The sequence below is a fragment of the Podarcis bocagei genome (genome assembly GCF_964188305.1).
Source record: "Podarcis bocagei genome assembly, chromosome: 11".
Classification (NCBI taxonomy): Eukaryota; Metazoa; Chordata; class Lepidosauria; order Squamata; family Lacertidae; genus Podarcis; species Podarcis bocagei.
The window spans coordinates 45,903,924-46,147,613 of NC_138136.1; the positions used below are offsets into that span (position 1 = coordinate 45,903,924).

Here is a 243,690-nt window from a genome sequence, read left to right on the forward strand (position 1 = left end):
CTTCCACTGCCTCCCGCAGTTTGGTCAGACTCATGCTGGTAGCTTCGAGAACACCATCCAACCATCTCGTCCTCTGTCGTCCCCTTCTCCTTGTGCCCTCCATCTTTCCCAACATCAGGGTCTTTTCCAGCGAGTCTTTGTTGGCAAGGTGATGTCTCTGCTTTTTAAGATGCTATCTAGGTTTGTCATTGCTTTTCTCCCAAGAAGCAGGCGTCTTTTAATTTCGTGACTGCGGTCACCATCTGCAGTGATCATGGAGCCCAAGAAAGTAAAATCTCTCACTGCCTCCATTTCTTCCCCTTCTATTTGCCAGGAGGTGATAGGACTAGTGGCCATGATCTTTGTTTTTTTGATGTTGAGCTTCAGAACATATTTTGCACTCTCCTCTTTCACCCTCATTAAAAGGTTCTTTAATTCCTCTTCACTTTCTGCCATCAAGGTTGAGTTATTAGGTACAGATATACAATTCTAAGGGAAATGTGCTCTGTATGTACTCAGAGACTCTGGTATTATTTCATGCATAGAAACATAGGAAACTAGCTTATACCAAGCGAAATCATTGCTGCCTCTAGCCTAGCGTTGTCTACACTGACTGGCAGCAGATCTCCAGAGTCTCTCCCAGTCCTAGCTGGAGATGCCAGGGACGTCCTGAATGAAAGCAGATGTTGTACTAGTGAGCTATGATGCTTCCTGTTCTGCAAAACCCTTGCAATATTCTCTCTTCCACACAAACAGAGAATGAGAGGGGCAGGCTGAAAGCGGGGTGTTAAACCCAGGTTTCCCAAATCCACAAATGTGGCACTTTATTTCTAGGTATACTTTAGGCAGAGATGTCACTGCCTAAAAATATACAGACCCTGGGTAGGTTCAAAGCCATGGTGGATGCAGAAGTGTCAACTCTGCTCACTGTTCAAGGAATCACTGTTCCTAGAAACCATGGACAGCTCCATATTCTTTCCTAAGAAAGAATTGCTATATAGATGCAACACTAAGCTATCAGGTAGTACAAAGTTCCTTGCACAAATTAGATGGTGACAAAGTTTTAAAAACTGAGGGTGGCTTGAAAGAGGGACCACCATTCATGTTACGTGTGGTCATTCCCACTTCTGCCGCTGCTAAGCACTAATTGTTTCTAAACATATTTGAATGCAGGAAACAGCAGGGGGCAAAAGAATGCAACTCACATCATAGCAAGTAAACCCAGTCACTAAAAGAAAAACGTCAACATTTTGTACATCGTTTCCTTGTGCTTATAGCTTGTACTCTTCTTCCCAATGAGAGCACTGAGCAGTGGCTGCCAGTACATTAGCGCACACAATGGCATATCATTTCTTCCCAGGTGTGGAAAAAACTGTTGTCCATGAACGAAGATGTGTAAACAGGAAGGAATCAGCAGCCAAGATGTACTGCAAAGCATCCCCCCCCACACACACATACAAAAAAGCTAGCCAAAATGGTAGTATGTTGGATTTGTACCACAGGCAGATACCGGTACTTCTTGCTTACATGTTGCTCCTGATCCTCCTTGAAAACACGCAGTGCTGCCCTCTAGCCTACTTAAGCGTAAACACCACCTTTCCTTATGCTGTAGATCCAGCGCTTGATAAGAGCCTGTCATTAATTTTGTACACTTAGTTATACAGTTTGCAATGCCGCCAAGTCATTGGAACTCCCCCAAGTTAACATACTTTAAAAATAGAGAATTCAGATATCATTGCCTCCCTGCTCCATTCCGGTGTCTTCTGCGTTATCCTCCCATCTTTTTCCAGAGCAGATTTCTGGTTACCTACCTCCAGCTTTGAGTATTTGGTTCTAGACATCCATCCATCACTGCAGTGATGACATCAGTGGAAAAAATGCATTGGGAAGACCATTACGGGGACAAGGTCCCCCCCACCCCATTTTTTTTTAAAGACTTGTTAAAATGTATTTCGCAGTAACAGCCCCATCCTTAACTTACCTTCTCTGAAGTCAGTCCTATGGAGTGTGAGAAGAGTTAAGTTCCAACCAGGAATACTTAGGACAGAAGCCTTACATGGTGGAATGCTCTGTCACAAGAGACTAGGATCCTGCGGGTCTTGACATCTTTCCGCAGGGCCTGCAAGACAGAGCTGTTCTGCCTGGCCTTTGGTTTGGACTCAGTCTGACCCTTATGTTTCCCTCCCTTTAGGGTTTTGATCTATGGGCTACTTTTAAAATGAGGCTGCATTTTAAATTGGTCCCCCCCATTATGTTTTTACCATAATTTTACTGGTGTTAGCTGCCCTGAGCCTGGCTCTGGCTGGGGAGGGCAGGGTATAAATAAAATTTATTACTATTATTACTACATTGAAACTCCCAGCAGCATATACTTCAATTTACAATTTGTATGTGAAAAGTGTCTTCCTTATAAGCACCCTCACCAATGAGCGGCGGGTGGGGTGCACTTTTACATCACCCGTGGCTCAGTGTAGGAGATAAAAGGTTTAGAAGATGGTGCGAGAAGTTTGTGGAGAAAGCACAAGCACATCTCCAATCACTCTGAACTCCAGCATGGGAGTGTCTTGACACTGGCCACAGAAGAAAGTCAAGAACTGGAGTCTTTTCCACTTTCCATTTGAATGCAGCCACTCTAACCCGAAATCTTTATGATGCCCTTAATTTATTTGACTTGCTTCTCCTGAGCGTGCTGCTTGCTAAGCAATGGCTCACATTTTCAACACAATCCCTGTTTGAGCCTCTCCTGGTAAAGGTGATCCACAGGCCTAGGCTTCCCAAGAGACATGGGTGTAGTGTAGTGGTTAGTGTGTCATGACTAGGAATTAGGAGACCCGGGTTTAATTCCCCACTCGGGTCAGGAGATCCATTGTGTAACCTCATACCAATTAACATCTGTTACCTTAACTTGCCTGCGAGGGCAAAAACATGGATGCTTGCTTGAGCTGTTTAGAGGAAAAACAGGATAAAAGTGCAGTAAAACACCTCCAAGGAGGTCAAAACCTTCACTTAAAGAAGCCTAATTCAACCCAACTGCAAGGCTTTCCCACGTGCTAAATACTTCAGGTAAGATCTAATGTGAAAAAACAACAAACAGGGCCAGCCCTGCCATGCAAACAGGTGCTTCAGGTGATATGGGGATGGGGCACTTAGATCAGGGATGGGCCATCTGTGGTCTTCTAGATACTGTTGGACAACAGAATCCCATCACACCCAACTACTGCTTATGCTGGCTGGGACTGATGGGAGCTGGAGTTCAACAGCATCAGGAGGGACCCATCTGATGAAGGCAGGCATTGGTGTCTCAATGATGCAGCAAGACTTTTTAAAGTGTTGGCCCAATGAGGGAGGGGAGGGTGGCATTTCAGGCAGCCAAGTGTCTAGTGTTGGCACTGGCAACAAGCTGAATGCACATATTGTAAGGACAGGATTGGCCACAGCTCCCTGGAAAGCTTACACTCCTGGACCAGCCCAACTTTTTTGTATAACATCCAAAACGGCCCTAAGAAGGAACAAATACTACATTAACTGAGAATTTTGTGGTTGGTACTGTTTTATTGTCCAATAATACTGATTAAATATTTACACTCCTACTCTTATAAATCCACAGTTAAAACACTCATACCTATGGCTTTTGATTCCCCCCCCCAATCTTTTAAGCACAAGATCTTTCTGTAAAGGTTCAAAAAAGTTTAAATAATAAAACAGTAGCCTGATGCATTGAGCAGACACATTTACTTTGTATTTTTTTAACGCATTTTCTTTAAATATAAAATGTACCTTTTTTTTCTAAAAATAAAAATCTGGTGATAAGATGCCAGTGCAACCTTTCAGCCAACTCATTCCTTGCTACAGATGCAGCCAAAATTTTCCTATTGTAATTGGCCCTTTAAATCAAAACAAAACTGCCCGTGTTGAACTAATCCCCCCAATCTTAAGTTTATTGTAATGCAAAAAACCCTGGTAGCTGACAATTGTAAACAAAATTACAAAGCACTGTACAGCAATATCTACACTGTCTCTTCTGCATTAGCTTTGTAAATGTCCTAAAAGCTTTGTGGAAGTTTAATTCCTTAGTTGTGAGAAGGCACAAGGGTTCTTTCTTTTTTTTAACAAAAAGAAAACCTGTAACACACTCTACTTCCATAGCAATCCACTTTCAGGCTTAAAGACAAGGAGTGTGTTCACATGTCACAGTAAACCATAGTTAACCAGTTCAGACATAGCACTTAACCAGGGATTGTGGTTTTTTTGCTCCCGCTGGAAGCGTGAAGCAGGAGAGACTCTCGCATTTGCTGTGATGCGTGAATTGGATCTGTGGCTAACCTGAAGAAAATAAATAAAGCAAAGACTGCAGCTACTGCAAAAATTAATATTAGAGGGGGGAAATAGGATAAATTGTCTGCAGTCCTTATATAGTCCATGTGAATGTTGGAACCTTGCTGTTTTAACACTAAACTCATACTCGGAAAAGAAAACAGAACTTGCTCCAGAAGTCTCTCCCAATGACAACAGTATGACCTAAATGGTACAATCTAGCAAAACTCTACTATTAAACTTCACACAAAGCTTGTTCATCTCTAGAATAGGCTTTGTTCCGTGGTTTTTTTGTTTGTTTTTGTTAGGAAAGGGGGATTATCCCCCACCCCCCCAAAAAAAAACCCTCAAGAAGGGCAGTTTAATCAAATATCCTAACTTTGGTCCACCTGTCCACTTCCTCAACAGCATCGAAACAAGAGAGCCATCCATTGGTGGTGCAAAAGTCATACAAGTAAATTAACAAAAATAGTTTGGTATTACATTTCCCACCCCCCCACCCCAATCACAGGTACTGCAGTCAACATTTCCTAGGTCTCCACCTTTTCCTCTTGCATATCCACTATTGGCTGAGTTTTTAAATCATCAGATTCTTCATGATCTGCTGTGTGTGCTTCCACCTCCTCGGCCTGAACAGGCGGGTTTGCTTCCAGCTCTTCTTGATCCACATGTCCCGATTCTACTTGCTCTATATCAGTTTCCTCTATAAGCTGCGCCTGAACCTCCTCCATTTGTAACTGGTTCACATGCTCCACGTCTAGCTCCTCCATGTGCACTTCAGCACTTTGCTCAGTCTGAATGTGCTCCACTTCCAAGTAGCTTATCTCCACCTGCTCTTGTAGCTCCGCTATTTGTTCACCTTTCACTTGATTATTCTGTATCAAATCCGGATGCACCTGCTCTACAGTCACTTGTGCTGGATCCACCTGGACCTGGATTACGGGAAGGACATGGACTTGTTCCACTTGCTCTATGATAGTCATAGAAGCCACTGGGTCGCTGTCCACTGGAAGAATGTCCTCAGTCACAAGCCGTTCTGTGATGTTATGCATTTCTTGCAGGTGCCTCCGCAGTTCACTGCCTTGCATAAACCACACGTCACATAAGGTACAGTGGTTGGGCTTGTCACCTGTGTGTATTACCAAGTGATCCTTGAATTGATCCCAGCTGTTAAATATACTGTTGCAGACCTGAAAGAACAAAACACAACAGCTGTAGGAATGCTAACCAAACTTCATTGTATGTCTTCGGACCATTCTATTCAATTCAGTTTATTTCTTTAAAACCCCGGGTGGCAACAAAACAATTCCACTGCTTAGGACCTAACTTTTCTCTGCGTCAGCCATTTGGGCTAACTATAAATCAGTTCACAGTTACAAGCAACCCACTAACTAACTAAATAATAGTTAAGGGAACCTATAAAGGCATTATGCAGAACTGCACAGCAGATCCTTACACAGGATTACCTCCATAGAATGACACAACCAATGACTGCATGCATGTGCATATAGTCTTTTGGAAAGCTATTGCAATAAGACTTATTTAGCACCTTAAACATTTTTATCTTTAGTAAAATCATTATACTTCTCTCTTCTAAAAAATGTTATAGTGATGCACCTTGCAGTGAAGCACTCGCCTGGCAGCTATAGGTAACAAGGAATTGGAAGCGGGCGACTGGATGGACAAGCAGAGGAGAGAAAAACTGAATCCCTCCTTTATGGCCAGCACAGAATCCAAGTGGGCTGTCCTAGAAGGGAAGCCACCTTCTTCACGCCCATCACAGAAATGCAGCAAGTTACTGCAGGAGGGATGGGACTCTCATCCCTTCTGGGATAGCTCCCAGCAGGCTAGCAAAAATATTGCATGCTTGTAACTTTTGTGGGCTTTTTGCAAGGCTGTTTAATAGGTTCTTCTGCCCATCTTCAAATGCGCTATCACTAAGCAACTCAGCTTATTTTAGTCTGACAGCCATTCACTCAAAGTTTTGTTTTTTTGGCCTTCCTCCGTGGCATTCCCTCCCCAAGAAGGTTTTGCCTGGTTCCAACTGTTTCTTTCCGGTGCTGTACCAGACAAAGCCCTTTCTCCCAGTATTCAAGGCATTTAATACATTGCCAGCTCCCTGTGCTTGTATCTTTAATATTTGGTTTTATTGCTTTTTAAAGTTGCAAATCACTCTGAAACAAAACCTAGTATATAAATATTTTAAGGAAAATAAATATAAACTTAACTTGGAAAATTGTTTATATAGAGTTTACTATAGAGATCAATGCTTAAAAACATTGCATCTCTGTGGTGCAATCTGCCTGTGGTCTGAGCCCACCCAGGGAGGACGGTGGGTGCTCCCCATGATCAGTGAGTAGTAAAGTGGTGAACTGCAGAGTAACAACATATTTTTAATCATGACCAGACAAGCTTTATGCAAGAATCTTGCAGGTGTGCTACACAAAAGGCAGGACATCCTAACCTAACAGCCATCCCCTAAGGGTGCTGTCACTGGAGCACATGCCAGAAAGAGAAGGAGGAGGATCTCTTGCAAAGCAAGTGAGGGAAAGCCAGAAGAATAACGTTGATTAGTCTTCTGCAATAGCAATAAAATAAAGGGAGGGGGGCTGCTTCTGTGCCCATCTTTAACAACAACAACAACAAAAATGAACATAGTGCTAAAGACAAAGTATCAGTGGGGAAAATTAAACTTAGTCTTTTCTGGAACAATCTCCACTTTGAAAATGGCAGTGTTACCAAAAATCAATTTCGCATTTCAAATTCACCCAGCTAAACTGGCAAAATTGCAAGATATTCTACTGAAATTTATTTGTTGTAAAAAAAAAAAAACACTCCAAGAATTAAAGCAAATATACAATTCTACAATGAGAAAACAAGAGGGTAAAGATTCCCTGGTGGACTGTATATTAGAATCCAACTTTAATCTCACAATTTGAAGAGACGTTACTAACATCATCACTCCATAAATCATCATTGCATAAAATACTGTGGGGAGATAGAACTTAATAAAGCTACAGCAGCTAAGAATAATTTCTTACTATCTACCAAATTCTAGATATGGTATAAAAACAAGCAGATACTAGGTCCAAAAACATCCCCATTGCAATTAGTCCAAGTGGATCTTCACTCACACCCCAGCATTAAATTTTGGAGAAACAACAAACTATCATATTAAAGCACTGAGAAGAAACAATACTATTTCAGTTAAAACCAATTCAGCTATCAGTATGGACTTTACACAAACAACTTTAAGATAAACTCTGAAAACAGGGAGAATGGCTTTGACACATCTCTCTTCTCTTCTGACACTTTAAGGGCTCCAGGCTTCTAACTATTACTACAGGGTCCTGTGTAGCTTAGCACCACATGTTGCTGCAACAACCCAGTCCTAAGTGTTCTGCAGCAAAGCCAAACTAGAGATCAGCTCCCACAACCCCGCCCTGGCCACCTTGTCGACAACACAGGCTGTCTACGTGGTCAAATTCGCTAGACCAGAATCACGATGGGCAAAATTACATACCTGACATTCATAAAGTTTCTTCCGTCCCTTTTTAGCACCAGCGCTGGACTGGCACGCTGTCAGGTGGCATTTGAGTGTGCTGTTTCGAGCAAAACGTTCGCGGCAGTTTGGACACTCAAATGGTTTTTCACCTATCAAGGCAAATATCAAGGCATGACCAAAAAATGAAAATTAGGTTGCCTCAGGTTCAGCTTTTTCACTGTTACAAACTCACCTCCCCAACTCTGTAATTAGGTGGGATTTTGCCAGTTTCCCATTCCCGAACATCAGCTATCCAAGAGGTGTAGAAGTACAAGAATAAAGAGTTTAGGGACTACTAAGTAGGGTTAGATCAGTGATATTAGACTACTAAGCAGGGTCATCTTTTTGTCTTGTGATATTAGCCATCTAGGTTGCTGTGTTTGTAAATGGAGCAACATCCCCGATTATCCGTCCATGTCTGAAAACGGATGATCTGCTATGGCTATTAGCCAAGAACATACCTATCCCCTCATAGATTCATCTATTCCCTTTAAAGAGCACAGGAAACAAGCACCGCCGTGCCAAATGTGGCTCATTCACAGGTGAAAGCAGGTAAGGTTATAACCTGAGGGTGGAACTACATGCTACCTTGACAAGCGGTTTCCCCCAAATACAGTGGTGCCTCGCAAGACGAAATTAATTCGTTCCGCAAATCTCTTCGTCTTGCGGTTTTTTTCGTCTTGCGATGCACGGTTTCCCATAGGAATGCATTGAAAATCAATTAATGCGTTCCTAGGGAAACCGCCTTCAGACCAGGTCCAGGGACAGTCTGTCCCCGGACCTCTTCTGAAGGCTGGGGGGGGGGGGGGACAAGGGCTTTTCTTCCCACCCCCAGCATTTTAAAAAACCCCGGGAGAGAGGAGGACTTCTCCGCTGTCCGGGCGATCTTAAAATGCTGGCGGGCGGCATTTTAAAATCGCCCCGGACAGCGGAGGACTTCTCCGCTGTCCGGGGCGATTTAAAAGCCCCTGGGAAGGCAGGCAGGGGGGACAAAGACTTTTGCCCCCGCCAGCCTTCAGAAGAGGTCCTGGACCTCTTCTGAAGGCGGGCGGGGGGGCGAAAGTCTTTGCTCCCCCCCCCCCGCCTGCCTTCAAAAGGTGTCCCCGCGGCGGCGGGAGGTGTCCCCTGCCCCCCGCCCGGCTTCGGAGCACCGGGAGAAGCGATCTCCCCGCAGCCCCTTGCTGCAAAAGACGTCCGGGGGAAGCGGGGAAGAAGCGCTTCGCTTCCCACTTCCCCCGGACGTCTTTTGCAGCAAGGGGCTGCAGGGAGATCGCTATCTCCCCCCAGCCCCTTGCTTCAGAAGAGGTCCGGGGGCAGCGGGAAGCGAAGCACTTCGCTTCCCCGCTTCCCCCGGACGTCTTTTGCAGCAAGGGGCTGCAGGGAGATCGCTATCTCCCCCCAGCCCCTTGCTTCAGAAGAGGTCCGGGGGCAGCGGGAAGCGAAGCACTTCGCTTCCCCGCTTCCCCCGGACGTCTTTTGCAGCAAGGGGCTGCAGGGAGATCGCTATCTCCCCCCAGCCCCTTGCTTCAGAAGAGGTTCGGGGGCAGCGGGAAGCGAAGCGCTTCGCTTCCCACTTCCCCCGGACGTCTTTTGCAGCAAGGGGCTGCAGGGAGATCGCTATCTCCCCCCAGCCCCTTGCTTCAGAAGAGGTCCGGGGGCAGCGGGAAGCGAAGCGCTTCGCTTCCCCGCTTCCCCCGGACGTCTTTTGCAGCAAGGGGCTGCAGGGAGATCGCTATCTCCCCCCAGCCCCTTGCTTCAGAAGAGGTTCGGGGGCAGCGGGAAGCGAAGCGCTTCGCTTCCCCGCTTCCCCCGGACGTCTTTTGCAGCAAGGGGCTGCAGGGAGATCGCTATCTCCCCCCAGCCCCTTGCTTCAGAAGAGGTCCGGGGGCAGCGGGAAGCGAAGCGCTTCGCTTCCCGCTTCCCCCGGACGTCTTTTGCAGCAAGGGGCTGCAGGGAGATCGCTATCTCCCCCCAGCCCCTTGCTTCAGAAGAGGTTGGGGGCAACGGGAAGCGAAGCGCTTCGCTTCCCCGCTTCCCCCGGACGTCTTTTGCAGCAAGGGGCTGCAGGGAGATCGCTATCTCCCCCCAGCCCCTTGCTTCAGAAGAGGTCCGGGGGCAGTGGGAAGCGAAGCACTTCGCTTCCCCGCTTCCCCCGGACGTCTTTTGCAGCAAGGGGCTGCAGGGAGATCGCTATCTCCCCCCACCCCCTTGCTTCAAAAGAGAAGACCCGCTGTCCCCGGGGCAAGCTTCGTTTTGCGAAGCAAGCCCATAGGGAAATTCGTCTTGCGAGGCAACTCGAAAACGAAAAAACCTTTCGTTTTGCGAGTTTTTCGTCTCGCGAGGCGTTCGTCTTGCGGGGTACCACTGTACTGTTTGTGAAAATAATACAAGTGTGGCGTTTGGGAGAGGGGTGTTGAATGTCTCCAATCCTCCCTTGCAAATGCTGACACAGACACACACCCCAGGCCATTCCCCACACAGTCAGGTTTATGTCAAGCTTCAGAGCCCACCAGAGAGGCATTTGCAGCAGAGAACTGGTGCAAGTGAGGAATAGACGCATTCAGTGCACATCTGCATTTGGCAATTCTCTCCTGCATAATTTTCCCATTCACACTATTCACCTTATAAGGAAATCACTATTTGGTAACTGTGTGCTGCTTCATGACATGCAATTCCACCCTGATAGTCATGGATTAGTTATGCATCATTTAAATTTTTTATTGTGTGCTCAGCATGCTTGTCTCCCATTGGAGGGTTCAACATTCCTGGATATAGAAGCTTTCCCTTTCTAAGTGACACTGAGCAGGATTTATAACTTACATCTTACTGAAGTGTTTAATAATAATACAGTGGTACCTCGCAAGACGAATGCCTCGCAAGACAAAAAACCCTCTAGACGAAAGGGTTTTTGTTTTTTTGAGCTGCTTCGCAAGACGATTTTCCCTAAGGGCTTGCTTCGCAAGACAGAAACGTCTTGCAAGTTTGTTTCCTTTTTCTTAACACCGTTAATACAGTTGCAACTTGACTTTGAGGAGCAACTCATAGAACGCGGTGTGGTAGCCTTTTTGAGGTTTTTAAAGACGTTGGTGATTTTTGAAGCTTTTCCAAAACTTTCCCGACACCGTGCTTCGCAAGACGAAAAAAATCGCAAGACGACAAAACTCGCGGAACGAATTAATTTCGTCTTGCGAGGCACCACTGTAATAATAATAATAATAATAATAATAATAATAATAATGCCCCTTGCAAATTGTGAAGAGTTTCCCCTTCATCTATTGCATTATCTCCTAAACCATTCAGCAGTGCTGTGGAGAAACAACTCACACTAGTACCTAGTCTAAGGTTAGACACCAAAGGAAATATAATGCACAGTACAGTCAATGCACATTGTAGATCTTGATACAGAAAAAGAACAGATTGGTTAAAGCTATTTATGTAACTTTCTTAGGGGCAAAGCATACTTTCCTTAACGCAGTAAGCAGAGCATTGCACAACGTCTGACTGCTGGTAAAGAAGATTGTTAACTTCAGATTGATTTCAGCTATCATTTTTATGGAGAAAGCAATGTTCATGTTTTCGTGGTATAGAGAGAAACCTATGCAGGCACTGAAGATCTGCAAATCAAAAGGTCTCTTGAATACATAATCCAGCCAATCCCAGCAATAAGGGCACTGTGAATTGAATTACAGGCAACCCCCCCCCCCCATTTACACGCATTCAATATGTTTGTGACCACGCGCCTGCATATCACACCGAACCCGGAAGTGACCCAAAAGTGTCACAAAAAGGGGTGGAACAGGACGGAATGTTTGCAGGCTTTTCCAGTGGTGTTTCAAATGCACACAATTTCACTGATGCGCACAGTGCCTTGGAATGTAACTCTCACGTAAATGGGGGCTGCCTGTACTGTTTTGAACAGTCTACCACCGAAGCTTCCGTATTTTTCCCAATTGTGGCTCTGTGCACTGGGATGCAAGAGCAACACGCAACATGGATGGAGCTGTTTTACAAACACAGGTGGTGTTTCGCATGCCAGTGAAAGCCTTGCTGTGCAGAGCATTGCTGTCAAAAGTGGGGGGTTGAGTTCTGCAGGCACAACCTCATTCATTTATGTCAGCAAGCTCTGCTCACATTATAAAGCATAACGGGGTGGCGATACATCTAGGGCTAGTAGCATTGACAAGGCCTGGGCAATTGGTTTTATTGCACTCCTGTTTCTCTCTGATCGGTTGCTCATGCAACTTTAACATTATATAGGTAATCTTTTCAAGTGCAGCCTGAGATTCTCCATCTGTAAAATGCATTTAAGAAGTACTTCATAAATAATTCCCAATATATTCTTTGCTCATTCTAATTCACTAACTAGCATTAAAACCAAAGGAAAACCTATATTATCCTCCTAACTCTTCTTCGCAATTCAGTACACTCAAAATATCCACTAGTTCATCCTTCTCCATCTCTTCTGTCACAACAAATTCTCCCTTCTCAGCACAACCCAAGGCTATCCAACTAGTTTCCCCTTCTTTAACAAATGCTATGCTTGTGTGACTCCTGCCCACCTAGCAGTTCGAAAGCACGTCAAAGTGCAAGTAGATAAATAGGTACCGTTCCGGCGGGAAGGGAAACGGCGCTTCCGTGTGCTGCTCTGGTTCGCCAGAAGTGGCTTAGTCATGCTGGCCACATGACCCGGAAGCTGTACGCTGGCTCCCTCGGCCAATAAAGCGAGATGAGCGCCGCAACCCCAGAGTCGGCCACGACTAGACCTAATGGTCAGGGGTCCCTTTACCTTTACTTTACTATGCTTGTGTGATGAATTTGTGGATACACACAGTCCTATAAAGGGGGCATTTCAATGAAAAATTAGAACTGAGTTTGCCTTCTCCAACCTAGTGCCCTCCAGAGGCTTTGGATGACAAACTCCCATCAGCCTCAACCAACATGTCTATTAGTCAAGGAAAATGGAAGCTGTGGTCCAAATCTCTCTGGAGGGCACCAAGCTGAGGATGGCTAAATACAAACTAGTAACTAAGCCAGATATAGGCCTGGGGGAGGCGGCTCAAACTTGACAGGGCCAGAGTTTTTCCAGATCAATGTCCATTATGTGTTCCCAAATCCATAGAGACCAAGTCTGATGGATTTGCTATCAAAGTAGAACATTATTCTGCAAAACTGTACGCCTGATCAATAAACAAATAAATTTGACAATGGGTTGAAAAAGCCACATTCCCAGTACTTCTGATCCAACATTGAAGGCACAAAAAGGCACATTTCCCTTCCACCATTTTCACTTTGCATTTGCAAATGTGTACTGTACTTGATCTCCAAAAACCTATTGAAATTGGTTGCGGGACAGGGAGGACCTTCCAAGAGACAGTGTCAGTTTGATGAAGGAGCAATATGCAAGAGATGACTGATTCCCATCCTCTAACAATCACAGGCACACAACAAAACTTAGGATGCTATCTTGCTGCTTTCTGATTGGGAGAAACATTCTAAAATCCCAGGATCAAAAAGCACAGCTAGGCAACTAATAGCGTCCTCAGTCTAAGGCATCGGAGCAGTCCCTGATACATGCAGCAGTTTGAGTAAAAAAAAGAAGCTAGGCTATTTTTATCCTGATCCAGATCTCTGTGCAAGCAAGGCAAGCCTCAGTCTATCTTGAAAAGTTCTCTGTGCTTGCCAGGGGCCTTGGAACAGAGGCGGGGTTTCCTCTACAAAGAGCTTTAAATAATAATAATAATAGAATCAACTGGCATCATTTGGGTGGGTGGCAAGTTATGCAGGCCAGCCTTAAATGATTCCTAGATTACCGTATTTTTCGCCCCATAGGACGCTCCGTCCCATAGGACGCACCTAGTTTTTTTTTGGGGGGGGGAAATAAAGGGGGAAAAATTCCCTTTATTTCCCCCCCAAAAGCAGGTCGGGGAAACAGAACCAGGTCGAGGAACAGCGGGATGGCGGCGCTGCGCCTCCTTGCTGTCCCCCGAGCTTGTGGGGCTGGCCGATGTCTGCCCCGCGCGAGGGGCGCTCTGCATCTGGGCGCCCCCCCTGCGGGGCCGGCAGGCTGCTATCCGCAGCGTGGGGAGCCTTGCCGGGAAGTCCGGCAAGGCTCCCCACGCTGCGGATGTCTGCCTGGCGAGGGGGGCGCTCTGCTTCAGGGCGCCCCGCCCACCGGGCGGCAGGCTGCTATCCGCAGCGTGGGGAGCCTTGCCGGGAAGTCCGGCAAGGCTCCCCACGCTGCGGATGTCTGCCTGGTGAGGGGGGCGCTCTGCTTCAGGGCGCCCCGCCCGCCGGGCGGCAGGCTGCTATCCGCAGCCTAGACATCCCTGCCGGACCTCCCGTAGGGCTGCCTAGGCTGCGGATGTGTTCCTGAAGCCTGGAGAGCGAGAGGGGTCGGTGCGCACCGACCCCTCTCGCTCTCCAAGCTTCAGCAAAAGCCTGCATTCGCCCCATAGGACGCACCCAGATTTCCCCTTCATTTTTGGAGGGGAAAAAGTGTGTCCTATAGGGCGAAAAATACGGTACCTTCCATTTATAAAGGCTTTAATCAACATTTACACCATTCTTATTCCACTACCAATGAAGGCTGTACAAAATGTTACGGTGAGAATCATTGTGGGGAGGCGAGAACCACAGGAAGTGGTGTGAATTGTCTGCAACTGGAAGGGGAAGGGAACTGCAGTTACCTGTGTGCTTCCGAAGGTGCTCTTTGAAATGTCCAAAGTGGTCAAATTGCTTATCGCAGTACTGACAGACGTGTATTTTTTTGCCAGGTCTCTGCTTCTTGTTAGCACCACCTTCATCAAGGTGGTAACAGGTAAGGTGCTGCTTCAATGCACTCTCACGCAGGTACCTTTTGTTGCATAGGTCACACTTGTAAGTTTCTGTGGAGTGCGTTTTCATGTGCTCCTTAAAGTGGTAAAACAACTTAAATGTACGGTTGCACTTTTCACAGTGGAAAAGATTGTTGACGTGCGACAACTGAAGTTCCATTATCTCAATGCCTTCCACCTGCTTGCCCGTTGGATCAGATCCGTCGTCACACTCTTCCTGAATTTCACTTTTCCTCTCCCCATGGCGGAACTTGCTGGTAATATCTGCCAGGAGAGCCAAAGCAGACTCATCTGATGTACCCGTGGTTTGTATGTACTTTATCGACTGTTCAGCAGAAGCGACCTCCTCAAGTGCTTCAACGTTATTTTCTTCCACGTCGATAGCCCCTTCTGTAATCTCCACCTCAATTTCAACAGGCTCAGACTCCGCACAGGGCAGTGTTTCAGTAATAACATTGGACGTCTCTGCTATCTTCCTCTTTTTGGCTATACTCTTATCTTCTGCCTGATCCGATTCGGGCGGCAATGAATTTTCTTTGTTCCTAGAAAAATTATACACAACACAGTGCATAACATCAAAAGGGCAGTTCTGTTGCACTTAAGGCTAGCCAGGCTTCTCATTTTAACTCAGAATTCGTAGCCAGCTTTAAATGAGCAAACTGGCTATTCCAAATACACTGTTGCTGAAGATGTAACAGTTAGACCTAGTGGCAGGAATTTATGTTCCTAAAGGGCAGGAGAGCATGAACCTGTGCCCTGGGACATAGGGGGTAAGGCAGTACTTAAAGCATCCTGGGCCTAAGTTGTTCAGCACTTTGTACACTAGTAAAAGAACCTTGAACCAGGTCTTTTAACAGCAGCATCATTTGTTTGCAGCAGTTTCTATCATGAGTCTGGCTGTAGCATTCTGCAGTGGCTGAAGCTTCCAGAACAGACCCAAGAGCGGCCCCTCTTATTTATCATGAAGACCACAGGATGATGCAGTAGTCATCATCATGGAAAGCCAACAAGAAGAGAAGCTGGCCAGAGCATCGAAGATGGGTAAAGATAGTTCTAACATGCCTTCCCAAGGCACAGTCCTCCGAGAAACCACACTCACCTGATTTCGAGTGCTTTAATGGCTTCCAGCATCTGAAGATACTCCGCTGCTTTCCAGACATCACTTGCTTCCTCTTCCCCTTGGACCATCAGCTTGGCGGTGTACGTGAACTCAATTAAGTGACGAAATGCCATGTTACTTACACCTAATGATAGCAAAGAATAAAATGAAACCTAGGCTTTGCACAGAGGCTTTGCTAGTAAATACCTAAACAACTGCCTTATTATTATTATTATTATTATTATTATTATTAATTAAATTTGTATACTGCCCTTCATCCAAAGAACTCAGGGCAGTTCACAGCATTAAAAGCATTGAAGGATCATTTTCAACTCCGTTCAGTTCATACTGCCTACATCAATAACTAGCCGGGTTATGTTTTATGGCCACTTCCTGCTGTCTGCTCTCAGCATTTAATAATTGGACGTAATATGTACATGTATTAACCCCATTCCACTTTGTTATATGTTCAAGACCTAAGAACTGGTGGGATATGACTAGAATGAAACACTTCCCAGGAAAATATCTCTTAATCCTAAGATGAAAGTATCCCTATGAGAATGGGAAGACAAGTGAAAGGGACATAGCAGGGTTTTTGTTTTCCTAGTTCTTTTCACGCAAGAGTTCTGGATCTAACAGAATTAGCAAGTTACCTTCTATCTCTACTAGAGGTTCCTGAGTGAAGTCTTGGAAGAATTTGTAGAAAAACTGGCTACAGGCAGCAAGAACAGCTTTATGGGCTTTAAAATGGTGACCTAGAAGGAGAGAAAGAACTGGATATAAATATATGTTAGATGGTCATAGTGGAAAGACATTTAAATATACAGCCTTCTATATTAACAAGATCAAGAACACTGCAGTGTCAAGTCTTCCCACAGAGTATGTGTCTCCAAATTTCACGTCAAACAGTAGATCTAAACACACTACGTATTTAGACCTCTTTAGTGGAGGTCTCATTTGGACATGGTGATTTAACAATACAGGCAACAACTGTCTTATGCACGTCTGACTGACGTGCGATCATGCAGGCGTGCACAGTGCTGAACCTAGAAGTGACCCAAAAAGGTTGGAATGGGGGCAGGGTGCAACACTTTACGTGGGTCCACTGGAATGCGTGGGGCCCCAGAACGTAACTCCCGTGCAAAATGAGGATTGCACATACAGTAGTACCTCTGGATGCGAACGGGATCCGTTCCGGAGCCCTGTTCGCATCCTGAAGCGAATGCAACCCGTGTCTGTGCATCGCGATTCGCCGCTTCCACACATGTGCATGATGTCATTTTGAGCGTCTGCACATGCGCGAGCGGCGCAACCCGAAAATGCTCAACCCGGAGCTACTTCAACCCAAGGTATGACTGTACTGAATGTTACGAAAAAGCACATCAGGATGGAATGTGGACGGTGGCTTAGGAAGGGGGGTGCACTGGGTGTGGGCTGCTCCGGGTGTCATCACTGAGCGGGGTGACTGCGGAGCCTGGCCTGAGGTGAGCCCGAGCCACATGTCTCTCTTGGGGAGTGACGTGGAGGCTCAGGCAGCTGCAGGCTCTGCGCTGCCCGAAACAGCAATGTGGGGCTTACGGACTCCATGGAGGTTCTGTGCAGCATGCTCTGCCCCACCCCCGGGTGCAGGGCATTTGTGCCGCCCTGGGCGCCCGAGCAGCTAGCTACGCCACTGGATATGGACTTTGGATGGGTGAGAGGGAAGAGAATGCAGCATCCAGTTTCTTCACAAACTAATACAGTGCACAAATCTATTTTATCAAATGATTTAGGGAAGAATTCAGCATTTCAGTTTGCTGCATACTCTTGCAAAATAGATTCAATTATCAGAAAAATCATTTTAAATTGTGAAAGGTGGTGGTAATACATATAATAAAACAAGCATAAAAAATGTTTTGCCTTCTACAATATTTGTGCAGCCTGATCTTATGCCAGTCAATTGGGAATTTTAAGTCCTGAGTTGAATGGGACTGCAACCTAGGCAGGTGTATATGTAAGTGGCCTAAAGCTGTAAACTAAACAAGCCATGGTATTCAAATTTCAATTGACCGTCACTCAGCTTCAATGTCCTTAAGTCCAGATGCCTTGCCTTAATTCAAATTATGGACGATATGTTTGTGAGAGACCCACTTTGAATCACGACATACCATCCACAATCAAAGTGATGTCTGTGAATTGATCCTGCTCCCGCTGTTCATTCAGTCTGTCCAACATTACTTTGTAATGTTCTGGAAATTCCTGAATGCATTCCATCGTCTCTTCAGCTTCCATGGCTAATAGATTTGTCTAGGAAAGATCATCAGTCGTAATGAGAACTCCACAGTCCATAGCCATAAATGGTTACAGTAAGCAAGGATATTCATCAGCAATAGGTATCCAGACTCAGAAGTGGGTCCTATAAAATGATGAGTAAAGTTAGAAGCACACAGTATTACACCTGCCACATCTGGAGAAGCTATAGCAAATACAAGACTCATGATATAAAAACACAGTGCATAGATAGCTGAATGACAATATGAAGCCCAGGGTACAAGGGGAGATGAAGAACCCGGTCACAATAGAACCAAGGAAGCCAACAGCAGCATGGCCAGGAAAGCCAAGGGCAGCAATCTGGCTAGGGAATACTCAAGAGAAACACTGGCAGTTGAGGGGAAAGGAAGTGATGGCAGTAAGAAAAGCTGTGGATTATTGGAGAGAAAAACACTGTTGTATGGAGGGAGATTTTGGTTTCCAGCCATAGGAACCTGAAGCACTTGCATTTCTTAACTCTTAAGGTTTTCTTTTAAAAAACTGAACAGGCTAGGTTTTCATTACCTCCTTTAACTAAGTGTTTCATTCATCAGAATCATGGGCAACATGAATTTATATTGCCAATGCTACAGACAAGAGAGCAGAGGCATAGAAAGAAAAGAAATTATGCATTTGGAGCTTGTGTGACCACAGGAGCCCAGAGAGTAGTGCAACAGGTTTTGGGATTGCAAGCAAGTACCATATTTTTCGCTCTATAGGGCGCACTGGCCCATAGGACGCACCTCGTTTTTTGGGGGGAGGGAAAGGAATAAAAAAAAATGTATTCCCCCCCCCAGCACAGGCTGCTATCCGCAAGGCTTGCGACCCCGGTGGCAACTACCACCAGGCTCGCAAGGCTTGCGGACACCTGCGCGAAGCAAGGGGCGCCCACCGGAGGGCGCCCCGTGCTTCGGGCTGCTGCCCGCAAGCCTGCGGGAACTCCCGCCAGGCTCGCGGATAGCTTCCTGAAGCCTGGAGAGCGAGAGGGGTTGGTGCGCACTGACCCCTCTCACTCTCCAGGCTTCAGCGAAAGCCTGCATTCGCCCCATAGGACGCACACACATTTCCCCTTCATTTTTGGAGGGGGGAAAATGCGTCCTATAGGGCGCATAATATGGTAATCCACTAAGTCGATGGATTGCTGGAAGTTAAAACTAAAATGGGATTAGATTCTCTGCAAGCACACAGTACGTACACAGTATGTACATACATAGATAAAATATACACCCACATACAGGGTCGTACAACTGCTACTTTTCTATAGCTCAATTCCATACAGCTAGGAAGTATTTAGGACTGTTCATTATGTTTATATCTCCCTGTTCCTCCATCATGGAATTCAAGGTGCCGTATGTATACTAGGTTCTCAGTACCATCCAGGCACGGACTCAACCCAGGTCTCTTGCTTCAGCAAGGTTGCTGTATTACATTCCTTCAGACTAGGGCCTGGGATCATCCAAATGAGAGAATAATTATTTCAAATTTGTAATAGCCAGGATAACAAACATCAATTTGCAGTGCAGATCCTGAGGTAAAAATAGTATTCCAGTGCTGTTGGTGCTCAAGAGATGTTGAGCTCAAAGGAGGTATGGGGCATATAAGGGCATGTTGGGGGAATTTGATGCAGTTTCTTTCATTGGACCACCCCCTGCCAGCAAACGAGGGAAACAGAAGTACACCAACTCCAGGAACCAATGGAACAGAAAATGAAAAATAAGAGTGGGGAGAGGGGGCCACAGTACAGGGCAGGGCTTTGGATGTGTCAGGCTTCTGTCCCATTAGGATTGCTGTGTTTAAAAAAATCAGAATACAGGTTTCCTGTATTTCATCACCCAGGGCAGCCAACTGTCTCATGCATCATTGTGCACATTGGATTTTGCATCGAAATGTCACTGCTGTGCTGCACTTCACAGCTGTTTACCATGGATTCTCTCTGTAGTCATGTGTGTGCTGAGGTTTGCAACCACGCACCACAGGCTTATTTCTCTCTCTCTCTGTCAAATAAGTATCACATGCTACATCCATTCGACTCTAATGCAAAGTTTCTCAAACTGTACTCTGCAAGCTCCATTCAGGGGGTCGATGGGAAGGCTTTGGAAGAGCTGCAATTCTCTGCTCTCAGTCCTGTCTTGAAGACAAAACTGCTTTTTGACAAGGGTCAGGTTCCTTTTTTTTTTTTTAAAAAAGGGTTCTTTTGAATCTTAAGCACTACTAAATTATGGTTTGATGCTGCTGTCAGCTACCTTGAGTTTCTTAAATGAAAAGGTAGCCCTTATTTCCGGCAAGAAATCATAACATCTCTTAAGCTGCAATAAAAGCCCTCCTGCTTTCCTAGCTCAGAAGCCAGGAGACCCCAGGAGCAGAACGTGCCCCTCAAAAAGGCTCAGAAGCATCTCTCCTTAGGAGAGCCACACGGTACTTGAGTCCACTGGGGGCACGCACGTCAATCATCGGCTGGCCAGCCAATCGCAGCACTGGAAGGTAGAGAAGCGGGCCAATGAGCTGCTAAAGCGGGCTAAGCGGAAGGCCTAACCGTCAAGGGGCGACGAGAAGCGAAAGGGCCTCCCTGAAGGGAAAAAAAGAGAACGGAGCGGGAGGTCCCCGCACTGGCCGGCGCGGGCGGAAAGACGCCATAAGGCAGCCGGCGCACAGACCGGCGCAACCCCGGCGGCGGCCCTGTCTCCAGAGCCGTTATTACGTCATCAAATCGCGCATTAAATCGATCCCTTCTCGACGCCAGCCTCGGCCAGAGGCGAGCGCCGACCTCGAGAAAATCGGAAGTATCCGAGAAACACTCACCCGAAGGAGCCTCCCGCCCCGCCGAGCCTCCTCAGCCGCCGCTATCGCTTCCTGCTTGCCGAAAAGCGGGGCAAGCGCCGGCCAATAGCGCTACTCGCATTCCCGTCCTGCACCGCGCGCCGGAAATGGCGCGCTCGTTGACCTCATTTACCTGCCGGGGCGCTCTAGGGAAATTGGCGGGCCCAAGTGCATGATGGGAGTTTTGAGGTGCCCGCTTTGAGCTGCTGCCCGAGTCCCATTCGCTGTGCCGCGAGATGCATGCCGGTAGTCGTAGTAGGCGCCGCGCTGCTGTTTCTGCTGCTGCCTCTGTTGCAGGTGGCAACTTGCTTGCTTGCTTTCTGTTAGTAAAAGCACTCTGCTTAATATTTGGCATCATTTTGCTATTTATGAATACGCATTATCTAATTCTAATGGATGCAAAGCAACACCTGGACATACTGGGAGAGTTATTGGAAGAAGAAATTACATTTATTATATTCTCTCTTCAACAGAAAATTGGACAAAGAGACGTGTCCTGTTTGCCAAACATGTCTTTACCACAATTTTATTTGGTGTGCCGCCTTTCCTAGTTAAAACCATGCTCAAGGTGGCTTACAGTATGAAAAGATTTACATAATTACAAACAACAAAAGCCATAAAACAATAAAACAAAACACTTCAAAAAGTACACAACCAAGCATGTGCTCAAGATCTCCTTTTAATCAAGCTCCAATGTTTTTGTGGTGAATATTGCTAGTTCCTAATCTCAAAAGGTTTTCTTTCCAATAATAATAATAATAATAATAATAATAATAATAATAATAATAATAATAATAATAATTTATTTATACCCTAACCCAACCACTCTGGGCAGCTCCCAATAGAATACTAAACAAAATAAAACACCAAACATTGAAAACTCCCCTAAACAGGCTGCTTTCAGATGTCTTCTAAAAGCCAGATACAGTGGTACCCCGCAAGACGAATGCCTTGCAAGACGGAAAACCCGCAAGACGAAAGGGTTTTCTGTTTTGGAGGCGCTTCGCAAGACGAATTTCCCTACGGGCTTGCATCACAAGACGAAAGCCCATAGGGAAATGCTGGCGGTCGGGAGCAAAGACTTTCGCCCACAGCCGGCCTTCAGAAGAGGACCTCTTCTGAAGGCCGGCGGGGGGCAAAAGTCTTTGCTCCCCCCCGCCTGCCTTCCCCCCGCCTGCCCCGGGCGATCTTAAAATGCTGGCGGGCGGGAGCGAAGCGTTCGCTGCCGACCCCCACCATTTTAAAATCTCCAAGGGACAGCAGAGAAGTCTCTGTCCCGGGGAGATTTTAAAATGCTGGGGGTCGGGAGCGAAGCGTTCGCTGCCGACCCCCAGCATTTTAAAATCTCCCCCTGTCCCGGGGAGATTTTAAAAAGCTGGGGGTCGGGAGCGAAGCGCTGCCGACCCCCAGCGTTTTAAAATCTCCCCGTGTCCCGGGGAGGTTTTAAAATGCTGGGGGTCGGGAGCGAAGCGCTGCTGACCCCCAGCATTTTAAAATCTCCCCGCGTCCTGGGAAGGTTTTAAAATGCTGGGGGTCGGCAGCGCTTCGCTCCCGACCCCCAGCATTTTAAAACGCTGTTCCGAAGGGGGGGGGCGGGGACACCTGCCCCAGCCGCCCCACTTCGGAACGCTGTTCCGAAGCGGGGAGGGGGGGCGGGGACACCTGCCCCAGCCGCCCCACTTCGGAACGCTGTTCCGAAGCGGGGAGGGGGGGCGGGGACACCTGCCCCAGCCGCCACACTTCGGAACGCTGTTCCGAAGCGGGGAGGAGGGGCGGGGACACCTGCCCCAGCCGCCCCACTTCGGAACGCTGTTCCGAAGCGGGGAGGGGGGGCGGGGACACCTGCCCCAGCCGCCCCACTTCGGAACGCTGCTCCGAAGCGGAGAGGGGGGGCGGGGACACCTGCCCCAGCCGCCCCACTTCGGAACGCTGTTCCGAAGCGGGGCGGGGGGGCGGGGACACCTTCTGAAGGCGGGCAGGGGGCGAAAGTCTTTGTCCCCCCTGCCTGCCTTCCCAGGGGCTTTTAAATCGCCCCGGACAGCGGAGAAGTCCTCTGCTGTCCGGGGCGATTTTAAAATGCCGCCCGCCAGCATTTTAAGATCGCCCTGGACAGCGGAGAAGTCCTCCGCTGTCCCAGGGTTTTTTAAAATGCTGGGGGTGGGAAGAAAAGCCCTTGTTCCCCCCCCCAGCCTGGTCTGAAGGCGGTTTCCCTAGGAACGCATTAATTGATTTTCAATGCATTCCTATGGGAAACCGTGCATCGCAAGACGAAAAAACCGCAAGACGAAGAGACTTGCGGAACGAATTAATTTCGTCTTGCGAGGCACCACTGTAGTTGCTTATTTCCTTGACATCTGATGGGAGGGTGTTCCACAGGGCGGGGGCCACCACCGAGAAGGCCCTCTGCCTAGTTCCCTGTAACCTCACTTCTCGCAGTGAGGGAACCGCAAGAAGGCGCTCGGTGCTGGACCTCAGTGTCCAGGTTGAACGATGGGGGTGGAGAAGTTCCTTCAGCTATACTGGGCTGAGGCTGTTTAGGACTATTTTATGCAAGCTTTACATAATAAAGTCACAGAACGTATTTATAAGCATGTTCAATGTCTTTGTAACTTTCCACTTTAAAAAAAATCATTTCTTAAAATGTCAAGAACCTTTCAACATGTCTGAAGATTACTTCTTCATGTTTTACTTTTGCCCTGGTAGTGCAATCCTCAGAAAGTATTGGATAACCTGTTCCAAGCATAGTTTTTTGAGGGGGGTGGATTACACTGTATGATGTGTGAGTCCCTTCTAATTCCTGGGTATATAAGGCAGCTTCCTATGTTCCTGTGCCTTATGAAGGAAGCACAGAGTTAGATGTTTCTGTATTACTGGTGTATATTCTGGACAGTTGATGACCCAACCTTGATGGCAGAAAGTGAGGAGGAATTAAATAACCTTTTAATGAGGGTGAAAGAGGAGAGTGCAAAATATGGTCTGAAGCTCAACATCAAAAAAACAAAGATCATGGCCACTAGTCCCATCACCTCCTGGCAAATAGAAAGGGAAGAAATGGAGGCAGTGAGAGATTTTACTTTCTTGGGCTCCATGATCACTGCAGATGGTGACCGCAGTCACGAAATTAAAAGACGCCTGCTTCTAGGGAGAAAAGCAAGGACAAACCTAGACAGCATCTTAAAAAGCAGAAACATCACCTTGCCAACAAAGGTCCGTATAGTTAAAGCCATGGTTTTCCCAGTAGTGATGTATGGAAGTGAGAGCTGGACCATAAAGAAGGCTGATCGCCGAAGAATTGATGCTTTTGAATTATGGTGCTGGAGGAGACTCTTGAGAGTCCCATGGACTGCAAGAAGATAAAACCTATCCATTCTGAAGGAAATCAGCCCTGAGTGCTCACTGGAAGGACAGATCGTGAAGTTGAGGCTCCAAGACTTTGGCCACCTCATGAGAAGAGAAGACTCCCTGGAAAAGACCCTGATGTTGAGAAAGATTGAGGGCACAAGGAGAAGGGGACGACAGAGGACGAGATGGTTGGACAGTGTTCTCAAAGCTACCAGCATGAGTTTGACCAAACTGCGGGAGGCAGTGGAAGACAGGAGTGCCTGGCGTGCTCTGGTCCATGGGGTCATGAAGAGTCGGACACGACTAAACAACAACAACAAATTGTGGACAGTTAAACTATGGAACTCCCTGCCTCAAGAATTGATGGTTACCAAGTTAGAAAGCTTTGAAAGGGGACTGTTAGATAAATTCATAGGGGATAAGAGTAAACAATGGGTATTAAAAAAGGTAAAGGACCCCTGACAGTTAAGTCCAGTCTCAGACGACTCTGGAGTTGCAGCGCCCATCTCGCTTTACAGGCCGAAGGAGCTGGCGTTTGTCTGCAGACAGTTTTTCCGGGTCATGTGACCAGCATGACTAAGCCACTTCTGGTACAACGGAACACCGAAACCAGAGCAGCGCACGGAAATGCCGTTTACCTTCCCGCCAGAGCGGTACCTATTTATCTACTTGCACTGGCGTGCTTTCAAACCAATTTCTGGGGAACAATAACCATAGAGGACTGTTGTACTCATGTCTTGTTCATAGGGTTCCCAAAGGCATTTTGTGTTTGGCTCCTTTGGGAAACAGAATGCTGAGCTAGACAGGCCTTTGATCTGATCCAGCAGATCTACTCTTACATTTCTCCCATACTATGAAAAGGATCCCTAAGATGTAGGTCTTTCAGTTACCAAACTGCGGGATGGGAAATCTCCTTCATTACTATTTATTAACATATATCCCCCACACCCACCAAATATTCATTATGTAGCAGATAGTCTGGAAAATAGGGTTCCTCTGAATATATTCAATCTGAGTATATTCAAAAGTTGTTTTTTTTCTATCAGCTTTTCAACCTAGGAAGGATGCCAAATGATTGCAAAACTGTTTACAGGAGCAAACATATCTCCGGGCTAGGAAATAATTTGTATCTCCTTGGCTAAAACAGTTTGTCTTTTCAGTGTGCTTGGATTCATGTACTCACTTACATCTTCTTTTTCAACCACTGGATGAGTCTCCCTGTTCTAGGTCAAGGTCCTTTGGCACTGAACAACTTATGCGAAACAGGAACACTCTTTAACTTGGTTTTGTAGTTTTGATGAAATGTGTACTTCAGCAAAATGAGTGCCTGGAATATTTTTCTGTGGCTCAAGCTCTGCTCTTGCAAAGTGCTTTGGTATGCATTTCTTTTTTAAATACCTCTCAAGAGCATACAACTTGATTTCATTCATCCCAATATATTTTGATAGCCCCTTTTTGGCATTTTAAACGTAAAACAGGTAAATGGGGTTGCCAGGAATGTTGGCTGTGGGTGATGGGAGTTTTAATACAGCAGCATTTGGAAAGGTTCCTCACTCCTGATTAACTCTGTATACAGTACTTAAGAAAGAAGAGTACATTTCTTCGGATTTTCTCCATTTAGAACAGGTTTTTCCATAGTGATTGATATTTACCCCTTCGGGTCAATAAGACTGCAAGGGATGAATAAAGACCTATGGGTTGAAATGAGGTTTAAATGAGCCTAGGGGCAGAAAAGAAGTTTGTATATAGAGGATATAGTGCAAAACATTTAATTAGGAACTATAAGTCTCATAAATAAATGGCATGGGCATATACAGAGTGCACCTCCCTTGTCAGTGGGGAACCTCTGTAATTAATAAGAAGATTCCACAATACAATAATAGTATTCCTTATTTTTTACATTTTATGATTCCTAGGATGCCTTTATCTGCTCCGCTGCAACAAAACATGTCTCTCTCGTATTCAGCCACAGCAGGCGCTGTGAGCTTCCAGTGGTTTGACTTCACTCCCGTAAGTGTACTCTTCCATTGTCTCCCGAGACAGACAGATGCCAACCAAGTAATGGTGATGGATGATTAATAAATGTTGATTATGTATTGATATCGCTTGACTTTATTTCATTTGCATTTCTAAGAACTGGGGTTGGACTCCATGACAATTTTAAAAGCTCATCAAGGGGCCAATGAACTCAGAAGTCTGGAAAAACCTGGTTTACAAGGTTCAATGGTTAGCAAGAACTGATTCCAGCCTTGTTTATGAAGCCCCGATCCAGAAATAGCCTAACTGCCCACAGTGATCTGAAAGTCCTTGTTTACTCTTTTACCACAGTGGATTTCCTAGCACAGCAAAAAAGTGTTTTTTACTTCTTCTAATTTACTCAACTTCCTTTTATCCTAGGAAGCATGTGACGGATTAATTCCACTACTGAAGAGTCTAATTATTTTAATGAGAGTGGAGGCATTCCACTCTCTGTCCAGGCAAAGAACTGTCCAGAAGCATACAGATCTTCTTCTTAATACATTCTGATGGTTGTATCATTATGTTGATCTCCCAGGGGCAGCCAAGGTTGTTTTCAGACCATCCTGACCCCCACTGACCTGAAACCAAAGCCTTTTGGAAAACACAGGCAAACTGGGCTCAATAGCCACTACTGGTTTGAAACACTCATTGTACTCTAAATATAGGTGCTTCATCAGCATGCCACAGCCTGCTTGAAGAAACATGCCAATCTCCGCTCTGGTCTTCGAACCCACAAATTGTTGGTAGACTAGTTTCTCACAGTACTAAGGTTTATTTTAATGATTTTACGAAATTTCTATACTTGCACAAATTTACGATTGCCTGTATGTGATTGAATCCATCCCACAAAACAGTGACAGTCTGGAGGTGATCTTGCACCACATGATTCTGCACAAAGCAGAGAAGAGCAAGGCTGGATCTACATTGATCTTATAGAACGTTGTATTTAATAGCGTTTGGAACACTTAATGGCAGTTTTTCCATTGCCAGTGGCTCGCCGCTCTGCAGCACCCTCTGGAGTCACACTTTAATAATGCATTTTTAACGTTATAAATTTTTAGTGTAGATATGCTCTGATAATGCACTGCAATTGAAAGGGGTGTATGTAGCTCAGTGATGGAGCGTGTGCTTTCCTTGCAGAAAGTCTCATGCTCTATCTCCACCTAGGGCTAGGAATGGTTTGTCAGGAGCTGGTGTCAGGCGCAGGTCAGCAATAAAATAATAAAGCACCCGATGTCAGTGAACTCTTTATCAAAGAAACAAAACAGCTCAGTCCTAGCTGGTTGCAGCAACCCTTCCCAGTAGGTCTTGCCCCAATGAGGCAGATGCAAGGACTGAAGGTCCCTGCCTTCCTACCACTCTCTAAGGCGCTTTCCCCGGTTTCTTCCCCAGCAGCCTAAGGCTCTATTGTCTTGCCTCTCTTTGCTCCTCCTTCATTTCTCTGCATGTTCTGGGAGACCAGGGGGAGGTGAGCAGGTCGCAGCAGGAGGGGGAGACTCCCTGGATTCTTCAGCGACCTCCCTCATCTCTGTCTCCTGGCCCCCCTCCTCTCCTGCCTCCAAGTCTGCACTGTGCTCTGCCCCAGCCTCTTCCTGCTCCCTAAACCTTGTTGCCTCTTCAGCTTCCAAAACCTCCTCTTCCCACCCTGCTCCCTCTTTTCCTTCTGACCACTCATCTTCAACCCACCACCAATCCCCTGGCTCAGAGTCTTCTTCCCTTGGGGGTTCCCCAGCTGGTGCCTCCCACCACTCCCGTCACGATTCGAGTCTGAAATCCAGGAGAGCTGCTGCCAGCCAGTGCCAACAACACTGAGCTAGCTAACTAATAGTCTGGCTTGATAGGACAGCGACTCATCTACGGAGCTATCAAAAGAACAGAGTGTCTTTTTATGTCAGATTTATTAAAGGAAAGGACAGAGTGCCTTGCAGCGCTTCTAAGACTAACAGCACAACCCCATGCATGCCTGCTCAGGGGGGAAATCCCACAATAAATGTGTAGAGGTTGCAGTCTAATACACGGAGAGTAAGATTTCCTGAATGTTTGTGCCAGAATATACTTGTTCACTAATATTATTATTTAAAGCAGAGGAGTATTGTTCTCCGTTGTGACCCTGGTTCAAGTCAATATGTGCTCTCCTATCCTCCACATAATGGCTGCACCACAAGGGCTCTTTGAACTGAAAAGGAACTCACTGTGATGGAGGACTTGATCTCTGGACTTGCTCCACAAACACAGCTTTATTTCCCTCCCCTACCTACCAAGTTCCAGAAACCTAAAGCAAATTTTTGGACACCCGTAGAGGAGTCCACTTAATAGAAGTAAAAATAGACCAAGCAAATAGGAGCTGTTTTTCACCTATGGAGTTTCCTTTCCCCCACCCAATCAACTCAGTATCCTTACAATCATATTGTGATCATATTATAAAGCTGGCTTGTTGCTCTGTGAAAGTTTGCTCCCAATAGTTGTAGTGTGTGACTGGGGATTTCTGAACTTTTCTTACCAAACAAGAGAGCTTCATTTCCTTTTGGTGTCAGCTTTAAATGTTATCTGCCTTGGATACACAGCCGATGACCCTTCTGCCCCCGACCATCCTTGCTTCTCAAGAAAACAAAGTGAAGAAATGAAGTAAAATCTCAGATACATTTTGCTTCATTCTTCTGTGTGCTCAGAGGAAGTTTGGCAGTGGTTCTGGGCTGCAGTGTCAGCAGAAACCTTATCCTGTTTTTCTGCTTCCAACTGGCAAAAGTTCAGAGAAGTGCAACTCTAAACTAGCTCAAAAAGCACACAGTTATCTTCTTCGGGCATTTCTTGTCAAAACCTTTAGCAACCATGCAATTAGCATTAATTAAAGACAGCTGTTTTGCTTTGTGACATGCTGGGGGGTTGCATTGTTTTGATCACATAGGGTGAGGAACACTGGATGGGATTAAAAAAATGGGCCTGATCCAAAGGGTTGCCTTCTGCACATGCATTCCCATCACTAGAACTCATACCTCCCAAGTTCCCTGATTTAACCAGGACAGCCGCACTTTCCTTGAAGGCACCCTGGGCTCTGCCTTTGTTCCAAGGTGCCCCAATTTCACACCAGGTGCGGACGAGGCTCACAGAAGCAGCTCTTGTAGCAGTGGCAGCATTGTGAAGGAGCAGTTGCCGGCCTTTATGAAGGAGGCACAAGACTGTGATGGGCTCCTGGAGCCCTCCTGCCTCCCTTCCCAAAGCCAGCAAGCACTTACAGGGCTTGGGGAAGGAGTTGGGGGTCTCTTGCGCCCTATCAGAGCACCTGCCTCTTTTCCTATGTTGGACAGAAGCTTCCTAGACTTTGGGAAGGAGGCATCAAGACCTCTGGTAGGATCCTGGAGCTCTCCTGCCTTCTTCCCAACATCAGGCAGAAGTTTACAGGGCTTTGGGAAAGAGGCATGAGGTCCCTGTCCTGATTTTTATCGGCAGAATGTTTGGAGTGTATGAGAACTTGGTTGGGACCATCCAACCCATGGTGGCTGGGGACCATTGAGACTGGCAGGGCAGAAGGTAGGGAGACCAACAAGAGCCAGAGCCAATCACAGGCACAGGCACAGCTAACCAATTCTAGCTTTCACTTCCTCTTCCTCTTCCTTTCCCTTGTTGAGTTCAGTAAGGGCAACCTTATGGAGGAGGAAGCTGACCCCTCCACAATTGCTTGTAATTAAGAAGACAGGCAGGTGAGCAGACTGAAGTTGGTGGGGCACTGTCCCATTTGCCCAGGCAGAACAGCCTCCACTGCTTCCAATGAAAGGGCAGGTTAGAAGATTCAGGACAGGCAAAAGCACTCCAAGTACATAGCACGTGGAATTCCCTCCCACAAGTTGCAGCGATGGCCATCAGGTTGGATGGCTTTAGAAGATGATTAGACACATTTATGGGGGATGTCCATTTATTGTATCTAGCCATGATGGGGATGTTCTCCTTACAATGTTGGAGGCCATATGCTCCTTAAGGAATGCCATTTTCTGGGAGTTGCAAGTAGTCAGGTCCTGTTTGTGGACTTCCCATAGGCATCTGGTCAACGCAGTGCTTGACTAGATGGGCCTTTGACTTGATCCAGCAGGGTCTTTCTCACGTTTGTCTGTTCTTGCCCAGCCCACCACCAGGTTTGGTGTGCTGGGCTAGGTGCTTGGTCTCCTCCCGGCGTTGTGTGTTTGTGTGACATCACAGATGCTGAGATCCCCCCAATGTTGGGTCCAAGCTGCACCTCTGTCTCAAAGTATTTCTTTTCTTTTTAAAATCAGGACTGCCCAATTTTTATTTTTTTAAAATTATTATTATTATTATTATTTGGTAATTTTCTCTAACACATCAGGAATGTAGAAGCAGTGAAGGCACGTGAAGGAATGTTAATTGTGTGCTTCATAACTAAAGTACATAGCTATCTAAAGCTCTCCACCCTTCTGCCCTGCCCCCGCCCCAAGATCCACCAACTAAAATTACCTGGCTGTTTGATTTTATTATGTACCTCAAAAAAAAAGGACAATGATGGAGTGCCACCTGATCTGGTACTTTTTACTGCTTGTTTGTGTTGAAACAGGACCAATATATTTGGTCAATCTAGAAAAGCCTGAAAAGGATTAAAAAGATAAACATGTGAATTTGCAATGGACAGAACTTTTAACTAATGATGTATTAGATTTGTAACATTTATTGCATTTCATAGTTATGAAAACCAATAAAAAATAATTCAGAAATAACATAAAATCACCTGGTTGCAATACTGGAAATACAAGGCCCTTAATCATGCTTTTGTTGTGGTTGTGGGAAGTGCAGTGTGTGGGGTGTGTGTGTGTGCTTTTTACAGCCAATTCTCCTCTGCAAATGCCTTTGGAGGCAAAGAAATCAGCTTCATCACTCACCATCTTTAATATATATTTTGTCCTTTCTGTCCTTGTGGCTGATCTGAAAATATAATATCTAAATTGTAATGTTTTAAAAGTCTCAATGAAATGCAATTGTATACTCCTGAGGGATGGTGTGTGGGTGTCCAATCAGTTAAGCAGTTATCCTTCCTAACATTTAACATACACCTGCCTCCTTTCGTTGGGTATTAGTAGGCAATTGCTCATACTATGAATATTAATTGTGCAAACATGTTGTAATGTGTCTCACAGGTAAGATACTTCATGTCCATCAAATTAACAAATATTGAGGGATGCAATAAAATGTACTCAGTACTGTCTTTATCATGGTGCCCAACCTGATACCTGTGGGAAGCCTGAAAGCAGACTTACACTGCATCCAACAGTGATGATGGAAAATAGCCATTGTGGTTAATAACCACTGACAGCCTTATCCTCCATGAATTTGTGGACCTCCAGATAATACTGGACTTCATTATCCATCAGCCCCAGCTAGTGGTGAGGGATGATGGAAGCTGTAGCCCAACATATCTGGAGGGCCACAGGTTGTTGACATGCAGAGGGCCGGGAGGCCAGCTGGCTAGCCCCAGCCGGGCCGTCCCCTTCCAGCAGTCCCGCTGCGTAGACTATCGGCCTCTGCCCTGACGTAAATCAGCGACCCAGGCTTCAAAGCCAGGGCACACTATCAGCAGATCGAACTGTGCACACAGAATAGGCGTGAGGCTTGTGGAAGCATACTACAACTACAGATTTATTAATCATAAATCAGGGCAAAGAAACATGTCGTCTCTCTCTCTCGTCTTCTCAGAGAGAATAGGAAAAGCAAAAGCTATACACAACGGAAGTACCCAGCAAGATGTGCTGGAATGTAAACAGACATGTGACACGCAACAGTTCCACACATCTGCTCCTTAAGGTGGAATGGAAATCTCAACACAGAGATTTCCCATCACTGGCCTACACTTACGAGCTGTAGCTCTCCGGTTTTTCCAAGCCTTATCTGCAGATGCCAGGGACTGAACCTCAGACCTTCCACATGCAAAACTTGTGCTCTGTGACTTATAAATGTGAGCGTCCACCTGCACTTTGCTCAGGTATTTTGCTAGCTTATCTGTAATGGTGAGGATGGGGAAAGAGGGAGAATGCATACCTGCACCATTTCTCTCTGTGCTTCTTTTTCACATTCTTTGGTTGTGGATCCAGGCACGCTATCCCTTGGAAATAAATTATTAACAAGGTCTTGGTCTGGCAAATGCCATTTTAGGTCACCTGCTCCTTTACCTCTCAGAGGAAGAAATGACCTGTTATATTTTTCCCATGCTCAGTGATCTGTAAAGGAATCAGTCTTCTACTAGATCAGACTCGCTCTGGCAGGTGATATTGGGGGCTACGTATTTTCCTTTATTACCTTTCCTGTTGTATGTTGCTTTCTTCAGTAGGACTTGTTTCCAAATGTGTGCAAAGGATTGCAGCCTTTACTGCCCGATTCATTTGTTTATTTGAAGCATTTTTACATACACACACTTGAGTTGGCTTAGAACCATCAAGAAGACTGACCCTGCCCTCAGGCTTACCATCTAGAAGACAATGATGCTGGTCAGTATTTTCAGGTGACTATTTTCAGTCACATCCTGGCAAATTCAGGTTGTGTAATTCAACTCAATTTGGAGCTGTTGTGTGTCAAACCTATTCCTATCCATCCCCTACGCCAAAACAGGTTTTTTTGTGTTAAGGGAAGTGGAAGGCCCTCCCATCAGCTGTTAAGGAAATAAGTAACTATACAACCTTTGGAAGACATCTGAAGGCAGCCCTCTATAGGGAAGGTTTTTTTATGTTTCATGCTTTTGTATATGCTGGAAGCTACCCAGAGTAGCTAGGGCAACCCTGTCAGATGGGTGGGGTACCAACAACAACAATAACAACAACAAGTAAACCTCTGTTGCCACATTCCAAATTAAGGCCTTGTTTGGAAGTACCCACAAAAGGAGAAGAGAGTGGGTAAGATAGTTTCAGACACTGAAAGCATAAGGCAGAACTTTGCTTAGGGCAAAGTCTGTGAGATCCAGAATATCATGTGATATTCCTCAGAGCCAGATTTCTCAGAATCTCAAGTCAGCAAAGGAAGCTAGTACATTCAGATATGGACTTGGAACTGTTCCTGCAAACAACTTGTGGCCCACCAAACCAACCATAACCCTTCAACCATTCTAGGAGGTGCTTGAAAATCAGTGTTTTCCCCCCTCTAGAGGTAGGGGGGGGGGAAACAGGTTTATTGGGCTGCTGTACATGATTGATAGGCCAAACTCATCTTGGTGAGTCAGCTGTTATCTAGCCAGTTTTAACCTCTGTATTTCATGAAGAGTTACTCATTGCACGTCCTTCAGAATGATAAGAAATTAAGATTAATACTTGCCCTGATGAATTGTCTGAACATTGTCCTATTTTATGTCTAGCGAATGCAGCTATCAAAGAGGACGATCGGGCATTATCCATCTTATCTATATCACACTGGCATAAATCTTCATTGGCTCAAGGGCTTATCTGGGGAAACCTTTGCAACGTTAAGAAATTCTATCTTTCTTCCAATCTTCTATTTTGAGACTCTATTTTAAAAAGCACCTTTGTGCTTTTTGTTGGGACAGAATGTGGAAGTGGTTGTACCATACTCTGAATTCTGCTGGGTTTGAAAATAAGGCACATTTGAAAATTATTCCAAAATTCCACACTCACAGGCCACTTTAAACCACTTAAACTAAACTATGGTTGAGAAATGAAGGCACATGCACTTTGCTCCCCCACAACTCTGGGTGCTGCAGTGCTGCCAGGATCTAGGTCATGGTCTCGTTATGTCTGATCCTGGGTTCGTGGTTTGTCTTCCCCAAAGAAATCTCAAGCAGTAAGCCAAGAACAAACCATGGACACAGCTCATAGTTCATTTGGAAGGAAACAAACCACAAGGCTACATTCAGAAACAACACTATTCCAAACCATGGCGTAGCAGGGAGGAGGGAAGCACTTGCGATTTCAGCAGCATGTCGTACAGTCGCCTATAAAACATAATTTAAGAAGGATATTGACAAGTTGGAATGTGTGCAGAGGAGGGAAACCAAGATGAACAAGGGTCCATACCTGGAGTACTATGTTCTCTTCTGGATGCCACAGTTTAAGAAGGATATTAACAATCTGGAAGATGTGCAGAGGAGGGAAACCAAGCCTTAGGAGGGACAGTTGAGGGAATTGGGTATGTTTAGCCTGGGTAAAAGAAGACTGAGAGGAGATATGATAGCCATCTTCAAATATCTTAAGGGCTGTCACATGGAGCAAGCTCGTTTTCTCTTGCTCCAGAGTGTAGGACCCAAATCAAGTTACAAGAAAGGAGATTTTGACTAAACATCATGAATAATTTTCTGACAGTAAGAGCTATTTGACAGTGGAACAGTCTCCTTCGGAAGGTGGTGGACTCTCTTTCATTGGAGGTTTTTAGGCAGAGGTTGAATGGCCAGCTGTCATGGATGCGCTGGTTGAGATTCCTGCATTGCAGGGGGTTGAACTAGAAGACAATCAGGGTCCCTTCCAACTCTACAATTCTATGATTCTATGGTTTCGCCCCCAATGAAAGATGGTTCTTTCTGCCTCAATGGTGGGCCTGCCCTGCCTTTTACCCACACCCCGGCTACATGGCAAACTGTTGGGATACCCTGGGAATCTGCTCTGTAAGTGCCACAGCTTCCTAACTGCCCCATTGCAACACAAGGACTTGCAGCATACTTGAACTTGCTCTTTGGGTCCCAGCCATACTCTCAAGGCAGCGTAGGGATCACAGGCAGAGAAGCACAAAACAGCTGGAACAGGTTCCTGCAATTTAACAGTCTACTGATTCAGTTAAGCTTTTGTCCCCTAAACAGAGAGATGTAAAGGAGCAATTGTTGCCAATTTAATCTGAGTTCCAGCTTTTAATTTTCTCAAGGCTGTCAAGCCATTATGCTAAGCACAGCTAAGCTGAGCAGCCCTGAGCCAAATCACAGCCTACATTGTTAACATTCAGGGAGGAAAAGAGAAATAAGCAATACAGGTTGGAGGCTGTTTGCTCACTTTTTGTTCATTTACCAGGGATGCAAGCAGTGCCTGATTCTACAATGTGACCTTTGGGTTTTATTCCTCCCAGCAAATCACCTGTGCAAGAGAGAGAGGGGAGGATGGGAAATATTGAGCTCACCCTTGACCTTCTAGGATGAGCTGGTGGTCATAGGCTGTGTACACACTGCTGTTTACTCAGGCTCCATTGCGCTCCCACTGCTGGTGTTTGAAGCTGTGTACATGTGGTGTTTGCCACAAGCCATATATGTGCTGTAGTTTCCTGAGAAATACTGTTGTTGGGTGTGTTCCCCCTCAAATCAGCTTCCATCTGATTCGCAAACATAAGCCACATTCATTTCGCAGTTAAGCTAAGGTGTGTGTACTTGAGATCACCTTTGTGAATGCAGTTTCATGAATAGGAGTTGCTGGAGTGTAGGCATGGGGAAACCAAACAGGCAATGTGCATTGGGTGAAGACATCCCCACCTCTCCTCTGGTGTGCACAGCAATGTAAGAATGTGACTTGAAACACAGCCTTGCTGCATTTTAAGCTGCTAGTGTGTACATTGCCTTAGAACAGAAAAAAAGGAGTTAGGGTTTAAGATAGGAGGCATTTCCAGCCTATTTTGTGTAGTATTCAATCACTTACTGGCAAATCCAGGCTGTGCAATTGGGAGGTCTTGTGCAACAAACCTGCTTTGCCCCCAAATATCAGACTTTGTGGTAAGAAAAGTGATGGGGAAATGCAGTGGGAAGTGTGGGATAACATTCACTTTGACTGACCTGCAATGCTCATTAAATAGCCAGCATCTAATATGCCTGCAGACAAAATCAGGATGAGTGCACAATAAACAGGATGTCTGGACATGCCCTTGGAGAAAAGCAATGGCTTATAGACTTTGAAACAAAAATACACATTTTTGTCCAGGCAAATTCACCATGAGTTTACTTTCCTCTTAATTTTGGCACAAGGATGTGCCATTCCTAGAATCCCTTTAAAGGGTCAAGTTGCAACAGGACATGGTGCTCCCAACTGTGTGACTCACAGTGTGTTGGAGCTCTCAGAGGGTCACTTCCAGATGATAGACAACCAATGGAAAACTTACATAATGAGAAATGACAGTGAATATTGAACATCAGTGGCATTAGTTGTCTGAAGTGCACTCTCTCTCGCACTCTCTCTTTCTGAGATTTCATTTGCTTTCATTTGATGATTGTCTCTGAAAGCAAATCATGGAAGGAAGAGGATGCTTTCAGTTCACACCTGACACACAAACGAGGATAAAAATATTTTTTTAAAAAAGCATGTTTAAACCAGCCACTTCAGTGCTCCCAGTACAGATCAGAGGCACATTTCAGATCAGGGACCTGTGGGCGCTTTGCCTTCAGACTAAAAATTGCTCATTTAAGAATCATTTCTCTCTCTCTCTCCCCTAATTATAGCAATAGTTTGGCATTAATTTTTTTCCTGTCTGTCTATTTTATCTATAGTGGCTAAAATGTGCATTTGCTTTTAAGCTACTTTCTGCCCCGTAAAAAAAGGTAAAGTGACCCCTGACCATTAGGTCCAGTCATGGCCAACTCTGGGGTTGCAGCGCTCATCTCGTTTTATTGACCGAGGGAGCCGGTGTACAGCTTCCGGGTCATGTGGCCGCGCCATTTACCTTCCTGCCGGAGTGGTACCTATTTATCGACTTTCACTTTGTGCTTTCGAACTGCTAGGTGGGTAGGAGCTGGGACCGAGCAACGGGAGCTCACCCCATTGTGGGGATTCAAACCGTCAACCTTCTAGTCCTAAGCTCTGTGGTTTAACCCACAGCGCCCCCCACGCCCCCCACATTCTGCCCCACATGCACACAAATAGCACAAGAGAGGCCCAGAGAGCCTGATTGCCATGTATGAAAAACAGTGGTGTAGTGGTACATTCCGAAGAGTAGGCACTCATCACGGCAATCGCCAGAACTATGCCCCTTCCAATACAAAAATGCACTTCTGATCAATGCAGACATTATGTCATCAGTATCAAGATGGCCTTTTTTCCTCGCCATCCCTCCTATTTCATTTAACATCCAGCCTGAAGCAGTGTTCTGGTGGACTCAAAAGCTTGCTTGCTATTTTGGGACATTTTCTTTTTGGTCATGAAAAAAGAGGCTTCAAAATTTTTCAGAATAAAAATTAGCCATGTGGACTGTTAGCCAGGTGTGCTAATGTACCTACCTCTTCCTCAACTTACCTTATTTGGTGGGTTTATCTGAGAAAAATGTTAGCTACCTGGAACGCAGGGAATGGCAAATTGTGTCCGGGAGACGACATCATCACTTTCGGTGAAATAAGTTGTGGTGCTTTGTCATTGCCCGCCCTTGTTCCTGATGAAAAAATAAATAAATCCCAATGATATTATTATGAGTATTAGGGCCGGCTCAATACATTTTGGCACCTGAAGTAAACCTTGTTTTAATGGATATGCTTGCTATGCATTTTTCTTTCTTTTTTGCATTTCAATTTCTTTGTAGTGAGTTTCCTTGGTTGTGAAAAGCAACATAAAAATCAGTAATAAAAACCTAGCTAACCCATTCTTTGAGTGCCTATGCCAGGGGTCTGCAACCTGCGGCTCCGGAGCCGCATGTGGCTCTTTTACACCTTTGCCGTGGCTCCGGGGTGGATACTAGCGAGGGGAGGAGGCGCATTGTGCGCCCCGACACTCCCCACTGTGGCGGGCGCTGTACTGGCTGTGACGTCGCATGGGGGCCCATGCAAGGGGCATGTACGCTGGTCACTGCATTGAAAGGGGGCATGTACGCTGGTCACTGTTTTGAAGGGGAGTGAACACACACACACAAAAAGGGAACTTGTTAATTTAACGTTTATTTCTATGAGGAGGAGTAATTCTGAGGGGTCAAACAAAGAAATAATAAAAAAGTGACAAAAAAGTTATTTTTATAATGACGAGTTTTGCGGCTCCCAGTTTTTGTTTTGTTTTTTCGGAAACGGGTCCAAGTGGCTCTTTTTGTCTTAAAGGTTGCAGACGCCTGGCCTGTGCTTAGGACTGAAGATGGTCAGTGCACATGAAATGGTCTCTGGGCTAGGAGAACAGAAAGGTGTATTCTGGAGAAGGGATGGCAATTTCATACTGCAATATTTTGTTGCAGATCACACTTTAACAACAGCAATGCAGCCAGTGGAGACCTCCCTAGGGAGTGTTTGGGTCTCCCTCGCCTGCACCCAAGGCTTTGTGAACCTTTGGATCAGTATTGCCAATCGGTTTCAAAGTAGGCTGATACAAACAAAAGCCAGCTGTTGGGCAGGGAAATTTGCTCAGGCTCCCATGTCAGGAAAGGGTGTGCATCGGGCCAAGGCAAGGACACAACGAAAATTGCGGGCTCAGCAGATACTCCTTTCCTTAAAAACAAGTACAGTAATAAGTTTTTTGGAATTAATGTCCTTCCCACACACGTTTTGACTCTACCACCAGCTCGGAGTTACTGGGGGGAGATTGGACACTGCAGCACCCAAAAAAGCCACTTTTCCTGCACATTTCTTTTTCCCAGGACGGCAGGAAAAGCTCTTGTTACTTCCAGTTAGTTAACGAAAACAAACGTTTGGCTAGGTTTCGCTCCAGGGAGCTTGCAAGGACATTGCAAAAGAGTCCCCTGAACTTTGAACCACGCCTGCAAGTGATAAACAGGCGGAGTATAAATATCAGAGAACTGCAGCTGCTAACTAGATAGCTAGATTTGTTTTCTTTGCATGGTGTAGCTGGAGAGAACACAAGCGAAGTCGAGGAGCAGCCAAGCGAAGGGTGGGGCCCGGGTAAGTCTGTTGTTTCCTTGTCAAATTCGCTTTTCCGATTTCTGCAAAAGTCATTTTTTGTCTTTTTGTGTGTTGAATCGGGAATCGGTTTTATATATATTGTGCGCGCGCAAAGGGATACTTTAGTTTACAAAGTGTGATTCCCCAAGTTTGCCTCCTCGGAGGGGGAGTTGTCGGGCTTTGGTTATTTGTTTCCATAAAGGGGTTTTCGGAAAAGAATACAGTATATATATATATTCTTCCAGAATGTATCGGGTTCAGAGCTGCCGGAACAGAGGGGGAAAGGGGGGAAACCAGTTAAAGCTTGACATTAACAGTGCAATCCTATTAATGGTTACTCAGAAGTAAGCACAGTCGAGTCCACTTTGCTCCCATGAAAGTGTTTACATAGGATTGCAGTTTAAGAAGTCTATGCAATGGGCATCCCCTCTCGTGCAGCCTTACTCACAAGTAAATATGCATAGGATCAGGCTGTTGTGCGAGTCCCGTGGTTTCCAAACACACTGTAGTTTTAGTGGAGGTTGACATCAACTGGCTTTTACTCAGAGTAGACCCATTAAAACTAATGGTGACAGCTAACTTAGACCAGACCCACTGGAATAGACCAGAGTAAAAGTTAGTTGAACACAACCTTGTATCTTTTAAATAAATACAAACGGGGAATGATTGCACACTTTGAATTTTGACATTTGTCTCAATTAAACTGAATATAGCAAACTTAAACAGCTGTTTGCTATAACTGCAGTGGTTCCCAAAGAAAGGGAAAGGCGAGGGGTGGGTCTTTGAAAACAAGAAGTGGGACAGATTTATTGGGAGTCTGTTTATTCTGCTGCTCTGGAGGGGCCAGGGGCAGGAGGCATGTTCTGTGATCGGTGGGGTTGTGGGTGAAGCATTCAACTTGTTTTCTTTTCTTTTCTGCCAAAGCTCTGCCATGTGGGTTGGCCTGGGACTTGCCCTGGCTCTCTGTCTCCTCCCAGGAGGAGGGACGGAGAGCCAGGGTGCCAGCAGCCGTTGCAGAGAGGCTCCAGAATGGCGAATCGGGGAAGAAGATCCAATGCTGGATTCCAGGGGTACCGTCACGGTGGTAGCCCTTCTTCAAGCCAGCTGATTCATGTGCCTGTTGCAGGCTTCTAGGTAAGGACACCCCATGTTTGCACCTGCATTTTGGTGGGGGAGATCGGATCTTGTTGTCAAAAATAAGAGGCACGTTTATACAGGACAGAGGTGGGATTTTCTCCTTATTTTCTTTCAGATTTATGGTGTATCTACTTTTCCATGACTCCCCGAAGTGCTTCTGTTATAAAAGTTATTTTTGGCTCGCAAACTGAAATTTCTGGCTTCACTGCTTGGATTCTGTACTGCTGTTTGTAATAACAAAACTCCTCCTATAAGCTTCATTTTTTCGTTTTTGGATTTCATCCAGAGCTTGGATGAAACAAAAGCAAACCAGAAAGTGCCCAAGCAACAGAGCACCACATGTTTCACAGGGATTATATAGCAGAGGTCATTAGTGCTTTGACGACTTCATAGTTCTCTTGCACACTGTCCCATTATAAACTTCCTTGGCTAGCTTCAGGGGGACATCGAATCATTCCACTTCTTATACGTATTGTTTCTTTAGTAAATAAAATACAGCTGTTCAGATATTAGGAGTGTGAAAGTCCACAGTGCCCTGCATTCTTCAGATTGGGGTGAATGACCTCCAAAGCCTTATACTGTATGAGGGGGCGGTGGGAGACAGAACTGCTGGTGCCTTGCAAAAGAGACCCAGATTGTTCAGGCTGCAGTGAGCAAGGAAAACCTGAGTTGCCAAATTAACTTCTGCTTTTCCAGTTTATTGTCCTCCAAGGGCATGCAGTTTGCAGCTTCTGTGACAGTTACAGAAAGGAGGAGGAAAATGACTGATCCATTTCCACATTATCTCCACTTTTAAAAAAGCAGCATATTGCTACTAATTTTCAAGCATTAGTACAGTGCTTTTTGAGTAGGGGATGGATCAAAGGCTTTTTTGGCAGACATATGAAAAAGCCTTTAGAATGGCAATTGCTTTTTTTTTTTTTACTTTTAATACAACCAATTAAACAGTAAAGCGATTTGCCAAGGACATATTTTAAAATCTTAAATTCTTTGAGTAGACAAGAACCACATTTGTCCCACATGTCTTTAAAATCTTCACATGCAATAATATTAATACCACTTAGCCAAATGTTCTGTTTTCCAATCACAACAAGCAAACAAACTCCATTGCAAATACCTCCAGAGCCACATATGTGGTAATCTGAACTATCCATAAAAGGTCAGTGCCACTCATTTCTGACAACACCCCTAGAAGATAGCATACACAACTAATATTTTACAGTTATGTTGTTGTATGCTGATCGCTTGTTTTAAATTCTAAGTTGTCCAGAGACAAATAAATCCAGTAATAACAGTGGGAGTTTATAGATTCTGAGAAGCCACCATTTCATCTTAACAAACAATATAAACTGTCCTGAAGGAGGATAGTGCACTTAAAATATTCATTTTTCTCTCTGTGTGTCTATTAGATTGGAAGATCTGCAACTGAAGCTTGAAAGTGATGGCTTGGTAAATGTTTCATTTATTGTGATCAATCACCAAGGACACCATTCCCAACTGAAGTATAACCATCTAAGAGAGAAGGTTTCGGAGCACATTCCTGTATACCAGCAGGATGCAAAACAACCTGATGTCTGGACTACACTAAATGGAAAGAAGGATGACTTCCTCATCTATGACAGGTCTGTATATAAAGGAAAAGCTAGGAGATCTAAATGAACCTCATGGGGCAAGGTTTTTCATAGCACTGAGAATAGGGCTGAGAAGGCCCTGCTTCCCATCCATATCAACCTTATTTCCACCATAAATGGGATACTAGGTTGTAGCCAACAGGCACATAGATAGCAGTATGTTAGGGAGAAGAGTTCTGGTAGCTTAGCTGTCCCTTGCACATGCTACTTTTTAATATATAGGTATGTGTATTGATTTTGAAAATAAGGAAGCACATTCATTTATGTGAGTCCCCATTGCAACCCAGACATGGGTTTATTGCCTCAGGACAAACTTTGCTGCTCTTGAAGGTTTTTATTGGCAGAGAGCTCCCTGTACTCTTAAAAGAGGCTTGAGAAGTAAGAGGGTGCCTGGAGAGAGCAGAAACATGCTCACAGGGAGAAAAATTGTCATGATTTGCTGTTGTAAGAGCCCGTGCAAATGGCATTTCCACCCCTGCAACCTAGCTATATAGGATTGAGGCAGCTGTGAAATGCTTGCAATAGATTTTTTTATGGATTATAACAGAACACTGGACATCTAGCACAACAGAAATTCATTTCTCATTTCTAAAAAGCTCCACGTTATGGGTGGTAATAAACTTAAGTTTTATTCCAAGTAGATGCATTGAAATTAATGAATATGACTAATAGTTGAATACAGTACCACCCTATGAATTTATTTCACATTGATATTAAAACCCAGGTAACTTTCTTTCTAGGTGTGGCCGTCTAGTGTATCATCTTGGTTTGCCTTACTCTTTTCTGAGTTTTCCATATGTGGAAGAAGCCATTCAGATCACATACTGTGAATCCAAGTGTGGAAACTGCTCTTATCTGGTACTTTTTTCTTTTTTTTTACAATATTCTTTTCCCATTGTGTGTGTGTGTGTGTGTGTGCATTTAATTGAATAAACAGAAACCTGATCAAGCATGTTTTAGCTTATATTCTGAATGCGATTTTTGAAAATTTTGAAAGGTCCTTGGCTGCTATGGGCTTAATTTGTGGTGGAAACCTGCTATAATGCATGCAGCCGAAGTACTCCCACACCATTGGATTCTAACTTACATATTCCCTACTGCTGAACCATTGTGCAGGCACGTCTTGACAAACTTTGTACCGGAAAGCACTTTGTGGCTCCATCTCTGGAGCTAAGTATGGGAGCCCTCCTGAAACCCATTTGGAAGCTCATTGGAAAGCCAGGATAACTGAATAAATAAATAAATAAAATGAGTGAGTTGAAGCCAATGAAATCCTACTCACAGTAGACTCACTTCAATTAATGAACCAAAGTTAGTCCTGTCCATTGACTTCAGTTTGTCTACTGATACTAGGGCTAGCATGGGATACAACCCTTTGGCTCTACAGCCATCATGCAAATAGAAAGTCTCATCTTCTTAATGCCTCCCGCATGATACCAAAGAGCTGAAACCTGCATTTTCTTAACGGGTTTTGTGTTGATCGTAGTATCGTGAAATTTTACAAGTTACTATGGAGAGAGAAAATTGTTAAATGCTTTACCGCCATTCAATATAAGGGCATTAATTTGAAGGTTGAAATTTTACACAGCAGGTATATAAGAATCGGCTAATATTTTGCATATGTATTTAAGGAGCCACATACCTGTCTACCGAAACAGGGTGCATTTATGTTGTCTGCACTTTTTCCTTCCAGACACCAGAGATTGAAGAAATATGCAGGAACATTTCAAAAAAGCCAGATGAGAAGCCAGAAGAGGCAGAACCTCCTTCCTCTCAGCACGACCAGTCACCTCCCCTTGGCCATCAAGGGCAGAAACCCCATCACCGTAGACATGGGCATCGGCATAACAACCGGCGCCATCAAAATAGAGGTGGTCAGGCAGGCAGTGAGGATGTCGTAGAAGCTGCCTCACAGCAACCAGCTGTGGAGGATCCCCCCCAGAGAAAGAGGCTTTGACGAAAGGGGAATGCTATTTGCCAGAGGCAGTTGAGCTGAAACTGGCAGGAGCTGACAAAGCCCACTACAGGTAACTGATGTTGACATTGTCGGCACTTGCTGTTTGAAGATCTGAATAGCATAGCCTCCTGACACTGTCGTGGTGAGCTGCCATCTTCCTGCAGGTGACGTGGGCAGCTGTTGGCAGAGAATGTCATTGAGTCTTGCCAGTGACGACTGCCAACGGCTGCTTGACAGCCAGCAGCAGCAGGTGAGCTTGCAACTTCAGATGCCTGACAGTGAGTAGAAAGGGCAGAAAACTGAGCCTGAAAAACAAACTAAGCATCTTAAGACACTAGGGAAGAGTCCTCAATGTGGAATGCATTCATTGATGCAGGCATTGGTATCATCAGATTTTTCCAAGTTGATTGGAAGCACTTATTGGCAAGAGCCAAAGAGAGTTAAAATACATTGAGTGACTATTACATCAGTGAGCTTCCCATCTGGTACCGTTACGTGAATGTCTGAAAGAAAGCAACTTACGCAGCTCAGTCCACGAACCAATTAAGCCGGAGTACTTGAGTTTCATGTTTTGCAACTGTAGTTGAGTGCTATTGCTTAATTGGCTTTGTACTGAGTTGTTTGGGTAAGCTGATTTGCCTTTAAAAAAACAACAAGGAAATTCTCGTAATGGTACGGATTTTTGTTTTTCAGTGCCCATTTAAAGCGTTTGCTACATTTAGTTACCTCATCTTTCTGGTTTCCTCTTCTACCATTCTGCTTGCATTTGTGAAGACAGAAGCATAAACTATAACCTAGGGGCTTCTGTTTGATGTATAGCAACCAAGAACAGGAGAGGAGAGTAAAGATGTGTTAACTACTTAAAAACAACTCTTGGTGTGTGTTTTTGAAAACCAAGTAAATATATAAAAATGTGAATTTCCCCCCACTAAAACTTTAGAGCCACTTAATGATCAAACTGTATTGTAGAAGTTGATGTACTTTTAAAGTTTGTGTGTGATGGCTGATATTCCAAACAAAGGGATTTGCCAGAATTTCTAACAGCCAAGTAATAGATTTTGGATGAGCACATTTAAGATCCTGTGGCAAAATAGACTATGAATCTTTTTGTGTTTTTGTGAAGGTCCCACCAAAGCTAAGTATCAGAGCTATTATGCATTTGGGGTGCAAGGTGAAGCTGTGATAGAAACAGGAACAGGGTCAAAAACATCTGTTGATCAGATTTAAGTCTTGATCTATCTATCTCACAGTTCCTGTTGGTTTGTCATTCTTGGACTGGTTTTGGTAACTTTTATAACAGATTAATGAAGCTTGTATGTTTCTCTTTAGCTAAATAGTATGTCTCATTGTTAACACCTTGTCTTTCTGAAATGAATTTTTGAGTGTTTGTGTGTGGAGGATTTAGGCATGAAAGAAAATGTTCAACACAGGAATTGCTTAGATGGTGCTTGCTATAGTTCATGATGGTTTCATAGGGAAAGTCACTGCCCTACAAACTTGATTTTTTTTTTATGGTGAACACTTGTTAAGCATGAAAGTAGTTAAGAATATAACTGGAAAGCATGTTTTGTTGATGATGGATAAGAGAACTTTTAATAAACCAAAACAAGCAATTAACCTCTTGTGATACTTGTCAGTTACACTTCCTAAACAGACAACTTGTGTTTTCATGTAATTCTCAAAACTGTCAACATTTGAAATGGACACCTTCACCTTTGCCAAGCCTCTGTTCCAAGTTTCTGATGGTATTACGGAGAACTTCAATTTCCTTATTCTTCTCTTCTTGAAGATGCTGAAGCTTCTGCAAAGATTAAAGCAAATGCTTTATTTCCCATTAGAACTTGGTTCCCAGAAAGTGTATATAAACAAAGGTGTCATTGCTTTTGGGGAAAAAATCTTCAAATACTTTTCAAAAGTTTGTGTGTATTATATGACATCCAGGCACTGAGTCAGCTTGGTGGTCCCACTGGAAGTTAGAGCACTTAATTAATTAACTCCATATTTTTTGCCTAAAACATAGCACAAACAATGAGGACGAGACCTATGATAAGCACCTCCTGATGCTCAAAAGTTGCTACATTTCTTTCTGTACCCATCTTGCCACTTCTATTCTACAGCCAAAGGGATTTTAAAAGCTTCATTTAATAATTCTGCAAAGCCTGAAATTTAAAATACCACAACCAGGGTACATTAATTATTGCATATTTTTCAGTGTTACAGAAATGGATGGGAATTGCAGACAATGTCACCCTGATGCATGTGTACACAGTGCTTACATGTCATTAAAAATGGGGGAGTGCATATAGATTAGGTCAGTCTTAAAAATGAACAGAGAAGCCCTTTTAGATAGGGGATTTTCGCAATGGTTGGCACTCATCAGAGGAATAGGAGAACTGGGCCAATGAGTTACACTTTCAGAGATATTAATATATAGTGATGAGGGCAAGACAAAACATTTAAAGTCAAATCTCATTGTCAGAAATACTGTGCGCCATCCAAGTATTTAATGAAACACAGACATTTTAGATATTAGAAAGTGCTGGAAAACATACCCTTCTGTAAATGTTTTGAGGCAGTGAAGTGGGATTTGGATAGGACTTGGGCATTTTGGTCTGAAGCTTTACCAATTCAGCATTGAACTGAAACAAAAACACATGTTAGTATGTTGATAATGAGGGATGAGGAAAAACCTATACAAATAATTCTACTTTAACCACTCTTGATCCAGTGTGGTATACTGGACTAGGATGGATGAACTCCAGGTTTAATCCCCACTTAGCCATGAAGCTCAGTGGGTTACCTTGGGCCAAGCACCCCCTTGGGCCTAATCTACCTAAGAGGGTTGTTTGGAAAACTGTGTACAGTTTTGTTCACCATAATGCAAGGAGGATACTGTAGAGCTAGAAATGGGTGACGAAAACGACCACAGGGCTGGAGAAACTTGCAGGAGAAAAGGCTACCTGGAGCTATTGAACTTTGGGGGGGGGGTGTAGCTTCCAAAGGGATAAGAGAGAGGTGCATAAATTATGCATGGTGTTGAGAAGATTGAGTATTACACAGTGCATAGTTAAATTCTGGACGTTGTTACCATGAGAGATAGTAAAGGCTACCAACTTGGATGGCTTTAAAGGGAATTAAACTCATGGAGGATAAAGCCAGTAATGGATACTAACCATGATGGCTGTACTACCTACGTATCAGAGATGGTGCATCTCAGCACCCCAGTTGCTAGGGGACAGGAGTGCGAGAGCATTGCTATACTCCAATCCCGCTTGTGGACATCCCATAGGCATGTGGTTGGCCCCTGTAGGATCAGAATGCTGGACTAGATAGACTTTTGGTCTAATCCAGCCGGGTACTTCTTATGTTGTTAAATGTAATATAAATTTATTGCCTGGGTCATGCCTGTTTTGAAATTTATAATTAAAATCATAGGAGACAGTGGGGAAATTTGCAACCATGTGACAAAAGAGGGTAAGGTAGATATTAAAACATTCAAAGTATGAATACATTTTCAGTGCTGCTAGGAGCAAAAAAAACCCAACACTTCAAAATATTTTTCTTGCTCCCACTGCTTTTTCATAAATATAACAAGGAAACAAAAATTATAAGCAACATAATTCTAATAGCTCAATCTGAAACTCATTTATTTAGATTACATCTAATTAATTTCAGTGGAAATTATTCTCAATTATGGCAAAATAACAGCCTGCTATAAGGCTCTTATCATTTATCCAGTAAAACAACAAGCTAGGCTCTTCCTTAAAAGTTATACTTCCTATTCACAAGTTACGACTTGTATTTGCATATACTTCTTTATAAAACAGACCCAATCTTTTATCTTCTGGCTTCTATCTTGAGTTTCTAGTGCATACTGTACCTCTATTTGCAATTTGATTATCTCATCCTGTTTTTCTTTTTCTTGTGCTCTGAGTTGTTTAGTTAATTCTAAAATCTCCATATCTTTTTTCTCTATTAGTAGCTTGTGCTCTTTCTCCATGGCTTCAACTTGAACAAAATTAAAATAATGTAAAAAATCATTACATTTAATCAAATGGCTTTAAGGTGATGAGAAGCTGTACGTTTGAAAATGTTACTCAAAACATTTGCAAGAAAAGCTGGGATAATAAATAAGAAACTTTTTAATTTTAGACACACAAAAAATCAATATGTAAACATTATTTAAAAAAAACATTGGAGGAGCAGATTAATCAAAGGTGATGCTGGTTAATACACAACAATTTTAGGGGATCCAGATAAGCTGGAATTTATCCACCATAGTTAATTCCAAGACTACTGTTCATTAGTGAAAAAGAACTACCATAGGTAGTACCAAATATTTTGCTTTAAAGCATGAGAAATCTCAGCATCACTCACATATAGTGTACACAATTTATGCTTACATTTTTTATTCACATCATAGTGCAGCTTCCATTGTTCAAGCTTGTGTTCCTCCTCCTTCTTTTCAATTTCTCTCATGAGTCTATCAACCATATTTTTATGTTCCTATAAATTGAGTTAAGCAATCTTTTAAAACAAAACACCCAATAGCCAAATTTTCTAGGTGGTTTAAAATAACAATGCAATTAAAATCTCGAGACTATATAATGTAGCATAAAGCTTTCCAGCAGCAGAGATTATAAAACAATAAGCAACTGATCTGTCTAAACAAATTTCCGTTGCCACAAAATTCCCTGAATCTTCTTTTTGACATGTCTTTGAACTGCCAACACTCCTTTCAAAATTAACTTTGGAAGTAATGAATTCATTCAGAGGCCAGAGAATCCAAGGTCTGATTTCCATTTATAGAACAAGAATAATGCAGCCTCTCCCATCACCTAGTTTACAGTGACAATCTTTTTTAAAAAATCAGTCCTTTTTAGCTCAATAAGTCTTACTTTAAGAGCACAACTTTAGCTGCAACAACTGGATTTAAGTTAATTTAACCCCCAGATTATGGGGCCAATTCACACACCACAAAGCTTGTTTGCTTTCCCACTCCTTCCGGAAAAATAACTATACTTGCCCAACTACCAGTGCCTGTGAGATTGCAGAACAGGAGGAAGGCACACTATGGTCTCATTCACTATGGTTAATCCATCCATTGGCTAGAGGGCTGCTGGGAGATTGTTGGTTGGACTTGTACCTCCCAGGAACATCATGCCAAGGTGAAGACCAGCCTGGACCTATCCACTGGCCAGAGAGGAGTAGCCAAAGAGGAGTTTACTCTGGGCTCTCAGCTGAAAAAAACACTTGATTCCAACTACCAGTTGCCTTCAGATTGCAGAAGTGAAGGAATCATAGCAGCCTGAGGAAATGAGGCTGCTGGATCGGTTGCAGCACCTCTATCCAAGCAAGATCACCAGCAAGGGAAGATCTGTGGGATAACGAGCCTCATATAACCAGCATTCTTAAGTAGAATTAATGCACGAAGGTGTTAATACCATAGAGTAAGTTGTCCCACCAGGCTTAGCTATGTCACTTCCCCTTACCTTGGGAGAATATAGGTAACCAAGCCTTTGTTACCACCCAGTCTACCTGTGAACTTGATGCGTGAGGAAGTCTGAGGCGGTTGCTCCAATTCAGCTGCATGGCTTTACCAACCGTTGGGGAACTTCTACCATTTTGTAACTAAGCCATGTTTTACTGCCTGTGCAACTTTTCTGACTGATTGCAGCCTTACTCCAGTTGTCAGTGGAACAAAATTACTTTGGCTGAACTTGTTTGCAGCTTACAACTTTAAATGAAACTTGAAAAAAGACTTAGAAAATGTAAAAATGCTATATGCCCCATCAGACTACTAGACAAACTCCTTGGTCAGGTGTCTTTCCAAGCCCTTTTAATAGGGGATGAACCTGGGTTTGCATTCAAAAGCATACCATGTGACTGTGGTCCTTCCTTTCCAAAACGAAGGAGATTACACACTTGCAATTTATTGTTGCTATGCAGGATTATACGTATTGAAATGGTTGTGACTTCCACCATGATTGTATAATGCCGCACGGAATGAAGCAGTTAATATATTACCCTGCTCTTTTGGATAGATACATGGGAACAAGTGTTTGTGATGTCAGAAGATGAGCCAAAAACAAATTAAGACCAAGTATTTGAAACCAACACTCTAATCTGATTATTGTCAAGTAGCTCATAACAATGAAGATGACAATGCCGATATAAGGGGAAAAAATCAAAATGAGAAATTGTCAAAAGACAACTCCTCTCTCTAGAAAGTAGGTTGATTCTCCATACAGCCTTCCATAGAAAGAAACCTAAGGTTTTGAAGATAGATGCTCTCACCTGTTCCCGGGATTTTAGTTTCTCTTCTAAATTATGAGCTGTGTTCTTCAGTCTCTCACTTTCATCTGTGTAAGGGAATTGTTGACAGTCAGACTGGAAGAATAATTTTGTACATGTTCTGTACGAAGAAAGAAAGAAAGAAAGAAAGAAAGAAAGAAAGAAAGAAAGAAAGAGGGAGGGAGGTGTATATGGACTGAATAACAGCCCTTGACATCTTGAATGCTCGCTAGAGCGTATATGCATGGGGCCTTAAAAAAGTTAAGATAACTTCCCCTTCTTATTCTATTGTTGGATGATCATTTTAGGAATTTTGTATGGTATATATTTTTCTTTGGCTTTTTATTGATTTTACCAGTTTGCATTTTATCTTGTTAAGTTGCTTTGAAACTTTCTCTGATATAAAGCAACTAACAGACTGAATAACTAAATAAATGTCTATGCAAGTAAGCAAAAGAGGTAAGAAGTGGGAGAGTCAGGAACTTTATAAACTCCTTGTCATTTTCCAAACCTATGTACTCACCAGCATTGTGCTGGATTATGTCCGCAACCACCCAGGTGACTATGACAGCAAAAAAATGGATAATGACATGAAAATAACCTTGTGCAACATCTGCCAATGACACACAAGCAGAGGTTTTCAACCAAAGCAGCACCCTATGCCAGACACACAAGACTGAGCTGTATGCAACTTGTATTGAAGAAGTTTAATAGAGATGCCTAAATACAACTACTTTTGCTTATGCATATCTATATGCATACTGTAGTCAACCCTTGTTGGAAGCTCTATTCCAAATACTGTGTTCTAGTCCACACAAGAGCAGTCTCTAAACACATTAAGAACAACATCAACACTGCAGCTTGCTTTTTTTTACCTCTCAAATTATACTGGTTTTCTATAGTTTGTTGGAGACCTTTAATCACATTTTGGAGTGTAGCACATTCTTTTAAAAAGAAAAAAGAGAAATTGGTACACTTGAATTACTGCAATAATTTAATAATTATTAAACTGCATCATAACATTCAAAGCTATCTTAAGGTAAAGGTACCCCTGACCATTAGGTCCAGTCGTGGACGACTCTGGGGTTGCGGCGCTCATCTCGGTACCTATTTATCTACTTGTACTGGTATGCTTTCGAACTGCTAGGTGGGCAGGGGCTGGGACCAAACAACAGGAGCTCACCCTGATTCAAACCACTAACTTTCCGTTCGACAAGCCCTAGGCTCAGTGGTTTAGACCACAGCGCCACCCACAAAGTTATCTTAGTCATCAGCAATACATATTTCCTTGTTCTGGTGTAATGAAGAAAAAATTATACAGGATGCTGTCTTTCTAAATCATGCATCTTCTTTGTAGACATCATTGAAATTTTACAAGTTTGCCCGCTATTTAAGAATCAGCAAAATAATTGCATTTAAAGAGGTGTTCTCAAGTTTCATAGGGCTTCTTGCAGTTTCAAGAAGTGAACACAAGATGGACCTCTGGCATCCACATATCGTTCATGGCTTCTATACTTATAAAAATACAAAGCACTGCTTTATATTGAAATGCATGTACAGAGGAACATCTCCAAGTAGCATTATAGACTCATTCTCTTTCCTTTTCCCTTACTTACCACATAACAATGTATGCGACAACTCATATTAAACTGATATCTTTTCTGTACCTCATAGGAAAAGCTCCAGTGGCCCTGCTCTTCCTAATCCCACCCCCTGCAAAATTGTCTAGATGAGAATAGCCAATGCCTTTGCACCAGTTCTAGTTTCCAAACCATTTCCCAGATGGAACATATTGGAAAAACACACCTTGGAGATTATTAACCTATTTTGATTCCTTGTTTTGACTTTTTTATTTTAAAATAGAGCACCCCATTGCCAACTTGCCCTCAGGATTGTGGGTGCCTGCCTCCGCAATGCAGAAGTGTGACGTCCCATGCACACGCCTGAGCATAGTGCATGTGATGTCACACGCACTATGTACAGACATGTGCGTGTGACATTACATGTCCGCATTGCAGTGGCTGGTGGCAGCGGCTCCTCTTCCTCCTTCTCTCCGCATCCAGCGAGGCACCCTTTTCCAGGAGGAGGGACTCAGACACCAAGACAGACAGAGAGACCCTGCCTCAGCATCCCAGAACCCCTCCACCTGCCAGCTTTTCTCATTGGCTTTGTGGGTGCCCGGCCCCCACAATTATGGCTGATGTAGTGCACACATGCATTACATTAAAAACATTCTGCCTTCATTGCTATTGTTTTATTAACACAGAGACTTAATGGATAAGAAATTTTAGTTGATTTTTAAAAAGATCAATTAATCATGTGATAGCATTACTTTAGGAAGACTATCCAGCACTTTTCACCATCAAAATTATTTTGCTAATGTCTGCTCGGTCCCAGCTCCTGCCAACCTAGCAGTTCAAAAGCATATCAAAGTGCAGGTACATAAATAGATACCACTCCAGGGGGAAGGTAAACAGCGTTTCCGTGCGCTGCTCTGATTTTGCCAAAGGCAGCTTAGTCATGCTGGCCACATGACCCGGAAAAACGTTGGCTCCCTCGGCCAGTAAAGTGAGATGAGAGCTGCAACCCCAGAGTTGTTCGCGACTGGATTTAACTGTCAGGGGTCCTTTACCTTTATTGATTTTTTATTTTTTCCATAACAATACAATTAACAAAAACAATAAAGTCAAAGGAAAACATGTCAGGATAGAATGCCAATTCACAATACCATTTTGCAAAATAAGGCACATATTTTGGTCTTAAATCTGGAATGCATCAAATGTAGTGCAACCAAGACAGGAAGCACTGTTCCATAATCAGATACTTATCTTATGTTAATATCCTATTTCAAACTTTTAATATTTTTTTAAATGCTAACTAGCCCTGGAACAGGGCAGGCAAAGCCACGGTAGAATTTGGAGGCTGATGGGCAAAGCTGGAGGATCAAGTGTATAATGGGCAGAACTTTTTGAAATATGGAGCTTATTACCTAGGGACGCCTCAGACCTACAGCAGCCCTAATTTATGGAGAAGATTGCATTAATATCTGCATTGCTTGCTTCCATCACATTATTTAATGGAGGACTCCAGTGACTTGCTAGTCCCTGTCTAAATCAGGAATGTAAAAAACCAGGCCAATGCTTAATAAGTCAAAAGCTGTCATTGTGTTTTTATATCATTCCCTTTCTTCACAAGAAAAGCCATTGTATTAGCAGAAGTTGGAATGGTTGGTCAAATATATCATTTGCCATGTCAAAATATCTATGATTAAAGGCAGTTTCCCCCCAGTCTGCTCTAGCATTTGAAGCATGCTTCATAGGCTGTAAATTGTTCCATGCCCACCCCACATTACAGTCCTCTGCTCATCTGCAGATTTGCAGATCACTAAGATCAGACACACCGAAATAACATTTATTTTACAAAAGATATAATCCAGACATAGCCCTTCACAGAAAAATATAATTGATTTTAAGCATTCATCCTAAAATGCTTCACACTTTTAGTACTTTTTACATTGTGAAATGAATTCTTGCAGTAAAGACAGGCGACCCATTATTCTTGTGATATATTACACAAGACCTGCTATTCTATGCACACTTACCTAGGAGGTATAAGTCCCATTTAACTCACTGGGCTTACTTACAAGAAAACCTGCAAAAGATTGGACTGAAGAAAAAAAAGCTCCTCACAGGTTATCGACTTATCTACACCATCATGAATGCATATGTTTGAGGTCATAAACTGCTTTTCAATAGAAAAGAGGCTTTATTCTTAGAAGAAACATCTCCACAACTGCTAAGTTACAGTTTTACTTCTATAGACTTTTTTTTTTACCTACCATAGTATATAAATTAATTTTCACCTTTGTTAATATTAAAACTTCCTAGTGTTTCACCTAAGGATGCTAATAGACTTGGACAGCACTCAGTTTTCATATATCCAGATACGTAGAATCTATTTTTCTTCCTAGCAGACATGTTGTAGGTACCAACATGATACCTGCACAGCACTTTAAAGAGTCTCATTTGAGTGTCAGCTGCCTCAGACCCTCCAGGTGTCTGCATTTTCCAGGGACCTCCCTGATTTAGATAAGCCATCCCAGTTTCTGATTTGATCCCGGAATGTCCCATTTTTCCTTAGGATACCCGTATTTTCATTGGAGAAATATTGGAGGGTATAGAGTTATCCAGCCCCTGAGCCATCTGAAGGTAATCTTGTATAGGGAAGGGTTTTTTTTTAAATGTTTAATGTTTTATTATGTTTTTATATATGTTGGAAGCTGCCCAGAGTGTCTGGGGCAATCAAGTAAGATGTGTGGGGTAGAAATGGTAAAATTATCATTATGGAATGGGACGGCCCTATTTTCATTGGAGAAATGTTGGAGGGTATGCTGCCTTCTCCCACATTCTATTTTAAGACTTTGACCAGATGCAGACTCACGGCATTATCATCAGCCACATCTTTTGCCTATCCCCTTTTTTTTACTGTCTAACCTGATGAAGTGTTCTGGAGAGCTTGGTTATCTTAATATACCTAATAAACTTTGAGAGATAACCAGGTTAGTCTGCTGCAGCAGAATCAACATAAAGCCATGTAGCACTGTGGAGGCTAACAAATTTATTATGGAATAAACTTTAATGGGCACAAGTCCACCTCATCAAATCTGTGGTTATAAAAACAATGCCAAGGAATGCTTACCTTCTTTAGCTGACTCTTCCTTCATTTGGCTTGCTGTCAGTAACTTGTTTGTTTCATCTAACTGAAGACTAAGAATATTATTTTTTCCATGAAGCCCTGATATTTTCTGTAAGAAAAGTTGAGAATTCAAAATTTAACAAATTGTTTAACATTACCCTCCCATCTTCACAGTCGCTCTAGGGCCTGGGCAATAAAGTCTAGCCATATGCTGTTTAGGCAACAATTAATTAGAGACCTGAGAGCATTAACCACAAAAAGTTACCTCAGAGCAATTATGGAAAGGTTTCATAGAGAACCTACAGCTGTGTTTTGGGTGATGTCTGAATTCATCTGCTGACTTTTGTACTTTACTCTTTTTTTAAAGCTGTCTTTCATTTTGCAATTATTTCTTGTATTATTTATTTATTTCATTTATAAATCACTTCCCATGAGGCATCATAAAGCGATTCACAATACATATACATAGATGTATATGTATATGTGTGGTGTGGTATGTGTGTGTATAACAACTGCATACATAAAACAATTAAACACACATACAGTGCTTTTTTCTAAAAAAATGTTTAGGGGTCCTCTCATTTTGACTTAAGAAAATCACCAATTTATAGTTCAAATCAGGAAAAATAAATACAGTAAATGGAGAAAAGTACAAAGATTCACAAAATGTTTAGGGGTATGCGTACCCCTGCGTTCCCCCAGAAAAAAAGCACTAGGTGTGTGTGTGTGTGTGTGTGTGTGTGTACACATTGGCATAACAATTAAAGGATCTATACTCTTCTTACCTTTTCTATATTTAAAAAGCCCTCTAAAAGTGCATCAAGATTCACCACACTGATTTTCTTCATGACTGCTTAGCTGCACAATTGCCCGGCTGTCTCCTGTGTAATATACAGTGTATTTAAAGAGAAGAAAACAACAACAGATAGCAAAAACTTCTGAGCAAACATTTACAGGATTGCATTTGCTGCATTGTAAGCCCTTCCCAGCTATGAACTCATTGGATGGCACAGGAACATAGGAAGCTATCTTAGATCAAGTCAGACCATTGGTCCACCTATCTCAGTAATGTTTACTGACTTGTTTACTGACTAGGGAGCGACATTGACAGCTCTGCCTGAGGAGGAGGCCTGGGAAACTGAACCCGGGGCTTTCTGCATGCAAAGCAGATGTACTACTGAGCTATGTTCCCTCCCTTGTCAAATCACACTATTTTATATCAACCGTTTCATACAACAGAGATGGGGAATCTCAGGTTTGGGGGCCAATTGGGGCTATTCAGGCCTCTCTGTTTGGCCCTTGGAACTCTCCCTAGCCCAGCTCTTCACGGGCCCTTCTTTACAAGCTCCTTAAGTGCTTTTGCCTGAGTGTCCTTGAATTCTGATAATGCTTCTTGCTTGCCTGGCTAGAGGCTAGAGAGGGGTGTTTGAGTGCACGGAAACTAGCCTGTACAAAGGGAAAATTTATATTAAATGTTCTGCCCTCTTAACCAGCTCATGACTGACATGTGGCCCTCTGAAGGTTGTCCAGATGTGAGTTCAGCCTCCACACTGAAGAAGATTCTCTACTCCATTCATACAATAATAATGATGTGCCCTAGCTAAAAAATAGGTGATTGCTTCATGATGATTTGAGAGAAGATATGATAGCCCTCTTCCAATATCTCAAGAGCTGTCACATGGAAGAGGGAACAAGCTTGTTTTCTCCTGCTCTGGAGGGTAGGACTCAAACCAGTGGCTTCAGGTTACAAGAAAGGAGATTCCAACCAAACATCAGGAATAACTATCTGATGATAAGAAACGGAGGGAAGGGAACAAACAGCTCCTCAAGTTTGCTTTCTGCGAGGTCCGTTTCTGAGTGAGGTTGTTAGGATGCCGCAGAAGTTGATTCCCCAAATCTGGGAAATACGTTTGCTTATTAATATTTTCCTGCACTTTATAAATTATGCTCAGAGAGGCCAGAAGTACTTAACAGCCCCTTTATAACATGGTGACCCTGTAAAATGGTGGGGGCTGCTTTCTGGGGTCCCTAAACTCTGCTAAGCCCAGTGTGATTCAGAGCGCCCCCCCCCCAAAATGACCATTGATTCCCAGTTCAACCATAGGGTAAGGTTGATTTGATTCCCTGTCCCTTTTCTGGATGCAGATCTGCAGTCCCTGCTTCTTGCCTAGCAGGGTGTGTGTGTGCCATTTTGTAGTTCACCTCAGGTGCCAAAATGTCTTGGGCCAGCCCTGACAGCAGGGTTTTCTGGAGTATGAAAAGTATAAAGTGCTATACAGTGGTACCTCGGGTTAAGTACTTAATTCGTTCTGGAGGTCTGTTCTTAACCTGAAACTGTTCTTAACCTGAAGCACCACTTTAGCTAATGGGGCCTCCTGCTGCCGCCACGCCGCCGGAGCCCGATTTCTGTTCTTATCCTGAAGCAAAGTTCTTAACCCGAGGTACTATTTCTGGGTTAGAGGAGTCTGTAACCTGAAGCGTATGTAACCTGAAGCATATGTAACCCGAGGTACCACTGTAATCTATAGCAGCAAAACAAGCCAGAGCCCTGTGATTTGTTATTTATTGTGGCATCCAGCTTTCATGGCCAAAAATAATCTTGATACACCGCAACAAGTGTATTAGTCTTTACGGGAACCAGAGAACTGTGATTCTTTTGCAGAATCTTGTTATTTACTATTATATTTTTCTGTATGGCATTGCAATTTACAAAACACCCTGTAATTCTCATCTCACTTAAATGCCTTGTTATCTTCATGGCGGCAGCAAACACTTCAACACCAGCCAAAGCTGCCCCAAGGGAAGGCAAAGATATTCCCTGCCAGGCTGATCGCTAGCATTTGTAGATTTTCTTCTTGAAATTTTTGTCCAAATGCATAAGGCACTTCTTTCTGGAATGAACTATCCCTCCAGAGCAACAGCAAGATTACTGGACCAGTTTTATATACTCAAAATCCTAAATAGGAACAAAACAAATAAGCAAAACCTTCATCACTGGTCAATCACTAGGAATGCCTGTTTATCCTCCCATTAAAAGCATGGCTCAGTTTAACCAAGGAACAATAAGATGGATGCATTATTTTTATGAGAAAGGACTATCATGCATTGTGAGTGAGGCTGACGAATTTTGAACTGGTTCTTTTAGAAGCAGGTTGTTTGGCCTTGCTTGTGTCAATGAGCTGGTGATCATGTTTAGCCATAGTCAGCCAGAAAGTTCAGTGGGTGACCTTAGCCTAATCCCTATTTTCTTAACCTGCCTCAAAAATTTGTGAGGTAAGAACCATGTAAGAACTTAGGTTGTTGGTTTTTTTGAGGAAAGGTGGTAGCTACATAAAAAAGAAAGGAAGAAATGGATGCTTTACCACCACCTTATTTCTATATATCGAAAGTACGGTATCTTAAAAGGCAGAAGAGCATGCTGGCCTGGTGTTTTCCTCCTCTGCTGGCAGTATTCAAAAGGATATACTTGTTCAGAATATATTTCAGAGTCAGTGAATGTGTTAGTATGGAGTGACAAATTTTATAGGGAAGAGGGAGGGTACGCATTGACTGAAGACTCAGAGACACAAGTTTGAGGGGAGGTTGGTGTTTGGGCCATGAGGAACTTTGGCATCCTGAAGTGACTTGTCGGAAATAGGAAGCAGAGTTGGCTTGAAAACCAGGGCAAAACTAAGCCGCTACCTATATTTTTTATTATTACTTTTTCTGAGACAGGTTCCCCTTTACAAAGAGAATTCCCACAAAACTGCTTCTGAGAACGTTTCCCTCAGAGTGACAGTTGCTTCCCTCTCAACAGAAAACCCACATAGCTTGCTCCCCAGAAAAGGCGGGAAAAATCTCTGCCTCAGGAACCAAAGGATGGAGCATACCACTCATGGCTTAAATGGAACGAGAGGGGTGTTTCCCCTGTGCTAGCCTGATAATAGGTTCATCCACACATTCCAAGTGGTTGGGAAAGGAATATGGACACCCCCCGCCTGGGTTTTGAGCTGCGCCCGAAAGAAACTTACCTGCACTTTTCTAGAAGAGAGCTGCCTGCACACCATACATTTAAAGCACATGCTGTTCCTAAGAATTCTGGGGACTGTAGTTTGTCCCTCATAGAGCTATGGTTCCGAGCACCCAATTCCCATGATAGATTTTTGTTGTTGTTGTTCAGAACCCATTTCTTTGCATAGATTTTGTTTTTAAGACAGTACTGGTTCGCATAAAATTCATAACGTTGTTAATTTTCACACATATTTTTAGAACGGAACGCAGTACCTTGCGCACGTGTTTGGAAACTAGCACTTCTCCTTGGAGAAAGCAATTTATCAAAGCTGCATTTGAAAGGAAACCCTTAAAGTAAGGTTTTGAAAAGGTCGAGGGGTGCACTGGCACTGCAAAAGATTGGATCCTCCCTCTGAGCAGCTGTTAAGCAAGAGAATCTAATCTTGTGTGGCTTCCTTACTGGCAACGGAAGCCTTGTTTTCTAAAACGGCCAATAATGTCATTTTATAATTGAGTCTGTATATGCATGTTCACAAGCGGCAAACTCCACAACCCCAACAGTTTGTTTTCTAAGCTCAGGGAACACTAATTATGCTCATTAGAACACCTGCTTGCAAGCTTAAGCAAGTGACTGCATATTTTAATGTTTGCAAATGCTAAATGACACCTTTCAAGGTTGCTTAATTGAACAAATTGCAGGGAACCAGCTTAATTGTTGCTAGCCAGAGATTCTAGGGACAAAAAAAAAGCAAACACATTTGTTATTCTGCTTGTGTTGTGGACATAACTTTATTTTGGCCTTTGTTGTCAGAAACTGTCAGCCAATGACCCTGTAAAATGGCAGGCCAAGTAATTGGGAGTTAAGTCCAGCAGTGGGAAGGCTTCCAGGATGCTGTTTAGAGCACACCATCAAACTAGTATATCACATATAAAATTAAAGGAACGTTTAACCACCCTCTTCTCGTACAAAAGATCACTGACCATAGGGAGGCTCAGATGACCCTCATAGATGGGGAAGCCTGTGTGATAAGTCTTCTAGATTTAATGTAGCCTGATTGTCCCGCCCCCGTACAGTCCATACACAGTCTAATTCTATTGCATATTTTTCGCTCCTTCTGGAGAAACTGGTTTCATTCCAAAAAACAACAGTTTGTTGCAGATTGATTCTGCATTACTTGCAATGTGTCCATCTGAAGACAGATGCAGACCTGCCCAATGATGTTGTGAGTGGGCATATACTTCCTTCTTCACTCAGCTGGGGCATGCGCAGGAAAAGACGTGGTTGATAAGCTAATCAAGGTGGAAAGTTTCAAATGGTATCAAGTAACCACATCCACTCTTGTGGATGGCAGGATCTAGAACAAATGTAGATCCAAAGCAGCATGTTGAGGACGAATTATCATGGATTGAGAAAAACTACAGTTGTGGACTACATTAGTCTGTACACAGTCTGAGACCCATGACCACCCTATTCAGATGGCAGAAAGCACCCATATGCTTCGGGCAGGCTTCCCTGTTTGCAAACATTGCTCCAGCAATGGGGCAGAGACACTGCAGATGTGACATGACCCTGCTCTATGTCCCTGTCCCCCCTCAATGTGATTGTTTATCTCCATATGATCATTTATCGGCGATACTTGAAGGAGGGTTCTCTTGAACAGTAAGGGTCAATGAATACCGTGTACTGCAGAAAGGATAGAGCCTACAGCAATGTGTTACCCAGGGGTACCTGAGATGGGTGGGTTTCAGGCAATCCCTCCCCATGGGTTCAAATAATACACCAGGAGGGTTGTTAGCCCTGCACACTGCAGTGGCCAGTATATGAAGGTTTAAATATATGCTGGTGCATGCATGTTGATCTGTTCCATGCAAGAGGGGGAACTAATTGTGGCAGGATTCCCCACCACCACCTCCTTGCATGTAGTAGCTCTATACCCTTACATCAACACCTCCGTCTTCACACACACTGGCCAAATGTATGGATTATGATGGTGGTTGTGCATGGCTGTTGTCCATGTTGGCAAAAGAGGCAGGAAGAGTCTGCAGAGTCCCGTGAACCCCTCACGTGTTTGCTCATTGTGCGCGCTAGCATGTGTGCTTCACCACTGTGACTCACACATGGACACAAGGGAGATGATATACTCCTCAGAGGGTGGCCAGTAAGTACACTGTTGCAGTAAAAATGAAGCTTTGAGAAATGCAAGAACAAAGTGTGCTTTCAGTGTCAAGTCAGGAGGGGGAAGAAACACTCGTCCTTCTGTGCAACATTAGGAAATGTTGGCATTGCGTAGGCTGTGTCCTCCTGAACTCTACTTTGTTTTTTAAGCAAAATCCTTAAGTTACTTGTAGACGTGTAGGCAAAGGAGCACCCAACACAGTAAGAGTGTATTGAAAGCTTCAGCTGCCTTGGGATCGCAGTGGTAAAAGGAAGCTTAACTCTTTCTCTCCCTGCCAGAGTCCCAACAACAAAAAAATCCTCTCCAAAGCTGCTATTTGCATATCAAGGGCAGCTCTCATAGGTACCAATGGAGACGTCCCATTAAATACAAGTAGCAGTTTAGGAGGGGCAATTTTTCTTGAGACTGTGGCAGAGAGTGACAAAGTAAAATCCTTGCATAGGTTTTCCCAAGACTATTTAAATTGTTTTAAAAGTGCATACTCATTGTATCAACACAATTGGCTAGCAACTAGTTTGGCCCTTAAATGTCTCCAATGATAATTCACTGGCTGAGGCTGCAGTTTCCCCGGGGATGAGAGTGGAGGGCTGGAGTGGGACAGGGGGCATCTCTTCTCCACAACTTTTCAAAGTAGGCGGAAGAGCTTGTGCCGCTTGAATTTTCTCAGATAGTGGCTGTCAGTCGTGCCCTCTCTAAGCCCCACTTACATACTTGAGGATTACAGGACAGAAATGACACCTGTGGCCATTGTGATGGTTAAAGAATAAAATATTAAATGTGTTTTCCACCTCTGTAAAGTTTGTGCAATAAAATATGCAATGATGTCATAATGGATTGAAGAAAATAAATTTATTGAAATAAGGAACACTGACAGAAGGCAAGTTAAATATAAACAGAAGGACACAAATCTTTATACTGGGGTATAATGGCTTGTGTAACCAGCAGAGTACCAAAATGACATTCTGAGATTGATTGAGGTATTTAACTAGTTTTTGGTGATAGAAACACTCTTGTCAATAAGACTTGCTTGCCCCCGAGACTCACATAGCTTCAATGGCATTAGGGCCTAGAACTAAAGAAGGCAGCTGTTAGAAAAATTTAACAGCAAATTAGCAGAGTATCTAATAAGCTTCAGCTTAAAAGTATGAGCCAAATGCAGAATTTCCCAGTTTCAAACATTTGGAAGGCAACGCACTCTTGCTCTTATTTGTGGCTTAAAATATTTATATTTGTTAAAATAGCAAGTACATAAAAAACAACGTTGACTTCTGAAGCAAATCATGATTTGTTTCTGAGCTACATTTTTTTTGTTTAAAAATGCTTATGGCAGAGTCTTCCCCTCTAATTTGCTTTGCTTCTCAAAGCTTGCTTACATGATCCAAGATACATGGATTTTAAAATTCACAACTGTGGTCTATAATAAAACTCAGTATTTTGTTTTCATTTACATGTGGTTTCAGGCCACGTACTGCAGCTTGCTGTGATCTGCTTTCACAGAGCTCTACTCACCTGAGACAAAGGCTGTTACTGTTGACACGGTCCTTTGGATAATATAATGTATAATCACAGCCTGGAAGGCAACCAGATGATATGAGAAAGGGATATTTCTGGTTTACCCCTTCTGCTATCTCCAGCTAATCTCCCCTCCTCTTCCCCATCTCAACTGCTAAAGGAGACTAGTAAGAAAGCTACCAGGGATGTGGGTGGCACTGTGGGTTAAACCACAGAGTCTAGGGCTTGCCGATCAGAAGGTCGGTGGTTCGAATCCCCATGACGGGGTGAGCTCCCGTTGCTCGGTCCCTGCTCCTGCCAACCTAGCAGTTTGAAAGCACGTCAAAGTGCAAGTAGATAAATGGCTACCACTCCGGCGGGAAGGTAAATGGTGTTTCCGTGCGCTGCTCTGGATCGCCAGAAGCGGCTTAGTCATGCTGGCCACATGATCCAGAAGCTGTCTGTGGACAAACGCCGGCTCCCTCGACCAATAAAGCGAGATGAGCGCCGCAACCCCAGAGTCATCCGCGGACTGGACCTAATGGTCAGGGGTCCCTTTACCTTTAAGAAAGCTACCAATAACATAAGGTCCAGCAGCATCTCTTCTTTCCTGCTCAGGATGACTTCATGGCTTTCCTTGACAACTTGGGACAGAGCTTTTGAAACCCTAAATCATCAAGGAGCCACACGTAACCACGCTGCTACTGCTTCAGTGTGATCCTAAGCAAGTTTATTCAGAAGCAAGTCCCACGGAGTTCTGTGGGGCCAGTGCTGCAATCATGAAATACATTTTAACACATCAAACACAGTGGGGCATGATTCACCAATGAGAGTCCTGCTTATTTCCTCCATTCGGCTGCACATTAGTGTGGAGATGGCAATGCAACAGCCAGCAACCGTTTTATTGGTTGAATGTACAACCTGTGATCAAGGAACAGCAGTAGCAGGCTCTTGAGTTCTGCCTAGTTCACAGCAATGTTTCAGTATGGTACGGATTTGTACCCACAGCTCAGTGGCAGAAGGCTCCAGGTTTGATCTCTCTCATCTCCACTTTTTAAAAGAAACAATTAGGTAGTAGGTTATACTAAAGTTCTTTGCCTAAACTCCCGGAGAGCTTCTGCTACTCAAGAGTGGGCAATACTGAACTAGATGCATCCAGGATGTGGGCTCAGTTAAGGCATATTTGTATGATTCCCCCGGCTTGAAGTGGGCCCTGCGTCCTGCGCCCCACAGCTCAGAACACTGGACTCCAGAAATTCTGAGTTGGAGACGCTTTGGGTCTAAAAACAGCTGCATATAAGGGCAGCATGGAGAAAGTAAGCGGGGATGGGGGTGGGGGGCGTGTTTGCAGGGTCTTTGAATTTAGCCCCTGATTATGTAAACAAAATTTGAGATTGAAGTATGTTAAGGCGTACCTTGAGAGAGAAAAACACAGGTAAATTGTAAATGAGGCGTAAGCAACACGACTTCTTTAAAGCCTCTGAACAACTGACGTGCAGAATATGCCAAACACAAACACACAAACAAACTACACTGTTAACAATACTGTACTAAGTTCTGTAGCTTCATTTGATTTGGAGTCTGAGCTTTACAAACAGCCTGGAGCCTCCTGCTCAGCTTCCACTGAGAATATTAGCGCTGAGAGGTCCTCAACAGTTTTTTGAGGAAAGGACTTCAGGATATATTGTGAAGCATAGTGTTGTCAAGTCACTGGCGCTTATTCGCCAGTGTGTATTTCTAAACGTCCCATAAAAGTGGATAGTGTTCTTGAAAGGCCCTGAAAAATCCAAACCCATTGTAGTTTTTACTGCTATACAAACTGTGTTATGTCTTGTTACAACAACAGACTCTTGTGACAGATCTTGTATGGTTTGTACATGTTCTGATTTGCTACATGTAAAATACAGAAGCATGAATAGCACTTTTAAGAAATGAATAGGCCTCAACAAACTAGTGTAGCAACTAGTTTTCTATAGCTTTTGTGGAGGTATAAAAACTTTCTGTAAAAAATAATATTCTCCTTATATTCTTTTCTTCTTTTAAAGTTGCTACAATGATTGCAGCAGATACATTCCATAGACAGATCGTTATAATTAACCTACAGTGTGCAGTGTAAATATAAAATATCCATGCCTGCTTGTCTAAAGTATTAAAATATGTATATTTATATAAATCAAAATAAATGTATTATTTAGCCCAACAATTTCCCCCCTGTCCTTCCCAGTATTTCATTCTTCAATTCCCAGTATCAACATCTCTGCATATGGTAGAATTTTAACATGAACTTGTTCAAACTGCAGAAAACACCTGACATTAGCTTTTCGAATAAAGATGATTTACGTAACGTTACAATGCCATCCAATGCATTAAGAATGACCCCAAATCAACACCTACAAATAACAAAAGACACTCACTGCTACTGAACCAACCCCACCGACGTTTCATAAGACAATATTTACAAGACACGACAGCAATACTGTGATTGATTCAACATCTCAGGTAAACGGAGAAGGGACTGCATTAGCCGACACCCCTCTGAAAATACTGAACGCGTTTGTTTTGGTTGAAGCATACACACTCCCCAAGCCAACTCCATGCCACTGAAATATATACACTCCCCAATTCAAAGGCTCTAGGCCTCCAATGTGAACACGTAGCTCCACACCAAAGTGAGCATTGAAACCCCTGCTCACAGGGAGCTCTGCATGTGTTTCAGAGCCTCACAGAGGCATGGACTGAGGAGTGGGGAAGGGGGGGGGATGGCGCCACTTCCTACTCAGTCCAAGGAAAACTAGGGCAGCATTTTGTTTAGCTGGTCTGTGCTCACGTAACCACAGGACGCGATGAATTCCTTGTCTGGCACTGGGAGAGCGGTGGCGTTGAGGACAAGGCCTTGCGGAGATTGCACTACATGGATGGAGGTATAGTCTGCCACAAGCACCTCGGCACTTCCTGGCTCTTCCTGAACTGCTGCCCTCACAGGATTCACAGCTGTAGGGGTAAGGCTCTCGGCGGTGAAGTAAGCGTTTTCAAGAAAGCTCTGGTCTTGAACTTCTGGCTCAGCCTCTTTGTGAAGTGTGGTGGGGATGCATTTTTTCACATCCAGCTCACAGAAATAAGCACTGTCCATGTCGAAGCTGGGTTGGCACTGGGCAACTGGTTCTTTCGGCGTCTCGCTCGGATCTCTCCCCATCTTAACCTTTTGCCCTGGGGAAAGCACAACCCTCCCTCCTGGAGTAATGTCGCTGACCAGCGTGTAAAAGTCAACGTTGGCCATTGAATTCTGGTTGCTCAGCTGGGTCTTGACAGGCGGGCTGGTCGTCTCGATAGTGTCAGCGACAGAAACATGGGCTTTGGGCTGCTCGTCTTCGCCTGGGCAAGCAAGAACCCCCTCAAGACCTGACGCTGGCTTCTCATTGTCTTTCTGGTCAAGGCCCAAGAGATCCTCCTCTTTGTGGTTTGCCTTCTTGGACTGGTCAATGTCTGAGGTTCCGTCGCAGGTGTCACTGGCGCTGAAGTCGGTCTCTGGGATATCCGGCTCACAGCAGCTGGCTCTCCCAGAATCGTCATCCCTTACGCCAAGGCAGCCTTGAGACTTCAAGTGGTCGTCGCTGAGGAGCCTGTCAGTATCCAATCCTTCGTTCCTCTCTTCTGCCTCGTCTATATCCAGCTCAATGAATTCCACCCAAGAGTCGTCTCCGTACAGTGGTGGCATGCAGCCACCATGACTGGCTAAGATGGAGTTGACTTCATCAAGTTTTCCTTTCTATAGAGCCAATTAAAAATAAAATAAAATGACAAATTGCAAGAGAGGAGCAACAGTTATCTGAATGATTAAATATGCCAGTATTATATGTGTTCAATAGAAAGGCCAGCTGAAGTCCCGAACTCATAGCTGTCAACTTTTCCCTTTTCGGAATAAGGGAATTTCCCTTAAAAAAAGGGAAACGTTGACAGCTATGTCCGAACTGTGTGTTAGAGAACACTAGATGGCTGGGAGAGAACTGCTAGTATGCTGTGAAAAAGAGATCAGGTTCCTACTTGAAGGCTCCTGTGTGTCATTGCCCTAGACCAGGGATGGACAAACTTGACCCTTCAACTGCTTTGGGACTACAACTCCCATCATCCCTAGCTAACAGGACCAGTGGTCAGGGACAATGGGAATTGTAGTCCCAAAACAGCTAGAGGGCCAAGTTTGGCCATCACTGGTCTAGACAACTCATTCCCAAACTTTTCCTCACAACAAATTGCTTAGGGTCTTGATGGACCATTGTTTTGCCTGTTGTAGCAACTGTAATGTGCCGTGCCATATGCTGTATGATTTGTAATTGTGACTTCATTGCTTCTTTTATTTCTTATATGCTAAATTTTATTGTATTGATATTTGATTTCCATAGTATTTATAGGATTCACCCCACAGCACTGGTGCTTGTGCCAAGAGTGGAAGACATGATCTCACAATCCTCAAGAAAGCCCCCACACAACCAAATTTCTTAGGTAGCACACCATTTTAGACTGTTTAGTGTTGCTACAATCAGTTACTCTGATCATTCTGAACACTCTTCCATAGCTTCCCCACAACAAATTACCTTAAAGAGGTCTGGATCGATTCCTTTAATTTTGGGAACTGGAACAGGAGGAAGAATCAGTATCTTTAACCTTGAAAAGAAATAGCAACTTTTAACACAAAGAAAACTTTTGTGGCTACAGAAGAAACACAAAAAAGTATATCATGAATAATAAAAACAAAAATGTGTGTTTTGGTAACATGCTGTTGAATACTTGGGTAGCATTTGCACAAACCTGACAATATTCCAAACTGGGGTTTGAAGGACATTTTTACTGTACTTCTTCTGTAGGAGCTTTTCTGCAGGTTATATAGAATTCTGAAGTTGCAGAATTCTGGACTGTGCCACTTCGGTCTGTCGATAGGGGTCTATATTTTTGGCCTTCCCTTGAGCAAAAAGATCCCTGCATTTGGTGGGAGTGTCTAATAGGGAAGGATTTTGGAATATGGTTGCTGATTACTGCCAGGAATTTTTCCACATTAGACCAGAATTAAGTCCCCAGAGCCATACGTCTTTATTTTATTTCTTACATTTATATTCCACCTTTCCTCTGCCTTGAAATGTGTTTTTTTAAACACCACCACCACCACCAACAACAACCAAGCAGTGTATACATTTTACTAAATAAGCAAGCAAACAAAATGGTACTATGGTTTCCTGTGTGGAAGCCCCTCAAATTTCTGATCAAATTCCAATCAAGTACAGATGTGTGTGCACATCTGTCACACAGACTAGTAAGCAAGTCGTCCCATAAGCATGGTATGCTAAGAATTCATTTATTTATTCCTTTAGAGATCTTGTTGCATTTTTTATGTGCGTGCATGCACATGTTTTGTTGTCTGCATTCTAAACTGTATTTCAAAATAAAGCACCCTTCATGTGTAAAACTAAAATAGCAAGGAGAAAGGCTCAGTGTAGTCCTCTCAGTGATATACTGTTTACTAAAGGCAAGAAGCCTTAAGTGGGAAAGCATTCAAAATTATTATGGAACCCCCCACTCCCAGTTTGAAATGATACAGCCCTTTCATTTTGCATAACTTGAGAATGAATGGCTGCAAGATTCTTATCTTGAAACTGGGAGACTGAAATAATAAATGTCATAACTAGCAACGTTTTAGAAGCGCATTTGGGTATGTGGCCAGGATGGGATTACTCAATATTGTGCAGAGTGCCTTTCTTACGAAAGTCAAAAGACATGTTGGAGAGAAATGGTAGGGAGGTCATCCAGTTCTATAAATAAAGGGTTGGTTGCTGTTGAGGATATAATTCTTCTCACTAGTGACATTGGCCTTCAGTGAAAGCCAGCAAAAAAAGGGGAATGCACAAATCATTGGGAATTAAGTCAGCGTGAATTCTGGTCTTTAGCAAAGGGTGATTTGCAGCATATGAGAATTTCAAAAGCCACCTTTAGTACTTTCTGAATCAAGTAACTGATGTCAAATACAAGGATGGGTAAATTTCCTTCTCTTGTTTTTGTTCTGTTTTGAACATCTGTTTACTATATAATAATAGTAATAATAATAATAATAATAATAATAATAATAATAATAAATTTTATTTATATCCCGCCCTCCCCAGCCGAAGCCGGGCTCAGGGCGGCTAACAACAATAAAACAGTACAAAAGTACAACATAAACAACATTCTAAAATCATTCATTATAAAATTAATTAATTTATAACCAATGGGGAGAAAATCCTCACTGGGAGGTTAAATATGGAGGCCCTTGGAAGTTCCTGTTATTTCTATGATTCATCCACTCAGTCACCTGGCAACATGTATGGGTAACACAGCTATCACAGATGTAACACCTCAGACAGATTTATTGCCTGGTAACCCTCAGATATAAATACTCTGTCATCAAGTAACAGTTCCTTTGTACAGATGAGAAACTGAGGATGAGTTGCCAGGATGACACACTAAGTTCATGGCTAAGCAGGGATTTAAAGTCTGGCCAATGTAGTCTCTTCCAAATGTTGTTGGAACCCAATTCCCATAGATCCTAGCTGGCATGGCCAATGGTCAGGGATTATGGGAGTTGTAGTCCAGCAAGATCTGGAGGGCGCCATCTTGGTTGCCTCTGCTCTAGGGCAAGAACCATGCCAATAGCTGGGCTCCCAACCCTGCAATAAACTTGACTAAAGACCAATTCACACTATCAACTAGGCACAGTAAGTAGGCAGGTTGGGTGGAGATTGTGGGTTGCATTAATATTAGGCAGAAGCTACAAGGCAATTGCCTCTACACACTACTAGCCCTGAGTGCAATCCACCTTACAAATACTTCTGGTCCTTCTGCTTTTGGCAGCTTTCCAGTAGCATGGGAAATGTGTGTTGAGTTACAAACTGTAGGGTGAAGTAATTGCACATCATCTTTGCCACTCAACCCATGAGCTGTTCAATTTCCTCCCCTAGAATTAGCTCTACGTGCTAGCAGATCTTGCAAACAGCCTCGTATTCTGCTGTTTAGGAAGCTTGTATTAACAGTGCAGACAGAACACTGCAAGCATTGATCAATTAGATGAGTGGATCAAAGCTTTAATTGATAATTCTTTCCCAACTCTTTTAAGTGATGGGATCACATCTAAATTTGGACAGCTCATGGGCTGAGTGGTGAAGGTGATCAGTGAGGTGGTAGGATTGAGGTGGTAGGTGGCAGGATTGTCAAAGGCTCACATTTATAATTTAAGGCTGTTTTGGAACTGGTGTGTTATTGTAATAAGGAATAAGAAAGAAAGAAAACATCAAAGAGATGGCCTTCTTTCTGACACCTCAGTGGTATCTTTTGATCATGGACAAGTGTGAAAGAGGTTATCTTCCTTCAGTATTTCACAGATATTTAGATATGGATTCATGCAAATGGATATGAATGCAAATCAATAAAATAATCGGAGGAAAGATATTTAATTATTAAATTACAATTCCAAAATCAGTTGACTAGCCTTGTAAAAAAAGGAAACCTGTGCAACGGGCACATTCACTTCTTCATATAATGCCTGCGCAGTGAAAGCCCAAAGCACATATCAATGTTAAATGCATTTAGCATGCAGTTTTTAGAAATTGCAAATACCATCTAGTGTTTGTTTGTGTGTGTGTCTGTGTCTGTCTGTCTTATGTCTGTCTGTATGTTAATCATGTAGATCAGAGCTTAATGTACCATACCGTGTCTTATGATTTTGGTTTTCCCCACTCCATCTCAACTGGTTATTAACTGAAATAAATAAATGGGGGAGGAGGAAGGAAGAAGGAGGAATTTAACTCTTTCTCCCCTGCAGTGATCCTCAGGGAAATCCCTCCATGGAAGTTAATATCTGCATTGGAAAGGTATCCCCTCATAGTGCCATATCACGCTTCCATGCCTGCTGCAATCCGAATAACTATCAGCCTCCCAGCTGATGATATATGCAGTTTAAAAGCCCCACCCCCTACATATGAAATTCAAAGATGCCTTTAACATCATGTGTAGTTTGGGCTATGCTTTGTACTGGGACTGCTGCATCCAGAGAATTAGGCTGCAAGCCTTTTTATCCCCACTAATGCTGATTTCATTGCTGAGGTCACTTTGGAGTAAAGCCAAATCTGGAAGTAACTGCTCCCCTTTTTTTAAAAAAAAATACTAACATGAAAAGGTTCTCTCCTTCAGAATGGCTTGAGCCATGCTTCTTCTTGCTTCTCCTGGAACCACTGCTTTTTAAACTGTTGCCTTGAGGAGTTTTGTGTACCCGTGTCACGGAACGTTATAGAAACTGGGAATGGATTTTCTCACTGGTCTGTCTGTATTAACAGTTTGATACAACAGTGAGCCATTGGCCAAAGCTGATGTGAGCAGGCTGTTTGCGTGATGCCAGTCATGAATTCACATGAAATGCACAAGCTATGAACTGACTTGAGGTTGTGGCTCCAACATTATAGGATGCAACATGAACAGAATGTTCACATGAGCTTTCTGTTAGTGCAAAACAGACAACTAGCAGTCGAATCCAGTGGCAGGGATCCTTAGGCCTGAGGGGCTGAACGTGGTCCAGAGTAGGTTCACTGGAATGAATGGACCTATGTTACTCATGTCTGTTCATTTTAATGGGCCTACTACGTTGAAGAGGACCAACATTGGATCCATTTTTACTGAAGCATGGGAGAAGGTTTAGGACAACTGGTTGTTCAAAGCGTGACACATTGTCACGTGCAATCTAGCAAATAACTTACTTCTGTTTAGAAAAGAGCAGCACAGTTAACATCACCATTACGCCAAGCGTACCAAAGGCAAACACCATAGGCCAAGGAAATGAGAATTCTGAAACAAGAAAGAAGCAAGAACTGTGAGTTGTTTCAGTTATTTGGGTACTCTTTAGTATTTTTTGATGATCTCATGCTGACACACACACACACACACACACACACACACACACACACACAGAGAGAGAGAGAGAGAGAGAGAGAGAGAGAGAGAGAGAGAGAAACCCACATATACTGTATTTTCCATGTATAAGACACCCCCTATTTTTGGGGACTCAAATTTAAGAAAATGGGGGGGGGGGTGGCACAGAGTTGTTGAGCTTTTTTTAAAGAGGGATTGCCAAAAATCAGTCACCCGCATGCGTCACTAAATGTGCCTCTGTTCTGTCTCCGGCAGAAACTGCCAATCGCCCACCCAATTGCCACAGCGTCAGCCAATCAACACCAGCCATTGACGCAGCAACCAATAACACGCCCAATAGCTGCTGACAGCAGTGGCACCAACCAATCAAACGTCCACCCTATGCACTATCCATGTATAACACGACCCCCACTTTTTAGCGTATTTTTTAAAGAAAAAACCCCAGTCTTATACACAGAAAAGTACGGTATTTGTTTTGGGGTGTGTGGCAGACTTTGGAGCCTGAGGAGTGCTGCAGAAGCCCACCCTGGCGCGCATATCATGTCTGCAGTGAGGCCAGGGCATAGAAGTCGGGCATGAAGTGGAGATATTTCAAACAAGATCTCTTTTCCACCCCACTTACCTTCGTCATCGCATGGCACCTGGCCTGTGGAGTCAAAAGATACGTAGAGGGTGTCACTGAAGTCCCCATACATTTCAGAAACCCCTTGCGCCCGGACTCGTATCTCGTAATCGCGGCACGTCTTCAAAGAATATACAGGAAACATCGTGGCGGCCTTCGGCTCCAGCTGGAAAAATAAACGGAGCGGTTTTCTGAGCAGTCTTACGAGAAAGGCTGCTCTTTGCTCATCAGCAAAACACTTATGGGGGGAGGGGGTCTTAGAATTACAGATTCACAGAACTGTAGAGTTGGAAGGGACCCCGTGGGTCATCTAGTCCAACCCCCTGCAATGCAGGAATCTCAGCTAAAGCATCCATGACAGATGGCTATGCAATCTCTGCTTGAAGCAGAGTCCACAACCTCCTGAGGGAGTTCGGCAGTCAGGTGTAAGCAGCCCTGAATTCAGGGGAGCTCATTCCAGTAATGGCTATTATTATTATTATTATTATTATTATTATTATTATTATTATTATTATTATTATTATGGACTGGGTTTGAAAAGGCATTGAATGGTATACAACTTGAATCCAATTTAAATAATTAATAAGGGCCATAATCTTCAGTTAATATGCTGCAATTAAAAAAGGAGACAATGGACTGAAATAAATTTACATCTCAAAACAAATCGTTAATAATTTTAAAGTCAAATGTTTTCTTGAATAATGCATTAGAAACACATTAAAGCCCAACTGAGATTGAAGCGGCTGCAATTAAAACCACCCACGACGGTTTAAAATAAGGGGCAACGCAGGGAGTAGATGAGCAATTATTGCAGCACAAAGGAGAAAATATTAACAACAACACGGAGAATCAATAATATAGGAAAGCTGTTGGGACAAAACAATTAAGGGAAACTTACCTATTTCACTGAAAGTTCAATGTAGATAAGACGTGCCAACATTTGCAGCGCAAGCTTAATCACATCTCCTCAGAAGTAAGCCCTACTGAACTCAGCGAGGCTTATTCCAAGATGTGCTAGGCCTGGATTGCAGCCTTAGGGTTTAAATAAGCTTTCCTTAACAAGTGTTGGTTTTATTTATTCTTTATGTGTGTGTTAGGCAGCACCATTGTCTGCATCCTTTCCCATAACCCAGTAAATGAACGACGTCAAAACCGCAGAAACTAGAAGCTGCCGAAAACTCCAGTTAGTGCTGTGCTGTCCTTGGATCAAGGGGTGACACTGTTCCACAGCTGGCTGCAGTGGTTAACCTTTTTCGGTCCAGGGGCCACACTGCACTCTAAGGGCCACATGCTGGTGGCCAAAGAAGTGTGTGTGTGACTAAAAAAATAGCCAGACCATGCTTTTGCACATATGTGCAAAACCCACCCAGCCCAGGGCACACATGTGGAATTCTGGGTAGCATATGAACTTGCGGCTCCAGAGCCAATCTCAGGACAGCAGAAGCATACATCATCTACTCCACTGTGCAGAGCCCCAATTTAGTCGGAGGGTTTCCGTTCCTTTTTTTTGCACCCCTGCTGCCACCCAATTCTCAAGCGGTCTTCAGGGGCCATAGGAAACAACTTCAGGGGCTGGATCAGGGGTTAGGTAAAGGTAAAGGGACCCCTGACCATTAGGTCCAGTCGTGGCCGACTCTGGGATTGCGGCACTCATCTCGCTTTATTGGCCGAGGGAGCTGGCATACAGCTTCCGGGTCATGTGGCCAGCATGACTAAGCCGCTTCTGGCAAACCAGAGCAGCACACGGAAACGCCGTTTACCTTCCCGCCCGAGCAGTACCTATTTATCTACTTGCACTTTGACGTGCTTTCAAACTGCTAGGTGGGCAGGAGCAGGGACTGAGCAACGGGAGCTCACCCCGTCGCGGGGATTCAAACCGCCGACCTTCTTATCGGCAAGTCCTAGGCTCTGTGGTTTAACCCACAGCTCCACCCGTGTCCCTTGGACCAGGGGTTAGCCACCCCCAAAACTTGACATTCTCTGGGGCTTGCTCCTAGTACACATACCTTCTTCCACTCTGTCTCATTGACTTCTTTGTACTGCAGCTGGTAGTGGAGGGTGATCCATCCATTCTGAACGTCTGCGGAAGGTGGAGGCTTCCAGGTGACCTGGATATCGGTATAGATGCCTATTGGGCTGGTGTTCAGAACAGTCCAGTTGAGTTCGATGGGAGGGTCTGGTATGACTGTGAATTAATATGCATTTTTACCCCAACGAGTAAAGATCATTTTTTGAAATTTCCCAATATCCAATGACAGAAAGGAGTTCCTTTTTTATTTATTTTTTTAACAAAGCATTCCCAGTAGGTCCACAGAATGCATGTATTAGTGAGTAGGACCATTCCTGTGACTGCTAGCCCAATGCTGAGGTGGCTGCTGGCCCTTTCCCACCAATGGACACTTGTTCAGTGTTAGAAACTTAAGAGATTTAAACTAGGCACCAAATGGCTCCTTAAACCAAGGTTGCAGTTGCCAATACAGAATGCCTAGTTGCCATTTGGGGGAAAGATGGTGCTAAAGTTTTATTTTTCAAATGATGGACTGACATTGATTGATTCCCATGTTAAAAATCTGGCTAGTTCAGATGACAACCTAAGTTAAGAAATTTGAAAACCTAAAGAAGAAAAGCCACTTTATTCAGGGACAGACCACATATATATTGGCCTATTCCTACCTCTTTTTCTTAATGGTGACACGGACCATTCAATAACATAGGAATAGTCTTCACAACTGTGAGCGGGGCAGTGGGGTGGGGCAAGCAAAGACAAGCTACAACAATTAACTATAACGTCGTTCACTGCTTCTGCACAAAAGAAGCATTTTGTTTCCAGTTGTGCAGATAACTGATAGAATTCTACAGGATGTGGTACCAGGGTGTGAAAACAGTCAAGATCCAATGATCCCTAGGCATGCACATCCTGGCACCCAGGCATCTTCACTTGATCACAAGTGGTCGATAGCCAGGTGTGTAATGCACCTGGGATCTGGCTAATTCCAAACACTGGCCCCTATGTAATACAGATGCCTGTACACAGGATCTTCTTCATGCAAGTGGGATCTTCAAAAGAGACTGCCTGCACAGGTACATATTTATGGTTGTGGCCAATGGACTAAACCATGGGTAGGCAAACTAAGGCCCGGGGGCCGGATCCGGCCCAATCACCTTCTAAATCTGGCCCACGGACGGTCCAGGAATCAGCATGTTTTTACATGAGTAGAATGTGCCCTTTTATTTAAAATGCATCTCTGGGTTATTTGTGGGGCCTGCCTGGTGTTTTTACATGAGTAGAATGTGTGCTTTTATTTAAAATGCATCTCTGGGTTATTTGTGGGGCATAGGCATTCGTTCATCCCCCCCCAAATATAATCCACCCGCCACAAGGTCTGAGGGACAGTGGACCGGTGCCTTGCTGAAAAAGTTTGCTGACCCCTGGACTAAACCCTAACCCCTGTTTCCAGGTGTTCAGTGAATGTGCGAAGGGATCATCTGAACACCCCGGACAAGCCAGAGGAGCTCCTGGTCAGTAGAAAGACGTGTCAGTGAATAAGAGTTCAACTAGTCTTGAACCGGACTGTACACCCCTGAAAGACTCAGGTTTAGGATTTGAGAAAATGCCTAGATCTGGATTCCCAGGTGTACTTTTGCTTAACTAAGGCCACTGTGGCAAACCATGCTGGATCTGGCCATGGTGTTGTATGCTGCAGTTGTATCTCATCTGGAGTACTGTGACAAGCTGGTGCCTTCTAGATGTTTTGGAGTATGACTCCCATCCCCAGATCCCAAAGTTCCAATAACTAAAATAACAAGAAATTCAATAAAACAGCTGCCCTTAGGCGATGCTCAAAATCAGCTTCCTGAGGCAATGGGAACTGTTGCCTAATGGTAGGGCCAGGAGCTGCTTCAAACTAATATGCAAATTAACCTTTGGTTACATGGCTGCAATGGAAGCACGTAGCAGAAACATACCTAGGTCCTCCACACGGAAACATAATTCGTCATACATCTTGCTTCCATTAACCAGCCTGACACAATAAGGAACCCAAATGGAGGTGTAGGTTTTGTTGAAATAACAGCTGTTTTCACCGGCGGTTACATAATCAGGACATTCTTTCCATTTGCCCAGCCTAGAAGGATAGGAAGAAAGAAGTGTGAAAAAATAAGGATATTAAGAGCATCCTCTTCTCCCCACCCCTTTTAGGGAAAAGAGTGGCTACGTAGGGTTTGGAGAAGACTGGTTGATTGATAAAAGGTTATAAAGCAGAAGGCCACCTGTATGTGACTTTGCAAAAATAACAACCACAAAAAACCCAGCAACAACCCCAAACCCTTGAAACCTTATTAACACATGTAGTGGATGTATTGATAATTCAGTGTTTTCACATTACAGCTATGTGTATTAATTTGCTTACTGATGACAGGGTCCCTGTTATCAATGTGCCTGTTTTTTGTGAATGGTCACTGTTAATACTGTAATTATTGTCGTCTGTACTTTTCCATACTGACCTCATGAGATTCAGGGTCTTGGAGATCCATGAATGGCATAGGCTATGGTGTGAGGAACTGCCCCCCCCCCCCCAGTTTCATAACCTTCATCCAGATACTCATTTCTGGTGCTATAACATGGAACACACATTTTAGACAGCAATTCCTCCGTACTTTTCTAGGTTCCTTTTTGCATACACCAATTTCACGGCTCCGGCAGCTGTTAAATGGGAAAAGTTGCCATTCTTCCAGTAACATGAAAAGGTTTCCAGTTCAGGTGACCGGCACTTAATGAACTGTGGTTTTCCTGACAAATCTGTATGTAAAAAGTGGAGAGGGAGAAAGAAAAGGAAAGAGTGAGTATGTTTTCAAAGAGATCAAATACAGCAATTGAGGGATTAAAATAGCAACGCAGACTGCAAACTAGAATTTATATCCCCGTGCCTTGTCATTCCCCTCACATATTGGCACCACAAACAGGCATAGCCACGAATATACCTGCTTTGTAGCATATTGACTGTGACATTTGCAGATGCTCAAAACCAGAGTTCAGCAACCTAAGGCCCATGAGCTGGTTCCGGCCCATGAGCTTCCTGGAACCAGCCCATGGCCTTTCCGTGGATCGGTGTGGGGATTCTGTGCTTTTTTTCCACGGCGTCATTTTTATTCTTGCTGCGAGGACCGACTTCTGGGCCAGAAGAGCGCTGGAAATAGCGTGTGTGCATGCACATGGGCACTCCTCACCCTATTTCCGGCGCACTTCCGGGATGGAGGAGCGCCCGTGCGCATACGCTATTTCCGGTGCTCTTCCGATGCGGAAGTGTGCCAGAAATAGCTTGAGCGCACACACGGGTGCGCATGCTCCGGCCCACCGAGAGGTCTGCCGGGGAGTGGACTGGCTGGGCCTCAAAAAACGTTGCCCACCCTTGCTCAAAACATTCCACCTCTCATACCAGCTGCCCCCACAAGGTTTCCTCCATATGCTATGACTGTCGTTCTCATCATGCCTGACCATTGGCCGTATTGGTTGAGGCTGTCGGGAGATGCAGTCCAACAATATCTGGAGGCAACCTGCTGTCAACTTCTGTACTGTAGAGTTGCGTTTGGCTTCCCAAGTTTCATGCTGTGCTGGCCTGGTTTCACAGAGCTGCAGTGTCACGGATTTATAGTGTTATGTTAGGGTTGGCTATGCCATAATTGCCAAGGAGTGGAAAAGAACACAGCGATGATCCCAAGATAACCTTCAGAGAGAAGGTGACACACTTGCTTTCTGAATTATGTTGGCTAAATGCACAATTATTCGGTGCTACTGAACTGGCACCAGCTGCTTTGCAGCTTGTCCAGAGTGCAGGCCGCAGCTAAAACCCATGGCCATAATAAAACAAGAACAACAACAAAGAAGCAGGCTCTGGTGGTTTTTGCCGGGATTCTGTCCTTGGGATCACAATGGCTACATAAGCCGCTAATCCCCCGGGGACATTCTGAGCAGCCTTAATTTGTAAGTGGCAGCACACCAGAGAGGTCCTGGAAAAAAATGTCCTTTTGCTTTGCTTTTCCCAGACTATTTTTATTTATTCATTTACATCTTTTTAACCCTTCCCAACTGGAGTGCTGTTGCACTCTGTATGTCCTATGATATGGTGCCAGACGTGGTGCCACTAGATGGCACTTTGCAAATACAGTGGTACCCCTGGTTACGAACACTTCTGGTTACGCACGCTTCGGGTTACGAGCTCCACTAACCCGGAAGTAGCTGCTTCTGGTTGTGAACTTTGCCCCGGGATGTAAGCAGAAATTGCAGGCTGGAGGCGCACGCACAGCGGGAGGCCCCATTAGCAAAAGCGTGCCTCAGGATAAGAACGGTTTCAGCTTAAGTACGGACCTCCAGAACGAATTAAGTTCGTAACCAGAGGTACCACTGTAAAGCCTTATTTCACTTTTGATTCCCACACGCCAATGCAGGTTGCCTCTTAAGTCTTTACATAGTGCAGTCGACCAATTAACCCTCCCGTTACCTCTAGAGCAGGTATCGTCAAACTTCTCAGACCCAAACATGCATTTGGTGATGTATTTCTTAACTCTTTACTGTACATTTGCCTCATGGAAGTACTCCTGTTGCAACCTTCCTTGGTTCAAGGGGATCCACGAGTTGAAGACCAGTAGTCTAGGCCATTGGCAGTTAATCTGCGGACGGCCAGAATATTTGCTGGAACACAACTTCTGCCATCCCTGACCATTGCTCTTGTTGGTTGCAGGGAGCTGCAAACCAATTACATCTGGAGGGAAAATAGTCCTCCGCCATTTTGTGATACACAGAAGAGAAATGGCAGGAAAATGGTAAAAAGAAAAGAATATGGATAGAAAAACACAGCCGTTTCCTGTAGCTCTGTTTTCCATAGCCTTTCTTTCTGCATCAGTTTATGCAACTGTGAATCATGGACCTCAGTTAAAAAACCCCAGATGTAGTTGCTAATTGTGTATTAATAGTATTGTGAATAGTATTAATGGTGTAATTTGACCCAAAGAGGGGTAGAGAATTGGTCTGCATACTACCATGGTCAACTCTTAATACGAGCGTTCAGCCTCCTGCTCATGAGGAGACTCTCTGGAGCCGAAAGAGGATGTCTTCTTTGGGCTCTGGGGAAGGCCCCACAAGCTGGAGGTGCAGAGGGACCCTCCTCATTTAAGCACATTTCACTTCTGTACGCAGGGCTCCACACAACCCTGCATAAATGGGGAGTCTCCTGTACTTTTGATATTCGATTGTTATTCTACTTGAGTTTAGCATGCACTAAGATGTGTGTGTGTGAATTTATCAAGGAAATTTTAATTCACTGAGGGTAGTAAAAATACCAACCAAATAACTAACCTTGGAGCGGTAGCAGGCAGGTTTGAAACTGAGGGGCCACTGCTCAGTGGTAGAGTATTTGCAATGCATGCCAAAGGTCCCCAGGTTTAGTCCATATAGTTAAAGCTATGGTTTTCCCAGTAGTGATGTATGGAAGTGAGAGCTGGACCATAAAGAAGGCTGATCGCCGAAGAATTGATGCTTTTGAATTATGGTCCTGGAGGAGACGCTTGAGAGTCCCATGGACTGCAAGAAGATCAAACCTATCCATTCTGAAGGAAATCAGCCCTGAGTGCTCACTGGAAGGACAGATCGTGAAGCTGAGGCTCCAATACTTTGGCCACCTCATGAGAAGAGAAGACTCCCTGGGAAAGACTCTAATGTTGGGAAAGATGGAGGGCACAAGGAGAAGGGGACAACAGAGGACGAGATGGTTGGACAGTGTTCTCGAAGCTACCAGCATGAGTTTGACCAAACTGCAGGAAGCAGTGGAAGACAGGAGTGCCTGGCGTGCTCTGGTCCATGGGGTCACAAAGAGTCGGACACGACTAAACGACTAAACAACAACCTGCAGGTAAGGCTGGGAGAGAATTCTGCCTGAAGGAGAGCCACTGCTCTCACAGAGCCACTGTGAACTAGATGGAGAAATGCCCTGGTTTTTTGGTATCAGGCAGCTTCTTATGTCCCTATGCATGTTAATCGATGCTACGGTATTATACCCAGCTACACTAGGTGGCAGCAAATATTTGCAACAGTTGCGATAACATGGGGCAGGGGACACAAATATACCTTGTGGAGAGGGAGATGATAAGCAGAAGCAGAGGCATGCATCAGGGGATTAATAATGGTTTAGCACAGGTATGGCATGTTCACCAAACCAAGTGGCTCTTTCGTGATGTAACTGGTTTTCATCACAGTCTTTCATAACTTCAAACCAGGCAACTGAACATTCTAGGCCAGCCAGCCAATCGGTGTCTGTGGCCTTCCTGCCACAAGGGCAGCCTTGTGTAGATTAAATCACTTGCTGTGGTCTGTTAGCTGGGCCATTCGCCCAAGGGCGGCTAATATATTTTGTCCTCATTTTGTCAAGGCGGATCAGGAAGTCACGGGCCAAACCCCACGGTTTTGAGCTTTGGCAGACACCTGGAATTTTTAACACAAACTCTCTCTCTCTCTCTCTCTCTCTCTCTCTCTCTCTCTCTCTCACACACACACACACACACACACACACACACACACACACATTTAGAGACTTGGAAAATGCTTCAATGGTAATATGATGATACCAAATCTGCTTAGAGTTCCTCTCCAGATCTTGGATTGATGGCACAACTTTTCCCAACAAAGCAGTTCCGAATTTATTCTGTTTTCTCCAGAGCTCATGAAGCTAAATATTTAGGCTCACTAATTTCCAAGGTCATCACCAAAGCAGTTTCTGTGCCAAAACTGGGCCTCAACCCCAACTGAAATGGATCTAGAAAATAAGTTTCCTCCAAGAGTGACTAGATCTGGCGCGTGACTGCCCATTCAAGAACCTTGCCCAAGGAGGATAGATTGGCAACTGGCCGGTAGTTACTTACAGTGGTACCTCGGGCTACATACACTTCAGGTTACAGACTCCGCTAACGCAGAAATAGTACCTCGGGTTAAGAACTTTGCTTCAGGATGAGAACAGAAATCGTGCTCCGGCGGCGCGGCAGCAGCAGGAGGCCCCATTAGCTAAAGTGGTGCTTCAGGTTAAGAACAGTTTCAGGTTAAGAACAGACCTCCGGAACGAATTAAGTACGTAACCAGAGGTACCACTGTAGTTCCAATTTGTTCTATTTTGCCTTGGAAGATTTCAGCGTATCAACAAAACTAGTGCAGCAACTACCAACAAAACTCCTGCCTCATGTTTTGGGGACCCAGATGACAACAGATCTCACAAGTGCACACATGAAAGAGAAACTTTAAGTCTCCCTCCCAGCCCCAAAAAGATTTAATCTAAGGTAAATATTTGTTAATGCAACTGGCTTTCTTACTGTGATTATATAGACATATCAAATGAAAGCCAAGCAAACAGTCCAAAGTAACATTGTGAATTGGTTTATTTGGTTGTAATAAAATCACAAAGTGATTTGCAAAAAAGATAAAACTTTAAAAGCGCTTTACAAAGAGAAGGGAACTCTGAACTGCAAGCTATCCGAAACAGTGAGCAAAATGAACATTTGAGCTGGTGGGAAAAAGGCACAAGAAACCTGGCCGTTAAAAATACAAGCAGCTCTGGAGGCTACAGAAAACCCTCTGCCTTATTCCCAATGATGGGTGTGGTTACAGTAAACCAGATCTGATGTAAGTTCAAGAATTCTCGAGCCAGAACCTAGGCAGGATTGAGCTGATAAGCCAGATAAGCAGGTACCACATGATACCAGAGTTGCTGCTATTAGGATTTCTTATAAGATATTGACCCTAGACAAAGAGACTGAGGCTGTGGTTCATTTGTTCATTTGTCTAAATAGCACAAGGCTCGAAGGGTTTGGAAACCCCAACTTTTACATCATGGGGAAATGAAAACTCGGTGCAGAAGACATCTTGAATCTCCAGTTTAAAAAATAAATGGAGGTAGCTGGATTGGGAAGGACCTTCAAAAGTTGTCAGCAGTATGAGAAGCTGGTATAGGGATGGATAAATCGATGACCTGACTTCGAATAAGGCAGCTTCCTCTGTTCCATGCTGTGTATGGTGTAACCAGGGTAAGGGGGAAACTCTGGACACAAACCACTTAACTTCAAGATTTCTCTGAACCAAGCCTTTTCATGATATTTCCAGTTATTATGAGCACATAGATATATTATTTCTTTGGCATGGATCCCCTTGTTTCTTTGTCCCTGGCACGAACTAGTTATGTGAAAGGGAAGACTGAAAACCAAAGATAAGTTTTATACACAGGAAAAGGCTGGGATTGGAATCTGTTATCACAGTCATTTAAGGGGGGGGGGGAATCCATATATGTAATTAACTGGGTCATGCTGACCTCTCCTAGCATGATTTTGTTTAGAACAATTAGAAGGATGATCAACGTTCTCAGATAATGGGACCTTTGGACAACAATGTCAGAGGCAAGAGTGGAAGCCAACAGCCAAAGAACAGGCTGCCTAATTCAAACGAGTATGCAAAATTCAGGCCAGCCTCACTTCCAGCTGTTTTTCTTGAGCTTTGTTGCTCCCCTTGAGGGTCACAGTATTACAGTGACTGCTGAAGCCACACAGCTGGCAGAATTTCCTTGTTTGGTTTCAGACTCAGGGGTGATCACCAATAGTCAGCATGGATTTCTGAAAAATAAGTCATGTTAGACTAACCTGATCTCGTTTTTTGACAGAATTACAAGCTTGGTAGATGAAGGGAACGCAGTGGATGTAGCCTACCTTGATTTCAGCAAGGCATTCGACAAGGTGCTCCATGATATCCTTGTAAAGAAGCTGGTAAAATGCGGTCTTGACTATGCTACCACTCAGTGGATTTGTAACTGGCTGACTGACCGAACCCAAAGGGTGCTCATCAATGGTTCCTCTTCATCCTGGAGAAGAGTGACTAGTGGGGTGCCACAGGGTTCTGTCTTGGGCCCGGTCTTATTCAACATCTTTATCAACGACTTGGATGATGGACTCAAGGGCATCCTGATCAAATTTGCAGATGACACCAAACTGGGAGGGGTGGCTAACACCCCAGAGGACAGGATCACACTTCAAAACGACCTTGACAGATTAGAGAACTGGGCCAAAACAAACAAGATGAACTTTAACAGGGAGAAATGTAAAGTATTGCACCTGGGCAAAAAAAATGAGAGGCACAAATACAAGATGGGTGACACCTGGCTTGAGAGCAGTACATGTGAAAAGGATCTAGGAGTCTTGGTTGACCACAAACTTGACATGAGCCAACAGTGGGACGCGGCAGCTAAAAAAGCCAATGCAATTCTGGGCTGCATCAAGAGGAGTATAGCATCTAGATCAAGGGAAGTAATAGTGCCACTGTATTCTGCTCTGGTCAGACCTCACCTGGAGTACTGTGTCCAGTTCTGGGCACCACAATTCAAGAAGGACACTGACAAACTGGAACGTGTCCAGAGGAGGGCAACCAAAATGGTCAAAGGTCTGGAAATGATGCCTTATGAGGAACGGCTAAGGGAGCTGGGCATGTTTAGCCTGGAGAAGAGGAGGTTAAGGGGTGATATGATAGCCATGTTCAAATATATAAAAGGATGTCATATAGAGGAGGGAGAAAGGTTGTTTTCTGCTGCTCCAGAGAAGCGGACACGGAGCAATGGATCCAAACTACAAGAAAGAAGATTCCACCTAAACATTAGGAAGAACTTCCTGACAGTAAGAGCTGTTCGACAGTGGAATTTGCTGCCAAGGAGTGTGGTGGAGTCTCCTTCTTTGGAGGTCTTTAAGCAAAGGCTTGACAACCATATGTCAGGAGTGCTCTGATGGTGTTTCCTGCTTGGCGGTGGTTGGACTCGATGGCCCTTGTGGTCTATTCCAACTCTATGATTCTATGGTTAGCAACCTTTTTGGAGCAGCAAGCACATTTCGAATGGTAAGGAAGTGCTGCAGGCACCAGTCACAAAATGGCTGCTATGGCGGTGTGGCATCACATGACATAACTGCTGGGGGGTGGGCATGCCATAACCCAGAATTAGAGAGAAAGAGAGAGAGTCATTGCTGCCTCTCCCCACCTCTCAACAGACAACCTGATGCTTACAGTGATTATTCAGGACTATGCTGGTCCTGATTATGAAGCTCACCCAATATTGATTCCTCTCTGTCTCTGTTTCTCTCTCACACACACAACAATGCAGTTACTGTCTAGTAGTGACACTGGAAAAAAAGGCACAAGGTGGCCACACCATACTTATTGTCCCTTGCACACACAGCATGCTCATGTATGCCCTGCGCATATACGAGACATGCATCTCTCTCTCATACATGCTCATACACTGCACTTACACCCAGCCACACATCTATCCCCTCTCTCTCTGAACATGTGCATTGCGCCCTCTTTCTCGCAGTCCACTCGCAGAGACCACCCACCCACAAATATACTTCCTTCTCCTTTATCTTTCTCACATGTATCACTGTCCTTTGCCCAAATGAATCTCCTCCTCTCTCACACAGACCACACATACATCTCTCCCCTTCTTTCTGTCCAAGTGCATCTCTCTCCATCACACACACACAGCGTACTTGAGCACCCCTCACAACCCCACACCAGGAGCATATTGACCAGACCAGGAGCTGCTTATGATCCTCTCTTGTCAGTATTAACGCTCCGTTAACTGTTGTACGGTGAAGGCAGATTTGCAAGATTTGTGACTCCCCAAGCTGAATGCCATCTACCAGCCATGCATTGTGGCGCACCAAATGATTGCCTCATATAGGGAATAAAATTAGGAGGCTTATTTGTGGCTCAAAATGTCACCTTGCATGGCTGATGGGCTTTGTTTGTCTCGATGTCTCACAGAACCTGTGCAGGCCTAGGGCTGCAATTTGAAAAGGTTTGATCTCATTCAACAAATCTCTCCCTGCAGCCACCTCCGATTATTTGCACAGCTATCAATCTACCATTGCTAGATGAGATTTTAGTGGCATGGATGGAGCTTCAAAGGGGGAAATTGCTTCCAATTCAATCAGCTTCAATCAATTAATCTCCTTTATTGGCAAAGAAAAAGTGCATCGTATACATGGATCAGAACACGACACGGTTAACGAAACATAGTAGGAGATACTTTAGGATAAAACTGTCCAGAAATCGTGAGGTACGAAAATGGCTCTTAGGACCTATGGGGATGTAATTTCATAGCATCACTCAAAAATCTTGCCACATTTTCCACAACGTCATTACTACAATTGTTCAGCAGGTAAGACACCCTGGAATATTCAGTGCAATAAATCCTCTCCTTCAAAAAGGGGGCCAAATACTTATCATCTATTTTTGCATAATATGGGCAATAAATTAAAATGTGTGTGATGGATTCGACCTGTTTTGTGCCACAAGGGCAGTATCTTTCAGAGTATGGGATTTCCAAGAATCAAAAACTCTTGCAAAACTGCAGACGGTATGACGTTAAAGCTTGCGAGGGAAAGAGCTCTGCGTAGGTGGCGATCATAAAGCTGGTGTAAATATGGAGTGTCCTGGCCAAACAAGGGTGGAATTCCCAATCCCAATGGGGAATAAGTTTTATTGGCTGCCCTGCAAAGGGTTTGGAATTCAATCTCAAGGATTCTGCACTTGATTGTCCGGAATGCTTCCAACTGTGGGAACATAAGCAGCGACTCGAGTGATAGGCCACAGGTTCTGATTTTGCTCTCAATGCAAGCTAGCCATTTGGAGTGGTGGGGTTCTGCCAGCATGTGGAAAGTTAAAGAAGACTGATAGGGCATTAAGTGTAGGCGGAGCCAGAATTTTACAGTGGTGAGCCATGCTTTGGTTTCCAGCGGCCCTTGATCAGTTTCCAGACACATGGTTGCATATGGCACACAATTTGGCAGCCTCAGGATTTTGTGCAGAAATTTGGATTGGATGCGTTCTGACGATTGGTTAACTGCACCAATCCATAATGGGATGTGACATAGGAGTTTGGGGGCTACTTTGGCGTTAAAGACCTTTAGCGCAGCTGGGATGAACGGATTCCCTCTGTTAAAGAAGAAATGGGTGATAGCCAGAGTAAGAGGATCCTCTCCGTTAAGTGCGAGCTTACAATGATATTTTCAAGAAGTGTTATATTGGAAGTGGATGCCTAGGTATTTGAAGTTTTTAACCTGTTTCAACGGGTTTCCACTGATCTCCCACCTATGAGGATTCCAAGATCTTGAGAAAACAAGCAGTTTAGAGTTTGCGAAGTTCAGTTCCAGTCTGTTGGCTTCCAATTCTTTATGAATGGCTGTCTGTACCGGGTCTTTGTCGGGATGTGTGTGTGTGTTCTTAACACATACTGCCAAAAGGGCAACTTCATGCCCAACAATTCCCAGGAACAAAAAATGTCCATGGCATAATGAGCTACATTCACTTTGTTAACCTTCCTTTGGTAAGCACCTTCAAGAGGGTATTTTGTGTTAAGGTTTGGACTTTGTCAAACAAGGTGACAGATGCAATCCACTTTGCACCGTTTTGCAGCCAGAAACAATTTGTGGGAGCAGAAATGAGTTGCAATTGTAGCCTATCCTATATTGATCTTTCTAACTATGTTGTTCTCTCCCCTGACACACACTTCCTTGCTTTCTCTTTGCGTTTTAGTTTTAAGGACCTTTTCTTGCTGCCTCTCTTTTTGGCTTGGATTCATTCTATCGCTTTTTGGCCTTGAAAGACAGCCTTGAGAAGAAAACATATGATAGAGCGGCAAACCTGTTGCTTTGGAGCACAACTCCCTTCAGCCCCAGATGTGGTCCAAAACACCCAGAGAATGCAAGGCTGGTCAAGGCTGCCCTCATGTATGGCATCCGCCCGATGTTGCAGGTGGCATCAACAGAGAAGCGATGGTCTTATTAGCACAAAAGACTATGAAGTTTTCAGATTAAACAGAGCATCACATTAGCCAGTGATTTAATTAACCGGAAGGAACAGCACGTACAATGTGGGATAATGAATGCTGTGAGCTTAAGCCTTCATCCTGATTTGTAAACCAAGGAGTAAACAAGTGATTTATTGGTGGGAAAGGTCCATATGCAGTTTAGCAGTAGAGATATGGCTTTGCATGTCCCAGGTTAAACCCATGGCACCTCCAGCTAGAGTTGGGAGAGTCCCCTTTTCTGAAACCCTGGAGAACCTCTGCCAGTCAGTGTAGACCATACTGAGCTACATACTGTAGGCCAATGGTCTGAGTCAGGATAAGGCAGCTTCCTATGATCTTACTGCTGCTTTCACCTGTTTCCTATGATCTATTCCCAAACTTGAGTCTCCAGTTTTTTTGGGACTACAGTTCCCATCATCCCCGACCACTGGTCCTGCTACCTAGGGGTGATGGGAATTGTAGTCCAACAATAGCTGGAGACCCTAGTTTGGGAAACCCTGATCTATACAATGCTAGGGAAACCCTGGTTTAAGACATACCAGCCCATCAGTAATACGGGATAGTCTTTGCATATACGACCACCACCCATACTCATTTGCACTTCCACTTACTGCTCTTCTACAATTAAGAAAGGAAAAGGCACTTGTGGAGGTGAGATGTACACATTTCTTCAACATCTGAAGCTCTCACAGGCTTTTTATGTTGCAGTGCAGAGTTTACATGTGCAACCTCTGCCCTGCTTTGTCACAAAGTGCGTGAGGGGGTTGGACATATTCAGTTTCTCAAAAATGCATTTTATGATGCTACTGATCAATTGCATGAATGGTTGGAGGATTGATGAATGGCTATACAGTGCTACTTCAGGTTAAGTACTTAATTCGTTCTGGAGGTCTGTTCTTAACCTGAAACTGTTCTTAACCTGAAGCACCACTTTAGCTAATAGGGCCTCCTGCTGTTGCTGCGCCGCTGCTGCACAATTTCTGTTCTCATCCTGAAGCAAAGTTCTTAACCCGAGGTACTATTTCTGGGTTAGCGGAGTCTGTAACCTGAAGCGTCTGTAACCTGAAGCGTATGTAACCCGAGGTACCACTGTAATACCATTCAAATGGGGACAGTTCAAAACTGTTTACTGCCAAACATATGATGCTCACCTCAAATACAAGGAGGCACATGTATTCTTCCGCGGCTTGGATTTTAGGAACCTGGGAAGCTGCCGTACTGATTCAGACTATTGGGTCCATCTGTCTCAGTATTGTCTACTCTGACAGGCAGCCGCTCTCCAAGATTCCAGACTGAGGACTCCCAAGTTTTACCTAGAGATGCTGAGGATTGAACCTAGGACCTTCAGCATTCAAAGCAGATGTTCTACCACTGAGCTATGGGCCTTCTAATCTCAGCTGGCACACAATTCCGCACTAAACCCCTTCCCTCCTACCCATGAGCCTTCAATCTCCTCCCCTGTCACTGACAGCGGAAGCCAATTACTTCTCTTTCACTTTCCTCAGGGCCTGGCACTTGGCACTTGCCACTTCTATGGCAGTAAGCCAGATGCCAGCATGAGGCAGTATCTAAACCCAACCTGAAATTACCACATCTTGCATAGCTCTGAATCAGCTCAGGAACATTAGGCCACAATTCTAAGCAATCTGTCAAAGGAGTGAACATTATCAGTGCTTAACAGGGAACAATGGCACTACAAAAATGGCTGAAAATGGTTTAGAAATCATCTAAACAATTTTCCAGCACTTACTGCAATTGTGTTTTTCTGTGAAACTTCGCTTCCAGATATTACAAATTGCTTTTGAGTTGTTTTAGATTGCAAAGATGTTCAGCATTAATTTTGCTCTGGCATTTATTTCCACATGTTCTGGGATCAAGAAGCCTTTTCCAACTCTACGATTCTATGAATTCTATGAATGTGTGAAGGCTGGCAGGCATGAGTGAAACACACAGGGACAAAGACATGGTGGGCAGAGAGATATGAATAACATAGTATTTTGCAGAAACCGAATTGCAGCGGAAGAGAAACGGCGCTGATTGCGTCAAACACAGGTTGGAATCAAAATTGCTGCTTTCTTACATTCCCTATGTATGGTTCAACATCTTTCCACCTTTATGGTATAATTGTCACATGTGCTGCAGTCTGCATCTTTCTTTCTCGGAGTTTGAACTATTAAGGCTGGAAAGAGATTTTCCCCAGATGCAAAAAATAAATAAATCACTTCCAAAAATTTTGTCACCATACAGTTTTTATTCCTAGTGTTTACACAGAGGGGCCGGGGTGTGGAATCACCCTTGTGACATTATTTCTATTATTACAACAGCTTATATAATGATGCTCTAGGTTACTGTAGGTCCTAGGATATTGGCAAGGCCCACACTTTGTTATATGAGCTAGGAAACCGAACCGGGGAGTAAACCTGGATGGAGTCCCAGCAGTACAGGCCGAAGGGCACACGATGTAACATTCTTAGAACAGCAGGGAAATGCTGACAGATTGATCTTCACCTGGCTGCAGAAAGCAGCCACAAGGTGTGCGCCCACTCCCATTGCCCCGTCTTCTTTTAGATATTGCTGAGCAAGCAATTTCCGAGCACTGTCCATATGCAAAGCATCTCCCTCCCTCCCTGACAAAGCTCAGCAAAACTCTCTAGCACTACGACCGGAATAGAAGAGATGGCAGATGTATCTTCCACGCTGAGGCTGCAGCAAGAGGCAAATGGTGCCAGTTCCACCACGTTTAAACACGGAGCTGCCCAAATCATGGACACCGGGAGAGGGGAATGTCTGTCAACCTAAGAGCAGCATTTCTTTGTGGGGCATTTTCTGGGGGCCACATGCCAGTGACTGGTGTGGCAAGAGGTGAAAAGCAGGTGGAGCAACAGATTTGATCTCCCCAACTTAAATCAGCGATTGGCTTGGGACATATGTCATGGTTTCCCTCAAATAATTTATGGAATTGTGGTTTGGTGATGGTGTTGGGAATTCTCTGCCAGAGACACACACACACACACACACACACAGAGAGAGAGAGAGAGAGAGAGAGAGAGAGAGAGAGAGATCAGTGAACTATAGTTCCCAGGGGTTCCTGGTGAAAGCAAATAAAATCTGGAGAGTAAATACGCTCTTAGTCACCATCTGGATACCTATACTTCTAGTCCAGGTATGGCAAACAACTCCCATCAGTCCCAGACACTGAGCTCAATAGTCGGGGGTGATGGGAGCCATGGCTCAACAACATCTGGAGGGTCACAGGTTGTCCAACCGTGGTCTAGTCACTCGTCCTGTAAACTACCTCCAAAGCACTTGACACTCTCCTTACAATGTGCAAAGGGAACTAGTACAAAAACAAAACAGGGATGATCTTAATGTCAGGAATCTCAGTTATACCAATTTAATTTTTTTTTACAACCACCTCCTTTTGGCCTGTGGCTTGTGGGGATTTTATTATACATACAATGAATATATAATGGTTATTTAAAAAACAAAATAGAATCACAGAATTGTAGAGTTGGAAGGGACCCTGATGATAAGTTAGTTCAACCCCCTGCAATGCAGGAATCTCAAGTAGAATATCCATGGCAGGTGGCTATCCAACTTCTACTTAAAAACCATCAAGGAAGGAGAGTCCACAACCTCTCGTGGGAGTTTGTCCACTGTCAAACAGCTCCTACTGTCAGTAAGTTCTTCCTGATGTTTAGTCAGAATTTCTTTCTTCTGTTGCTTCAGGTCCTACCCTCCAGAGCAGGGGAGGAAAAAAAAGCTTGCTTCATCTTCCATGTGACAGCTCTATAGATATTTGAAGATGGATATGCTGAACTGGACTTTCTATTTTTATTTCTAATTCTAATTCTTTCTTTTTTTAAAAAAATGAGTTTATAGAAAACACCAGTTACCACGCAAAGGATTTTAAGCCGATTCCCAGGCTGTTTTCACAAGGCTGCCTCCAAACAGTACTGCTTAGTCACACAACGTAAAGGCACCAGAATCCTGTGTTATGCTTATACTTCATAAACAACGAGATATGCATGTTGGAAGCGAAACTGTGAGGATTTATGAAAGAAATTTTCTCCAGCTGGCCTGTTTCCTCTTCCTTTCCCTTGCCAGTTTCCAAGCATGTAGCTTTCAGCTCATAAAACCGTAATTGGCAAAACCCCACTTGAGGGAAGGAAGGGAACAAACAGCGCCTCACATTTGCTTTCCGCGAGGTCCGTCTCCGAGTGAGGTTGTTAGGATGCCGCAGAAGTTGATTCCCCAAACCCGGGAAATGCGTTTACTTATTAACATTTCACTGCACCTTATAAATTAAGCTCAGAGAGGCCAGAAGTAGTTAACAGCCCCTTTATAACACGGCGCCCCTGTAAAATGGAAACACGGCCAAAGTATTACCAGTCTGTTTCCTCAGTCATAGGAACACAGGAAGTTGCCGTCTACCAAGTCAGCTCAGTGCTGTCTACACGGACTGGCAGCAGCTCTCCAGGGTTTCAGACTATGCATATGCCTAGCCCTTAGGATGGAGATGACAAGGCTTGAACCCGGAACCTTCTGCATACAAAGCAGATGCTCTGTTGCTCAGCTTTTCTCACTGAAAGCTCGCTTAAAAGGAAAAGAAGTCTTACGTGACTTCTGGAAAAAGCCATCCTAAACATGAGGAAGGCTTTCTGCCAAGTCTACGTGAAGGCAGTCCAGGGGAATACAGCCAGAAAGTATTTTGAACAGCCTTCACAACACACTGAAGCTTATACTTTTGCCTCCTTGAAAAAGAAGTCAGAAAAAGAAGTGAAGTCGTCAAGTCAGGGTTATTTGTCTACCCCCCCCTTTTTTTTGCTCAAAGTGATTTGCAGCCGGTGGCAAATATGGTAGTGACGACATCACTACTATCAACATTCAACAGCAATCAAGTCAATTGCAACATACTAATAATTCAGGCTGGGTGATATTGTTAAGTTGTGGGTGAACATATCAGACGACACAGCAATTCTTCAAACAGCTCTTGTTTACTCACAGGCCAGAACAGAACAGAACTGAAGGGTTCAGCCAGCCTGCTTATATAGAGCTCCACTAGAATGCAACAGTAATCATTTTCTGTAACTATCCAATCACTGAACGTCACTTTCGATCCATTATTTGCATATGTGGACCTGAACTATCTACAGTATCCCCCTGCTGGCCCAGGGTGAGAACTTCAGTACATAACAGATACATCAATATGTTGTCCAAAACTGGGTTGAAGTCCATCTCGTGATATTGGTTTCATAATTTTTGACCTGGAAATATATTGCAAATCATGATGTGTGTGTGTATGTGTGTGCGCACGTGTGCTAAGCAAGAATAACCATGTGGGGAAAACCATGAAACCAGCCAATGCTTCTATCGATTCCTGTAGCCCCTGTTAATTCTGCCTACACAGTTTTCTCCGCTGCCTCTCGCAGGGGGGAAGTGAATCACAAAAGCAGACGCCGGCAGAAATCACCATGTGGGGAAAACCATGAAGCCAGTATGTCAACATAGCTCCATTCTTATTTCAAATACTGTGATATATCAATTTATTGTGATATTTAGCTGGTGATATATTGTGATGTTGAAAACCAGACATCGGCCAGCCCTACTAATAACTAATCAAAGCCAGCAAAAAACCACCAACTGGCCAATTTCAGTAATAAAAATAAATAAAGGTAATAGCCAGTTTCTACCTATTCATTTTACTGGAACAGGCAACAATATTGATAACAATATCATTAAATGACAAATCAACAGTCATTTATCCAAGCTATCAAAAAGATGATGCAGTGAAAGAAAACATCCCTAGAGAACCATTTTAAGAATTATATTTTGCAAGCTGTTCATAATCACAGCGGCTAAATGCATTCTCTGTTTTTTTAAGGTACAGTGGTACCTCTGGTTACGTACTTAATTTGTTCTGGAGGTCCGTTCTTAACGTAAAACTGTTCTTAACTTGAAGCACCACTTTAGCTAATGGGGCCTCCCGCTGCTGCCGCACAATTTCTGTACTCATCCTGAAGCAAAGTTCTTAACCTGAGGTACTATTTCTGGGTTAGCGGATTCTGTAACCTGAAGAGTATGTAACCTGAAGCGTATGTAACCCAAGGTACCACTGTATTACTGATGCTTCAGTGGCCAACTTTCAGGTACATTCCTCAGAGTTACCCATGGCATGTTGACTGTTGCAAAAGGGTTCATTAAATTGTATTTTAGTCTGGAAAACAGCCAGCAAAGTCCCTGGACCCATACTTGGAAGAATAGAATCAACTTTTTGTAGTTTAAACAGCTGGGTGGTCTCAAAACCTTGCAATATAACCTGTGTAAAAAAAACATCAGAACAGAAGATGGTTTGGACTGTGAAATGCTATTCTTGAACAGTATGCATTTAAAAAAAATAAAAATATTTAACCCTGCCCTTCCACCAAATATTATTCAGGGTGGATTGCAAGACTCATAAAAACAGAGTAATAAAACCAACAGCAGAAACTCTGCCAGTAACTTAATCAGGAGATAAAAGCCATTAGAACCATCAATTTTAATTATACAGAGCAGTCAGATAAGAAAAATTATGGCCCAGGTGTACAATAGTCAGCCAACAAAACACAACAAGAAGTGATCATCACTGCTGCTAACCCTTCAAAGCCTGTGAGAAAAATGCAAAAAGAGATGGTGCCTGATGAGCAGACATTCTTAGGGGGAGAGATCCATAATCAGGCCACAACCGCAGGAAATTCATAAAGCCCTAAACAACCTGAGGCCTTAAGGATTGCCTGGTTTCTTACGCTCCACCTCAGTCACTGGGATCTTCTGATGGGGCATTTCTGGTGGTTTCTCCTCACACTCCTGAGGTTCAATCGGCCTTTGCTTGGCTCATACGCTAAGTGTGTTTGGGGTGATGGAGAAGTGGGCAACACCAAATACAAAAGAGCAAAAGACGTGGCAAACGGTGCTGAAAAATATTAAAGAGCTTTAATGAACTAGTAAATTGCTCAGTGTGTTTTAGTAAAGACCTTTCCTGGGGCACACAGAAACCAAATCACTGTGCCCCTAAACGAGGTTCCCAACAAAATGGGTTGGGTAATTTACTATTTCATGAATCATTGCTATTTTCCCCACCAAGTTGTCTCTTTTGCTCCAGTGTAGAAGTGAAATAGTGGCTGCAGCCAGTTTTGCTGGACTTTTTGTTCTTGCTCAATGCAATATATGGTCCCAGTTCAAAACTCTTTGGAAAGCCAGGCAAGTCTTACATTATAGTTATTGTTAAGTTGTGGGTGAACATATCACAGCGATTCTTCAAACAGCTCTTGTTTATTCACAGGCCAGAACAGAACTGAACTGAAGGGTTCAGCCAGCCTGCTTATATAGAGCTCCACTAGAATACAACAGTAACCATTTTCTGTAACTATCCAATAACTGAATGTCACTTTCGATCCCTTATTTGCATATGTGGACCTGAACTATCTACAGTATGCCCCTGCTGGCCCAGGGTGAGAACTTCAGTACATAACACCTATTTGAAGTATGAGCCCAACAGCACCTTTTCAGACCAGCTCTTTCCTGTTCCCAATACAGTGGTACCTTGTTCTCAGTGGTACCTTGCACTCAATCGGAAGCCGTGGAAGCCCCGTTGGATGTTTGGCTTCCAAAAAACGTTCGCAAACCGGAACACTTACTTCTGGGTTTGCGGCATTCGGGAGCTGATTTGTTCGGGAGCCAAGCCGTTCGAAAACCAAGGTATCACTGTACTGTATAAGCTTTCATAGATCACAACAGAACCTGTTTCTTCAGCAGAAGAACAGCCAGGCAGCTTAATGGATTAAAACGAGCCTGAAAAGGTGTTACTTGAGGCACACTTTAAGAAAGTGTTCAAAATTAGAGCCTGATTGCTTCACAGCTAGCTTTAAGTTGTCCCGGGGAAGCAAAGCCTTTTAAAGAAATGTGGCTGCTTTTGAACATTTCCTACTTCCTCCAGGGAGCTCAGGATAGATAACAAGGTTCATCCTTCCTCTTATTCTCACAACAACCCTGTGAGGTGAGCTAGGCTGAGTGGTGGTGACTGTTCCAAAGTGACAAGTGTGAGTAGGGAGTTGGGTCCAGGTCTCCCCAGTCCTGCTCCAACACCCTAATCAATATAGAGTCCTGCAGAAACTACTGGACTATAACTCCCATCAGCTATAGCTCTGCACAGCAAATGGTCAGAGCTGTTGGGAGTTTGATGGAACAGAATTTTTCAAACAATCTTCAAAGGAAGCCCCATGTAGAATATGCTGCAGTAGTCCAGACTGGAGGTTGCTAAGATATGTATAATGATAGTTGTGATACATATCTCACTAAGTGATAGCTAGGTTGGGCCCAAAATAAAGTCATCATACATGGGTGCATTAGCACAGGGCTTTTTGGGGGGGTTGAACAGCAGTTTCTAGAGGGCACAACATTGGCTACTCCAGTCCTAACATAACATGGCATTGTGTTTGTATAAAATTACGCTGAATGAGAAAATGTGAATAGCCCAGATGCACAGGAGTGATGAGGAACAAAGTTGCATCTCCCTGGAAAACAGCCCTCTTGCAAAAGCCCTAAATGACATCTTAAGGACCACTGATATGTATGTGTTAGTATCCAACTAACACACAGGGAAGCGTGCTAGTTTTTAATGCTGCAACAACAATATTGCTTATATACTGCTGCTTAAATATCACCAAAGAAATGTACCACACTGCTCCAAGGCTACAAAATCCTCAGAAGTAAGGATTTCATCTTTGCTTTAAACAACTTGTAGAATGCAAAGCAAAAAAGTTCTTTAAAGCCATTTGTTATGTAGATCACACACATATTCAGTACTACTAGAAGACTTCTCCTTTGATGAGGCAGCTGGCAAAACATACTGCACAGTCCAATTCAGTTGCTCAACACAAAGCCTCTCATACAACACTGGAGAATATAGTCAGAATCTGATTTCCCTTCCATCCTCTAGAGACAATTTAAATGGTTAATTTAAGTTCCCAAGCGATTTTATGCCTAGCAAAATGCAAGATTTTCCTCAGGCAGAAAAGAAGAATGGATCCGTGCTTAAACCAGTATTCACTAAAGTTGATCGCAAAAGGAAGTGGATAACTTTAGTGGTAACTTCAGATGTGCATGTGAGGGTTCAAGATGGAAAATTATGCCGTACAAAAACCAAGCACACAGAAAAAAACCGTCACGTCAAGGAGAAGCCGAGTTCTGACATCTAGTTTCCTATAAACAGGCTATTTTTTTTCATGGAGGAACTTTCAGTTGTGCAAGTTCCTACCTGCAATCTAATGTAGTACAGCCAAGAAAGAGGCTTAACACCTCCTCTAATTAGAGTGGTACCTTGGATCCCAAACGCCTTGCGAGTTGAACGTTTTGGCTTCTGAATGCCACAAACCCGAAAGTGAGTGTTCCGGTTTGTGAGCGTTCTTTGGGACCCGAACATCTGATGTGGCTTCCAATTGGCTGCAGGAGCTTCCTGCAACCAATCGGAAGCTGCGCCTTGGTTTCCGAACATTTTGGAAGTCAAATGGACTTCCAGAACGGATTCCGTTCAACTTCCGAGGTACGACTGTGCTGTGTGTCTTGTTGTGATTATTCTAACAGCCAATCAAGATGGGATTTAAAACAAGGACTCTTCAGATGACCTGACAATACAGGAGGACGGGAACTCATGATAAAATGGGCTGCTTCAAAGTTTAAAGGTTGAACCCAAAAAAGAATTTTAATAGTGTCTTAAGTAACTGGGATAACAAGAGCAGTTCTGCTGAATCAGACCAAAACATATCGCCCAACTACCCCATTTTGACCGGGACATCCCGGAATTATAAGAGCTATCCTGGCTTCTGATTGTATTCTGGAATGTCCCATTTTTTTGGTCCTGTGCTCTTGCGAGAGTCAGCCGACTCCCACAAGAGGGTGGGACCAAAAGACACGCCTCCGTATTTTCAAATTGGAGAGGTGGCATAGCTGTCAACTTACAGATTTGAAAATAAGGAACCAGCAGCCTCAAAAATAAGGGATCAGCAGCCAAAATAAGGGATTTTCCGAACACAGGTATGTCCAACTTCTGAGCCCCTCCGAGCCAAAGGCAGAAAACTCAGCCAGGAGCCAAACGAAGCCTCAAGCGGTGGTTCCCACAGTGCAGCAACCCGGCAAAGGGGATGCAGCAAGGAAAACCACTGTCACCTCTCCGCTGGGAAGCGCTGAGCAAAGGCGAGTCCCCAGGCAACGCGGCCGATTTGATCGACACAAGGCAAGCAAGCTCCACCCCCCAGTCGTTCTTAGACTCCTTATTGGGTGAGCAATGCAGCCAAGCAACCCAGTTGGAGCCTCCCTCCTCCCTGGCCAGCAGGGAGGGAGGGAGAGGAGCTGCTTCCTTTGAAACCCGGGAAATTTAAGGGACATCATCAATAAGGGACAGCAGCGGGACACAGTGCTGGGATAAGGGACTTTCCCACCAAATAAGGGACAGTTGACAGCTATGAGAGGTGGATGCAGAGCAAAGCGGTGGGAAAATGCCTCCTTCGCTCTTGCCGGCAGCACCACCATGCTTCTTCCTGTTTGCAGGAAGGGCCGCATCAGGTCTGATGCAAGGAATGTTTTTTGTTTCAGTTCAACCATTTGCTTACACTGGTCAGCACATGGTTATGTAGTTTAATATGCTATTGATATCCAGCAACTGAAATCGGTTCAGATAAGAGTTACATGCCCCCTGGAGCCATTTTGCAAAGAAGCAATTTGTCATCAGGAGAGAAATTCCTCAACGCTAGCATTATTTCGTTTAACTTTTTAAATGAACATCTTCCTTAGGACTGGGGCAGGGGGAACACTCTATCAATATACAAAATTGATTATTTTTCAGGCTCGGAAAATCTTGGTCATTTATCCCCTTTATAAACATCTCTGTAACAGCACCTGAATAACTGACCACATGTTCCACTCTTCAGGATCTATACAAAACAGGCAACTGAACAGCTTGTAATTAAACTAAACATAAATGAAGCAGGTGGGCAAGGTCCATGAAAAACCATGGATTATTATGCGGTTTCCAGAGCAACGAGTTTCTTTCCCGCTCAAGAGTACGCTATTTATGAATGAACTTGAAATCCTGGCTGTGAAGACACTATGAAGACGCTACCTGAATATAACTATGAAGCGCTGAAGAATAGAATTTTGAAGGAGAGATCATTGGATATTGTGACAGGGGCTGATGGGAGTTGTAGTCCAAAACATCTGGAGAGCACCAGGTTGGAGAAGGTTGCTTTAGGGCATTGCTCTTCAGCTGGTGGCTTGACATTTGATTAGAGAAGGGCTGTAGCTCAGAGGTGGAGCACATGCTTTGGATGCAAAAGGTAACATGTCTGCCTCAGGTTTGGGCAGTTTAGGCAGTTTCCTATGCACACCTCAGTTAAAGGACTGTGGTATCACCACTTCTTCCTTTTGTTATTTAGGTCTTTTTCTAATGAAGGAAAAAGAATAAGAGGGAGAAAGATACACGCGATCACACAGGGTCCCCGGACGTTTGACGGTCTATTGATCCCTGCACCACCACTGTGTTCGCTTCCCCGCTGCCACCAACCCGTTACTCTCGGGTACACACTGAGTCCAGACAGTTGTTAAAATTAAATCAAATAAACAAGTTTATTTTATAAGCATTAACAAGTTGATGGTTTCAGATAATTTTTCTTGTCAGTTTCTTATCCTTAGTTTCTTTACCGGCCTATACCTTCCTAATACCTTCTAACTGATTATCCCAACTGTTTAACTGACTCCTCTTAACAGATTCTCTCACTCCCTCACATCAAATTAGCCCAACCCACAGACTTATCCTCCCTCTCCCTTCTCTAACTCCAGACTGACTTCTTAACCACTCTAACTCTAACTCTAGCTCCTCCCCTTGGGTTCCTATTGGTTAATCATTTTACACTTAGTTAACCCTTTCCTTATGACCCAGTATGATGTCACACACCTAGGAGGGCAAACGCCACATCCCCGTTTTAGGGGCGACCAATATGTGCGCAATTGCGCACCTGCGCATAACGCTGGACCCAGAAGTAATCTGGAAGCATCATAAAAAGCGTCACTAAAATGGTGGAACAGGGTGGGCAGGGCAGGGATGTTTCGATTCCATGCAATTTTGCACAAGCGCTCAACCCACGTGCAAATAAGGGGTTGCCTGTATGCAGAGATGGAAAAGAAAAAAAGAGAAGTTGTTTAAAAACAAACAAACATAAATAAAATAAAACTGCAGAGAGGTATGGTGGGTGTATAGCTCAAGCCGAGATGGAGGGAAGTCAATTAGCGTTTTAGAGTTGATCTGTTTGTTTGTTTGTTTGCTATATGTGTTGTCTTCGGTTCTTTTTCTTTCTTTTTTTGTTTGTATTTTTCTTTGTTTTTTTTAATGCTTTTATGTTTTTTGCTGTAAAGAATTCAATAAAAAGAAATTTAAAAAATATATAAAAAAATTAAAACAAACAAACAAACAAAAAAATTGCAGGTTGTGCCCCGATTCTGAATTCTGGGTCTAAAAAAAAAAGGCATTGAAGATCACTCTAGTACAGTTGATACTAATTTCCCACTTGCAAATAACGTATGCTGAATTTTCAGACATTTTGGACTACAATTCCCATCAGCCCCAGCTTGGAACAGCTGTGCTGGCTGAGGCTGCTGGGAACTGCAGTCCAAAAAATATAGAGAGGCTCATATTGGGGAATGTTGAATGGTCCCTCGCCTCTGTGGAGGCGGTGGAGAAGAAATAAAAACCAGTTTGGAGAGCCCCATGGTTTAAAAAGAAACACCGTGAAGCGAAAATCATCAGAGTCACTCCCTCACATGGAAAAGTCTGGTCTGCAGGGCTACTTAACCACTCCTCTTTAAAATGTCTCCTCTTCGCTCTCTCCCCTCTGCTGCCTGACATCATGTGCTCCCCCTCCAGGCTGGCACGGATCTTTCTGGTATGTTCTCTTAAATGCTTTGACACATCCTGCGGCATGTAGAGGGCATCGTGTTACCAATTAATGGCAGCTACTGTCTCTTGCTTTTTCCAAATTCTGGGCTTCAGCTAATAAAACTGAAGGGGCATTTGAAGTCCTTCCTTCCTTTCTTTTATGTGTTCATGAACAAGAGGCAAGCAGATGGGAAGCATGTAATTTCTGGCCAGGAAACCAGCACACATCTGTGCAACTCGTCCATTTCTCTTGCCAGAAGAAGAAAAGCACATTCAGTCGGTGTTCTTGGAGCTGAGGCTTAGCCAAGAAAAGGCCCCTTTGTTTATTTTGGTTTGATTTGTGCACCTGTCCAGCTTTATTATTATTATTATTATTATTATTATTATTATTATTATTATTATTATTAATACCCCACCCATCTGGCTGGGTTTCCCCAGCCACTCTGGGCAGCTTCCAACAAAGTATTAAAATACAGTGGTCTGTTAAACATTAAAAGCTTCCCTAAACAGGGTTGCCTTCAGATGTCTTCTAAAAGTCTGGTAGTTGTCCTTCTCTTTGACATCTGTTGGGAGGGTGTTCCACAAAGGGGTGCCACTACCGAGAAGGCCCTCTGCCTGGTTCCCTGTAACTAGGCTTCTCGCAGTGAGGGAACCGCCAGAAGGCCCTCAGCGGTGGACCTCAGTGTCTGGGCAGAATGATGGGGGTGAAGATGCTCCTTCAGGTATACTGGACCGAGGCAGGTCTTTTTTTCTATCTGCAGCATTTATTGATCTGTCAAATCTTTTTTATCTGCTGCTGCACCACCAAAAGATGAAGCATAGGAGTGTGCATGAGGACTTGGCACACCACTTAGTTTATGATGCTACGATTTATGCTCAAGGTCTCTTGGTGAAACTGACCTATGTGCTTAGACAAATAAATTGAACTAAATTAAAATGCATAAATAAAAAAGGTCAAGTAAAGAGTAGGTGCTATCCTGAAAAGAAACACCAGCAAAAGAAAACAGAGAAGCAAACGAAAGACCACATGCCATCGAGCTTAGAAGAAAAGAGTAGCTGCACATTTAAAAATATTTGTTCAGCCACCAGAAATATTTATGGAGGGGGGGGAGGGAGGGAAATGAATGTTCATAAGGAGTAGAGCTTGGTTAAGCACCAGAAAATAAACACCCTTCATTTAGGATAGTGCTCAGTTGAATTCCCCACCCCCAAACCCACCTCCAATTTTGTCACCATGTTTGCAAGTGGTAAAGTTGGTAGGCTTTTTGAGAATGGAGAATGAACAGGGCTGAAGTGTGATGTACACTTCCTGGCAATGGGCACCCACACTCCTAGGGACCCTTGCTTCTTCATGATGGCAGCATGCGATGATATGGTGTCATTGTAAAGCCAAGCAAGACTGAATGCTGGCTTCTAGTCCGATGACTGATCCAATCAAGAAAGCGCCAAGGCCAATGGACCACAGCCAATTCTGAATGAGCACCTTGCTCCAACAAAGGCTGGGGGCAGACTGAAGCCTCCATCTTAAGAACTACCTCCTCCAGACTCCACTGCTCTGTAGAGAACTGCAGAGAACTTCAATGACCAACCCTCTGAGCCAAAGGCATCCTCCTGCATCTCATAGCTTCCATTCTGGTGTGCTCCCTGTGCCACCAGACTGGTGCTGTGTGGTGGGAGACATCTGATTCTTCAGAGCCTGGGGAAATGGAGGGTGGTCTGGGAGTTTCCTTTGGGAGCTCCTGTCCGACAGCCTCAGGCACAATGGTCTCCCTATGTCCAGCAGTCAGCTCTGACCACTGAATCGGACTTGGCTCCCCACTGGGTGCCTCTGCAGCCTCCAGCTCCATGTCTAGATTGATGCAAGAGATGGGAGTCATGACATGGAGGACAAAATGGTACTCATAGCGGTCCCAGAAGTGCAATTATTTCTACTGCTGCCACAATAATAAAAGAGGTAGTATTGGTGGCAAGCAAAAATAAAACGCCAAAAGCCTTTGTGAAATCTCCCAAGTCCCCTTCTATCCTGATAAAGTTGTGTGGCATCTGAATATAGACTGCATTTTTAATCAAGGCATATATTGGCTTATATCTTGATCAGGTTCCTAAATTAAATGGGCTTAGATTTTCAAAAGTTTCATGCCAGGCAGGCCAGCTGTTTTTAGAGAACCTTGAGAGTGTTTTCCTCCTAGACAAGGAGACGCCATCCGAGCTATCCTGATATATGGCTGTCAGACATTTGTTTAGAAACCTTCAAATGAAGGAGATCTTTCAATGTTTATGTGAACCCAAGGTCTCTGACATCTGTTCAAGATAAAATTTTAAAATTATTAACCATCTGTTTTGGAGGGCAAGGAAGGCAAGAGGTGAGCTGGTAATTAAGATTCCTTGTTGAGACACATGTAAGATATATTACTACTTATTTGTCATTTATAGATGTAACAATATATAGCTCTTTGTGTTCCATATAAGGACAGAAGGATATGGGTGTATCTTAAAAATTGGTTATAGCAATCAGCCAATAGGAAATTCAAGCAGGCTGATTGAACAGGAGGAGCAAAGGGGGGTGGATTAAGGAAATATAAGGGCTGGCCATAATGGCAGGAGGCAGGCCAGAGCTTGGTAACCATATACCACTGTGCCTCTCATTTATTTGTCTGACAAATAAATTATTATTTTAATTTCTCTGTTGCTGCGTTGAATATTTCATTCCAGCTAAGCGTTAACCACAAGCAGGGTGCTACATTTTATGGTGCCTGCGACTCGGATCAGTGGTCTGCTGGAACGCAGCTCCTTCGCCTCACTGGACGGGGTACAAGAGAGAGGACAACTGATTGCCTACCCAAGCGCGCACTGGAAAAATTTTTTCCAGGGGAACGCAGCAGTCTCGTCTGTCTGATACCCTGCCCACCGACGGCGACGGACCGGGGGGGACCAGAGAAATAAACAGGGAACCAGCTAAGGGTAAGTGCACTAAGGGGTTTTGGCCCTCCAATTAATTGGGAGGAAGAGAAGTCCTGATCAAACTTCTGCGTCTCAGTAAAGGGGAACTGAGTACGCTAGGTGGCTGGGTATATCAGATGGTGATCTGGTGGGGGGAAAGGGAAGAATGGGAGGTAGTGTGTGGTGAAGTATCTGGCGCATTGCATGTGTGAGAAAGTACAATGTGTAGCTGACCTAAGTGTGGAGTGAGTACTACTTCGTTTCCCAGTAAGGTGTGTGTGTGAGTGACTGAGTGGATACTTCACAGGGCCATACAATGGGAGTTGGGGGTTCAAAGGGGGGAAATACACCTTTTGAATGTATGTTAAATAATTTTAAGAAAGCCTTCTCAGGGGCGTATGGAGTCAAAATGACGCCAGAGCGCCTGAGAACGTTATGTGAATTAGAGTGGCCGAAGCAAAATACTGAATGGCCATCTCGAGGAACCTTTGATATAAATTTAGTAAGCAAACTTTGGTCTATGGAGGGTGCCCAGAACAATTTTCACATATAGATTCCTGGCTGAGCACATTAAATAAAAATCCTCCATGGATAAGGGAATGCAAAGTCCAACGATGCAAATTATTGGCTGTAAAAGCCAAAGCTAGGAAAGGAATCTTGCCAAATAAATCCAAACACTCCACCAGTTGTAACCCCAAGGCAAGAAAGTGGAATGAATAATGGGGGTGGAGTCACAGAACTTGATTCCTTGATAGATTATGATAAATATCTTCAGGAGGCATTGGAGTCCTATAATGAAGCCCAAGCAGAAGTGGTTATTCCACCTGTGAGTCCCAGTAGAACTCCATCTACAGTCTCCTTTAGTGGAACAACTAATTGCCCACCCCAAACCCCTGTACATCCAAGTCCTAGAGAATTATTACAGAAGTTACAGGGAGACCTTGATCGGTCAGCAAGCAATACAGCCACCTCAGGCTATGATGGACTTGGTGACTTCAATAATAAATACTCATAGTCCTACTTGGACAGATTGCCGCCAGCTCCTGAATACTCTCTTCACCACTGAGGAAAGGAGAGACATAATTGAAAAGGCACAGATATATTTGCGTGAGCAGGCCAGAGTGGGAAATATTTTTAATATTGACCGTCATCTCCAGGACAACTTTCCCTTGGAAGATCCTAATTGGGATCCAAACAATGCAATTCACCTGGCCAGGCTTACTACCTACCGCCAGACGCTTGTGCAAGGTATCTGCAGGGCATGCCAGAAGCCCACTAATATGTCTAAAGTCTCAGGAGGGTAGACGTGTTACCCATAACACTGTTTCGTGTTCGGTGCACACCCACAAAAAGACTTAAGTTGTCACCTTTTGAGCTCCTGTATGGGAGGCCGCCCTCCTTTGTTCAGGATAGTCCAACTGACCTCAAACAAATAAGAGACCATGTGACACAGGGACAAGTGCAGTCTCTCTCCCGTGTTTTTGTCTCTCTCCCGTGTTTGTTTGTTTGTTTTTTTATCTTAACAGGTGGGCCCTCGAGCGCACGCCGTGCAGCATTGCCGTGCCGATTCATCAGCTTCAGGCTGGCATAGCATATGGGTGAAAGAGTGGAAACGTGATCCACTTGCACCTAAGTGGCGTGGACCTTACACCGTCTTGCTCTCTACTCCAACAGCGGTGAAGGTAGCTGAGGTGACCCCCCTGGATTCATCACTCCCGTTTGAAGAAGTCCGAAGGCAGTTGGACGTGCAAAGGTGACCCCTCTAATCCTCTTAAACTGACTCTCTCCAAAAACCCCTGTATCTAGCCCTACGGGGAACGGGCTAGGTCACGGGCAACATTAGACGACCGGCCTGCTGCAGCCACACCCTGGAAGCTGGCTGACCTGCGCACGCCTGAAGCTTGAGGAGCGTCTGAACCAGAGACTGTGAGCGGGAAGATTCTCTTATACAATTGATTGACTGCCCCCTTGTGGAACAATTATCAGGGATATTACACATTGGGGATCTTTGGGATATATGTTTTGGTCTTGGTGGTTCCCCATTTCTGTCACTGGGGGAATTATATAGGGACTAATATTTATATGCTATCACAATACGGTAATCTTTTGTGGAAGGAATGCATATGCTAGACATCAACATGATTTTATTATTAATCCTGATCCCTTGGGAAGAGGAAGGGTCCTTGAATCTGACCAAATTTGCTAAATATGGATTCCGCTATGATCACAATATGTGGGTAGGTTTAGCTGAAATGGTAAGCCAATGTTGCAAATAGGACTAATTGCCTTGTTTGCTCTCTTGGGCCAGATGATTCAGAGGGAGGTATGCCCTTATTACCGATACCATTAGATGCCATTGGTATGGTAAGCGAAATGCCACACCAAGCAGAAGTACAGAATTTCCTCGGATGGAACTCAACTAAACATTACGAGTTATACCTGTACAAGGGGAATTCTGTGTACATAAATCATCAGATGCAGCTGATTCTACCATGATAGGCTCTTCTCATTGTCACTATACTTGGGATTATATTAAGAATAGTCATACCTGGGCAAACGGTACTACCTATCGAACTCGGAATACCTTGCCCTGTGCAACCCCTTTTATTCATGCATGGAAAGTGGTATGGAACATAACTGTGACAGAGAAAGGCAATCTAACATACTGCACTGTGAACTATATACCCCTTGTGATATTTCGCCTCATGCACTCCACATACCAAAACCCTCAGACCCATGGTTGTGGTGGATATGTGGAGAATGGGCATACAAGAAACTCCCTTCCAAATGGAGTGGGACTTGTTTCCTGGGATGGGTATTACCACCAATGTGGATTTTGCCCACTAATTTGGCCAAGCGAACACGAAGAAACGCTGATATTTCTCATATAGCAGGAGGAAGTACCCAAAGTTGGAGCGGTACTGATGATTGGCCACCAGAGCGCATTATAGCCTATTATGATCCTGCCTCCTGGAATCCTGGTGAGCTCATACAAGGGGCACAGGATCCTATTTATAATCTAAACAGAATAATTCGATTGCAAGCAGTAGTGGAACTTGTAACCAATGTAACGGCCCAGAGTTTGAGACATATTGCACAACAGTTGGATGAAAGTAGAGCCCCATTTTGCAGCTGAAAATGGGAACGGATTATGTACTTGCCAAGCAGGGAGGCCTATGTGGAGTCTTGAACTTGACAGGGAATGCCTGTTGCTTTAACATTTCAGATAATGGTGAGGCAATCCGTGTGTTGGCCACAAAGATGGAGAATATAGCACATGTCCCAGTACAAACATGGGAAGGATGGGATATGGGATGGTTACCTAATGTCACAGGACTCAAAGGGATATTATTGTCTTGCTTGTTTTTCTTGACAGTAGTAGTGATGGTTTTATGTATGATGCCATGTATCATTTCATGTTTTAGAAGTACAATTAGCAAGATGATTTCGAATGAAACTCTACCTCATATCATGGCCCTATACACAGCTTTAACTCAGGAATATGATGCAGATCAAGCTATCAAGGACGCTTGGTCCTTGAGCTTGAAAGGGGGGAATGTGGCATCTGAATATAGACTGCATTTTTAATCAAGGCATATATTGGCTTATATCTTGATCAGGTTCCTAAATTAAATGGGCTTAGATTTTCAAAAGTTTCATGCCAGGCAGGCCAGCTGTTTTTAGAGAACCTTGAGAGTGTTTTCCTCCTAGACAAGGAGACGCCATCCGAGCTATCCTGATATATGGCTGTCAGACATTTGTTTAGAAACCTTCAAATGAAGGAGATCTTTCAATGTTTATGTGAACCCAAGGTCTCTGACATCTGTTCAAGATAAAATTTTAAAATTATTAACCATCTGTTTTGGAGGGCAAGGAAGGCAAGAGGTGAGCTGGTAATTAAGATTCCTTGTTGAGACACATGTAAGATATATTACTACTTATTTGTCATTTATAGATGTAACAATATATAGCTCTTTGTGTTCCATATAAGGACAGAAGGATATGGGTGTATCTTAAAAATTGGTTATAGCAATCAGCCAATAGGAAATTCAAGCAGGCTGATTGAACAGGAGGAGCAAAGGGGGGTGGATTAAGGAAATATAAGGGCTGGCCATAATGGCAGGAGGCAGGCCAGAGCTTGGTAACCATATACCACTGTGCCTCTCATTTATTTGTCTGACAAATAAATTATTATTTTAATTTCTCTGTTGCTGCGTTGAATATTTCATTCCAGCTAAGCGTTAACCACAAGCAGGGTGCTACAGTTGGACACAGTGAGGCAAAGCAACAAGGCTCTGGGAGGGTGTGTGAAATTATCGTCCTGTATCCCACCCTTTGCTCATGCAACACTGCATACAACTAACTCAAGTTGTTGTTGTTGTTGTTGTTGTTGTTGTTGTTGTTGTTGTTGTTGTTGTTGTTGTTTTAGGAAAACAAGCACTTTGAAAGGAGGACTGTAACAACCACTTCAAATCATTCAATCATGAACGTGGCTTCAGAGCGAGGGCAGAACTTACTATTTTTGCAGCCACTGCATAAGGCACAGCAGAATATTCTTTAACTACTGTGGAACTGGTCCTGAACAGTTTCCTCAGCAAGTCATCCTAATGTGTTGACATGATTGCAGAGCCTTATAAAATTAATCTCCTTTCTGAAGCGGCTGCCACACATCTTCTGCACACGCTTGTTGACAATTTGATAAGTTCTTTTTTTTTTGTATGGGGGCAAGTTATAATCTTCGTCTATGTTGGGCACCAAGAGACCATTTCTTCAGTTAGGCCCCTGGCTTTCCTTTCTCTTGCAAGAGGAAGATTTTTGAAAGAACATAGGTGTACAACTTTTTCTGCCAGGAACATGTTTGGGCAGCTTAGCAAAGGGGCCAATGTTTCCCTCCTTTGGTTAAAGGATCTCTTTAATGGCCAGGTGACTGCCAATCCCCTTACTTCTACACTTTATCCAAAATGCCAACCAGCTAACCTCTCTTTCCCAAATAATCTAACCATTAAAACTGCAGCATTAATCCCCAAACAGCTTCAGGATTGATGAATGATGAATTGATGAGCTCTGTTTGCTTCAGCAGGATTTATGACTCTTCAAGGAGGATCGCTGCCCACAGAGCATTATCGAGTGGGGGCCATGTGCTAGGGACAGGTGGTGCCAGAGGCCCCTAACAGATACAAATAGATACAAATTACAGATAACTGAGCATTCAGTTTTGGGTGCTGAGAGGTTATGGTAAAAGAGCAAAATATAGCTATACCTTGGATCTCAAACACCCTAGCTCCCGAACAAATTGGCTCCCGAACAATCGAAAACCAGAAGTGAGAATTCCAGTTTCCGAATGATTTTCAAAAGCCAAATGTCCGGCGCAACTTTTGATTGGCTGCAATCAGAAGTCACGCTTTGTTTTCTGAACGTTTTGGAAGTCTAATGGACTTCCAGAATGGATTCCATTCAAGTTCCAAAGTATGACTGTGTGTCATTCATAGCTTTGGTATGGTAAAAGTAAAGGTAAAGGGACCCCTATTTATCTACTTGCACTTTTGACGTGCTTTTGAACTGCTAGGTTGGCTCAGGAGCAGGGACTGAGCATCGGGAGCTCACCCCGTCACGGGGATTCGAATCACCAACCTTCTGATCGGCAAGTCCTAGGCTCTGTGGTTTAACCCACAGCGTCACCCGCGTCCCTTTCGGTATGGTAGGCTACGCAAAAATCAAATAGTGGATTATCAAAGTTCAAGAAAACATTCTAGCCAAGCAAAAGCTTGCAAGGAAGGCATGGAGCAAGGCCAGTGAAGGTTCTGGCTTGGAGAGGAGGTGTAGCCATTGAGAAACTGCAGTCATTTCAACCAATGCCTGTCTGTCTGCTGGGTAGCCACTCACACTCACACTCACAGAGTTTGCAGGGTAGTAGTTGAAGAAGGAGCAAAAAGGGTTTTCTTGTGTGTGTGTGTTTCTTTGTGGCTTTGAGGCAGGGGATTAGCTGTGGGAGGAGCTTATCAGAGTTTGCAGGGCAGTAGCTGAAGAAGGAGCAAAAAGGGTTTTCTTGTGTGTGTGTGTTTCTTTGTGGCTGATTAGCTGTTTTCCCTGTGTAAAGGTCAGAGGGGGCAGGGTTTCTGTTGAGGCAGGGGATTAGCTGTGGGAGGAGCTTATCAGAGTTTGCAGGGCAGTAGCTGAAGAAGGAGCAAAAAGGGTTTTCTTGTGTGTGTGTGTTTCTTTGTGGCTGATTAGCTGTTTTCCCTGTGTAAAGGTCAGAGGGGGCAGGGTTTCTGTTGAGGCAGGGGATTAGCTGTGGGAGGAGCTTATCAGAGTTTGCAGGGCAGTAGCTGAAGAAGGAGCAAAAAGGGTTTTCTTGTGTGTGTGTGTTTCTTTGTGGCTGATTAGCTGTTTTCCCTGTGTAAAGGTCAGAGGGGGCAGGGTTTCTGTTGAGGCAGGGGATTAGCTGTGGGAGGAGCTTATCAGAGTTTGCAGGGCAGTAGCTGAAGAAGGAGCAAAAAGGGTTTTCTTGTGTGTGTGTGTTTCTTTGTGGCTGATTAGCTGTTTTCCCTGTGTAAAGGTCAGAGGGGGCAGGGTTTCTGTTGAGGCAGGGGATTAGCTGTGGGAGGAGCTTATCAGAGTTTGCAGGGCAGTAGCTGAAGAAGGAGCAAAAAGGGTTTTCTTGTGTGTGTGTGTTTCTTTGTGGCTGATTAGCTGTTTTCCCTGTGTAAAGGTCAGAGGGGGCAGGGTTTCTGTTGAGGCAGGGGATTAGCTGTGGGAGGAGCTTATCAGAGTTTGCAGGGCAGTAGCTGAAGAAGGAGCAAAAAGGGTTTTCTTGTGTGTGTGTGTTTCTTTGTGGCTGATTAGCTGTTTTCCCTGTGTAAAGGTCAGAGGGGGCAGGGTTTCTGTTGAGGCAGGGGATTAGCTGTGGGAGGAGCTTATCAGAGTTTGCAGGGCAGTAGCTGAAGAAGGAGCAAAAAGGGTTTTCTTGTGTGTGTGTGTTTCTTTGTGGCTGATTAGCTGTTTTCCCTGTGTAAAGGTCAGAGGGGGCAGGGTTTCTGTTGAGGCAGGGGATTAGCTGTGGGAGGAGCTTATCAGAGTTTGCAGGGCAGTAGCTGAAGAAGGAGCAAAAAGGGTTTTCTTGTGTGTGTGTGTTTCTTTGTGGCTGATTAGCTGTTTTCCCTGTGTAAAGGTCAGAGGGGGCAGGGTTTCTGTTGAGGCAGGGGATTAGCTGTGGGAGGAGCTTATCAGAGTTTGCAGGGCAGTAGCTGAAGAAGGAGCAAAAAGGGTTTTCTTGTGTGTGTGTGTTTCTTTGTGGCTGATTAGCTGTTTTCCCTGTGTAAAGGTCAGAGGGGGCAGGGTTTCTGTTGAGGCAGGGGATTAGCTGTGGGAGGAGCTTATCAGAGTTTGCAGGGCAGTAGCTGAAGAAGGAGCAAAAAGGGTTTTCTTGTGTGTGTGTGTTTCTTTGTGGCTGATTAGCTGTTTTCCCTGTGTAAAGGTCAGAGGGGGCAGGGTTTCTGTTGAGGCAGGGGATTAGCTGTGGGAGGAGCTTATCAGAGTTTGCAGGGCAGTAGCTGAAGAAGGAGCAAAAAGGGTTTTCTTGTGTGTGTGTGTTTCTTTGTGGCTGATTAGCTGTTTTCCCTGTGTAAAGGTCAGAGGGGGCAGGGTTTCTGTTGAGGCAGGGGATTAGCTGTGGGAGGAGCTTATCAGAGTTTGCAGGGCAGCGGCGCGCGCCTAGCGGCGCGCGCAGTTATACCCATCTTTTAGATTTAGGGGAGCTAGTCTCAAACGTTTGTTGGGGGAGACCTAGGTTTTTTTGTGGGGGAAGTTATTTGTCCTGTCTTCAAGCCTTTTTATGATGGAGGACCTCTGTAGCCACCCCCAACGACACGATCTCAAGATGGAAGGGGAGGGAACAGCTGCAGTCGCCTGCGATTCCTGCGAAATGTTTGCCATCTTGCCAAAGGTTGCAGGCAGCTTTACCTGCAGCAATTGCATGTTGATTGCCCTCTTAAAAGACAAAGTCCAGCAACTGGAGGAACGTGTAGCTACGCTCCAAAGAATTAGAGAGCTGGAGCTCTTCTTGGAAGCAACAGAGCACACCGTCCCCACCAAGGAGGAGACAGGGGACTCCCCTGAGAAGGAGGATAGTTCACCAACACAGGAGCCAGATATATGGAGAAACGTGACTCAAAGAAGTAGGAGGCCCAGGGTTCACTCTGATTGTTTAGAAATACACAATCGCTTTGAGGTCCTCTCCCCTAGCATGGAAGACGAAGAGCAGACTCCATTTGAGGATCTCTCCCTCATTACAGTCGATCAGGTATATGAAGACGAGCAGCAAAGTCAGTCCTCAGGGAATGTGCAGGCGACCTTGGAACGGACAGCTCACGGTAGAACCCCGACCAAACCCAAGAGGAGGCGTGTAGTGGTAATAGGGGATTCCCTACTGAGGGGAACAGAAGCAGTGATCTGTGGGCCTGACAAGATGTCTCGGGAAGTGTGTTGTCTCCCCGGGGCTAAGATCCAAGATGTAACTGAACGACTGCAAGGAATCATAAAACCCACTGACAAATACCCCTTCCTCTTGGTTCATGTGGGAACCAATGACACTGCAAGCAATAGCCTCCAGAAGATCAAAAGAGACTACGAGGCTCTCGGCAGGAAATTGAAGCAACTAAATGCACAAATTGTCATCTCGTCTGTCCTCCCAGTTGAACGACGTGGCCCAGGAAGAGAGGGGAAAATAGTGGAAGTGAACAGCTGGCTTCGCAAATGGTGTAAACAGGAACGGTTTGGATTCTTAGATCACGGACTGCAGTTTCTTGAAGATGGACTTCTGGCAAGTGATGGGCTGCACCTCACAACGGTTGGGAGAAATGTTTTTGCCAAAAATCTCAGAAACCTCATCAGGAGGGCTTTAAACTGACTAATGTGGGGGAGGGAGACAGTGCTCCTGAAGGTAGGAGTCTATCAATTAATGAAGATGATCATCCAAATGCCATAGACCAAATGGAGCAAACAGCACGCGGACCTAGTGGTGGGAGGAAAAAATCCTTAAATAAGAGACACGGGGGAATGATCAATGGACTTCAATGTCTGTACACTAATGCACAAAGCATGGGAAATAAACAAGATGAGCTTGAGCTCTTGGTACAGCAAACTAAATATGACATAATAGGCATCACTGAAACCTGGTGGGATAAGTCCCACGATTGGAATGTAATAATGGGGGGATACAATCTATTTCAGAGAAACAGACCAGACAAGAAAGGAGGAGGAGTGGCGTTATATGTCAGGGATGTGTATACCTGTGAAGAGATCCAAGATTTAGAACCTCAAAGCCAAAGTGAGAGCATTTGGGTCAAAATTAAGGGAGAGAAGAATAACAGAGACCTCATTGTGGGAATTTACTATAGATCCCCAAGCCAAACGGAGGACATAGATGAGGCCTTCCTGGAACAGATGGCCAAGCATGCAAAAGGAAGGGAGATAGTAGTAATGGGGGACTTCAATTACCCGGATATTTGTTGGACGTCAAACTCAGCCAAGAGCATAAGGTCAAACAGATTCCTCACTGGCCTTGCAGACAACTTCATTGTCCAGAAAGTGGGAGAAGCAACAAGAGGAACAGCCATTTTAGATCTGGTCCTAACCAATGTTGATGACCTAGTTAGTGGGGTAGATGTGGAAGGATCATTAGGCGCGAGTGATCATGCTCTTCTGAAGTTTACTATACAGCGGAAAGGAGCAGCCAAGCATACTAGGACTCAATTTCTTGACTTTAAGAAAGCCGACTTCATAAAACTGAGGGAAGTGCTGGGTGAGATCCCATGGACAGCAATACTAAAAGGAAAGGGAGTTCATGATGGCTGGGAGTTTGTTAAGAGGGAGATAGTAAAAGCACAACGTCAGGCAATACCAATGAGACGGAAACATGGAAAGTGCCTAAAGAAGCCAGGGTGGCTATCAAAAGAACTTTTAACTGAATTAAGATTAAAAAAGGATGTGTACAAAAAATGGAAAAGGGGGGAAACCACCAAAGAGGAATTCAAACAAATAGCCAGCACGTGTAGACACAAAGTCAGAAAAGCTAAAGCACAGAATGAACTCAGGCTTGCTAGAGAGGTTAAAAGCAACAAAAAAGGCTTTTATGGGTATGTTCGTAGCAAAAGGAAGAACAAAGAAACAGTTGGGTCACTCAGAGGAGAAGATGGTGAAATGCAAACAGGGGACACAGAAAGGGCTGAACTCCTCAATTCCTTCTTTGCCTCAGTCTTCTCCGATAAAGAAAACAATGCCCGACCTGAAGAATTTGGAGCAAATGATTCAGCAAAGGAAACACAGCCCAGAATAACTAAGGAGATAGTACAAGAATATTTGGCTAGTTTAGATGTATTCAAGTCTCCAGGGCCAGATGAACTGCATCCAAGAGTATTAAAAGAACTGGCAGATGTGATCTCAGAACCACTGGCAGTCATCTTTGAGAATTCCTGGAGAACAGGCAAAGTCCCGGCAGACTGGAGGAGGGCAAATGTTGTCCCTATTTTCAAAAAGGGGGAAAGAGAGGACCCAAATAATTACCGCCCAGTCAGTCTGACATCAATAGCAGGGAAGATTCTGGAGCAGATCATTAAGCAAACAGTCTGTGAGCACCTAGAAAGGAATGCTGTGATCACCAATAGTCAGCATGGATTTCTGAAAAATAAGTCATGTCAGACTAACCTGATCTCGTTTTTTGACAGAATTACAAGCCTGGTAGATGAAGGGAACGCAGTGGATGTAGCCTACCTTGATTTCAGCAAGGCATTTGACAAGGTGCCCCATGATATTCTTGTAAAGAAGCTGGTAAAATGCGGTCTTGACTATGCTACCACTCAGTGGATTTGTAACTGGCTGACTAACCGAACCCAAAGGGTGCTCATCAATGGTTCCTCTTCATCCTGGAGAAGAGTGACTAGTGGGGTGCCACAGGGTTCTGTCTTGGGCCCGGTCTTATTCAACATCTTTATCAATGACTTGGATGATGGACTCAAGGGCATCCTGATCAAATTTGCAGATGACACCAAACTGGGAGGGGTGGCTAACACCCCAGAGGACAGGATCACACTTCAAAACGACCTTGACAGATTAGAGAACTGGGCAAAAACAAACAAGATGAATTTTAACAGGGAGAAATGTAAAGTATTGCACTTGGGCAAAAAAAATGAGAGGCACAAATACAAGATGGGTGACACTTGGCTTGAGAGCAGTACATGTGAAAAGGATCTAGGAGTCTTGGTTGACCACAAACTTGACATGAGCCAACAGTGTGACGCGGCAGCTAAAAAAGCCAATGCAATTCTGGGCCTCATCAATAGGAGTATAGCATCTAGATCAAGGGAAGTAATAGTGCCACTGTATTCTGCTCTGGTCAGACCACACCTGGAGTACTGTGTCCAGTTCTGGGCACCACAATTCAAGAAGGACACTGACAAACTGGAACGTGTCCAGAGGAGGGCAACCAAAATGGTCAAAGGCCTGGAAACGATGCCTTATGAGGAACGGCTAAGGGAGCTGGGCATGTTTAGCCTGGAGAAGAGGAGGTTAAGGGGTGATATGATAGCCATGTTCAAATATATAAAAGGATGTCACATAGAGGAGGGAGAAAGGTTTTTTTCTGCTGCTCCAGAGAAGCGGACACGGAGCAATGGATCCAAACTACAAGAAAGAAGATTCCACCTAAACATTAGGAAGAACTTCCTGACAGTAAGAGCTGTTCGACAGTGGAATTTGCTGCCAAGGAGTGTGGTGGAGTCTCCTACTTTGGAGGTCTTTAAGCAGAGGCTTGACAACCATATGTCAGGAGTGCTCTGATGGTGTTTCCTGCTTGGCAGGGGGTTGGACTCGATGGCCCTTGTGGTCTCTTCCAACTCTATGATTCTATGATTCTATGATTCTATGATTCTACATAAGTGATTCCCCCCAAGAAAAAGAAGAAGAAATACATAATCAAAAAGGGGGACAAGAGAGGACACCAATTTTCATACTATGTGCATACAGTAATTTATATGTATAGATGCAATTTTAGAAAGAATCTGGCCATTGAAAGTTAGCACTGTTGCCAGGTGAATTTCAGAGAGCAGGGATTTATACAGCTTGGGGGCAGGGGCACAGAAAAGGGCTGACTCCGTGTCCCCACCAAACAAGATTGTCCCCACTGAAAGAACATTCAAGAGAGCCTCCCCGGACAATCTCAGGCACACATAGCCTCATTTGCAAATGTTTTAATCCATACTCATGCAGCAACAGCAGTTGCAAACGTCTCCTCCAATCAGACATCTTAAATAAAGTTTTGAGCCTAAGCTAAAAAGTCTCACGGACAGAATGCCGGAGTGTATTCCAATCCGTTGACCCACCTGAGAAGTCTAATGCCCCCCCCCAAGAGAACTCTGTCATTATAATTTTCAAAGGCATCTATTTATCTGGTCTAAGATGAGCACTCTAACCAGACACTGCTTGTGGCACTCTTGAAATCTGGGGTTATACTATTCTGACTTCAAGATAAATGTCACGATGTTCTCCATAGCCATAGCAACATCACATATGGCCTGATGTCTTGTATCAAATTAAAGAGGTTTTCTTGAAGCTTCCAAGCATCAAATAGAGCTAAGATTGTCCACTGTTTTTACAGGCATCCCTTCTAGAACTTTCTTCCCTTACACAGCCTCATAGAGCCAGTGTGGTGTAGTGGTTAAGAGTGGTGGACTCGTAATATGGTGAACCGGGTTCGCGTCTCCGCTCCTCCACATGCAGCTGCTGGGTGACCTTGGGCTAGTCACACTTCTCTAAAGTCTCTCAGCCTCACTCACCTCACAGAGTGTTTGTTGTGGGGGGGGGAGGAGAATGTTAGCCGCTTTGAGATAAAGCGGGATGTCAAATCCAAACTCTAAGTTAGTGTGTGTGTGTGTGGTGTGTGTGTGTGTGTGTGTGTGTTTTGCTCAACTCAAACACAAGTTAATAATGAATCATTCATACACAGGAAAGGGCAAATAATGGTTAAATTTGTACGAAGAGACAAATCTGTCTGGAGGTATGCACCATGCAATAAATAATGCAGAAACATAGGGTGGAAACAAGCACAGTTGTTCCATCTTCAGGATGGAGGCATGAGGGCTCTGACAGGGTCCTAGAGTCCTCCTTCCGCCTCCCCAAAGCCAGCCAAGTGCTTACCAGCGCTTTGGGAAGGAGGTGTCAAATTTTGGCTTCACACAAGTTACCACACCACCAAGGTCCACCCCTACTTGGGCTGAAAGGCACTGTCCAACTTTAGGCTACTGAATGCTATTCCAGTCCCTCCAGTTAACTGTACAAAAACCTAACTGCATAGGATTTTTCAGTGGATTTGCAGCCCAGGGATTTGCAGATTTTCTTCACTCAAGCTCCACAACGTTAGCTGTTCTTATGCCCAGGAGTACTTCCTTTAACACCTATAGTATGCCTCCCTCTTGTTCTCTTCCTTTGAAACCATTCTCATAACCCTCCTTTTCCCTGTGAATCTCTTACTTCCCACACCCCATTGTCTACAAGTATCTGAAACAAATACATATACTTTCCTGTCTCCTTCCTCTGTTGCCACACTCCCCCGGTAGCACACTGTAAGCTCCTTGGGGCAGGGAATCAGTCCTCTTTAAGGATGGGAAAATATGTCAACTTCAGTTTCTTGTTTTTCCTACATTAAGTTTAGTTCTCTCCATTGGTTTGTGATTTATTCAGGAAGTTCTCATGAAAATTCATAAGCATATTTGCGCAAATTTCTCCCATGATACACATCTCTGCAAGGCGATTCCCCCAATGTAATGCATTTTTACAGTTAATTTACATGCACATTACTCATCTATCTATCTAAACACACACACATTACACGGCTAGACAACTGCATTGAAAAATTCACCGAAGTGAGAATTTGCAAGGATAGCCGTGTTTCGGTTTGCATATTGTTTGGGAAACTGCAAATTATGTAAGCTCACCTTTGAATGTGAGCCAAATCAAATATCTCCTGGAGCCACCCCATGTCCTCTTGTAAAACACAAAACACCACGTACAAAGAGCTTCTTATGTAAATACTTCATTTTGTACCCAGATCCCAAATTACCACTAATGCAAAGTGATATTGGTAAAATCCCCACCAGTAGCCTCAGCTGCCGCTGCCAACAAATCTGGTAGCATTGGACTTCACCAGCTCCTGGCAGCAGAAAGGCTTCACATTTTCTCTCTCCATCCCCAGCAACTAATTGGGAAGCTTTTTCCTTGAAACAACAAACCTCTTCCTAATGACTAAGTGCTATGCATCTCTCTAGCAAGTTGTTTCATTCTGCATTCTGACCATATATTCTATGTGCTCAAACACTGCCATTATCTGTGCACTAGCTACAAAGGAATAATACTAACATGCATACTGACTGGACCAATTTGAAACCACCCATTATATTCCAAAAACAAATTAGAATGTCTAGACATGTTTCTTTTTGCCTGGCAGTTTTATTTTTCTGCATTAGACAAAAATAGTAATATTAAGGATGTACATGGACAGCAGGAGAGGTGAATAAAAAGCCCTTGCCTCATCTTTAATAATGAATGGAAGGCATTTGAGCCAGTGAATGAATTAATACAGGCAGCAGGTTGGGGAACAAATTAGCCTCCTTATATTCAGCATAAGTGAAAATTCAGCAAGGGGGATTGCTGCCTTAGCTTGTCTTTGGTAAATAAAGTAAATGAACTTTAGAGCAACCAACAGGTATTTCTTAAAAATCTATGCTTAAAACACCTTCTATGCACAACATAAAAAGATTGGTTGAAAATATCCAACAGTCTACCCCTGAAAGCCACTAAGTGGAAAATCCAGGAGGTCATCATAGCAGCCTTTTGCCAAGTGATTTTGCATGCTCAAAGTTAGATGATGGAAGAGGCAGGATTCAAGAGGAGTTTCCTGATTCATTGCGCAGCCTCTTTCTATCATGGGATTTTGAAACAATATCAAAAACACAAGCAACAAAATACAGAAGAGCAAAAGACTTTTTAGTTTAGGCGAGTGAGAGGTGACAGAAGTTTATAAAATCATTTATGGCATGGAGAAAGGAAACATAGTGCTAGAATTTGTGGACCTTTGTTGCAAGTGAATGTTGGAGGAACTCCCATACATTCTTATATAAACTGATATAGTGTTACTATCCTAATAATCCTAATGTCAGTTGCCTACTACATTCTGTATAAACTCACTCCAAACCCTATCGTATTTATTCAAACAAAGTCTGTGCATAAGCAGTCCGTTCATAAGTTGCAAGTGATGTCATATTGTCAATCCGCTGATTAGGGTATAATATCTCTATTCTTCCAGTTCATCAATATCAATCTCTTGGCCACCATTAGGACGCATAGAAAAAACTGTAGCTAGCCTTAATTATGGTTCAGGTAGACAAGCCAACTTCAAACCTTGATTGATGACTCTGCTTTGTTTGTCTATAGACATAGTTAAGACTAGCCACAGTTTGGTATTTGAATGTAACAATAAACCATGGTTAACACTGACTGGAAATTGACAGGCAAGACCTCCATGAATTTGTCTCAATACCTTTTAAAGCAGGAATAGGCAAACTTGGCCCTCCAGATGTTTTGGGGCTACACATCCCATCATCCCTGACCACTGGTCCTGTTAGCTAGGGATGATGGGAGTTGTAGTCACAAAACATCTGGAGGGCTGAGTTTGCCTATGCCTGTTTTAAAGCCACCTTAAACAGTGGTCATGCCATGGTAGCAAAATTCCAAACAATATTTTCTCCAACTATTATTGTTTTCTTTAAGAATGAAAACAAACAACAAATAAAGGCTTTTAAAAAAGATTTCATGTTATTTTAAATCTTGATAGCTAACTTGACCTTTAAAAACACACACAAGAAACCCCCACTATAAAAAAATTATAGAAATCACTGTTGCAATGTTTGTTCCAGCATTTTGTTTGTGAAGCTCAATAAATAATACCCAGCTTCTGCTACAGAGTTTCACAATGTGCTGCATGGCTTTTCACTGTGTTGCACAAGTCCTACCTAACCCCACTAAAAGCAGAGCACCACCAGGAGGCAATGTGAATTAAACAAAGGCCTGGTTAAATATAAAAGCCATGGCCTGGCAATTAAAAACTAAAAGGTGATGCCAGGCACGTCTCTCTGGGAAAAGCATCGTATGCTCAACATGTAACTGTTGGGAGCCGCCCAGAGTGGCTGGGGAAACCCAGCAGATGGGCGGGGTATAAATTATTATTATTATTATTATTATTATTATTATTATTATTATTATTATTTACCTTGGCTTGTGACACCTGTATACACACAGAGACACACATATAGGACCCACCCTACTCTTCAGATTGCAAATTGTTTTAACTGATTTTAATGTTGCATTTTTTTAATATTGTTGTAACTTGCCCTGGACTCTATGGTGATTAATGGGTAAGTAATCTAATACATGATGATGATGATGATGATGATGATAAGCATTATCATTCATTCATTCATTCATCCCCCACTTTTACCCTGATGAAACTCAAGGCAGTTTACAGTTAAAAATGAGTTCCGCAAAACCCCCCCCCCCATCATTAAAAACTATTAAAGATTGCTAGAAGTAAAACCATACACCTATATAAATCTATTAAAACAATATGGATAGAGCATGGTGCTGATAATGCCAAGGTTGCAGATTCAATCTCCATATGGGACAGCTGCATATTTGTGCATTGCTGGGGGTTGGATGTACAGTAGATCATCATCAGGGTCCCTTTAAAGGTAAAGGGACCCCTGACCATTAGGTCCAGTTGTGGCTGACTCTGGGGTTGCGGCTCTCATCTCGCTTTACTGGCCGAGGGAGCCGGCGTACAGCTTCCGGGTCATGTGGCCAGCATGACTAAACCGCTTCTGGCGAACCAGAGCAGCACACGGAAACACCATTTACCTTCCCGCTGGAGCGGTACCTATTTATCTACTTGCACTTTGACATGCTTTCGAACTGCTAGGTTGGCAGGAGCAGGTGAGCAACGGGAGCTCACCCCGTCATGGGGATTCAAACCGCCAACCTTCTGATCGGCAAGTCCTAGGCTCAGTGGTTTAACCCACAGCACCACCCACGTCCCTCAGGGTCCCTTACAACTCTACAATTCTATGAATTACAATAAAACAGCACAGCACCAGCCCTCTCATTAAAAGCAGTCGGTTCCTAAAAAGCCTGTTGCAACAAAAAAGTCTTCACCTGCCAGTGGAAGGACAGCAAGGAAGGAGCCAGTCTAAATTCTCTATGGAGGGAGTTCCAAAGTCTGGGAGAAGCCACCCAGAAGCCTTCTCCTGTGTCCCCGCCAAGCGTTCTTTTGAGGGTGGTGGGACTGAGAGAAGGGCGTCCTCAAAGATATCGAAACCCAGGCAGGTTTGTATGAGGAAAGATGGCCTTTCAGATAGCTTGGACGTAAGCCATTATGTCTACATAAGGTCAAGCCGCAGGCTCAATCAGCTTACAAGCATTTCAAAACACAGCTATTGCAAAGTCTGCTAGGATTGAGACGAAGGAACGAGCCCTGGCAACAGCCCATCTCCCTATCAGAGAGTTGTATAATAATTTATGTGCCACAAACCATTCTGCAGCTCTAGCATGGGGAGTAAAGTCAAACGTCATTGGTTGCCATGGGTGGTACAGCAGTTGGCTCCGAACAAGCATAAGCTTGTAAATATCAGGAGTGCTGACCGCAGTAGGAGCACATTTACAGGGTATATTTGCATATAATGGACCCATCTCTGCAGAAGAGATTAGATGCTTTCAAAAATGCTCTTCAGCTGCCTTTTTTACTTCATCACCACAGCCATATGTATTAAATGCCTGGCAATTGCTAGTGAATTTTGCTAAAAAAAGAGAGAGAGAAACATAAAAATCTGATTGCTATTTAAAATATGATGCTGGGGGAAATGGCCATGGCGTAGTTAGTTGGAAAGCTGACCTCTATGAAGACTCGTCACACTACGAGAACCCAAGGCTAACCTAAGTGGAGGAAGTTTGTTGGTCAAGTCTGACCAACTTCAGGTCTTGAGTACTATTCCATGGAGTGGTTGGCAGCGTCAGTGACATTTAACAGTTTAGGGTGCTGACCACAACAGAAGCAATCGGAAGGTTGCCATAACAGTGGCATCTTTTCCAATGAGCGCATGGTCAGTTCTTTTCTCCAGCTATTGTCTGCGATCAACAAAGTCTTGCAGGATTATTATTTTTTAAATACTGGAGGAAAAAACCTGGACAACAAGACTGCTTATCTAATAATTACCCACCTAATAAGTACCGTATTCTTCGCTTTAAGACGCACCAGACCACAAGACGCACCTAGTTTTTGGAGGAGGAAAAAAAGAAAAAAAATATTCTGAATCTCAGAAGCCAGAACAGCGAGAGGGATCGCTGCGCAGTGAAAGCAGCAATCCCTCTTGCTGTTCTGGCTTCTGTGATAGCTGCGCAGCCTGCATTCGCTCCATAAGATGCACACACATCTCCCCTTACTTTTTAGGAGGGAAAAAGTGAGTCTTATAGAGCAAAAAAATACGGTATATACGCCACCCTTCAAATGTAAGACTCCAAGGGCACTGTGTAATAAACAGTGTATGCACATCACACACAAGAATTTCTTATTGTCTTCAGCCATCTCATCGGAGACTATGATCTCTCTACCCAGTCTACTGAGGTACTGGGGGTGAGCATTGACTTGGAACCCTTTTCACAAGCTCCTGTTCCTTCCCAGCAGCTCATCCAAGTGTGAACCTTCTCAACTGACCAAGATTTCTACCCTTACTTGTTGAAAGAGCAGTAAGTGGTCGAAAGTGATCAACAAAAGAGGTTTAAAGGCTGTCTCAAGGCAAATCTAAAAAAATGTAGTATAAACACCAACAATTGGGCAACACTTGCCTGTGAGCACTCCAACTGGAGAACAGCCTTTACCAAAGGTGTCATGGGCTTTGAAGACACTCAAACTCAAGACACAAGGGAGAAACGTGCTAAGAGGAAGGCACGCTTGGCAAATCCACACCGTGATCAACTCCCGCCCAGAAACCAATGTCCCCACTGTGGAAGGACGTGTGGATCCAGAACTGGTCTCCACAGTCACTTATGGACTCACTGTTGAAACCATGTTTATGGAAGACAATCTTACTTGGCTATGGGTGATCACCAAAGAAGAAGACGACCTTCTTACCATTGCGGCCCAGACCCCTGCAACTGAGATCAGGGAACAGGCAACAGGTGTGCACTTAGGCGTGGATCAATGGCCCTAGATGGACTCCAATAGGGGGGTCTAACTAACCCCTCACTTCCAAGCCCTAGCAGCCCACTACTGTATATTTGCAACCTTAGTTTCCCAACTGCCGAATAGGAGTCACGGATCGAAAGCCATTCCATGCTTATTGGAAAGACACCTGCAGTAAGAATTTGAAAGCCCTTAACTTTGCTAAAGTCTGCTAAAATGAATCAGCAATGGGCGTTTAATAATGCTAACCTGCCTTCTGATCTAAGAAGTGCAACAAAATTGACCGAGGTGCAATTAAATCCTTTCTACCTTTCTAATGAATCAAGGGGGGGGGAATTATAATGGCTCGCAGGAGAACCTCTGAAAATCAAGCACAATCAAATATGAACACAAAACAAACGCAGAAGAAGAAGCAGCAGCAATGAATCACTGCCATCTAGTTAAAGAGAGAGAGGGAGTTATTCTGCCAGCAATAGTGTCAGAAATTGATGGGAAAGTTTGCAGTCTAAAGGATTGTTGTTTTGCAGGGCAACTTTATTTTTACCTTACTCTGAAGAAGTGTGAAAGAGAACATCATAATATTGTATGAAAGAGACTCATAATCTGAGAAACAGACCCATGAATTCACACTGAGTAGAAATTAATTCAGCAGCATAAAAAGCCATGAGGTCAGAGTCAACCTTTCCATGGTGCCCAGGATGTTGTGATTAACCCTGAGCAAAGGGATTTTCACAGTTGTAATCCCGCAGGATCACATCCACTCGCTCTACTCTAAACCTCTGAAGAAGATGTTAAAGGGGCTTCTATGTGCATAGAGCTGCTGGGTCCTTCCAAGTGATAGAGGAAACCCCTGTGTGAAAAGCCTGGGTGTCTACAACTGTGCATTCATAAAAGCCTCTTCACATCTTCCGCTGAGTGCACAGAAGTGTGGCATGAGACCAACGGGTGTGATCCTGCTCTAACCCTCGGTGCATTCAGTGAAGGTGTGGAAAAGGAATGCAAATGACTTTTTTTAAAAAGGACTATTTTCCCACTAGTGATCTATGGAAGTGAGAGCTGGACCATAAAGAAGGCTGATCGCCGAAGAATTGATGCTTTTGAATTATGGTGCTGGAGGAAACTCTTGAGAGTCCCATGGACTGCAAGAAGATCAAACGTATCCATTCTTAAGGAAATCAGCCCTGAGTGCTCACTGGAAGGACAGATCCTGAAGCTGAGGCTCCAGTACATTGGCCACTTCATGAGAAGAGAGGACTCCTTGGAAAAGACCCTGATGTTGGGAAAGATTGAGGGCACAAGAAGAAGGGGACGACAGAGGACGAGATGGTTGGACAGTGTTCTCGAAGCTACGAACATGAGTTTGACCAAGCTGCGGGAGGCAGTGGAAGACAGGAGTGCCTGGTGTGCTCTAGTCCATGGGGTCATGAAGAGTCAGACACGACTAAACGACTAAACAACAACGACATACACAGGGGAGAGAGGACAAACTGCCCCAGTGAGGAGCCCATGTGGAAACCAGTACTCTTCCAACAAGCAAGCCAGTGGTTATTTGCCAAAAGAGCCACTGGGATATTCCCTCAGAGAACTCACAAGAAGTAGTTGCTGATGAGTGTGGACTATAGGCAGTGGTCTGAGGTGAGCTGGGAATCAGTATGCATTGGATGAATGCAGTAGCCAGGACTGAAAAGCAACCAGGACATAGGACAGAGAAGAAAGCTAGAACTCGGAACAAAAGGGTAAGTCAGGAATAAAGAGCTAACCAGCACGACAAATCAAGGAATAAGTCAAGAACCAGGATCAAAGTGTAAGTACTGTTACATTTTATTTTCTTATTTCTCTAAATATATATTTTTAATCCTAATATATGGTCCAAAACTCCTCCTAGAGAAGCTTACGGATAATTTAAAAGGCTTAAAAAGGAAGGAAGACATGATACAAAATAAAAATGGATTCGGAGGGAAGAAGAGAAGAAGTCTCAGGGAAAAGATTTTGGTAACAAGTTCTAATGAGAAATTTTGAGTGACCCTCAGAATATCGTACATCTTGCAGGGGAAGGAACGGCAGCAACCAACTTAGTGGAGGAAAATTATTTCTCTTGCCTTTTTCTTCAGCCGACACCAGTAACATCTACCCAACATAAATTACAAGAATCCTAGCCGCCTTCCAATAAGTTCCACATAAAACTTAGAAGATGTCAGCCAACAAGGCTAACAAAACTAAACGGAACAGAAAACAGAAGAGACGCTATCAAATGCCGAACATTCCACTGGCTTCTCTCCCAAAGGAACAAGATAAGATAGATGCTGATGGATAAGCAATTCTAGGGGGTTTGGGCTAAAGCAAGGAAGGTCCTAATGTGAGCCCTCAGCAGTCCAGCCTCATGAGTAGAATTCTAAGCAAGTAATCTTTATTGGACCTTGAAGAAACAGTCATAGAGGAGCACTAGGAGGAGAAGAAGGAAGCCACTAGAACCTAAGAGCCTGATGGATCAAGACAGTGGCCCCTCTAGGCCAGCATTCTGTGCTCACTGTGCCCAACTAGAAACCTGTGGGAAGCCTGCAAGCAGAACTTGATCAGAAGAACACTTATCCCCTCCTGTGGTTTCCAACAACTGGTGTTCAGCAACATTACTGCCTCCAAATGTGGAGGCACAGCATGGCTAGTTGTCAAGTCCTGACTCGTCTTTGAACAGCTAGTGCTGAGAAACACAACAGCAAAGAGAAGCTGTCTTGCACCAAGTCAGAACACTGGCCTACCAAGCTCAGTATTGTTTCCACTGACTAGACAGCAGCTCTCCAGGCTTTCAGACAAGGCCTTTTGCCCCGTGCTATCTGGAGACGCCAATGATTGAGTCTATAGCCTGCAAATCACGGGCTCTACCACTGAGCCTTTAAGGCAGCTGCATAGTTTCATCACAAATCTAAGAGATAGATTGTTATGGCAGCAAAGTCAGGTTTGCAGTAGGAGGGGAGGAAACCTACAGTAGATAATGATTTGTGGAGATGATGCAAGGACCATCTTGTCCAAATGCTGCTTTGTTTCCCTTTATCATGTGCTCTTCCCTTTATCATGTGCTCTTGCAAAACATTTCTCCTCCAGAGTGATGAATTATTACTCTCCTAAGGGCAGCACAACAGAGGTTTCAAATGGACCAAAGTTTATTACAGAAGCAAAACAAAAGAGGATGTGTCCAGCTTCTTCCCCTGGCAAGAGATCATGTTTCAAAAGGGCCTATCCTTGCTTGCATATAGTTCCATGAGCTGGGACTCATTCCTAAGCTCTTATTTCCCCTGCCTTAAATGCAGGGACAGAAAACCTTATTTTGTCAAGAGCAGGGTTACTGCCTCTCATTTTCTCTCCATTTTTGTTATCCTTTTTTCTTTCAATCTAGCTCTTCGCCTCTGCCCAACTGGCCACCTTGACAGTTCACTCTTGATAGATGTTTGACCTGCTCCCTTATGGAAGCCTACCTCTGACTCTTTCAATTTCTCCCCCCCTCCCACTTTCCCTCTGGGATTCCCCCTCTGAAACCTACACAAAATTACCCTGTAGGCTTCTAACCCTCAGCTGATACCATACTGGTTTCTTATACAAACCGGATAAACTGATTAAGTTCAGGCAAAATCCCTTTTCAGATGTTCCGAGTCTTACCATCATGTGAAGGAGGAAAACAGGGCTCATGAGATTTCAGCGAGATCTTGCCAGAAGTCGCCACCACGCAACCTAGGTACATGATGCTTTAGCAGGGAGAGGGGGGAGGTGGTGGCACATCCCATTTCACCTCAAGCAACAAAATGGGAAGATGCTGGGGAATGAACTTGAGACCTCCGGCATGCAAAGTGGTCCCTCAACCTCTGTACTATGGGCTTTCCCATAGACCTTGAGGGTCATCCAATCCAACTGTCCTGAAATGCAGGAATCTCAGATAAAGCATCCATGACAGATGGCCATCCAATCTCTGCTTAAAAACCTCCTATGGAGGAGAGCACAACCTCCCAAGGGTGTCCGTTCCACTGTCGATCAGCTCTGATTGTGAGAAAGCTCCTTCTGACGTTTAGTTGGAATCTCCTTTCTTGTAACTTGAAGCCACTGGTTTGAGTCCTACCCGCCAAAGCAGAAGAAAACAAACTTATTCCATCCTCCATGTGACAGCCCTTAAGTTTTGAAGATGGCTATCATATCTCTTCTCAAGTCTCTTTTCCAGGCTAAACATAACCCAGCTCCTTCAATTGTTCCTCATAGGGCTTAGTTTCCAGACCCTTGATCATCTTGGTTGCCCTCCTTTGCCCTCCAGCTTGTCAATATCCTTCTTAAATTGTGGCACCCAGAACTGGACACAGTATTCCAGGTTTTGCTTTTGTCTTGGCCACCCATTGCCTGTGCTTCTTGTAGCACTTTGGCTTCAGGCTGGCCTCTTATCTATTGCATAAATGTGACACAGAGTTGAGAATGGTTCAGATAAATAGCTTAGTAGAGTTCAGGTTTGTTCCCACCCCCAACACCCCAAGGTCACAGAATATGGCTCTGAATCTGGAGCAAATGTGTGGCACATTCCAGCACTTTCTTTCCTTGCGAACAACTCGAATTTTACTATTTGCAACAGAAGGAGGGAAACGAAAAGGTGCAATGCCTATTTCTTTTTAGTGCCTGTTAAAAACTGCAGCTATGCTAACAACAGTAGCAAAAGATTCCCTACAGCTCCTTGGCTTGGGCAAATTCCTGTGAAGGCTGATAAAAGGGGTCCCCCCCCCCAGTCTTTTTAGCCCCCAAGGAACATTAAGCGATCTGAAGAGTACTGTTCATCCATTCTTAAAACACATGTGAACAATGTTAAGAATAGTTTAAAAAATGTCCCACGCAAGACAGGCCGGAAAATATCTTCCTTTCAGTGCAGCATACTGGAACAAATAGACTGCGCTCCTTTGCTTGGTTCCACATCTAAGAGGCCTCTCCACAGTTTTGGCAGTTGAGAGGCATTCCAGCTGCCTGGCAAACACAGCCCCCACATTAAAAAACAAAAATTAGCATGCAGCTTTATAAATCAGACAAGACACAAGTACTCTTTCGGGCAACTCGATATGCGGAAACCCATTCTAGTTAGTCGTACGCAAATAAATTCCACCTAATACTCCCCTCTCCAGACCTCTCAGCATCGAGCGCTTTCAGGATTGTACCTCCCTTGGAGAGAAATTATTTATCTGTTTTTCCTAATCCTGCAAGCCTCTTAGGCTCTCGGAGGATCTTGAACGGACTGCACACGCCCTCGGCTGCTCTACAGCTGGGGGGATGCAGGGGCCATCTTGTCACACCCCCCCCCACACACAGAGTGGCACCCAGGGAGGCCCGCCCCCTCCGCCCCCCACTTTGTTCGTCCCTGCCTCTCCCAACGAATTTCTGGGCACTACAGTTTGTTAAGGGTGCTGGGAATTGTAGCTCTAGAATGGGTAAAATACGTTTCCCAGGATTATTTGGGAGGAGCAACGTGCATTACGAAAGAAGCACAAAGAGTAGAAGTCTTGATCAAAAGTATGTCCCACTATGGGGCTCACTCCCAGGTAATCCTCAATGTGTTTACTCAAAAGTAAGTTCCGCTCAAAACAGTGGAACTTACTTATGACAGCACTACAATATGGCTAGCCCTCTGGAAATAGCCCCCAGGAGATCACGGACCCAATTTTGCCCCAAAACCCTAAAGCTAGGAACTGTAAGGAAGGCAGAAGCTACCTATTCCACAAATATATTCCATTTTAGTCAACCAAAGTCCCAACTAAATGTCACAGGCAGATAGATGCATATCTATCATATCCACAGCTACTGTTTGTAAAATGTATACTCAAATTGTACCACTCTGTGGAGGGTAGCAATAGAGTCTGCAGGGAAGCCCTTTTCACAATGTTATCACTTATTACATCACCATGACTTGAATTTTTGAACTGCCCATTTCCCCCCTATAACTCCCCCTTTTTGTGGTCTGGCTACCCATTAAAAGAAGAAATAATTCCTGTGCTGAAAAGAAGATTTTGGTTAGGGAAGAGTTGGATTAGAGGATAAGGCGGTCCCCTCACAATATATCAGAACTTGATATATACAAGCAACAATGTTATCATTACCAGAAACATCACCTTAGCTCTCAAAATGAAAAGCACAAAAATGAAAACAAAACAACTAGTAGGTCTTAATGCCACCAGGCTTTACCAATAAGTGAGCTTTACAAAATCACTTAAAAGACAGGCAGCGAAGTACACAATCTTTAAGGTCAGTCCGTAACCCTGGAGTCACAACTGAAAAGGCCTAATCCTCGGTTGCAGATGGTTTCCTATTCCTGTCCTCTAGGGTACACTGGCCGTGTCCCTTGATGATGACCTCAACCAATAAGTTCAGGTTCATATGAGGAGAAGTGCTCTCTGAAGTACGGTTCAGCGCTAAATCATTGAACCAAGCAAGGTAAAAACAGCAGCCCTAGCATGAAAACTATGGTGAGCAAGTATCTAGTGTCAAGTACATCACACAGAGCTCAGCAACAGTGCATCAAAAGCTTTTCTTCACCAACACTCACCCTTGTCCGTGGAGGAGGAATCGCTCGCAGACACCAGTGCCAGAATAAACAGCAAGAGACGAAGATCCATGCCTCTGGATTCCACAACTGTGAAAAGAGACAATAATGTCAAGCTCATTACATTAACCACTTGTAAGATGTAAAATTCTGTTTCACCCGTCTCCTAGTTTATTGGGTGGCTGGAAGGAGTTGAGGAGGAGATTATAATAAACGTTATTGCCTTGTAAAATATTACTGCCTATTATACACTGTACAAGACAGTAAATCCCACTCTTGGAGGGAGGCTACTGGGCCAGGAATTACTGCACGCAATGAACAATTTCCATGAGCTATATTGGTTTAATTAGGGTATAACCATCAACAAAGAAGTCCGGGGGTTGTAGCTGGGTGAAGATGGACCCGATTCCATTAGCGATCCATCTGGCCTACCCATATAACTATTATTTCCTGGCAAGGGGTGGGAGGGGAGTATTAAACCAGTACAGATATATGGCGTCAGTCTAGCCGATTTCAGAGAACAAGAATAGAGTGGATATGATCCAGCAAAAATTAAGCACTTTTATGTCCTGCTGATTTCAGGGAGAACACCCAGCATGCGCCTAAATCTTTCCCAGTGAAATCAATGGACTTTAGCAATGTTTTAATTCTTCTTACAATTTATTTATTTATAAGCATTTATAAACCATGTAATACTTTATTTTTTAAAAATCACTTAGTGTACAACATAGTAATAATAAACAACAACATTAAAATGGGATATAATGCCCGTGAAAAAAGGTCAGCAAAGAAGTTATAAGCTAGTCCAAATAAAGTCATGAATAATGTTTGTGGGTATTCACTATTATATAGTGTAAAAGAAGGGCTAAGAACTTATTCCGTTTTGCACTATTTTCCCTAGGGAAAAGACTTTTGTGCTGTCCTTTGCAAATATATTTATGCATTCTCCCCAAACAACTCATGGCAAGACTTGCAACAGCAAAAAAGAAAATAGAAGAAAGCGCGTCTCAGTTCTTGCCCTTGAAAAATGAAATGCACACAGATTTCCACATAATGGGACCGATTTTGAAGGCCTTCCCTTGCCCAATGGAAACGAGACAGAACTCTTTGCCAGCTGGAAGGAATTAAATCCCTCCACAAACTTCCACAGTTGCAAAAGCCCTCAGGCCTCATAGCTATTCCTCTCCCACAGCTGACAGCAGAGGCCAATGGTAAGTGGCTAAATGCCAGCAATGTCAGAATTCTCCTCATTAGATCAAGCTCAGCTATGCTTAAAACAGATGCACAAAACTTTTTTCCTATTCTTTTTTTGCATTCAAAATCAAAGTGTTCTGGACCTCGCTGCATATACTGAATTCCTGGCTAGCGTTTAGACGGCGATTATGGTCACATAATGGATAACTTCTAAAACGAGGAGTACATACTGACCCAATTTAGCCTTCCCTACCCTGGTGGCTTCCAGATGTGGCTGAACTACAAGTCCCATCATCCCTTGAGCACTGACTATGCTGGCTGCAGCTGATGGGAAGTTGTAGTCCATAATATCTGGAGGGCACCAGGTTAGGAAAAGGTGGTCCATTTCAACAGCATAGCCATAGCATAGCTTGGCCATTAGGAATGTGCTGCAAGTCATCTCTCTTTCCTCCTCAAACATACAAAGATTCCTTTTTAAAAAGCAAATGCAGTTTGTCAAGCATCTCATCATAGGGACACATTTCTACATAGCCTTTATACACGCATATGTTTTGAGAGCAAAGCAAGGATGAGACAAAGGAACACGAAGGGAGGTTTATAGTTACCGATGGATTAAGGAATCTGCTTCATGGTGCATTAAAACAGAACAAATGGATGATAAATGGACCCCTCCAAACCAGTGGCAGTTGGGGTTTGTGGTATGTTCTGCAAGATGTTAAATAATGGTTAAATACCCCCCCCCCAATTCTGACCCAGGCTCTCCCTAGGTTGATCATGTGAAAAAGAGGTCAAGGCTCGTGCATCTTTAAAAGCTATGTAAAAAAAGGCAATTTTAACAGGTATAGTTTGCAGTGCTGGAACACTGTACTTTAAGGGTGCTTCCAGATCGTCAATATTTAGTGGGAGAGATTTAAGCACATGCCAGGAAAGTTAAGTTTGCACAGTTGAAGCAGATTAAAGGGCTCTGTTGCCCTAATGCAACAAATCCACTTGAAAAGAAAAGAAATTGACTTTTTCCAGTTAGGAAAGCAATGGGGAAATGTACTGAAAGTGCAGGATGAGCCGATGAACACTCCACAAGCAAATCAGGAGGAATGCTCATTGTGGTATGACCTCCCTGCAAACAAATTAGAACAAATAATCAGCAAAGACCAAATATAATCCAACCTCCGCATAAGTTCTGTGCAAGCAGAGGAATGTGCAATAAGCAGGTTGTTTGGAGGAGATGCGAGTCTTAATGCAATGGGTGACTTTTATGGTGTTCCCTAGAAACTATCCATAATAGCTTCTGAATTATCAAATGGGTTCTGCTGAGCATAACTTTAGGAAAAATAAAAATAAGTTAAGGCTGCAATTCTATTGGGAGCAATCCCAACAGAACTCAGTAGAATTTACTTCTGAGTCAGTCCACATGCTCCGGAATGTAGTGCAAGATATCTCCTGAGTTTCAGCGGCTGCGATTGCAGCCAAGGTGCTCTTTTTATTCTGTGAACCCGGTGCAGACGCAGAAAGGGGGCAAATTCAAGATTACTCGAGTGGCAAAGATCAGTGCATTAGCAAGCCGATCACACTGTTATTTTTAGAGAATCTATGGGATGCCTCTCATGATACCATTTCAAAGAACAGTGGCACCAACCTTGCTGCATTATAAATAGGATGACCCCTTTTTTGAGCAGACTGAAAGACGGCCAGACAGATGCTTAGGTCCCCTAACATCATGACCCCCCCCCCAATCTGCAGAAAGCTCACAGCGCAGCACTACCAAACTGGACTCTAATTCCAGAGGTAAGTCTGGCCAGGGCGATGAACAGCCTTGGAGGAATTTTTAGAATCAGCAGGCGTTAAGCACTCATTCCTTCCTGCTCACGAACTTTCTTCTACAATGGCCCCCTCCCGACAGCCGCACATTCGTGATCTCAGCACACCTGGGTCTGCCAAGACAACATGAAGTTCCATTCTAGGGTGCTTCTAGACTGTTGCCATTTTTGGACGGGACTCAATCACCTACCAGCAAGTTTGAGTGGTGCAATTACAGCTGATTTAGTATTCTTGTGCAACAAACACACACTCTCTCCCCACCCCACCCCCAAAATTGGACTTTCTGCACTAAGAAAAGTGAGGAAGAAATGCACTGGAAAGTGTTGATTAACATTTGCTTGGTACAACACTGTCTAACCACAGTATCTTGGTGCTGGGCTTTTAAAGTGTGGCTTTCCCTGTACTGTGGAACAGCATTCCTGTCAAGATACGACAGGCTCTCAAACAAACAATTGAGGACATTTCTTTTGACCTGACTTCCCAGCTGGACGCAGGGGTCTCTGCCAGGGGTTTTTTAAAATGTACTGTTTTAAAATGTATCTGTTGCTATTTTCTGTGCTGTTTTTGTTGCATTACGTACATCGCCTTGAGACATGTGTGTCTCAAGGCATGTGATTAATTGATTGACCTCTCTGCAAACAAATCAGGATAAATGCTCAATAAACTGGTTGTCTGGAAGCAACTTGAGGCACTGTGCTACACTTCTTGAAAGCTTAATAGTTCCTTGTACCTTACTAGGGAATTGGTAGAATCCTTGGAATAAGCCACACAAGTCATTGTTTTGATTTTAAAACAACACCCCATCTTCTTTCCTTTGCCTGACCCATCTCGTACTTTTTCTGGTTTGCAATTCTGTTTAAAGGTGTAGGACCCCTGGCCCTCTTTTGGTCAGCGCACCATATTTTATGCTACCTCCCTTTTAGGAAAGGCTCGTTTTTAAAGGGGAAAATTGGCTTGCGTGTTAAAAGGATCTACTTAATAAAACAAGGAATGGGCTCCAGAGTATTATTATTTTTCTCCGGGAGAGGCTGCAGAGATCCTTGGGCCTGTCAGGGAAAGGGTTTATTTACACCCTAGGCGTGTCTGAGTACTGGCTGGGCCAAAGCAGCTCAGCTGTGCCTGGGACTGGCGCTGTGCCTGGGCTGGACTCCAGCCAGGGGCACAGCTAAAACCCAAAGAAGCAAAGCTTGAAGTCTCACTTAAGACGCACAATCTCGGTGCAGGGCTGCCAACCCACGAAATAAAGAAATGAACATGCCAGTGCCCAGGCAAAAGCTGGAGTGGAGCCTACTGGAAATGCTTTGTCCATATGAGGCAAGAATGAGGATCATCATCATCATCATCATCATCCCAGAGATCCACCTTCCTTTATGGAGAAGGCTTCCAGGGGCCATTTGTTAGTGGTGGGCAGGACCAGAGACGAAAGTGGGTGGAGCAATGGATGAGACTTGTATCTTCAATGACACATTCTAGCCAGGCAAAAGCCCCCCATGAGGGTACAGAGCATAGCTGTCAACTTTTCCCTTTTCTTGCGAGGAATCCTATTCGCAATAAGGGAATTTCCCTTTTAAAAAAGGGAAACGTTGACAGCTATGGTACAGAGTTAGTGCCACAGCTGACCAAAGCCAGCTACAGTGGTGCCTCGCAAGACGAAAAGAATCCGTTCTGTGATTCTCTTCGTCTAGCGGTTTTTTCGTCTTGCGAAGCAAGCACATTGAAGGATTAGCGGATTAGTGCTATTAGCGGCTTTTAGCGGCTTATCTGCTGATCGGATCAGCTGATAAGCGGCTTAGCGGATTAGAAAGGGGGGGGAGGGAAAAAACCAGCAGGAACTCACAAGACATTGTCGTCTTGCGAAGAAAGCCCATAGGAAATTCGTTTTGCGAAGCACCTCCAAAACAGAAAACTCTTTCGTCTAGCGAGTTTTCCGTCTTGCGAGGCATTCGTCTTGCGGGGCACCACTGTAATAGGTTTGGCTCCTGGTTCCTCTTTGCTGCAGGCCCTCTTTTCCTTCTCACCCAAAACAGCGCTAGGACCATCTTGGGAGAGAGAGCTGCCCACCCAAGAATGATCCTGCCAGGCTCCTCCTAGTTGCTGCCATCGCTTGCCAATCAACCAGCCAGTACTCCCCCACCCCTCTTTTGAAAGGGTCCTGTTTGGTCTTGAGCAAAGGCTGAAGGCTCAGCAAACTTGGTTTTGCACAGTGACTCACTCCTGCACTAGTTAAAGCCCAGGGTTAGCTCTCTTCAAGACCTTTCCTCCCGCAATATGAACCATAACTAGAGGTCCACCAGAATTTCTTCCTTGCCTGCCTTTTGGTTGTCTCTTGGCTCTCACACAGGAGGAGCAGCAGAGCTGCAGGAGGAGGGGAGAATGTTCTCTGGCAGGGAACATCAATGGCTGTTCCTACTGGGGCATTTCTAAAGAACCTCTTTGCCTCTTGTGGGAGCGCATGGGTCCTTCACATCAGATGCTATGGTGACCAATTGCCCATCCCTAGTGAAGACTGATGAGTGAGTAGTTCTGTCTTCAGGCAGAGATAAGGATGAGGCACGCCTTTGGCCCCTTACAATTAAATAACTCTACATCATCATAAACTTTTACTGCAGTAGCCTAAAACATCTAATACATTCAACAGTCACTAAATATACTGTAAAACCACATCCAGATCTACTAATATTCTTCGTTGCATAGAATAAAAGGCAGATCTCATATAAAATGTACAAATTAAATCCACAAATCCCCTTTGCAATTTACCGCCAGTTCTTTTGCCCTAATTTCCTAGCTGCCAAGGCATGGAGAGCTATTTTCTAAGTTACAAAGTCATCGGCATCGCTCAGCAGCCATTTCAACCTCTCCCAGCTTTGGTTAAATTGATTTCCTTCATGAACAAAGTTTTTCCAAATTGATTTCTTGCTTCTGTATGTAGTGGACATTGTACGTGTCTTCTACATAGGGTTGCTCATACCTCATAGGGTATTTTAAGCTCTACAACAGCAAACTCCATTGGTGAGTGCTGACAGGACTGTAAACAAAACAGGATACAAAAAGGGGGCATCATCAGGCTCGAGGTTTGCCCAAACACCAGTTTAGGTGCAAACAGGGTCTTCTCATGCCCAGTGACACTTCTATTCCACAAGCCAGAACTGCTCCTACTAGTAAGTGGTTCACATTGATTCCACCCCCACCCCCCCGACAAAGCATTCAGTCGTTCACACAATGCAATTTCAGATGAAAGACTGGGCATGGAGAAAGAGAAGACTTTCATTAGTTCTGGATGAGAGCTAAGTGTTCTGTTGCTTTATCCTTCTATTTATAGATTCTATTCATAGATTTTGGGAGCTGGCCAAACCCCATACGCCTAGTGTTGATACTGAGATATATGACAACTCTGCCCCATCTATATCACTCTTAATCACTGGATTACTTACTAATTACCCTTGATAGTCAACTGCAGTCCCATTTCTCTCTCTCTCTCTCTCTCTCTCTCTTTTTACACGAGTGATCTTGTGCACTACAGCTGATGACCAAGCAAGTCAGGTGGTGTTTAACCAATCCAGAAGCATTTGCCCACATTGGGCAGACGATTCCTGCATTGCCGGGGGTTGGACTAGATGACCCTTGGGATCCCTTCCAACTCTATGACACGTCTTATTTCTGCACACAAGTATCTTAAGGAATCCCCAAAGAGCCTTTTAAAGCCCATTGATGGATTGTTGGAATAGCTCAGTCAGTAGAGCATGAGACTCTTAATCTCAGGGCTGTGGGTTCGGGCCCCATTTTCGAAGCGGCACTAAACAACCCTACGGGGTCCCTTCTAATTCTACAATTCTATGTTTCTATTCTATGATGATCAGGGACACGGGTGGTGCTGTGGGTTAAACCACAGAGCCTGGGACATGCCGATCAGAATCCCCGTGACGGGGTGAGCTCCCGTTGCTCGGTCCCTGCTCCTGCCAACATAGCAGTTCGAAAGCACATCAAAGTGCAAGTAGATAAATAGGTACCGCTCCGGCGGGAAGGTAAACGGCGTTTCCGTATTCTGCTCTGGTTCGCCAGAAGCCGCTTAGTCATGCTACCCACATGACCCGGAAGCTGTACGCCGGTTCCCTTGGCCAATAAAGAGAGATGAGCGCCACAACCCCAGAGTCGGTCATGACTGGACCTATTGGTCAGGGGTCCCTTTACCCTTTACTTATTCTATGATGGCTTAAAAAAAAAGGATTCAACGAATTCAAAGGGGGGATAGATCTCTTAGAGGCTATTTGGTATGACAGATAAATGAACCTCCATAGTCAGAAGCAGTTTATCTCTTGAGTACTAGATACTTGAGACAAACACCAGGCAGCTCTCACCTTAATGTCCAGCTTGCAAACGTGCCCAGAAGCATCAGCCTGGCTGCTTCAAAAAACCAAAACAAAACCCAAGCCTGGAATTCTGGATGTGACGGAACTTTGCTCCAAGCCAGCAAGGGAATTCTTGTTTTCTTTTGCACTCTCTGTTGTTCTCCAGCGAGTCTCAAGAGGGACGGGTAGCCACCTCCAATACAAATAAGGACCATAAGGAATCCTTGCCACCTACGGGAGGGCCACTGAAATGGGCGCACGCAACAGTGACAGTTTCTGTGAAGCAAGAAATTCTCACCCTGCTACTTGAATGACCTTTCAAGTACGTAGTTTATTGAACACAGCCTGCAATCAGAGCCTCGCTTTCCAGGAAGAACCGGGCACTGCAGATGTCAGCCTCAATAACAGCCCCAGCTGAACCTCACATGATCTGATAACATTCTGTCACTACCAGAAGCTGCTGCGATGGAGCTAGGTAGCTTTTGCGAAACCTGATAAGGAAGCACACCACGGAGGAGCTATCAAATACTTCTTCGAAGGATGAGATGATACGGGCAACAAGGAGACCATTTCTCCTTTCAGCTGAGCCACACACACAAAGGCCTCAAGTGAAAAGCCGTATTTCTTCGTGTACAAGTTGGCTTTTCGACATCTGTTCCGTCCCCCCAATTATATACTATTAGACTCCTCAGTGGCCTCTTCCTCAGACTCATAGGGACCTCCTGCTTTACATATTAGGTGTGTGTTGTCAGCAACCACTCTAGGGAATCACAATTTGAGTGGGTGAAGAAGAGGTGCAAAGCATGATCTGAAGTAGCCGAAAGTGCTAAGGGCGCCCAGACCCGTTTAGCTGGAAGGCCTTACAAGCCGTCGAAGAGCCAAGCCAGGCTTTGCATGCACTGAACAATTAAAGGTGTACAGTAGACCCACCACTTTTGCGAGGGTTCGGTTCCAGGGGTCCACGCACAAAGGTGGAAATTGTGCAAAGTCAGGAGCCCCCAAATTGCCTTCCTTGAGGCGGAGGGCTTGCTTACTGGGGTCTGGGAAAACTACGAGGATAATAATAATAATAACAATAATAATAAATTTTATTTATATCCCGCCCTCCCCAGCTGAAGCCAGGCTCAGGGCGGCTAACAACAATAAAATAGTACAACATTCTAAAATCATTTCATTATAAAATTAATTCAAATCAAATTGATGGCAACCATTAGGCTAAAGTTCTGTGAAGATTGCCAAAGGAGGGAGTCAGGCTGTGCCCTGGCCAAAGGCCTGGTGGAACAGCTCTGTCTTGCAGGCCCTGCGGAAAGATGTCAAATCCCTCAGGGCCCTAGTCTCTTGTGACAGAGCGTTCCACCAGATCGGAGCCACAGCCGAAAAAGCCCTGGCTCTGGTTGAGGCCAACCTAACCTCTCTGTGACCTGGGACCTTCAGGATGTTTTTGTTTGAAGACCGTAAGTTCCTCTGTGGGACATACCAGGAGAGGCGGTCCCATAGGTACGAGGGTCCTAGGCCGTATAGAAATGGCATAGAAATACTGTTAGTAAATAAATAAAAACTCTGCTAAAAAATGGAGCAGCTTTTTCAGAATAACTGCCGACACTAGATTTATAACAATTCCGTTTTAAGAGCTTCCCAGTTCCTGTGTTTTGCGTTACTAAATAAATACACATTGCTGCAGAAAAGAGCAATGAAAATGATCAACAGGAAGAAGCGACTCCCCTTTGAGGAAAGATTGCACTACTTGGGACTTTTTAGTTTAGAGAAAAGGAAAGTAACATGCATGGCATGAAGGAAATGGACAGAGAAAACTTCTTCTCCCTCACTTATAATGCTAGAACTTGTGTACTGTACATCCAATGAAATCTGAATGTTGGAAGATTTGGGAAGAATTAAAAAAAGTACCCAGCACGTAATTAAACTATGGAACTCCCCGCCACAGTATATGGGCCGCTGGCCTGATCCAGCTGGCTCTTCTTATACTCTTACATTTCTTATTTTGTTTTAAAGAATGGTCTTTGACTATTTCATAACCCCCAAATTAATGCATCCTTTCGATTTCCAAGTAAACAGAAAGAGCTACTATGTTCTGTGTAGAACAGGATGCATCTTTGCCGGGCAATTAAATGCAGCTTAATGAATGCACTGATTAACAGGCCCCTGGATGTCTGCAAACCAGCGAGCCAGCAGAGTCTGGTGAATAGATTGCGCCGAATAAATCCTGGCTCGGCTGTAGACGGAGGCCATAAGAGCATGAGAACTACCGCGCTGGATCAGATCGCGGAGTAAGGATTTCTGACTCATTTTGCCACCACCGGTTTTGCACACTGTGGAACCTGCGTGGCACTTGCAGTCATAAAAGACCTAAGCAGAGCCTGCCGGACCAGCATTTCATTCTCACAGTGACCACCCAGATGGGAAACACTGAAGCAGAATACCTCTTGTGCTTCCGAGCAACTGGTATTCAGAAGCATTTACTGCCTCCAATCATGAAGACAGAGCATAACTATCACGGCTAGTAGCCATTGGTAGCTTTATCCTCCATGAATTTGTCCAATCCTATTTTAATGCCGGGACGCGGGTGGCGCTGTGAGTTAAACCACAGAGCCTAGGACTTGCCGATCAGAAGGTCGGCGGTTCGAATCCCCGTGATGGGGTGAGCTCCCGTTGCTCGGTCCCAGCTCCTGCCAACCTAGCAGTTCGAAAGCACGTCAAAGTGCAAGTAGATAAATAGGTACCGCTCCAGTGGGAAGGTAAACGGTGTTTCCGTGTTCTGCTCTGGTTCGCCAGAAGCGGCTTAATCATGCTGGCCCCATGACCTGGAAGCTGTATGCCGGCTCCCTCGGCCAATAAAACGAGATGAGCACCGCAACCCCAGAGTCGGTCACAACTGGACCTAATGGTCAGGGGTCCCTTTACCTTTTTATTTTAAGGTCATTCAAGTTGGTGGCCCCATCACTGCGTCCTGAAGGACGGAGTTCCATAGTTTAACTATGAGCTGTGTGAAGAAGTACTTTATTTTAATCTGTCCAGAATCTTCAAACATTCAGCAACAGCAACAGTCAAAAGGCAGTGCAAAAGGCAGGGGGGAAACACTGCCAAAATAGTGAGCCAGCATGAGATGCTTAATCGCAGGGTAGTGGGCTTGAGCCTCACGTTGGGCACAAAGATTCCTGTATTGCAGGGGGTTGGACTAGATCAGGGGTCAGCAAACTTTTTCAGCAGGGGGCTGGTCCACTATCCCTCAGACCTTGTGGGGGGGGCCGGACTATATTTTTTTTGGGGGGGGGGTGAACGAATTCCTATGTCCCACAAATAACCCAGAGATGCATTTTAAATAAAAGCACACATTGTAGAGAACTCTGTTCATGTAAAAACACCAGGCAGGCCCCACAAATCACCCAGAGATACATTTTAAATACAGTGGTACCTCGGGTTACGTACTTAATTCGTTCCGGAGGTCCATTCTTAACCTGAAACTGTTCTTAACCTGAAGCACCACTTTAGTTAATGGGGCCTCCTCCCGGTGCTGTCACCGGAGCACAATTTCTCTTCTCATCCTGAAGCAAAGTTCTTAACCTGAGGTACTTTTTCTGGGCTAGTGGAGTCTGTAACCTGAAGCGCATGTAACCTGAAGTGTATGTAACCCACTGTATAATGACACATTCTACACATGTAAAAAAACACCGATTCCCGGACTGTCCGTGGGCTGGATTTAGAAGGCGATTGGGCCAGATCCGGCCCCTGGGCCTTAGTTTGCCTACCCATGGACTAGATGGTCCTTGTGGTCCCTTCCAACTCTACAATTCTGTGATTCTGTAGCATACAACCAGCCTTGAGTATCTTAAGCTAGAAGGCAGACTAATGATCTGGCATGACCGGTTACTGCCAGAATCTGATTAAGAGTCACAGCTCAGTGCTTGGTGTCTTCTGCCCTTGTCTAAAGTGGGCAGCAGTAGAGCCTGAAGCAGGGTAGACAACTTGATGCTCTCTCTAGCTGCTGCTAGATTGCAACTCCCAGCATTCCTGACCATCTGCCACACTGTCAGAGACAATGTGAGTCCAACAACATGTAGAGAGTACCCCCCTTAAGGCTGCTCCTGGGCTGAATGATGGGAAGTGGCAGTTACAAACTTGGCAGATGTGCAGATCGATTTTTGAGGAATATGCTTTGCATTCAAAAGGTCTATGTTCCATCTCCTGCATCTCCAGATAGACTAAGAGAAACCGTTGTCTGAAAGCACAGACTGTCAATGACCATCACTGCTGGCAATATAGAGTGAGATGGACTCTGGTTGGGGGGGGGGATTGAGTCCCGATGAACTCAGGGGATCGTACCTTGGAGTAAACATGTTTAAGATACACTAAGTCAAATAAAGGAAAGGCTGCAGGTGACATAATAAAACTACTTTGCATCTTATACTTTTTTTAAAACAAGAACAAAAAGAGTTCATTTCATTCTACAGTGGTCAATTGATTTTTTATAAATGTTTCACAGCCAGGAAACTTGCAGGCGTGTGATGATCTCATTTACTGCCTGAGGAGTAAATTTCTACAACCATAAACCGATTAGGGATGTTGAGGTGTCTTGGCACAATTGATTTTCTTAATAAATTCAACAGCAGGTTGGAGAGCCAACCTTGGAACCAACCAGTAAAATACAAACATATCTCCCTCTCTTTCTCTTAAAACCCTGTAACTTTGGTTTAATGACGGGATGGTAAGCTTAAATGCTGACAGGCAAACTTTTATTCAGCATTTATTCTGATCTGTTTGCACAAAGCTCATTCAGAGGTTAGATTATGTATGGTCTTTACTGAGCATTCTCCTGATTTGCTTAGAGGAAGGTTCGTTCACAACAACCATCCATCCGAAATTGTTTACAGGTCTTCCCTCTAATCATTTGCTCATCTCACAGTTTTCGATGCATTTCCCCATTACTGCAAAAGTCTGGCTTTTGTTGTGCTGGAGCAAAGCAAGAGCTTTAATTCACTTGAAATGCACAAACCTAAAAATCTGGTATGAGCTTCAATCCCTGCAGCAAAATGCTGATCATCTGGAGACACCCTTAAGAAGGGGCTTCAAGAGATTTATTCACAAATTCTATTTTAGATCCCACTCTGCTTTTAACAAGCACTGGGCAGGAACCGCTGCTCCTTGAAAAACTCAAGTCTTGCATTGGCTCAAGCCCATGTCAGGTTCTGAGGGATCAGAAATATCCAAAGCAACACGTTGACCAAGTACAACCATGCAGTGTCGATATAAACTCTTTATATGATCTATACAGAACATTGAACAGTATGAAATATATTATATGCACTCTCTGCAAAACCAAATAAACAGAAATCTTATAAATCTCTGAAAGTCACAACATATGCACTCTTGATGGATTCTCTTGAAAACATAGAACCAAATGAAAGTCTTATAAGTCTCTGAAAGTCTTTGTAGACTATGAAAGTCTCTGAAAGAAGCAATGGGTCAGATTCTTATCTGGTGAAAACAAGCCGTAAAGCTTTGTTTTATGATGTCCAGCGCTGCTGAAGTAGTCCGCAAACAGAGGTAGTGAACAGTGATTCTGGATATACCCACTGTTTCATGGAATTCTTCTTCAGCACAGCAGAAGGATACAGGAATGCTTCATAAACCCATCTATATGGTGAATGGAATTGTATAACAACAATTGCTATGGAGTAGTGGTCATAAAGTTATCTGAAGCATGTCAGGTGGACAGTCAAGTGGTCTGCCACCCTGCTGCACTGGCCAAAGGAAAGGACATACAGAGCCTTCCTTGAGTTCGCCCATTGGCCCATCTAGACTTGTCTTCACAACCTGGTGCCCTCCAGAGGTTTTGGACTACAATTCCCATCAGCCTCAACTTGCTGCCTTATTCTCCTTTGGCTCATCTAGCTCAGTACTAACCCCACTGACTATCAATGGTTCTCAAAGGTTTCAGGCAGGGATCATTCCTGGTCCAGCCTGAAGATGCTAAGGATTTATAACAAGGGACACTGAGCCTGGAATAGTCTACTACTGGGCTCTTTCTCCAACATATGAATTGGTCCCAAACAGGCCTATTTGGGTTTTCAAAATAGAGATGTGAAGGCCTGGGGGGGATCTGTTTGCCCCCCCAGTTTTTGGTTCCCCCCTCCAAAAAAAAAGCCTTCACATCTCTAGAAGAATATTCAGATTTGCTGGGTTTCATTTATTGGAGAGAAAGGAATGTCTGGTAAAACAAAACAAAACCAAAAACCAAAACCACCAGTCTAGGAACTCCTGCTTGGGGCCAATGGCACATCAAAGAAACCAGAGTCCATCACTGTGCTTCTCAAATTACCCTTTCAGAAAAAGGAAATGCAGTTGATTCCTTGCCAATCAGGCAAATCTGCTTTGTGCCTGCAGGGTTATGGTTTCATGCTGTCCCATGAAAATCTTATTTATAGAAAGAAGGCTTTGAATGGTCACAGATGGTTTACACTCACTGAGCTTAAGGTTCATTTGTACTACAGAAAAAGACAGTCGTGCTTGGCACAGGCTATCGTCGCTGATTGGGTTGATAGGGCAAATATTCAATTTGCTTCCCGTCGCAGAAACTTTATTAAATTGGCTCTGCTTTTTCTCCCCACTCCCTGCTGCATGAAATACACACAGATGATTATATAATCACTTTGGTATGCTTAATGTCGTGCAATGCTCAAGACAGTTGCTATGTCTAATATCGCTTCATACTAGGACAACCCATGGCTTTGAGTAAGGCATTTGGATTAATTTTTTGTGTATCAGGGGCCTCTCTAGACCTGTATTTATTGTGGGTGCATTCTGTGAGATGTTCTTGACTCAACAATAGAGCCAGTGCGGTGTAGTGGTTAAGAGTGGTCGTCTCGCAATCTGGGGAACCGGGTTTGCGTCTCCGCTCCTCCACATGCAGCTGCTGGGTGACCTTGGGCCAGTCATACTTCTTTGAAGTCTCTCACTCTCCACTCTCCCCACTCAACTCACAGAGTGCTTGTTGTGGGGGAGGAAGGGAAAGGAGAATGTTAGCCGCTTTGAGACTCCTTCGGGTCGTGATAAAGCGGGATATCAAATCCAAACTCTTCTTCTCTTCTTCTTCAGTGGACTTCACACGGAGGAGGCACACGTAGAAAGGCCTCAGAAGATGATCCCAGGGTCCGAGTAGGTTCATATGGGGAAAAGTGGTTCTTGAGGTATTGTGGTCCTGAGCTGCTTAAGGCTTTATAGGTCAAAACCAGCACTTTGAATTGGGCCCGGAAACTAATTGGCAGCCTATGCAGCCAGCCTAGGATTGGTATAATATGCTCAAACCATCATGCCCCAGTGCACTAGCTGAGGTTTCCAAACCATCTTCAGAGGCAGCCCTACATATAACATGTTGCAGTAATCTAACCTAGAGGTTACCAGAGCATAGACAACAGTAGTTAGGCTGTCTCTGTCCAGTTAAGGGCGCAGCTGGGGCACCATCCGAAGGCACTCACTCTGTGCCACTGAGGCCACCTGAGTTGTCTCATTAACCTCAGAGAGCGGTTTGAGGATGAAGCGCTAAGCATTTTTTTCTGAATAATTCTTCCAGAGCCTGCTTCAGTCTCCATAAACATCACCATCTGTTTCAGGGCAACGTGGTTGGGCCACGGAAAATGCAGCTTTTCATTACGCTGGCATGCAAGACAGTCAGTGCTTTTGAGCGAGTCTCCCCCTGCTTCTCTCCCTCCTAGAGCCGACTTTAAATACTGGGTCTCAGTATTTCTTAAGCATACACTTTTTCTGCATCTTACAAGGTAAACACAGAAGAAGCATTAATTTAAAGTCTGAGCGATGCTCATCTACAGCCCATTAGGTCTCTGCCAATGTAGACTTATTTGCTCTCCTCATCTGTTTAAATTATGAAATTAAAGTAACAGCGTTCTAAATGAACTCAAGGAAGCACCTTTCCTCAGGCAGGGTGAGTTAATCTGCTATATCTTTTTTACAACCAGATTTTGAATGTTTAAAGAACATTATACATACACACTTCATTCCTTTTTTCATTTTTATAAGTAATAACTTTTTTACAGTGCTGCAGATAATTTATAGTGGTATGCAAAATGTTCAATAAGTAATACCAAAGAGATTTAACCCTTAAAGTAGCCTCGTTTATGCAAAAGTTTGGACGCTAAGCCAAGTAAATGATATTGCTCAGTATCCTTGCATTTAGGCCGGAGGACCAGAGGTTTTGAGTCTTTCGTAAAAGATTAAATTTCCATCGGTAAAGAACATTAAACCCCCTCTTGGAGGCAGGAGAAGAGAGGGGGAAGTTGTGGATTGAGTGTGCCTGCGGGAGAGAGCGAAGAGATTTAAAACACCGCCGCTCTGACCCTGGAAACGGGCTGCTAGTAGGACTGATGTCTTTTGGAATGTTCATTGACAGCGTTTAGAACGTTCATTGACAGCTAGTTAAACAAGAGAAATACATTGTTTCTACTGTCTCCAGCTGCTTTAAAAAGGAGTAAAAGTAACTGAAAATTGAAACTAATTTTGGATTGTTGAAAAGAGGATACTATTGACTATTACAAATAGAAACTGTTTCCCCCTAGTGGAAGCCTTTGAAACCGGTTGTGTTACAAGAGCTGGGCTAGGGAAATTTCCAGCTGCAAGTTAAAAACCATGAGACTCTGGGACTGACCTTGAATCTTTTAAGTGTTATGGTAAATGGAAGAGGAAAAACAGACCAGTCAACTGCTGACAAAACATTAAGATCTGGGAGGACTTGGCAACAATCCAGGAGAGGTCCATCATCAGGCTTCCCTGCTCCTTCTGTTGCAGCCTTTGTACCAGTATATTTAAAACCAAGAGGAATGTCGACAGAAGAGGCTTTAGTGGCTGCATTATATAAGATAAATGACTCATTGGATCAGCTTAACAGGAAAATGGACACGATAAATGCGAAACTGGATGTTTCAACTATTAAAATTAACTTAATTACAGAAAGTATAAATAATACCAATACAGAAACCACCCAGAAATTGATACAGGAACCTACTTTGATACGGCAAACTGCGGAGGAAGCCAGGGAAAAAGCTGTTGTTGTTGAATGTAAAGTAACACAACTGGAGAGAAAGAGAAAGAGAGCCCCAGCCCTACAGAGGCAATTTGATGAACATAAGTTGACGCTTGCTACGACTGAACTTAAAGAAAAACAGACGAATTTGAGGATTAGAGTTCACCTTTGGTGGACATGCCCAAGGATTAAGACACTTTGGGAGATGATTCATAATGAAATGAAAAAGGTATTTAAATATACCCTCTTGAAGAAACCAGAGGCCTTTCTCCTGGTCATGGTCGGCCAATTGGTGTTAAAGAAGGATAGAACTTTTTTCACATATGCAACAATAGCAGCAAGAATACTCATTGTGGAGTACTGGAAGACACAAGATTTAACTATTCGGGAAGAATGGCAGATGAAGTTGATGGACTATATGGAATTGGCGGAAACGACTGGCAGAAATCCGAGACCAGGGAGAAGAGTCGGTGGAAGAAGACTGGAAAAAGTTTAAGACTATGTATAGAAATACTGTAAAAATAATGAATGTTAGAAAAATGTTGGAATGAAGTTATATGGCTTTAGTAGAAATGCTATAAGGAATTAAGTATAAATAGATTAATAGAGTATTAAAGGGAAAAATAAGGTTAGAATATGTTAAGATAATTATAGGATAGAAAACAGAGGAAGATGGAAAGGAATTGCTGAAACAATTAACAGAAGTGGAATACAAAAAGAGAGGTGTGAGGAGGTCGTGGAAATAAGGGAACGAAAGTTAAGATATTGAAATTGTTTTTTGTTTTAAATGGTTTGTGTCTTGTTTTGTTAGTCTTATTTTTTTTGCTTTTTTTGCTTTTCTGTTTTGTTGTGTTTAAACGGTTGGAAAATTAATAAATATTATTTTTTTAAAAACAGAGGTTTTGAGTTATTTTCCCTAGATTGTTATAAATTCTTTATTTGGTTCAAACTAGTAGCAACCGGTATGCTTTTTCAAGATATACATGGATTTCAAAATAGAAAGCTGTAATTAAATGAATCCAAAATTTGGCATATATAAAATAACTCAGAACAAAATGCTCAGCTTGAATCTTGACGTTGCAAACAAGCAAAATATTATCAAGTTGAGTGTATGTGTGTTTCAGCAGGGGGGTTATTGACAAATCAAGCACCAGTTATGCGGGAAACCCCCCCCCCCCAAAACAACAACAACCATTTTACATAGACCATTTAACATTTAACAATTCCAAGATCTGCCATCACAGCTATTACACAATATGCCAAATAAGATAATTGCTAACAATTTTCTTTTCTAAAAATAATGTTTTGTTTATGACTTCAAATTCTCCTTGTTATTCAAGCACAAACATCAAAATATACGCAAGACAAAATGGGAATTTATAACAAGCACCAAAAAGGAAAATCTGTACTGTTAACTAACACATGTGAAGCCATTACAGTTGCAATCCTATGCACACTGTATCTTAACAAGTTACATGTGCAATAAACGTTATACAGACTGGATAAATGAAACATTCAACAAGTAGTGTTAAATCCAATCGCAGAACGGCAACCCCGTGCTGCCACAATGGCCATGTAACTTGTTAAGATACAGTTGTACATTTATCCACTCCATGTTTACAGTATCTCCAGGCTTTGTTTTGCACATGGCAACTTAGTATGCTTGTTGCTTGAATGGTTACAAGTCTATCTCTATTCTAATTATTATTCTAGTAAATTTGGTTTTATACTTATAAGCCAGTTTGTGGTGTTGTTGTTTTGTTGCATTATTATTACTGTCACCACATTTGATATGTATATACTTGGGAGAAAACCCAGCCTGAAAACCCAGGGAGCTACTGGCAGCCAGTGTAGACCAGTGTTAGGAACTCAGACATATAAGCCAGTCAGGCACCCCCCCCCCTTAAACCTAGGTTACGGTTGCCACAACAGAATGTCTAGCTGCCATTTCCCCCCAATGAAATTTGTAGTAGTACAGTGGTACCTCGGTTTATGAACTTAATCCGTTCCGGAAATCCGTTCTTAAACTAAAACTGTTCTTAAAACAGAGGTGCGCTTTCCCTAATGAGGCCTCCCGCTGCCAGTGCCCTTCCACTGTTCAGATTCCGTTCTTAGCCTGAGGTAAAGTTCACAAACTGGGACACTACTTCCGGTTTTGCGGAGTTCGAAAACCGAATCGTTCATAAACAGGGCTGTTCTTAAACCGAGGTACCACTGTAGTAGCAGTTGTTGTTATTCATTTTGTTTCTACAACGTTACATATTTTAAAGGGGGGGGGGAATCTTAGCGGTTTACAACACATGAAAACATCAAATACAGCAATCCAGAATAAAACAAATTCAAGCTTCAAGGAAAACAGTTCAGATCCTCCTCTAAGTGACATTTTGCTTTCCCCATATTTATCTACCTACTTAATTTATAGAGCTGCCCCATAGCAGAAGTTCTCTGTGAGGCCAGTGTGGTCAGGATTGTCAGCCAAGACCTGGGCGATCAGGGTTTAAATCCCCACTCAGTCATGAAGCTCACTGGGTGACCTTGGGACAGTCACAGCCTCTTAACCCACCTCACAGGGTCGTTGTCAGGATTAACTGAGGAGGAGAGTGAACCATGTATTCCTTGCAGGAAAAGGGTAGGACAGAAATGCAATAAATAAGCTCTTCTGCTGAACTGCTTAAGAAAGCTGAAGGGGCCAGCCAGATGGAGATGTCTGTCACCCATCTAGCATCCAGAGATCTCCACGTGGTCGCAATTGGACCCTTACTAGTAGGAAAATGCGCCTGGCAAATTTCTAACACTGCTGTAGACAATGCTGAGCTAGACGGACTATTGGTCTGACTTGGTAAAAGACAGTTTCTTCTTATGTTTCTATATATAGTGCTTTCGAGTGCTGCAGCAACTTCTTATCAGTAATTCTTACAACAGCCCTATAAGGTGAATATCATAACCTAAACACACACACAGAGAGTGGGTCTTCCTTCTCAGTAAGCATGAACAGGGCTGTGTTGCAAATGTTCAAAACACAGAACTGGTTGAAGGTACGCAGCCAAGGCAACAACAAACGAAAAACGGTGCAGCGAGATGAGCTGGCCTCTTATAGGGAGAGTTAAAAGCTGACCTTTAAAAGCTCAATCATAAATGACCGAAAGCCATGTGTGCTTTTTTTCCCCTTGTAGAAAATAAGCTGCAGCAACATCTCATTTCTTTCCCTACTATATTGCTGACAAATCCAATTAACTCCCACAGGCAATAGCTTGAAACACATTATAAAGCTGTTAGATGGAGCAAAAACACCATTGATTCAAGAGAAAGTGTATGAGTCAATGGAAAGCGTCATTAAGAATCCCAATCACCGTCTTCAAGATCAAACAACTAAAGTGCATCTTTAAGGAAGAAGATGTGCAAGCCGGGTATGTATTGTTCTGACTGGTGAATGAGCCTAGAGATTGGCATCTTCTGATTGGCACCATAGTATGAGAAAGGCAGCTTGAGCGTCTACCCACACAAGATTTATTCATTTTGATTTTTTGCACTTAAAGGGCTTTTGTAGCAAAGCCAGGGACTTATTGAAGAAATTTATCCCCTCCCCTACAAGTGCTACCACAATTAAAAGACAGCATTCCCACAAGAAAGCAACAATATGAAAGAAGCCAATATTTTAAAAAATGAACTGGACACCACTGATAAAAGCCCCCCGCCAAAGGATTTGCAATATATAACTTCATATCCGCAGGAACAGAAGAAAGCAGCGTGGGAGGCTGTGCTGTGGAAAACTTTCCAAGATGATTTCTCCAGTGCTTTAAACTTTTCCAATGCTTTTGTTTTCTATTTCATAAATGCATTGTTGACAATGAATAGATACCAATTGCAGATACAATATTAGGCAGGCCTGGCAGTTTCGAAGCTCTGATCCTTGTTTACCAAAGGTCACCCCCAGACTCTCTGCATTTTGCAGAAGGGATGTATGTCCGTACTGAGATATTTAGGTTTGCACAATTAAAGTGGGTTAAAGCACACCTTAGCACACCATCAAACCCACTTTAAAGAAAGAAATGGACTTTTTGCAGTTAGGAAAGTGATGGGGAAACACATTGAGAAGTGTGAGGTGAACCAATTACTAACAGAAAGGCTTGCAAACTACCCACAAGCAAATCCAGATGAATGTTTGTCGTTACATAACCTTCCCACAAACAAATCAGAATGAATGCTCAATAAGGACTTGATAAAATCTAGCCTTTGGATAAGCTTTCTGCAAGCAAATCTATCTCAATAAGCAAATCATCTGGAACCTCCCAAAATTCAACTAAAATATGCATGCTAAATTTGATAATTCTCTAGGGCAACAGTTTTCCAGTTCAAAGTGTCGATTTCCCAAGGCTAGTTTGTATAGTGTAATTTGCATAGGAAAATGGAATTTCCAATTCACCACTTTCTGGAAAACCCACCTCTTGGGTGGGAGGAGAACAGGGAAGCTTTGCACATCAGGATTAGGAAATCTACTAACAATAACATAACAACAAACACACATGCAATGAACGCATCGCTGGAACTTACCGTATTTTTCGCCCCATAGGACGCACCGGCCCATAGGACGCAACAAGTTTTTTAGGGGGGAAATAAAGGGAAAAAATTATTCCCCCCCCCCCGGCGCTTGCGGGGCTGGCGGCGGGGAGAAGCACGCGTCTCCCCGCCGTCAGCCTCCAAACCACATCGGGAGACAGCGGGATGGCGACGTTCCGCCTCCCCGCTGTCCCCCAACCTTGTGGGGCTGGCTCTGGGGCTCTCCTGAAGCCTGGAAAGCGAGAGGGGTCAGTGCGCACCAACCCCTCTCGCTCTCCAGGCTTCAGCGAAAGCCTGCATTCGCCCCATAGGACGCACACACATTTCCCCTTCATTTTTGGAGGGGGGAAAGTGCGTCCTATAGGGCGAAAAATACGGTATTTTAACACACCTAGAAATTGTTCCATAGGGCTGGAAGTTTCACTTCTTACATAAATATCTGCAGCAGCACCAGTGGTTGTTCCCTGGCCTGGCAAGGCTCACCTGACAACATGACAAAACTGAGCCTTAGTGTCACTGGCCCCCTATTGTGGAATACTCTGCCATCGGAGATTCAGCAGGCACCTTTTGTTTTAGCTTCTAAATGCCTTTTGGAAACTATTCTATTCTGCCAGGCCTATGCAGGCAATTAATTGTTAAGTGGCGCTGTGGGTTAAGCCACAGAGCCTAGGACTTGCCGATCAGAAGGTCGGTGGTTCGAATCCCCGCGACGGGGTGAGCTCCCGTTGCTCGGTCCCTGCTCCTGCCAACCTAGCAGTTCGAAAGCACGTCAAAGTGCAAGTAGATAAATAGGTACCGCTCCGACGGGAAGGTAAACGGCGTTTCCGTGCACTGCTCTGGTTCGCCAGAAGCGGCTTAGTCATGCTGGCCACATGACCCGGAAGCTGTACGCCAGCTCCCTCGGCCAATAAAGCGAGATGAGCGCCGCAACCCCAGAGTCGGCCATGACTGGACCTAATGGTCTTGGGTCCCTTTACCTTTACCTTTAATGTATTATTTTAGTTTTTAAAATGGCTTTTACTGCACAGTTTTATGTGTTATTGTAAGACACACGGATATTTTTCTATGAAACAGCAGTACATCAAAAAATTTAAAATAAAATAAACAGAGATAATTGAAAATCCAAGTCGGGGAGCAAATACCCCCCTGATTTCAAACAACTGGAGACTAAGATCTGCTCTCTGGACCACAACAATCTGGAAAATGGATGGGGCAGGAGTCGTATTGCACTCCATCAGTGGCAAAGCACAGGTGCTACCCAATAGATATCTGTAACACTGAAGCAACTGCATTCTAGATAGCACTCCAGACTCCAATGGCCTAATACCTGCATTTGCCCAATGAAAAATATAGAGCATTGAACCGGGGGCAAATCTGAAATCCCCCATAAGGAAACTTTTCCTTGAATGTTTCCGGCATAACCCACGAGCACCACATTGCATCTGTTGTGATGTAAGAAGGCTGACTGGAAGGACCTTGAGCCTTGTGAACCATCCCAAGCCTTTAGGGATACAGCTGGTTTGAATGCTTCAAGTGAGTAAACACATAATCGGATTGCCACTGGTAGAGAGCGTAGCGCAGTCACTGATTCATCTCTCGTAAGATGACACAGTTTCCGCAACAGCTACTGGATCACACCTCCTGTATGTCTGTGGAACTGTGGTACTATTTGCGCACAGACGCAACCTCACCTGACCAGTTGCAGAGGCTGGGAGCCCCCTCTTTAGATGGCAATGTGCGCAAAATGGAATAAGCCAACATTGCTGCATCCTGCTTATTCCGCCGATTGTACCACAGGCCCGGATCCAGCATTCTCTGACCGCCAGTGCACGGGCTGTTGCACCAGTGTATGGGCGAAAATAATAGTCGCGCAATATGAAACCCAGCGCTGCCAGTTGTATAACAGGAAGTATCAGAGCTACAGCAATCTGATGCACAACCAGCCATGAGAGCCATGCTGGTTTCCTGCGCTTCCGATTGCACAAACAACTAGTACAGTACACTACTAAGTGTACTGAATCAGACTGCAGATAGAGGCTCTCCCTGGAGACTTTGGCCTTCATTGTCCACCCTGGTTCCTTAATAGCCCAGGGACTGACATCAAATTCAGTCGCTTAGCCCTCTTTCAACAGATCCCGGGATTATAGGAAGTTGAGGTGTTTCACTGATTATAGCCCAGGAAGGTGCTTAATCTGATCCTGGAAACGGGGCAGGAAAAGGTTTGCCTACCAAAAAACACAACAATAATGCCTGATAATTAATAGGCTCTGTGGCTGTTTAAGCCCCTCTTCCAACAGAAGTCTCATTACTGCAATTTTGTGCTGCAATTTGTCACGTAGGGTTAGCGTAAGCCAGTACTGTACTTGTCCTCCCAAGATCAATTAAGCCAATTGGTCACTTGAAAACACAAAAGATATTTCTTCTTGAAATGTACTCGGAGTCGAGAGTAGATTTCATGCTCTTTATTCAGCTCATAGTGGTGAGGAGGAATGGAAATTCCCCCCAGAATGTCTGCTTTATATGCATTATTTACACAATGGGCCCTACGTGATTGGCTAATTCCGGGATTCTCCTGTAGCCCAATCAGGTTGTGGATTCACTTCCACCTGGAGCTGGATTGGGTGGCTCCTGTGGACCAATCAGACTGCTGCATTCTGAATCCTATTGTTCTAGGACCAATCAAACTACTGCATTTTGGATCCTATTCAGCTCAGTACATAACACTTCTCCTTGCCTCCATCCCGCTTCCTCTCTCCTAGCATCGACTGAGCTTGGTGCTCTGAATGTATCTTTCTCAGAAGCATTTCCAGGTCTACAATAAACCAGAACTGTGCACAGAACCCAAAGTACAGTAGCACCATGCATTCGTAAAAGGGCATTAGGATACTGGCAGTTTCATTTTCAATCCCTCACCTAATGATCTGTATGATAGTATTAATCTGCTGCAATGCCAAGGTCTCATTCCTGGTCAATACTGCCAGTTCAGGTCCTATGATCATATATGTAAAAATAAGGGATGAGGGTGTTCGGAACACTTTACATGTGCTTACATGTATGGTGCACACACCATACATTTAAAGCATATTCCCTCCTCCCCAAAGAATCATGGGAACTGAAGTTTAAGGGTGTTGGGAATTGCAGCTCTGGGAGGTATAAACTACAATTCCTTTTTTCTTTTTCTTTTTTGAGGGGTGGAATGTGCATGATATATCTGCATCCTAACTTACTTTGCCATTTTACTGCCCATTCCCTTAGTTTGCAAAGATCCTTTCCAAGCTCCTCAAAATCCCCCTTTTTGTTTTAATCATCTTGAAAATTTGGATACCATTTGATAATCCATAAATGCAGCAGAGGTGTTGCATGCTGGTAGAAATAAACTCTACTCCATTAATGAGATGTTGCATTCTGTACCAGTTGCAGCTTTTGGACCAGCTATAAGGGCAGGCCCCACATAAAGTGCACTGCAGTAATCCAATATGCAATCTTGGATTGTGCAATAACCTTCCCCTGGAACACCATCAAGGTCACAGGCCTGGCTCACCCAGGCAGGAAAATGAGGTGACAAGAGCGGCTTGTGCTATTTGAGAATGCCAACCAGGGGGGCAGAGTTAGAGCCATTTTTGAATGGGCCTCAACGTACCCATGGAGTACCTGCCTTTGCTATATGCCCAGAAGAATAACGTCAACAGTGCAAAATCTCAATGAGAGACTGCCTGTGAACTATATGCATAGCTGTCAACTTTCAAATTTGAAAATAAGGGATCAGCAGTCTCGAAAATTAGGGATCAGCAGCCTCACCTGTCCTGGGGACAGTCTATAGGATATCTAACAATCCAGGATAGCAGTGGGAAGCAGCGGGAAACGGTGCTAAAATAAGGGAATTTCCCACAAAAAAGGGATGGTTGACAGCCATGACTATATGTTAAACTGCTCTGAACTCTTTGGAGAAAGAGTAGGAGGGAAAGCATGGTAAATTTGGGTAAATAATAAGGGCTGAGAGCTGCCAGCATTTCAGCCTGCCCCTGTGACTACATTTCTAACAGCAGCATGGTACACCATATTAGCAGGCAATAATGCTGTGAAAAGCATACCCTGCTAATCTGTGCCAGTCATGTCCCAGGGCATGGTGCAAAGATACAGGAGATCACCACCTTGTTGGAGCTAAGCAAGCCATGCAGACCCTCCCGGTGTCCCTATTTTCCAGAGACAGTCTCAGATTTACGGAAGCCGTCCCAGTTTCTAAATTGATCCTACAAAGTCCCACTTTTCCTTAGAACGTCCCTATTTTCATCGGAGAAATGTTGGACGGTTTGGCCTGGATGTCTGGTCAATGCCTAGTTTAGGGAACACCTATGGGTTCCATGATGGAAGAATGACAGGTGTTAAGGGGGGGAAATATATAAGATGTTGCTTTTAAAGGCATAACAGCTGGTCAGCCCAGTCTTTGTCAACTGGCAACCAAAGTACAAGGGAAGCTTTTGAATCGCAGGGCAATTCGGCATTTCTTGCAGGGAAGTTCAAACAGAACATAAAAACTCCTTTCCTCATTTCCCCACCTCCCAACATACACCCTATCTACGAATGACTGCCTTTTACTGAGATAATTTTCTTATTAAGTGGCTCACGCCGCTGTGCCTTTAGCAAGCGACTTCCCCAGCTGGGCAGCAGCTGCAGCACAGCGCATGATATCAGACTGTTTGAGGAATAATGAACACACGCTTCAAGGCTATTTGTACAACCAAAAGGCCGAAGAGCGAGAGAAGGAACTGACAACTTTCCCCAAAGCCTAGAAGAAGCACAAGGAATACTTGAGAGAAAACAAAGTGAGGAGAGCAGAAGGTACAGAGAAACACCATGGGTGGCAAGCGAGGGAAGGGAAGGAAGATCATAAATAAGGAGTAAATATAGATTGCAAAGAGAGAGATGAAAATCGGGTTGGGATGCAAAGTTGAAGGCACTTTCTGTTCCAAATACAGAGAGGAAACCACTGGCATGGTTAGATGTGAGGTTTATGCTATGGGCTGTTTGCATTCGGTGTTTTCAGAAATGTTCTAGCTACAATGGCTTTGCTCTATCTCCAGAAGAACAGCTGCTTGGAATCATGAGTGAGGAAAGGGCTGTTGCACCCAGGTCATGCCAGCGTTCGCAACTCTCATTGTTTTACGCACATTTTGCAACAAGGAATTTCATTAGTGCAAGCAGTTTCTGAGCTCTGAGCGCAGTACTGCACCTAAGATTTCAGATTAAAACTCCAGAGTGGAAGGAAAGTAGGACCTTTTTCTGCCTCTCGACTTCCAGCCACCCTCTGAAGACTGGAGAAGAGACCCTCTTAAGAATATTAGGGGGTGGGTGGGCAGGTGAAGCGTGGCTTTGTTTTTGTTGTCTTCAGATGAGGACTAGACCATGTGAAAAATGAAAATAAGATTTTAGCTGCAGTTCACTCATTTTCAACTTTGTATTCTTGTTATAAAAAAGTGTGCCTAGACAGTCTGTTGTTGCGCCCATAATCTAAGTTTAAAGTGCCATTTAGCTCCTAGCTTCCATATCTCAGTTTCTAACACTGGGTCCTGCCTGTGGGCTTCCCAGAGGCAAGAGAACAACAACATCGGGGTTTCCCAAACTTGGGTCCCCATGTGTTGTTGGACTACAACTCCCATCATCCCTGACCACAGGTCCTGCTAGCTAGGGATGATGGGAGTTGTAGTCATACAACAGCTGAAGACCCATGTTTGGGAAACATAGCAGGCCTCTTCTTGTGCTCCAATTCCACCCCTTTTTAAAAGCAAATTTGCACAGAGCCATGGTCGGTTTCACACAAATGACTCCCCAAGTCCCAGCTCATTGCAAACCTTATCTATTGCACTTGGCACTTTATGCTACCAAATGTCATCCTCCTTGCATACCGTTTAGTAGTATATTGTGACTAGTTATGGCGACAGCCTGTAACTGGATTCTCTGGTATCCTTGTATTTATAGTGTGGACAGGCCATTACTTGCAGAGCATCAACAACCTTGCTATTTCTGTATGGTATGTTCCCTTCTGCCACACAGACCAACAACCCGCACCCCCCCCTCGAATGGGCCCCCACCTCCAGCTCTTAAGAATTCCCTTAAAACGGTGTACGCACAGGAACAAGGTGACGTCAAACCACCATGCTAACGCAATAATGCCATCCTTCTGGAAAGGACATTGGAGCTGTTCTGCCTGGCAGAAAGCTGATGAGAGCACAATATAAACATTGACACGTTTACTGCCAGGGCTGGCCCCAGACATTTTGACACCTGAGGCAAACACAAAATGGCATCTCCAGTCTCTCCAAGTCGGGGGGAGTAAAGATCTACATTGGGGACAAAGGTGGGAGAAGACAAGTAGCTCCCTCGACTTGGCAAGAGGACATTGTAGAGGCAGCATGTGGGCAGGACGCGGCTGCCAAGGAGGCAGAAGATCCAGCTTCCAAGGAGTGCACTGCAGCTGCCGCTGCCACTGTGTTAGTGGCAGCGGCGGCGGCAGGCGATGCATTCTTCAGAGGCCAGATCTACTGCCCCTGTGGATCCTGCTTCCTGGGTAGGCTGGATTTGCTTGCTGCTGTGGAAGCAACATGGCAGGATATTTATGAACGGATGTATCTTAGCGGTGATCCAGACATTAAGCAAGACACAGGATTCATCAACAGCAAGCACTTTCTTTTTGCACCAACACAATCTGATGCAAACATTTTGGGGGTGGGGGTGGGAGGTAGAGACAAAAGGTAGGTAAAGGTAAAGGACCCCCGGACAGTTAAATCCAGTCAAAGGCGACTATGGGGTTGCGGGCCTCATCTCGCTTCCAGGCCGAGGGAGCCGGCGTTTGTCCACAGACAACTTTCCAGGTCATGTGGCCAACAGGACTAAACCGCTTCAGGCACAACGGAACACCGGGACAGAAACCAGAGCGCACAGAAATGCCATTTACCTTCCCACCACAGTGGTACCTATTTATCTACTTGACTGGCAGGCTTTCGAACTGCTAGGTAGGCAGGAGCTGGGACAGAGCAACAGGAGCTCACCTCGTTGTGCGGATTCAAACTGCTGACCTTCTGATCGGAAAGCCCAAGAGGCTCAGTGGTTCAGACCACAGCGCCACCCGCAACCCTAGACAAAAGGTAGGATCATTCAACTAATGAGCCCCACTAGTGGGAAGTTCTGTGCAAGGACTTCCACTTGCTCAGCAAAGTTGTCAAGAGACCCTTATTTCCCTCACAGAGCTACAATTCCCCGAAATCTCTGGGGAAAGGGTCTGGCTGTGAAACCACACTGGGAACTGTAACTTTGTGAGAGGAGCAGGGGTCTCTTAGCAGCTCGCAGAACCTTTAAATATACTCCCCAAGATTCTTTTTTGGGGGGAGAAACATGACTGTTAAAAGTGCCTTTATAGTACTTTAAACAGATGTGGCCTTAAACCCACAATGACATAAAAAGATGTTTAGGTCCACCATGCAGTTTCATTCTGCAGCTCAATCCCCGGAACAAAACAAAAACCACATGGAACCCAGTCCACCTGCGCCTCCATCGTGGAGATTGACACAAGAGAAAGGCATCTAATAACTCCAAAGTGCCATTGACACAGATCTCAGAACCCATGAGGTCAAAAAACAACATCTGAAATGTCTTTTAGTAGAACACTGTCACACTGATTTGCAGCAGTCTGTTCATTAGTCGAAGCCTGATGCACTCTCTTGTCTCTAACACCAGCTTGTCTAATAGCCTGTCAATCCAGGCACCCGGGACAATTTGGGACACCTATTAGCCACTCAATGTTTCGTAATTGGAAACTGCATCCTGTGTACCAGTGCGATGATCTGACAGGGAACAGGAGAAGATGATGAAAGACTAACAATGCTGGCCTTCTCTGCTGCTATCGTTCCCTTTATTTGCGATGCTCGGACTGCAAGCGCTGTTGCTTATTTAGCCTACATGACACCACTCCCACAAAAAAATACTGCTTTCTTTCCCATCAACGAACCCCCGAGCTTTCGCTAAAGTGTAACAAATCTGGGGAGCAGGAAGCTTAAAACGGCTGGGTGGGTGAGAACCCAAAAATAGCCCAATGGTGACTGAGCATGTTCAGTATCCGCGGAATGCTAACTGCTTGCTGGAAGGCAAGGGGAAGAGGAAAACTGAGAGAAAGGTGGAAGGAATGGAGTAGTCAGGATCCTTACCAGAGAGCACTCCCCAATGCAACACACATTTAAAGGTCACATCTGCCCCCAACAAATCCGGGGGACTGTAAGGTACAATTCCCAGGACGCTTGCGCTTCAGATTCCGGGATTCTTTAGTGGAAGTCATGTGTGTTAAATGTGTGGTGCATTACTTTCTCCAGAAGAACAGAAGCGTAGCACAAGCATAGGATGTCTTTAGCATCCTTTAGGAGGGTCGTGAGAAAAAGTTCCATTGCACAAGCCAAAATGCTTGAGCTGACGGAATGAGTTTGTCGAGCACTGCCCAGACTTCTTAGCATGCTGCTCCAACGTTGTAGGCTAGTAACTGTTATGGGCTTATTTATGAGGCAGGCTGATTTTATAAGGAGATTAGGAAGAATATATATCCTTGTTCATGTGCAAATCACGTCAGCAACCAAAACCATAATAACAGCAGCAATGTGCTCTGGGGTAGCTTTTCCTGCCTGCAAATGCCTTGGAATCCAAAGCATGAGGGGATTCATGTATTGCGCATGACCCCAAATCCTGTGCTGTTAAGGCAGAGGAGATGCATGGCTATGCTTGAGTTCAACAGGAGGGATTAATTACACGCTCCATTTAAGCATTTCAGAATGGTTTAATACCTACAAGACATCAGCAGAAATGTAATATACTCAATTTTTTAATTTACTTATTTTTTTTAAAAAAAAACCACACACATGCCCACACCCCTGGAAAATGAGAAAAACCATTAACGTGCCAGAATGTCAATTGCCTGCCACGGTGTTGTGCTAAAATCTCCCACACTTATACGGCTCCGATCATTAAAAGTATTATTATTATTTAAATCCCTTCCGCTGGGAGTGATCCTTTCCAGTTACTTTCCAGACTTTGAAAAGGCATGGTCCAAATGGGTTGTAGGTATTTCCTCTCTCAACGGATGATCTATCCCTCCAGGAGTTGCTAACATGTCATTAACAGATTAATAAAGGCAGGGCAATTGCTTCCTGCTTCACTGCCCCAGTCCTGTAATAGCATGGCTAGGTGCTTGCAGGCACTGCGCCCTCTGAAGGTATGGAAGGTGATGCTATAGCTGCATCCTGCACTGATCATTTCAAAATTCAGACTTCAGGGGGAATTGGACTAGAGAATCCCCACGGCCTCTTCCCACTCTATGTGTCTATGATTTGGACTTGGAGCACATTCCCAGCTAGAATTCTGCAGCCACCCTTTCTCCAAAATAGAAAAGAAGCCAGTTTAAGCACATCGCAGGCATCATGTGAGTACTTTGCCCTGCCACGGGTAGCAAACGCACTAGCTGGGAGACTTCACCTCCCATCAGCCACAGCCAGCAGTGCCAAAGGTCAGAGGTGATGGCAGGTGTTGTCTTACCAACATCTGGCTGGCACAACATTGGTGACCCCTTGCATAACCTATGTTCCTTCCTAATATTTTATTGCCCAGCAATAATTCCCAATGGATTTTGAACATGCAGGGGCTTGGAAGATGCTTCTTCCAAGTGGTTCTTGTTTTTTCTTCTTCTGCATTTTGGAAACAGAAGAGGATTTCAGCAGAGGCGGACCCATTCGGGCAAATAGGCCATTGCCCCACCAACCTCAGTCCTTCTTCAGTCTGCCTGCCTTCTTACTTACAACCAGTCGAGAGGGTGGCACTGCCCATTGACCTTCTTCCTCCTTAAGCTCAGCATTGCCCTTGCAGAACATAGCAGGGAGGTGGGTGTGAGCCAAGGAAGTAATAATGGGCTCTGCCTGCCATTGGTTCTGGCTCCATTTATTGTTGGGTTTATTTCAGGAGTAGATGAAGGGTCACATCTCCACTTAGGCAATACAATGGTACTTTGGTTCTCAAACGCCTTGGTACTCAAACAACTTGAAACCCAAACACTGCAAACCCGGAAATAAGTGTTCTGGTTTGCAAACTTTATTCGGAAGCCGAACGTGCTCCGTTTTGAGTGTTACGCTTCTGTTTTGAGGGCCACGCTTCTGTTTTGAGTGTTATGCTGAGGTCTGTCTGTTTTTGCTATTTATTTTGCGTTTTTTGTTTTTGTGGCTCTTTTTGTTTTGTTTTTGTGACTGTGTGTAACCCAGTTCAGCTACTGATTGATTGATTGTGTGACTGCACTACGTTGTTTATTGCTTTCATTTTATGGGCCAATGGTCTCGTTAGATACTAAAATTCATGTTAAATTGCTGTTTTAGGGGTTGTTTTTAAAAGTCTAGAACAGATTAATCCATTTTGCATTACTTTCTATGGGAAAGTGTGCCTCGGTTTTGGAACGCTTTGGTTTTGGAAGGGACTTTCAGAATGGATTAAGTTTGAGAAGCAAGGTACCACTGTAAATAAATACATCCATGCTGCTCTTCCTTGGAGGAAGACTAGGATAGAAAAGTGACGCGTGTCCCTCTCTTTCTGTAATGGATCCAACCTTCTTCTCGATAGCTTTTGCTACTCTAAGATCACTACAATTAAGAGTCTGAAAAGGGAAAGAACCCAGGGCGAGCAAGGCTCCATCCATCAAGCAAGCTGACAGCAGAATAAATTCACAGAGATGCCAGCTTCTGAAAGTTTATTGACTACAAGAGGGTTGGGAATAGCATTCGCATAGCCCATTCCCAGAACAGAGGAGGTGACTAGGTAAGAATTCACTAGCAACTCATTATTTGATGTTTGCACAAGGCTCTGGAGATATAAAAATGCTTAGTATTGCAATTCTGGTTAGGAAATGCTTTTTCTCCTCAGCAACCACGTATCAATCGTGCCAGAGCCTGGATGCCAGGCTTGAAGAACAAACCTGATCCTTTAAGGCAGCCTTTGCCAAACAGGTGCCCTCATGATGTTGTTGCACTACAGCCCCCACCAGCCCAGCTAGAAGAGTTGCGATGGAAACTGCTGCCACACAACATCTTGAGGGCATCTGCTTGGCAAAGGCATCCCTCAGGCTTTCTTTGATCTGTAGGATTGGACCCTGTTTTATTCCTCTGAATTTCTGTTTTATTTGCTGTTTAATTTCCCCCTGACCTCAGTGCTTAGAATTCCTGCCCCCACACCAGAAAACAACACACACACACACACTTGCCAGATTCTGCACAGCAGCGTTCAAAATTCGTCAGATGATGACCTGTGCCACAAACTAGATTTAATGAACACTCACATCACAGTGCGCTCTAAATTGATAGTTATAGTCTTTAATATACTCTTTTATGCTCTTCCACATCCGTTTAATGCTCCTAACCCTTTAGATTCTTTCATATTCTTATAGTCCTTTAGGTATACCTTCTGTTTTAATACTTTTTAGCTTTCCAAAACATTTTACAGATTCTAAATGATTGCAGCCTACTTGTGCTGGTCTATGATCGTAATGAAGATTTGATGATGAATCTTTAAGGCAGGGGTCAGCAAACGTTTTCAGCAGAGGGCCGGTCCACTGACCCTCAGACCTTGGGGGGGGCCAGACTATATTGGGGGGGGGATGAACGAGTTCCTATGCCCCACAAATAACCCAGAGATGCATTTTAAATAAAAGCACACATTCTACTCATATAAAAACACACTGATTCCCAGACCATCCCCAGGCTGGATTTAGAAGGCGATTGGGCCGGATCCAGCCCCCGGGCCTTAGTTTGCCTACCCATGCTTTAAGGTGACCCAAGATTCAACTGCAACCCATAGTAAAACTGTGGAGAGACAGAGAGAGAGAGAGAGACAGCGATGTCCACCAACCTAGATGGCTTTAAAAGAGGATTAGACAAATTCACAGAAGACAAGTCTATTGATGGCTAATAGCCATCCATGATGGAGATGATGCTCTGGAAACTGTAGGAGGATAGCGTGCTCTTCTGCTTGGCTCCTGCTCGTGGATTTCCCACAGGGCCACTGGGATGCTGAGATGGATGGGCCACTGGCCTCTTAAATCCTTATGTTCCTTCTTGTTTCTGATAAATAAAGGTCACTTAAAGAAAGGTAAAGGACCCCTGACAATTAAGTCCAGTCGCGAACAACTCTGGGGTGTGGTGCTCATCTCACTTTACTGGCCGAGGGAGCCGACGTTTGTCCGCAGACAGATTTTCCGAGTCATGTGGCCAGTATGACTAAGCCGCTTCTGGTGAACCAGAGCAGCGCACGAAAACACCGTTTACCTTCCCGTCAGAGCGGTACCTATTTATCTACTTGCGCTTGACGTGCTTTTGAACTGCCAGGTGGGCAGGAGCTGGGACTGAGCAACGGGAGCTCACCCCGTAGCAGGGATTCAAACCGCCGGCCTTCCGATTGGCAAGCCCTAGGCACAGTGGTTTAGACCACAGCGCCACCCACGTCCCAACTTAACACAATGCCTATTGACTAGACCTCTTTTAAAGTTCCTTTGAAACATGGTTATTGATTGCCGCAGTCAGTTTAGCATAAACAAACATTAGCTTGGCCTTCACCTTACACGGTGTACTGTTTTCTGGATCCCAGCTCTTTTCTGGATGTACATGCCTGGGGATTCTTGGTTCTCGACTGATTTCACACACTAGCAACACATCTTGTAGAATTCCATCTGTTACAATTTATCTGCAAAATCAGAATGAATTTCAGGAACCAAGAAGTCCTATTGAAAAATACGACTTTCGAGCTTGTCTGGCCCAAAAATGACAACCAAGGATTCTGTTTTGGCACTGTTTAAGGAGCCATTTGGCGCCTAGCTTATATATACACGTGTTTCTAACACTGCTGTACATGCCTTGATAATTATGCCAACGAGCATGGTTATTCACAAAAACAGTTGTTGTTAACGCAAGACCTCCAGGCAATGGTACGCCAGTTAACACTATATATAATACGCTAAAAAAAGTTTCTTTCTGCTCTGTCTGCAAGGGATAGCATCAAACCTTTTTGATGTATTGCAATGAAATGGAAGCTTAAAACACGGGAAATGTGTTAAGTCTTTAAGGTAACCCAACCACCCTGTTTTTTGCTGCAGGAGACTAATAATAATAATAATAATAATAATAATAATAATAATAATAATAAATTATTTATACCTGCCCATCTGGCTGGGTTTCCCCAGCCACTCTGGGCGGCTTCCAACAAAATATTAAAATACAATAGTCTGTCAAACATTAAAAGCTTTCCTAAACAGAGCTGCCTTCAGATATCTTCTAAAAGCCTGGTAGTTGCTTTTCTCTTTGACATCTGGTGGGAGGGCATTCCACAGGGCAGGTGCCACTACCAAGAAGGCCCTCTGCCTGGTTCCCTTTAACTTGGCTTCTCGCAGCGAGGGAACGGTCAGAAGGTATAGTATAGTTACCCATCGGAAAAATTATTAAGCAGCATTCACTGGAACCCATGTTGTAGGCTGAAAAATGCTGAAGAGAGACAGCTGTGTTGTTAAGAAGTGTGCTTATCACATCCCTGGCAAATCCCTTAGAACATTGAAGGCATTCGGGAGCAGAGAGTGACACGGCTGCTGGGCACAATGTCTATGTTCTACTTCCACCATAGAAGGGAGTATGCCTCTGAATTCCAGGTGCCAGGAATCACAAGGAGTGCTGGCCACTCAAGTCCTGCTTCTGGTTGGCCCCTGTGAGTGCAGAAGGTCCCAGATTCAATCCCCACCTTTCCCCAGGCTGAGAACCTGGGCAAAAGCTGTCAATCACTGTAGGCAATCCTGAGCTAGATAAAGGAATGGTCTGACTTAGTGTAAAGAAGATTCCCATGTATTAAGGAGTGGGATATTTGTGGGAACAATACCAATTACTTTATGGGAAGGCATTTTTATAAATTTGCCTGCTATGAATAATGGATAGTTGCTAGACTGCAGATTTGGGCAAATATTATCTGTCTCAATTGATTTTTGGCTTTTTCCCGGTGCATTAGGAGAGAAACGATGTCTCACTTCAAGTCAAAAGTCAGGACTTTGTTGACTCCGGTTAGGATTTTACCCAAGATGCTTTAGGACATAAAGTAGAGCTGCCGCCGATGCCCCCCCCCCAATGCCATAGCACTGTTTATTTCTTATTTACGGTACAAGTAGTACCTGCAACAAAGGGCCGGATTACATTTCACAATAAACACATTTTTGTTTTTAAGTGGGCTTTAAAATGGCCACTTCTACTTTGAAGACAAAGCGGCTGTGGGGCCCTGATCCAGAACATGCTGCCAGCTCACATGCTTGATGCCACCCTCAGTAGCCCTATCTTGGCTCCAATACTGTCACCGCTCCCTACTTGAGTTTGCTATTAGAGGGATATGATTTTGTATACCTTTCATCTTCCAGCCAGATCTGAGTGGCTTTTCATGCAAGTGCAGTTTGAGCGGGTGTACCAGCTGTACGTCTTCAGACCCTTCAGGTACCCTCTTGGTGCTTTTGAAACTTGCTCAAGCACTTCTTTGCCTTTCTGTTCTCATCAGACTTGCTGGTTTTGCTTTCTGACCACTTCGGCCTGATATTTAATTTGGCCATTTGTTTATAGGTTCATAAACAGACAGTCAGTCTCTCTCTCTCTCTCTCTCTCTCTCACACACACACACACACACTTCCTGTAAGGTTTGTCTGGTAAAATTCCATTAAGAAATGACCTTTATGTCCACCACAGGCATTGGATGAGGTGATTGATCATCGAAAACAGAATCCTGCTAAGGGAAGGCAACAGCAATGTTTTCTTCTTTTCATCTCCTCCACACTGGGAAATAGCAGCACTCACGAAAATAATCTTCAGACTCTACGTGACTACAAACTGTATATAGCTATTAAAAGTTGGCAGCAACCTGTGATAATGAGTAGGCTGCAGCCTTACACATTTGGAAACCCAGAGATGTCCATTTTGGCCCTTAGTTTCTCCAGGGGCCATGCAACGCTGCCATTCTAGCAGTCAAGGAAATCGAAATGCAACAAAACCCAATGTTAAATGGAATGTTAATTGTTGGGTCTGGCAGTCAGTATTGCAACTTCAATTGTTATATTATGGTCATTGTGATATTACTCTCTTTAGGCTATATTCTGCACACCACTTTGAGCACAAATGTATTGGTGTAAAATGCCACCAGTGTGTAAACAGGTTAACCACAACTCTGATCACAATAAGTGATATGGGATGGAAATGGCTGCAGTACTGGGGAGTTTTTTTGTGGGGGGAAATTCAGTCACCAATCTTCATTAGTAGCGATAAATGGATGCCAATTGAACATATTAGTTAAGCTTGACAGCTCCAAAGCTTTTAGCTTTGTTTACTAAAAATAAGTCAAGCAAACACGCTAAGTTAGGGCACCAAGACATTTTCAGATACAAACTTGACCTTTTCCTATGCAAATCAAGCCAATCCCAAATTTTCCTGGAAAATCCACATCACTATCTATGACTGGACTTCTGCCCCTGTCTTATCAACAGAGAAGAACTTTTCTGGCAGCAGTTTCAGCTCCTCCAGCTCTAGCATCTAATAGGAGAAACCTGGGGTTGGAGTCAAATGCTGGAGAACGACCATAGGCCAATGGTATAGTACATGCCCTGGAAACAGAAGGCCCTTGGTTCAATCACTGGCATATCCAGAAAGACCAGATGCAAAGTGATGGGAAATACAGTATCTCTGTCTGAGACTCTGGAAAGCAGCTCTGTCATTCAGGCCACACTGTAAAATCGCCATGAACAGTCATGGTGTCACTCCCCTATTCCCCTCACAGAGATACAGTTCACAGAGTGGATTAACAATTGTTCCCTTTGCCAGGGGAGCTCTTGAAAACTGTAACTTTATAAGGGGAATAAGGGTCTCCTAACAGCTCTCAGTACTCTTAACAAACCAAGATTCTCTGGGGGAAGTCATGATTGTTTGAAGTGATGTGATGCTGCTTTAAATGTATGGTGAAGGTGGACCTCACAGCAGACAATACTGGCCCATGGTCTAACCTGGCACAATACAGTGGTACCTCGGGTTAAGAACTTAATTCGTTGCGGAGGTCTGTTCTTAACCTGAAGCACCACTTTAGCTAATGGGGCCTCCTGCTGCTGCCGCGCCGCTGGAGCATGATTTCTGTTCTCATCCTGAAGCAAAGTTCTTAACCTGAGGTACTATTTCTGGGTTAGCAGAGTCTGTAACCTGAAGGGTATGTAACCTGAAGCGTATGTAACCCAAGGTACCACTGTACAGCACAATGTCCTGGGCTGAATCTGGCCACAGCTCCCAACCTGTCCTTTTAAAAGTCCTAGGCCATCCATCCTTCCTTATGCCTCACTGCCTTCCACCCAAAGAGGCTGCTCACCCTTTTGCACCGTTTAGATTAGAACCGCTTTTCCAGGGGGGTGGGAAGCAAGGCAAAACCCAACAACGTCCCTCTGACAGAAAAGAGAACAAATGGCCAATGTGAAGCACAGAGGCAGCTGGGCAGTTCTGCAACATGATTGCACTTAATGAGAACAATGACCCCATGTACCCAAATGTCAATATCCTTTTCCAAGTATTTCAGAAACTGGATTCATTATTGCTCATATTGGCAGGGTTTGCTAATTTGACAATGTCAGAGACCGGGGAGAGAACATTCTCGTTTTGCAACAGACCGCAGGGACCATCCCCACAGTTGCCCAATCAGAGCTCTGGACCGGATCATATTTATCTTTGCTAAGTCTTATAAACAACAGTTAGGACTGAAGGTAGGGGTGCTTAACCCAGACCTCACAGTTATTACCCTAATCCCCTGGTAAGCACCATGGGGATACTTTACTGACTGAGAGCCAAGCAAAGCCTTAGTTTGCAGTCTTGATGTGAATCAGCAAGACGGATTGCCACAGGCGACTCTGCAGTGCCATTCTAATCTCGCTGCTGGAACCTGCCCAGAATCCTCTGAAATATTGAGTGTTTTGCCACTTGCCTGGAGATAAAAGTCAGATTTCTGTCTCTCTGGCTTTCGTGCATTTCCTAAAACATTGCTGCACACCACCCCAATCTCTGAGTGGTGTGAGATTCCAGGGGTTCCAGATGCTTGCCCAGGGTTCATGTTTCCTTTCAGGAATGAGGCACAGCAGTGACTGTGGTGCTTTTATGATATATGGTTTATTTACACATATATACAGTCTGAGCCTATGATGGGGGGACTCACAGCATCAACACCCCAATAAAGTCCTGCTTCTCCCATAGCCACAGCCTAGTATTCCAGGAGAAATCAGGAATGGCTCGCCCTCTCTTCCAGTCCACCCTTCAGCTTTGGCATCCAGCTTCTAAGCTCAACTCTGGCCTTTTCTTCTACCAAACCCCACCATCTCACACAGAGCACCTTTCCTTTGTTTCCCTTAATGGCCCATCACCCAGGCGATCATCTCATCAGGAAGCCAGCCTGGCTTATTTTTTTAAGACTTGATGGATCCAGAGTTTAGGAGGGTGTCCGCATACAGCCTACTTACCCATACCACACAAACAAAAACTTTGTAACACTGTGTTTGCTCTGGGATGATTAAAAAAGCACACACACACAAACACAAATAAACGATCTCTCGAAGGACAGGCACAGCTACATTTTGCTATGCTGCAGATGTACATTGTCCATCCTGCTTACAGTCCCTGCATCGTAGGCTAAAAAACTGAAAGCAGTATTCCTGCATACCAGATATAAACACTGGCTCTGGTGTAGCCATTGTGGGCAGTGAGATGCTTCTGTTCTGGCCAAGCAGGCAACATTCCTCATCCTTAGACCTCCTCTGCTAAATTACACACAACTGGGGAAAGAGAGTGCTTCCCTCCTTATCTCAACGGTAACTGTCGCACCAGGTGGAAGGATAATCCTTACTGAAATCACAGTCGGCAAGACAAAGCTTAAACTTCACCTTCCTGAGTGCTGCAGTGCAGATGATACCAAGCAACTGGTATTTCATTTTGTTAAAAGAATACGATGTGATTGCTAATCATGCAGCTAGTGCTACCTGTAGTTTCGGTCATGGCGCACTTGCGCAAGTTTTTGCATACAGATTTTACAATCCATGCCAGCCAGAGGAAGGCTCAGGCTTAGGAAGCTATCCTATGCCGAATCAAAGCGTTTCTTTCTTTCTTTCTTTCTTTCTTTCTTTCTTTCTTTCTTTCTTTCTTTCTTTCTTTCTTTGTTTTATTAAAGCTGCCTTTTGGGATAGCTCCTTACAAACCACTCATTAAAAACCCCGGCACGTCTAGCTCAGTATTAGCTTCTATCTACAGATTCTATTACTGCCAACTTAGCAGTTCGAAAGCACATCAAAGTGCAAGTAGATAAATAGATACCGCTCTGGCGGGAAGGTAAACGGCGTTTCTGTGAGATGCTCTGGTTCGCCAGAAGTGGCTTAGTCATGCTGGCCACATGACCTGGAAGCTGTACACCTGCTCCCTCAGCCAATAAAGCAAGATGAGCCCCGCAACCCCCGAGTCGGCCATGACTGGACCTAATGGTTAGGGGTCCCTTTACCTTTACTTTACAGATTCTATGCAGACTATCTGGCAGTGGCTCTCCCTGGACATACTAGGGATTGAACCCAGAACCTTCAGATGCCCTACCCCTGGCACCCTAACAAGGTCCCCCTGCTTGGGGGGAAGCTTCATATTCTATATATTCTATGCTAAGAAGCTTCTTTCTGATGCATTCTACGATGAATCCCAAAGTATGAGCATCCGCAGCTGACTCTAGTGTCCTGCAGCCTGAAGTAAGCTAACTTAGTTGTGAGTCAGCTGCACTAAAACCTCCTACAGCTCAGTCTCCTGTTGAATACAGCAAAGAAGGTGAGGCATCACATTTCCAGTTCAGCTTTAAATCTTTGCTATTTTATCTTCCATGCAAAGAACGCCAAGCTTATTACTGGGTCAGAGATACATATACAGTGCGCTGGGCAAAGCTTAAGAGGCTGGAAACAGCTGAAACTAGGCAGAGGGAGGAAGGCAGAGGGAAGCCTATGTGATGTTTGGTACCAGTAACCTCTTACTGTGCAGCTTTCCAGCTCCTAAGCAGGAGAGCCTGGCAGCCGCATGATGCAATTACTGGGTGGAAGCTAATCTTGCCTGCATACTTTGGACTCTGCTTGATTAGCAGAAAGCTTTTTCCTGACATATTTTGGACTTCTTTTTTTTAAAAAAATAGTTTTGTATTGAAAGATTTTCACGGACAACAAAGATACATATGGCACCTCTGTTTTCAGTTCACATTGTCTTTTCTACAGGTCAGTTACATTTGGTGTGAGATATTGCTATTGTAGGCATTTCAAGTTGGAGGGAGAGAGGTGGGGCGTGAGAAGGTGGTAACGATCTTTCCTTCTTTTGCAGAGTGTATATGTGGAGTTCTGTGTCAGCATCATGTGGTTCTTTAAAGGAAAATAAAAGCTCTGCTGATACGAGTACTATTGTTTCTTCCACCCTTTTCTTCCACCTATTCTTTCTTCCACCACAGATGCATTTTTACATATTATGGATTCTATCTTGATAAATACTTTGGATATATAAACGGAGCGGTTCTTTTCTTTTCGTGAATGTGAACCAGTGTTAGAAATTCATACATAAAGCTAATAGACCAATGGGACCTTAAACCTAGGTTACAGTTGCCACAACAGAATGTCTAGGCACCTTTTTCCAATTTTTTAAAAACTATTATTCTTACTATTGTTATTATTTATTACTATTTATTAACTATTTATATTTTAAAGGAAAAATCTCAAAGTAGTTTACAACACATTCAAGCATCAACTATACAATCTATAATAAAACCCATATTCAAGCTTCAAGGAAAGTAGTTCGGATCCTTCTCTCATTGACACGTTGTTTTCCCCATATTTATTTACCTACTTAATTAATATAACTATCCTACAGCAGAAGTTCTCCAGGAAGCCAGTGTGGTGTAGTGGTTAGAGCGTCAGACTAGGACCTGGGAGATCAGGGTTCAAATCTCCACTCACTAGGTGAACTTGGGCCAGTCACAGCCTCGCACTCTACTTTGCAGGGTTGTTGGAGAGATTAATTGAGTACAGGGGTGAACAATGTACTCCTTGGAGGAAAAAGTGGGATATACATGCAATAAATAAGCTCCTCTGCTCACCTGCTGAAGAAAGCTGAAGGGACCAGCCAGATGGAGATGTCAAGCACCAACCTGGCATCCAGAAATCTCCATGTGGTCACAACTGAACATGCCTAGTGCCTTGGGAATTTCAAACACTGATTTGAACTTTTTGTGTATCCATCATCTGTAGTTTGCTCACAACTTTGTACTCGTTAAAATGCCATGTATTATTTTCCTATCAAACTCAGATTTACCATTTCTGCAGAAATCTAGTAAGTCTACCAATCTAAAATCTACCAGCCATGACAAAATTAAATTTAAAGGAGCCCATGACAGTGGCCAAAGAAGGAATGTTGAGTACCAGTAATATTCCGATGCAAGTTTTACTTAGAAACAAGTCCCACTGTGTTTCATGGGGCTTACTTCCAGTATAGGAGACTCTTGAGAGTCCCATGGACTGCAAGAAGATCAAACGTATCCATTCTTAAGGAAATCAGCCCTGAGTGCTCACTGGAAGGACTGATCGTGAAGCTGAGGCTCCAATACTTTGGCCACCTCATGAGAAGAGAAGACTCTCTGGAAAAGACCCTGATGTTGGGAAAGATGGAGGGCACAAGGAGAAGGGGACGACAGAGGACGAGATGGTTGGATAGTGTTCTCGAAGCTACAAACATGAGTCTGACCAAACTGCAGGAGGCAGTGGAAGACAGGAGTGCCTGGCATGCTCTGGTCCATGGGGTCACGAAGAGTCGGACACGACTAAACGACTAAACAACAACACTTCCAGTATTGCAACCTGAGTTTCTTTGCTAGAAATAAACCACCCCCCACAGGTAATTAGATAATCACGGGGGCTGTTTGGTGGGATTGTGCATTGTCCTCCACTCTGCACAACAGTTAATTCAGCACCATCACTTAACTGTGGGCTGGGCGAGACTTGCATCCTCTGCAATGTTCAATGTTGTGGTGGGAAGCCTAAGAAGGAATTTAAAATTCTCAATCACCATTATCAAAATAAAGTTAAATTTTGGAATAAACTGCTCACCCATGTATTTATCCCAGCAGGTTTCCTACAAAATAGCAGTGCTAGATTCCACAAAAATCTTTTATTTTGCTGCATTTAAAGCAGTAAACAGGCATAGCCTGCAATTCTAAACACAGTTATTTGCCAGAAAGCATGAGAAAATTGAGGCCTAAACAAGATCATGTTTAAATTACCCCTTTGGGGGCTTGCCATTCAGGCAGGATGATTGTTTATCAAAAGTATCAAAAGTGGCTGCGATGAAGCAATCCAGCCAGCACCCAAACACAAATTACTATTTAAAAACCACCAACAACAGCCATTTACAGTTTTTGTTATTGCAGCCTATCCTCAAGGCAACTTAAAACAACACAAAATGCATTAACACAGCAAAACAACAAAGCACCCTAAAATGATCTAAAACAGTGGGGAATAGGGGCTTCCTAACAACTCTCAGCACCCTTAGTAAACTACAGTTCCCAGGATCCTTTGGGGGAAGCCATGGCTGTTTAAAGTGGTATGATACTGTTTTAAATGTATAGTCCGGATGGGGTCCTACTGTGTGCCATTTCAGAAAGCATTGTTTTTCATCCAAGAAATATTTACTGAAAGAAATGACAGGAGGAGGCAGAAGGCAGGCAGGCACAGGTATGTTTATATTGTATAGTAAACATAACATATCCTTGTAACATGCCTGAACAGCCTGCCAGTTCTTTGGAGCAGGATTGCAATTATTTTCCGGCACTTCCAGACAGTAGCAAGGTGCAACTAACAGTGCAGCGAGTCATACAAAGAAAACAACACCTGTTGTGTCTTATTATTATTATTATCATTATTAGCCACTAGTTAGGGGAGATTAAACCTTTGGTGGGGGCATGTCGTGCTCCTTCTGGGGTCGTTTGTCCAACTTTGGTCCACACCCTGCACTCAGCTCTCACCTGTGGCTCCTAGAAGCAGTCAGCATGCAATAGCGGCCACATTGTGGGTAAAGGTAAAGGGACCCCTGACCATTAGGTCGAGTCACGGAAGACTCTGGGGTTGTGGCGCTCATTTCGCTTTATTGGCTGAGGGAGCCAGCGTTTGTCTGCAGACAGCTTCCGGGTCATGTGGCCAGCATAACTAAGCCGCTTCTGGCGAACCAGAGCAGCGCACGGAAATGTCGTTTACCTTCCTGCCGGAGCGGTACCTATTTATCTACTTGCACTTTGACGTGCTTTCGAACTGCTAGATGGGCAGGAGCTGGGACTGAGCAACGGGAGCTCACCCCGTCGTGGAGATTCGAACCGCTGACCTTCTGATCGGCAAGCTCTAGGCTCTGTGGTTTAATCCACAGCGCCACCCACATAACTCCACATTCTGGGAATGGCTGGCTAAACCAGGTAAGGGTAGCCGATGGATCTCAAAGCCTCGGTGAGTCAGGGACTTTCCCTGCATGTGAAGATAGGCCCCGTGGATTGAGCTGATGCAACTAGGCCTGGGAAGTGATATATAAAGATTTGAAGAGAATGTTGAAAATGACTTAGAAGCTATGGTTCTGAAAGGTAAGGACTTAATGGATTTACTGTGCAAAGGACTTTGTTCCAGTATCTGAGAGTGGATGGCAAGCCAAGACCAGCCCATCCCCATAGAAGGAAGAAGCCACCTCCAAAGAAGATAAGGAAGATTGGCAAAACAAACTAATGAACTATGCAGGACATACTGGATAATTTGAAACCCAAGAAAGAAAGGACATTGATTTTCTCTCTCTCCTTTTTGTTTGTTTTTCCTTTTAAAAAAGGGGGAAATGTTTAATGCAGGCTTCCTCAACCATGACCCTCCAGATGTTTTTTGGCCTACAACTCCCATGATCCCTAGCTAGCAGGACCAGTGGTCAGGGATGATGGGAATTGTAGTCTGAAAACATCTGGAGGGCCGAGGTTGAGGAAGCCTGGTTTAATGCACATCTTGCAAGCTTTGTGTATAGGTTTTACATTATCTGAATTTTTAAAGAACACTTGTAACAACATGAATAAGGTTTTAAAAATGGACTGCTAATAATATAAGACCTTATGGACATGCATGAATAAGTATAAAATAACGGAACCAGGAGGGGGAGTGGAGGGGAGTCAATTAAGATGTATGATTTAAATTCTTGATTGTGATGGGGTTTTTTTGTTATTATAAAATTAATAAATTGTATCTAAAAAAGAAAGAAAGAGGTGAATGGTCCAATAGTGGGCCCAACGGTCAAGAAGGTGGTTTCTGCACATGGGATATAGATGCAGAAAATGAATAAATGAATAGATTTGGTGGAGTTTGATTCTTTAATAATGAGGTTTAAAGAAACCCCTTTCTCCACATTTCTTTATGACATTGAGCACCAGGTGGTCAGGAGCTCTCTGGCTACATTGCCGCTCACAACTGTGGGTGTTTCATACTCCCTCCCAGGTTGAAAATGTGCTTTGTGTAGATCTTCTGGAGCAAAGCAAAGCTTTGAAAGCCTAGTTGCAGCTACAAGGGATATGTTGTTTTCCTCATTTCAGAGAGCCTCACATTTAGAAGAGACAAGGATGCTCAGAGCTATGCGAGCCCAGAGTTGGCACACACCACATTTTCAACACATCTTGGCAGTGGGGCAGCTTTTAAAATTTTAAGTTTCAACAGAAGATGCCTTCTTCTCTCTTCTTTCATGTACTAATTTACCCAACCTCTGTAAACAGAAGATTATGAAACCTGGCGTTCTGAACACAAACTGAGATCTTTGGGGAGCTTGTTACCATAGCTGTCAACGTTTCCCCCTTTTTAAGGGAAATTCCCTTATTCCAAATAGGATTCCTCGCAAGAAAAGGGAAAAGTTGACAGCTATGCTTGTTACATGTGACAGGGAACCTGTGGCCATCTTGATGTTGTTGTCTACAATTTACATCATGCCTTATGTTCCCAATCTATGCCAGTGCTCTGCAGGCAAGGACCTCATGCTTATACCATCTTATCAGGAGGTTTCTTGTGCATAATGTAGGACTTGCCCCTTTACTGTGGTGGCACCTATCCTTGAGATTTCCCTCCCCTTGAATACTAGACGGGCGCCATCTTTTCAGCACCTACTGAAGAAAGGCCTTCTGTCAACAAGCCTTTTAACCCAAGATTTTTCCCCAGTCATCGGAATTGTTTTATAGAAATTTTTATTGTTTCAGTGCTTGTTTGCCTCCTGTGGGATATAAATTTAGTAAATAAATAAATATTCGCTTTTTAAAAGGAGCATATCAAAGAAACCTCCACTTCACCACTTATTAAAAGCCAGCCTGTTTCAGCAGGCCTTTGGCCAAAGTCTGTGCCCACGCCATAATTTTAAAGTGCATTCAAAGCACATTACTTCCCTCAAAGAATTCTGAGCAGTGCATTTTAACCCTCGCGGAGTCAGAATTCCCAGCAACCTTGAGTAAACTACAGTGCCCAGAATTCTTTGAGAGGGAAATGTGTTTCAAATGTGCTTAAAAGGCACAGTGTCTACACAGCCACACAGGGTGCTGTTCTGTTACCCCTGATGTGCAGTTAAATTTTCCTTGCTCTGCTTTTGTTTTCCTGCTCGGTCATTTACTTTTTATACACAGTGTACATCTTTCCTCCTTGATTGATTAATGAATAGGTAACAGTTACCGTATTTTTCGCTCTATAAGACGCACCAGACCATAAGATGCACCTAGTTTTTAGAGGAGGAAAACAAGAAAAAAATATTCTGAATCCCAGAAGCCAGAACAGAAAGAGGGATCGCTACACAGCGATCCCTCTCGCTGTTCTGGCTTCTGGGATAGCCGTGTGAAGCCTCTTCAGGGCAGGGGTAGATTAATACAGGTGCTTCTCCAATGTGCTGTCCTACGCGCAGTGCAGCAGGTATCTCAAATGTATACACCTCCGCTTACATTTTCAAATCAGATAGAAGCTGGTTTGCAGGAAAACTCATCGAACAGCAGTATTTCTCAAGGAACAACAGGATACATATGGATTGGCATTCCATTTTAGGGGGTGAAAGTTAATCTTTGCAAAATTCTTCAGTGAGGGGGTCTTAAAAATATGTTTTTGGGTGTGAGGATTTCAAATCTGCTTCTCTTTTTGTGACTGGACAACGTTTAGCTTGCTAAGTCTACACCTGATGAAGAAGCACGGAAGATCCTTTCGGAAAAAACCAACACATTTTAATTTTACCGTCTGAAAATGTCATAATGCTAAATACTATAATGCTAAATAGTAAGCAGATAAATAAATAATATAGATACAGAACGGCAAGTACTTCAACAATCATTTTTAATGATTTCTATGAAATTGTACACAGGTTTTATCTACCAAGTAAAACTATTTTTTTTAAAAAATTAACCAAAACATCTTTTGAATTCCCAACTAATGTCACAACTTTTGAGCCCACCCACCCCCTCATTTTGGGAGGCTGAGAGCTGGAAAATTCAACACGCCCTAATCTAACATGTGCTCTGCTTTGAACACCAGCAGTGGGAGTGCACTGGAGCCAGAGTAAACAGGAATGTGTGTACACAGATCAGAATGCTGGTGGACTCACAGAAAATCTTTTCGAATCCAGGTTCAGAAATCTGTGTAACTTAACCTTCCATTCCTTATCTCACCACAGCTCTGCACGAAGGTTCCCTTCGTGATTATTCACTACACAATTACACACTGCACAAGGGGAAGAGCCTGTTGCCCCGGTCCCCCATCCTTTTGTTATTCGCACAGCCCCCTGTGCTGGGGACGGAATGTCTGCAGAGGGCAGGAGCAGGTGCTGTAAAGGCTGACTTAAGAGGCTTGATCTTCCATTTTATATAAACCATCTTGAGTAGAGGGGGGAAATCCACCTTCTCAGTGATCTAAAAAGACTTCATGGGCACGATTCTACCAAAGGTAGGCACTTCAAAAACCCCACTGTTGTTGATGGACCACAAACCTATTTGTATTTGTGTGGAAGTAGTTACCACCGCATTCAGTCGAACTGCGTTCAATATGCATAATTGTGTCCTTAATTATATGCTTATTTCTCTCCATCCCATCGAAATCTACTATACAACAGCACAATCGCATTCACATTTCTTCAGAAACAAATCCCACTTGTGCTCAATGGCATTAACTCCTAGGTAAGTGTGAACAGGCTTGCAGCCGGATTGTGACCTCCCAGCTTTATTTGTGAACAGGCTTGTAGCCGGATTGTGACCTCCCAGCTTTATTTGTGCGAAAGCAGACAAGAGTAATTATTGTAATTGTGGGTAAAGTGCAACTGCATATCAATTACCTATCAATGTAATCTGTAAGCCCGTCAATGAAACTTAATTTGAGTTTACCTGGGGAATCTTTAATAGCGCCGAGTAAATGAATACCCTTAACGACACAATGCCTGGATAGAAAGACTGTAATTAAGCAGGCAGCTATACCATTCTAGCTAACATCAGTATTCAACATTTTATTGGAGCCGACAGAGGACATTAAAGCTGTGATTCTATGCACTTTTACTTAGCCTCACTGAACACGGAGCAGATAGCTCAGCCGCTTAGAGCATGAGACTCTTCATTTCAAGGTCGTGGGTTTGAGCCCCATGATGCGCAAAAGAGTCCTGTATTGCAGGGGCTTGGACTAGATGGCCTTCTGTGTCCCTCCCAACTCTATGATTCTATGATACTGTATTCAAGGAAACATGGATTGGGTTGAGCTGCAAGGATATTTGCTCCTTGGGCAAATTCTGCAAGGGTACTGTTCTGCTAGGCTTGGCATTCTGTGTTCTTATGGAGAGCTGGGACAAGAGTGTGTTGAATTTGGGGGAGATGAGAGCGGACAAGAATTCATATAAAGTTGGCGGAGGGACGCCAGTTTCATATCAGGTGCAATAAATCCCACCCCATCCAGAACAACAGGTGAGGTGAGCTAGTTTGTCAAAAACTGGTCTAAAAGTGAAAAAGCCCTCGTTAGCCATGCAACTAAGCATCCCCATCGAAATCTACCTTTGTTGCAATAGCTCTTCTGGATTACAACAGCAAGCAACACCCCGAGCCTAAACAAGCAAGCAGACAAAAGTAGAAGTCAAGGAGAAAAACCAAACAAACAAACAATCAACCACCACGAAGAGACTTGTGGCACTTTAAGGACTACTACCGCATTTTTGACGGTACAGTATAAACTTCCGTGGACTAATCAAAGAGTCCTGAGACAAGCTGTAGTCCACAAAAGATTCCGCCGTCAGAAATATGTTACGTCTTAAGAGGTGCCACGAGACCTTTGTTGTTCCTGTTGCAACAGACGTGACACGGCTTTCGGGGGGGGGGGGTGTTCCACCAGAAAGAAACCTCTATTTCCACCTAACAATCGGCATCGACCTCGCTTCAAGCTGTCAAAGCTGGGAGGGAAAGGGCGCCTCTTTCTTTCAGAAGGAGGGGCGCTTGCTACAATTCTCAACTACTGAGAACAACCGCCCACTCAAAAAACAACAACCCGTGCCTCTCCCTATAGTAGCTGGCCTTGCACACACACACACACACACACACACACACACACACACACACACACACACACACACTCCCAACTTCCCATTGCCCGAGGAAGCGAATCCTGCCCGCCAGTTCCTTCGCTCTCCCCAACTTCCTCGAAGTTTGCAATCAACAGGCGTTCGTTTGCACGTTCACCTGGGACAAGGCGAAGTCGCTGCGCACTCAAGAAACTTTGCCTTCCAGCGAGCGAGCGCGATTGGAAACGCAGGGATCGTCGGAGGCGGAGAGCGCAGAGGAAAAGAGTCTCTCCAACCTCCAAGCCTCGGCCAGGCTTCCACGACGGAGATCAGATTACCACTTGCCCCTCGTGGGGGCTGAGGGAGGACGGGGAAAGTCGTCCCCCTACGGGGGGAAACGCGAAGGAAACCCCAGAATAAGAATGCGCCCCTCGTGCGCCCTCCTTTACCTGCCTTGCCAACGAGGCGCAGAAGTCCAGCGCGCTCCCTTGTCTTCGTGGACGCTGCGCTCTCGCCAGGGCAGACAAACAGCTACGCCCCTGGCTGCGCGTACCCCGACCCAGGCTGTCGCGATCTCACTTGTCGCCCCCAAGGCACCCTCCTCTTCTTCCGCCGCCGCCTCTCCTTCTTCCCATGGCCGTAGCCGCCGCTGCTGTTGGAGAGTTGGAAAGCGTCGCTCTCCTGGAGAGAGTTGCGCCTGGAGGGAGAGGCGGGCTTTATGTCCGCCGAGGGGAGCGGCTTCTTTTAAGAAGGGATCTGCTCGGCACTTTCTGCTCCGGGCGGAGGGGCGAAGCGGGGGGGGGGGGGGCGGCGGGCTGGCTGCGAGGCAGGGAGGAGGCGAGCGCTGCGTTCTGGCAAGCTCGGGTTGCTGCCCAGCCCGGGAGGAGGTGCATCTCTTTTTTGCCTGGATCCCCCCCCGTCCAAAATAATTTCTCTGCCCTCCCCACCCTTTTCTTTTTTCGGGGCTCCACCTAGAGAGAGAACTTCGCGACTGCAGGGCTTGTAGTTTCCCATTCCGAACCGAGGAAGGGTCTCCACGGTGGACATTCAAGTTTGTTTTACAATTTTGTTTTTTAAGAGGGGTGGGAATATATACTCGATGCCGTAGAATTGCAGAGTTGGAAGGGATGCCTAGATTCAACTAGTCCAACCCCTACAATGCTGGAATCTTCGGTCCCATGTGGGGCAGAATGACAGCAGGACCTGCCCATCTCCGTTTCTTTACATTTCATTTGGGCCACCGATATAGCACGTATTTATTGCGTTGTATCCCGCAAGGAGCTCGAGGTGGTATACATAGTTTCCCCCCTCCGCATTGAATCACCACTGCAACCCTGTGAGGTGGACACATACAAACGAAGCTGCCTCGTACAGAGTCAGGCTGCTGGCCCATCTAGGGCAGACTTGTCCACACTGACTGGCAGCAGCTGCCCAGGATTTCAGGCAGGGACTCTCTCCCAGCCCAACCTGAGGGTTCCCGGCATCAAGCCTGGTGCCTTCTGCATGCACAGAAAATGCTCTGCCACTGAGCTATGTCCCTTTCCGTATGTTTCTCCCCACTTATGAACCAGTGACCTTTGCATGTGAAGCAAGCATGAGAAACCACTACGATGCAGAAACTGTGCAGGTTAGGCTAAGAGGTAGCGACCAGCCCAGTCACCCAGAGTCACCGAGTGAGCTTCATGGCCAAGTGAGGATTTGAACCCGGGTCCCCCGGGTCCTGGGACGTGGGTGGCGCTGTGGGTTAAACCACAGAGCCTAGGACTTGCCGATCAGAAGGTCGGCGGTTCGAATCCCCGCGACGGGGTGAGCTCCCGTTGCTCGGTCCCTGCTCCTGCCCACCTAGCAGTTCGAAAGGACGTCAAAGTGCAAGTAGATAAATAGGTACCGCTCCGGCGGGAAGGTAAACGGCGTTTCCGTGCGCTGCTCTGGTTCGCCAGAAGTGGCTTAGTCATGCAGGCCATATGACCCGGAAGCTGTACGCCGGCTCCCTTGGCTAATAAAGCAAGATGAGCGCCGCAACCCCAGAGTTGGCCACAACTGGACCCAATGGTCAGGGGTCCCTTTACCTTTACCCCCAGGTCCTGCACCATAAACATTACACCATTGCTCTGATTGCTAGGTATAAAGATCAGGGAGGGGAAAACCTGTGGCCCTCCAGGGCATTTCTGTGCTCATGCCATTCTTGGCTTTTGTTAATTTTGGAAAACACAGGTGTCTAGTCCGATTTCAATATTGCAGTTATTCCTCAGAAGCACCTTTACCTGTGGCCAGCTTCACTGCTACCACATCCTCAGTGCCAAGAGTTGTAAGAAAGGCAGTCCTTTCATTGTATTCATTGTGCACCAACAGAAGCAAAAAGAGGGGAGATCTCTGTACCATTGAGTGGCTTGCAATCTAGACCGAGGCATGGGGGAAATAAGGGGGAGGAAAGGTAGGAATAAACAGAGAAGCAGTGTGGGGTTAGCTGGCATAGTCTGTCATTAGCTCTGGCTCCACCTACTGTTGGCCTCCCTGCCTTCCAGCCCAAAGAACACCAGGCACCACCACAAGTAGCCGTAAACAAGGTTATTAAATTATACAAATGGACATAGGGCTATGTACCAGGAAGAGTGTTCTTGCACTCAGATTCTGCTTTGGGACTAAGTCAAGATAGCAAACTGGCTCTCTGAAAGCAGATCTTTATGCAGCCATCCAGGCACAACAGCTGGCTTGGGGAAACCCAGATGTTTGCTCTTCCACTCCTCTCACAATGCATTTAATAATGCAGCTAAATAAAATATGTTGCATCCCAGAGCGAGCAACCTGCAGCCTGTAAAAGTTGTTGGGACTCTTAGCAGCCTCAGCCAGCATAGTCACTGGTTAGGGATGATGGAAGCTGTAGTCGCAATAACATCTGCCGGGGCGCAGATTCTCCATCCCTTGTGTAACTGTACTGCAGATGAGCAACCCTTTTAAAAACAGTGTTAGAAAAAAAGTAATCTGCTGTGTGGTTTCCAAAGGGTTAATTGACCCAATAAAGCTTTGCAGTAAAATTCTCTTACCCATTGCAAGGTGAAGATAGAAAAACAGAAACATTCTTTCGTCTCAGTTCTGCCGCACATTGATTAGGGACCGAAATGCCCTTGGAATTATCTTGCTTTGGCACTCTCTAGATTCACGTATAAGATGCACATCCTGACCACATTTTGACTAGTAGTACGTGCTGGAGGATGTACATTACGCATGTAAAACGGTGCTTTGTTTTTAAAGGAAGGAAGAAAAACATGATTATTGTGGGAATGTACAGAAACTGTTAAGAGGTACGAGGTGTCTGAAAAAAGTGTCCTTCAAAACTGGAACACTGTAGATTAAAAAGAAAGAAAGAAAAAGACACAGACAAAGCAAGTACTTTAAAAAAAGCGTATTCCTGAGAGCCACCACATTATTTTGCATTGGTCAGGGACAGAGAAGTGAAAACAATGCTTACAAGGACATAATTTTCTTTCAGTGTCATTAATACAGAAGGAATACCAGCCGCAGCTTTGCTTGTTGCAATCACCTGCATGGATTAAAATAATAATTTTGAGAGGCATGCTTTAGAATATTCTCTCTCTCTCTTTAATATATAGTTTTATTGATTTTCCTTCACAAAAGAGAGAAAAGGATACAAAAGTGAAATCCCAATTCACCCCCCACTTTCCGCTCCAGAACAGATCAATCTAGCTAAGTTTGCTAAAGTCTAGTCTGTGATTTCAGTAGTTGGATTATCAGTAAACTATTTTATAAAAGGATGCCAAATTTCAACAAAATCGTCTACATCATTTCTTTTATTCAATGCATGTAATCTTTCTGTTAATTTTTCTGATACAGGAATAGGCCATACATTCTGTGTCCGATGAGAGATACACCAATGTACAGTGGTACCTCGGGTTCCATACGCTTCAGGCTACATACGCTTCAGGTTACAGACTCCGCTAACCCAGAAATAGTACCTCGGGTTAAGAACTTTGCTTCAGGATGAGAACAGAAATCGTGCAGCGGCAGCAGGAGGCCCCATTAGCTAAAGTGGTGCTTCAGGTTAAGAACAGTTTCAGGTTAAGAACGGACCTCCGGAATGAATTACCGTATTTTTTGCACCATAACACTCACTTTTTTCCTTCTAGAAAGTAAGGGGAAATGTCTGTGCGTGTTATGGAGCGGGTAAGTACTTAACCCGAGGTACCACTGTATTTCCTTTTCCTTTTTTTAACTTTTATATTTTAGTAATTGCTTTCCTTTTAGCAGTAGCACTCCTACCAGAGGCACAGAATTGGAAAGGATTGGAACATCCATGCTTTGGATTATTGATCACTAAGGGTAGGGGAAGAGATCCAATTCAGTTTGCATTTGAAACTGAATCTGTCAAACTTGCATTTTCTGAAACAATATGAGAAGCAAACCAAACCCATCCTTCAAAATTCACACTTGCAATGTCGTTCTCCAACCAACAATGTTTACAAAAATGCATATATTCTAGGAAATGTGCCTAAAATGAATGTAGGATACTAAAATGAGTTATAATAAGAAAAATTGGTTACAAAAATGTGTACATTAATCAAAAGTGCATCTAAAAATGTGTTTATCCACACTAAAATGCTGAAGAATATTGATGAGGATTTTTTTAATGCAAATGGCTGCAGAAATCTGAAGAGCTGAATCTAACACTGTAAGAATGAGAAGTATTGGGAAATTTTTAATGTTTGACATTTTATTATGCTTTTATATGTGCTGGAAGCCACCCAGAGTGGCTGGGGAAACCCAGCCAGATGGGCAGGGTATGAATAATACATTTTTTAAAATCATTACTATAAAACAGAGAGAAAATAAATTGACTAGCCACCCAATCCTACATTGGTTAACTCAGCAGCAAGTCCCACTAAAGCTCTCTTCCAGCATTCAAAATATTGCATGAGGGCTGAATATAGGTAGGGGACGCAGTGTGACATGCTCACCCCCTAACCCAGGGGTCTGCAACCCGCGGCTCCGGAGCCGCATGTGGCTCTTTTACACCTTTGCCATGGCTCCGGGGCGGATACTAGTGAGGGGAGGAGGCACATTGTGCGCCTCGACACTCCCCACTGTGGCGGGCGCTGTACTGGCTGTGATGTCGCATGGGGACGGTGCGTGCGTTAGTCACGCACCACCCCGACGTCACCTTCCCACCCGCCCGCCCGCTACATTGTAAGGGGCATGTACGCTGGTCACTGCATTGAAAGGGGGTATGTACGCTGGTCACTGTTTTGAAGGGGAGTGAAGAACACACACACACACACAAAAAGGTAACTTGTTAATTTAACATTTATTTCTATGAGGAGGAGTAATTCTGAGGGGTCAAACAAAGAAATAATAAAAAAGTGACAAAAAAGTTATTTTTATAATGACGAGTTTTGCAGCTCCCAGTTTGTTTGTTTTTCGGAAACGGGTCCAAGTGGCTCTTTTTGTCTTAAAGGTTGCAGACCCCTGCCCTAACCCGATAGTCTCTATGGGTGCTGCCCTGTGGCATTTATTCAGACATCTCCAGGGAGATTCTAACCATGTTGCTCCTTCAGTCAGTAAACCTTATTGCACTGGGTTCCAAATTCTAACATTGCTCAACTGAAATCCCCTTCAGTGCACTGCCCAGTGTGCAAAGGTCAGGAAAGTAGCCAGAGCTCACAGGGGCAATGGGATGAGCTTCACTTTAAGCCTTTTCTTCTGAACACAAAAAGAGGGCTTCAGTTTAGTGAGGTTCAATCCTAAATAACTTTGCATAGGATAGCAGCCGTAGTTCTGTCTCTGCGAAGTTCAAATTGATCCCAGTGGCCATTGCTCTGGGAAACTTATAGAAACTTTGGCCTAAGTGGGCTTGGGACCAGTTGTTCCTCCCAGAAGAGAGTCCATCTGTGGCCATTCCACCTACTCATTTATCTATGTTGTATAAAACCTCTGTTGCTAATTGGCTGAGTTGTTGTGACATCATGGAATATACGAATATCCTGAGCACTCAGACAACAAATCCACAGAATATTTGTATTCCAGCTTCTTTGAAGAGGAGTGGTCGGTATGTCTTGGATTAAAGTCAATTAATCTGTTAAAAACACTTTTATTCAATGAAGAATGTGCACCTGATTGATCAGGCAGCAGTGGTTTTCTATTAGAAAAAAATATTAAGGCAAGTATGAAAAACTGCCAATGGAAAGCGCCATCTTAAAGGAGAAACTGACTGTTTCCTGCCATCTAGGTAAAACGGATCCTACAATACATAGTGTATGCATTATCTTTTAAAAGATAGCATTGTTCTTCTAATACAAGAAACTCAGCAGATGTAGTTTTTCCCCATTATCACACTTCCATGTTAGCAAAAGCATATTTTGTGCGTGTGTCAGAGGGGTGGGGGGTGGGCAAAGGGACATTTGCAGCAGAATGTCAACAATTCACTGCACATCCTGCTCTCAGCGCTCCTTCTGCAAATGCCAGTCTCCCAGGCGGCATAGCAGTACCTGAAAAACATAAGCGGAGGCAGGTGAAATCACAAGCAAATTGGGTGGTTGTGGAGGGAACACCATGAAAACATCCAAGTAGGAAGCTGTTATCTGAGTGAAAAGAATCGCTCTTGGTTACAATCTCCTCTCCTGTGTGCTGTGGCTCTCTCAGTCAATAAAGGTGGCTTTCTTCCTGCTGGGCAAGTCTTATCTTTCTAATTTATTACCGGAAGGCCCTATTTAATACCCTAGCAACAGTCAATGGCTGCTAGGAGTCTCACCCCCCCCCCCGTCAGGGACCCAGCAGGAGACACCCAAGGCAAGATATTTCCCTCCCTCACAAATAAAATTTTATTGTCATTTTAACAGTTGCAATAAAAAAGCATCAGTAGCAAAAAATATGTCCAGTAGGATAATCTCGTAAAGCATTCAGACAATATTTATCTGATAATATTGTTAGACTCCATTGTAAAGTATTATATCTTCTGCATCCACCTTCCTGTGTGGAGGGTGGACGAAGGGTATTTTCCTTTTCATTTATCAAAGAGAAAGAAAGGGAATCCATTTCACCAAAATTTTCACTTCTCTGAGGTACCTTTGGTTACCTTCTTATGGCAGGTGAGGTGTTCTGAAAGTACAGTATCCCTCAAATATTGTTTATCCAGATTTCAACTGGGACTTCAGTAGTATTTCCCCATTGCTGGGCAATTGCTGAGCAAGCCGCCATTAGCAGAAAACATCAGCAATGTCTACGCAACATAAAGATTTCATTTTGTACTTGTTATGGTTTGAAGGAATTCAATAAAGATTGTTTATTGCGTATGTACATAGTCATCGTGTTGCCTAGACATTGCTGACATACTGTTTGCAACACAGCGGTTTGTTTTGTTACTATTAGCAGAAAACAAACTAGGACCTTAGATTTAAGATTAACATTTAAGTTTAGGTCTAGTGATAACAGTGCCAGGGCTCAACTGGGCATAATATTCCATAATATTGATGATTGGATGGAAGATCTTATCCCAGACTGAATAGACTATCTTACAGCCCTTCCAAACTTGAAAAAAGGAGTCCATCCCTCTACAGCCTTTCCAACATGAGGGGGAAATAGATGTGTTTATTTTTGCAAAGTGGTTTATAAATTCTTAAGCAAATAAATCCATGGTTCCCAACGTGGGGCACAGGTTACGCATGGTTTCCAGTTACGAAGGGACCTCCAGAATGGGTTTCGTTCATAACCAGAGGTACTACTGTAATAAGAATTACTGTATATGTCACGCGGGGTGGGGCATCAGGATTTTAGAGATGCTTAGGTGGGGCATGGCCCAAAAAAGGTTGGGAACCACTAACATAAATAAATTGTCATTGCAAATTTTAAACGGCATTTTTAAAAGATCTGGATTAGTAGCTGCTGTGTTATACTCTATCTTTATTGATAGTTGATAATGTATTTGTATTGAGGAGCAGGGCACAAAATGAGCATAAAAACAAACAAGGATTCTTTAGCTAAAACAGAGTAAGTGTGAGGACAATACTATACTACTTTCAGAGCCTCAATGAGGGGAATAAAAATGATACCCAAATGTGGTATCAGTAGGTGAGGTTGCCTGTGACTAGACTGTACCACTTAAGACTATAGAGCATGGGTGGGCAAATTAAGGCCCGGGGCCGGATCCAGCCCAATTGCCTTCTAAATCCGGCCCGCAGACGGTCCGGGAATCAGCATGTTTTTACCTGAGTAGAATGTGTCCTTTTATTTAAAATGCATCTCTGGGTTATTTGTGGGGCCTGCCTGGTGTTTTTACCTGAGTAGAATGTGTCCTTTTATTTAAAATGCATCTCTGGGTTATTTGTGGGGCCTGCCTGGTGTTTTTACCTGAGTAGAATGTGTCCTTTTATTTAAAATGCATCTCTGGGTTATTTGTGGGGCATAAGAATTCGTTCATTCCCCCCCCCCCAAAAAAAAATAGTCCGGCCCCCCCACAAGGTCTGAGGGACAGTGGACCGGACCCCTGCTGAAAAAGTTTGCTGATGCCTGCTATAGGTGGTATGATGCTGCTCCTTACCCAAAAATGCTACACAGATACATTCCTAAGAGAATAGAGAACCTGTCAAAGAGAGGACTGGGCTAAAACTCTTCTCCCGGACATGACAAGGTGACGTTGTAATCAGTGTTGTGTAACCCACCCACACTGCTGTCCGCTTCTTTTCATATTGTTGCTGCTTGAGGCCCGACTTTCAGAGACAAAATTGCTAATCCATTTCAAGGTCACATACAACTAGTTATTCTTTAGAAGTTAAAGAACGCAAGTAAATATTGAAAAAGGACCACCCTGCCACACTGATGCCACTTTGTGTGGAATAAGCAGCCTTAAATGGAGAGGTTGCCTCGGAGCAGAATGACCTGATTGCAAAACCAATTTTAAACTCTGGCAGAAGTTTGCGAAGTCAACAAAGAGATATCAAACAAACTGCTGCTATTTTGCAGGTGGGATTCAAGCAGATGCGGCAAATTTGGGTTGTGCAATTAAAGTAGATTTGTTGCTCCTGCACATCAAGCACACTTTTTTAAAACCCTGTGCTTTTTGCAGCAAGGAAAGTGTTGGGGAAATGAACAGGAAAAGGATAACAGTTGCTGGATGTGATGTCATACAGCCGCCCAGCAAACACCGGAATGAATGGTGAATAAGCAGTGGCAAAGCCATAACTGCCCCACTTGCAAATATGTGCAAACATATCAGGATGAATGCACAGCAGACAGGTCATCTGGAGGGGATGGTAATTGGGTTTCAGACACAGGCAACAAATATTCAGAGAAAGTTCAGTGAATATTCTCCCAGCCAGACACAACAGCAAGAGAGATCTTAGGAAACATTTTAGGAGCAAATGTTTCAGCCATAATTTGGGTTTGTATAAGATCCTGAATTAGCCTGTGAGGAATTTGTTCGACGTTTCCCCCTTTTGTTTCAAAATCAATTTGCCCCATGTTGTGGGAAGCTGCTGTTTCATAAAAGTAGACCCTTAAGATTCATGGAATTAGTTTCCTGTTTCTTTGGATCCTGGCCTATGAACTACAAAAACTGCAAGCAATTATTGAGTAGCATCTGTTGTCATGGTGGCTGCATACTGTGGTTGGCAAAAAAGGCTTTGATTCATCAGTGAGAGCTTTAGCTGAGTTTTCTCTGTGACAGGTTTTCAGTGCTCTAGGAAAGCATGTACAGTGGTGCCTCGCAAGACGAAATTAATTCGTTCCGCAAGTCTCTTCGTCTTGCGGTTTTTTCGTCTTGCGATGCACGGTTTCCCATAGGAATGCATTGAAAATCAATTAATGCGTTCCTAGGGAAACCGCCTTCGGACCAGGTCCGGGGACAGTCTGCCCCCGGACCTCTTCTGAAGGCTGGGGGGGGGGACAAGGGCTTTTCTTCCCACCCCCAGCATTTTAAAAAACCCTGGGACAGCGGAGGACTTCTCCGCTGTCCGGGGCGATCTTAAAATGCTGGCGGGCGGCATTTTAAAATCGCCCCGGACAGCGGAGGACTTCTCCGCTGTCCGGGGCGATTTAAAAGCCCCTGGGAAGGCAGGCAGGGGGGACAAAGACTTTCGCCCCCTGCCCGCCTTCAGAAGCTGTTCCCACCCCCCCTCCCCACTTCGGAACAGCTTTCCGAAGTGGGGCGGCTGGGGCAGGTGTCCCCACCCCCCCTCCCCACTTCGGAACAGCTTTCCGAAGTGGGGCGGCTGGGGCTGGTGTCCCCACCCCCCCGCCCCACTTCGGAACAGCTTACCGAAGTGGGGCGGCTGGGGCAGGTGTCCCCACCCCCCCTCCCCACTTCGGAACAGCTTTCCGAAGTGGGGCGGCGGCGGCAGGTGTCCCCGCCCCCCCTCCCCACTTCGGAACAGCTTTCCGAAGTGGGGCGGCTGGGGCAGGTGTCCCCACCCCCCCGCCCCACTTCGGAACAGCTTTCCGAAGTGGGGCGGCGGCGGCAGGTGTCCCCGCCCCCCCTCCCCACTTCGGAACAGCTTTCCGAAGTGGGGCGGCTGGGGCAGGTGTCCCCGCCCCCCCTCCCCACTTCGGAACAGCTTTCCGAAGTGGGGCGGCTGGGGCAGGTGTCCCCACCCCCCCGCCCCACTTCGGAACAGCTTTCCGAAGTGGGGCGGCTGGGGCTGGTGTCCCCCCCCCCACTTCGGAACAGCTTTCCGAAGTGGGGCGGCTGGGGCAGGTGTCCCCACCCCCCCTTCGGAACAGCATTTTAAAATCTCCCCGTGTCCCGGGAAGATTTTAAAATGCTGGGGGTCGGGCTGCCGACCCCCAGCATTTTAAAACCTTCCCGGGACACGGGGAGATTTTAAAATGCTGGGGTTCGGCAGCGCTTCGCTCCCGACCCCCAGCATTTTAAAACCTCCCCGGGACACGGGGAGATTTTAAAATGCTGGGGGTCGGCAGCGCTTCGCTCCCGACCCCCAGCATTTTAAAATCTCCCCGGGACAGAGACTTCTCTGCTGTCCCTTGGAGATTTTAAAATGCTGGGGGTCGGCAGCTAACGCTTCGCTCCCGACCCCCAGCATTTTAAAATCTCCCCGGGACAGAGACTTCTCTGCTGTCCCTTGGAGATTTTAAAATGCTGGGGGTCGGCAGCGAACGCTTCGCTCCCGACCCCCAGCATTTTAAAATCTCCCCGGGACAGAGACTTCTCTGCTGTCCCTTGGAGATTTTAAAATGCTGGGGGTCGGCAGCGAACGCTTCGCTCCCGCCCGCCAGCATTTTAAGATCGCCCGGGGCAGCCGGGGGGGGAAGGCAGGCAGGGGGAGCAAAGACTTTTGCCCCCCGCCGGCCTTCAGAAGAGGTCCTCTTCTGAAGGCCGGCTGTGGGCGAAAGTCTTTGCTCCCGACCGCCAGCATTTCCCTATGGGCTTTCGTCTTGCGATGCAAGCCCATAGGGAAATTCGTCTTGCGAAGCGCCTCCAAAACCGAAAACCCTTTCGTCTTGCGGGTTTTCCGTCTTGCGAGGCATTCGTCTTGCGGGGTACCACTGTATAAGTGTTTAGGCTAGAAGCCTCTGAGCCAAGATGGGTGAACTAGAGTACTTGGTTATAGAAGACAGCATAGCTATATACTGCATTCATACCGCGGTTTATTCTGTTTCCCTAACTTTAATTTCTGTATTATATCCGAGTTTTCACTGGTGAAAGCCAGTCATGGAAACATAGCAGAATCTAGTGGACATCTAGCACTCATTTCCATGAAATTGTTTCCAGGAATAATCCATTTGCAACCCCATTAATCCAGAAAATTGCAGGAACCAAGTGACAAAATTTGGTGTGGTATACCATGTGTCAAGGGCATGTTGAGTTTTTCAACTTTCAGATTCCCAAAGTGAGGGGTACTCAAAAGTTGTAACATGACTTGGGAATTCAAAAGATGTTTTTGTTAAATTAATTTGATTTAGTTTTGCTTGATAAGTAAAATGTGTGTAAAATTGAATAGAAACCATTAAAAATTATTGCCAAGTACTCGCAGTTTTTATTATTATTATTAAACATTGCCTGACATTTTCAGAGGGTAAAATTATTATTTTTTTCATTTACTGAAAGCAGTTTATGTGCTTCTTCATCAACCATAAACTTCCAAGCTAGATGTTGTACAACCACAAAAATAATAACTGATTTGAATTCCTCACACCCAGAAACATATTTTTAAGACCCCTCACTGAAGAAATTAGCAAAAATTAAGTTTCACCCATTTAAAATGACAGCATACCATTTTGGGGGCAGCATACCATTTTTTCCTGTTGTTTTCATGGATGAATCATGGGGGAACAGAAACATGTATGCATGTAAACAGTGGGAGGTAATGATGTGTCCAATGATGTTCATTGTGTCACACTAGTGTGAATGAAATTAAGCATGACCTGCTGGTAAATTGGTCATAAAGCTACAGTTTCACGGTGCAACAGGTACTGCATTGTGAAATATATGTTCATAAATGGGCAAAAGTACTAGCATCAAAAACAGGAAAATCAATGCTTAAGATGCTAGATAGATGCTGGGGAAGATTCTGATTTTCTCGTTGTTACACAGGGAGCTATTTCTAATCTATACGTTGCAGCTATCCTGGAGTCAATGAAGTTCAGGTCTTTGTTTGCTGTAAGTCTTTCTATAGGAAGGTTTCTGGAAATGATTTCTATATGTTTATTTTATTTCTTCGCCCCCTGCCTCCAAGCTAAAGTATTGATTGTATTCTCGGACCACATATACTGCCGGGATGACATTATACTGCTGTTCTCTTGGAACAGCAGAGCCTAGAGGCCATTTTATGATGGATGAGGAAAAGCATTAAAAATGGATGGTGCAAATGCAAGGCGATGCAAAACTGAATGAGACGGCAAGCGCTTTAGGGGAGAAGATTTTAATTCCAAATTTAGGTACATCCCATAAAGTCAAAACCACCTCCTGCATTTCTATTAGTATTTTTCTGTTGGAGACCAAGGGGAAAAAAATATAAAGAAGGACCAAATGTGACAATCTAACAGGAAGAATAACTATCTTAGGCTGAGCCAACACCTACTGCTTTTCCATGCGTATGTTTCAAACACAGCCAACAGCTAGTGCACTTTGTTCTGACCCAAGAGCTATCCCAGATTGACATTCCACTTCTGATTATTCTGCACTTGAAACAGCCAATTAAAGAAGAAATCCTCATACTGTTTTGTCTTCTATCCAAATCCCTAACAGGTGTTTCATCAGGAGGAGAAGCCTGCAGTTTTGCTCCAAAGTTCTTATTGGGGGAAACTCAGTAGCAACTCTAAAAGGTATCAGCAACTTTCATATTTTGCAAATATGGCAGCTCAAGTCCTGCTTGCAGGTTTACTATAGGAAGTTGACCAATATGAGACCAGGAAGCTGTACTAGATGGGTCTCTGGCTCTTCTGATTTTATGAAGTTCTTAATAAGAGAATAGCTTAATGACATAGTAGTCTGGTAACAACTTACTGTGTCCTTGTGCTTTCACGGTAAATGCCTGATTAGGGGTAAGATGTTCCTAACAATCCGGAACGCTGCCCAGAACAAACAGAGAGAAATGCACTGTGCTAAGGCCTTGCACATAGTGGCAGATAGCCTAAGGGACTTGAGCTACCTGGTGGAAAATCAAGTGACCCCCATCCCCACCCCCAGCCTACAATCTGGCCTTCTCTAGTAAAAATGTAATCTAAGATTTCTACTGTGAGCCCAATTCGTTCTTGGCTTTGAACCGAATTCTAATCAGGAGTCACCCTGAGCATGGTCTCCTCGACCATTCTCTACTATTTACCATCCATAGTTGTGCCAAGTGACCATGAGGGTGAATTATTATCTTGGAGATACCATAGAAAACCAGTTGTTTCAACGACAAATGAAAGCGCTAACTCAACAAAAGCATTCGGCAAGGGTTTAAGTTCTGCTAGGGCAAAACCCGAGACTGGAAGTCATCACCCCACCCCGGTGCTGGCCAATGAATTACTTCCAAAGTTTGGGCTTTAGCAACCAGCAAACGTTTACTGCAGTCTTTGAGATCAGTTCAGAGGGCGCTCTTGAATATATCTTTCCTATCTCACCCGCTTTTTACCCAGAGTCCTCATACGAATGTGGGTGCCATCTTAGATTTCAGTATTCAGTGGAGATGGAAGAGGGAAGTCTATGTATTTGGTAGTGTAACAAGGTACATTGCAGGAGATACTTATTGGATAATCAAGGCTACATCTAAAGCACTGACAGTCGTTAGAAGGGTCCTGTTCCTTTCACAGAGCTACAGTTTGCCAGACTATCTTATGAAGAGAGCCTCCTAACAACTCTCAGCAACCTGCAGTTCCGTTCCCAGAATTCTTTTGGGAAAGCCATGGCTGTTTAAAGTGGCATCACAGTGGTTTAAAGGTATGGCTTTAAAGTGGCCTTAATCAAAACACCAACCTTAGCTCCTCATTCACGGGCTGTGAAGCCACCTCACTTCTCAACACAGGGGTGGGGCTTCAAATTTCACCCATTGCACCAGGGAAAGAAGTGAAGTCACAACACATGATACATTTAAAGCACTGTGATGCCACTTTAACAGTCATGGACAACCCAGGGAACTGTAGTTAAGGGCACTGGCCCCATAGAGCTGCGACTGCCAGCGCCCTTAGAAAACTACAGTTCCTGGGATTCTTCATGACTAGCAAAGTGGTATAATAGTGTTTTTGATGTATGGGGCGGATGAGATTGGTTCAGAGCTGGCTGAAGACATTTTGATACCTGAAAGGAAAGGACAAGATGGTTAGGCTGAAAGATGGAGACCTGCCCAAGCTCGCCAATGAGCTGAGTGGGTTTTTGAATTGATGGTCTCCCTGGTTCAGCACTCTAACCAATATACCAAATAACTGGGCTGTTAGCTTTATATAATCACATTCAGCACAACATTTGTAGCATTGGCTTTCTATACAACAGGGTCGGGGAATCTTTCGCCTTCCAGCTGTTCTTGGATTTCAGTTGCCATCAGACCAAGCCAGTTAAGTCAGTCCTTGCAACTGCCTCATTGGAGCCAGACCTACTGGGAAGAGTTGCTGAGATCACTAGGCCTGCACTGTTTTGGTTTCTTCTAATAAAGAGCTAACTTCACGGTCACTGTGGTTTTTTTATTGCCGACCTACGCCTGGCTCCAGCTCCTGACAATGCTGCAATGCCCATCATCCCAGATGATTAGCTGTGGCTGATGGAAGTTGGAGTCCAAGAACATCTGGAGGGTCATCCCTGTCGAAGGACTCCTGGTCAACCACTGTGGGAAGCAGGATGCTAGACTCAATGGTTACCTTTACAACACATCTGAGGCAAATTTCCCCCTCAAAGAATTCTGAGCACTGTAGTATTTTTAGGAATGCTGGTTACCCTCACACTATATATATATATAAAAGAGACACGGGTGGTGCTGTGGGTTAAACCACAGAGCCTAGGACTTGCCGATCAGAAGGTCGCGGTTCGAATCCCCGCGACGGGCTGAGCTCCCGTTGCTCGATCCCTGCTCCTGCCAACCTAGCAGTTCAAAAGCGCGTCAAAGTGCAAGTAGATAAATAGGTACCGCTCCGGCGGAAAGGTAAACGGCGTTTCCGTGCGCTCTGCTGGTTCGCCAGAAACGGCTTAGTCATGCTGGCCACATGACCCGGAAGCTGTACGCCGGCTCCCTTGGCCAATAAAGCAAGATGAGCGCCGCAACCCCATAGTCGGCCACGACTGGACCTAATGGTCAGGGGTCCCTTTACCTTTATATATATATAAGGGTCTGGTGACTTCTGTACTTCTGTTTCAGTGTATCTGAAGAAGTGTGCATGCACACGAAAGCTCACACCAATAACAAACTTAGTTGGTCTCTATGGTGCTACTGGAAGGAATTTATTTAGGAATGCTGGTAATTGTAACTCTGTGAAGGGTTAACTCCAGTGCCCAGAATTCTTTGAGGGAAGGAATGTGCTTTGAATGTGTTCTAAAGCTATAGTGTGTACACAGCCCTTTGATCTAGCAGATCTCTTTTATGTTATTCTGTTACTTGTGCAGCCTTCCCCAACCTGGTTCCTTCCTGAAATTTTGGACTACCACTCCCATCAGCCCCATACAATATGGCCAATGGTATATTGTGGGTTGAAATCCAAAACATATGGAAGGCACCAGGTTGAGGAAGACAGAAGAGATCTGTTTTTCTGTCACTGCAATCCTTGTGGATATACCATCTTTTAGAGTTCCTTAGTGATCATGTAGCTAAAGATCCAAATGCCAATATATTTGTATTTTTCAATGAAATGCCCAGCATTTTCCTCCCAGCTCTAAAAATATTTTTCCTCTGCAGCATTGCACTTCGCAGTTAAGAACTGAATAGTCCTCATACTAACATAGATGCAGAAAGCTCACATCTACACCAGTGTCTAATGGGCAGAAATTACCGCCTGCTGGATCTCCCTGTTTCAAAGCATCCTAGTTTTTCTGCAAATTAATAAATGGCTCCCTTGCTTTTTGAGAAACTAAAAGAATCACACAGCTAGTGTTGCATGAACTCAGATATTATGTTTGAGCAGTAGAAGAAAAGCCTGCTGCTGAAATAAAACTAAGTAGGAGGACAATATTTGTTTTATGATAAAGGGTAAGGTTTATGCTTTATTGAGTGCCAGGCTCTCACAGCACCTGCAAACAAAGTATGTACACCAAAATCCCTACTATATATTAGAAAACCTTCAGCAAAGGAGTTGCTCTTCTGATTTTCAGTTCCCCAGCAAAAAAAAAAAAAAAAGGAGATGACCATGTCCTGGACAAAAAGAAAAGTAACATAGGGATAGCCTTGCAGACAGCCAACTTTGAGATCAACTGAATTCACACTCTTGGTTATATTGTTCTGACATCATTTGCTTGCGTGGCGAGGCCCTGTGACCACCCTGTTCCCCAAGGTGCAAATAACTAGACAACACACAGGATATTGGTTTGGGATCAAATAAGGACACAACTTTATGGATTACAGATGTGGAGGTTTGGCCATAGGCACTGAGGTAAGCAACTGTGTATGTCACTCTTCTGTCTGTCTGCTGGGAGTGTTTCTAAGGGTGAAGCCAGCAAGGGGCAGGGCACACTCTCTATGACCTACGTCAAATCAGGACATCCCCTAAGTGGCCCTGTTGGAGGAGTGGTGTGGCCCTAGTCCCCTTCTGGGCATTGGACAGGAGCCACTCTTCCCAGATCCTTTTAACAGGATACCCTTACCCGTAGAGGGGCAGGCAGAGGCTACAACCTTCCCCCCAACCAAAATGAGGCTTACCCAATGCCTATACTCTTCACAAAGTTGTGATAATTGCTATGAGGTAGGCGAAAACCCACATGGCGGAGCCAATTTGCCAGATGGGGGGAAATTCCTGCCCGACCCCTAAATCTGGCTACCATCCACAAAAACCCTAATCTGAGGGTGGGCAGGTGGGAGAACCAGCATGGTGAGAGGCCAAAAGGCCCTGCAGGCTGGGCATTTATTCTTGCTCTGGGGGCAGTGCCAAGCGCCACTACTGGTCATTTGGGACCGCACCCAGGGGAACACCCCCTAAATTCCTGCCGCCACTGGCCAATTCAGTGGCAGCAGGGCGATCCAGCCTGCAATAGGCCAGTTCACAAGGGTCCTCTGCAAACTGACATCTCACCTTAACAGTCATGGTGTAATGAAGTGGTGAGGAAACGGCACTTTTTTAGCCAGGCAGTGCTTCTGATTTTCCGCAACTATGCCTACTTGCCCTACACCTTGTGACACCAGCTGTGAAGACACAGCAGCGAAGGAATAAACAGGATCTTAAAAGTACGGTGATACTTGCTCCTCGACAAGTGTGGTACACTGTCAGCATTCTAGTCCACATTATATTTTAGCTTTTCCATGTCATAAAAGCCACTTCTGGGAAACTAATGGCATATAGTCCATATTTAGCGATTGCTTTTGTGTTATTTGATTCCAGAAAAATTTCCATTTGTAGCCCCCAGAAATCCAGAAAAAGACAAAATTTGGGGCAGTATACCAGCATACAGTCCTTTCCTGCTGTTGTCCTGGATGATTAATGGAGGAAGAGAACCATGCATGTGCAGAAAGGATGATGATGATGATGATGATGATGATGATAATAATAATAATAATAATAATAATAATAATAATAATAATAATAATTTTATTTATACCCCACCCTCCCCAGCCAAGACCGGGCTCAGGGCGGCAGATGGGAGAGTAATGAACTTGTCCGATGTTCCTTGTTGTGTCATGCAACACTCACTGGAGTGAATGAAATTTAGTGTGACATGCTGGTATATCAGTTAGAAAGCCCCAGTTCTATAACACAGCAGGTGTGAAAGGAACATTGGAAAACAGAAGCACTAGCATTATAGTCCAGAAAACCAATGCAATATTCCTCACGTCTGAATGTACCACTCGTCTCCCAGTAAACAAATCAGAATGCATGCTCAGGAAAGAGCCAATGTGTTCCAACATCCCTGCGCACGTCATACATACAAATCAAAGGTAAGGTAAAAAGGGGTCCTTTACCTTTTACATACAAATCAGGACACATGCATACAAATTAGGCTATATGGAAGCAACCTAACACTTTGGTCTTCTGCCAATACACAACTTGGTTACCCCAAAGGCATCAGTCCTGAACAGCTACAATCCTCAAGCTGAAATGGTGGGTCCCTAGTACAGTGGTACCTACCTCTCGTTGCGAATGGGATCTCTTCTGGAGGCCCATTTGCAACATGAAAAGAGCGCAACTGAAGTGCTGTATCTGCGCAGGTGCGCAGTGCGATTTTGCACTTTTGCGCATGCACAGAGTGCAATTTAGCGCTTCTGCGCATGCGCGAGCGGCGAAACCCGGAAGTAACCGTTTCCGGTACTTCTGGGTTGCCGTTGGACGTAACCTGAAACAATGTAACATGAAGCAAACGTAACATGAGGTATGACTGTAGATAAATTTTCCATCACCAAACGCTCTTCTGAATTCTTCAGTTAAAGTTTAGCTAGGTTGTGTGTGTTTTTTAAAAAGCCTTTTCAATTATCAGAGAGTATTTGCAAGGCAGAAGCAAATGCTCGATTGAACGACAACACGGAACATCAGCCCCCTTTGTCTCCCCAGAATGACAGGAGTTGCTAGGATGCACTAATACCACCAGGCCAATTATATTAGCAGCATTTATGCCAGCTCCCCACCACCACCGCCCTTCATTCCTATCTCCCATTTTGTTTCAAATTACAGCAATTACTCCACAAAAGGTTTAATGCTAGCTAGCACTCTTTATTCCAGTTGTTCTCAATATCTTGATCCCAGAGAGAACCAATCAATGGGGGCTATTTCATCTCCATTCTGTGCAATCTTTGTGTGCAAATCCCCCCCCCCGGCCCCCATTCAGCCCAAGCTACTGAAGGACTGCATTCATTTCCAGAAGCGAAAAAAGCAATAATTTCACGTTCCCAGGGCCAAGTATAAAAATGACATAGTAACAAAAGAATGGCCTTGTTGAATCAGACCAAGGCCTATCAAATCACGGGATTTTGTACCCAGCAGCAGGCAGGCGGATGTCTTCTGCCTGAAACAAAAGAAGATAACTCTGGCAGTGGTACCATCAGGGAAGGAAGATGCCCAGAGTCTCATTCGGAGGAATACAGTGGTACCTCGGGTTACATACGCTTCGGGTTACATACGCTTCAGGTTACAGACTCCACTAACCCAGAAATAGTGCTTCAGGTTAAGAACTTTGCTTCAGGATGAGAACAGAAATCATGCTCTGGCGGCGCAACGGCAGCTGGAGGCCCCATTAGCTAAAGTGGTGCTTCAGGTTAAGAACAGTTTCAGGTTAAGAATGGACCTCCGGAACGAATTAAGTACTTAACCCGAGGTACCACTGTAAGGGGGAGCAAATACAGCCAGGGTTGGTTACCGCATTTTGAAATATGTGAATTAATACACATTCCCACCTGAAAAGCCCACCCCATACCCTGTAAAACTGTTAACTCCAAAGTCCGAACAGGTCTCTGGAACATCAGAAGCAGGAACATGCTAAAGATGTCCATTCCCTCTCCCCCCCCCCCACAGACTCATCCAGAAGATCACGTGTTTATTGGCTGCATCTTCCAGTCTCCTTGCCTGGCCTTTGGTCCTTTATCGAGCAGAATACAGAATCACAGGGGCAATCCTTTCTCTTACCAAATGTTTTGTTTTGTCCTGATGTGTAATGCGTATTTTGGAATAACTTCGCATAGCCACAACATAGCAATTTATCTCTTGCAAAAAAAGCCTAACCCCTTATTTGGAGCTTTATTTTTTTAAAAAATAAATAAATTAAGGATTAGGCAAATCCATGGAGGTCACTTCCATCAATAGCTATTAGCCACGACAAGAGAGACTTGCAACAAATCTTGCAGCATGGAATGTTCCAGTTCAGGGCTCCAGCCAGGAAGCAATCCCTCCTTTCAAGAGGCTTCCATATCATCACTTGTTTATGGTCTGTAGGCCAAATATACTGGAAGTGAACCGAGCATTCCATTCCACTTTCTGCTTTGAACTTGAAACATAGGACAGTGTCTGGAACAACTTTGAGTCCAGTATTCACAGAGACTCCATAGATACTTCAGTACTAGAGTATATTTGTTCACCGTTGCACACCACCCCAATTTCAAAGCTGTACGAGATTCCAGGGGTTCCAGGCACTCGCCCAGGGTCCATGTTTCCTTTTGGAAATGAGCCACAGCGGAGACTGTGGTGTCTTTGTGATATATGGTTTATTTACACATATATACAACCTGAGTCTTCGGTGGAGGGGTTTTGTTTCTCCCACAGCTGCAGCCTTAGATCCCACAAGAAATGAACCATCATGTCCTGACCTTCTTTCCAGCTTGCCATCTTTACCAGCCTGCAACCTTATCCTTCTAGGTCCCATCCCAGCCACCTCTCAGACTACTTCACACTCTGCCTTTTTCTTCTAACGAACTCTGAGTTTGCCATCTGGCACACAGCCCCCTCTCTTTGGCTTTCCTAATGGCTCATCGCCTTCCTTATGTTCTCCTAATGGCCCATCACCCCAGGCAATTTCCTGAACACAGGAAATTGGATCCAGGAATTAGGAGTTTGGCATCCAGTTTAACTCTCAAAGACTTGGTTAAATGCACACAAACTACTGGACCTAGGAATTTAGGGGAGTCTGACACCTACAAATTTAGAAGAATACTCTTAGCTATGATGCAGCGCTACAGACTAGCTATTCTTTCTCCTCATCTTATATTTGCAGTCTTCAACGTCTCAGGAAAGCAGTTAAAAAATATTCCAATTCTGTGTACAAGATATGGGGTAAGGAATTGTCCCCTAGGGACTTTGTGATGTAGAGTTCAAGACTCACATGCTGCTTTTATGACATGATATTAATAGCTGGCCTGTGTTGCCTGTGATGCTGCTGCTTAAGGAACAACCAGTTCTTTGTGCACTTTGTTTTTTGGGCCAAAGGTGTGTAGCATTGATTTGACACCTTGGCAAATATAAAGAATTGAAGAATTATCATAATGGTAAATAAAAGGGTTGGATGGTGAGGCTAGACTCTGGCCTTTCCAAGAAAAGTCAAATATTGCTTCATTTAGGGGCCAGGTTATACAAACAAAAATGACATTTTTTTGGTGGGAAATCTGGGATCAGCAGTAAATTTGTAATATACATATCAAGATGACCCATCATTAAATCAAAGGCTGGTGGCACATGTCCATTCTTCCTCCATGCCACCTGTATAGCCTGGCCTTAAAGTCACATCGTGACAATGCTTAATGTGAAACCTGCTCTTCAGAGGTTATTTCTATGTGGTTATGGATATGTTATTGATAAATCTGCAATATTTGTTGGATTTTTTAGTTAGATCAGGTGTTGGCCGTGGCCCCAGACCTGGTGGAACGCTCTCTCACAAAAGACCAGGGCCCTGCAGGATTTGACATTTTTCCGCAGGGCCTGCAAGATGGAGCTGTCCCACCAGGCCTTTGGTCGGGGTTCAGTCTGATTCTTTTCTTTCTGTATAAGAACAAGCATTAAAGAGGCCTCCTAGCCTGCTCACAGGTCCTTTATAAGACCAGTGGTGACAGTTGGCCCTGGAGAATATTAACCACTTTCAATTTTACCCATGGACTGCCATCTGTCCAGATTTTCATTTGCTCTGAACTAATTTCAAGATGTATTTTAATTAACTGATTGCCTGTTTTTATGTTCTTATGTTCTTTGTATACTGTGTTAGTTTTATGATGTTAGCCGCCCTGAGCCAGGCTCCGGCCGGGGAGGGCGGGGTACAAATAAAATTATTTTATTATTATTGTTATTGTTATTATTAGCAATGTGGTGCCTTTGGGCACCAGTATACCCGCTACCTCCTATGGTGCCCACGAAAGCCCCCCCTCAAAAATGCCCCCTCAAAAATACAGAGTGCGTGAGAGAATACTTGCTCTTCCGGATCACTTTGTGTTTGCACTTATTGCAATCTTCTGCATTGAAAATACCCCCTTAAATATGCCCATATTTCGCTGGACACCTGCCCTCATTTCTGAAGAGAAGAGAGGTGCAAAGAGCTTCTCTCTGTGAATGAGTGTGACAATGGCTGATACAAGCACTTTTTCCCATCGATAGAGGGGATGCCTGCACCATTTCACAAAATCCTGTATCCTTTTTTTTTTTTTGTTCTTTTAGATATGGCCGCCATTTTGTGTTATGCCACACACCTGTGGCAGCCATTTTCTGACTAGTGCCCACAGAACTTTTTCGAAATTCCAAATGTGCCATTGCCCCCCAAAGGTTTTGATTGCCGTGGGTTACATTAATTGATTTAAAACCTTGTTTAAGTCAAGCCAGAAGTGAATGAAGTACAGAACTGGGAGCCATCTGCCAGTTGCCCTGAGACTGCAAAGCAGAAGCGGGGGGAACAGTCCGGCCCCATCCGTCAGTCAGATGACCCAAAGGTCCCTGGAAGTCTGCCTTCCTTGCGTCTCAAGAACATTGTAATAGCAAGGGGGATACTCTGTCCATCAGCCATATAGAAGGAACAGCTATAGGGTGCTTTTCCCCCAGCTCGTCTTGCCAGAAAGGACACTTGACTCCAATTGCCAGTAGCCCTAGGGCTACAGAATCAAAGGGAAACATACACTAGCCTTTGAAATCAGCTGGAGGGCCTGCCAAGTTGTGTGTGGATTTAATGCACTGGAAGCTGATCTTTTAGTGCAGGAGAAACTACAGCATGTGTTGAAACTAACATTTGGAAGGGACCCTCACTATGCTATAATGTTTTACCTGCCTGCTAAATACTATTTATTTCAGCAGGTCTGACCAGATACATAATTTAGTTATTTACGAGCCGAGATAACATATTTTTAAAATTTGCCGGTTTTATCTGTATATTATTGCTAGGGATGGGAGATATGTTTTATTTGGTTTGCACTGAAAGGCAAACAGACCTAATTTCCACTTTCTGAAACAATATATAAACCGAAGTACAGCCATCCTTCAAAATTGGCACTGCTTCAGTTTTTGCAAATGCAGTTCTCCAGGCAAGTAATTTATATAAATATGTATTTACTCTGCTGAAGTGGGCATAAAAATGCACATAGCAGTGAAATAACATAGAAAAATGCATTCTGCTAGGGAAAGTAAATATCAGGGGAAATGTGCTTTGTCAAAATGTGCTCTGAGGTAAAATTGCATAGCAGGAGAAATTTGCACAGAGGTGCTGGTGGATTTTCATGAGGACTTAAAAAATATCCACAAACTGATTTGCAAAATGTCAAGTACTGAATACTGGAATGAAAGAGAAGCTGAAATTGACAGATTCACCCTTCCACACATTGTTAGTTGTTTTACATTTGCCTCTTAGAGGGTTTAAACAAGACACCCTGGGTGACAATTTATCTAGGAAGTTGTATTAAACAATTGCAACCTGTGCAAGCCATCTTAAGAATCATTTCACTGAAAGGTTTCGAACTAAAGAAGCCTTCTAAATGGACCTTTGGCGGTAGAATGGGGTGGGTGGTGTTCTACTTTTAATATCAAATAGGGAAAGAGTCTCTCTCTCTCTCTCTCTCTCTCTCTCTCTCTCTCTCTCTCTCACACACACACACACACACACACACACACACACGTACCCTTACAAGACTGTGAGCAACTTCACTATTCATCTACCTTTTCCTATGTAAACTGCTTTGAGAACTTCTTGTTACAGGAAATATAAAAAAATTCTAAATAAATAAAAGGGAAAAAAGCAATAGCAGTCCACCGAGAGAGAGAGAGAGAGAGAGAGAGAGAGAGAGAGAGAGAGAGAAAGGAAATGTATCAACAAAATGGGGGACAAGGGTAAATATTTGTATAAAATTTGCATGTGCTGATTTATATGTATAAATTTAGATTTAGAAACAACTGATGCTAGTAAAATAGAAATAAAGTACAACTCACCTTATTGGGGAAGGCAGCAACCTGCTTGCCAGCTGCAGTTGATGAGGATCGCATGACTCCTCTTGCTTTGTTTTGCTGTGGCTCTTTCGTTTTGGACCAGACTTGGGCCCTTTCTGTACCTTACATTTGAAACAATATCATAGTACTTTAAACAGCCGTGCCTTCCTTCAAAGAATTCAGGAAAGCATAGTTTGTTCAGGGTGATGAGAGGTCTTACAATTCCTTCCTCGCAGCGTTACAATTCCCTGAGTTCCCTGAGGCAACCAATCCCTCACCCCAGGGAACTCTGGGAATCCGCGAGTCTCTTCGTCTAGCGGTTTTTTCGTCTTGCGAAGCAACCCTATTAGCGGCTTAGCAGATTAGCGCTATTAGCGTTTTAGCGGCTATTAAAGGCTTAGCGGCTATTAAAGGCTTAGCGGATTAGCGGCTAAAAGGCTATTAGCGGCTTAGCGGCTTAGAAAAAGGGGGGGAGCGGAAAAAAATTGGAACACTCGCAAGACGTTTTCGTCTTGCAAAGCAAGCCCATAGGGAAAATCGTCTTGCGAAGCAGCTCAAAAACGGAAAACCCTTTCGTCTAGCGGGTTTTCCGTCTTGCGAGGCATTCGTCTTGCGGGGCACCACTGTACATTCAATCTTGCAAGAGTAAAAGCGCTCCTATATTTTGGAATTGCTAGATTATGCAGATAGGGTGCCAGAGAGTCGAAATGGGAAGGTGGAAAATAGTCATACCATGGGGAGAATGAATGGGGTCTCGTAAGAACTCTGAATACCACAGCTCCTAGGATTTTTATTTTGGTGGGGCGGGGGGGGGGGGCTTAACTGTTCAAAGTGGTGTCATAGTGCTTTAAATGTATGGTGTAGCCAAGGACTGACTGAGTTAAGCTCAGATGTTGCAGCTGGCTGACCCTGCGAGCGGATTCAGGAAAAGTCAGCCAGCCAGCCAGCTTGGAAAGGAAGCGTTTATCCAAACAACAGAGTTTGTGCACTTAGCTGGCTTGCATCCAGACCCCCTTCCCCACCATAGCTGCAGCAATGAAAACACATTTCCCCTTGCAGGCATGCAAACCTCCTAAAATTATACATTTAAAAATGTATTTTAAAAGTTAAAGTGTTGATTGTGGAGCTTCTATGGACGGGGTGGGGGGGGGGTGGTAGTCTCCTTGCTGGTTGTATGGCACTGAGCAGAGACCTAAATTTTGCTGACTTTGGGTCCCAGAAGGACTAGGAGTTGTTTTTATATACAGAAGCTCTTCCTGATTTGTTGAGCCTCTGTCTGAGTTGCTTTGAGCCACTGCTCTGTAGAGGCAGCCTTTACAGTGCCGCTGTTCTCTGCTTGTGGCGCACTGTGCAGAATAGTCTGCTGGAGAGTCCCTCTACTGCACGGGTAGGCAAACTAAGGCCTGGAGGCTGGATCCGGCCCAATCGCCTTCTCAATCCGGCCCATGGACGGTCCAGGTATCAGCGTGTTTTTACATGAGTGGAATGTGTCCTTTTATTTAAAATGCATCTCTGGGTTATTTGTGGGGCATATGAATTCGTTCATTTCCCCCCCTAAAAAATAGTCTGGCTGCCCACAAGGTCTGAGGGACAGTGGACCGGCCCCCTGCTGAACAAATTGCTGGCCTCTGCTCTACTGTGTCAAAAGGCCTTTCAAGCCTTTACAGATTTAGGAGGCAGTGGATAAATAGACTTGAAAACAGCAATCCAGATCTTCTAGTGTTTTGCCAACCTCATAACCCTGAATTCTCTTTTGTGCATTTGAAATGAACACATGGGGAATATATCAGACAGAAGATCTTCTTTTGCACTCTAGCTAGGAATTGAGTTGAATATTAACCGTTTGGGGAAGACCCACTGCCTGCTGCTGCTGCTGCTGCTGCTGCTGCTGCTGCTGCTACACACTCACAGTCCTTTCTATGGCCCAGGGGCCAAACTAGGCTTTATTTCACCCCAAAGGCCCAGTTCTCAGGGCAGCAAACAGCACCCTCTCCACCCCTTCCCAAGGCAAGATGTAGCATACCCAAGGCCAGCAAAGGTGGTTTTTTTTTGCACACGAGACTGAAAACTCCACGCCTCTCCTCTGGCATTAAAAAATTCAACTATAATAAGTGAAATAAGGGACAATGTGCTGCCGAATATTTTTCAGCAGGATACAATGGGCATGCACCAACAGGATATGAAGAGAGATGTCTACCCGAAAACCTTTGAAAGCGGACTCATGCATAGCTGCCCAGTGCCATCATGAGCACAAATCATCATGAAGTGAGAGGCTCAGAGTAGACTATAAAATGCTGAACAAATAGTATTACCAGCTTCCTGCATTTATATGACCTACCTTGAGACATTCCTACCCACTGTCCAATAAAGAAATATGAAGACGTTAGGATGAGTATGCAAGCTGTTCCCTGTTGACTTTTTTGGGATGCTTTAGCTGAGTTTTCTGCATTGCAGGTGGTTGGACTAGAAGACCCTCGGGTCTCTTCCAGCTCTACTACGATTCTATGATACTGCAACTTTCCTGTTGCCTTCCATTGAGCAACTGTGAAGTGGGGAGTCTCCTATAGTTACAGAGGATCCCCACACAGTTTAGAAGGCTGGAGAATCCGAGCTTCCTCTCTGTCCAAATTGTTCACACTTTGCAGTTTTATAAACTGGTACAAAGACCCTCCAGTTCTCTCTCTCTCTCTCTCTCCACTGCATGTTATAAATACCAGCAGTGCATCTTCTTTCAAAACTTGTCAGCGGTTCAGAATTTCCGTAGAAGCTGAGAATGAAGTCATGCTGATAATGTAAGACTGATGTGCAATTATGGAACAGCATCAGATCACAGAGAAAAACACTTCCCATGCTGTTGTGCTTATACTCATTCTGGAAGAGCCACACAGACACAGCTAGGCCAAATCACTGCTGTTGGGAATCTGAATATTAAGCCTTGTCCCTTTGGCTTTCGCAGCCTGCCTTGCTTTCTTGAGAGTTTCTTTTCCTGCCATTCCAAACCACCCCGCCGACACACAAAGAGCTTCCAAGAGCGGCTTTGGATTTTATTTTCTAGCTTTCATTATCTAACTATTTTCTTAAAAGGAAATAACCTCTGCGCTCCCCAGCTTGTGCTTTGCCTACAGCATTGTATTAATAATGGAATTTCCTAATGTAAAAATCAAAATCAAAGCAAAAGCAGGACTGCTCAACATTGCTCTGCAGCAGCTTCCCCCAACTTGGTGACCCCCCCCCAGATGTTGGAACTACAACTCCCATCATCCCTGGCCAATAGCCAAGCTGTCTGGGGCTTTTGGCGTGGAGTCCGACAACATCTGGCAGACACCACATTTGCAGAGATGTGGCGTGTAACAACAACAAGACAAGAGGCTTGTGACCAGAAGTTTTATTACGGCATACATGCTATTGTAACCCAGAATCCACTTCATTAGATTTGCCTGGTGTTCTTTTCAGTTGGCAGGCTTGTTTGTTGGCTTGTTAAATAAAGCTCCCTCCTCCTTTCCCCCACTGTAGAACTCAAATGGGGTTTCTAAGTACCCCTGACCCCATCCGGGCACAGGCCAAATTCTTCCCTTCAGCAATGTGATTGCTTCACGTGCCCTCGGGCAGGGATGTAGAGGGGGAAATGCAAACTGTGAGGTTGATATAGCCATGATATGTGTCAGGGAACTGCCATCAGCTCAGAAGTGAGAGGTGGAAGGGCAGATGTGTTACAGGGAGCCTCCGAAGATCATGCGAAGCAGCTCTTCCTCTGGCGAGGAGGGAAGCCCCGCCTCCAGTGGGGAAGGGATGCAGGGATCAGAGAGAGCCGCAACACCGAGCCGGAGCAAAGTGAAGGGGAGGCAGGTCCCCCTTTGCCAGCACCCTCTCTGCGCAGTCGGTTCGTGCACAGAGAGGGGAGGAGAAGGATGGGGGTCAAAAGACTGTTATGCTGGGGAAGGTATAAGGACCACCCACTCCCAGATTCTGTTAGCGACTGTGCAGACATGGACTTGAGACACTCTGCACTGTAAATGGTTTTGTACAGATAATAAAGCCTGGAAAAGACAGGTTGGAGTCTTGCCTGTTTGCTCTCAAGCAACCACACCGGCACATAACAATATGCAAAAAATACAGTCTGTGAGAATTTTACGTAAAGCTCAATATAAGCAATATGTCCATTTACAACAGTGATAGTTGATGAGGCTGAGCATGTCCTTGATGTGCCATCAGGCCTTTGTGAATTAAGACACACATGGCTAAGGCTCAGGGATAAGGAACCTGGCTGCAGAGCTGCTATTCTCAGGAGCGATTCCCAGCCATGATTCCTACACTGCAAGGCGGTTGGGCTAGATAACCATCAGGTCCCTTCCAACTCCACAGATCTATGATTCTGTGAATAAATTGTGGGAAAGCCCCGCTTAAAGGTTCATGTTTTGTGTTCACGAAAGCATTTAAAGCTTGAGTGGAAATGGAAGAAACAAAACTCTTACAAGAAGCAATCTTCGGTGGGCATAAGAAGGAACTTGATGGACTCAAGTATTATTATTTTCTCTGAGAACTTGCAATGCAAGGGCGAGGACAGTAATTGCTGGTGCACAATTCCGCACACAGAAAACATGTTTATAAATCGGAAAAGGAAAAGCCAACTACTTCTAGTAGCACTTAACAAAGAGGCTGTAGAAACTAGCCTATTTGGACGATCCTGTCATATTGTTCTGAGTGGTAGAGTTGAGCACAGACCTGTCCAGTGTTTACTGTGTAAGATTTGTCAAGTTAATCTGGTGGTCTAACTTGGGTTCAAATTCAGAAGTCCCGTGGATCAAAGTGTAAAGAAGCCTTCCCCAAGCTGGTGGCCTCCAGATGTTCAGCTTCTCATTGGTCACAGCCAGCACATCTGGAGGGCAGCTGGTTGACAAAGGCTGAGGAGAAGCATAACTAGTGGGAAAGACCACATACTCAGGAGTGCTTTGTTTACTGATACCCAATGCTTCTTGAGTCTGCAATCTTTAGCACTTGTTATGCTTTTCTCCTTCTTGGGAGAAAAGCACTGACAAACCTAGACAGCATCTTGAAAAGCAGAGACATCACCTTGCCAACAAAGGTCCGTATAGTTAAAGCTATGGTTTTCCCAGTAGTGATGTATGGAAGTGAGAGGTGGACCATAAAGAAGGCTGATCGCCGAAGAATTGATGCCTTTCATTATGGTGCTGGAGGAGACTCTTGAGAGTCCCATGGACTGCAAGAAGATCAAACCTATCCATTCTTAAGGAAATCAGCCCTGAGTACTCACTGGAAGGACAGATCCTGAAGTTGAGGCTCCAATACTTTGGCCACCTCATGAGAAGAGAAGACTCCCTGGAAAAGACCCTGATGTTGGGAAAGATGAGTTTGACCAAACTGTGGGAGGCAGTGGAAGACAGGAGTGCCTGGCGTGCTCTGGTCCATGGGGTCACGAAGAGTCGGACACAACTAAATGACTAAACAACAGCAACAACATGCTTTTCTCCCTTGACTTACTGCATCACTAAAGTGTAGATTCAAACGCAGTTTAGATCACCAAACTAAGACACCATCTTATGGTTAATGGTGTATAACACACAAAATACATTTTCTTACATTCTCACAGTTTTGGAGTTATATGTTTCCTTGAAAGTACGTAACTTAAGATCAGAGGCACTTACTCCCAAGTAAATGTGCATAGAATTGCAGGCTAAATTGATCCCACTGAAATCAGTGGGGCATTAAAGCAGTAACCCTGTGCCCTATTACTTGGAGGTAAGTCCCATTTAATTCACAGAGACTTCTAAGCGAACACACATAGGATCAGGCTGTAAAGTGCTGATTTTATATTTACAGCACACCATGTTTACTCAGTTGTAAGTCCTGAAGTATTCAATGGGGCTTACTCCCAGGTTAGCAGGGTGAGGTTTGGCTTGTCCCCCTTTATTTCTCTGCTTTCGTTTCTCAATTGGATTCAGTTCGGCTAGTAAGCTGAATGTATTATTCATTGCCTAGTAAGTTGAGGTGTTGCAATTGCTGGGTTACATTTTTTCACATTCAAAATAATAATAAAAATAATGTTTGTATATTGCTCCAGGCTGTTGCGCAACAAATATATTCCCCTTTTATTCATATTTGGAGCACAGCAAGGAATCACATGGATGCCATGTTTCTGTTTTCTTGCATGAATATGTAGTTGGTTGATCAAAGAACCTCTTTCAAGAAATATAAGATGAGCTGATAAAGAGATGCTTGGGAATGAGGTAATTTTTAAAGTCCTATTGAACTTTTACTCCATTGCACTGCAAGCTTAGACAAGGGTAGGGAACCTGCAGGCTGAAGCTGAAATTTGTCATGTGAGGTTGAAAATTCACCAGCATTTTAGTGTCCATTTCTCCTAATAGACATATGCTTGCTTGCAGTTTTGCCCAAGCTGTATGTATGTATGTATGTATGTATGTATGTATGTATGTATGTATGTATTTCACAAAATTTATATACCACTTGGTTGTAAAAAAAACACCCCAAAACAAACCCTGAGTGGTTTACAAAAAAGATAAAATTATAAAATTGTCACTGTGAAAAATTAACAACTACAATTTAAATCTTTTGAAAAGTTAAAATAACCAGAGACTTAAAACAGATGAAGAACATATGCTATTTTCACTAATGGATGCATTTTCAGGCTCACTTTTCCTTAAAATATGCACATTTCTGGTACATGTTTTCTCATTAGAGAACTGCATCGCAAAATTCAGAGAAAATTCCATGCAGATCTGCGTTCTGGCATGCACACTGTTTCTGGAAGCGGGCATTAGGGGGAAAGCGTGCAACATGCAATGTATGCACAGCATATACAGTGTTCAAAGTGTGCTGCAAAAGGAAGCATCACACCACACATACTATGTCGGCATATGTTGGTTGCTCAGGCACCGTGCATCAAGAAACCCCTCTCTTGACCTTTATTTTTGGCTTTCCATGCTCTCATCTTGGCGATCAGCCGAAAGGATAAAATTATGGCCCGTAAAAATCTGGCTGGTCGGCAACTCTGCAAGGAGATCGCATAGCAGGGCCATCTGCACTCTTCGTTTCTTTCCTGTAAGGGCAACAGCTGTGTGCGCAGACTCTTGCTTTGATGTTAAAATAGGGCAGCAATGGAAGATAAATAATATGCCCATACCTGGTGGGGAAATGGCACAGAAGCAAGCAAGGGCTTACCTCAGGGAGTGAGGAATGGGGGTCCCCACACGACTGAGGGGGCCTACCTCCCTTAAAACAAATATTGAGGGGGCCAAAGGGCTTTCGCCTCCCTAGAGTTGGCATGCCTGTCAGTAAACAAGCCTTATGTCTGAATTCAGATATAGTGAAATAACTGGTGTCACTCCTGGTTGTGTTGCTGGCTCTGGAACATGCTCCCATTTGAGGCCTAATTAGCACTGACCCTGCAGTGCTTTCAGTAGCAGGTTAAAGCTTTTCTGTTGTCGGAGTCTTTTAAGCTGTTCAGTTTGCCCTGTTGTCTTTTTATTCTGCCTTTCAGTCCTACTTTATGATTGCATTTTAATGTTTTATGGTGGTATGACTTCCTTTGGTTATAATTATCATTTGTCACCTTGATAGCTTTGACGAAAGGCAGCTTACAGGCATCTTAATATACTGGTATTTAAGAATACCAGTAGTTTGCTACAGAAAACAAAAACACACATTTTGCAGTACAATTAGATGAGTCAACAGACATCTTAAATTGTGCCATTCTTCTTGAATATGTGAAGTATGTATGTGGGAAGAAGAGATCGAGGAAGAAATGCTGTTCAGTTAAGAGCTGCCAGCAGCTATTGTGACAAACAATATTTTAAAAAGCTTTGGACAGCTTTGTTTTCAGGTTGTGTTTTCTTTTTTTGTTCAGACTTTAGTCATTGTTTAATGAATCTTATTTTCCATTGGGCTGATTTTATGTAAACTGGCTTGGAGGTTTCTATAGATGCAGATGAAGCACAAAGTGGGCAGCAAAGGATCATGGCCAGATCAATCTCTTTATCTTTTAGTTTTTTATTTATACTTTTCAAATTTATACATTTCATTAATTTTACAATCCATTTAAAATTTCAAAATTTTACTTCCATCCCCCTCTTTCTGCGGTTCCTTAAATTTATTTTTTCTTATCTTCTGCATATCCAAATTCATTTAACAAAACAGGAACCCCCACCCCCACAAACACATTTAAAAGTGTATCAGATGTCCAGCAGCTAAAGGCTTGGTTGAAGAGGAAGAGGAACCTGGCACCTAAGGGTGTATAATGAAAGCAACAGGTGAGTCTCCCCAGGGAGAACATTCCACAAATTGGGAGCTACTGCAGGAAAAGCTCATTCTCATGTTGCCACTTATAGAGGAGGCACAATGAAGAAGGGCCTCAGAGGATAATCACAGGGTCCAGGTAGGTTAATATGGAAGCAGTCCTTGAGGTTTTACAGTCCTGAGCCATGACCAATAAATTTGCAAGTTTGTTTTTCAGTTATGAATGCTTGATGTTAATATATTTTAAATAATAATATTAGCTCAGTGGTGATTTAAAAAATCATTTTCCACAGACACGCTCTTGCATTTATCATATTCATATCATGTGAAGAATGTGAACATAAAGCACATCTTGTTCTGTGTTTATTGTTTATGCATATCCATTCAATTATTGTGGTTCTAATTCCTTCAGGACCTTCCATTGGGAATATTCACTTGAGAGCATATTTATAAGCAAAAGGTGCAAAATTAAAACTCGTTTCGTTCAAAATAGGAGTAGATCCATACCAAGAAATGTTTAGGCATTATCACTGCATCACCACGACAACTTTAATGCATATAATCGAAGTGCAAGTTACTAAAAGGGCTTAGGTAGTACAAAAAGTCTTTGCGGGAGGGACCATTTCAGAATTTCACCATTTTCTTTATTGATTTGAAGGCAACAGACAGATATATTTTTTTTTAGCACTTGGGATAAAAGTAGGCAGAAATTCACAATTCAGGCAAGTTCCAGTTGTCGCAGCCCAGGGTAATTGGTTTAAGAGTTCTATTAGCCCAGCCTATTAGCCCAGCCATTTGAACTTCTGAAGGAGAGTGTGAATACTGCCCATTTCAGACATGATGCCTCTTTTCAAAACCCCACAGCTGGCAAAGCAATCAACCAACACGGCCAGGATTGATTTTGTCTTGGCATCCTGTTTGTCTTGGCATCTCTTACGCTCCTGCTTCGATTTTAGCTGAGCGTTTGGACCTTGGGAGTTTGATTGCTTATCAGTGTACTATGGTCCTCTTGAGACACTAAAAGATTTCTAGAGGTGGAATTGAGCCAGTAGGAGTGCTGGGTTTGATTGGGAGCAGGCTCCAACTTTGTAGCAAGAACATGTGTTGCGTGCAAAAGGTCCAAGTTCAAACTCTGGCATCTCTGGTACGGGTAGGAAGATTCCTGTTGATAAGTTTCGACAGTACTGAGCTCGATAGGTCAGTGGTCTGACTTGACATCTGGCGGCTTCCTGTGATTTTTATCTATTTATTTATTTACAGCTGGCTTGCAAGAAGTATCTGGGACCTTCAAGGGCACTCAGTTTGATCTGGGAATTTAACACAGGCTTAGTAGTTGTGCTGCCTGGTTCAGGAGACTTTTTGCTTCCAATATGCTCTGCTTGAATATTTATAAATACAGTGGTACCTTGGTTCTCAAACTTAATATGTTCCGGAAGTCTGTTCCAAAACCAAAGCGTTCCAAAACCAAGGCGCGCTTTCCCATAGAAAGTAATGCAAAACGGATTAATCCGTTCCAGACTTGTAAAAACAACCCCTAAAACAGCAATTTAACATGAATTTTCCTATCTAACGAGACCATTGATTCATTAAATTAAAGCAATAATCAATGTACAGTGGTACCTTGGGTTAAGTACTTAATTCGTTCCGGAGGTGTGTTCTCAACCTGAAACTGTTCTTAACCTGAAGCACCACTTTAGCTAATGGAGCCTTCCGCTGCCGCTGCGCCACCGGAGCATGATTTCTGTTCTCATCCTGAAGCAAAGTTCTTAACCCAAGGTACTATTTCTGGGTTAGCAGAGTCTGTAACCTGAAGTGTCTGTAACCTGAAGTGTATGTAACCGAGGTACCACTGTACTGTACTATAAAATAAATAAGACAGTATTGCAGATGATAAAAATAAAAATTATTTCCCCCCCTTCACTGATGATAGTCATTGTTTGGGTGGGGGGCTTTTATCCATTTCCGCGGTCTCAATCAATCAATCAATCAATCAAACAAACAAACAATAGCTGAACTGGATTTCACACAGTCACAAAAACAAATTAACCGAAAAATCCTCAAAAAGAAAAACGCAAAATAAATAGCAAAAACAGAAGCGCCAAACTTAATCTGTTCCAGAAGTCCATTTGACTTCCGAAATGTTTGAAAACCAAGGCTATTAAAAAACCTATAAGGCTATTTGATTGGTGCAGATGCCCCAGAAACAATAGCCAACAGCTGCATCGGACATTCGGCTTCCGAAAAACATTCAAAAACCTGGTGTTTGAGAACCAAGGTACCACTGTAAACAGGTGTTACAAAGACAATGTAAGTCTTTGGTGCTCCTTCATCGCAAGAAAACAGGCCCTGTAAGGAGTCTATCTTGGAACCTACTGCCACTTTGAAAAGCAGGGTGCTGTTGATACAAAGCAAAATATCCTGAGTTAATGGTGTTCTTGGAAAGGATGATTTTTGCCTTTCCCCTCACTTCAAACCAGTACATTGGTGTGTGAGCAGCTGTTTGTACATGTAAACACCCCTCCCCCACTTCTGCTGTTGCAGGCGCTATCATTCTGAATGTGAACCTTGCACAGAATTATTTTGTCCCACACTTTCTGGATGTGTTCAGACTTAATGCTAAACCATGGTTTCGTTTTACAGCAATGAACTGCGCCTGAGCACAGCTAGAGGTTGTATACTGTCTCTCTTCCACCTTCTCCACTCCCTCAAAGCAACAATCAGTCACGGTGCTTGGAGTGGACACTTCATATTCTTGAGATTTCTTGCTGCCTTACCTAAGTGTTTACCCAACACTGATCTCTAGATCAGACCTCACTTTCACAATGCAAAATAGACTATGCGCGCATCTGTATTATATTCACGGGGTGTGCTCCAAACATGGAGAGACATGCTGCAATCAATTTTGTTGCTTTATTGCTTCCATAGTTCAGCAGAATTAATAGGCTTACAGCACTAAAGGAATGTACTGAATGTGGTAATTTGAAACAAATGTTTGGAATATTACCCAAACACCAGCTCAGAAGGCTTCAATGATGCCATACTCTTCTCCTGTTCATCTCAAACTTGACCCAGATAATGGTGTACATTAGAAATTATGCAAAAATTATTTGTACAACATCTTCTCCAGGCTTGCCTCCTCATATTTGATCTGCTGCAATACAATTGATATTCTATCAGATTGGATGATTAGACTGCCACAGCAGCAACTTCCAGATGCAGTTTGATGTGTCTTGAATGTGGTCTATCACAGCAACACACATAAAAACATACCTGTCTTGGAAGTTGGAGATTCCTTGCTTTAATATTCCACTGCCTGAACAAGCTCAGTTATAATCTGTGTTGGACCTTTCATTACTATCTGGTAGCTTTTGCTACCTGGGTGTTGATATTACTAATATCTTGTGTCTGTTGCAGAGAAGAAGCTATGTCCTCCTGGTAAAATCTATTAGAAAAGAAACAGCAGAGTGGGACACCTTGAAATTAACTTTGCGTGGCCAAACTTTGGATCTGAAAACAATGTTACTTCCTAAGGTCCTGATAAAAATACCAGAACTATTGTTTTGTTTTTAAATGCAAGCTTTATTAGAGAAATTTAGCAAGAACAGTAAAGGTTCTAGGCTAAGCAGGTCATCTCTTCATCATTCCACGGAAAATCTATTTTTATTTATTGTTTTACTTCCTAATTTAAGACTATAATTTGAAACCTGTCAGTTGGAAGAACTACTTTCATGTAATTTCATTTCTCTCGTTCTCCCCACCCCCAATCTTAAATTCAGTTCTCCACATTTCCTCAACAATCTGTGATTTTTTTAAACAAAATAAATCCTTATTAAAATTTGTCAGTGCTTGAGTGCGGATCTCATCTAATACACACAGTTTTGTATGTAGTTTGGACTAGCATACACATTTTGCAAGCAATCTCACACAATATTATCTGTTTTGTAACCTATTTTCATTAATATAGGCATCTTATGCACTTTCCCCTGATAGGTACGTGGGTTTTTTTGGACATATTTTTTGACTGGAGAATGATATCACAATTATGATGGGTAGCTGCATTTCGGTTCTCGCTGTGCTTTGGTTCAAGAAGTGCAAATTACAGTGGTGCCCCGCAAGACGAATGCCTCGCAAGACGAAAAACCCGCTAGACGAAAGGGTTTTCCGTTTTTCGATGCGCTTCGCGAGACGAATTTCCCTATGGGCTTGCTTCACAAGACGAAAACGTCTTGCGAGTCTTGCGATTTTTTCGCCCCCCCCGTTTTCTAAGCCGCTAAGCCGCTAATAGCCTTTTAGCCGCTAAGCCTTTAATAGCCGCTAAACCGCTAATAGCGCTAATCCGCTAAGCCGCTAATAGGGTTACTTCGCAAGACGAAAAAACTGCTAGACGAAGAGACTCACGGAACGGATTATTTTCGTCTTGCGAGGCACCACTAGGTCATTTCTCATTAAACTGCAAACACAGTTGAGCTTCTACCCCATGGCTATATATGCAGGTATGATCTTTGGGAACTTTGGGAATGGCCCCAAGTTGTCCACCCCCCAATTTCCCAAGGATCTCTGACCAGTTGCAAGCATCTGTTCTACAGCCAGTGGATCATCGAATCATAGAATTGTAGAGTTGGAAGGATGCTACCTTTCTATATGCTTCTGGATGTTTGTTAGCCATTTATGTACCTTGCCACTGGTTGGCATGGCAACCAATCTACAGCAAAACAGGCAACTAGCTACCCTCTTTCCCTTTCTACAAGGGATAGAAATGCCTTTATCTTGGCTTTCAGGGGCCTTTCTTCTTCTTCTTCTTTGCATTCTCCAACTTGATCAGTTTTTGCCTCAGGCTAAATTGTTAGGCCATATGAGGGCATTTTCCTATTAACCGTGGGCTGAGGAGATATATATTGAAGCTTTTCATTCTCAGCAGTTCTCCTGACAGATAATACTGAGTCACTTGAAGAGATGGGTCGCAGACGGAAATTAGATTCGGTCATGTTGAACTAATGAAATTCTAATGACTTACGCACAACAGTCCAAGATTTGAGGTGCAATGTGTCCAAGGCCTGATTTTTCAGCATGCTGGCTTGTTGACTTGCCCACGCTGAACCATACATGTTCACAATGAAAGTCTTGATGACTGAGACTCTGCAAAGGGGGCAAGCATTGAGACAGGCATCAGATGGCTTTTCTCTCTCCTCCCGAAAACTTTGAAGAAATTTTTCTGTTTAAATGTGACTGGAATTCATATGGGGTGGAAGCTGTGTACCAGGATTAGAGGGGAGAACAGCACCATCAATAAAGACTGTGATGGAACTAGAAATGGATGAATCTGTCAATTTCAGTTACTTTTAGTATCTCATTTTCCCAGCCTTAAGATCTGCTCTCTGATTTCCACATCAGTTTCCAGATGTTGCTGCTGTTCTTTTTCAAGCCTTCATGAATATTCACAAGCATTCGATTGCCAATTTGCTCCAATACGCATATTTATGAATGCAGTTTTGCCTCATTCTACACATTAAGGCAAAGCGATTTCCCCATATACAATGCATTTCATGTTATTTTCACAAATACACACCGTTTTTTGTGCTCATCACTTGACTGGAGAGGTACATGGCAAAATCTGGAGAAGTGCAAATTTCAAAAGGATATAAATCAAATTTCTCCCCTCACCACCAGCCAGAAATAGTTTTTAGTCCAAAGATGAGATACATTTTACATTGCTGTTGATGATAGCTCAAGGGCTAGATACTTTCCCCCTATCTCACTTAAAAGAACAATATCCTGCACGATTGAGAGGGTATGTGCAGCCAACCAGACTTTACTGTAAAGCCTTTAATTCCTATACATTTGCAATTCTCCAACAGTGCTGTTCAATTAATTAATTAATTAGGCTGTTTGTGTTCCTTTGAATCATATTCTTTCAGCACAATTGGGGGCTTCTCTCCAAACACATACCCACACACAGATTGCATAATGGGCTGGATTAATCTCACCTTTCAGTCTATGTATGTTGGCCATGTTAATCTTTCAAAAATTGCTCCGTCTGTTTGGAAGCTCCCATGCAGTTTTATCATTTTTGGTGGGTCCCATGCGGTGTTCATTTATACGAAGCTGGCTAATGGGTTTTCAAATGGCTCAGCGGGAACCTATTACATGTGGGTGTCAGCACTGAAAATGAGCACTGAATTAATCTGTTACTCTGGAAAGAAAATGAGAAAAAGCCTTAATTACGTCATACATTTGGTTAGCCGTTTTTGCAGCAAGAATTCTCTCAGAGTCTCTCAGCATCCTACAGGTGCAAATTCAATCCTTAACTTCCATGCAGCTTGTCTTTATTGCCTTTTATCCTCAGGGCAGACCTTTCAGCTACGGATCCCCCTGAGTCTCCAGATCTCATTTGGCTCCCTCTGCCCTTAGACCTGGTTCCATTCATACCTGTAAGCAATGGAGAGAGGTAACCTATGATTTAGCTAATTCAAATAGAATGAGCCCTGGGTAGGTGTATCTCAGTTGCAGGCTGTCCATGGGAGTCCAGCAATGGCACAGGAACACACAATGGTGTGTGGTAGCTGAAGTTAATCAGCGGTGGAGTGAAAAAGTGATGTATAAAGTATAACAACAACAACAACATTTTATTTATATCCCGCCCTCCCCGGCCAAAGCTGGGCTTAGAGTGGCTAACAACAGGTAAAAATAGCACAGTGTACATAAAATCGCACAGTCAATTAATTAAATAAATACATTCTAGAATCAATTCATATATATAATACAATAAATAGTATAATACATATAGTATAATCTAGTATAATAAATAAGTATCTGATTCTACCCCGAACATAGCTGGGAAATCACCTTTAAAAAGACCACAGAAAAGCTGGTCAGTAGTTGTTGTCCCCTTCCACAAGAGCAAATTTTAAAACAAGGATGAGACCTGCCAGATGTTGTTGGATTCTAACTCCTCATCGGTGGTCAGGCATGATGGGAATTGTAGTCTGTTAGCATCTGCAGAGCCACAGTTTCTCCATCCCTGGTTTTGTTACATGCATGATCGCAGCAACATCCAACGGGATTTCACTTGAACCCCCTCATGCCCTGAAAAAGAAGTGTGGAGGGATTGTGTTGGGTACTCCTTCTGTCCAACACTTGCTGGCCTTTTTATGTTCGAATCCTGCTTGCTGGTTTCCCATAGGCCACAGGGTGCTGGACAAGATGGGCCAGGGGCCTGATCCAGCAGACTCATCTTATGTCCTTATGAGAAAGCTGATAGCTAGAAACCCGCTGACCCTGGGTGCTATTGCACTATCAAGCAGCAAGCAAAATTACCATTTATCCAACAGAAATGCAGCTGCTCTCATACAGCTCTTCACTCGCAGCGTGGATTTCTTTCAGACTGGAAAAATCAATCTTTTGGCATCACTGGGTCATCATTAAATTATAGAAGATTTTATCTTGTGCATATCATCTATTGTGTATTTATGCCTCGGGAGATGCAGCAAGTGGGAATATGGCTGGTTAATCTGAGCAAGAAGGCAAGCACAAAGAACTCTGCTAAGTGAATGATCTCCAGCAGTGTATTTCGCTCAGTGACTGGGGAAGAAGTAAAATAAAGACTACTGTGAGCGTTTTGCTGAATTTATTGTGTTAAGAAACACTGAAGGGTTTGAATGGTAAATTATCGAGTCTGCATGCATGCACCAGTTCATTCCATTTCCCCAACATTTGTCTAGCTGTTAATTTCCATATTATATTTGAGCTTTCATGTTATGTAAAAGCCGTTCCTGGAAAACTAACAGAATATAGCACACGTTCAGTGCTCATTTCCGTGTTATTTCGTTCCAGAAAAAAATCCACTTGAAGCTCCCTTAACTTGGAAAATCATTGGAGTAAAATTATGGAATTTGGGGTTCTTTCCTGCAGTTTCCGGTGTCGAATCCTGGAGGAACAGAAGCACGCATGTGTGGAAAGAGTCAGGGAACAGCTGTCCAAGGATGTTTTCTTTGTTGTGGATTACCATGCCCGTTGCTGTGAATGAAATTGGTGTGAATGAAATTTAGCACTGCATGGCGGTACGTCGGTCAAAAAGCCACAGTTCCATAACACAACAAGTATTGTGGTGTGAAAGGAACATTAGAAAACGGGCAGAAGTGCTAGCATTCTAATCAGGAAAACTAACACAAGCAACACCCTCACCTATACTTCAATATATAATATGGAGGGCCACTCTCTCTCCCTTTTCCCTGTTATCTGGTTGATATATTTGAACATAAATGGGGGGAAGTTTCTGAGGGGCAAAGGGAAGCTTCTAGCATTTATCTGTATTTCTTTAGCAAATATTACATAATGCATCTGTGAAGTAATTGGAGGCTGGTGCTACCTTCATCTTTGCATCGCTGTGGATGAAATTAACCTCTACAGTGACCTTTTTTATCATTCTCTTTCATTAAATCAGCTAAGGCAGTCTGTAGGCTCTAGCCCCTGGCGAAATGCCATAATGTCTATTTGCTTTTATAGTTAAATTGAACCCCAGTATTCAGAGCTTGGGTACCCAATGATGGGGTTGGTCATCATCTTCAAACCCTGCAGGTGAGCTTCTGAAAACACATGTGGCAGAGATTGGCTGCTGTATGAAACAAAATTCTGGACAAGATGGATCTATCAGTAATGGTGGATGTAGGTAATTTTAGTCTCTGGGCTAAATGGTTTAGGGCAGCCTGCTCTTTAGATGGTAATTTACTTCATAGTGTGGTAAGGCAGCCTGCTGCATATTTGGCGGGGCGGGGGGAGAATCTCCTGCTCATTCTGCTGAATGGGGTCCTGGGCATTAACCCACTAAGTCCTGCTTTAGGACCAGATGCATTAAACAAAAACTTGTTGAAATGTATATGCTTGTGTTAATGTTTGCATTGATCTCATCAACCCTGCTTTAAAGCATGTACCCTGGACTCTTTAGAGTTCACCACTACCACCAGAACTTCAGAACTGGTCTGGCCCTCCTTGACTGGATTTTGTTCTCTTGGTAGCCTTCAAACCACAAACTGCTCTCAATTCAAGCAGAGCAAATGTACTCCCACAGACATTAGTGGCACAGCAGTCAAACTACCAAGGAGGATGGTTTGTGAAATACAGACTTTATGTTCCATTTCTTCTGGCTTGTTTTCTAGATGTCATTGGCCATTCCTTGTCAGTGGTGTGAAAAATAGATTAAAACATTTCCCCCCAAATCTTTTTATATCGTCAAGCTGGCACACAAATGACTGAGCTCTGACTCTAGGTATTTTGAGTATTTTGACAGCGTAATGTGAACTTTTCCTTTAAAAATAAAACCCTGGGGATGTAGGCAGAAATAAACAAGGTGTTTATCAAATACACCAAGAATCACAATGGCATTATATTGTTGCTAGTGTTCTACCAAGAAAGCTATGTTACCCGAAGACTTGTTGCTGGTTCAAGCAGTAAGGTAAAGGTAAAGGGACCCCTGACCATTAGGTCCAGTCGTGACCAGCTCTGGGGTTGCGGCGCTCATCTCGCTTTATTGGCTGAAGGAGCCGGCGAACAGCTTCTGGGTCATGTGGCCAGCATGACTAAGCCGCTTCTGGCGAACCAGAGCAGCGCACGGAAACACCGTTTACCTTCCTGCCTATTTATCTACTTGCACTCTGACATGCTTTCGAACTGCTAGGTTGGCAGGAGCAGGGACCGAGTAATGGGAGCTCACCCCGTTGTGGGGATTCGAACCGCCGACTTTCTTCATTTATATATATATATGATTTTTATTAATTTTCCAATAAAAACAAATTTATAACATCATTAAACATCAGAAACTCATCACACATCTTTTTTCTTTTAGACTTCCATCAACATGTCTGATAATTTTCCGTAATTATCACAAATCTTCACATTTCTTAATTTATATTGCACTATATATATCTTCTCTTACCATGTTATTTAAACAATATTTCTATCAAACCTTCTTAATGAACCGCTGACCTTCTGATTGGCAAGTTCTAGGCTCTGTGGTTTAACCCACAGCTCTACCTGCGTCAAGCAGTAAGTAACTACTAAAGGCGAAATTAGTTCTTGTTGGCATCAGTCTGTCTCAGGAGACAATGTGGGTGAAGTAAAACGGTTGGAAGGTTACCACGCCAGCTGTGGCTGTAGAGACTGTTGTGGGAGAGACATGTTTTGTTGCAGATGAAGGCACCCGGTTGCGCTACTGCAGATGCACCATGACATTTCTTCTCACTGCGCTCCTCCCAGTGGCCTTTCCTCCTCTGGTCACTGCTATGGCTGCATGACCTGACTGCCTGTCTTCAGGCACTGTAGTTGTCTGCAAGGATGGGTTTAATGCTGACAGCCTTCGTGTCATGTTTGCAGACATCTTTGTTATGCAGGTGGGACATGGGTGGCGTTGTGGGTTAAACCACAGAGCCTAGGACTTGCTGATCAGAAGGTTGGTTCGAATCCCTGCAATGGGGTGAGCTCCCGTTGCTCTGTCCCAGCTCCTGTCCACCTAGCAGTTTGAAAGCACATCAAAGTGCAAATAGATAAATAGGTACTGCTTCAGTGGGAAGGTAAACGGCATTTCCGTGCGCTGCTCTGGCTCGCCAGAAGCGGCTTAGTCCTGCTGGCCACATGACCTGGAAGCTGTACGCCGGCTCCCTTGGCCAATAAAGCAAGATGAGCACCGCAACCGTAGAGTCAGCCACGACTGGACCTAATGGTCAGGGGTCCCTTTATCTTTACCTTGTTATGCAGAGCTGGTCTGCTATAGGGTCGAATGACTGAAGCCAGCTCTCCGTAGAGCACGTCCTTGGGAATCCTGCCATCTTCCATTCTGTGGACATGACTAAGCCAGTGTAGACGTCGCTGAGACAGGATTGTGAACAAGCTGGGAATATGGGCTTGGGAGAGCACACCTGTTGTTTGAGAATTAATGGTGCAGAGACACAACTGCATGTTCTAAGTGACCCCCTTTCTATATGTTGCTATTGTTTACTGTGACTTCGTTTTATGATTGTATGTTTATATATACAAAGGGTAATAAAAATATTGAAAATATATTTCTAAAAATGACACCTGTGGGTGTATTTCTCTGTGCCCGCTTCCCGATTTGTAGCAAACCTGCTTTGTTTATTTATTTTTAAAAGCACACCCCACCATTCTCTTACTGTAAATGGCATTCAAGGAAGCTTCACAAAATTTCAGAAAAATCATAAAAGCACAAAGCAGAATAGCAAGAACTGACATCATAAAAAACTGAATGGAAGAATGCTCTAGGTCCACAGTCAATAAACTATATCCATAAGGCAAATTGGGCAGGCAAGGCTAATGAAACAAAAGCCAGATGTCAGTGAATTAAATTAACAGTCAAAGGTCCAGATAAAGGAGGACAAACTTTTCCTGATGTTTAACTTTGCCTTATCATATTTTGCGGGGGCACCAAATGCACCAGCAGAACACAGAGTCCTGGTGTCTTACCACACATGGCAGAAGTGGGGAACTTGCTATAGGGACTGTCTCCCACCCCACTTGTTGTTGTTTAGTAGTTTAGTCGTGTCCGACTCTTCGTGACCCCATGGACCAGAGCACGCCAGGCACTCCTGTCTTCCACTGCCTCCCCCAGTTTGGTCAAACTCATGCTGGTAGCTTCAATAACACTGTCCCCACCATCTCATCCTCTGTCGTCCCCTTCTCCTTGTGCCCTCCATCTTTCCCAACATCAGGGTCTTTTCCAGGGAGTCTTCTCTTCTCATGAGGTGGCCAAAGTATTGGAGTCTCAGCTTCAGGATCTGTCCTTCCAGTGAGCACTCAGGGCTGATTTCCTTAAGAATGGATATATTTGATCTTCTTGCAGTCCATGGGACTCTCAAGAGTCTCCTCCAGTACCATAATTCAAAAGCATCAATTCTTTGGCGATCAGCCTACACTCCACAGCAAAACCAAATTTTACATGGTGGTTTCTGAAATCAAGGTGCAGATTTTCATCTATATCTGGATACAGCTGAATGTAATCTTGCAGTGAGATGGTGGACTGAACCTTTCACAACAGCATGGATTTCTTGAATTTCCTTGAAATTCCCAAGTAGCACCAGGTACGAGAATGCTAAGTTTAGGATGAGTAAGGAGTATCCCGCACTCTGAAGCTCAGAAAAAATGTGAAACTTTTCCATCCAATTTGGTCTCCACGTTTTGTTTGTTTGTTTGCTTGCTTGCTTTGCTTTCTTCACATCGATCCCACACGAGACATTAATTTTTTTGTCAAACTCATTTCAAAAGAACAGGTTCGCTGAAATGCCCCTTTGAGAATTTTTGCAAAACAAGTTAAGAAGGCTATCTGAATCTCATGCTGCTAATTGGAATGCCGTAATGCCGTGCGGTGAAAATGCTAAACGCTGTCCAGGGGGTTTGGCGGCACTTAATAGGCTTGTGCTTGAGATAAAAATGAAGCTATTAAATCAGCCTTGTTGCAACTTGCCTGACATAATTCAGTTAGGCTGGAAATTTGTTCAGTTGGACAGTATTGCTTTATGGGAAAGAACACGCAGCCTGTCCAATTTATCATTGTTTTCAGGAGCTGAATGTTGCTGTTTACCTTTTATTTTATTAAAACATTTATATCCCAGCACTGTAGTACAAAATCACCACTTGGGGCAGCTTAGAAGGCAGAACATTGCAATTCCATGAAACAATATATAAAACAATTGCAAAAAAGAGACTGATGGGGCCAGCAGTTTCAAAAACCATGCAAAAATCATCTGACTTCTAAAATTGAAGCCTGTTGAGATTTTTTTTAAGGGTGGGGGGAGTGAGTGAGGGGAGCACCCACAAAGTGTTTCATAATCTGGGTGCAGCCATTGGGAAAGAGGGACAGGCCAGCTTGCAATTTCATTTCTCCAGGACAAGTAGGTTCTCTACCACTGAGCTATAACCCTTCCACAAATACCTGGCAGCTCCTTGAACACACCCTCAATCTATTTTGGAAGCAGGCATCTCCAGAAAAGAGGGGAGATCTATAAGGTGGAGTGGGGAATCAGTGATTCTGCTCCTCCTCCTCCTTGCTGTCCTTGTCTGTTCACATACTTGCTCTGATCAAGTGAGCAGTGAAATGTAGGCGGGTTCCCATGAAGTAAGACACAGTGATAACAGCAAGAACCTTTATTGAAACAGGGGTGCCCAAACGTTTTTCAAAGAGGGCCAGATTTGATGAAGTGAAAATGCGTGAGGGCTGGCCAAAGTTGTTGACCTTTTTAAGATTGAAGTTGTTGAGCTTTTTTTAGGGTTTTACCCCAGGAGATAGACTGCCACAGGGAACAGACTTTGGACATGCCTGAGCTAAGAGAACTGGTGGACAACAGGGGCAAAGCAACTGCTTATATACATTTCTGAAGGCCTGGGCCACTCCCACTCCCAACATGATTGGCTGTATAAACTTCCAAGCTGCGAATCATGACTCAAGAGTTTAAGGGCCAATGGCAGAGGCCCATATCCTGATATGTTCTGTGATTGGATATCATGTATTGATTCAGAACACAGGGGCTCATAATCCTTAGTCCAGACTCAAGCTCAGGCAAACACAGATCACTGAATACATAACAAACAGCAATGAGAGCAAGGAGGAGGAGGAGGAGGAACAGTCTCCTCTGGCCCCTCTGGGTGGCTGCATGGATTGGGCCCAAATGAGGAAACTATGAATGGGCAGTGGCAACCCAGGGAAGAAGGACATGGACCCACTCAGGGAAGGGGCCTCCTGTGGCCATCTTGTCCCAGGGCCTCTCAAAACCAGGAGCCAGCCCTGACCGTAGCAGCTCTTAAAAAGGGCAGCTGACAAACGCATAACAAACGTCCCAACTAGGGTTCTGGCTTAAAAGCGTCAAGCAGAAGGATTGTCTCAATTAAAGGGTTCTGGAAGAAATGAAAACAGACACAGCTCTTGAAATAGTAGCAGCATTCCAGGCATCACTTGAAGAAAACAACTTGAGGCAGATTATGAAACGAACTGCATTCTGATGTGTGAGGAGGCAAGTTGAGCGGAGCCAAAATTTCTCCAAGAAATAATTCCCCAGTTTGCTTGTTTTTTAAAAATCTTTTTCAATCACCTGCTGAACTGATCGAGAATTTCTGCCCTCTGGAGAACATTCTGGGAAGTTCTAGAAATATTCTGTTAATTTGGGGTGCAACTCTGGATCCGGTTTGAAGGTTGCTTAATATTATTTTAACACTGTCGAAGGAAGCAATGGGCTTGGCCCCTAATCCTTTGTGTTCCCCACTCTTGGTTCATTGTTCCCTTCAACCACTAGTTTCACTCAGCACTGGCTAGGATTATATTCACACCATTCCTAGACCAAGAAGGTCTGGCATCAGTAATTGTTGCTCTGGCAAGTTCACGTTTGGATTATTGCAAAGCCCATAATGTGGGGCTGCCCTTGAAGAATGGTCCAGAAGTGGCAGTTAGTGAAGAATGTGGCTGCCAGGTTATTAGCAGAGGCAGAAATGGGAGAATGTAACACCAATACCAAAAGAACTATGTTTTCTGCCTGTGAACTACTGGGCCTGATTCAAAGTGTTGGTGATGCTTTATAAAGCCCTAAATTGCTCCAGTGTCTCCTGCAGTACCACCTGACTCAATCCCTAAGATCAGGTGTGAGTATGTTTGTGAATGTGTGTGCTCTGCTTGTGGTCCACTCAATAAGTTCATAGAATCATAGAATCATAGAATCATAGAATCCTAGAGTTGGAAGAGACCACAAGGGCCATCGAGTCCAACCCCCTGCCAAGCAGGAAACACCATCAGAGCACTCCTGACATATGGTTGTCAAGCCTCTGCTTAAAGACCTCCAAAGAAGGAGACGCCACCACACTCCTTGGCAGCAAATTCCACTGTCAAACAGCTCTTACTGTCAGGAAGTTCTTCCTAATGTTTAGGTGGAATCTTCTTTCTTGTAGTTTGGATCCATTGCTCCGTGTCCGCTTCCCTGGAGCAGCAGAAAACAACCTTTCTCCCTCCTCTATGTGACATCCTTCTATATATTTGAACATGGCTATCATATCACCCCTTAACCTCCTCTTCTCCAGGCTAAACATGCCCAGCTCCCTTAGCCGTTCCTCATAAGGCATCGTTTCCAGGCCTTTGACCATTTTGGTTGCCCTCCTCTGGACACGTTCCAGTTTGTCAGTGTCCTTCTTGAATTGTGGTGCCCAGTTTTGGGGGATAGTTTTGTATAGGTAAAGGTAAAGGGACCCCTGACCATTAGGTACAGTCATGACCGACTCTGTGGTTTAACCCACAGCGCCACCTGCATCCCAAGCAGTTTTGTATAAGGGACATGTAAACGTGTGTTTTTCATTGCGAGTCCTCATCTTTGACTGGGGTTACAATTACAGTGGTACCTCGGGTTAAGAACTTAATTCGTTCTGGAGGTCCATTCTTAACCTGAAACTGTTCTTAACCTGAAGCACCACTTTAGCTAATGGGGCCTCCTGCTGCCGCTGCACCGCCGGACAATTTCTGTTCACATCCTGAAGCAAAGTTCTTAACCCGAGGTACTATTTCTGGGTTAGCAGACTCTGTAACCTGAAGCGTATGTAACCTGAAGCGTATGTAACCCGAGGTACCACTGTATTGCTTTGTTGCTAGATGTCCATTGAAGATGTTTTCTGTTTTCTGAGGTCTTTCCAGTTTGATCTAGTGATGTTATCTCTAAAAGCAGCTTGAGGATTTGCGTTTTTAATGATCATTACTTTATAAATATTTTAGTTTTTATGTTTTATTCAGTGACATATTTGGTTCATTTCTCTTGTGTGCCTAAGCTCACAGGAGGATGGGTGATTCAGTTACAACAATAAGATAATCTCACACCCCCACCCCCGATAATATTTTAAGCAAGCAAAATGAACTTGTTACATTGCCAACATGCATTTAGGACCTGAGTAACTAATCAAGGTTCAACAACAACCATGAAATAAATTACAGTCACATAAAGCACCATGAGAGCACTTTAAAGAGTCATGGCTTTCCCCAATGAATTATGGGAACAGTAGTTACAGTAGTCACGGTTGCTGAGAGTTGTTAGAAGATGCCTGTTCCCCCTCACAAAGCTACAATTCTTGGAGCTCCCTTGGATGAAGGATTGATGATTAAACCACTCTGGGAATTGTAGCTTTGTGATGGGACTGACAACTCTCAGCATCCTTGACAAACTACTGCTCCCAGAATTCTTTGGGGGAAGCCATGACTGTTTAAAGTGGTGTCATAGTTCTTTCAACGTATGGTGTGAAAGACGCTCTGGGGAGTATTTAGAGGAGACCCATTAAAGTTAATGGACATGGCTATCTTAGGTTCATTAATTTAAATGGGTCTACTCTGAGTTGGACTTTAATTGGCTGCAACCCTCTGTGAGCACATTGGCATAGCTGTCAACGTTTCCCTTTTTTTAAGGGAAATACCCTTATTCCGAATAGGATTCCTCGCAAGAAAAGGGAAAAGTTGACAGCTATGCACATTGGAGAGCCCCTGTGCAGTTAGATTGGGGCATCAAAACTTGATTGAAGGCAACCAGTTTATTATTACCATTAATTATACAGCTATACAGAAGACGCGATACGGTTCACTTCAAAATGCATCCGGAGTTAATGGAAGGGAGTGCAGGAGTTCCATGTTCTGGAAACTAGCGTGAGACAAATTATCTATCTTTCATCTCAACGTAGCATTTATTGGCAAGGATTTGATATCATAAGGAACAGTGTCTCTCCTCCCACCCCAATGAAGATGCTTGCATTGTATCGGGAGAAATAGTGAGTCATGCATTTAGGCTATAATCTTTTTTTTTAAATGCTTTTATTAAAGATTTTCTTGGGTTCCCAAAGTACATACATCATCTCCATTTTCAGATGGCTGTCATCTGTCTTCAAGCTCTTCCTGCTTGACCTTTTAAATGTCATTGTAGTTGAGAACTTTATTCTTATTAAACAAGACTTTGTTTGTGGAATGCATCGTCTCTGGAGTTCTCTGCCTGCTGCTTAAGTGCTTGATCTCTGGGACAAAGAGGAGGAGAAGGAGGAGGTCCACGAAGGGGACTATGTCCAAAGATCTCAGGGCCTGCTCAATGGGGACACCTCGCCCACCTAGCTACACAAGAAAAGGACATGCAAAAATGGCTTGTATTTGGGAAAACTTATTGCAAAAACATATATATGCATCAAAACTGTGTTACAATAAAGCGTCTTCATTAGGAGAAATTCACACCAAGATGCTGATGAATTTTATGAATATTTTATTTTCCTTACAAAAAGTGGAGAACCGCAATTGAGATTTGAAAAATGAGATACAGAGAGAAAACAAAATCGACAGATTTGTCCATTCCTAGCTGCCTCGCGAGAGTAAACTTAGCCCTGCGACCACTGAAATTCTTTAGGAGTTCAAAAGCGCTCTGGGAATGACGGAAGCCTTGCTCGCAGGGAAATAAAACTTTCAGGGGGGGAAACTGATGGACATCTTTTGAGACAGCGCTACCAAACCCCAGGCTGTGCAACCAGCTAGCAAGCAAGAGGGTCATCTCTTCATTTTGCACAAGAGAACAACATTGCTGTAGCAATTACCTAATTATAATCACAGCTATTCAGACCAGACAGCTCACACGCTTTGAGGGTAGATGGATCTAGCCTTCATAACTAAATCTGAAGTATTTCCAGAAATTAATTTCTCTTAAGTATGACACCTGGAACAAAAGCATATGATTCACATCCATCAAGTGTTAGGAATTTTAATTTATTATTTTAAAGTTTTTAAAGTTAGCATTCTTTTTCCTGCTGGGTTTTAATGTGCGTGTTGGGTAAGTGTGCTGTTTGAGGGTACAAAATTAGTACATTTTAACCAGCTTACTATTTCAAGTCATATTTGTTGCAACAGTTCTTTTATTGATCACACATTTTTGATGGATGGAAATTAAAGGAAGCCAAGTACTGATCCTTTTTTTGGAAGTAGTTTGGGGAAAGTTTTAGTGATTTGTCTTCCTGTAGAATAGAGGCAACAAGTCACCATGAGAGTGAAATGGAAAGCACACACATGCAAAAAGATTTTCAGAGTAGACATGGTTAGGACTGCACTGTAAGCAGATGACTTTTAAGATCTCTGCATCAATGAGGTTTGCAGTGTTGTCCTATGTGTAAAATTTAAGCATGCCAGATTTTGCCTCTTGCATCCTCTCGGCTGCATCCGAATCCTGATTGGTTTTTACTAAAACCACATCATTTCTAGACAGTCAAGTGGGAGAGGTTGTGTGTGTGTGTGTGTGTGTGTGTAAGAGAAAGAGAGAGAAAGAGAAAAAGAGAGACCTTTCAGCAGCCATTTTGTGTTAGGCCACACCCTGTGGCGGCAGTTGTGTGAATGGTGTCTGTGGCACTCTTTCAAATACCTGAACGTGCTCCTGGGCTCAAAAAAGTTGGCAACCATCATTTTAAGTCATTCTTGTGAGAAGAGCCAGCTTGGCTGCCAAAAAGCTAGCACGTGAAGTCAAAGCTGTGATTGATGAGTACAGGTTGTTATGGCACCAGGCTTTAGGAATTCCTCTCTGAGGAAATTATTCTGAAGCACACATGCTGCTGATATTTCTTCTGTAGCCCACAAAAACATATGCCATAATAAATTTGTTAGTCTTGAAGATAGCACAAGGCTTCTTTTGGGTTACGCAGTGCTATTTTTCTAGAAAAAGAGGTGACAGAACTCACCACGTACTTGTCCCTTATTCTCTTAAAATGGCAATTGCATCTACCTGAGAGGTGCCGGAACTGAGTTCTGGCGAGTTCTAACTGGTAAAAAGCCCTGCTTCCCAGGAGAAGGCATGTTTTGGAAACTTCACCAGGGTCCCCAACCACCTTAATCCATCCTTCCCTGGGCCTTAGCTTCTCTGACCCTATTCCCTCTTCCCACTGACAGCCCAATGCATCTCCCATAACCACACAGTTTCTCCTCTGGGAGCTCGTAGAACTGAGAGGACGAATGCAGCTACCAGCAAGCGACCTCCGTGAGTAGTGACCAGCAGCAGGGGCACAGCAAAGTCTGCCTGTTACCTCCCGCATGATGCCTGCAAGGAGGTAAGGGGGTGTAATCCTTGCCTTGCCCCGGACAATGCCAACGCATGCTACGCCACTGCATTTGGGAGCCTTCTGCTAGCTGCTGTTGGTGGGCAGCCTGGCTGCTATCCCACCCACCTGTTCAATGGGTGAAAGGTTGAATATTGCCCTGACAAAGAGAAGCATCACTTCGAGACCAGCAGCTGGTGGGAGACTGGCACAGCCAGCAAAGCTGGGTGGAGGTAGAGTCGGACAGATGGATACCTCCACTAAATCCCCCATCTACCTCAGGCCCAGAGAAAGGGGATTCTGGATTGCTCTGCCAGTTTGGATCCTTTAAAAAAATACATAAAGCGCATTTAATGCAGAGCAACACTGTCGTCTCCCAAAAGCACATTTGGCTTATTAGCAACAAGTATTGCAGCAGCAAAGGGACGCGGGTAGCGCTGTGGTCTAAACCACAGAGCCTAGGGCTTGCCAATCAGAAGGTCGGAGGTTCGAATCCCCATGATGGGGTGGGCTCCCATTGCTCGGTCCCAGCTCCTGCTACCTAGCAGTTCGAAAGCACATCAAAGTGCAAGTAGATAAATAGGTACCGCTCCAGTGGGAAGGTAAACGGCGTTTCCGTGCGCTGCTCTGGTTCGCCAGAAGCGGCTTAATCATGCTGGCCACATGACCCGGAAGCTGTATGCCGGCTCCCTTGGCCAATAAAGCGAGATGAGCGCCGCAACCCCAGAGTCAGTCAGGACTGGACCTAATGGTCAGGGGTCCCTTTACCTTTATTGCAGCAGCAACAGACACAGCTATCTCCAGTGCTAGAAACTCTTGTTTGATTATGTATTATGTGAATACTGGTTATTCTACTGGTTTATGCCAGGAGTGTGACAACAGAATTCCACCCAAACCTTTGTCACAGTCTGAAGGCTGATGTGGTTTTTCTTTCTTATCTCTTCTTCCGCAGACCAGCACCCTGAACCGAAAACATTTTATCAGTTAGCGGGCAAGTAAATCTTAGACCTTGCAAGCACGAGGTGTAAAACATAAACAAGCTTCCATAACCTTAAAACACTTTTGGAGACAATTACAGAACTGGCAGACATACAAATGCTATCACGTCCCATGAAGATACTGGGGTGATCGTTTTAAACACTGGACAATTTGCCAGAGGTTGCTTCTTCCTGAGCTGCAGATTTGAGAAGCTGGAGAAGATGATGGGATGCCCATTCATCTAAAAATGTTGAAATAAGTCCCACTGTGTTCAGTAGAGATTATTCCTCAAGTGAATGTGCAAAGGATTGTAGCCTTAAATGTAAATTTCAACACAAACTGAAGTCCTAACCTTGGATTCATCGGCACTAAACATTTAAAGCATTATCATACTGTAGCAGGAACACACACACCCCAATCATTCAGTTTGTACAAACTTCACACACACTCACACTCACACACTACATATGCTATGCTTCTGTTACAAATTCATAGAAAATCAACCATACATCGGATTTGCACTGTTCCACTTTTATTTTACTCCATGAAGGAAGGACTACAAAATGGGGAAGGTTTGATACAGGGCAGCCATAATCCCTTGAGCATACCAGCACATCCACAGGAGCCCTGCCCAGTTGCTATGCCAACCCTGATGGTCCTAGACAGAAGACCATCAAGATCACAAAGAACTTGCATATGGGAGTGGATTCAGCACAGACTGGAACAAAGGACAATAATCAGCTCTTCCCTCTGGGGGCAGGAAACTGCAAACTCCCCTCTGTCACCTGGAAAGTACTCATGGGGAGGGGGAAAGGGGGAACCAGCCAGGTGACAGGACACTCAGGTTACCACCACAACTCCTCCCTCACCCCCTCCCTTCTGTCATGTATGTATGATGTTTCTGGGGGGTGGTCTTGGTCTACAGGGTGGAATTTCAAAAGTCTTTATAAGGCCTTGCACACTATTTTTCTGGGCCTTCCTCTCTCCTGCAAGTGAGGGGAGCACCCTGTTGCAACAGTTCAATAAAGGCCAAGCCTACAGGCTGCTATTTTGCTCCAAGTAATCCTGGTTGGTGCCTTTGTTTTTGTCCAAGGGAGCCCTCGGATTTTTCCATTAACAATACCACTTCAAACAGTCATGGCTTCCACCAGAGAATCCTGGGAACTGTGGTTTGTTAATGGTGTGGAGAGTTGCTAGGAGACCCCTATTCTCCTCACAGTGCTCCCGAGAAGAAAAATGGATTGTTAAACCACTCTGGAATAAAATAACATGGAACTGAGCACTAGACATGCACTATGTTGTATTCGTTTTCCAGAAGAGGCTCTTAAATCACACAAAAGCTGAAATATAATGCAGAAATTAAAAGTTAGGGGGGGATTGGGGAAATTGAATAAAACTGCCGGATGACTGCAGCCTGACATTCTAATCGCTACACCACAGTGGGGTGAACCTGGGAGTGCACATGCGAAGGGCATTTTAATAATTACAGGATATCCACATATGCCACCCAGAATTTGATGGGAGTCCAGGTAGGGTAAAATCTAATAAATAAATATGGCTCTCAGGTGGTCGCTCATCCAGACACCCCACAAGTCCAGCTGGCTCAGGGATGGGGAATCTGTAGTCTCCCATCAGCCTCAGAAACCAAGGCAGTGAACAGGGGGGTAGGGCTTACAGTCCCAGAACAACTGGAGGGATGCAGATTCCCCAGTCCTGACATAGCTTCAGCATAAAATTCATGCCTTGCTTTTCCTTGAGTTTCCTGCCCTTTGATCCCTTCTGTCTTCAGCTACAGTACCAGCAAACCTGCTTGGCATCGTCTGATACAGACAGTTCTGCCACAATCTGAAAGGCTTGACTTAGACAACTTTGCCATCTCTGCAATTTTAGGTTTCTATGAAACAGTTGCTTTAGCTCTGATTCCCCCTCTTTTGATGTCTTATCCCTGGTCACAATGTTTTCTTGCTTTTGTCTCTGGAGACACGTAGGTACGAATGGACTAATCTTATGTTTTGACTTTGACTCAGTTTCTCCTTCCCCCAACCTTAAATTCAGTTGTTCACATTTCCACAGCAGTTTGCTTTTTTTTTTTATCCTCATGAAAATTCACCACCATTTTGGTGCTAATGTCTTGTAATATTCACATGTATGCATGTGATTTTGCCTAATATACGATGCCTTATGAGGAACGGCTAAGGGAGCTGGGCATGTTTAGCCTGGAGAAGAGGAGGTTAAGGGGTGATATGATAGCCATGTTCAAATATATAAAAGGATGTCACATAGAGGAGGGAGAAAGGTTGTTTTCTGCTGCTCCAGAGAAGCGGACACGGAGCAATGGATCCAAACTACAAGAAAGAAGATTCCACCTAAACATTAGGAAGAACTTCCTGACAGTAAGAGCTGTTCGACAGTGGAATTTGCTGCCAAGGAGTGTGGTGGAGTCTTCTACTTTGGAGGTCTTTAAGCAGAGGCTTGACAACCATATGTCAGGAGTGCTCTGATGGTGTTTCCTGCTTGGCAAGGGGTTGGACTCGATGGCCCTTGTGGTCTCTTCCAACTCTAGGATTCTATGATTCTATGATTTCTCAAAGCAATTTCCCGTATTGACTAGTTATATAAAAAGTGAGCCAGCCAGTATTAAGAAAAGTGAGCCACACCAACCATTATCATACAGTTATGGCTGCTTCTGAAGGCCAGACGAAGAGAATAAGCATACACATACTGCAAAATCTAAGCAACCTTTATTGCAAGGCCAATGGCAAGATGGTTTCTGTAGGAGGCCCACATCTGCAGAGCACAGTGACTGGCTCAACGGTTGAGATGATCTTTCAGGTACCCTGCTCCCAAGCTATATAGGGCTTTAGACACCAAATCCAGCACCTTGAACTTAGCCCATGAGCTAATTGGCATTCTGTGCAATCAGTGATAAGCTGAAGCAGGTTACTGCAATACGTGCATGTATCACAGGATTAAAAATCATGATATTTTTCTGGAACACCAACAAGAACTTTTTGAAACCACGCTTTTTCCTTTGGCAGAGACACAGTCTTGATTACCAGTGACTTGGACAAGCACGGCCAAAGGTTCTGTTTGCTCTTTTTTTTTTTAAAGCGAGTGATTTATTAAACCAATTGGATCAGACGAAAACCAAAGAAAACTGTCTGGGAATAGAACAGTGATGACTCATCCAAAGGTAAATGTGACCAGACGTGAACCAGCTAGCTCTTTTTTTCTCCCTAGCTAACACATCATAAGTTAAGCTGACATTTAAAGGATCGCAAAGGCTGATATGGAATAGGATGAAAAGAATTAAAAGTCTAGGCTGCTTCTGCCACGTCAAAGTGCCGAGGGTTTGTTTAAAGGAAGAGTTTGCTTAGTACACTAAAATGCAACATTCTGGTCAACGTGTATTTTCTTGTGCCTAATCATCATTTCTCTGGGGCCAGTCCAGAATCACAGGTCTGGCTCTGCCATTGGGTAGATTGGGGCAGCCACCTCATCTGGAAGACGCTGGGAAATTTAGAAGGGACGTCACAAAAAAATGTAGCGCAAAGATTAGCATGCAAGAATATCTACAGCATTAGAGAGTATTTCTCATATATATATATATATATATATATATATATATATAAAATAATAATAATAATAATAATTTATTATTTGTACCCCGCCCATCTGGCTGGGTTTCCCCAGCCACTCTGGGCGGCTTCCACAGAAACCAAAAAACACTAAAATATCATACATTAAAAGCTTCCCTGAATAGGGCCGCCTTAAGATGTCTTCTGAATGTCAGGTAGTTGTCCATCACCTTGACATCCGATGGGAGGGCATTCCACAGGGCGGGCGCCACCACCGAAAAGGCCCTCTGCCTGGTTCCCTGTAGCTTCACTTCTCGCAATGAGGGAACCGCCAGAAGGCCCTCGGCGCTGGACCTCAGTGTCCGGGCAGAACGATGGGGGTGGAGACGCTCCTTCAGGTATACTGGGCCGAAGCCGTATATATATATGGTGGACCAGGTGTCACCCATTTTTTCTGGGCTATTTGGAATTTTGAGAAGGTGTAGCAAACGCCAGTCTCAAAATGAAGTGGACTGCCTTGGAAGGTGGTAGACTCCTTCAATGGAGGTTTTTAAATAGAGATTGGGTGGTCCTCTATTTAAGATTTTGGAGGCTCTCAGACAAGGCTTCCTCTAAGGAACTGCTTAACATGGAAGAGATGGGAAATGCAATTTATCTCCCACTGCCTTACTCATATGATAGGTGTGCTTGCAAACACGTGTTTGCATAAAGCATCATAAATCAATGTAATGCATTCATTTGTAATGTATAAATCAATGTAATGCATTCACCTTTGCGTCCTGTCTTACTTTGATGGTGGTCCATAACGTTCCTGTGCACCTTAAGGATATGGAAGCACCCTGATAGAGTACTGTTTTCAAGCAGGAGAGAATCAGCTGCATGGCACTGAGGAAGTATGCTGGATTTCAAATTATCATGTTAAATCCAAAGACATTGATTTATGCTTCACTTGATCAGGTAGAATTTACCAATTTGTAACATGAGCTTGCCACACACAGCTAACGAAGCCATTGATGGAAAGTTTCTGTTTGATGGTGGCAGTATTGTTTATGCCAAGCTTATGGTCAATCCTTTGCAAAACAAAAATAATAATCTTCCAGTTAGCACATATGTAGACAATTAATTAGTCCTGGCTAAATTCCATGTGGGTAATCATTATCATCAGAGCCAATCTCCATTATAATAGTGAGCTTGGATGCCATTTGGTTTGGGCAGCTGTAAGGCCGACATTAACAACTGCCAGCTTTGAGCGCAGGCAAAACATTAGCTGGCTGTGATGTGCAATTACAGCTACAGTACGCTTTCAAATGGAATTTTGACATTTCACTAAGCCTCCACTACAGAGCTGCATATGGTGATGTGAAGAATTCATGTTGCCTAAGTTTTGAGAGGGCGGACATGTTTCTCTTTCCCCGCACAAGGCTCTCCTACATTTAAATAGTGCCCATGTTCACCCGTAGCTAGAAGGCATCACCTCCTGTGTCGATGTTCTGTTCCTTAGACTTAAAAGGGTTCCCCATCCACTGCTTACACAAATGAATAAAAACTGAGTGTTCATAACAGTGAAAGCCTTTGCCTGTTTACTTTGATGCAAGCCCACTGTATGTTCAATGGGCCTTACTCTCTGGGAAATACTTTTAGAACTTCAGCCTCAATAAAAACAACCAACCACAATAAAGGCTATCAGTCAATGAATTGTGGCATCAGCTTTCACAGTTTGTCACATTTGTGTTTGTTGGCTGAAATTCATTCTCACCAATTTAATTTGCAAGAGCAGATATACTGGAATGTCCTGTTCTGCAATGCGAATGTCCTAGTACTGGTGATAAAATGGGGTCAGGTCAAATTAATAGCATGTCTACCTCTAATCCCAAAAGCAAACGAACAGTGTGCCTTTTGAAAGGGGGCTGTAAAGTGGAACTTTTTACGGACCAAGTGAAGGCCAGCCTTGGACTATAACTCCCACCAGCCTCAGACAGCACATCTGTATGCATAACATCTGGAGGAACCTAGATTGGGGAAGGCTAAGCAGACAACACTGGGCCGGGTAGACAAATAGCCTGAGCTTAAGGCGCCTTCCTGTGTGCTTTTTAAAGAATTGGATTACACCGTGGACCAACATCATGCATGTAGTAAATCTGGAATAAAAAGTCTGTCTTTGTAGGCATATTGTGGGACATGGGATCTTTTAGAAAATGTTTCCTATTTCAGAAATAGATGCTTTGCTCCACTCTGGGTGTTTGAGTGTGTATAAAAGGAGGATTCCATTCTTTAAAAACATTAACTTAAATGTAGGATTAATCCCACTGATCATCACCATCATCATAATTTATTTATACCCCGCCCATCTGGATGGGTTTCCCCAGCCACTCTGGGCAGCTTCCAACAAAATATTAAAAATACATTAAAACATCAGTCGTTAAAAACTTGCCTAATGAGCCTTCAGTTCAGTGGACTCAAGAATGTGATTGACATTACAAGTAATATAATCTTTTGGTACAGCAAATGTCAACATTTTAATCAACTCTGTGATTGAGACTGATTGCATTTATTCACATTCGCTGCATCTCTGTGTTGAGCTTTTTCTGATTAGCAGATGCTATTCAACCTGCTGCAAGATCTGCTACATAAAACTCACTTCTGAAACACTTCATTATATCAAAATTGCACGTGCCACAAGATAGCATTCATCTAGGTTTCTTACGATGATAACTTTGAGTATCCATTCAGGTATACAGAACACCTTATTTGGCAGTTACTTTCATGCTGCATTTCATGTGCTTCATCCATGCATTCATGTGCACGTAATCCAATGCAGAATGAAAAAGCAACAAAGGCCTCCTTTAGATGAGCTGTTTATTGAGTATTCATCCAAATTTGCTGGGCCAAGGCTATGCACACGTTATACTATGAGTTTTACTAATCTTTTGTTCCCGTTCATTTGTGTGGAGGTCATACGACTATGAATATTGGTGCTGATTTGCTTCTGGGATTTTAATGTGTTTTCCATCCCACACATTTCTTTTCTAATATTTCCCCTGGCCTCTTGCTACCTGGGTGGCTGGGGCAAAAATATAATAATAATAATAATAATAATAATAATAATAATAATAATAATTAGGACACAGCTTGGGTGGGCACACACCATTTCCCCTGTATTGTTCACACAGTACATTTGTTACTGTGGCTGATACTTCTTGCACTTGATTATATGTAACTCTCAGGCCCAGATGAGACTGTTTATTGATTATTTCTTTTCAGTGACAGTGTGAATTGTGAGAGCTATCTATATACAGTGGGATGGATGTTTCTCTCTCTCTCAAGTACACTTGCCAATATTTTCTTTTCTTTCATGTTTGATGCTGAGAGCCCCATGTCTCGCGGAACCGACGAGCTGTGCGCGCTTCCGGGCTGAAGGCGTCCGGCAGGCAGCGGCTCTCAGCGCTCGTCGCGGTCCCGCCAGGCAGCCCCTCCTCACAGCCCCGCCTCCGCTGCTGCTGCAGCTGCTGGGCCATGTTGCATTTTCCTCGCCTCTCTGCCCCCCTCCTCCTCCGGGCAAGCGGCGTCGTTTGGGCGGCAGCGCCAGCAGCAACTCGCCTCAGATCGGCAGGTTAGGGGTTAGGGGGGGCGCAAATTACTTGCCTTGCCCCGGGTTAGGGGGGCGCAAATTACTTGCCTTGCCCCGGGTGCTGACAACTCACGCTACACCGCTGTGTGGCGCTACAGTTCTCAGGGAGCTTACGGGCAATCAGGAGCTGACTTGCCTCTCATTGTTAGTTTTGGAGGTTCACACCCAGCTTCAGTAATCAAGTTTCTTGCTGGGAGGTGGGGCCAGCCCCATTTATAAATAGGGGGTGGCGCAGTCAATAGCCAGGCAGTCGGCTCTGGAGATTCACGTTCCCTACCCTCCCTTTAGGAACACGGGTGGCGCTGTGGGATAACCCACAGAGCCTAGGACTTGCCAATCAGATGGTCGGCGGTTCGAATCCCCGTGACGGGGTGAGCTCCCGTTGCTCGGTCCCTGCTCCTGCCCACCTAGCAGTTCAAAAGCACATCAAAGTGCAAGTAGATAAATAGGTACCACTCTGGCAGGAAGGTAAACGGCATTTCTGTGTGCTGCTCTGGTTCATGCTGGCCACATGACCTGGAAGCTGCACGCCAGCTCCCTCGGCCAATAAAGCGAGATGAGTGCCACAACCCCAGAGTCGGCCACGACTGGACCTAATGGTCAGGGGTCCCTTTACCTTTACCCTCCCTTTGTTTAATGTTTCTTGTTTGCAGGTTAACTTTTTCTTCCTGTTCAGCTGGCCCTGCTGCGGTCTTTGATTGGTTGCTGTTGAAGGACCGCAGAGAAATTTTCCTGCATTGGCAGGTTTTGTCTTCCCCGTAGCGATTTGCCACAACTTTGGCGGTTATGGCCTTGGGTGGAATCCTTTAGTTTTTTCTTCCCTATGGGTGTGTGTGAAGTGGTGATCAACCCCCTTCATCAGCGATTCCAGGGTCCCCCTCTTAAAGGGGTTATATTTTGGGTGTCACTGGCCATACACTGAAAGGTCGTCAGTGAACTACCCTGTGTGCAGGGATATGGGCATGGCTGCTTGCTACACTTACGTCTCGCAGAGCACCCCCTTATCCCATTTACTCTGATGAGCCCCAGTTCCCCCCAGCTGAGGGGCTGGGAGGGATACATGTGTTATGTACTGAAGTTCTCACCCTGGGCCAGCAGAGGGATACTGTAGATAGTTTTCACTCAGGTCCACATATGCAAATAAGGGATTGAAAGTGACGTTCAGTGATTGGCTAGTTACAGAAAATGGTTACTGTTGCGTTCTAGTGGAGCTCTATATAAGCAGGCTGACTGAACCCTTCAGATCAGTTCTGTTCTGGCCTTTGAATAAACAAGAGCTGTGTGAAGAATCGCTGTGTCGTCTGATATGTCCACCCACAACTTAACAACACGCCCAAGGCCTAAGCCAAGGTCTTCCTACATTTGGAAGTTTAATAAAGTTGTGGCCTAATTTTAATTCCATATATGTTGTCAGAGTCTTTATTCCTTCCTTATTACCCCTGGGGGCCGTGGCTGTCGTCCCATCGTCATACAATACATAACTTTTGTTAAATGAGCCACCATAACTGCTAGAGAGTTGTGAAATTTTGAGTGCCGGGCTTTTTAAATTCGTCTACACATGTACTATCTGAAACCCAAGTGGCACATTGGTTGCTAGATGTGAAATATTTCAGCATTATTTTCAGCTCTCCTGCCCCACTATAGTATGTTGGATAGACAGCAGGGCTTAAACTTCGGCCTCAAGCATTTTAAATGCATAGGAACTAAAATCAACACCAAAAGACCTGCCTGATATATGTAGGAGGTTTATTACACATCAGTGAAGATGTTTAGTGCTGTCTACACTAGGGCAATGGATTGCAGGAAACATGTAACCTGTTGGCATTCTAACTTACCAACAGATTTTACAACATAAATAAGCTTGGGAAAACCCCTTGCAAGGCAACATTCATTTAGTTGTGCAGATTTTGTCTGGACAGAATTGCAACACTTTCCTCTGAACCAAATTCAGCCCTTTAAGTTCTGCCTGGTCCTAGTCTGCTGTATAATATATGCATGTTTACTTGAAAGCTAATCACACCAGGCAACATAGAATGAAATCCAAGACATGTCTACTTAAAAGTCAGCCCCATTGTTTTCAGTGGATACAAATGCATGGGATTGCAACCCCAGACCTTCCAAGTGTCCCTATTTTCCAGGGACAAACCTGGACTGACAGAAGCTGTCCTGGTTTTTGATTTGATCCTGGAATGTCCCACTTTTCCTTGTTGTTGTTTAGTCATTTAGTCGTGTCCGACTCTTCGTGACCCCATGGACCAGAGCACGCCTGGCACTCCTGTCTTCTACTGCCTCCCGCAGGTTGGTCAAACTCATGTTCGTAGCTTCGAGAACACTGTCCAACCATCTCGTCCTCTGTTGTCCCCTTCTCCTTGTGCCCTCCATCTTTCCCAACATCAGGGTCTTTTCCAGGAAGTCTTCTCTTCTCATGAGGTGGCCATTCTTAGGACATCCCTATTTTCATCAGAGAAATGTTGGAGGGTGTGGAGTTATGCGACACCCCTCCCCGAACCAAGGAGATAAGTAACTATACAACCATTAGAAAACATCTGAAGGCCCTTGAAAGTCCATCTAACTCCAAGTAACAGACATCACCACAGTTTTGGAGGGGGCAGGAATAGGAACATGTAATTCCATGCAACGATTAGTGGCATTTGGTAGGCAAACTAGTAAAACATTTATCTAGTCAGTTGTCGCTATAGCAATACAAAAATATTACTTTTGGACAGTTGCGTTCAATTTGGATTAAGCACACTAATAACAAAAGGAAGTGGATTCCCCCCCGCCATCAATACTCCCGAGCAATTACATCTCTGCTTTTATTGAACATCAATCTTCTCTTTCTCGTGCTGAGCGAAGGTAAACAAACCACTTCATTTTATTTTGTTCTTCCCAGTTAAATGGAAATGTGTTTACTTCCAAAAGGCTGAATTTAAGTAATCTGTGACTCCGGAACATTTTATTCCGAGTGTGATGGTGTCAAGCAGTCTCGGCATTCTAGACATTCCCCCCCCCCAAAAAAGCACCCACACACCACTGAGTAAATAAATCATATATATAGACTAGTCCAATCCCAGCATTTCTCTCTCTCTCTCTCTCTCTCTCTCTCTCTCTCTCTCTCTCTCTCTCTCCCTCCTTCCTCCAAGAGGTGAACAAATACACTTTCTTACATATCAAAGACAAATGTCGCATAGTTAAAGTTCAGGATTATTTCACTGTGGAGGAGCAAAGGTCATAGCAAGCCTCGAAAGAATTAAACAAAAGGGAATTAACACAGCACTAGTTTACAAGAAAGTTTAAACAAGAGGAATACACAGAAGGTTATCGTGCCCCAAAGCCCACTCCACCACAATTGAAAAAGGATGAAAAACACAGCAGCAGCAGCAGCAAATCTAAATGAAAGCATCATTTAGCATGATTCTTTGAATGTGTGTGCCATGTCCTAGACGCCACGGGAGCTTCAGCCCCCACAATAAAGTGTTTGAGGGGGTTGCCCCCCCAAGTTGATGGGTGTTGCCATTCAAATGTTGTGTGTGCAGTGCATCATGTGATTGATTATGTGGGGCAGGACTTACCTAGGCCCTCCCCAACAATTTATTTAAGTTGGCACCCCGGTCTGCTTGCAAGGAAGATGCTCTACCGCTGAGCTATGTCCCTGCCAACCATTTTACGTAGGTCTCTCTGTGCTGAGGAAATACTTTGCCTTCTGAATTTGTGCTGTTGAAGGCACAGGAGCTGTGCCAAAGAAAAATCTCAAGCTGCTGCTTACCTTCCCCTCAATTTAAGAAACAGGTGGCAGATGGTGTGTGTGGCCACTTAAGACTGGGGACAAAATAGACCCTGAATCTCCATGTTTTCAGAAGCTCCGAAAAGAGGCTAACTACAGGTTATGTTAATGACAAGATTAGCAACTGCATGAGTCCTAAAAAACAAAATACCAGGTGTGCAGGGGGCGAGGGGGCACCGCAACGCAGAGGGATGGTTTTAGTCTTCTCTCAGCAGCTAAAATCTTGGTAAGAAACATAAAACACTCCCCCCCCAACATAAAAAAAATTCCTTCCAGTAGCACCTTAAAGACCAACTAAGTTAGTTCTTGGTATGTTAGTTCTTCATACCAAGAACTAACTTAGTTGGTCTTTAAGGTGCTACTGGAAGGATTTTTTTTATTTTGACTATGGCAGACCAACACGGCTACCTATCTGTAACTCCCCCCCCCCCAACCTTAGGGAAACAAACTCCCATTGTCGCTAAAGGGAGGGTTTTTACTTGATGGTAATTGCCACGTTGGGGTGGTGGTGGCAGGGGCGTATGAAGGAGGGCGGAGGGGGTGGGTCACTCCATGTACCACTTGGGGGGCTGTGACAAGATGGCTCGCTGCCTCCCCCCAGCTGTAGAGTGGCTGAGGGTGCGCATGCAGTCAGTATGGGCGCAGCTTGCATGGTGTCCATACGGGCTGCCACACGTGCACAGTAGGGCCATTAGCCCCGCCCCGGGTGCCGGAGAGGGTTCCTGCGCCACTGGGTGGTGGTAGTAACCACATTTGCAGTTGGGAAAGGGAGGTTTAAACCAGTATGCTTTCCTTGCTGTTATTGATTAGGGTGATGGCTCTGTTCCCCTTCCCTCCAGCCAGAGGGCTATCAATCAGCCCAGGAATATGGGGAAGAGGCAGAGGAAAGAAGCATATGTTCTATTATTGGGGAGGCTTATGGTCTGTGGCCATCCAGGTGTTGCTGAGCTCCAACTACCATCATCTCAAGCCAGCATGGCCAATGGTCGGGGATGTCCAACCACATTTGGAGGGCCCGCCTATATGCTGATCAGACTTGCAGGTTAAACAGTATAACACAGGCATAGGTAAACTTGGCCCTCCAGATGTTTTTGGGACTACAACTCCCATCATCCCTAGCTAACAGGACCAGTGGTCATGGATGATGGGAGTTGTAGTCCCAAAACATATGGAAGGCCAAGTTTACCTATGCCTAGTATAGCAGATCCCTCCATGGAAGCCAGCGATGGGTGGCTCAAATGCAAAGATCTGAAGGGATTACTGGTCCTGCAATTTCATTTTCAATTTCCGCTGTTGATGAAGCATGCCAAGGACTATGGGTATGAAATCTGAGACAATGGCTAGACAATGCCTTCCTGGTTTCTAGCTTTTGTTGTGCAGAGGTTTTTATACGGACAAATTTTCAGCAGCGGGAGACCCTTGCCGCTGTCTGAAGAGAAACTGCTAAGGCACTTCAGGAACAAAGAAGTACTGGCAAAAAAATCCAAACGCTTCTGGTTGCCTGAGAATTGTACCTTGAGCTTATTCATTTAGACAAGGCTGTGGCTTAGATTTAATTTTGTATGAGAGGTTCAAGAACACTGTTTGTTGGTAACAGAAACTCCTCAAGGTCTTGACTATGTAATCAGTACAGTGACTGAAGCATTTTACACAACTGTAGATCCCCAAATGCCTGCATGTCGATGATTTCCATTATAATTAAATAATAGTGAGGTTGCTTTTTATTTTAAGGTGCTCCTATCCATTTACATTTTATTTTTTATAATAATACTGGCTTTTATTCACTTGGGTGGTTGTGCTTTGTTTGAATACCTCACAAATTCTTTATCTTTGTCTTTCCTTTCAAAAGTACATATATTGACCTTGCTCTAGAGATAATTACGCAGCACAGATTTTTACTGCTAGATCTCTACATCTTCACCAGCTCCTCACACCTGCTGTCACATTGGGAGTTTAGGTTTCCCAGACTCTGAATAGATCATAACCCCATGTTAGTGTTTCAACCTCACCCACTTTTGACAATAGCCCCACCCACCATTGGGAAAGAGCCTGTCCCCACAATAAATTACCCTAAGGAAGGATTTCAATAGGTGCTGAAAAGACAAAAGAGACAGTGTCTATCCAGTATTTAAGGGTAGGGGATTCCAAAGGGTAAGTCCCACAAGACTAAATATCCAATTCCTATTTTGTGTGGAAAAGACCTCTTGGTAAGATGGTTTCTGCAGGAGGTCCTCACCTGCAGGACATAGGTAAGGTGATCTTTCAGGTATCCCATTCCAAATATGTATAGGGCTTTATACACCCAAACTAGCACCTGGTACCTAAATGGCAGTCAGTGCAGTTTTTTCAACAGCTGGATATCATGTTGGTACTATCCTACCCCAATGTGCCACCACATTTTGCACAAGTTGCAGCTTCCAGACCAGTCTCTATGGCAGACTGCATTGCAGCAATCCAGCCTGGAAGTTACTAGCACAGAAGCTGTAGCTGTTGAACCAGCTGATGCTGGTAGCAGGCACTCCACTCCTAGTTCCTGAGGTTGCCTGGGCATCTATCAACAAAGATGGATCCCAGATCACCCCCTGCAACTACAAACCTTTGGATGGGTGCATGGATGCAGACTTGGGAACCATCCACCCACAGTGCCCCATCTTGCCGGGACTGAGTTTGTTGACCCTCATCCAGCCCACCATGGAGTCCAGGCACTAGCCCAGGGCTTGTGCAACCTCTCCTGGTTCAGACGTTACAGA

General features: G+C 44.1%; 4 protein-coding genes across 15 annotated transcripts; 1 reads left to right on the top strand and 3 right to left on the bottom strand.

Annotated features, from left to right (window-relative positions):
• Nucleotides 1-3,511: 3,511 nt before the first annotated feature.
• ZNF131 (zinc finger protein 131) lies at nucleotides 3,512-21,001 on the bottom strand. Of its 3 annotated transcripts, none has more exons than XM_081212932.1 (7): nucleotides 20,858-21,001; nucleotides 17,917-18,055; nucleotides 16,423-16,524; nucleotides 15,770-15,914; nucleotides 14,524-15,212; nucleotides 7,817-7,947; nucleotides 3,512-5,483 (listed from the first exon to the last, which is right to left on the bottom strand). In XM_081212932.1, exons 2-7 carry the CDS (start codon nucleotides 18,038-18,040, stop codon nucleotides 4,824-4,826), a joined length of 1,851 nt encoding a protein of 616 aa, XP_081069058.1. In that variant the 5' UTR covers nucleotides 18,041-18,055; nucleotides 20,858-21,001; the 3' UTR covers nucleotides 3,512-4,823. The 3 variants fall into 3 exon arrangements, with proteins under 3 accessions (XP_081069058.1, XP_081069056.1, XP_081069057.1); XM_081212930.1 differs by having other exon boundaries at nucleotides 17,917-18,164; nucleotides 20,858-20,990; XM_081212931.1 differs by lacking the exon at nucleotides 20,858-21,001 and adding an exon at nucleotides 19,980-20,196 and having other exon boundaries at nucleotides 17,917-18,164.
• Nucleotides 21,002-36,441: 15,440 nt separating this feature from the next.
• On the bottom strand, nucleotides 36,442-59,910 carry CCDC152 (coiled-coil domain containing 152). Of its 10 annotated transcripts, XM_081213199.1 has the most exons (11): nucleotides 58,404-58,562; nucleotides 55,508-55,603; nucleotides 54,726-54,831; nucleotides 50,903-50,971; nucleotides 50,031-50,095; nucleotides 48,137-48,239; nucleotides 47,614-47,741; nucleotides 46,286-46,372; nucleotides 45,447-45,534; nucleotides 37,470-37,564; nucleotides 36,442-36,462 (listed from the first exon to the last, which is right to left on the bottom strand). In XM_081213199.1, exons 2-11 carry the CDS (start codon nucleotides 55,568-55,570, stop codon nucleotides 36,457-36,459), a joined length of 810 nt encoding a protein of 269 aa, XP_081069325.1. In that variant the 5' UTR covers nucleotides 55,571-55,603; nucleotides 58,404-58,562; the 3' UTR covers nucleotides 36,442-36,456. The 10 variants fall into 10 exon arrangements, with proteins under 10 accessions (XP_081069325.1, XP_081069316.1, XP_081069323.1 ...); XM_081213190.1 differs by lacking the exon at nucleotides 36,442-36,462 and having other exon boundaries at nucleotides 37,402-37,564; XM_081213197.1 differs by lacking the exons at nucleotides 36,442-36,462; nucleotides 58,404-58,562 and adding an exon at nucleotides 59,888-59,910 and having other exon boundaries at nucleotides 37,432-37,564.
• Nucleotides 38,859-45,350, top strand: SELENOP (selenoprotein P). The gene is made up of 5 exons (XM_081213212.1): nucleotides 38,859-39,008; nucleotides 39,933-40,142; nucleotides 41,555-41,767; nucleotides 42,517-42,634; nucleotides 43,470-45,350. The coding sequence occupies exons 2-5, from the start codon at nucleotides 39,940-39,942 to the stop codon at nucleotides 43,731-43,733; spliced, it is 798 nt and encodes a 265-aa protein (XP_081069338.1). The 5' UTR covers nucleotides 38,859-39,008; nucleotides 39,933-39,939; the 3' UTR covers nucleotides 43,734-45,350.
• Nucleotides 59,911-63,088: 3,178 nt separating the features above from the next.
• GHR (growth hormone receptor) lies at nucleotides 63,089-177,954 on the bottom strand. Its single transcript, XM_081213299.1, has 9 exons — nucleotides 177,633-177,954; nucleotides 128,558-128,644; nucleotides 76,599-76,740; nucleotides 75,909-76,066; nucleotides 73,949-74,127; nucleotides 71,943-72,108; nucleotides 71,149-71,236; nucleotides 66,970-67,039; nucleotides 63,089-66,146 (listed from the first exon to the last, which is right to left on the bottom strand). Exons 2-9 carry the CDS (start codon nucleotides 128,625-128,627, stop codon nucleotides 65,172-65,174), a joined length of 1,848 nt encoding a protein of 615 aa, XP_081069425.1. The 5' UTR covers nucleotides 128,628-128,644; nucleotides 177,633-177,954; the 3' UTR covers nucleotides 63,089-65,171.
• Nucleotides 177,955-243,690: the final 65,736 nt, after the last annotated feature.

Coding starts and splice junctions, on each gene's coding strand:
- CCDC152 (XM_081213190.1), bottom strand. CDS start 55,570: ATGAAGAAAATCAGTGTGGTGAATCTTGATGCACTTTTAGAGGGCTTT. Junction 48,240..50,030: donor AACTAAAATCCCGGGAACAG/GTGAGAGCATCT, acceptor CTCAATTTATAG/GAACATAAAAATATGGTTGA. Junction 37,565..45,446: donor GGAACAGAGGCTTGGCAAAG/GTGAAGGTGTCC, acceptor TTTTTTCATCAG/GAACAAGGGCGGGCAATGAC.
- GHR (XM_081213299.1), bottom strand. CDS start 128,627: ATGGATCTTCGTCTCTTGCTGTTTATTCTGGCACTGGTGTCTGCGAGC. Junction 67,040..71,148: donor CTGCTCTTTTCTAAACAGAA/GTAAGTTATTTG, acceptor TTTCTTTTCAAG/GTTAAAGATACTGATTCTTC. Junction 66,147..66,969: donor TCGATCCAGACCTCTTTAAG/GTAATTTGTTGT, acceptor TTGGCTCTATAG/AAAGGAAAACTTGATGAAGT.
- ZNF131 (XM_081212932.1), bottom strand. CDS start 18,040: ATGGAAGCTGAAGAGACGATGGAATGCATTCAGGAATTTCCAGAACAT. Junction 15,213..15,769: donor ATTAAAGCACTCGAAATCAG/GTGAGTGTGGTT, acceptor TAATTTTTCTAG/GAACAAAGAAAATTCATTGC. Junction 5,484..7,816: donor AGAAACTTTATGAATGTCAG/GTATGTAATTTT, acceptor TTGTTCTTTCAG/GTCTGCAACAGTATATTTAA.